General features: G+C 45.1%; 3 protein-coding genes and 1 long non-coding RNA gene across 5 annotated transcripts; 3 read left to right on the forward strand and 1 right to left on the reverse strand.

Moving 5' to 3' along the window:
• The first annotated feature begins 18,365 nt into the window (after nucleotides 1-18,365).
• On the forward strand, nucleotides 18,366-135,464 carry KSR1 (kinase suppressor of ras 1). 2 transcript variants are annotated; one of them, XM_073315658.2, is made up of 20 exons: nucleotides 18,366-18,753; nucleotides 76,646-76,786; nucleotides 95,057-95,204; nucleotides 98,612-99,083; nucleotides 101,194-101,198; nucleotides 104,893-104,953; nucleotides 105,979-106,062; nucleotides 106,809-106,870; nucleotides 106,965-107,071; nucleotides 109,066-109,234; nucleotides 111,776-111,817; nucleotides 113,788-113,842; nucleotides 115,428-115,476; nucleotides 116,733-117,112; nucleotides 118,031-118,127; nucleotides 119,618-119,751; nucleotides 120,447-120,578; nucleotides 120,967-121,102; nucleotides 122,275-122,408; nucleotides 129,342-135,464. In XM_073315658.2, exons 1-20 carry the CDS (start codon nucleotides 18,550-18,552, stop codon nucleotides 129,418-129,420), a joined length of 2,691 nt encoding a protein of 896 aa, XP_073171759.1. In that variant the 5' UTR covers nucleotides 18,366-18,549; the 3' UTR covers nucleotides 129,421-135,464. The 2 variants fall into 2 exon arrangements, with proteins under 2 accessions (XP_073171759.1, XP_073171758.1); XM_073315657.2 differs by lacking the exons at nucleotides 18,366-18,753; nucleotides 76,646-76,786; nucleotides 95,057-95,204; ... (1 more) ...; nucleotides 101,194-101,198; nucleotides 111,776-111,817.
• LOC144929528 (uncharacterized) lies at nucleotides 50,195-61,751 on the forward strand. Its single transcript, XR_013634793.1, has 4 exons — nucleotides 50,195-50,403; nucleotides 53,184-53,267; nucleotides 54,607-54,850; nucleotides 55,228-61,751. It is a non-coding gene; the product is annotated as an uncharacterized LOC144929528 (long non-coding RNA).
• Nucleotides 135,465-138,941: 3,477 nt separating the features above from the next.
• Nucleotides 138,942-157,517, forward strand: LGALS9 (galectin 9). The gene is made up of 10 exons (XM_073316011.1): nucleotides 138,942-139,048; nucleotides 141,989-142,077; nucleotides 143,539-143,749; nucleotides 144,372-144,491; nucleotides 150,942-150,977; nucleotides 151,341-151,424; nucleotides 152,247-152,258; nucleotides 154,465-154,553; nucleotides 155,990-156,152; nucleotides 157,046-157,517. The coding sequence occupies exons 1-10, from the start codon at nucleotides 139,019-139,021 to the stop codon at nucleotides 157,190-157,192; spliced, it is 981 nt and encodes a 326-aa protein (XP_073172112.1). The 5' UTR covers nucleotides 138,942-139,018; the 3' UTR covers nucleotides 157,193-157,517.
• A 7,465-nt stretch (nucleotides 157,518-164,982) lies between these two features.
• Nucleotides 164,983-189,252, reverse strand: NOS2 (nitric oxide synthase 2). Its single transcript, XM_073315043.1, has 27 exons — nucleotides 189,179-189,252; nucleotides 186,944-187,120; nucleotides 185,635-185,716; nucleotides 185,007-185,129; nucleotides 184,781-184,929; nucleotides 181,550-181,712; nucleotides 181,014-181,105; nucleotides 180,545-180,686; nucleotides 179,818-179,957; nucleotides 178,408-178,582; nucleotides 177,749-177,850; nucleotides 176,853-177,047; nucleotides 176,225-176,307; nucleotides 175,743-175,887; nucleotides 174,725-174,829; nucleotides 174,529-174,578; nucleotides 174,239-174,413; nucleotides 173,416-173,548; nucleotides 172,652-172,730; nucleotides 171,521-171,699; nucleotides 170,511-170,674; nucleotides 169,437-169,647; nucleotides 168,983-169,070; nucleotides 168,396-168,517; nucleotides 167,523-167,671; nucleotides 166,461-166,655; nucleotides 164,983-165,797 (listed from the first exon to the last, which is right to left on the reverse strand). Exons 2-27 carry the CDS (start codon nucleotides 187,048-187,050, stop codon nucleotides 165,681-165,683), a joined length of 3,465 nt encoding a protein of 1,154 aa, XP_073171144.1. The 5' UTR covers nucleotides 187,051-187,120; nucleotides 189,179-189,252; the 3' UTR covers nucleotides 164,983-165,680.
• Between the last annotated feature and the right edge of the window lie 33,957 nt (nucleotides 189,253-223,209).

Genomic DNA, 223,209 nt, shown 5'->3' on the forward strand with positions numbered 1-223,209 from the left:
TCCCAGGTGTCACTCCACTGAAGTCAATAGAGTGACACCAGGAATTAATTGAGCCCTGGCTCGCTAGAAGAGGGATGTGCTGGTATTACTTCATGACGCTGGGGTGTTGTTATCAGAGAGTTTGACAGGAGCCAGGATTCCAGTAAGAGTCACCAGGCATGGACAGAACAAACTTTCTCACAGTCTCTGATTGTTAGGGAGGCTGAAAATAAAACTACTTTCCCCCCAAACTAAACACAATGGTTTTCTTAGTGTTTTTTTTTTTTAAACACAAATAAGAAAGGTTTCAGAGTAACAGCCGTGTTAGTCTGTATTCGCAAAAAGAAAAGGAGTACTTGTGGCACCGATGAAGTGAGCTGTAGCTCACGAAAGCTCATGCTCAAATAAATCGGTTAGTCTCTAAGGTGCCACAAGTCCTCCTTTTCTTTTTACAAATAAAAAACCAGTCCCAGCTGACAGGAGTCAAACCAGCCCAGTTCCTCCTCCCTGAGCGTGATTTATCCTGTGACTTGGAGCTGAAAAACTGTTGCCTCTGACCAGTTCTCGGACCATCCAGTGCCCATTTTGCGTGTGTGTATTTCCCCGAAGATGCTCACTTTGTTTTAAAATAATTGCAGGTCTATTTCTGCTCTCTGACTGGATCCTTGCCAGTCCTGATGTTCCCATCCTGATTCTACCAAGACACAGTACCAAGAATTTAAAGAAAGCGAGAAGTGATGTCACAGACCAGGAATCAGGAACTCCTGCCTCCTGTTACTGGAGTTCTGTGTAGCCCTGGGCAGGTTATTTAACCACAATTCAGGAAGGATGTTGATAAATTGGAGAGGGCTTAGAGAAGAGCCAAGAGACTGGAAAATATGCCTTAGGCTATATCTACACTAGCACTTTTGTTGGTATAATTTATGTCGATCAGGGGTGTGAAAAAACACCCCTCTGAACCATATAAGTTACACCAACAGAAGCATTGGTGTGGACACACTATGTCAGTGGGAGAGACTCTCCCACCAACAGAGCTACCACCGCTCGGTGGGGTGGTTTAATTATGTCAACAGGGGAGCTCTCTCTCATTAGCATAGACTGACTAACGAGCAATCTTACAGTGGCACCGGTGAATCGATACAGCTGTGTCACCGTAAACTCACTAGTGTAAACATGGCCTAAGACCCAAGGAGCTCAATCTATTTAGCTTAACAAAAAGAATGTTAAAGGGGGAGTTGTCAATATTTAGACGGTAATCGTGGGGAGCACCTATTTGATAATGGGCTCTGCAGTCTAGTACAGAAAGGTATGACAGCTACTGTATTTAGAACTTAGTGACCAGCGTTCAAGTCCTGGCTTCCTAAATATGTGATTGGTTGAGGAATTGTCTCTGTTATCTTCAGTACATGGTTTTATTCCGACTGCCAAGATAAACAAGTACCTTTTTTAAAAAGTCCTGATAATAATGGTAATATCCAGAATAAATAGAGCTGGCTGTATTTTAAAGAATCCTTACTGAGGTTACAGGGACAAACCATCCCGATGTGTCGAAAGAATAGTAAATATGGCAGGCGACCAGCTTGGCTTAACAGTGAAATCCTTGCTGATCTTAAACACAAAAAAGAAGCTTACAAGAAGTGGAAGATTGGACAAATGACCAGGGAAGAGTACAAAAATATTGCTCGGCCATGCAGGAGTGAAATCAGGAAGGCCAAATCACACCTGGAGTTGCAGCTATCAAGAGATGTTAAGAGTAACAAGAAGGGTTTCTTCAGGTATGTTAGCAACAAGAAGAAAGTCAAGGAAAGTGTGGGCCCCTTACTGAATGAGTGAGGCAACCTAGTGACAGAGGATGTGGAAAAAGCTAATGTACTCAATGCTTTTTTTTGCCTCTGTCTTCACGAACAAGGTCAGCTCCCAGACTACTGCACTGGGCAGCACAGCATGGGGAGGAGGTGACCAGCCCTCTGTGGAGAAAAAAGTGGTTCGGGACTATTTAGAAAAGCTGGACGAGCACAAGTCCATGGGGCCGGATGCGCTGCATCCGAGACTGCTAAAGGAATTGGCGGATGTGATTGCAAAGCCATTGGCCATTATCTTTGAAAACTCATGGCGATCGGGGGAAGTCCCGGACGACTGGAAAAAGGCTAATGTAGTGCCCATCTTTAAAAAAGGGAAGAAGGAGGATCCTGGGAACTACAAGCCAGTGAGCCTCACCTCAGTCCCTGGAAAAATCATGGAGCAGTTCCTCAAGGAATCAATTCTGAAGCACTTAGAGGAGAGGAAAGTGATCAGGAACAGTCAGCATGGATTCACCAAGGGTAAGTCATGCCTGATTAATCTAATTGCCTTCTATGATGAGATAACTGGCTCTGTGGATGAGGGGAAAGCAGTGGACGTGTTGTTCCTTGACTTTAGCAAAGCTTTTGACATGGTCTTCCACAGTATTCTTGCCAGCAAGTTAAAGAAGTATGGGCTGGATGAATAGACTATAAGGTGGATAGAAAGTTGGCTAGATTGTCGGGCTCAACGGGTAGTGATCAATGGCTCCATGTCTAGTTGGCAGCCGGTATCAAGTGGAGTTCCCCAAGGGTCGGTCCTCGGGCCGGTTTTGTTCAATATCTTCATAAATGATCTGGAGGATGGTGTGGATTGCACCCTCAGCAAGTTTGCAGATGACACTAAACTGGGAGGAGAGGTAGATACGCTGGAGGGTAGAAATAGGATACAGAGGGCCCTAAACAAATTAGAGGATTGGACCAAAAGAAATCTGATGAGGTTCAACAAGGACAAGTGCAGAGTCCTGCACTTAAGATGGAAGAATCCCATGCACAGCTACAGACTAAGGACCGAAAGGCTTGGCAGCAGTTCTGCAGAAAAGGACCTAGGGGTGACAGTGGACGAGAAGCTGGATAGGAGTCAACAGTGTGCCCTTGTTGCCAAGAAGGCCAATGGCATTTTGGGATATATAAGTAGGGGCATTGCCAGCAGATCGAGGGATGTGATCGTTCCCATCTATTTGACATTGGTGAGGCCTCATCTGGAGTACTGTGTCCGGTTTTGGGCCCCACACTACAAGAAGGATGTGGAAAAATTGGAAAGAGTTCAGCGGAGGGCAACAAAAATGATTAGGGGTCTGGAACACATGACTTATGAGGAGAGGCTGAGGGAACTGGGATTGTTTCGTCTGCGGAAGAGAAGAATGAGGGGGGATTTGATAGCTGCTTTCAACTACCTGAAAGGGGGTTCCAAAGAGGATGGATCTAGACTGTTCTCAGTGGTAGCTGATGACAGAACAAGGAGTAATGGTCTCAAGTTGCAGTGGGGGAGGTTTAGGTTGGATATTAGGAAAAACTTTTTCACTAGGAGGGTGGTCAAGCACTGGAATGGGTTACCTAGGGAGGTGGTGGAATCTCCTTCCTTAGAAGTTTTGAAGGTCAGGCTTGACAAAGCCCTGGCTGGGATGATTTAGTTGGGGATTGGTCCTGCTTTGAGCAGGGGGTTGGACTAGATGACCTCCTGAGGTCCCTTCCAACACTGATATTCTATGATATTCTAAACAGCGTTTAGATCATGTTACATTTTCAAAGCAGTAGAGAAACATTCAAAATTGTACTAATGTGGTAGTAATAATAATCATATTTTCTACTCTTGTTAGGTTTTGTAAAATTATTTTTACAAAAGCTGAACATTTTGGACTTCAATAGGGTTCAGAACAATTAGTTCATTGTTCTCTTGGACACTTATCCTGCAAACCCTGATGCGTGTGTGTAACTTGATGTTCTGTGAGTAGTCTCACATATTACATGCATAAGTCTTTGCAGGGTTGCAGTCTTGCTCTTTACAGAGATGTAGAGGCAGCAAATCTGTTTCCATTCACAGTAAGTGCTAGATGTTCCACACCCCTCCAGAGTATGCATCTCTTTGCTTCTTGCACTCATGGTGCTAGCCATTTAATTCATGGATGCACTAAGTGGCTTAAACACAGAAGGATGCAACCATCATAATCCAGAGTCTAAACATAGAATCAGAAATGTGGGGCTGGAAGGGACCTCAAAAATTATCTAGTCCAGCCCCCTGTGCTGAGGAAGGACCAAGTGTATGTAGGCATCCCTGACAGGTGTTTGTCCAATCTGTTCTTAAAATCCTCCAGTGATAGGGATTCCACAATGCTTAACTATCCTTATAATTAGAACATTTTTCCTCATATCTAACCCAAATTTCCCTTGCTGCAGATTAAGCCCATTTAACTTCAGAAAGGGGATCTACACAAAAACGAGGTCACTAGTTAAAAAGGAATTATAAGGAAGAGTTACAAGGGTGAAATACCTTAACAAATAAATGTATAACCCCAAACAATACTTAAAAAAAAAACAGGAAGAGGACCCAAAAATGCCATCATGGTTAAACAGCAGAGTAAAAGAGGCAGATGGGGCAAAAAGGCATCCTTTAAAAATTGGAAGTCAAATCCTAGTGAGGAAAATTAGAAAGCATCGTAAACTCTGGATTACTAACTGCTTAAAAGGTAGGAAACCAAGGGTAGGAATAAATGGCCAATTTTCACAATGGAGAGAGGTAAATAGTGGTCCCACCCAAGGACCTCTAATGGGAACCGTGCTGTTCCACATATTCATAAATAATCTGGAAAAGGGAGTGAACAGTAAGGTGGCAAAGCTTGCAGATGATACAAAATTACTTGACAGTGAGAGCCAAAATCTTCACAGGTTGAATGGCAAAATAGCGCATGACATTGAATGGTGATAAGTGCAAAGTAATGCACACTGGAAAATGTGATCCCAGGCACACATACAAAAAGATGGGGTCTAAATGAGTTATTGCCACTCAAGAAAGAGATCTTGGAGTCATTGTGGACAGTTCTCTGAAAACACCCGCTCAGGTTTTTTGACAGCTGCTGCCCACTACCAGAATGCTAGGAACCGTGAGGAAAGGGATAGATGATAAACCAGAAAATACCATAGTGCTGCGATGGAAACCCATGGCATGCTCGCACCTGGAATTCAGCATGCATTTCCAGTCGCACCGTCTCAAAAAAGATATACAGTATTAGAATTGGAAAAGTTACAGAGAAGGGCAACAAAAATTATTAGGGGTACGGAACAGCTTCCAGACAAGGAGAGATTAAAAAGACTGGGACTGTTCACCGTAGAAAAGGCAACTAAAGGGCAGTATGAGGGAGGTCTATAAAATTATGAATGGTACAGAGAAAATGAATAGGGACGTGTTGTTTACCCCTTCACATAACATAAGAACTAGGGGCCAACCAATTAAATTAATAGGCAGCAGGTTTAAAACAAAAGGAAGTACTTCTTCTGTGGAACTCATTGCCACGGGATGTTGTGAAAGCCAAAAGTACAACTGGATTCAAAAAAGAATTAGATACGTTCATGGAGAACAGTCTCATTACTGGCTATTAGCAGAGATGGTCAGGGATGTAGCCCCATGCTCCACGATGTCCTAAACCTCCAACTACCAGAAGCATATGGCACTAGCCACTGTTAGAAACAGGTTACTGGGCTAGATGGGCGTATGTTCTTATAAATATGTACAGCCCCAAGCACAAAGAGGCCCCAATCCTGATCAGGGCTTCCAAGTGCTACTACAATGGAAATAACAGATACTTAGTATTGCCAACCCCAAACACTCCAAAATTGTGTTAGTGTTATACCAATAAAACAAAAACCAGCAGGATCTTATTGAAGGGGAAAAGGCAATATGCCACATTCATTGTGAATACAGAAAGAATCATACTAAGCAGTTAGTTATAGCTATAACATTCCATTCAGTTTCATATTTATTCACACATTCATTCATACACACACACAGAGGTTCTGCAAGGTTGTTATCATAGTTACCAGCCTTAGAGTTGCTCATGCCAAGCCACTGGCCAGGTGGCCTGGACACGAGTAGGGAGCAGGGCCTTGTCAGATGCACATCTGACGCTCCTGGAAGTTGGTTTGCAGAATCAGACCCCAAAGTTCTCAGTTTCTAGAATCTATTTTTATAGGAATTTATTCCTATGCCAGTCTATGGGAATTGCTTCATCATGCTATTGCTGAATCAATCAGCAGATGGCACATTCCTGACGGCTCCATGTTGTTCTTCAGTTCTCCCATCCTTGAGGCTGTCAGGTGGATTCCAGTCTGCCCTCCGGGGGTCCTTTAGTTGTTTCCACTTGACGCCTTCTTCAGCCGATGGACACTGGATTCTTAGGCTGGCACCTCCCTGATCATTCATTTATTATCCACACCAAGCATCCAACCACATACATCCTCTATCTCTATTTTAATCACAATTGTTAACAAAGCGAGATAAATACAACAAAAGGGCGGGGAGTCTCTGTGTGAGCAAAAAGAAAAGGAGTACTTGTGGCACCTCAGAGACTAACAAATTGAGCTGTAGCACATGAAAGCTTATGCTCAAATAAATTGGTTAGTCTCTAAGGTGCCACAAGTCCTCCTTTTCTTTTTGCAAATACAGCCTAACACGGCTGCTACTCTGAAAACTGTGTGAGTAGTTGTTGTTACAAAGTATTGCTTTGAGAACAGACTCTGTCTTAGGATGTACTAACACAATTAGCAACTTGCAAGTTTCACACAGAGGGAGAGAAACAGTAAAAACAAAAGACCAAAAACCAAGAGACCTTTTAATTAGTAATATTCTGGAATTTAAACTATGGGGAATCAAACTCATTTGTGATTTTAATACAGAACTTCTTAAATATAATCCAACATTAGCCCCCTCTCCGTCATGTCTCCCCCGCCACCCTCTGCAAAAAAACAAGAGATTGAAAAAAATATTAAATTTTGGTTCCTGTTATTTGCCTTTGGGGTTCTGTGCCCTAAGGTTCTGACCTTTATTGTAAAATGTGTTGAGAGCTACGAAAGAAAAGTGCTAGATAAAGCTAGGTATTTATTTATTTATTTACTTTCAAATTTTTCTCTGCAACCATGAAAAGAAAGCTGAGATTCTCAGTCACTTGTCTCTAGGTGCTGGGGCCACTGGTAAAACATCATGAATCTCTTGATATTTCATAGGTTTCAGAGTAGCAGCCGTATTAGTCTGCATTCGCAAAAAGAAAAGGAGTACTTGTGGCACCTTAGAGACTGAATGCATCCGATGAAGTGAGCTGTAGCTCACGAAAGCTTATGCTCAAATAAATTTGTTAGCCTCTAAGGTGCCACAAGTCCTCCTTTTCTTTTTGATAGTTGATGAAATTGCAAAAGTTGGCCGTGAATAATAATAACAATAAACAAACAACAATAACAATGTAATTAATAATTGTGATTATGAAAGATTTTGTTCCTGCAGAGCTGAGAGCTGATTTTTTTCCCATACAGCTTTTATTTCCATTTCAGTCTTACTTGGTTCTCTGTTTCACCATCAGCCAAGGGAAGCTCTCTGATAAACTGCATGCTGTTTCCAGTATATTTCAGCAGACGCTCAAAGCTTGGCCTGTTTGCTGAATTGGGAGCTGATCCTGTTGTATACCACGTGCAGGCAGACTCCTGCACCGGCACTGAACCCGGGGACTTGAATGGGGCTTTGTGTCAATGCAGCATGTTGCACATTGCAGGATCAGGGCCTTGGGCACTAAACAGCCTACAAAGGAGTAGGCAAGTAGTGTTCTAGTCCCTAAAGTGGACTGGCACTGAGGGGAACATTTTCAACCTGGGTCCAGCATAAAAGAGGGAATCCACATTTATCATACGTAATATACAGCATTCTCTATACCTCTCTCCACCTCTTCCCTGCACTCTGTGTCTCGCTCCTATTTTATTGCTATCACTATTAAAAGTTGTTATAAATAAGTCAGTGAATGTCATATAATCCGATGCAATCAGAGACTGCAAGTCTCTCTAATGAATAGTCCCATTATGTTTGGATCAGTCTCTCTACCAAACTGTTTACTGCTAGCCCGCGGCTTCTACAGAAATCCTGATAAGCAAAGTAAAAACAGCCAGACCCTAATCAGGGCACAGTAGAGATGGGACGAGAACACATTTATCTTTTCTCCAACAAGCCTCCCCGGGATAAAGGAAATGCCCTAATACTACAGGCATTGTGGACACCAGATGGCTGATTATTAGGTACATTTTATGAAAAGGAAGGAAGTGAGGAGATACAGACCTAAATTTTCATGGTGCTGCAGTGACAGAGGAAAGAAAGTCAGACAGTTAATGGAAAGACTCATATGGACTTTAATGGGCTTTGCATTAGGCCCTAAGGGGGAATAGATGCATGGTTACTTTTCTTCTGTGGGTTAAATCTCAACTCATCAAGGGCCAATGAGAACAGGTGAGTAAAATGTCTTCCCCGCACCCATAATTTTCATCATCATGGTAAATTTATAGCTAGATGTATTTTGCCGGAGCTTGTAAATTTTCATATTAACGTTGCAAGGCTTATTTTAGATAGACAGTCCAGAGATTTTGCATGGAATTGGCTTATCTTCCAAGAGCCTGATCCACCATACACACGCTGTGCTTTACTCACGTGAGCACTCCCATTTGAAGCCAATGGCTTTACCTACAGGAGTAAAGTTCAGCGTGTGCATAGTATTTGCAGAATCCAGTGCCCTTGAAGGTAAAGTGACAAGTGGTACCCCTAGGAGGCCCTGGGGCAACGCCTCAGCTAGTGTAAATTGGCATAGCTCAATTCAAGTCTGTAGAGTTACACCGATTTACACCAGCTGAGGCTCTGGCCCAATATCTGAGTCAAATTGTGCCTTCAGGTACACAGGTGTAGATTCATAGGCTTTGAAGGCTAGAAGGCCACCATGATCATGGATATTTACATGGATGTCAGGAATATCCAAAGTTACTAATGACAATAAAAAAACATTGATTTTAAGGGATATTAAACCTTGAGCAACTATTAGGTCTCATCCTGATCTTTATGTGGGGGAGGGGGCAGATTATTACATCTCTGCCTACTGCAGGGGCTCTTGGGCCATCCTCTGAAACATCTGGCCATGGCTGGAGAAAGGACACTGAACTAGATGGACCTTGCTTCTGATCTAGTCTGGCTGTTCATGTGTTCCCAAGATTTAGGCTGACCTGCCATCAGGCCTGGGCTGCTGGGTTTTGGGGGGCGCTGGGCTTGCGGGCCCTGTTTTTGTTGTTAGCGACAAAAGGGAAAACAGAACGTCTGCGGTAACATGTTCCAGGTGTTCCGTATGTAGATTCATTTTTTTTCACTAACCTCCGAGAACGTTCTGGACCGCTGTAGAATCTCGAGACTGTAGAATCTCGTGGAACCTTCCAGACTTTCTGAGAACGACATTTTCCTCAAACCTCCTAGAATGTTGTCAGCCATGCTGCCCTGGTGGGTATATAATGGGCGGGGCATCACCAGCCACTCTTATATGACTGGCGCCATTTGGTCTAGGGCCGGCCCTGCCTGCTATATAACACAGGCCGTAAAGCTTCACCCAGTGCTTCCTGCACTGAGCCCAGTAACTTCCGGTTGAGCTAGAGTCTATCAGAGAATTGCTTGTGTGGACTTACTCAGGATTTATGCAACAGAATCTGTGTAAAGTTCATCCGAGGGCATAGGTACAGTGCGAGATGTTTAACCTGTCAAACCGCTTTTCCTCTAAAACATCAGCCAAAAAGAAAAGGCCTTGGAGAAGTAAGCTAATCCCTATGTGCTCTAACATCTCCTAGAAATGTAGGCCCCACCTTTGACTCGTTACATAAAGAGGAGAGAGACGTAGTCACATGATCCAGTTCCATAAAGTGCTAATGACAGAGGCGGTGGCAAAACAATTAAAATCTTCGGCAGCGAAGGAGCCTCACAGAAGTAATCTCCTGACCCGACAAGTTCGACAGAGCCCTTTTGTGGTGCGTGAGGCTGTTTCCAACTCTCCGCACCTCAGACGCTTCCCTTTTCACTGTCAGGCCAGGAAATTGAAGAGGTACGTGTCCCTTTTTGAAGTTGCTGCCCTTACAAAATGGAGATTAAATAAATGGCAAATACACGGCAGGTGTAACAAACACAGCAGGCTCTGCTGGAAGGTATATGGGGGTGGGGGGAGGGTGGGTGCAGCTGCAGCTCACCTGCCGCATTGTTCTGTGTGCTACAACTCTCTCGTCATTTTTATTATCCCCGTGTTGTTTTGTTAAGCAAATGCTTGTCCTTTTCCTAATACACATTTAATGCCAATATACAAATTGTACCAGGGGATTAGCGCCAATATGAGTCAATCGTAGATTGTAGTTTAACCAAGGAGACAGTAGAATAAAGACCTAAACCTGTGTGATTAGGGCTGGCACATTTCTTTCTTGTTAGACTTACATGTAATAGGAACTCTTTGGCCAGCAAAAAATTGTCACTTGACTTGGCTTACGTGCCAAGAGTGTAAACAAAAGTTACAGCCTGGCAGGCCTCAAGGGAAAGGTAAGGTTCCTCTCTGGTTATTATTTATTATTTGCATAATGCTTAGAGGCCCCAACAGGGTCTCAAGCCTGGTTGTGCAAATACATAGTAAGAGCCACTTCCTGTCCCAAAGAGTTTACAGTCTAAACGGAAAAGACAGACAAAAACTGGGGAAAAGTTAGTATGGTTGTAGCATTGTCAAGCCCAAGTCGGGCCTCCAAAAATCAGGAGCTAATAATATAAAGACCTCCTATTTTCAGTATTCATAAGTCAAAAGTTTGATTGTGAAATCTGGATATGAGGCAACTCTATCTAGACCTTCAAGCACCTTGGAGGAGTTGGCCCAGGAGCAAACTTGGAACAAAAGGTTTAGTTTGTAAGATAGATACAATTTCGGCTGAAAAAGATTTTGATAAGAAAGCAACACAGATGAAAAGATGGGAAAGGAATTTGGACAAAGAAATTGTTCTGGAGGAGTGGGTCTCTATATGGCAGGGGTTCTCAACTTTTTTTGCTGGGCCCCCTTTGGAAATATTTCAGACTGTGACAACCCCCCAAAGAGTGATGACACCCCCCCCCCAGACCATGCCACCCTTACTTCTGCGCTGCTGCTGGCGGCGGTGCTGCCTTCAGAACTGGGCGTCTGGCCGGCAGCCGCCGCTCTGGGTCTGGGGGGGGGTGGCAATACTGCGACCCCCCCCCCACAGTAGCTTTGCGAACCTCTTTTGGGTTGGGACCCCTGGTTTGAGAAATGCTGCTATAATGGAAAGGGGATATACATCTTCAGTTTATGTAGGTCATAAAGAAAATGTTTATAAATGACTGAATAGATGGCATTTGACGTCAATTCAGATCCATCATATTTTTGCTCGTAGGGACATGCTCTGTTGGAGGGGGTTGCAGGGAAAGGGGAACATACTTGCACATGTGGTGGTTGTGTTCAAGAATTAGATGGTTTGGGGAGGAAATTATTAAGAGATTGATCATAGGACAAAACACCAGCTTCCTAGAGATCCCCAGACCTGCTTACTTAATGCTGTCATAAAGGATCTATATTTTAAACAGAAGAGCAAATTAATTTTTTTATTGTTCGCAGCTAGACTCTGTATTGCACATTATTGGAAAAATGTGACCCTCCTCCTATGAAATTGTGGTGTAGCCAAATACGGACAATTCTTGTAGTGGAAAACTTTTCATAGCAAGTACATTCACAGGACAAGTCCCCAAAAGAGGGTAGGTATTTGAAAATTTGATCTCCCTTTTTAGGTCTGTCCAGCCAGCAAGCCAGCATCTTTAGCCAGCTACTTTGAATACTCACCTGATCCTGAATAAGCAGTGTATGAAGTAATACATTCGCGGTTTATTGTAACTCTGCTGCATTTAAAAAAATGTTTAGGAAAAAAATCATGTGATAAATAATAAATGTTGGGTTCTTTTTATCTGCCCTCTGTTTTTTGAGCCTTTGGGGTTCATATTTTCAAGCTTTTCTAGCCACAATGGCTAGAAACTTTTTTTTTTTAAGTGAAAACTGAGATTCTTGCTTAATCACTTGACTCCAAGTGCTGGGGCTTAAGAAAGAGATTTATAATAAAATGAGAGTTTGCAATGCTGTTATTATCCCTAATTTACAGATGGGAAACCCGGAGGGATTAAGGGTTGCAGATCATTGAAACCAACTGAAGCCTTTCTATTGTCTTCGGAGAATCTGTGGTAAAGTCAGGAATTGAACCCGGGACTTGTCATCCAGACACTGGACTACAACTTAAAAGTTACTAGTGGCAGGGGTAGGGGTAGGGGGGTGAGAGGAGAATCTTTTTTCTAAAAGATTTGCTCCAGGAATTATTTTGGGGAAAGTCCTATGCCCTGTGTTATAGAGCAGGTCAGACTAGATGATCACAGTGCTCCCTTCTGGCCTTGGCATCTATGTACAGTGTCATTGTTTGTGGGTTTTGTAAGAGCGACAAAACGTGCATTGCAAACAGTTTCCTCCAGCAGCTCTTTACTCCAGCTCATTTGAAAACACACGTATTGCCACTGGCCTGCTGAAAAATCCTGATGTTCAGATGCTCAGTGGCTGGTGACACACTTCAACGCTGGATTGTCAAATTCTGCCTGGCAATTCCTCACGAGGTATTAAGTTGAGTTATTAAGTTCCTTTCAAATCTGTTGCACAGCTATTAAGAGGAGCATCTTGTTTTTGTTTTTTTTCCAAACACAAGTGGCCTGTAACTGGCTGAGTTTCTTTGTAAAGGAATTGTCTCCTTCTTGAACCACTGAGTGGATCTGAAAAATTACTTAAGTGGGGACAGAAATGTGTGACAATTCAGGCCTCTTCTACTTCTTTTCACTTTTGAAACTTTTGAACAATAGGCGTCAAGTGCTTCCCACGTGGGCTGTCGAGTTGACAGCAAATGAATTATTTTGTCTTAGCGAGGCAAATTTTTTTGTACGCTGAGCCAAGGAGCGGGTTTGCTTGAGGGCTATGGAATCTGGTTCGTGGGGGAGAGATGGGAAGCAGCCCTCTTTCTTTTCTCCACTAGGGCTAGTCTTTGTGATTAAAAATGTTCCGAATGGATGGGGAAAGATCTGTGTCTCTCTGTGCCTCCTATGCAGTGCCGGCTACACCTCTGGGAACTGTGCAGTAATTAATATTAATAACTCAGTGTAACCAGTGGGGATACTCATCAGAGAATGAGCATAAATCTTGTTAAATGATAGGTGAATGAGTCCTGCTACTGTATTAGTGAACCTGGGCTGCCTTTGTAATGAAACCTGAATCCAAATGAGTCTCAAAAGGGGAGACTGGACACGTCTGCTTTCTTCCACTTCTGGTCTTTTCACTCCTTGTTTGTTGTTGTCTTTCCCCCATCTTTTTGCGCGTGTGCGCATGCGTGCACTATTCATTATGGATTATCTCTCCTTTGTCCTTCTCCCTTTCTGTTTTTCAGAGGTTTTCATTTCTACAGTTGAGCCCTCCCCTAGCATCTCTTTTACGCTAATAGGATATTTTCCCCTCAGCACCTTTGTTCTGCAAATGATGCCAGCTTCGATTGCAAGATTTTTTCCAGCGAGCACCAGTGCATTTTCCCCCCAGATTGCCCCTGACGCAGGGGAGGAGTTCCCTGTAAACATCCTTAAAGCCGCCTCATTGGTCCTCCTTCCAACCCCTTTTAAAAACTCTCCTTTTCTGCGACGCCTACGAAAAACTTGACAGGGGCTAGGCAGCCTGAGTGCTGGGACCACATCTTATCAGGCTGACCAACATCTCATCTTATGATGAGATTACTGGTTCTGTGGATGAAGGGAAAGCAGTGGATGTATTGTTTCTTGACTTTAGCAAAGCTTTTGACACGGTCTCCCACAGTATTCTTGTCAGCAAGTTAAGGAAGTATGGGCTGGATGAATGCACTACAAGGTGGGTAGAAAGCTGGCTAGATTGTTGGGCTCAACGGGTAGTGATCAATGGCTCCATATCTAGTTGGCAGCCGGTATCAAGTGGAGTACCCCAAGGGTCGGTCCTGGGGCCGGTTTTGTTCAATATCTTCATAAATGATCTGGAGGACGGTGTGGATTGCACTCTCAGCAAATTTGCGGATGATACTAAACTGGGAGGAGTGGTAGATACGCTGGAGGGGAGGGATAGGATACAGAAAGACCTAGACAAATTGGAGGATTGGGCCAAAAGAAATCTGATGAGGTTCAATAAGGATAAGTGCAGGGTCCTGCACTTAGGACGGAAGAACCCAATGCACAGCTACAGACTAGGGACCGAATGGCTAGGCAGCAGTTCTGCGGAAAAGGACCTAGGGGTGACAGTGGACGAGAAGCTGGATATGAGTCAGCAGTGTGCCCTTGTTGCCAAGAAGGCCAATGGCATTTTGGGATGTATAAGTAGGGGCATAGCGAGCAGATCGAGGGACGTGATCGTTCCCCTCTATTCGACATTGGTGAGGCCTCATCTGGAGTACTGTGTCCAGTTTTGGGCCCCACACTTCAAGAAGGATGTGGATAAATTGGAGAGAGTCCAGCGAAGGGCAACAAAAATGATTAGGGGACTGGAACACATGAGTTATGAGGAGAGGCTGAGGGAGCTGGGATTGTTTAGCCTGCAGAAGAGAAGAATGAGGGGGGATTTGATAGCTGCTTTCAACTACCTGAAAGGGGGTTCCAAAGAGGATGTATCTAGACTGTTCTCAATGGTAGCAGATGACAGAACGAGGAGTAATGGTCTCAAGTTGCAGTGGGGGAGGTTTAGATTGGATATTAGGAAAAACTTTTTCACTAAGAGGGTGGTGAAACACTGGAATGCGTTACCTAGGGAGGTGGTAGAATCTCCTTCCTTAGAGGTTTTTAAGGTCAGGCTTGACAAAGCCCTGGCTGGGATGATTTAACTGGGAATTGGTCCTGCTTTGAGCAGGGGGTTGGACTAGATGACCTTCTGGGGTCCCTTCCAACCCTGATATTCTATGATTCTATGATTCACAGCCTGGTGCTCCCCTGTCTATCGACCTGTTGCCTGTAGTCTTCCACTGAGATCTCCAGTCTTTTGGAGCAAGGACTGTCTCTTTGTTATGTCTGTACAGTGCCTCGCACAATGGGGCCCTGGCCTCTGGGTGCCACCACACTACAAATTATTAACCACAGAAACCAGAAGGCATAACCAGGACATTGCTAAATGCACCACCCACGGCATGAAAAATATTATTTGCATGAATGGGAATTTGCATGTTTTGGGCAAGATTTACAGCCCGTCATCTATCCATGGCCCCATTTACCATAGTATGTGGGCAACTCAGAGTCTTCAGTGGATTTATCCTCATAGCACCCGTGTGAGGTAGGGTGGTGCTGTTATCCCATTTTACAGATGGCAAACTGAGGAACAGAGAAACTAAGGCTACATCTACTCTTGGAGCGAGGGGTATGGACATATTTGCACAAGCTCTCATTGAGCCGGTGCACTAAAAAGAGTAACTTAGGCACAGTAGCGTGGGCAGCCACACTGGCTAGCCGTCCTGAGTATGTACCCACAGGCGCCAGACAGGTTTGAACTCAGGGCAGCTGGCCTGTGCCGCTGTTTACCATGCTGCCTGGCTGTTCTCCATGCTCCATGGCTACACCACTATGTGTCATGCGCTAGCTCAGGGAGAGCTAGCAGGAGTATGTCTACGTGAGAAGGCAACCGCGCCCCTAGCACCAAATGTAGACATAGCCTAAGTGACTTGTCCAAAGTTAAACAGGAAGTTGGTGGGGAAGCAGGGAACTGACCTAGGGTTTCCCGAGTCCCAGCCTGGCACTGGCCTATATTTCCCTTCACTTGCCTTGCACCTTACGCTGTGATTTTCACCAATGCCAAGCGAGTGCAGAGTGGGTGTAAATTACAACCCAATCAGCATGGTAGCATTTTACACCCACCGTGCATTGGTGTAAATGATGGTACAAGGCATAGGGCAATAGTGAACAGAGCCCAGTGAGAACAAGCAAGTGAAGGTAAGGGGCATTGGGATCAGCTTTCTCTTCAGGCTGAGCTATACTCCCCAGTACACACGCAATGACTGTGGGCCTGATTCAAAACCCATTGAAGTGAATGGACATCAGTGGGCTTTGGATCAGGCCCTAAATGAGTGTTGTAGCTAAACAGAGGTTGCATGTGAGTTTGGAATCCATCCCCCACCCTTGCCTGAGAGCAGGGTGCAGTGCTGTTCCAGTCTGACTGCTCTTGCAGCCCTAGGCTGGAATAGGGGATATACCTCTTAGTTATGACCATAATAACTGTGGAGCCAGAGAGACTATACGTCCCCCGACCACTCCTTCACAGCCATCTCAATACCACGTCTGTTCGGTGCTCACTCCATGACGCAGCCTGAAGCTGTATGGGACACCGAAGGTTGCAGTTCTGGGCTACAGTCTTGGAATGAGACAATGATTTCCCTGTGGTTTGGTGTTTGCGGATCAGTCCCTCTCCTCTCTTCCCAGCGAATGGAGTCAAAACTGCTCTGTCTGGAAAGCACTGGCTCTTTTGTGTAAGCAGCTCCCGTGAAACAACACTCGGAGAGGATTCTCTGTTTCTCCTGCTAATGTTGACAGCAGCTTGAGCATATAAGTGTTCAGAGGAGAACACTGAGGAATGCGGAGGGTAGGGGAGTTAATGCATGTACAGTACAAAACATTTAGTCAGCACATTTTCTCCATTTGGGCCCAGAGGGCAGTCTAGCGCAATGTGGGTCTTGCCTGCTCATGGGAGCCAGTGAATTAGGCAGCCACTCCCATTGGAGTACACAAACATTGCTCAAGGATTAAAAATCTCATGCAATGCAGGACCCCTCTATTTCCGAGGCTTGCTTTCCCATGCAATAAATCTACAGTGTCTTCTGTAGCAATTCCTTTATGTTCCTTGCTGGCTGGTTATGCAATGGACTTTTTAGCAATTGTATCACTGTAATAATATTTCCCAGGTCTATACCAGCCTGCATCCTGGGATCTCAGTGTGTTGCAAACACTTATGAATTAAAATTCCAAACCCTCCTGTGAGGTAAATAAATGTTATCCCCATTAGAAAGATAGGAAGATTAAGGCAATAAAGCAGTTAAATGACTTGCCCAAGGTCAGACAGCAAGTCAGTGGCAAAAGAACATTAGGCTCCAATCCAGCAAAGCAGTTAAATATGTAATTTACAACAGGCCAATAGTGCCATTGGAGTCAATGGAACTACTCAGATTATGTTCACAGGCATACTTAAGACACCTACCTAGAGTTCATTGAAGATAGGAGTCTTTCCATTTACTTCAGTGGATTTGGGATTGGGTACTAAGTGCTTTGCTGGACTGAAGCCTAAATATCCTCCTGTTTCTGTGCTTTCACCACTTGGCTATGCTTCCTCTCCTCTTCCCTTCTCTCCATGTTTTTGTTACTCTCCAATTCTGTGGGCTTTAATTTATTAATGACTCTTTCATACTTGGGTCAGATTCTGCATCTGAGCTGCATTCAAAACCTCCTTGTCTTCTATGTAAGCTCCCTGCAAGATCCACTAAGAAACTGTCCATGACTCTCTACTGATATTTACATTGTTTTCCTAATATTCCTTTATGTTTGGTTAGAGCCTGCTTTTATTTTCTTCTTTGTGCTTATGCTGCGGTATTTGTCTTCTAAAAAAAAAGGTATTCATTTAGTTCTCATTAATAATCTTAATCATCTTCCTCCGTCAGCATGCAGTTACATTCTTTCTGAGCACCCAGCTAAGTATCAACCAAAACTGGTACCATTGTGGAGGAATCTGGTTTCTGTTTTGATATTTCGCATGCACATTAGCTTGTGGTCACTATATCAGATATTCAGGATATGAAATCTGTTTTATTTGTAATTGTTATTTATACGGTAGTTCCGGTTGAAATACCAACTGAGCTGCAAACATAGCGTTCCCACAGACCATACCATAATAAAGCTACTTGTAGAATGCTATTCAGTTAAGATTTGAATGAACCCACATGACGCTTGTACTTAAGTGTTTATATTGGCTAAAAGATGTTTACATTAATGCCCACTTCAAATACTAGGCCTGCTCTTATTCTTTACTAAGTAAACATTTATGTTACATAAAACATGTAACTGATTGATTTATGGAACATTTGGGAAAGATAACAGGGATAGCTCAGTGGTTTGGGCATTGGCCTGCTAAACCCAGGGTTGCGAGTTCAATCCTTGAGGGGGCCATTTAGGGCTTGACCCTGCTTTGAGCAGGGGGTTGGACTTGATGATCTCCTGAGGTCCCTTCCAATCTTGATCTTCGGGGGGGAGGGTAACAGAGTCCACTAGCTCCATCCCTGGGTGTGTGTTTATCCGCTTTCCTTGCCCCCCCCCCGTGTAGGGGGGGGGATTTAAAGTGCAAACCCCCCCCCCCGCAGTGTTACCCCTTAGCAGCCAGGGCGGCAGCAGGAAAAACTACAAGTCCCGGCGTCCCCGTCGGCCTGACCCTGGCCCCCAGCGGCTATGAAAAGGCTACGAGCGAGGGGAAGGCGAGCAGGAGCCGGCGAGCTCCCCGTGGCGCCGCCGCCGCCGCCCTTGTCCGGCTCTGCGCGCCCGGTCCTGCGCCGGCGGGGGCGGACCCAGCCCCGGCCGGGAAGCCTCCTCGCCCCGGTCTCCTCCCCGGGCGGCCCGCCCCCCCCCCGATGCCGAGGCATGGCTAGCGCTGCGGCCGGGCCGCGGGCGGCCGGGCGGGCGGGGGCGGGCGCGGCGGGAGCCCCGGCCGGCCCGCGGGCCGCCTTGCAGCAGTGCGGGCAGCTGCAGAGCCTCATCGACATCTCGCTGTCCAGCCTGCGCGGCCTCCGCACCAAGTGCGCCGCCTCCAACGACCTCACCCAGCAGGAGATCCGGACCCTGGAGGTACCGAGCCCGGACCCCCCCCGCCCTCCCGGGCCGCCGCTGCAGGGGACTCGCTCCTCCCCGCCCGCCAGCCCTAGAGCAGCTGGGGGGGGGCCCTGAGGGTCAACCCCTCCTTCCTAGCCCTGCAGCCCCTGATGGGGACTCCCCCTCCCCCCCCCCGACAGCACCTGGGGGGGTCTGGTCCCTTAGAGCAACAGCTGGGGGGGGGCACCTACTAGCCCTGCAGCCCCTGGCAGGGACTCCCCCTAACAGCACATGGGGGCCCTGTCCCTTAGAGCAACAGCTGGGGGGGGCACCTACTAGCCCTGCATCCCTTGACAGGGACTGCCCCTGACAGCACCTGGGGGGTCTGGTCCCTTAGAGCAACAGCTGGGGGGGGGGCACCTACTAGCCCTGCAGCCCCTGGCAGGGACTGCCCCAACAACACCTGGGGGTCTTGTCCCTTAGAGCAACAGCTGGGGGGGGGGCCCTACTAGCCCTGCAGCCCCTGACAGGGACTCCCCCCCTCGACAGCTCCTGAGGGCCCTGTCTCTGAGAGCAACAGCTGGTGGGCCCTTAGGCCAGTCCCTCCCCTCCATCTCCCCCCCCCCCCCATCCAGTTCACTACCCTGCAAACAGTTGGCGAGGACTTGCCCCAGTCCTGTAACAATAGAGGGCCCCCCCTGACAACAACTGTAAGGCATTTCTCTCCCCCCCCCATTCCACCCCATACTACCCTTGAAACAACTAGAGGGGTTTCCTTTTCCTGCTCTCTTTCCCCCCCCCACCTCCCTGCTTTACCAGCTGCTAGGACCTTGGAAGTACAGAGAGCATGGCTATACATCAGGGCACCCACACAACTGGGGGCTCAGCTAGAGTCACCCCTGCACTGATCCGTTTAGTCCTGCACAATCCATGTGACAATAGAGGGGACTCAGTGTCCTCTCCCAGCACCTATGCATTTCCCCAGTCCTATAACACCTCTGTGTGTGTGTGTGTGTGTGTGTGAATCTTCCCCTTCCTAGCCATGCAAACTGGGGGGCTCCTTATGGTGGGTGCAAGGATGCCCTTATCTCTCAACATCCTCTTCTGCACTTCCTTATCTTGTATTATAACAGCTGTGGTCTCCCATCAAAAGGCACTCCCTGGATAACTCAGTCTGTGGTTAAATGAGAGCTGAAGGAAGTCATTGGATGATAAAGTTTAATAATAAACTGGAGAGCTGCATGTGGGAGAAGGACTCCCCTTTGGGAAGGTCTAGTTACTAGGATCCCAGGCTTGCTGCTTTAGTTTGCAGGGTTTGCTTGGAGAGTTTGGGGAAACCTGCCTGTTTTGCTTTGTTTTGTTCTTCTAAAACCACTTTCTGAAGCTGGTGGGTAGTAAACATGGGCTCCGAACATCACTGTGGAAGTAGAAGCTGCTGTGGCCTGGGGATGGAAATGGGAATGATGTGAGCATGATTTAGAAAGTCTGTTGGTGGCTGGGACCTCCCACCAGTCAGTTCTGAGGCTTGGAGATACACAAATCTCCCTCTTGCTATCTTCCCCTGACACTCGCTTTTTGTGACTCTCCATTTCCTGCTCTGCATTTTCAAGCCTATCTTTCTATTACTGGCTCCTTTTCACTGATCCTGCTTATTTCTCTCCTGGATAACTCGCAGATAACACCAACCAGTTTAGAAGATAGTTATGTTGTTTAGACAGGTTGTATTAAATTCTTCTTGCTCCCAAACATGTGACATATTCCCATAACAGGAACTTAATGCTGGATCTTGCCATAGCTTTCGAATGCTGGTGTTTTTTTTGTCTCTTTTTAATGCTGAAACTGCATTTTTTGCCTTGTTCGATGTTTTGGTGTTCTCATATCCAGGAGAAGCAAAACATACTTTTTTTTTTTTTTCTCCATGTGAACTCAGGCTTTTGTTTGTGCTTAGAATAAAGTATTATATTAATGCACTCCAGTGGGCGCTGCTGCTGATGTGGTAGAAACAAAGGTGTGAGTGCTCCCACACGTCTGGAACCTCTAGGAACATCTGTATGAGGCCAGTTATGTGTTAGACGTGCTTTTAAAAACAAGTATCCATGAAGAAGTGAGGTACTTAATAGAATGAGTAGAACAATAGGGGACCGCTCATTAGGGCAATCTGTCCATTCTCTCTCTTTTGCCTCCCCCCAAACAAGGTCTTCAAAAGAAGAGAAAACCAACACTCCTCCTCATGTATCAGCATTGCCTAGATTTTGGTGGGTGTACTCTTGTGCTCAGAACATGCAAAGATCTGCTAATCAGTGTGCTTTGAAAATGACAGGCACAGTACCAAGAAACAGATAATCTAGGAAGAGTTCTAAAGAAACTTCAGTTTGTAGGGAGATGGTGACTTGGCCTCCTGACCTTGACAGGTGAAAACCACTTTCTGGTCCTAAAAAGTTTTGCTTTTGTTTTCTCTCCCTTTGTGTGTGTGACAACTACCCCATATACATGTCTGAATGTCACTTTAAATATTTTACCCACTAAATAACCAAACAGATGTTTCCAGTAGTCATGTATGATAGTGAAATGTGTACTTTGGTAATAAGGCTGTATTTTCTCATTGCTTGGGGGTGTGAGAAACTGATGTGCTATTCAGTGTAAGCACAGTACCTCTGCAGCGCTCCTAGCCAAAGAGAGACATGAGGACTGATACTCCAGGTTCCTCTGCACTTTGTACAATCATCCACCCCTTCTCCCACCTGCTGACCCAGTGTAAAGGAGGAGCAAAAATACTGCAGTTCTGATCTGGTGGCCTTTCATACCCACTTGGCACTTTGTAAATATGCAGGCAACAGAGAATCAAGCTCTGGGTGTCGGAGGTAGTGGCTTTTTGTTTATTATTTTACTTTCAGAGATAATAAAACCAATCATGTTGTGTGTTGACTAGTAGGTGAAGGGGATTCAGCATACTCCATAAACTTGACTAGAAATCAGGGCCTGGACTCTGGAAAGTTTGGCTTGCTGTACGTGTGGGGTCTTGGGCAAGTCACGTAGTGGTTTTGGAGATGACTGTTATTAATAATTTGAATTTCAGTAGTAGTGCCTAGAGCTGCTTGGAATACATTTGACTTTTTGTCAATAAACTGAGCATTGTTTGGCTGGAAATATGAAGTTTTTGGCTGAAAAGCTATTGATGGAAACTCAGACTTTTCCAGAGAAAGCAGACTTTTTTTCCATTTAAACCCCCCCGCCCCGATCTTCCGTCAAAACAGTTTTGACAGAATTATTTAACTAGCCCTAATGGAGACCCCAACGTACTAGGTGCTGTTCACGTATGTAATGAAAAGACAGCCCTGGCTCCATGGAACTTGTCTACGTGGGGAAAGTTGCCTTGGAAGAAGATTGGGTGTGAATTTAAACGAACATAGCCCTACCAGTGTAAGCTTCCATGTGGTCACTCTTATTCTGGAAGAGTACCCGTGTGGGTAGTCACACTGGGTCTTACTACACCAGTGTCACTGGAAAATTTTCCCCTATAGCCAAGCTCAGAGTATGTGATGGAAACTCAACAGGTGGATACAACAAACGGACTGGGATCGGAGAGGGGTGCCGTGGGGAAGGGAGGACACGATTTTGGTTATAAAATGGTGGCTTTTGCAGAAGAAGGGGCTCACTTTCTGAGACCTAATCACTTGGTTGCACTTGTGTAAGTTGAGGGCAGGATTTGGCCCAGTATATTGAAGGCAAAGCTGTCCCTCTTGGGAGCAAGAGGCAGGGGTCGGAGGTGGGGAATGTGAAGTTTGTTTGCTGCCTTCCTGTGTGTGTGTGTTTCCCAAGTGTCCTGTGTTGGCTATGCCGACACTATGAGCTTACAGCGGCACCGATGCTGCTGGGAGACTGCTCGTGTAGCCGCTCTATGCTGAGGGGAGAGAGAGCTCTTCATCAGCCTAATTAAACCACCTCTAATTAGCGGCGGTAGCTGTGTCTGCAGGAGAGCATCTCACACCGACAGAAGTACCGGTGTGGACAGTGCTATGTTGGTGGAACTTATGTCGTTCAGTGTGTGTGAACAGCGCACCCCTCTGAGCGACATAAGTTATACTGACAAGTGCTAGCTTAGTTTCAGTGTTCTATCTTTGTGATTGTGCTCTGGTCCAACCCCCTTCAGTGTTCACGCCTTATTCTGTCAGAGGTACGTAGTACCGCTTAAACTTTCTCCCAGCTGTCTGTTGGCCATCAGGAGCCCCTCAGGTATGTGCGCTCCCATGCTCCCGGATAGAAAGAAGATCTGGAGCAGCGTTCTGTAAGCATTTTCAGGGTGAACAGTAGCAACCTGGGTGGAAAAAATGTTCTAAAATTTGAGAAAATGTATCTAAATGTTTCCAGTATGTTTTCAGAGCTTGTCGCTGGCTGTGTGGTTACTTTTGGCAACTGCTCTCTTGCTTGCACATATTTCTGTTCTAACTGAACAGCTGAACTATATAATATGTAAAGAGCACAAACCCATGCAGCAAAGCACTGAGGCATGTGCTTAAGTCCTACTGGACAGAGCTTAAGCACACAGCTAAAGTAAAATATACCCTTAAGTGCTTTCCTGAGTAGGAATGGACCACTGAATTAAGGCCTCTGCCTTTAGAGATGAGCACTCTGCTCTGACTACTGCAGCATTTCATGGGTAGCATCGGGCCTGATGGCTATAAAGAACACCCAGATTAGCAATGTTTTTACCATGCTGCTTTTTTTTTTTTATTTCGGGATTTGTCGGGAAGCCAAGAGCACAGAGCAGCTCTTGGAAACAGTGTTTTGTGTAGTGCAGAAGATGAATTTTAGATCCGTGGGAACTGCTTGCAGAGAGCATGTGAGTGCAAACCCTTTAGCAAATGAGCTAGCTGCAAAACTTTCTGCTGACAGTGTGGCAAGGCCCTTTGGATGAAGAGTAAGGGGGTTCCCCATAGCATAGATTATGCACTGTTTAGTTTGCCTGTTAGAGTGGATTGTCTGGTGCCACTGAGCCTTGTGTTTTTATTACTGTACATTGTACCCAAAGAATGCTTGAACGGGCTTTCCTTTAACCTGTGCCCTGGTGCATGCCTCACTCCCATTCCCACCCTGATATGTTTATTTTTGTAGTCTACATGGGAGATAAATTAATAAACTGCCATAGGTTTGGGTTAGAGTATTGTTGTCTCCCAATAAAATGAGAGAGACAAGTTGGGTGACCTAATATCTTTTATTGGATCAATTTCTCTTTCACCAACAGAAGTTGGTCCAGTGAAAGATATTACATCACCCACCTTATGTCTCAAATATCCTGGGACCCACAGGGCTAAAAGTACACTTATACAATCAGATGAAAGCACTGTTCTGTCTCTTTGTGTAGATGGAGCCTGACTTTTGAATGTCCCAGTTGTTAAAGCCTCTTTTGTCTGTCCCCAGCCTAGTCTCCTGCACAATTCTTCTGAAGTTTTGCCGTCTGTGATTACAAATGTGGTAGAAGTCTCTGGTCCCTAGAATACAGAAGGAAGGAAGACTGACCTCTGGACTCCCCAGCCTGTGGTGGGTTCTGATCTTGGTTCTGCCTTAGATTTCCTGCCAATCTGAGGCCAAGTCTCCTTAAACCTCAGGGCTTAAGCCAATATATTAGTGACCTGGTGCTGGTGGCAGATTGTCCTACGTTTGCACACTGGAGTGTTCTTGACCTTACTCTGAAGCCTCTGGTTGTAGCTTTTGGGGGAGACCATGTAGTGGGCTATATGGACTGCAGGTCTGATCCAATGTGGCAATCACTGTCTTCACCTCTCTGCCTAGCTGGTGTAAAGGCGCTTCAGAGAGTGATGAATCGGGCCCCTGGTGTGTAACCCCTCCCACCTCATTCTCAAGTTGAATATATAGGGAAGGCTTCTTCCCCTCACTCAAGGTCACTGTATTGTGCTCTAGGCCCTTGGTTGATTCTCTCCCTCCTCACCCCCCCTCTTGGGGGCATGTTAGGGGTGGAGCTGAGGCAGGAGTGGGGTGGGGCCATGGCCCCATGGTGCATACCACTAGGCCATCCTGGTTTGCTCTGCTTACCATGGGAACAGTGGGGACAGGTTGCTGTAACTTAGAGCAGCTCCCTGGGCTGCCTAAGTTACATTGGGGGCTCTCTTGGTTCCTGGGGCAGCCTGGCATCAAGAGGGCACAGAGGTGGCTTAAAGGCACCTTGCCCAAGTCCTCCCTGGGGCTGTGCCTTCAGCTAAGCACCCAGTGGAGGAGCCACCCAGAACCCACGCTGATTTCTGTCTGATCCCTCCAAAGTACCTTTACAGCTGTAAATGATCTGCTCAGAGAATCCGCCATAGTGTCTCATTCAGGCTGGGGGTGAATTTATATTGACACGTTTGACAATTAACCAAAAAAGACTTATCTGTCTGCCATTGGTCTCTAACCAGAAAGGAACGCTCTGAGAGCTAAGCTTTCGGGGCGGGTGGGGCAGGAAGGAATTGTGCTAGGAGTTTGAACTTGCAAACTGGAAGCCAGGCCTTTAGCGTAAATAAACTAAAGGTGAGGCTGTATTGTTTGTAAACCTGAACTAACAGGAGCAGTGAATTTTTCATCCCAAACTGCAGCCATGTGTTAATGATGCCTGCTCACTCAAAGCGACTTCCTTTCACATCAGGCCTTATGTAAGAGGGTCTCTTGCTTCCCTTGCTTCGTTTCCCTTTCGGACACGAGTGCCATACACCTTTGAGCCCAAACGGTACCTTTATTTTTGTAATCCCCTCCTCAGAAATTGGGGGTGCCAGTTTTTGGATTTTTAGTTAGTTTCATATGGTCAAATAGCCATTTAGAACCCCCCAAAAGCCTTTGGAAGAGTGGATCTGTTTAAAGCGTCTGGCTGAGGAAAATTACCTGCGACTATAAATGTATAGGCCTGTTCTTCCTTTGCTTCTATTACAACACATCGGTTCACCTGGTCTGAGTGTGTCTGTCTGCCCCACTACATTGCCTTTCTACAGACAGCCTCACATTTACACTTAGACTAATTGTTTGTTGCCATAAACAAATCTTCCTAATGTAACATTGGCTTTACTTAATGTAATCAGTATTTTCATGTACCTGAGTGATCAAAAATTGTGTGAAAATTGGCCAGAAAGAAAGTGTCACTTTTGTAAACCTGGGAAACTTTTTTGTAAAATCCAAAAATGAGGAGCCTTGCAGCTATCCCAGAACAGTTTTACTGAAAGGCTGGGGTCAGGCTCTGGCCAACTGTCAGCACAGGAGAAGGAGTTCTGTACAAATGGTGTGGTGATGGGGTAGGCAAAGTTGGGATTGACACACAGTGCTGAAGAAGGGGGAACATAAGAGCGGCCATGCTGGGTCAAACCAAAGGTCCATCTAGCCCAGTATCCTGTCTTCTGACATTAACGCCTTCTTATTGGCCAGACAAGCAAGAACAGTCCAGATGGAATTGTGGGATCGGATTAACAGCACCCAGGCTTGATTAGCCTTCAGAGTAGGATGGGGGCCAGTTTGGGCTGAAGTGAAATCCAAGTTCAAGCCTACACCCTTTCTCAGCAATGCCTGGGTTTAAACCGCTCTCAAGCCTGGATTAGAGGTTTTTCTGTGTGGATGGGTGGGGAGTTAGGGCCAACATCTGAGCTATATCCTGGGCTGACTCTGTAATGAAGACATACAGAGGCTCCCCAGGGTAACTTATACGGCAATCCATTAGTGGCTGTCTCAGCATAGAATAGCTGGAGCACAAATCATTCCCTCTATCCCAGTAAGTCCCACTGTGGGTGAAGTTAAGCCACCTAGGTGTTGGCTTAGCCTCCCTAAAGGAGCTTCAGCAGAGCCTAAAGTTGAGCCCTTTGTTTGCACATGCATTGTTCTGTAGCCAGCAGAAGCAGCTGTTCTATCTCAGGGCCTTTCCTTCTGCCCCTCCACCCCCACGAACATGATACAGTTCTGTGGTGACCTAGAATCCTATTTTCGACGTCTCCGACTCAAGGAATATTTCCAAAATACCTCTGAACAACATACTAATCCACAGAGACCTCCCTACCAACACTACAGAAAGAGGGATTCTAGGTGGACTCCTCCTGAAGGTCGAAACAGCAGACTGGACTTCTACATAGACTGCTTCCGCCGACGTGCACGGGCTGAAATTGTGGAAAAGCAGCATCACTTGCCCCATAACCTCAGCCATGCAGAACACAATGCCATCCACAGCCTCAAACAACTCTGACATCATAATCAAAAAGGCTGACAAAGGAGGTGCTGTTGTCATCATGAATAGGTCGGAATATGAACAAGAGGCTGCTCGGCAGCTCTCCAACACGAGTTTCTACAAGCCATTACCCTATGATCCCACTGAGAGTTACCAAAAGCAACTACAGCATTTGCTCAAGAAACTTCCTGAAAAAGCACAAGATCAAATCCGCACAGACACACCCCTGGAACCCCGACCTGGGATATTCTATCTGCTACCCAAGATCCATAAACCTGGAAATCCTGGGCGCCCCATCATCTCAGGCATTGGCACCCTGACAGCAGGATTGTCTGGCTATGTAGACTCCCTCCTCAGGCCCTATGCTACCAGCACTCCCAGCTACCTTCGAGACACCACTGACTTCCTAAGGAAACTTCAATCCATCGGTGATCTTCCTGATAACACCATCCTGGCCACTATGGATGTAGAAGCCCTCTACACCAACATTCCACACAAAGATGGACTACAAGCCGTCAGGAACACTATCCCCGATAATGTCACGGCTAACCTGGTGGCTGAACTTTGTGACTTTGTCCTTACCCATAACTATTTCACATTTGGGGACAATGTATACCTTCAGATCAGCGGCATTGCTATGGGTACCCGCATGGCCCCACAGTATGCCAACATTTTTATGGCTGATTTAGAACAACGCTTCCTCAGCTCTCGTCCCCTAAAGCCCCTACTCTACTTGCGCTATATTGATGACATCTTCATCATCTGGACCCATGGAAAAGAAGCCCTTGAGGAATTCCACCATGATTTCAACAATTTCCATCCCACCACCAACCTCAGCCTGGTCCAGTCCACACAAGAGATCCACTTCCTGGACACTACAATGCTAATAAACAATGGTCACATAGACACCACCCTATACCGGAAACCTACTGACCGTTATTCCTACCTGCATGCCTCCAGCTTTCACCCTGACCACACCACACGATCCATCGTCTACAGCCAAGCTCTGCGATACAACCGCATTTGCTCCAACCCCTCAGACAGAGACAAACACCTACAAGATCTCTATCAAGCTTTCTTACAACTACAATACCCACCTGCAGAAGTAAAGAAACAGATTGATAGACGCAGAAGAGTTCCCAGAAGTTACCTACTACAGGACAGGCCTAACAAAGAAAATAACAGAACGCCACTAGCCGTCACCTTCAGCCCCCAACTAAAACCCCTCCAACGCATTATTAAGGATCTACAGCCTATCCTAAAGGATGACCCAACACTCTCACAAATCTTGGGAGACAGGCCAGTCCTTGCCTACAGACAGCCCCGCAACCTGAAGCAAATACTCACCAACAATCACATACCACACAACAGAACCACTAACCCAGGAACTTATCCTTGCAACAAAGCCTGTTGCCAATTGTGCCCACATATCTATTCAGGGGACACCATCACAAGGCCTAATAACATCAGCCACACTATCAGAGGCTCGTATACCTGCACATCCACCAATGTGATCTATGCCATCATGTGCCAGCAATGCCCCTCTGCCATGTACATTGGTCAAACTGGACAGTCTCTACGTAAAAGAATAAATGGACACAAATCAGATGTCAAGAATTATAACATTCATAAACCAGTCGGAGAACACTTCAATCTCTCTGGTCACGCAATCACAGACATGAAGGTCGCTATCTTAAAACAAAAAACTTCAAATCCAGACTCCAGCGAGAAACTGCTGAATTGGAATTCATTTGCAAATTGGATACTATTAATTTAGGCTTAAATAGAGACTGGGAGTGGCTAAGTAATTATGCAAGGTAGCCTGTTTCCTCTTGTTTTTTCCTACCCCCCCCCCAGATGTTCTGGTTTAACTTGGATTTAAACTTGGAGAGTGGTCAGTTTGGATGAGCTATTACCAGCAGGAGAGTGAGTTTGTGTGTGTATGGGGGTGAGGGGGATGTGAGAACCTGGATTTGTGCTGGAAATGGCCCACCTTAATTATGCACATTGTAGGGAGAATGGTCACTTTGGATGAGCTATTACCAGCAGGATAGTGAGTTTGTGTGTGTGGTTTTTGGGAGGGGGGTGAGAGAACCTGGATTTGTGCAGGAAATGGCCCAACTTTATTATCATGCACATTGTGTAAAGAGTTGTCACTTTGGATGGGCTATCACCAGCAGGAGAGTGAATTTGTGTGGGGGCGTGGAGGGTGAGAAAACCTGGATTTGTGCTGGAAATGGCCCACCTGATGATCACTTTAGATAAGCTATTACCAGCTGGACAATGGGGTGGGAGGAGGTATTTTTTCATATTCTCTGTGTATATATAAAGTCTGCTGCAGTTTCCACGGCATGCATCTGATGAAGTGAGCTGTAGCTCACGAAAGCTCATGCTCAAATAAATTGGTTAGTCTCTAAGGTGCCACAAGTACTCCTTTTCTTTTTTCCAAATTCTTTAGTGGCTAGTAGTGATTCTGATCAGAGCTTGTTCCAGTCTCTTCCCCCCCCCCCCAAACTTCTGATTTACACTAGTGTCCAATTCTGTCCTCTGCTTCATTCCTCCAAACCTATTGCTTTGACAGGTGTAACTGAGCTGGTTTTGGTCTGATAGTCAGTCAAGTTCAAAGGTAGCTTATAAGGGCAATTAAAAAGTTCACACTGCATACTAACAGTATAGATTTACAGATATGAGTCAGCCATGCAAGCATGCAGACTTATCACTTCATTGACTTTTGTTCATAAATAGAACATAAAGTATCTTGTAATAGTGTGATGTTAAGGTTGAAAAGACACTTTCAGCATAAACTGTATATTTTCAGATGATTAACTTCTTAAAATAAACCCCAAGCCCTCCTCTTCAAGTTGAAAAGTTTTGTGCTTATTTAGTCCAAAGAGGGAATTAAAAAAAAATAAAAATAATTAAATTGCATTTGGTCACTTCTTGCCCTTTCCATGGGGCGAAATATGTAAGTGCCGTTCAGCACCGCCCTGGGCAAAGAGTGATTGTACAAGTAGGCTTGGCAGAATTTGATGTTTATTTTTTTGTCATTGCCACAGATAAGAGCCATGTTTATTTTTAAACTTTTTTTTGTTTTTTGTGGTGGTGTTTTGTTTTGTGTCCCCCCCCCCAATTTTTGCAGTTGTGGTAAATGCAAATCGTCAACATCACATGTCAAAATATATAAAATAAACACCCTTAACTCAAACTCTAATCATTGCTCAAGCAGCATTTGTCTTACTTTGATTATTAATGATGGAAATACATGGTCTTGTCCCTTTGGGTGTGGGTTGGTGACCTCAACATTTACTGACTTTTACTGATTAAAAAAAAATGAATCCTTCCAAGTCTGTGAATAAGCCATGCCCCCCAGAGGTGGTATGACTCAGACATCCCCTGGGGCACAGTTCCTTCCTGCTTGATTCTCACTGCCAGCGAGTAAAACTGTACTGCTGGCCTGTCCTAACAGCAAATAAAGGAGTCCAGGCTACACCTGTTCCAGGACAGGGGAAGGCAAGCAAGTGGCCCACGTACTTCTGGGCCAGAATACAAGGTCTAGGAAACCTTGCACCCTTGTGTATGCCTCTAGTCCAAAACACAGTCTGGCTCTGAATAGTTAAGAAATTGTTCGGGTGGTGCGTGTGTGTTTTGTTTTCTCCCCCTCTGCCCCCCCCTTCTCTTCTCTGGACACAGGATCCCTGGTGCTGATTCTGAGATGTGCTAGAGCTGTTCTTGCCACAGTTTGGGTGGAGGGACTCAAGGGTGGGCAACTGTGGCCATGCTCCACCAATTGTACCCCACTCTCCGGATTCTGGGACTGGCCGTGAACTAATCCAGTTAAGCCACAGGGCTGCTTTAACCTACACCAGCTCTCCGCACCTCCATAAAGCCGTTGTAGGACTCAAGAAAAGCCACAACATATAGGCGCTCCAATCGTTTCCCCTTCAGTCCTCCTTCTAACACCCTGCCTGGGTGAGGGGCTCTGAGAGGGGGCAGCCGAGAGCCTCGTGCTAAATCTGGGGGGGGAACTGCCAAAGCAGAAGGAACAGGATCAGAAGCTTGGGGGAAGGTTTGAGCTGAATATTGCTGTTAATTTCTAGGTCAGTAAAGCCAAACCCTTGAAAGGGGGTGAGTTTTTGGACTCTGCTCAGGGAGCATGATCCTCCGTTCCCCTGCACCTTTTGTAGTTGTTGGGTCCGCTCTCCAGCGGACGTCCGTTGTCACTGAGGTCAACGGGATTATGTAGGTTTACACCAGCAGAGGATCTGACCCAAAGTGAGTGTTAAAAGATACCTGGTCAGAACGCCCTGCGCTCTGTGTAGCCATTTGCATAGCAATGAAGAATCTGGCCCAGCAAGTGGATTTTGTGTTGGACCACATTGGGAAGGGCACCAGCTCAGGAGCAAGGCTCCGTGTGGTGTGAAAAGGCTCAGCAGAATAAAAAGCACTTGGGGCCAGCTTTGCTTGCCTTCCCTTGACCTCAATGGAGCTGTGCCTGCTAACGATCTGACCCCCGAGTATCCCCTTGATTCACTACAGCTACTTCCAAAGTAAGGTGTTCCTTGAGGGGGAGGAAGAGTGACAGGAACAGGGCCTTTCGGTATGAGATTTGACTTCTTGCTTCAACAGAAACCGGCTTTTCATAAAACCGAACAAGTGAATTTTGTAGCCTGGCTACTCAAGAACCGTGGTTGGCCTGAAAGTGATATTAGAGGAGTAGCAGATGGCGCACACAGCGTATGTGGTTAGGTGGCTGTGGCTCTTAAATACATAGTCCGTGCTTTACTGGAAAAAAAAAACAAAACAGTTTCCTGTTTCTAGCAGCGGTTTCCCTAAAAGAAGAGGGGGGAGAGAGAGAGTTTAGTTTGGCTCGTCTCCCTGGCTGTGCTGTGAGGATACTGGGGGCAGTACACTCTAAGGGTGGGATTATGCTGCTTGCAGATACATGGCCTGCTTTGCACCCGTTGCAAAGCTCTTTCTAAAAATAAACTGCTGGCTCTTCCTTGTTGGCATTTTCACAGTGTGGGAGACGAGCAAATGAGATGGCTTGGCCTAGTGCAAAACGGCAGCCTCTGACCAGGATTTTCCAGCTTTCAGTTTCAGCGACAAGGATCCAAACCTGCCTTTCCCATGTTAAGGGCTGATTTTGACTCTGCAGCGGTGTGAATGAGGTCCATGGTGTTACCCTGGATTTGCACCCAAGTGAATAAGAACAGAATCTGGCCTTGAAATGGGGTGGTGACAATCTCAGAGGGCACGGGGTCAAATACAGAGGTTTTCATAAAACTGGTATAAATCCAGAGTAATTCCAGGGAAGATGACTCTCGGTATACATTGATATAAATAAGAGAACTGAATTACGATGGGCCAGCTTCATACTTACAAATATTCCTTAAATAACTTTCTTCTAGCTGTAAACAGAGTTCTAGTTTAACGCTCTTGAATTACCTATGGTAGCACAGGTGTAACTGAGGGCAGAATTGGACCCAGTGGTGTTTTTTTTTTTTATAGTGTTGGTCTTAGCTTTTTTCTCTTGGAAAGCCAAATGTAAGAGGACCATATTTTCCCGTGACTTAGGAATCATATTAACAAGTGAAAATAAGGTGATGATAAAATCTCGGGGCCTGATTCTGTTACCCCATCCCTGTGCTTGGGGCAGGATGTGGGCTAAGGTGGCTTTAAGCCTTCTGTATGCTTCTTCGGCTGTTCAGGATCCTGCCTGCCTAAGTTAGAGCATCATCTGGACTGCTCTAATTTGTGCTCCTTTTCCTGTGGTCTCTGGAGAACAAAGACTCCTCCTAATGCAGTCCTGCACCCCATTCCCAAACTTGCTCGGTCCCTGCCCCCAACATGCTTGCTACACTGGGGCCTGGGAGCAGGGCTAGGGTAGCCAGGTGACTGTTTTTTGACCAGAATGCCCTGTCAAAAAGGGACCCTGCTGACTGGGCCATTAAAAGACTGGTTGGCAGTGCAGCAGGGCTAAGGCAGGCTCCCTGTCTGCCCTGGCTCCGCACAGCTCCCGGGAGCGGCCGGCATGTCCCTGAGCCCCCTAGGCAGAGGTGCGGCCAGGAAGGCTCCACCCCCTGCACCAAGCACAGAAAATGAGTGGGTGCGGGAGAGCGAGGGAGGGAGGGATGGAGTGAGCTGGGAGGCAGGGCCTTGGAGAAGGGGTGGGGCCTCAGTATGGGGGTGGGGCAGGGGAAGGGTGTGTTTGGTGTTTTTGTGATCAGAAAGCTGGCAACCCTAAGCAGGGCCAGCACAGAGCTCTTATACCAGCTCTAAGCAGTCTAGGAATGGGTCCAGAGAGCATGAAGAGATCTTAGGCCCTCTCTGTACTGAGGCTATTTATGCTGGTGTAGCTACACCCCTGTGAACCTCTGGTATAGATGCAGCACACCGGCGTATTGCAGAGCTTGCATCAGTGTAGCGGAATTGGTAGAAAACCCCCCATGTAGAGGTAGAGTAGCTTAGTCCTGGTCTACACTTAAAAACGAGAAAAATCTAGCTGTGAAAAATGTTGCACCCTGTGGTCCATACTTAGGTCGACCTATTCCCTGGTGCAGAAGTGGCGAGGTCGATGAAAAAATTCTTCTGTTCATCTAGCTACTGCCTCTCCTGTGCGATGTCCTTTAGTTGGTGCTATACGTCAGTGCCTTAGCTCAGTGGTTCTCAACCTTCTCCAGATGACTGGACCCCTTTCAGGAGTCTGATTCTTGTCTTGCGTTCCCACCCCCAAATTTTACCTCACTTAGAAACTACTTGTTCACAAAATCAGACCAAAAAACGCAAAAGTGCCTGAGCACGTTATTACTGAAAAATGGCGGAGTTTCTCATTTTTACCTTATGATTATAAACTGTATCCATTGGAATAGAAATATTGTACTTGCATATTTCAGTGTTTAGTATATAGAGCTGTGTAAACAAGTCATTGCATGAAATTTTAGTTTATCCTGACTTTGCTAGTGCTTTTTATATGTAGCCTGTTGTAAAACTAGGCAATATCTGGATGAGTTGATGTACCCCCTGGAAGACCCCTGTGTACCCGCAGGGGTACTTGTACTGTTGGTTGAGAACCACTGCCGAAGCCATTGCAATTCAGGAACAAATAAGGGAGGGGACTGGCTCAGATATGGAGGGCCAGAGTAAACTGGGCGTGAAGAGACCGGCACCAAAAGAGCAAGCGTAAGGGGCCGTCTCACAAATCTGTGTGCTATAAATAAAGAGGCGCTTTATTTTATTTTTTTCACACCGATCTCTCATCTGATTCAAAGGAAGGGGAATGTTGACATATCAAAAGAACTTTCACTTCTGTTTGAAGCAACCTTAATTTAGAAAGGAAGTTTTTTTTTTTTTTTTTTTGCGTTTCTCCTTGCTGTTGTGCGTGGGCTTTTATTGAAGTCTGCAGGCTGCAGTGTGCAGGTTTTTTATTTTTTAAAAGATATTAATGATGCTGAAATGCATTAGAAAAGAAGAACCTGACATATTAACTCTCTCTCTTTTTTTGCAGCTCAGTGCCTTTTGGTGGTTGCTTTAGATTGACATTTTCAAAGCGGCTTAGACACATCTATTGTGAAAATTAATGGAAGATCTGTATCAACAGCCCTTAAGGCAGGCTGCAATTGAGGTTTTCCAAGCAGGAGATTTTTAAAAGCATAGGAAACGTTAATGGAAAATTCTTTATTTCAGGGCATGGGGTTTTTTTTTTTTTTTTTTTTTTTTTTTTCTTCTGTGGAGCATTGAGAACCAGATCCTCAGCTGGGGCAAATCACACACTTCCACTGACATTCACAGAAGAAATGGCTTTTAATTTTTTCCCGCATAAAATTCCAACAAAAACATCAGGGTTTTTTTTGTCTGAATTGTCAGTGAAAATCTAATTTTTCAACAGAAATTCAAGAGCTGAAAAACATCAGCCGCAAACTAAAATATCTTGTTTTTTGGGCATGTGGCTTTTTTTGATGGAAAAATCAAAAATTTCCACAGAAAGCAAACAGTACTTGTACAAAATTTCATTTAGCTGAAACTTGAATTTTCTATGGAAAAATAGTTTTGAGGGAAAACTTTGGATCAGCCCTTGTTGACAGCACTGGGTTGATTCGCACTAGCTGAAGCTAGGGCCCTGAGTTCTTTCTGTGTTTTCAGTTGTCACTGTCTACACTATGGAGACTAAACTGATGTAGCTACGCTGATGTAGCCATACCCATCAACCTCATAGTGTAGACGCAGCCAATGCAGACCAAAGGGGTTTTCCTGTATGTAGGAACGCTGCCTCCCCAAGCAACAGTACGTACGTCGACAGAAGTAGTCTTTCATTGACGTAGCCGCATCTACACTGGGTTTTTTTTCTCAGCATAGCATGTTGATCAGAGGTGTGTTTGGTTTCCCCCCAACCCCCCGGACCAACATATGTCAAAACCAGGCCTTAACAATTGCACTTTCAGGGCTTCCTAGGTGTGTTCAAAAAGAGGAAAGCCCCTTTAAATGAGACCCACTTTATTTAACCGTTATTTCTTCTAATCCTGACTGTGTGACTGGTGAAACTCTGAGGAGCCCTGTATGCACTCTCAACTTTCTCAAGGCAAGGGAAGTTAGTGTAGTTTAACCAATGTTTTTAGCCTTTGCTTCCACACTCACCTAATCACAGTATTGCAGCAAGTCAAAGGACTAGTTTACTACAAAATATAGAAACAAGCCAAGATAGTGTGTAATAATAACCCAACTTGATCTAGACCGTGTGGATGAGAGCCATACAGCAGGTAGGTAAAAACTGGGACAATAGGATATTCTGCTAGTGGGGATGCACAGGTAGAAGACACAAATGTGTGCATACAACAGATACAGAAGGGGAGTGGTACAACAGTTTTATTTGGTATGTATGTTGAATGGCTGCATTAGCCCAAGTGAGTTATGTAGGTGACCAGTGCCAATAAAACTCAATACCAGCATTACCAGAACAACTGTTACTGAAGTGGTTTGTTTTTTCCCTCGAGAGTTAACTTTTTTCCCCCCTTTTTAGGACTAGTTTTTATATACCTTCACCTGTAAAAGTAGATGGGTCAGTTGCTACCAGCCCAACTATACACAGTGCATAGGGAGCCATTTAAAACCAAACAAAAAAAAGCCTGCATCTAAAAAAGTTGGGAACTTAAAGTCCAGCTATTTCAGGTCTGTTATCTTGGGCACTTGCATGACTTGAAGAGAGGGCCTGACCTTTTTGAGAAGCTGGGACTTTTCTTTTCTAAGCACCCATTCCTAGCCCTGCAGGGGCCCAAGGTGGATTTCAGAATCCTGACACTTATGAGGCTAGCAAAGCTGCTGTTGGCTCAAGACTGAATGAAGCCCAAGATTGGATGGGAAAGAAATCTTGTGCATGTGGGGAGGGGGATAAATTCTGCATCTGAGGTGTGGGGGGCATGGTTTTAAAGAAGCAGTGATTGTTTGTTTGAAGGGTGTGGAATGTAAAAGTAAGTCCCGGAGAGGAGGATGGAAATTTTTCAGTTGACTTCAGTGGGCATTGGCTCAGGGCCCTTAGTGAGCAGAGGGTGCCGAGAGGTGGTCCAACGTGATAGTGTCACCTTGACACCAGCTCCATGGATATCGTGTGCCTGTGGGCTTTTAGTGCAGTGCACATGGCATCATTTTATTTTTAAATAGCACCTTTCATCTTCCCCGTGCCCCCCAAATTAATCCTCCAGTAGCTGGGAGAACTGCATGAATGCAACTATCCCCATTTCTCACACCTTGAATCTGAGGCCTCAAAATGATTTGCCTGGAAGCCTGAGCAATGGATTAGACCTTGGAATATCTCCATTTCCAGTCCTGTGCCATAATCACAATTCTCTCCTGTTTGAATCAGTATCCCAGCAGGCCAAAAGGGCTGAGGCCCACAGTCCTGAAGACAAGACACTGAGCGACTCTGCTTATGAGAAACTTGTTTGTTTAAATCCAGACATTGTGACCACGTGAGTTTGTGTTGAGGGCCTGTTCATTATAAAAGAAAACAAATATGTCCTTCTTAACAACATTTTTGTCTTTGTTTTTAAATGGTGCTAAATGGCTGGAAAAGTTTCTGCGTTGTTAACTTACTTTCTGTTTGCTTGTAGCTAAAAAACCCAAACCAGCTCATCTGCAGTAATTTGCTGCTAATCTGTAACGAGAGCAATAATGAACGTGTGACTCTCTCATTATTTCTCTGATTCCCATGGATCTTAAATATACAACAACATCCAGCTACCAGGATGTGCTCCAACTCTACTGATCTGTGTTCTGCCCTTAGTAATGTATTTCCACTAAGCTGAAATTCAAACTGCTTCAGCATTATTGCTTCACATTTTCCAAAAGAAACACTAGTTTTTGGCGAGAGGCTTAGGGCCCTGAAATAAATAAGATGACATGTGGTGTAAGAGACTTCTCTGAGTAAGGGTGGCAGAATTTGGCAACTTAACACTTTTTAATAAAGTAAGGGATGGATTCCTTGGCACTCAGCAGCACAGTGATTTATTCATTTTTTTTTAGCAGTTCTCCCTAGAACAGGGAGATCCAACGCTGCTCTTCGCAAAGATGTTACAGAATGTTCCTTACAACTTCCTTTCTGTCCCTTGAGTCAAACTACCGTTGCCATATTTCCTCGCTCAAGGTCAATTCTGTCACCCTTACTCTAGTAAAGAATCCTCATAACACCCCCTGTGCAGTAAGTTCTGGCCCCTGGGGGCGGGGAAGCTGACCTACAGAGAAGCGGGTGCCCTACTGAAGCTGGAAAGCAAAAGTGCAGCGGTGCTTGAAATGGAATCCGGAACATGTGACTCCCAGACCTGTAGTTTAACCACCAGAAGTCTACACTCCTTTTTAAGAGCCGTGTATAGGATTTTCTCTGGCCGTCACTGCATTTCACCACTATCAGCTCTGTGGTGAAATGTGACAATGCTCCACAGCAGTTGAGAGCAGGAAGTGAAGAAGAATAGAGGTAGAATACCATCGGTGCTAAGGGTTCTCTACTGTTGCACGACACACCTATGCAGGAAGGAGTGGGCAGCAAGGACCCCTCTGGTTGCCTGGCCCTTGGAATTTGAATGGGACTGTTCAGGGGTAAAGAGCTACTTGATGTGAATAAGAGTGGCAGAATTCAAGCCATCTGAATGGGAGCTGTGTTTTGTTTAAGGTATTGGGCATGGCTTACACTAGCCAAGGATCAGCCCCCAAATTTCTGTGTTTGTGCCAAATCAGCATTGCTCCATTAGGTTTCAGGAGAGTACCAGGTGTAAACCAGCTGATAAATTGGGAATGCTGTGTGTCCTTTTGCGGAGGCAAACTCTCTCCAGATAGCAGCAGGCAGCAACATGTTCCATGTCTCAGCTGGCTCTTGAGTGATCCTCGCTGCAACGAAGCTTCTGGTCATTGTGAATGCAGAGTATGCATCCGATGAAGTGAGCTGTAGCTCACGAAAGCTTATGCTCAAATAAATTGGTTAGTCTCTAAGGTGCCACAAGTACTCCTTTTCTTTTTAGGTTTCAGAGTAGCAGCCGTGTTAGTCTGTATTTGCAAAAAGTACTTGTGGCACCTTAGAGACTAACCAATTTATTTGAGCATAAGCTTTCGTGAGCTACAGCTCACTTCACCGGATGCATTTTTTTAGTGTGTGTTTTGTAAGTCAATATCAGTCCTGCTGTTCTGGGTCAGGGGAGTTCTGGGTGTGGCTTTGGAGAATGGTGGCAGACTTCACCCCTCTTTGACTGACTGCAGAAATCCCGAGGTTCTTGATCCTTCTCTGGTCAGGCTCCATGGTTCAGCTTTAGCCTAGCAAATTCTGACGGTTTCTCCTTTTATTGTGCCATTTGATTGCAGAGCCTTCCCATCTGCTTGTGGTCTTCTGCTTCATTTAAAGCGCTGGTCTCCGCCTCAAGCAATGCAAACCACCACTGGGCTTCTCTGACTCAGCAGTTTACCGTTTTTGGCTTCATCTTCCCTCTGGCAGTAAAATGAGGGGAAAAACAGAGGAGGAAATACGTGACCAGATAATATCCCCCCCCCCCCACAGTAGCTTAGGATCCTGTGTCTCAAAAGGCTGACTCAGCTCTTCTGTCTTCCTGTATCCCTGATCAGGGCAGTCATGCAAGAGCCCTCTCTAAACCCGATCTATTGTATTGTAGCCAGTGAAGTCTGTGCATTCCAGTTGTGGCTCAGATACTCCCTGCATCCACATGGGTAGTGAGTACAGTGGTGATGCTGACCAAGCGGCTGCGGGGGGTGGGGGTGGGAACCGTGTCCACAAGGACAGCAGTTCTCCATGCAGCTAGAATTCTTTAGAGCCTGCTTAAATATGGCCTCCAGGTGGTGTAAATCCGTGTAGCGGCAGCTTACACCAAGCTGAGATCTGGCCCTGAAACTCTTTAAGTGGGAGCTGGGGGGAGGGGCACGACAGAACCCAGGAACCACCCTGAGTTAAATAAGGGGAAGATTTTCATAGCTGCCAATGGGAAGTGAATGCCCAATTCCTGTTAGAATCAGGCGGCTTGGACCGTTCCACCCTAAATACCACTGTGGTTGGTTCAGCAGACCCCATCTCCCAGCGTGTGCACGTTAGATTCCAATCGCGATTAAGAGGCTGCAGTAGAGATACCTGTGTAGTTTCATTCCTGCTTTCAGCCTGTGTATTGGCCCTGTGTTGACCTAACATTTGTGAAATGCCTGTGTGTTTTTTGTTAAATGGTATTGTGAGGCTACGATTGTTGTGCAAGGAATCTGGTAACAGTGGAAAATCCCATTTCAATGAAGGCTACTTGCCAGTCATTCTGCATGGAAGTAGGCACAAAGGGTCTGGGTTTTACACTAACTACTTTTAAGAGCAGGCTCGTTAAACACTTATTTTTAAAAACGGAGATTAAAGTTTCTCCTCTTTCTCACCTACTCAAATCCACAGGAACATGGGCTCCGTATGGGGTCAGTGTGGATGATGTATCATGATTTTTGCTTCATGTTCTGTTGCATGATTGCATCAAAACGTGGGGCAGAATCCTGCTTAACTGTCTCCAGATATGGTGTTCGGTAGCACATTTTCTCACTCCTATCCACGTAGATAGGTTCTGTGTGTTGAATCTGAGCTCCCTTCCCCTCAGAAAACTAGACTCTTGTTTGGGGCTGCAGTGAAGTGATGTTCATGTGACCTTAAAGAAACACACTGAGGTTCAATGTTGTATCACACATATGCTGCTTCAGTGTAATTTTAAGGCACTTACCAAAATGCTGGGACAGAAAGGAGGGTTAGGATGTTAGCTTGGCACTTGGGAGAGCCAGGTTCAGTTCCCTGCTCCGCTACAGTCTTCCTGTGTGATCTTGGACAAGTCACTTAACTTCTCTGTGACTCAGTTCCCTGTCTGTGCAATGGGGAGAATAACATTGCTCTACTTCAGAAGGAGGGTTGTGACAATAGAGCCATTAAAGATTACGACAGACCCAGATATTATGGTAATGGGTCTCTACCTTAGGTAGGAAATGGGCATGAAACTTTCACTCGATGGGGGCAGAAAAATACTCTCAATTTTTTTTACAAGAAGGGCCCAATACTCCTGTGGTATACATGGGTGTAACTCTGTTGAAGTCAATGGAGCTGAGCTAAGCTAAGGATCTGGCCCACAGTGTAAAGTGCTTGTGTTTAATTTGTAATACTTGTTTTTTGGTCCCTATGATCTGGGGATCTCCTACAGTTTCATTTGCCTGCCAGGACACGTGCAGTTGCTAATTCTCAAACTGAACAGCTTTAAAAACCTTTCTCTTTCAATGACTGCAGCCCACTTAGAAAGCTGACTGTCTGCCAAATCCATCTGGGGCTGGAGGCCGCCAAACTTCATTTTAATGTCTCCTTTCCATTTTTGCTTTGTTTATGGCTTGGCTGCAGTGGATGCCCAGAAGGCTGTTGAAGGTTGTGTTGGGACTTTATGTAGAAAACTGTTTTCAGGTGTTCATCGGTTGGGCTGTAAAGCTTCATCAGGGCATAAGCTTGGCCTGAAATGTCTCTGCTCAGAAAAGAATGATTTTATTTTACCAAATTAAATGGTGGTGTGGCTTTTGTCTTCTAGTGTGCATTAATATAGGAAAAAGTGCTCTGCCTCTTACTACTTGCATTGCTCAATATATTCAATGTACTATAATATAATCATAGCAGGTGCATTATAGCAGATCTCTTCTCGCACCCCCACTCCCTCTCCCACTTACTTGGTTGGGTAGCTTTGCACTGCTTCACTGATAAAAGCTTCCGTAATGCCAGTGTTTGAGAATTCACACCATGATAGTTTCTCTAAGGCAGGGAAATTACCCTGTCTACCCTTCAAATTGGGGTTTGAACTTAAACAAGGGGCTCTTGAGAGACCCCTCCCACTGAATTCAGTAAGGCAGCTGCCATTAACTTCAAGGAGTGCAGGATACAGCCTAAGTCCACAAATTGTTCCCTGTAGCCTGTTCTTCTGAGTGGCAATCCCACCCTCTATAGAGCTAATTTAACAAAGGTTCTCTGTCTCCCTCATACCAGTGAGCTTTGTGAATCCTTTCACTGCTTTAATGTCTATTCCTTGCTTTAAACTCTTCTCCAATTTCTTTAAAAAATAGTTTCCCTACTGGAATCCTAAGAATAAAGCTGACTGGAGTATACATAATGGACTATATTGTTTGGCTGGGCAGAGCTGAGTGATACAGTAACTACTGACTGCCTGTTGCTAGTGGCCTGAGTTAATAGAGGATCTGTATAATTATCACATCTCAAAGTCTGTCTTAAGCAAGAGTGCAAGCCTTGTCCTTGATTTATGTGCCAGGAGGGTGTCCCAAAGCTGTGATACAGGCTGCGCACTCAGCTAGTGAGTAGCTAGCTTGGAGAAGAAACAATTAGCTGTAAAACAAGCTGGACATGGGATTTTATCTGGTGGTAACTTTCTAACCATGGGTTTCAGAGTAACAGCCGTGTTAGTCTGTATTCGCAAAAAGAAAAGGAGGACTTGTGGCACCTTAGAGACTAACCAATTTATTAGAGCATAAGCTTTCGTGAGCTACAGCTCACTTCTTCAGATGCTAAGCATTTCTTCAACAGAGAGCAGTTTGTCCTCTTGAGCCTCCCCAGTGGAAACAGGAGGAGGAGCTGAGGTTCAGTGGGGTAGTCTGCTTATCTTGGATCTGTCTTGACCTTGTACAAGTGTCTGTATTGTTCTCCAAAGTGATGCTAGGGCTGTTTGCTGTGTGTGTGAGATCCTATTTCAGGGGTTGAGTGGAAGGGTGTGAACTACAGGACAAATACTGTCCGCTTGCTAGTGAAGCCTGGAGGAAGTTGCTACCTTCCTGATGATTAAGGTTTTCGTGGTGCCCTACAAAAAGACTGGGTCAGAGATGACTGTGGTCAGGATTTATGCTCCACTGGGGTAAAGAAGATGCCTACACTTGCTAGATCAATCCCATTGTAGCTTCTTTATTCTACATGGAAGGTAAAACATTTTCTTCCCACCGTGTAGTGTCTGCAGATTTGCCCTACTGGACCCTTGGGATATTGTAGCTTTCCATGGCATCATCCACTTAGAGACCCCTGGGAATTTCTTTGCAGAAGATAATACTGATCCAGTCAGTAAAACGTACTTAATTTCTCCTTATGCCTTAAATCCAACCTCTCCTCTCCCCTACACACATTATGGGACAACCAGTGGCGTGGCGGGGGCAGGGGGCAGAATGGAAGCACTTGGACTCTACACGATTTTGTCTTTGCCTTCTGCTGGTGTTTGAAGATCCATGGAAAACGCCACTCATTTGCAGGTTTGTCAGTTTGTGCCCACGTGTCTTTTGTTTTTTGTAGCCCTCATTAGAGGAAGAGGCTGTCAGTCCTCGTGAGGTCATACAATTTCTTGCAACTCAATCTGGTATTGGGTGCAAGTTGTTAGAAGCTGCAACAAGCCAACATTTTCAAAGTCCAGTGCCTGAAGTTAAATACTTAAATTCACATTAACTTCTGCAGGTGCCTAAATGTGGGTTTAGGTGCCTAACTTCATGCACCCGAGTTTGGGTGAGTGGACTTCTTCAAGCCCTGATTCAAATCAAGATACGTATTTTAAAAAAAATTACTTTTTGGTTCTGTGACTTCACATATTAAGTTCCTGCTTGCCATCTGCCTTGTATGAATTTGTCATATCATGATACTGGTATTTTCAAAGACTAATTTAATTAGTTGTTCTTCTTTCAGTAGGTTTTAATCAAGCGTTATGTGGTTGCTGGTAAATTTATTTACAGCCTTGTCTCCTGATGGAACACCTGGCCCCATAGAGAGCGCTTACAGTGAATTAAATGGTAAATATTTTTTAAACTCAACAACTAATAAAACTGAGCTCCGGTCTCGGCTTGTGTAAATCTGCGTTGCTTGCTTAATGTGAATGGAGGTGCGTCAATTTATACTAGCTGAGGTTATGGCCCAGAGACTCGGATAGTCTTTGGACCTGATTCTACTGTCATTCACACCAGTGTAAATTAGGAGTAATGACACTAATGTCAGTGGAATGATAAGATCATATAAAATTAGGGTACGATATCTTGGGCTTTTTGGGTTGGATTTCCCTACTGCCTTTCAACTTGCGTAGCCACTTAGGGCCTGAGTCAGAGGTGCTGAGCACCCACAGATGTCATTGAAGTCAGTGGGCCAGATCCCCAACTAGTGTAAATCATCATAGCTTGTTAACTTCAGTGGAGGTAAGTGATTTACACCACCTGGGTATCTGGCGGGACAAAAGTTTGGCCCTTACTGCCTAGGAGAGGTGGGAGGAAGAATCCTTGTCTTTGCTAGATACTGGAGACAGAGTTCAGTTTTTCTTTTCATGTCTGACAGTGATTTTTTGTATGGATCCTTAAAGTTTAGGACTAGAAGGCCAATCTGTCCTTTTTTGGAGGGATTTCTGAATCCAACCCTTGTGTAATGTAGTGTGGTTGGGAAGGGGCTCCATAAACAAACCGTTGTCTGCTCAGTCATGTGGATTTACTCATGCAGAATTGGCAGAGATCAAAATTGGCCGTTTCTCTTTGTCAGCGGTGTGAGGAGTCCTAGCATGTGTGGCTCAGTGTACCTGGCTCACAGCCCATCAAGTCTCTGATTATTTTGAACGATCTCTGGATAGCCCAGAACATGAGCAGACCAACTGTACTAGCTTGAGCCTGTTGGAGCTTGGACACAGGCTCCAACGTCTAACGTGTAATTTCACTTTTTCTGCTCTAGTGATCAAAGAGCCTGATCCAAAGCCAAATTGAAGTAAAAGGAAAGACTCCCTTTGACTTCTATGGCCTTTCGATTAGGTCCCAATTGAGTAGGTGCATACTAATAATTCCAAACCCTAAAATTATGCATAGGGACATACAATGTATATTAACCATCCCCCCCCCCCCGAAGTGAAATAACTACTTTTGGGCTTTCTGTTGTAGCTAAAAATTATTTCATTTGCCAAGAAAACACACAAGTTTCTAATACAGAAATTAGCCTTTTATCCCTCAGTTGGGAAAAGAGTTCCTACCTTGTGGCTTTCATATAAAGGTGAATTTTGTTTTTTTTTTGTCAAGAGGGTTTCCTTCTGGCTGTAGGCCTGATTCTGTGCAGCCAGAATGACTGGTTCAATTGACTGCAACAGATGTTTGGCTATTCACTTTGCTTGAATGCAGCGGGAGTTTTTTGGGTGTGTGAAGGATAGTGTCTTCGGGCTAGTTAGTTAGAACAAACCAGCATCCCACACCCAGCAACAACCTTAGAACACGGTGAATGGCAGGACTCTGTAATGCATTTGTTTAGGCTCCAACAGATGCTTTCAGTGTTCTGCGGCTTTGATGTGTTTAGGCCCACCCATTGCCAGGAAAATCCATGTGATTAGTGCAGTGAGTTGAAAACCACAATGTTCATCTGCCCAATAGTAGCTTCCCAGCCTAAATGTGTGTTTCATTTTATTTATTGAAAGAAATTATTACACTGAGTGACACATGCCTGCAAACCAACATCTGAGGGCATTGGACAGTCACGCGCCTCATTTAGCCAACTATTTCTGCATTCAAGGTTTTTGTTTGTTGTGGATTGTCTTTTGCATGTAGCAGAATCCTTCCTCTTTATTTCACAAAAGGTTTTCTTAGTGCAGTTCAGACACTTTTTTTTTTTTTTTGATTCCTGCCCCTGCCCTGGATGTCATGTGAATCAACATCCAGGTCTCAATGTGCTAGGCTCTGTACATACATTTAGTTAGACTGTGAGCTCTTTGGGGTAAGTTCTCTTCTCCTCCCCCCCCCCCCAAGGTACATATAGCATCTAGCGTGTACACACACGCGCAACAGATTTCAAGAGCTCCCTCCCACCCCAATCCACTCCTCTCAAGATGCCCATAACTACAAGCAATTTGCATATATTGATTTTTAAGGATCTTGGGACCTGGATAATTACCTGAAACAGGTGCAGCAGAAGGAGGAAGCTCAGTGTTTGTCCTTGAACACTGTTTCATCCTTCATAGCATTTGCTTTCTGTCGGGAAAGCAGCCCTGCTCCTCGACTGGTGTCACTCAGTAGCTGTCTTATCAGTGCTTGAACCTGCTGGTAACTAATAGTAGTTTGATCATTAATTCGACTTCCTGATAATACAATAGGGCTATTTCATCCCTGAGTTGCTCTGGGAAGCTACAGTCTAGCAAGTTGGGCTGCTCAGGCTTCCATTGAGGTCAACAGAGTTGCACCAACTTAGGGCCAAACCTTGCCCTGCTGTAAGTGTTCAGTTGTTTTGTGATGTCACATGGCTGGGTGAGGCTGAAGGGGGAAGTGGGCTGGCAGTCTAGACACTGCAATGCTGAATGCCCTAGCAGAAGCGAGTAATCAACTAGCTGCTTGTGTTTGTTGGTAGGAGGCTGTTGGCTTAGTTACCGAAATGCAGTGTGGGGAGACAGGGAGATGGTGTGGCTGGTGAAAACTGAAAGGAAAGCACGTCTTGGAATTCACCGCCACAGTGGGGATTAGCAGCCGATCTTCTAATAGCATCTTCTAATAGGATCTCACAGTGCTTTTATAAACACTAATTACATTAGCCTCCACGCAGCACCCCCGTGATGTGGTGAAGTCTCATTCCCATCTTCCAGCAGAGGCCCTGCAGTTAGGTGAGTTAACCAACGTCATGCAGGAAATTGGTGGTAGAGGAATAAGAGCCCGCACGGGTGTTCTACCAGCATAAGTGTATTCTGTTTAAATTGACGCTTTAGCTTTTACCAGTATGTTTCCCAGATGGACAAGCCCGTTGTTCCTCAGCTGGGGTAAAGCAATGTTCCAGGGGAGTTATGCCAATATACACCAGATGAGGTTGTGGGGGTGGGGGAGGGAATTTGGTTTGCTCAGCCTAATTATCCAGGCCCCAAGATCCTTTAAAAAATCAATTTATGCAAATTGCTTGTAGTTATGGGCATCTTGGGAGGAGTGGATTGGGGTGGGAGGGAGCTCTTTTGAAATCTGTCGTGTGTGTTTGTCTGTCTTTCCCTGAGTGGTTTAACCTAGCAGTAAAAGACTAGTTACATGTGTTCTAGTCTTTTAGGGCACAACCTCCTTTAATTCCCATGGGCCACTTCTCTCCTCTAAGCCCACTGTGCATAAACATGAAGGGTGGCTTTTCTCACAGAAGTGCACAGTTGAGTGATCTCCTAAAATGGGCAAATCAAATGCCCCAAGCAATACTTTAAATACTCTCTGACGCTGAATGAAAATGTCACATCCCTGGTTGATGTATCCTCTGACAGAGAGTGCTGTTTGATACAAGCTGCTCTGCTAAAATAACTGTTTTGAGCACCCACCCTCCCCCTTGTGTTTGCTGTATTTCAATTAAGTGACTTGGTACATTCAGTAGGTAGAATGTGACTGCTATGAAGACAGACTGGGGTGGGTCTTCTTTTTCTGGTGCTGGACAAACCTGCAGGATGTGGAACTTTGAACTGTATCCATTGCTGTTCCCGTTACATTACTGGAAAGTGACTAAGTACTCTTGAAGATGGATTTGGCTTTCCTGTTTCTGTCACATTCCTTTTGCAGCTTAGGAATTACAGGAATGGCTCTGTCTATTGTTTTGTGGTGCCTTGCTTTAATAGTGGATGGTTAGTGCTGAGGTGGAGGGCATGCAGCTGAGTTTATCTTGGGTTGAATCCCAAAGTGGTTAGAACAGGGACTTTCCTTCAGCAGCCTGAAGTGTGAAGAAGCTCAATTGTAGGTTTTGTGAGGGTGGAAATAATTGTGTGTGAGATGTGCAGTGGAAGGTTACTTCTCTGATGTCAGGCCAGTATTTTACTAAGAAATCACTTCCCCTAAAACCAAGTTAGAGGAACGTATCTAACGTTGGTTTGCACCTTGTGCACTTGCTCTGTGAAAGTTGAGGCAGAACTTGGTCTAGACTCTAGAAGTTGCACAATTAAATGTATATTATCTTAGTTATTGCACCCAAAGTTATGTGCAACAAACAAATGCAAAACAACCCCCGCCCCCCCCCAAAAAAAACCTATTAGTGGAGTGTTATTAATCAGTATTTTTCCTCTTAAGTACTCTGTTTGATCTACAGATATTCTTCTTCTGCAGAATCTGATCTCTGTTGATCTTGAAAAGTCTTTCTGTACTTAGATGGGATAAGCTTCCCCCCCTACTAATAGCACTGCTTTTCACCCATTAATCTCAGTGCTTTTTATGCAGGCGGGTCAGTATTATACCCATTTTATAGATGGGCAGAGTGGAGGGGCATGGAGACACAGGGAGGGAAAGTGTCATGTTCAAAGTTTCACAGTGATGGAACTAGGAACAGAACCCCCATCTCCCTGACACTTTGAAGGGCTTTAATTTTCCCTTTCCGGTAGGGTACATCGGTGGCCAACTTCATCCTAGCCTGATGTAATGCCTTGATTACAGTGTAGTTGCATCAGAGATTAATTTCTTCCCTGACCTCCAAAAACTTAATTGCCTTGGCTCTTGGCCTGCTCTATTACTTCCTTGTTTGTTCCTCTTTGTGTGTGTCTGCTTTTCTATTCTAGGCACTCAGCCCTGCTGTAAACTTGAGAACTTTTGACTCTTCCTGGTTTTTCTTTTTAGAGGTTACCTGTTTAGGTGGCAAGAGATTCCTTACCTGATGCTGTCACCTGTGCTACTGGAATGCTTAAACATTGCAATTAATGATTTGAAAATTGCATTCACTATGTTTGTTTGAGGCCTTGTTCTTTTCACTCAATGTTTTTTTTTTTTTAAAGTTTAAAAATGTTGACAAACTTTTGACTGTCAAATTATGTTTTCAGTAGAGTCCCTTTAAAACTTGCTACAGAAAATTCTAGACTAATTTTAGTAATTAGTAATTTAGAATTTAGTAATTCATGACTACTGAAATGTATCCTTCCATTTTTTTAAAATCCAATAATTATGCATTTTATATTGGGTGTCAGTGTACAGGATTTTTTTTAATTGCTTGTGTTAGCAACAAACTGGAACATTTGCAAGCCCATATGTTTTATGTAAAAGTGTCTCTTAGCATTTTCATCACAGGCTTGAGTCATTTAATGCCTGGAAGGTTTATGTGATGAATTTGGAGATGCTCTGTAATAATAATAAAACCTAGTTCTTACATAGTATCTTTCATCAGTAGATCTAACAGTGCATTATAGCCATTTTACAGAAGGCGGGGGACTGAGGGAGGTTAAGTGACTTGCCAAGGGTCACCCAGCAGGTCAGTGGCAGAGCTGGGAATAAAATCCAGGTCTCCTGAGTTCCAGTCCAGTGCTCTGTACCCTAGGCCATGCTGCCTCCCATGACTTTTTTTTTTTTTTTTTTCTGGTTATTGCGGGTGTTTATGACCAGAACTTTCATACAGTAAACTCTATGAATATATTGGTTTTATTTAATAGGAGACTATCTAGAAAAACAAGCATGGAAGGAAAGAATAGCTCAAGCTAAGCCACTTCTCAGCAAACACCCGAGTGCTGTTAAGGGACAATGTGTGTTGGAGAAGAAGGATTCTAAATACTTTGTTCCTACTGCAAAATAAACCGTGCTTTGGTTTAAGAAGGCTGTCTGATTACTGTGTACCACTGCTCAGACTCCCAAAGGGAAGAATCGCAGGTCCCGCTGGGGAAAGCACAGTGGTTACACAGGGTGCTGTAGCCCAGGGCTTGCTCTAAGAGGAGGAGAATCCTGCGATTCCACCCCAGGAGGGCTCAAGGCCTGACACTTGAGGGTATGCACTCAGAGACAAGACAGGGGACAGGTGCAGCTATGAGGCAGTCACACTGACATGGTTAAGTGACCTGTCAGGAAGTTAGTCTGGTTTCAGTCTCAAGCCACTGCTCTAGTTGGTGCTATTTAACCACCTTGTTGGCAGCCTTAGAAAAGGTGCCAAGGATTAAGGGCTTGATCCAAAGCCTCTTGAAGTCAATTGAAAGACTCCCAGGTCTATAAAATCATGACTGGTGTGGAGAAAGTAAATAAGGAAGTGTTATTTACTTGTTCTCATAACACAAGAACTAGGGGCTACCAAATGAAATTAATAGGCAACAGGTTTAAAACAAACAAAAGGAAGTATTTTTTTCCACACAACGCACAGTCAACATGTGGAGCTCCTTGTCAGAGGATGTTGTGAAGGCCAAGACTATAACAGGGTTCAAAGAAGAACTAGAAAAGTTCATGGAGGATAGGTCCATCAATGGCTATTAGCCAGGATGGGCACGGATGGTGTCCTTAACCTCTGTTTTCCAGAAGCTGGGAATGGGCAACATGGGATGGATCACTTGATGATTACCTGTTCTGATCATTCCCTCTGGGGCACCTGGCATTGGCCACTGTCGGAAAACCGGATACTGGGCTAGATGGACCTTTGGTCTGACCCAGTGTGGCCGTTCTTGCGTAGTTAGCTCAGTGGGCTTTGGAGCAGGTGCTAAAAGTGCCATGGAGATGGATTCTCACCCTGTAGGTCAGGGCGAGGCAGCATACAGGCATGTTGCACTGCAGCTGATCATGCTCTGCCAGTTCTGTGGCTAGATGTAGCACTTTGGTTTCCAGGGCTGTGGAAAGCTACGTAGACTTTAATGGGGAGGGGGATGGAAGAGGGAGAATCCCCCAGAAGATGAACGCAAAACCACAGAGAAGGTCATTAAATCCACATGAGAGATGGCTCTATTTAACATGCCCCTTCTGTAAAGGAAGGGGCTAACTTTTTTTTTTTTTCTTTTTTATAACCTTACCGTGTGCACATGCTTGGTGGCGTCAGCACTTTCTGTGAGCAACCTAAGGCTGAATAATCCAGGGTGAAGCATTGTATATTCACACAGTTAGTTATTACTCAGCTGCAGGTGGGCGGGGGGGATGGAGAGCCACCTTCATTGGTTCAGTGCCCCCTCCACCCTGTGCCACCCACAAGAAGGGCTGTGGTAGGCCCGGGGGAGTGATCTCAGTAAGCATGATGCAGGTTAAGGCAGTTAATGGATTGACTGCAGTCTTCCCTGTGCTTAGAAGGCAAGGTAAGTAGAGAGCTGAAGGTTCCAAATTCTAGGTTAATAGCAGGGGCTGTGGTTTGCTATCGTTCCCTTTAGAGGAGAGGGTTCCTGCCACCAGCCAGGTGAATGTCTGTCTGATGTATGTCTAACGGAGATTTAAGGCGCTTCTGGAGCGGATTAGAATCGAAACAGATTTTCGGGCAATTGTTACATGGCTTGATATGAACTTTTTTTGGAGGCAGGGGACAGAGGGTGGAAGTTGGGATGTAGTATGGAGGCGTTAGGACCAAGCCATATGAAAGATTTCCTTTGTGATGTGTACATATACTCTCCACATCACTTGTGGTGGCTGTTCTGGCGGATGGGGGGTGGGGACAGGGCGGGACACCTATGCCAGTAAAAAGACTGTCTCCAACACAATGAAATGACAGCAGTCTGTAATGGGAAGAAGCTAGTGGGTTTTGCTCAGTCAGGTGATTGGCTTGCAGAGCAAATGCCTGGTGATTATGTAGCCACCAATAGCTTCCAACTTGCAGAAAGAGTGGTCATAGACCTTAAGGTCAGAAGGGACCATCACAATCATCTAGTCTGTCCTGCTCCATGCAGGCCACAGAACCTCACCCACCCACTCCTGTAATAGAGCCCTAACCTCTGGCTGAGTTAATGAAGTCCTCAAATCATGATTTAAGGACTTCAAGTTACCATATGTTCAATTCCCTAGCTCAGTTCCATACAGAAGATTCTGGGTCTTGGAGATGCTGCTTGTCTTGCGCTGTGTGTGTGTGGCTTTGTTACTTTCACTCCATGAGGCCCCTCTTGTGTGAATTTGTAATCTTCCCCAGGGTAGGCCCTTCCCCTGAAGGTGTTAACATCCCTCTCTGCCCCGTACTTACAAGCTTGCTGCTGTCACTGCCTCAGAACTTGTTTTTGCTCCAGCTGGAAGCATCTTAGCGGAAGGGCAGGTGAGCAGAGTCCAGTGTTGATCCATGGGTCACTCACCGAGGAGTGCTGGCTGCAATGTGGTTAATTCACCTCTTTCCTGCCCAGAGACTTGGCTGCATCCTTTATGTAGCCCACAGTGGCTTGGAGCCGATTGCCCCAAGTTCATTTCCAGATGTGATTGCAGGGCAGTGTCGGGGAGGGTAAAGCTACCCAGAGAGCATACTGCATTTGAAGGCATTATTTAAAAAAAACAAAACCAAAACAAAAAACTTAGAATCCATTTTAATGTGAGAAAGTGTTCCCTACTATAGACTGGGAAAGTAATCTAAATTTGATCCACTGCATGGGCCTGAATCAGTGCTCACCTTTTTCCATTGACTTAAACAGAGTAGTTCCCATATACTGCTGCAAGTGAGATGTCTCTCAAAGTCTGCATTCTTTTTATGGGTGTGCAGAATCTAGCGCTCTTTCTGTTCTTCAAACCACACAGCAAGTGGCAATGAGGTAACTGCTCAGCACGGTGCATAAATTACCTCCTCTGGCTGAAGTTTCTCACCCTGATTTTAGCAAGGTACTTGCGCTTAGAGTCAGGCATTATGCCCATGATTCAATGAGACTACTCACCTGCTCAGAGTTAGGCATGTTCTTAAGTATCTTGCTGAACTGGTCAGACGCCAGCATCTCTTAGCCTAGGTCTGGCTATTCTCAGGTTTTTAATAGGCCTGAGCACCTCACGTCTGCTGCTGTGCACAAGTCAGCTGGTTTTCTGATTGGGGTACATAACCTGCAAAGGAATGCGATAAAGATGAAAAAAATCAGATTCTGATGGCATAAATGTGTAGCTCAGTTGAGGTCCGTGTAACCAGCTGGTATAAACCAGATTAAAGGTCTGAATGCAGGTGTTTGGTTTTTTTATTATTATTAGTTTGATTGCAGTTAAGGGGAAAAAAATCCCTTTTTAATAGCAAAGATCAAGTCAAGATCTAGAATTTTTAAGCAAGTCAAGTGATGAGTTCCTAGAAGACTTGTTGGATATTGGAATTTTCAAAAGGAGGCTGGATGGTTTAGACACAGCAAATCCTGCATTTTGGCAGGGGGTTAGACTACACCCTTGTGGTCCCTTCTAACCCTATTGCTCTATGATTCTAAGAGGCCTGGTTAGGTAGTTTGTTCCCCATATCATTTGGATTGTAAGTTCTTTGGAGCAGGGCCAATCTTGTTCTATGTTTGTCCTGTGCTCAGCACAGTGGGGTCCCAGTTACTGACTGGAGCTCCTCGGTGCAACTGCAGTATAAATACATAATAGGGCAATGTTCTCAAACATTAGCAACCTGAGGACCCGTATTTTGATTGAAAAAAATTTTCAGACCCCCAAGCTGGCAAATTTTCCCCAGGGGGCTGCTCAGCTCCAGACACTGTCTCTACTTCACCCCTGCACCTCCTCTTCTCTGCCTCTCCACCCCCACCCCTGAGCTTGCCCCATCCCCACTTCTCCCCCTCCCTCCTGCATGCTGCTAAACAGCTGTTCCATGGCATGGCATCCAGGAGGCACTGGGAGGGAGGGGAAGAGTTGATCAGCGGGGCTGGCAGCCCAGGACATGACTCGCAGACCCCCTGGAATACTCTTGCAGACCCCAGTTTGAGAACTGCTGTAATAGGGATTTCCAGATGCCACGATGAGGAGCACCTTGTGATTCAATACTGATTGGAATAACATCCCCCATGTTTGGATCTGTGGCCATGTTTCTGTAGTGGGTTTTGAGGTGCAGCGTGCATATTGTACACCGTTCTGATTTTGCCATTCAGTACTGCCTGGAGATGCCCTGGCAACTGCCCTGACCTATTTCCATTGCCTCATTCAGGATGGTACCTGCCCGTGGCTCTGGAAAACAAAGGCTCAGGAGCCGTGTGGAAATCAGTGTCCTATGAGGCCGTTGAATGCAAAGGTAGAGTTCATTGAGGCAATGTGGCACATGATCAAAGAGTATAATGAGGAAGGGCTGCCTTGCAGCTGGACAGACAGGTCCCTGGAGTTTCCAAGTTCCTCATCCAATGCAAACAGAGGCTATTCATGAACTGGTTAGGGTTGGATCTTGCAAGGGATAAGGGCTTCCCACGTGATCAACAGCTCTGACCCCAACATAGAGGTCAGTGGGAGTTTCAGGGTTTGGGCCCTTTTGTTAAGGGGAGATGACACGAAAGAGGATATTCCCTCTAAATCAGCGGGGCCACTTGTGTGGTAGGGCAGTACTCACTAGTCTGAGACAAAAGGGTGTTGGAATCGGGCCGCTGTTCAGCATGGCACATAGATGCAGTAAGTGTTACTTGAGCTCTAGTCCTACACCGAGAAGTATCTGGCAGAGCCCCACTGACTTCATTTGGCCCATATGGTTCCCCATGCAGGGGTAGGGGCCTTAGATTGCAAACTCTGTGTGGCAGGGGACTGTCCTTTGCTCTGTGGCTGTACGGTGCCTGGCACAAAGGAGTTCCCTGAGCCGGGACTGGGCCTCCGAGGAGCAGAATTACTGTTTTATTATTTCTTGTGACTTCTGCACTAATAAGTGGGGAACAGAATCCCCATGTCCTACCCCTCCCGCTCCATAGCGTGTGTGGGGTGGGGGGGGAGGAGGTGCATGGAAGGAGCCATCCAGAACGCTTGGCACTCTGGATGCAAATTTCAAAACACAAAATGGAATCCAGCTTCAACCCCATCCGCTGACAGGCAGCAGAACGTGCAGATGTAACCCACTCTCTGCGGCAGCCCGCACAGACAGGTCAGGGTTTCTTTTGAGTTATAGGAGGGGAGCTGTTCCTGAGCTGAAGACCATTTCTGGATCATAGTCTATTGCCACCCCCTTGTCTGTCAAATCCAGGGGGATCCAACCTGAGCACCTTTGCTGAACACAGCGCTGAATAAACCAGATGAGCTGTGACACTCTGCTCGCCGAAATATACCCCCCCCCCCACGCCTCTTCACTAAAGCATGTGGGGTTTGTGATCCAGAGTTTCGGTTGAAAGCCTGTTTCTAGACATGGTGGTCTTGGTGCCTGTCTGTCCCTTGGGCTGTGCTGTAAGTCTACTGCACGCTCCCTGGCAGCTTGGCTGCTGCTGGATGGCTGGGGGTGGTTTTGAAGTACGGTAGGAAAAATGAACTTCAGAGGGGAGGGGAAAGGCCAATGGGTGTCCAATCTGGGTTTGGTGTTCCTGGGAAGGGAAGGCAGCTGGGATGAGCAGGAAGCACAATATTGTTCCCATTTGTAAACCCACTTATTAATTATTTACCAGGGTCCTATTGGAAGGGAGAATAAGGTTTAATGATCCATGGAGTTCATCTTCCTGTACAGGCTGCTAATTATTTTGGAAGTGTCCTTCTCTGCAAAAGCTCTGCTGACCACCACCTCTTGAACTAGCAGTCGCATCTCTCGTGTGCTGCTTTGGCTTCACTTCAGGACATTGTGCGGAGAAGGAGCTCAGGAAACTTACTCTAAAGCCAACTAGCTGGCTCCAAATCTCTTATCCTCGCAGCCTGGTATGGCACTTAATGTGTTTAGGGGTTTTGTTGTTGGTTTTTTTTTTTTTTTTTATATAATCAAAATGAAGCAATTGCAGTGTAGCTCAAAAGCATTTTGTAGAGAAGTTTTTAATTCCTCCCCCCCGCCCCCGAATCCCAAACTGCAGTTTGGGATACTGACTTTTTATAAAACAAAGCTGTTCTGCTCTCTGAGGAGATGCTTGTGAAAATGTGGCAGGTTGCCACATTCTGGTTGAGCAATTTCCTATGGGGGACAGTATTTTTAAAAACATGCTTCCCTCAGCCATCTTCCCTCCCCTTTCACCATTACAGTAACCCTCTTCCCCCCCTCCCCTCACCCCCCAGCTCTTAGCCCAGAATATTTCTTCTTTTAGGATGACTGTTTGGATCTTTTCGGAAAAACCCTGAAGGCCAGATCCTCAGTGGGTGTCCCTCTGCACCGTTCCATTGAAGTTTTAACCTTTCTTGATGGGAGTGGAGGAAGGTGCAGTCTTCAGTCAAGAACACGATTGAAAAGCCCTCTGAATGCTCATTTAGTAAAATGTCAAAAATATCTAAGGCCTGTTGTAGTAAGAACCAGCCCAGAATGCTGTTCCCTAGCACACAGACTACTTGGCAGCCTTTCTGCACCAGTGTCTCTCCCTGTGCAGTCTCTCCATGCTGGTTCAGTTGCTTTTGAGCCTTCTATGTCTGTGCAAAGGGGATAGGGACAGACAGACACGCAAAGGATTTGCCCTTATTGTGTGACGGCTGCCTTCCTGGCCAGCGTGTTGGGTCTGGCTGAGCTGTTACAGCTCGAGCTCTGTACCTGGTCATTGTAACAATTCCTATCCTCAGTGGATTGGCATAGAGAGGGAGTTGGAACACAATCACCAGTGGGTTACTTGAGCAACATGGATCTCATAAGTGATCCATAAGACGTTCTTGGCAACCACCCAATGACCTCTTTCTGCCCCAAATGGCAAAACTCCTCTTTTTTTTTTTTTCCTCATGTCTTTTATAGATCAAAAAGACCAAGTTGGAATTTTCCAGTGAACCTAGGGGAGTTAGGCACCCAAGCATGATGACTTTCAATAGGATGTTGGTGCTTACCTGCCTCTGGCTCACTTTTGAAAAGTCAAGCCTAAATATTTTAAACAGATGAATCCCCAAAACTGCCCAGTAAATGTGGAATGTTGGTTGGCTAGAGCTAAAATCTGAAAGCTTAAGAAATGAATTTATACCAGACATTCAGAACCATCAGCTCACTGGCAGAGAAACACAAGATAGAAGCCCTTTGTTTTTGTCTACTGCCATATCCATTACAAAATGATATGCACAGTGGTTACAATGGCCTTTTTATTTTTCCCCCTAAGGTTTGTTTGTTTGTTTTGTTTTTTGTTTCGGTAGCTGTGTCTGAGCAGCGCACTAGGAAGTCATCTGAGAAAGAGCTGCTGCAGAAATCCTGAACCCCAGGGACTGCCAAATTGATTCTCCCGTTGATAATCATAGGGGTTATTTTTAGCAGAAAGTGATAATTAGCCGTATGTGTTGCAGAAGAGGGGACAAAGGAGATGAGATGGATGCTGGGAAGGATGTTTCCAAAGGAGAGCATGGGGTGTCGGGAGTGAAAGACAAGATCTTTGAAAGCTTTTAACAGAAAACACTGAGGGCTTGATTCTCATTAACACAAAGGCGCCTTTGCACCCACTTTAAGGCCTTTTAAACAACACTCTGACAGCATAAAGGGGCTATAAAGACTGGCTTTCTCAGTCTAACTACTGGTGTAAATGAGAAGGTTTTATACCAGTATCATTATGTTGGTTAGGGATGTGATGGCTGTATTTTTTAATCTCTTTATGTTACTGTGTGACAGAGTTCCTCCTCTACCTTGGTGGGTCTTGCACTTATTGGCGGATTTGCTCGCCTTGGAGCTTCACGGCAGCCCTCAGCGTGGCCATTTTTCTGAACCCACAGTCCAGTTCAACTCCTCCTGTGTCTGACCAGGAGTTGAGAGGGAACCCGGGCCTGCCCTCTACTCCGGGTTCCAGCCCAGGGCCCTGTGGAATGCAGCTGTCTAGAGTGCCTCCTGGAACAGCTGTGTGACCGCTACAACTCCCTGGGCTACTTCCCCATGGTCTCCTCCCAACACCTTCTTTATCCTCACCATAGGACCTTCCTCCTGGTGTCTGATAATGCTTGTACACCCCAGTCCGCGTTCTTGCTCCCAGCTCCGCCCGCACGCACCACAAACTGCAGTGAGCTCCTTTTTAAACCCAGGTGCCCTGATTAGCCTGCCTTAATTGATTCTAGCAGCCTCTTGATTGGCTGCAGGTGTTCTAATCAGCCTGTCTTAATTGTCTCCAGAAGGTTCCTGACTGTTCTGGAACCTTCCCTGTTACCTTACCCAGGGAAAAGGGACCTACTTAACCTGGGGCTAATATATCTGCCTTCTGTTACTCTCCTATAGCCATCTGGCCCGACCCTGTCACAACTGCTATAGCTTATTTTGCTTCCTGAACTGGGATAAGCATATCTGGATAAGTGCTTTTGTACCACTAGAAATGAGCTAGCACTAGGGTTGGCCAGAAATCAAGAATTGAGTTTTCCACATGGGAATAAAAATGGGATCTTTTCGGGGGGGGCGGAGGAATAGTTTTCTTGACCATCTCACCCTAGAATAGCCAGTCCCTCAGTGGTAAGGGGACTCGTATGGGAGACCTGAGTTTGTCCCTGTCAGGAGCAGCGGACGTGCTCTGAAAGTGGTGCTGGGGCGGGGGGGGCCCTACAGGTGCCTGAACCATGGCCCTGCCTCTTCCCCTCAAGACCCACCCCCATTCACTCCTCTCTGTCACTCCTGTCACTCACCGTTATGGCCGGTAAAAAGTGGGAGGGCCATGGCCCTGTTCTGGTGCCCCTGGTCCCTGTTCTTCCTGATTTTGAAGCAGGGACTCGAACCTGCATCCTTCATATTCTAGCCAAGTTTCCAACCCCCCACCAGGCTACTGGCCATGGCGGGATTGTTTTCTCTGGTTTGGATGAAAATTCCATCCTGGACTTGAAGCCTTTTCAACCAATAGTCTACAGCAGCAAATTCTTCTTATGTAGCCAGAGCCTAACTCTGCTCTCACTTACACTAGGAAAAAACCTAGTGTAACTCCACCGAATTCAGGGTTGAGCGAGGGCTGGTCTTCACACTGCTTTGGTAATGATTGAACTCAATTTGTGGAAATACATTATACCATTATACACACCTTTTATACTGGTATAACTACATCCATGCTGGGAGGAGGTTGAGAGAGGGGGTGTTGAACTGATTGAACTGTATAGTTCAAGTGATACCAAACAGCTGTGTAGACAAGCCCTGTGTGAGAGCAGAATGAGCTCCCTAATGAACCAGTATTTCCTGGCTGAGCATCTGTGTGCAGAAACGAAGCTGCTTAGAATGGTCCCAGAAAGCAAGAGGCAGAAGCAGGCCGCGTGACCACGCATCTATCATCCCGTGCTTCACCAGCCCTAAACTAGGATGCAAAGTGACTGGGAATGTGCTTGGTGGAGTGAACTCCCAAGATGCCTCTCCGAGCCGTGCTGATTACTGGGGCAAGATGATGGCAAGGCACGCTCTGCAGTAGAGTGCAGTAAGCAGAGCTGGAGAAATATTACAACCGGCTAACTAGAGTGGGCAGGATTCGCCAAAGCCTCTTGGCGGGGCACAAAGACAATCCAGTTCAGAGGGCCAGACTCAGATTTTGATTATGCTGTGTTTTATACCACTGTAATCTCACTGGTTGCTGTGGATTTTCACAGGGCTAACTGATATCTGGCCTAGTAAGTCTAAAATTTGGAAATCCCAGAGCTTGTGTTTTTTGGTGTTTTTTTTTTGTATGCGATACATACAGACACATTAAGAAAAGGAGTACTAGTAGCATCATAGAGACTAACCAGTTTATTTGAGCATGAGCTTTCACCCAAACCACACCCCACGATCCATCGTCTACAGCCAAGCTCTGCGATACAACCGCATTTGCTCCAACCCCTCAGACAGAGACAAACACCGACAAGATCTCTATCGAGCATTCTTACAACTACAGTACCCACCTGCTGAAGTGAAGAAACAAATTGACAGAGCCAGAAGAGTTCCCAGAAGTCACCTACTACAGGACAGGCCCAACAAAGATAATAACAGAACGCCACTAGCCGTCACCTTCAGCCCCCAATTAAAACCTCTCCAACGCATCATCAAAGATCTACAACCTATCCTGAAGGACGACCCATTACTCTCTCAAATCTTGGGAGACAGGCCAGCCCTTGCCTACAGACAGCCCCCCCAACCTGAAGCAAATACTTACCAGCAACCACACACCACACAACAGAACCACTAACCCAGGAACCTATCCTGGCAACGAAGCCCGTTGCCAACTGTGCCCACATATCTATTCAGGGGACACCATCACAGGGCCTAATCATATCAGCCACACTATCAGAGGCTCGTTCACCTGCACATCTACCAATGTGATATGTGCCAGCAATGCCCCTCTGCCATGTACATTGGCCAAACCGGACAGTCTCTACATAAAAGAATAAATGGACACAAATCAGATGTCAAGAATTATAACATTCATAAACCAGTTTGAAAACACTTCAATCTTTCTGGTCACTCGATTTCAGACCTAAAGGTCACAATATTACAACAAAAAGACTTCAAAAACAGACTCCAACAAGAGACTGCTGAATTGGAATTAATTTGCAAACTGGATACAATTAACTTTAGGCTTGAATAGAGACTGGGAGTGGATGTCTCATTACACAAAGTAAAACTATTCCTCTCCCCCCACCCCCCGCTCTCCTGCTGGTAATAGCTCATCTTAAGTGATCACTCTCTCCTTAGAGTCTGTATGATAACACCCATTTTTCATGTTCTGTGTGTATATAAATCTCCTCACTGTATCTTCCACTGAATGCATCTGATGAAGTGAGCTGTAGCTCACAAAAGCTTATGCTCAGATAAATTGGTTAGTCTCTAAGGTGCCACTAGTCCTCCTTTTCTTTTTGCGAATACAGACTAACATGGTTGCTACTCTGATATAGACACATTGCGTGTTGCTCAAACCCTCGCGGGGTCGAAGAGCTCAGGGCTCCAGCCCGAGCCTCAATATCTGCAATGATTTTTATAGCCCCATGAGCTCGAGTCAGCTGACACAGGCCAGCCCCGGGTGTTTTATTGCAGTGTAAATATACCCTATATTACAACAGGTGGACAAAACACACAGCAAGGGGAAAGAGGCATGCTAGGTGGTTTAGAGGCATTTGGCCATGAACCTACCTGCTTATGATCTCTAGGTGAAAGTGTTGCCTGTATTGGAAGAGGGCAAGATTTGCTAAACGATCTCTTTGGGGATGGGGGGGAACAGACCGTGAGAGCAGCTTTTTCATGTAGCGTCTGTTGGTGGAGAAATGTGGCCCTACCACCTTGCCAAAACCACTCCATTCTTTGTAGAGAGCAGAGTAATTTGGAGAGTGTTTTATGGACTGAGGCTTCACGGATTTCCCGTGACAGCAGGGGGTGTATGTCTGGAGGGATCTCTTGAGTGTGGGATCTGGAGTCGGCCTGTGTTTCCGTTCCTGTGGAGGAAACCTTACTTTTTCCATGTAAACCCTTTTTTTTTTTCCCTTGAAGCCTGCTTCATTCGTAGCTGGGGAGCGGAGACCTTCTTCAAATGCCCCAGGCATTGAGGCAACTGAGCACAGATTTTTGTTCCCTTCTGTTTGAAGCTCTGGCAGTAAGGCCCACTGCTTTGGAGAACTGGCTGCTAATCAGCCTCATTCCACAGCCAGGGCCTGGGGGAAGGCAAGGGACTGTAGTAACATAAGGGCAAAAAGACAGCTGAATGCCACAGTGACGAAGGCTGCAGGATAAAAGAGAGCAAAGAAAAAGAAATAAAATGAATTCAGAATTAAAAAAAAATTGGTGGGACTCGGGGCACCTTGAGAGTGCTAAGCACCCTTAAGTCCCACTAAAGACGGGGGCCCAGATCCTGTAAGGTATTTAAGTATCTAACTCCCAGGGGGGTGAGGTGCTTAAATACTTCAGAAGATCTGGGCTGGGTTGCTCAACACCTTTCAGGATCAGCCCCATAGCACCTATGAAAATGCAGGCCCTGAGTCCCTGCAGCTTCCATGTACTACGATCAGAGCTGTGGGTGCTCAGCGCCTTGCAGGATGAGGTTTGAACTAGGGAGGAGCAAGAAAGTGGTGAGAGCCTAGAATTATTCATTCCCTTCCTGACCTTGCTGGAGGAAATGTCAAGCTTTGTTAGCTGTAAATTCCGGTCCTTTATTTGCACTGGAAGTTGAAGCTTGCACAGAATTTTTTTCTTTAATTTCCCCTACTGTGCAATCCATGTCCACCTGTGAGTTTATATTTTGTGTGTGTGTGTGCCATCATAGACGTGATAAAATGTCTTCGAAGATAACCCTCTCAAGGTCTGGAATTTAAAAAGGGAGGCTGGGAGAGAGGTGTTTCTTGGGCATTTCCTCTCCAAATTATGAACCATTTATGATCCTCATCCCCATCGCTCCATTGCTTTCTGGCTGCAGTGATTGTAATGCTGAGGGCTTTTTGTTTTCTTTCTGGGAGGAAAGAGGCAATTGAACAGTGAAGGGAATGAAATTACAGTCCTACAGAGGCATGCGATTAACATGATCTCTGGGCCACATTCACCCCCTGGTGTGACTCCATGGGCTTGTGCCAAGGAGTTACTCTGATGATGATCTATTTTAAATTGCTCTAGCCTTTGAGTACCTTACAGTCTTAGGGCTTATCTATACAAACAGTTCACGGCAAGCTGGGGCGTAAATCTGTCACGCTCACATGCCGCTCGCTAATGGCCTGCATGGCAGCAGGGTCTGCACGCTAAAAGCTCCCTAGTGCGCACTGACTGACTCCCATTTCAAAGCGGGGTAGATCCGCGCGCACTGCGGCGCTTGCAGTGTGTGGCAGCAGCAGGGTCCACACAGACAGAGTGTGGTGGGCCGAGGCAAGGTAGACTTACACCCCAGCTTACCACGGTCAGTGTTGGGCTAGACAAGCCCATTTGACAGATGGGGAACTAAGGCACAGAGGGTATCTCTACACTCAAGTTCCCTCTAAGCTGCATGGTGGGGAGAGAGGCAATGCTCTCCCCCGGAGCACAGAGGGCTAGGGGGAGTGTGTGTGTTTGTTTTGTTTTCACCCTGAGACCCCTCCCTCATCCCAGGCCTGCGTCCCAGTCCAGAGCCCACAACCCCAGCCCTGAGCCCCCCTCCTGCACCCCAAACCACTCAGCCCCAGCCCCACCACATAACAAAAAATTCATTCCACACGTGGATGGGACCTTGCTCTACACAGCTTGAGGTGGTAAGCCTCCCGGCCTGGGTTGACCGCTCAGGTTGTAATAGCTGCGCAGGGCCCAAGCTCCAGCCTCTGCCACGGCGTCCGAGCACCATCGGCAGAGCGACTGGAGCTCTAGCATGAGTCCGGCTAGCCCAAGCCTGTCGACCCGGCTGGGGGACTCGCTGCCCAGGGCAGCATAGATGTACCCAAGGCCCAGATCCTCCAGGGCATTTGGGTACCTAATTCCCATTGAGTTAGGTGCCTAAATACCTCAGGGTGTAAGTGGCTTGCCCTAGGTCATGCAGGAAATCTGTGGCAGAGCAGGGTTTCCCAAGCCTGAGACTAGCGACCTAGTCGCTGAACTGCCCTTCTTCTCTAAATGATTACATGGTGGTAGCTCTGAAAGTCTCCAGTCAGGGATCAGAGCCCTGTGTACTAGGCACTGTAAGTGCATAGGGACCATTGATGTAAGGCAAAGTTCACCTCTGTTCAGGAGGGTCTCCACCATGCTTTCTACCCCTCGCTACAAAGCAGTTCCTGCCCCTGCCCCTTTTCCATGGGCCAGGAGGTCCCCAGAGTTAGTGGAACTGATGCAATTCAGCTGCATGTGGGTCTGGGCAGGATTTGAAACGGGCCGGGGTGTGTGTGTGAGAGAGAGAGAAAATTCATGGACTTGGTGCTCAGCTGCTGGTTGGTGGCATCCGGCAGGACGGGGCCCTACACGTAATAAATCCTGAAATGGAGACGTGGCATGTGCATTGGTTGCAGGGTGGATAAGAGAGAGAGGAATAAGTTGTAAGGCTAGGTGGGTCCTTTATGATGAAGCTGCAGCCCAGGCTTCCCCGTGATCCAGGCAGCAGGGGACGTATTCCCCACTGTTTCATATGGGAAACCCTACTGAGGTGAGCTAGAGAAAGGAGATGGGACACTTGGAGGAAAGTCTGAGAGTGAGCTGAAGATTGGATGCAGCAGTGGCAGAAATGTGCCCGAGAAACGTGAGGTGCTGCAAGTTCAGCCTCTACCCTCGTGGGGCTCTCCGAGCAGTTCTCCCGTGGCTGCGTGTCCCTCAGGTGACGAGGGAAGAGGGGGAGAGTTTCATTTTTTGCTGTGTGCCCAGGCAGAAGCCTTGGCTATTTAAGGCGAGGACACCGCCTGCTGCTGGGAGCATAGACGCCGGTGTTTCCATATGCTGAGAGACGGGTGAAGAGCATAGTGTTTTCCATTCGAGAAAGCGGCTTGATTTTTCCCCCTCACCTAGCTGGGCAGAACTCTGTGTAGCAATTTGCAGCTCTGAGTCTCCGAGGCTGGGAGCTTGAAAGGGGTAGGGAGGAACAGCGGATGGCCTCCAAGTGACCCAGAAATGACGCTATATGAATCATGTGACAGGGCAGAAATAACCGGCCACAGTAAGGCTTGGGTGACGGTTCTTGTTCGGGTGTCAGCTGGCGGCATGACTGAAGTTTCAAAGGAAAACCCAACTGTCTGCCCCTCTTCTTGTAACTAGCTGCAGTGTGAATTAGCTAAAGCAGCTGTGTGAATTTATTTTTTTCTCCAGAGGGGCTTCCCCCACCCACGTGCATTACAGGGCACTACTGGGCACTTGCTCTGGTGTGTTCTCACAGTTCTCTTAGCAACGCATTGAGAAACTGTTTCCTCTTTCATGAGCAAAACTGAAAGTCCCTCAGGCGCCTGTTGGATTTCTTTGTGCCGTTGCTGTGTACAAGGTTGGGATTAGAAAACCCCCAGGCCAGATTCTCAGCTGGTGTAAACTGATTGATTTAGTTCTGTGGCGCTAACACCAGTTCATACCAGCTGAGAATCCAGCCTTGCCTCCAGGTTCACAGAGTTAATATCGGTGGAGATGATGGGGCTCCATGAAAGAAACATAAATAATTTTGGAGGAGCTGGGCTTCTGAGCACCAATGTGAAATCCTTGTCCTACCGATGTTAACGGGAGCTTTTTCCATTCACTTCAGTGGAGCCGGGATTTCTCCTGCCACTAGCAGCAACAAGACCTACAACCAAACATGACGTGCCTGCTGTTAGCAACTGGCTTTAGAGCCGCATAACTAAAAGGCTGCTTTCAGTTCAGCTTTTCAGTCAGGTCTCTCATTCCCAGGTCCATGATGCAGTAGAGGCCTGAGTGCCTTGGCTTGTTAGGGTTTGTCTACACTGCCATCCCAGAGTGTGAGTACAGCTTCTGTAGACTTACCCAAGCTAGCTAGCTTAAAGCTAGTTCATGTACCGGAGCAGTGAAGCCAGGCAACGTACGCGTCCGTGCGTGTTGTACATGTCCACCTGGAACCCTGGGTAATTACTCATGTTGCTAGCCCATGCTGCTGTGGCATCATTGCATTAGTACTAAAACTAGCTAGGGTATGTCTACACAGCCTGCAGTCACACCCCATGATTGCAGTGTAGACATACCCTTAGAAGCATTGTAGTGTAGTTACTGGTAGCAGTGACTTCTATCTAGTGATTAGAGTGGGGGACTGGAAGTCCGGACTCACCTGTCCCATTACTAATATTACTATTGGACTATGCAATCTTTGGCAAGTCACTTAACCTCTCTTCATCTCAGTATCCTCCTCTATAGAACAAGTATAATAATCTCTGCCCCACAGGGATCTTACGGGGTTTATTACTTAATCTTTATAAGATGCTTCGCAGTTCTCTGTTGCAAGATACATGCTACAGTGACGAGATTCTCCAGGCCAAGCATTTTCCAGGGGTTTATGGCTGGGGTTTTGCATAGCTTGAAGTCACTTGGCCTTCATCCTGGTGCCCTTGACAGCACTTGAGACAAGCACAGAAATGTTTTTTCCTATTGCTTACACAGCGTATACAGCAAGGGCTTGATTCTGAGGTGCACCGAGCACTTACAACTGCAGCTGAAGCCGATGGGAAAGGCAGGTGCTCAGAACCAGACTCTGAAGGCAGCCTTGTGCCCAGGTGATTGAGACTCATTCCAAGGAATAAACTTGTCAGGAATGAATGGGAGCACGGTAGCCTTGTCATTCTGACAAGGGCTCGTGTGTAGATTCATTTTTTTTTTTTTGTATTGCAGTTGCACTGTAAGGTCCCAAGATCAGGGCCTCATTGAGCTAAGCACTCCACAGGCGGTTCTTGTCCTTAAGATCAATCCAAACAAAAAGGCACAAAGAGGGGAAGTGACTTGTCCAACTTCAGTAGGAGAGTCAGGACAAGAACCCAGGTCTTATGGGTCCCAGTCTGGAGCCCTGTCCATTGGACCCCAAGCTGTCCCTCATCAGGGTTCGTTTGTGTGTGACTGTATTCCACAGGATACGCACGCACACACACAGCAGTTTCTCAGCCCTTGATAAACCAATCAATCCACTGCCAGCCCATTTTTATGATTAATCTTTTGATTTTATCCTTGCTCCTGTGTCTCTGAGGAAGGCAGAAGCTGAAATACCATCCTATAGTGGATTCAGTTCTGAAGGCAAAAGAAAACCATATGTGTTCGAGAGTCCAAAACCAACCACATCATGTGGGATTCAGATCATTTCTTGAAACATGCCTGCCTGTTTTACGTCTCCTCTTCTTTTTCTTCTTTCTTTTCCCCTTTATGTTTGGTAAGTCTCTCTGCCCACATGTGGCCACCGCACTAGACTCGTGCCATGCCTTTTGAACTTCAGGTTAGTTTTGTTGTTTCTTAAATGTTAAAATAATCAAGTAGAAAGAGCTCCTGTAGGTGCAGTATTTACTGAGACAGCTGAAAGCTTTCGGTAGAGGTGTCGACGGGAGCTGGGGGGTAACAAGTGGAGCTCTGTGCCAAGGGAGAATGTCAGCCAGTGAGTGAGTTTTGAACAATTCTCACAGGCAAATGAGAATATACCTAACTCAAAATGGTACAATTTCCTTCCCTCCCCCACAGTGTGGACTCAATCATACCAATATGAAGGGGCTTATACTGGTTTAGCTAGTCCTGTAATAGGAAATAAGCAATTTTTCCTGTAGGGAAGGGGAATAACCTATGCTGGTAGGGCTTGTACCAGTATCGCTGGATCAGTAAAGATCACACTCCTACCCAAGGTGGTTCTCCATGCAAAACCTATGTTGACCACACCTTGGAGTACCTGAGAATTCAGGTCTCAGTAACACTCAGACAAATGACTTCAGGTTCCTTAGGTTTGTGATTGCTGCATACATATTCTGGGTTCCAGGGCCGGGTTCTGCCCTGAGTCACACCTGAGCAGCCTGCCTGGCTTTGCAGGGGCAGCCCATCCTTGGTCCCTAGTAACTTTTTTGTGTTTTGAATACAGGGGGGAAATTGTAAAGGGTGGCTCTTCTCCCTCTTCCCTTGCACTGTGACCCCCTTTTTGACAGCAAAAGTTACTACGCGACCCCAGGCAGGGAGGCCAAAGCCCGAGCCCCTCTGCCCTTTGTGTGTGTGCGCGCAGGGGGTGGGGGCAAAGCCCTAGCCCCATTGCACCAGGTTTCAGCCCCAACGGGGGGTCTGTAACCTGAGCCCTGAAGCCCTCTGGTTTTGGTCCCAGGTAGTGGGGCTCAGGCTTCAGCCCTGGGCCCCAGCAAGTGTAAGCCAGCCCTGGTGACCTCATTAAAATGGGGTCACAACCCACTTTGGGTTCCCAGTCTGAGAACTGCTGCGTCAGTCACTTCAAGTAAGTGACACTGAAAGAGCTGCTGAAAGCTGGGGAGAACAGAGTTCAAGAGCTGCTGATCTGTGGGTGAGCGTGTGGAAGGTGCTACAAAGTTGAGACACACATTTTAGCTACCCTGACAAACAAGGGGAGGGCTTGGGATTATTCATCGATTTTTAGAAGATAAATCGACTCGCCCAGTGTCTCACAGTGGGTTGTTGTCATGGGTTTGATTCTCAGTTCTGCCTTTTGACTCCCGGCCCCTTGGCTCCAACCTCTAGAGACACAATCTCTAGGATAGGCTAGATGGACCATTGACCTCATCACATGGGATTCAGATCATTCCTTGAAACATGGCCTGCCTATTGGATGTCTTGACCATGCTCTTCATTCTGAAAGCCGCCTCCATCCAGGCCTTATGTGGGCTGCTTCTTTACTCTCTTTTGCGTGAATGGGATTGAAACCCAACAACACACTGACTGTAAAGGGATCCTGGCCTTCCTTAGTTGTGGCATTGGCTGGAAGACTTTGTTTGAGGAACCCCTGAAGTATGTATTTCATTCCCACCTCATTCAGCAGAGTCACTCTGAATATTCATTGCTGTAATTGGAGGCCAGGTTCTCCTCTCTGGTTTAGAAGGTAGGAATATAGAACTTGCCATACTGGCTCATACCATTGGTTCAGCAAGTCTGGTATCCTGCTTCCAAGAGTGCCTATTATCTCTTGCTCCAGAAGACTCAACCTTCAGGAGTTCTGTACCTTGCCTTTTGTACTCTGTACCTGGTGGGAGGTGCATCATGGAATTTCTTCCCGGTCAGCTTCTGCTTGAAGCAAGCTATGTGACTGCCCTTATCTAAGCCATGCATAACTGTGAATATATTGGGTCGTAAAATAATTCAGTCTTTTAAAACCTCTAGCTAAGATACTTGACTTGATGACCGGCTGGCTCATTGAATTGCACGGACAGGCAAAGACTGCAGGCTGCACGAAGAAGTATTTGCACACGCCCATATTTATTTTTATCCCAAGTGAAGTCTTTTATGGAATTTAGCAGCATCTTCTAGGGAAGGGAAACTTTGTTTTAAGCATTTGTTTGACTACTTGGCTGAGTGAAATGAGGCCCTCCACTGAACTTGATGACATTTCTTTGACTGGCTTTGAACACCCCATCAATCAATTCCAAAATTTCGGGGAATGTTCTAGGCATCAATAGCCCCCCCCCCCCAAAAAAAAAAGAAAAAAAAAAAAGAAAAAAAAAGATTTTGGTGAAAACTAGGAGGAGGAAAAGGGGAAGGGGCAGGGGGCAAACCCATCAACTTCAACAAGGTCTATAATTATCTATAGATCACAGAACTGTCTAGAACAGATTCTGCATCCGATGAAGTGAGCTGTAGCTCACGAAAGCTTATGCTCAAATAAATTGGCTAGTCTCTAAGGTGCCAGAAGTCCTCCTGTTCTTTTTGCGGATACAGACTAACACAGCTGCTACTCTGAAACCTGCTAGCATAGAGAGGGTAAACTTTTATAAGCCATGACTTTCCCCTGCTTGAAACCAGGATAAAGCCACTGGTGCAAATAGGGGTTTACTCTTGTTGGTATCCAGGGTTTCAACCCATGCAGCAATCAAGGGAGGCCCAGACCGATCGTGAGTGTGGCCTACTAAATAGGACACTGGACTCTAGACCAGGAGAGCTGGATTCTATTCCCAGTTCTGCCACGGAAATGCTGGGTGATCCTGCAGGTCATTGGCTTCCGGTTTCCCCATCTGTAAATTGGTAAGAATACTTCTCCTCTTAGCTGGCACTTTGAGATATATGGAGGAAAAGCACTATATGAGAGAAAGCTAGGGGCAGGTAACTATGGATTGATTGTACTCAATTTGGGTTGGTATCAAAAGAACAACAAAGGCTCAATAACTTGCCAGAGTTAGAGACTGACTTAATATTGTTTGTCTTTAAAAACTTTTGGAATAAGATGTCATGGTCCGAATATGAATGAAGCATATTTGAGTCAAACTCTGTGGAAGAGACACTTGGTCTCATATGTCTGAGATTCTTTGGTTAGGGGGCATAACGCTGTGATTCTTTTGTTACATTCTGTTTTAATTTCTCAGAGAATGAAGCTTCTGATCAGTCATAGCCCCGTGGTTTGAAGAATTCAGTGCCACAATTTGAAGACTGAATTCTTCCAAGCAGTATTTGCAAGCTCCAGGTTTGAAAGGCTCTTTTGAATATTGCACTGTGGTGTCAGTACATTAATTTCACGGATGCGGTCTTTGTGAGTCCGATGTGAGAGCTCGTATGTTTTTGGTTTGTGTGTGTGTGTTGAAGCTCCCAATTGTTTTGATGTCGTTAGAGGCAAGCTTGTGTCTCTAGAGGTTGAACTAGTTTATTTTGTGTATATATAAATTCAAGCCTGGCAATTTTCCCCTAAACACACCAGGCCCAATTTTCCTTTATGCTAAGGCCTCTTTAAAACTCCTTTATACAGTAAAGGGGATGTCACTTATGTTTGCACATGCTCTTAGGTCCCTGTACACTGCCATAGCAGTACAAAACAGTGCCTTTTATTTTCCCTTTAAATGAGAATCTGGCACAATGGGGTCAAGCAAACGGAATGGAGGACAAGAGAGATGGAGTCTGAGGGCTTGTCTACACTGGCACTTTACGGTGTTCCAACTTTCTCGCTCAGGGGTGTGAAAAAACACCACTGAGTGCAGCAAGTTTCAGCGCTGTAAAGTGCCCATATAGACAGTGCACCAGCGCTGGGAGCTATGCTCCTGGTGCAGGTGAGGTTTTTTTTTTGTTTTTTTTGTAAGAACGCTGGGAGAGCTCTCTGCTGTGACGATACAAGCCACGGCAGCGCTTTAACATTGCCAGTATAGACCAGCCCTAAGTGGAGCAGTCATTCTATGCTGCAGGTTATTCCTCGTCCCCACACACACCTTCCTCACCCCCTTCCCCCATTTTGTTTCTTTCCCACCCCCGTTTGGTTGTTGCAGTCTACATGTTACCAGTTAGTAGGTTTTGCTGTTATGTTGTAAAGGATTAATTCGTTGGCACACAGGCAGTGAAAAGGTTACTACTGGTTTTATTTCTAATTTTGTGGTTGGAGACCGGCACTGTATTTGTGGATTTTTATTTGCGTCACTGAACCCAAAAGTTTTTATGTTCTCAGAAATTGATTTTGTAACTGCTCAGCCATGAAAGCCAAACCATGCAGTTTAATGAGAACTGAGTGGGGAAATAACAAAATGAGATTCATTGTGAGGGGGGGAAAATGCGGGAAGCAGACATCTGCATAATATTTATGGGAGGGAAAAACTATCTCAGATGCAAAGGAGATGTTCCAGGCAAACGATGCTCAGTGATCGATCGAAGGCCCCCATCCCCATAATGTTAGAGTGCGTCTCAATCTGAAATGTAATTCTCCTCACAGTACCATGGTTTAGGTTGGTGATTTTGCTCGTAGCTTGCCCTAACCATCTCACGGAACATTCCTGCAGTGAAATGCACTAGTACCAGGTGGGACCTTGTGCTGTGGGAACTAGTATAGGTATCAAATATTTCTATCTCCTCAGAGATGAGAGCCCTATCGGGTGGGGCACTGTCACAGATGCGGTCAGAGACTAAATGGACAAGCCAGACAAAGGATAGGGAAAACAGATGATGTAACTTGCCCAGAGTAGAATCCAGGTCTCTTGATTCCCAGTCCAGTACCCTATCTCCTAGACCATGCCGTGCTCACAAAAGGTACCCCAGTTACATTGATATTGAAGAGGAGGGTTTTTAAAATTTACAACCTGAGTTTTGGAGAGGCTGAGTCCCATTGACTTCAGTAGGAATTGTGAGTGCCCTAAAACCCAAAGCTGTGCTCCCATTGATGTCTGTGGGAATTCTTTTGTACACTTCGATAGGAGCAGACTTGCGCCCTAAACTTGTATGGATGGGTTTTCATAAAAGGAAGCATGAAATGTGCCCAGAGCAGAATGAATGTGACATCCCAAGATCACCTGATGAAATCTACACACTAGCAAGAATAAGAACAAGGCTACATATTTTCACAATTTTATGGGAAAATACATCAGGCATGCTTAATTGGTTATTTGGCATGTGTCCTGCTATCTGTCTGAGGAGCTGGACTGCTGATTCTGCTCTCAGCTCTCACTAGCCAGGCCAGTTTCAAACCTACTGTGCAAACAGAATTTCTTCCCTCTGCAGGTGCTCCGCTACCTGGAGGTATGCCAAAGAATGGGGAGGAGATGAGCTGACCTGGGGGGAAAGGACAAGATGAAACCCCCCCCCCCCTGCTGTCTTGCTGTGAATTTACCCTGCAGCGCTTTTCAGAAATGCAGTTGTCTGGCTTTGGATGATACTAGTTGATGAAACCTGTATATCCATAGCAAGCACCCACAGCCAGTGTTTGTTAATTAGGAGTGGCCCATGTGGAAGTATGGCTTGTATTATTGTAGCTGTTTTCCTGTGCCGTCTGTTGAGATGCATCTTGCAATAAGGCCATTTCCTTGAATCTGACTGGACTGTTGTGTGATCTAGTAGTAGAAATGGGAGCTCTATTGTGGGCTCTGCCTCAGCCAGAGACCTATCTGATGCAATGGTTAAAAATCGATTTTAAGGGTTAAAACTCCACTTGGGAGTGGAAACTCCACTGCAATCTAAATTCTGGAGGGATTGCTTTCAGTCCAGAATATGATATCCCAGCTACTCCATGTAATAACATACAAAAATGTGATGCTCAGGTCTGGTCTCTCCCATGTGTGTGCCCTTTATAAATCTTCAAAAGTACTTTTTAAAGATTTATAAAGCAGAAGAAATACAATCCAGTGAAGAGACAGTCAGACAAACTGCAGCATATCATGATGGCATAAGGGAAAAAATATTCCAACAAGTAACCGATTAAGAATTGAAACTGAGAATCAAATATTTGTAAAATGAGCTTTCTACAGCTCATTTCTGTCCTCTCTGACTGTGACTCAGGAATAAATAGGAGAGCTCGCTTTCTATAGAATCTCTTGGTCTGAGGGGTGTGTGGGAGAGTGCCTACAGTCATCCCTTAAATTAGTCAGCCTGTTGCACTGGGTCACCGCTTCATGACGGTCTCTTCACTGCATTGAGCCAAGGCTGAAGTAAGGAACAGAGCCATGTGCATGAGTGTCCTGGAGAACTTTCCGTTTAGTCCTGTATGTGGTGACTGACTTGGCTCCTTGCCCTTGACTCAGCATGGCCATTCTTTGGTATTAATTTTCTAATTTCTAACTTCTAATTTTCTAAGTCTTTGGACTTCAGAAGTCTCCTGTGGTTTGACAAACTGCTGGCTCTCTCTGACAGCTGCATGTGGGCAGCTTGTGGCTGGAAGACTGACCGGTAAGGCAGGGCTTTCAAGGTCCAGTGGAACAGCATTCATGAATCCTGTATTGCTTTGGTGTATTGCAGTTCCAGGGATTGTCACTCTTCGCATGAAAAGCAATCACTTTAAGACAGAATGATCTGGCTTTCTGGGTGGGGGTGGGTGTTCAAGGGGCAAGGACTAAGAGGAAAAATGCCCAATACTGAAGAAGGGTCCAAACCACAGGGCTACAACAGATCTCCTCTGCTGTCACCATGCTGGCCTATGGGCTGGAATGTCTAATGTTGCTTCTGTGCACACCTGAATAGGGAGCTGGCATCAGTGGATCTGTGCAGTCATGGATCCTGTAACCTGCCCTTTCACCCTGTGTGCCGTCCTGGCTCACCTTAGCTCCGACACGTTCTGCAAAGCACTCTGAATACAGAGGTCTGCCCCACCCTATAAGACCAGTTTACCCGTGGCACTTCTGTAAAAGGTGCAGAGGACCGGCTGTTGTGGGAAGGGAATGCACCAACGTGCTGCCCACCCACCCCAAACAAACCTTTGTAGGCCTGACTATTGGAACATTACACTGGATATTTGAAGTGTTCAGATGTTTCTGCAAAGATCTAGAAACTGTAATAACCTTTAATAAAGCCACCACCCCAACACCTTTTAGCTGAGTCCTGTTTCTCTGTTTCAGTCTAAAGCTCTGAAAAACGACCATGCCTGAACTAAACAGAATTCATCTCCCTTTTAAAAACCAGGGGCAGGGGAATTCTGGCTTTACTGATGTGAATGGTAAAACGGCCAGTGACTTCAGTACGGCCAAGGTTTCGTCCCATAACGGGATTAGTTGATGCTTGGTCACGTCTGGCTTGCGCTTCTTGCCCATTTAAACATTTTGCCAGTGCTTTCCTTGCTAAGTAGTGGGTGTCTCTGTCCCAGAAATACATAACTGCTGGGTCATTTGTATCAGGATCATTGTTGTTTAGATGTGTTAGGGTAGAGAGTACAAGTCGGGGGCTCCATTGTGCAGCCACTGTACAAACGCACAGTAAGACAGGCCTTTGCCAACACGAAGCTTAGAATCAAATGACCTGATCCTGGAAAGAGACCTATGCAAGCAGACCCCTATGTCCACATGGCGCCCCACTGACTTACACACAGCATCATGTGAACACGGGTCCACTCCATGTTCTTTTTGTAGGATCAGGGCAAGACCGGAATTATCATCCCAGTCTTACAGAATGGGGGTTGAGGCAGAGAGCAGGATTTCAAAAGCCACTTTCAGTGGGTCTAGTGTTCCAAAGTTACATTCAGAGGTCACAACCTTCCTTGCAAAGGTTCTGAGTACTCAGTTTGCTCCAGTGGGAGTTCTGGGTCCTCGTCGGCCCTTCTGAAAATCAGGCCCCGTGTGCTGGACGTCATCTTGCAAAATTGTGGTTGCATTTGGTTTTATTTTTTAGGATACTGCAGCTCCCATCTGCACAACATGCTATCCGGGGAGTAACGTATCTGAGACTGCTATCTCTGGGGTCACCGCGTGCAGTATCACTCTCAGTTGCATGAAACTGCAACCAGAAATTTAAAAAACAAACCAAAAAAACCCTTAAATTTCACAAGGCTGCTACTTTCTGACTTGAAGTAGGGGTGTGTGTGTGTGGGCAGTGAAACCCCGCATTTACACCAGATAACTGTGCGTAGTCAGATTACTGGTAAAATAAACCAGCAGCTAGTTTACGGGAAAGCATAATCCAGGAATGCAGGTCTGCTGTGCATTCCCAGTGGCTGCTTGCTATTTTAAGACTGCTTTATTCTTTAGATGGCTCTGTTGCCAGAATGCTGCCAGCTTAGATGAAACCTATCCTGTATTGTTTCAGATGATGCTTGTGCTAGGAGCGGTACACATACAATTAAAAAAAAAATTAAAATAAAAAGCCCCTTGTCCTAAAGAGTTTATAGTCTAAATAGACGAGACAAGCCCAAACTGGTGGTTGGGAGCAAAGCAACTTGCATAAAGTCACTCAGAAGCTGACCTGGGATTAGAACCCTAACCTCTTCTCAATTTTAGTGCAGCATTCTACCCACTGGACTGTGCTATCTCTGTCCAATCTAACGATTGCAGCCCAAGATATTGTTCTGCCTGCTAATGATTCTCCTATCTCCTGATACTTGTCTCACATTGACTCAAGTGCGCCCACCTTCTAGTGACCCACTCCACGGTTATTCACTCGTATGATGAACGGTTCAGTTTGGAAGCTACAGCCATGCACGTCTGGATAAAGATCCCAGTACTGCGTGACTGCCACCTTTGCTTTGCCATTGCAACTGTTGCTGAACTATCAAGCAGAGTTGTTTATGGCCAGGGATTGCAGCCCCATCCTGAGCATGGCTTACCGGGCTCTTCCTAGCCCGGTGTCGCATGCTTTGGCCATGTACATATGCAGAAATCCACAGTTGTCTTTCAGAGAACTGGTCCTAAAACACATGCTTTCCAGCCACCTACCGAAGAGGCAGTAATGGGCAATATAGTCGTAAATGCACTACAAGCAAGTCACATTCAAGTAGTGAGGGGTTTTTCTAGTGTGTTGCCACCCAGTGTGTGCACAGTAATCGCACATTGTGTGTTCTACTAAACCAATCCAGGGCTTTGAGCCCAGAGACCTTGTGGATCAAGCCCCCTCTATTTTATCACCTATTGATGTTTCATTTCCCCTATTCCTCTGAGAGGCAGTGTTGCCTAGTGGATAGCACACTAGCCAGGAGACCTGGGTTCTATTCCCAGCTCTGCCACCGGCCTGTGGGGTGACATGGGGTAAGTCACTGTACTTCACTGTGCCTCAGTTTTACCATCTGGAAAATGGGAATAATGATACTGAACTCCTTTGTAAAACACTTTTTGAGTTTGGTTGATGAAAAGTGCTGTATAAGAGCTAGGTATTATTGCTTACTCACCTGTCTTTAGATCATGAGCGCCTCAGACCGCCTTCTTGAATGTGTGGAAAGTTCCTCACATAACAGGCGCTACTGTAAATGCTAGTAACTCCATCATTTGTGTCACCAAAGAGACCCCAAAATAGCATTAGGACGTCCATGTCTGCTTCAGGACAGTCAGTAGGAGGCAATATCCTTCCAAACCAGTGGACAGGTCAGAAATAATCTGCTCTGTAGAGGGCAGCAGTGTACACCAGCCTTTCAGTGAAGATCAAGCATAGTGTCTGTTTGCCATTTAGTATTTGATACCCCCTCTCTCTGGGGATGGATTAGATCAGTGGTTTTCAACCTTCTCATTTGCGGACCCCTACAAAATTTCAAATGGCAGTGCAGACTCCTTTGGAAATCCTAAACCTAGGCCACCAGGGTGGGGTCTGTGAGACCACAGGTTGAAAACCACTGGATTAGATAGATCTAATAAATCTTTCCCATTTGTAACTTCTCTGATTTTTATGTATGCAAGTCACTGCATTACATCATGCAGACATGTAGACAGAAAATATTTCCAGTGGAAACTTGAGAAGAGACATTAAAGAGGACAAGAAATGCATGTTTGTTTTTCCTTTTAATTATAAATCTGATCTTCCCTCAAATGCTAAAATTCTTGTGTTTTACTGTAGACATGTTTTGGTTAATAAAATTCAGATAGACTAAATTGCTTTGAGGTGTGTTTGTTTAGAAGTCTTTGAAGCTTATGTCTGCCCTCTGGGGATGTGTGACATAGAAACAATGAGAAATCTCTTTTGAGGTTTATTTTATGTTAGGAAATACATAAGGCACAAATACTAATATTCCTTTTGTGTTCTTTCAACTCTTGTAGCAAAATTGAGATTGTCAGGCACTGGAAGCGTTTGGTGTTTTGAGTCCAACATAATTTTTATTCTTTAAGTAATTGTTTGTCTTGAAGTCGAGGCCAGAGATCCCAACCAGAGCATGTCCCCATTATTCTGGGTGCTGTACAGAGTTCTAGGAAGACGCTAGGAAGTCTAAATGTGGACCACATGCTGTAAGTGGGTGTAACCACCACATGGAAAGAATGAATGAGGTAACCTCAACAGGAACACCCAGTCCTCGGGAAGTGTAGACCAGCTGTGTGCACAGTTTTCAGACAGAAGGCAACGGATCACTCCTCATTATGTATGTGGTATATTTTGGGTGAAGTTAACCGCTGTCGGCAACTGTCTTTTCGTGATGGTTTAAAGAAGGGTCATGCAGGAATGGAAATCTCCTGCCCCACTCCTGTCTAGTGAAACCACAGGGGGAATCAAGTTGTCGCTGTGCTGTTCAGCGTAAAGGAATAGCGCTATTGACTCCCAGAAGTGCCTGGTTAGTCGTTGTTGGTGGCTTATTTATTTGCAATCCAGTAACACCTACGAGCCCCTGTCGGACCGGGACCTATTGTGCTAGAACAAAAAAATGAGTCCCTGCCTCAAAGAGCTTTCAACTGTAACCATTTTTGCTTTCTGGATCCCAACAGGTGAAACTGGTCCGGTACATCAACAGACAGCGGCAGTGTAAGCTGAGCGTCTCCCTGAATGACCGGACAGTGGAGCTCAACAGCTACCCAAGATTCAATGACTGGTTAGACCTCGTCAATGTAAAGAAAGAAGTTGTACAGGTAAGGGACAAATCCACCAGTACAGAGCATGCCTGCCTCTTCAGTACTGGATTTCCTGACTGCCTGCTGGTCTAATTCAGACTCCTGACGTTATTTTAAAGCAAGGGGCTTTTTGCAAATGTTGATTTGCATGCACCTTTGTAAAATTATTCGTCTCAGACAACAATACTACGTTGTCTGGGTTGGAGCTGCAGAACGCGGCTTTGACGTGTGCTTGATCTGGAAAAACTATATATACGCTAGTCCAGATTATAACTGTCTCTTTAAGAAGCACGGGAACTTCTGTATCACATGTTGGCAAGCGTACCTGGTCTCTTCCTGCTTCAGATCTGAATGAGAGGAGATCAAACAGGTTTTGCAACATGTTTTGTTTCCAGCTCCGTGGGCGGCAGCAGCAGCTCCGGTAAAAGGCCTGGTGGGTCTGCGCTTCCTAAGTCCTCTCTCCCTCAACTGCTAATGGGAAGAGAAGATTCTTCTCTCCTGCCTAAAGTCCCTCTTTCCCCATCATCCCTATCCAGAGGAGCAGGGAAAATCTGCCCCCCAGCTACAAGATGGAGGTGCTTACTATGGATTGGGTACCTTAATATCTTGCTACGTTTATGGACCAGACACACCCTTCTTCCACCTACTACTCTTCTGGACCAGGGACTGCCCTTAACCTATTCACCTGGTATAGTTCAGAAACACCACCCTCCAAACAAGCCAGATGTCCACCTACACCTCACACTGCTGGCTGCAGTGGGCTGGAAACCCCTCTGTACCTGATACAGGCTGGGAAGGTGACTTCAGGTTATAATCTTGTATACTGAAAGATCATAATGTTGCAATTAATATACCCGCCAGGGCAGACTTGGGCTTGTGGGGGTCTCTCCTGTAAATGCAGAGAAGAACGGGATTCAACGGTGGAGTTTGGTTTCAGAGAAGTAGCCGTGTTAGTCTGTATCAGCAAAAAGAACGAGGAGTACTTGTGGCACCTTAGAGACTAACAAAGTTAGTTGAGCATAAGCATTTGTGGGTGGAGCTGTTTGCAGTTGGATCCTAGAACTTCCTCACTTTTGTCTGGTTGATATTTAACTGCGCTATTTCCCCTTGTTTTTGTACGGAATCTGCTCTCGGCAACGCTGCTGTACATTGGGAACTGCTTTACTGAGCTCCATGGGTTAAATACTCTGTAAATTTTGCCTTCCTTTGGAGCTGTGCCATGGGGCTACGCCAATTTATACCAGCAGAGAATTTGACCCAGTGGATCTAGAGCTCTACTGATGTAAGAGAGCAGAGACTGTCCCACTCATCTAGCCTTGATTGGGACATACCAGAAGGATTCCTGTCTTAGTGGGTAAAGTCTCTGGGTCAAACTGAAAGTGTGAGGCCTTGCACCTGCATGGCAGAGGAGAGCCAGACTCCCTGGGTCTGACTTTCAGAGGTGCTGAGCACCCACAGCTGTAGTTGAAGTCAGTAGGCGCTACAGGTGCTCAGCACATGAAAACCATGCCTGAGGTGTGTGACCCCAGAAGAGCGTGTGGATCCTTTATAATTTAATTCTCCACACTTCAGAAACCCATGGCAGCTAAAAATCGACAGCCTCCCCCCCCCCCCCCCGCCCCAAAAAAAAAAAAAAAAAGCTGGCAGCGAGCCAGTTATGACCGTGAGCCTCCCATCCTAGTGCTGGCTCTATCTGTTAATGGCAAGAACGTACCTGCTTATTTGTATCCACTGGATTATGGGGAAATTTATGACTGCAGGAAACTGACATCAGGTTCGTCACTTGAGGCTGGACTCTGCAAATCTTACACAGGTCAGTGAGCACTTGCTCACAGGAGTAAGTGCCATTGGCTTCATGGGGTCCGTTCCTGGGAGCGCTCAGCAACATACACACCGCCCAGCACCCAGTGAACAGCCTGATGTTGATTCCCAGTGATTGCAAATCTCATAATAATCCAATGCATATGAATAAGCAGTGAACTCTCTTCCTGGTTTTGGCAGCCCCGGGCAAATCCCGAGGTCCTAGTTCAGCTTTCACGTAATCCTTTCTCTAGCAAAAGATTTCCTTGACTCCAACAGGAATAAAGATTGAGTGAAAACGGGGGGGTTTGTTGAGCTGGTGTTTGTGGAGTTCCTCCAGATTCACATTGCTATTAAAAGTGCAGAACCTGGCCCAGTAGTACGACTTCAGGACTGGGCCTTGCTGTTTTTATGTAGAACGTAGGTGGGTCATAGATAGCTCATAGATTTTTTTTTTTTTTTTGTGGGGGAGGGGATTACTGCCCTAGATGCAGCAGTGCAGTCTGTTCCTGGGACTGAACTGCCAGGTTGTTCCTTGGTTTCTGCAGTAACTGCAACTTACACAGAAATTCTTTTTGCCTAAGGAACTCACTGAAAACCTCTTTACAGTGCCTGTAGAAAGGAGTGGGGAAGTACCTTCTGCACCCCATCCTGGGCATTTCAAGTCATCTGCGTGGTTGCTAGAATGGTGAGCAAAGATGTGTCTGCTCCACGCCCAGAAGAGCAAACTTTCTCACTGCTTAATGCTGTTCTTCACAGCCCCCTTGCTGTCTCCAATCCTCTTAGAAATAGACAAACCAGGTGGCTCTTGCTCCCACCATCAGAAATACCGGTGCCTTGTGCAGCATTTATTTAAATTGCTTTTTGATCCCAATTCTCCTTTTCCTCAGTTCTGATCCCGTTTCATTGCCGAGGGTTATTTGTTTTCTCATGCAGCGGCAGTCGGTTTGGGTAACATTGAGATGCGTTGCGCAGGAAATACTGGACAGACTTTGCTGTGTTTTGACTTTTGTGTGGGCTCATGGGAACGAATTGGGAGCTGCAGGTTGCGGGGGGCGGGGGAAGGAAAGACACTCTCTTAAACCAAAGACAGGATTGTACAAATCCTAGTTGGCTTTTCGCCGTTGGTGGTGGTGGTTTTTCATCCTCCTTTTCTCTCTGCTTGGACAATAGCAGTTAATGAAATCTGTTTTAGCTTTAGTTGATAGGCTGGTGGGGCTTTAATGCCTGGGATGTAAACTGTGCAGCGGGTTGTTTGTCTGTTTTGTGATGAGTTGGCTACTAGAAATTGTACACAAATCGTGGGACCATTTCTGTTGGGCTCTGGTTTCATAAGAACTTGTTTTTATAGAACCTGAAATGTATCCACATTGGAGCAGAGTGCTTTGAAAACAGTCAGAAGAAGGGTGCTATGCAGGGCTCAGTGTTCTTGTTTATGTAACATCTTTAGGGATGTTTTCCTGTAGTGTTCTAAAGAACACCATGCCTGTGAGTTGCTGGGGAAGAGTAGCTGAGGGAGTCCTCAGGCAGCATGGCCTAATGGATAGGGAGTCAGGAGATATGGATTCTGTGACCTTGGGTGAATCGCTTCCCTTTTCTGTGCCTCCATTTCCTCTTCAGTAAAATGGGGATAATGAGACTAGATTTCCTTTTCTGTGCCTCAGTTTCCCCTTCTGTACAATTGGAGACTGGATTTCCTTTTTGTAACACGCTTTGGGAATCATTGATGAAAAGTACCTAGGTAAAACTTTCAAAAGTGCTTACATAACTTTGGCTACAAAGTGCCTAAATCTCCCTTTCTAAAGGGATTTAGGCATTCAGGTCAATTAAATGCTTTAACACTTTTTACCCGGAATCCCACTGATGCTTTTGAGAAATGTACCCTCCGTGCCATAGCTTAGTGACTCGAACAGAGATTGGGACCCCATTGCATCAGGCACTGTGTAAGCACATGGCGAGAGAGTGTGTCTGCCCTGAAGAGCGTCTAAACTAAATAGAGAAGACCCAAAGTGTGGGAAGGAAAACAGATGCCCAGAGAGGTGAAGTAACTTGCTCCAGGGCACCCAGTAGATTGGCAGAGTGACAGAACCCAGGGCTTTCTGGCTGCCAGCCTGGTGCTGTACCCATTGTACCATACTGTCTCTCCCAAGCAACTAAAGGGCTTGTGCTCCTGTTACATTATGTGAATGCTCAGATGCTCTTGTCAGTTCTAATGCTGCCGGAGCATCCTGGTGACTGTGCTAATCTGTGATGTAGCACTTGGAAAACCAGCCTTCTTTGAAGGCATTTTCAGCTAGTCCACCCCCCACCCCCAAACTCTGATCGGCCTTCTCCAAAAATAAAGCTGCCGTGCAGTGAAGCACAAAAACTCCCGGGCTCTCCTGTCAGAAATAGAGCCCCGGTTCTAATTTTAAAATATTTGCTGACTCCTCCAGTCCAGCGCAAACCCTATTTTTTGCTCACTGACACAGCTCCAGCCATCGAGAGCTTTCAAGCGGCACAGTGTTAGAATTGCTGTCCGTCCCCCCCTCACCCCCGCCGGTGAACGCCTGTATTTAAAACCAGAATAATGTCCGCCTGTCAGATCCTTTAGCTCTGGAAGAGATTACAGTAATAACAATGCACTGTTTATGGCGTTGGGCAACAGCTAAAACTCCTGTGAACATGGATAACAGTGAGCCAGTAATGCTGCGGAGCGTGAGAGGGCTGTTTGGTGCCGGGCTAGCAGACGCTGAGGTAGGTGGAGAATAGAAGCCTCCAATTTTCGCTCTACAATGCACATTTTTGTGAGGGGTAAGTCAGCAAATTTGTAGAAGCCAGTTGCTGTGATTTCTCTTTCTTCCCCTTCCTCCTCCTCCCCCCCCCCCATGGGGTAAGTTGGCTAGTTTGAGGCAGCTCTGCTTTGGGATGGGGCTATTCTGTCTTGGATAATTTTGTGGCAAAAGGCTGAGGAGATATCTGATGGCTAAGTGCTCCGGGGAGGGGCTAGCTTTAGCCAAGCCCATGTGTGGGGAGAGCCGTGTTCTCCAAAGGGTGGAAGATACATACTTCGACAATGAGACTGGACAAAGTGCTAGGAAAACACAGGGGATAATCCTGTCTGGACTGGAAGTTGGTATGGATGGTCCAATGCAGGAGTTCTCAGCTGGGAGTCGTGAACCCCAGGAGGGTGGATCAGGTGTCGGGAGGGGTGTGTGATTGCCCCGCCTTTTGCCTAGCATTAAATGAGGGGTAAATCTCTGCAAAAAAAGGGAGAGGGTCCTGGGGTAGACAGGCTGAGAATCACTGATCTAATAGGTCTTTTCCAGCTTGAACTTCCATGGTTTGGTGGTGGGCTTTTTTTTTAATTTAATTTAATTTTTTTTTAAAAATTTTTTTGTTTTGTTTTTTTCATTTAAAAGAAAATGAGTTGTTGTTTGTTTTTTTTTCTAAAATGGACCCTACCGTTGGCTTGTTTTCTTTGATGTAAGAAAAATCCTGCAGGATGCTATTTGGTTCACTCCCTGCAATGTTTGTCTCAGACTTAAAGGTAATTGAAGAAGATGGCTGCCTCATTATCTTGTGAGACATGTCTGAACTGGCCCTGCTCTGCCCTAGCAGGGGTTCTAGTCAATCAAGCCTGGAAGTCTGTTTTTAGTGTTGATAACTGGCAGCCTATTGTAGACAGGGGGTGGTGAGCCTGGCTCTAGAGATCGCATTAAAGCAGCAGTCCCCAAACTTTACAGAGTCATGTTCCCCCTTGTCCCTGTCTGCCCTCCCAGCTGGGGCCAGGAGCAGGGCTGCAGCTCGGGGGAGGGAGGAAAGGGGGAGAGAAACACAGACTGAACGTTCCTCCGTGCCCCACAGTTTGGGGACCTCTGCATTAAACCAACACGTCTCCCACCGCAGGGCTTCCAGGAGGATCAATGGTATGAAGGGCAGTTCTGCTGGCAGGTCTGATTTGTAACGATTCTGCTTTGGGAATGTCTAGCAATACCATGGTTCTTTTCAATCAGTGTTGGGTTTGCTTGTGAAACATTTAGTTTGTTGCCCATTAAATCTTTATGATCAAGGTAGAGGGCATGGAATTTGACGGGAGCTGTGTTTCGTTTTTAAACCCTCAAGAGGGATTGTACCCGAAGGGATCAGAGCAAGTAGGCTGGCAGGGAAAGAGCCTCGCTCCATCGGTTCATGGTTGTACTAATCCGTGCATGTGTCAGGTTCTTCTGGTTTCTTGCAGCTTCTGTGTGACACCCCCCCCCCCCCGGCCTGAGGGACATTTTTGGTATCTGAACAGGCTGAGCTGTTAATTTTATCGTATGGTGGATGGCTACACATCGCACTCAGCGGGAAGAACAAGTGCACTGAGCAAAGAGTTTGCCTCCATCTCTCTCTGCAGCATTCCTTTCCCTGGAGTGTAGGTCAGGCTGCAGGGAGTGGAGTGGTTCAGACCGATTGTGACCAGTTTGTAACTGACTGTCCTGCCCAGCTGTCTGGGGGTACTGTAGTTTTTTGTGCAGTGTATTTTTAGCTTGGGAGTGGAAAAGCAGCACCGGGAGCTCTCAGTCTCCCCATAAAGACCTTTCATTTGAATGGTGTATTCCTGTTCGGTCTCCAACTTCAAGACCATATTACAGTTGCCATCCTACCCATCATGGAGAACTGGATGGGACTCCCTTGAGAGCCACCAGCTCTGTAGCCTCAGGGGATTGCTGTGAGGAACATGGGGGAACTACTGCCCTCTCTCCAGGACTCCGTAGCACATGGTTTCCCCACAGGTCAGGACAACTGTGCCATTTGGCGGGAGCTTCCCCACAAGGTCACCACACAGTCCTTGGAAGAACAGACCCTAGCAGCGTGGACTTCTCCACTCGGCTCCCTTCATTCAGCATTAGCTTTGCAGTGGGGAAGATGAAGCAGCTCCTCTATTTACAGCACAGAAAGGTTGCAGTAGGGGTTAAATTCAGTCCAGCACCAAGCACTGGCACATGGCCCAAGTGCCACTTACGGCATCAAGGCACTGGGCAAATTTTAATCCTAAACGAGGCTCCTTCATAAGCAATGTACCTGGCTGATGTTCTCAAGAGGCTGTAGTCAGCCAGCAGATGAGACCTCCCTTGGCACATCGCTAGCTCTCTTCTCCAAAAGGTTGTGAATAGTGGTATGAGACCGTCTCTCCACTCAGTAATCCCCTGCTTTTCCAAACAGAGGGCTGCTGATTGATCCCATCTGCAGCCTGTGGGACGGCAGGGCATCACCATGATCAAAGAGAGTCTGGCCCAATCTTGACTGTGACAGCACAAGGAATCTGGAGATTTCTTAGCAGGATGCCATATACATATAATGTGGTAACAGCAAGCTTCCCACAGGTTCCTTGTCTGTGACTCCTCCCATGTACAACAGGAGGCCATGTCCACTCCCTCCCCATCATTCCTCACCCTACTGCAATGCTACTTAATCTGAGAACCACAACTGTGCAGTGCTGCAGGCATCCCAAATCCTAAAGTCCATAGGGCTATTATCTACAGGGTCATCTCTTCTACTAGTTCAGTTTGCAATTTGGGCAAGGGCTTTCCACCTCTGTGCACCAAAATGTCTGTCTGTATAAAAGATTTAGTAGCTGGAGGGGAGTTTGCACTAGACCAAAACCTGGGCAGATCCAGTTTATAGAGTGATCTATGAAACATCGCTTGAGAGGCTTCTAAAATGACTATTAGAATATTGTTTGTTTATTATGTGAACTGACCAGAGAGCTAATACTCTAAGGTCCCTCTATTGCCTTTCTCTTTGGGCACTGGAGCAGCCAAGGCAGAATAAAAGCTAATTTCACTGAGACAATCTTCAAAGCACCCTCGCTCACATGCTTTTACTTAGTCACCAGCAGGACTTTAAGCACCTTATGTAATGGGCTTTCTCCTATCGAGCATCTGCTTCTTCACCTAGCCAGCTATCTTCCAGGAATGTATTGATTAAGATGGGGCATTTGGGGCCTTGACAGATGTCCAGCTTTGTAAAGACTGCGCCCATATGGGGGTGAGGAACAGGTCAGGTCACTTTTGCAGAGCTGGTAGAAGAAACTGTTCTCAGGTTGGGGTTGGAGACACGTTGCATGTGTACATAGAAAGGTGTGTGTGTGTGAGACACATTAATATATTTACTATAGGTTTATCTGCATTAGGGAATTTTTGCAAAAACTATCCCAACATTGCTAACATTTGTATGGATCCATGACATTTTTTCCAACATGTCGGTGGGCCCTGGTCCTGACAGCCAGTGTCCCTGCCAAACAGAGGGGATAGCTTGCTGTGAAACAGTCACACAATAAGACAGAGCTGCCTTTTCTAAACCTTTCTTTCATTAGTGCTCATTTTCAAGCATGTACACGGTAGAGTTCACACTCTGTATGTCTGGAATGAAGGTGGGCTTTGTAGAAAAGCCCTTCTCATGGTTCTAAGAAGGGTTTGTTTCCTGGTTTGGGTTTTTTTGTTTTTTAGATCTCTTCTGCCGAATCAAGAACGATGAGTAAGCCTTCACGGTTGCCAGCAGCCTATCTTGCATAGACCTTAATTACCGTAGTATCTGTGCACCCTACAACCATAAATTTATTTATCCTCCTAATACCTTGGTGAGGTAGAGCCGCGCTATTGTCCCTATTGTACAGATCGGGAGGAGGCACAGAGAAACTAAGGCTGCTCAAGGTCACACGGGAAGTGTGACGATACAAAATTATTCAAGATAATTAACTCCAAAGGGATCTCACTAAATTGGGTGACAAAATGACAGATGAAATTCAATGTTGATGATAAATGCAAAGTAAAGCACATTTATATACAAAATAACGGGGTCTAAATTAACTGTTGCCCCTCAAGAAAGACAACTTGAAGGCATCGTGGCTAGTGCTCTGAAAACATCTGCTCAATGTGCAGTGGCAGTCCAAAGAAGGAAACTAGGTTAGGAACCATTAGGAAAAGGATAGATAATGGAACAGAAAGTATCATAATGCCACTATTTAAATCTGTGGTATGCCCACCTCTTGAATACTGCGTGCAATTCTGGTCTCCCCCACCTCAAAAAAGATACATGAGAAATGGAAAAGGTACACAGAAGGGCAATGAAAATGATTAGGGGTATGGAACAGCTTCCATTTGAGGGGAGATTAAAAAGGCCAGGACTGTTCAGTTCAGACAGGCTCACAGAGGATAGGTTCATCAATGGCTATAAGCAAAGATGGTCAAGGATGCAACCCCACACTTTGCGTGTCCCTAAACCTTCAACTACCAGAAACTGGGACTGGACAACGGGGGATGGATCACTTGATAACTCCCCTGTTCTGTTCATTCCCTCTGAACCATCTGGCACTGGCCACTACTGGAAGACAGAATCCTGGGCCAGATGGACCATTGGTCTTACCCAGTGTGGCCGTTCTCACAGCCTTAAGTCTGTGGTAAAGCAGGGCATTGAATTTGGCTCTTCCAAGTCATAGGCTAGCACACTCTCCCTCCTCTCTAAGGTATGGGAGCGCTCATGCTTTGATTTGAAACAGAACTACACTCTTGGGTTTATAGCATGTCATGTTGTTGTGGTCCCATATGCCAGCCAGCACATTGCCTGCTGCACGGCAGTGTTTGGGGGGGGGGGGGTACATGAGATTTTGGCCAAGTCCTCTGTGGAAAATTTTCCTTTATCCACACAGAGTATTTGGGGTTGTTTGCTCTGAATCCTATGGGAGTTTTTCCCAGTGGGGGCAGGGTCTGTCTAGGTTCCTATGCTGCACCCATTGAGGCACTATCAGAACCCAGGTTCTCCTCAGAAAGAGCCATGTGCAGTAGGCTGCATGCAAGAAGGGATTGTGTAAACACTGCTTGGGTTTGAACCTGTGTCTCCAGGGGACCTAGCTACTTCAGAACAGCGGTTTCAGTCGTGTCTCCCCCTTCGCTAGTTAGCATTTCCCATCTATCATTCACCCATTCGTCCATCCATACCCCACTCTTCCTATATAAATACCAAGCCCGTGCCACTTGTGCCAACCCTTTTCAACAGAAATGAGAAGAAAGCCATTTGAACTCTATTGAAGTAGAGAGCAGAAAATTAGCACGTCCGTGCAATTGGTGTGGGGCCTTCTTTAAGGCTCTCCTATCCTGACAGAGAGACAATCTACGGTATACTCATTCTTTCGCAACAGCCAGAGGGCTGGGTGAGTGGCTCTATCAAGGGCTTGCCTGTCTTAAGGTGACGGAAAAGCAAATGTGTCTGGCAGCTGCTGCTTTCCTTAAACCAGTCACCCAGAGCCTGCTCCTAGATTTGAAGGTCTCTGCTGAGTCTGTAGCTGTGCCTCCAAGGCAGATGGGTGAATTTCAAAGAAATGCCTTGCCTGGTGGGGCTCTACGCTCAGTCCAGTGAACACCCTCTGAGTTGAAAGAGCCCAGCTCCTCTCAGGATTGGACTGTGATGTCTGTGTTTGTTTGAGCTGGGTTTCTTTTCATTTTTAAAGTGGCACCGTCCAAAAACGCACCGAAACAAGGCAGGCAGAGCAATCCATTGCTGTTTTACCTCCCCCTTAATTGCTATGAATCGGGAATAACTCCATTGCTGTTCCATCAGGGTTAGCAAGATCGGGATCGGAACCGTGGCAGTCCCGGTGTTTGTGTACTCGTGAGCCAGATGTCGGGTTGCAAAGCGTGTCGTGCAGAATCTGCTCTACTAGACTCAACAGCTGAGCGGGAGTGGCCGCAACAACAACTGAGCCTGTTTTTAAAGTGCCAACTTGAACTAGTGACCGGCATGATTATCGCATTGGCCAGGGGGCCAACGGAGAGAAATCGCATCAGGCCAATCTTGCAGGGATCAGGTTGACCAGTTTTATATTAAGCCACCACATATGTGCAGCACATGAGTGGCTGTTTAAAGAAAGCCTCTTATTTTATTTTATTTTTTTCCCCCTTCTGAGGCTTAGTTTCTTTTGTCGCGTGTCCTGGGGACTGGCAGCAGGTTCTGGAAGCCTGTCTGAGCTTTCCCTACTCAAGGTCATTGGGATTGTTTAAATATAATCTCCTTTTCTGGGCTTATACTTCCCTACAACTTGCCATTCTATCCCTCTCTAAAATTAAACTCCTTGGGGCAGGAGAAGGGCGATATCGGACGTCACTTATGGGTTTGGCAAGGCAGCTGCTTTGGGTCCCAGGTCCATGGTGTCACAGCACACATCTGCAGGTAGAAGCCCAGCCTGCTGTGCCAGCTGCCGAATGCACCCTGAAGGCAGCGTCCGCCCTGAAGACTTTCTCGCTATTTGCTCCTAGCTCCATAGCGTCATGGCGGAAGAGGAGGCTTTTAAAGTCTTCAGGACCTTGCCATCTGCTGGACAAAACACGGGGCTGATGACTGCGCCAGCTGCTGCTGCAGCCAGTGAGACTCTTAGTACAGCCCGCCCCAAGATCGTGAGATTTGCTTGACACTCTCACGATTTTTAAAATCAATAACATTTGGAGGTTTTATTACCAGCCTTTCAGTTTCTGGACCTTTAGGGGTGCACCGCGGTCACGTTTTTAGGCTTTATCTCTGCAGTCACGAGGGCCAGAAAGGGAAGCGCATTGCGCTGGGAACTGGGGCTCGAAGAACCACAGCAGATCTCACGAGACTTGAGATGAAATTCCACCCTGGCATTTGGCCAGCATTTTCAAGGGGAGCAAGCTCAGCACCTGAATCTACAGGCGTTCCCAGTTCTCCGTGCAGATGAAACGGGATTTGGGTGCAGTCGCCACTGGGAATGAGCTACGGGCATTGTGGGGCGACAGATGCTGCTACACAGTACCATACCCACTCATCAAACGTTGGCAAGTGCCAGCCTTCCTCAGATGCAGTATTAGGAGCTCATGCTGGCTATCCTGTGGAGATGAGCTGTCCCCGCTCTGACTCTCTCTCTGCTCTGTTTGTAGTCTGTCGGGAACCCAGTCAGGATGCCATTCCAGATACCTGCTCATAGTAGGGTTTGCGGCTTAGCCCTTGTCTCTGATAGAAAGTTGTACTGCTTTTACTGGGTTGATACAGTTGAAGCCACGCAATCCCCTAGTGTGAATGCAGTTATGTCGGTATGAAAGTCCTTTAGACTGGTATAGTTTATCGGGTATGAGAAGGGGAAATGTGATACTCGTACAGGGTGCCTTTATGTGGGTATGACTGCATCCAAGGTAGGGCTTGGCCTACTCAGTGGAGCACAAGACAGGGACTCAGCAGATCTGGCTCTGCCACTGGCCTGCTGGGTGACCTGAGGCAAGTCATCTCTTCCCCGCCCTGGCTCTGTGCCTCAGTTTCCCTATATATAAAAGGGGACTTCTTTGTAAAGTGCTTTGAGATCTGCTGAAGAAAAGCACTAGATAAGAGGTAAGTATTAATTTAGTTACCAGTTTAACTAGGTTTGTTTGTGGATTGAGGGTGTTGATGCCATTTTAATGGTTTTATTTTTATTTCTGCCTTTATACCAGTACAAAACCTGTGTTGACGAGGCCTATCTTTGCTAAGCAGTATGCACATCCCCACCCCCAGCAGGGACAGGCATTAATAAATACCCCAGTACCATTTCAGCCTGCTCCTGTGGGGTGCGGATAGAGGGTTGGTAGTGTTGTCTGACCCAGCCGTGATCCTGCTCAAAAGAGGGAGAAGAGCAAGCACCAAGTTATGGGGTCTGCTCATTTCTGAGAGCAAGAGCCGCACATGAGTGTCCTGTGAGCTAGCGAAGAAGTGGATAGCGTTTGTACCTTCTCCTCAAATCCTTGCCAACCTCCCTTAAAAGTTTGCCAACTCTGAGGAACCTTTGCTGAGAGCATGTTGTCATTTGGTGGTGATTGGCAGCGCTCCGACTGCATCAGGAGCTAGCCTGGACTGGCAGGGTCTAGCTGACTAAACAGGTGTCTCCCACGTCTGACATCTGTGATTATAATTTTTTTTAGTTAATTTTGCTGCCTCTTAACTCGCCAGCTGAAGCGTAGGAAATAAACTCCCCATATCTGGCCTCTCTGGCAGCTCCCAAACAACACACTCTCAAGTGGCTCCTGGTGCTGTAGCAGACTCAAACCAGTGCAAAGTACTGGTGTTTTCACAAAAGAGATTTAAAAATCAGCAGCCATGTAGTCTGGACACTGAATTCTCTGCTGAACCTTCAAAGCCTCCTCCCACAGGAGGAGGAAAACTTCTTTGGATGCCACTCAAACCCAAAGCGGGGGAAACTGAGGGATTGTGGAAAGGCAGCATGTGTAAACATCTGAGAGTAGCTGAGGTTTGTTTATGAAACAGGGATTCATCAGAAAGGCTGCAGCAAATCCGACTGTTGGCTCAACAAGTGCCCAGCTTCCTGCGGTGATTTGTCTGGTGCCTCCTCGGAGACCAGCATAATGCCGCTCCCTGCCCAGTAACTTACTTGCCCAATTGTGCTTCAGAGCTGTGCGTGGGGCGAGGTGTTCCGAGTGGTTTGTGCCGTCTTGCTGCAATCCCAACGTCGTGTATATTCACAGGGCCAGGTTGTCAAAAGCACTTAGCTCCAAGCAGCTCCCCTCTGGCGTGGATGGCCAGATCTTCAGACGAGCTCGGCACCCAGTCTGCTGCTTGCTTCTGATCCTCTGGTCCTTATTTAGTAAGTGGTAGCCAAGCTGTCTTGCAAACTCAGCCTCAACTGTGGGTCCTGAGCTCTTCTGGAGACCCTGGCTTTAGAGCTTATAAGGCCCAGCCCCACAAGCCTGGAATGGGAGTTGAGGGTGCTCAGCACCTCGGGCAGCATACTGCACCTTGCAGGATCAGGGTCCCAATTGCTTTAGTTACTAACCCTTCACTAAAAGACGTCTGCTCTTGGCTAAGGCTGTGAGCCAGACACCGAGCAAGAGTGTACTGGACTTCTGGTCCACCACCAGGCAATGTGGCAAGAGCAAAAATGTGCATGGGGGTGTGTGTACAGCTTTTCAATGCAACACATAACAGATGGGTGAACCTGTGTAATCTGCTGTGCCAGCTTTAACAGCCCTTACCGGAGTGCTGGTGGCTGGAGGCACAGTTCTCACAGGCAAGGATGTGTGAGCGTCTGGTGCCGAACAGAATTCCAGAACGCGCTGTGACTCTTCCCTCTTGCAGCCTGAGGTAGTATTCAGCATTTGTTTATGCCAGCGCGCCTCTTCCTATCTTCTGCTCCTATTTGTGCAGCCGTATGTTCCATCATTAAACCAAACTCCCGGTGTACCTGTCTCTGTGACAGAGACTTCACTTCCTCATTGTCCTGGAGTAGAGCCTACCTTTCTTGCCACTGCACTCTCATCCAGGGATAATAGTGTAAAATCTACCATCCGTCGCCTAGAAAAGAAGGCATACCCACATCCCTTCTCCTGTCCCACTTCTCTGTATGCACACAGGGCCAGACTCTGCTCTCATTTAGCACTGGTGCAAATACAGAATCGCTTCAGTAGAGTTGTTCCTCCTTTATACAGGTGTAACTGAGAACCATATTCAGTCCACGGACCTGATCATGAAGTATCCCTGCTCTTTTTATCTGTTCATTCCAGAGTGTGCGATAAAGATCGGAAGTCCCTTCTTATTGTTGCTTGACAGATGGGTTAACTAAGGCACTTGTCCAAAGGCACACACTCTATGGCCGAGTCCTGGATGAGAAACCAGGGCCCCTGACTCCCAGCCCAGTGCTCCAACCATCACACCACAGCACACCTCCATTTGTAGTTGCAATTTTAAACCCGAGGTTAATGGAGTCAGCGGAGACTGAGATGCTTTGCTTTCTCAGGGCAAATGTAATCTGTTACATATTTCAGCTATTAGAAATTAAAATCCGTAATAGATTACTGATTACCTTTGCATCATGCTTGGAACAGCACGGGGCAGTGTGCGCACAATGACTTTGGCTTACATCCTGATCTGGAATGACAGGATTGCCAAGAGGAGTAGCTAAGTAATTTAGGTTGCTTTCCTGCCTGAAAAGTAATTGATTGTCTCCATCTTTTCTTCTTTTTTTAGTGACGTGAATGCAGTCTCTATCGCTTTAATTACACACATAATGAGAATATCTAAACTTGCATTAGAAGCGATAGAAAATTATAAGGGACATAAGCCCTCGTGTTTCAGGGCAAAATAAAATAAAAAAAATAGGCTAGACAAATTCAGACTGGAAATAAGGTGTACATTTTTAACAGTGAGAGTAATTAACCATTGGAACAATTTACCAAAGATTGTGGTGGATTCTCCATCACTGGCCATTTTGAAATCAAGATGGGATAGTTTTTTTCCAAAAGATCTGCTCTAGGAATTTTTTGGGGGGAAGTTCTGTGGCCTGTGCTATATAGGAGGTGAGAGCAGATAATCATAATGGTCCTTTCTGGCCTTGGACTCTATAGAAAGTCAACCACTAACTGGTAAGGGTTAGGAGGAAACTTTCCCCAAGTGTCAGATTATGGCATGATTGCCCATTACAGGGTTTCTTTCATCTTCTGAAGATAACTACCTATATTGTAGAGCTGACCCTTGTACACATTCTGGGCAGAGATGCATCTCTGAACATCTAGGGGGGTGTATTGGACTGGGAGTTTGGATGTGGCCAGGGAAGTAATGAATCTACTATGGTAGGTGTGGGCTTAGATTCTGCCGGCCAATTCTACTGGCCGTATGCCTGCAGAACGCCGTAGGCTTCCATGGGAATTGTGCCAAAGACAAGCAGACTTTGGCCCCATGTTGTTCCTGTTTTCAGATGATCTGTTGGTGTGTGATCTTTCCTAAAAAGCAGCAGATCTGTATATTGTAACACTTGTGACATACGAGTTCCTGAGAATAAAATATTAGCAAAGCCGATGTGTTTGCATTTCCTTTGAAATTTTGACATCTTGGAATTCTCCGCCACGTTTTCCTCTCCTCTTCTTCTCTTCTCCCGCAGTTCTTGTGATTCCCTAAGCTTTGAACCCATTGTCGGACGGAAGACTGCCCCACGGCATGTCATGGTTTCATTTAGATGAAAAATCCACATCCCGGGGAGAGTTAGCTATGCTCACCTAAGTCCCAGTGTAGAGCGTGCTAGGTCGATGGAAGAATGCCTCTCAGAGAGGTGAGTTACCTATGCCAATGGGAGAACCCCTCTTCTCAGCGTAGGAACTGTCTACACTGAAGTGGTGCAGCTTGTGGCATTTTTAAGGGTAGATAATAATAATTTTACGATATATTTGTGTGCACTGGTGGCATCTGTAGTGTCTGGCTACAAATCCCCCAAGCGCATACATTCTCATTGTTTGTTTTTTTGCTTACGGTCTTGGTGCCTCCTACTTTCCATCTGACCAAAAATCATTCGAGAAAACCAGCTCTTTTTATTCTGTACTGTGCCTTTAAATTGCCAGACATTGGCTTGAGGCAGCTGCAGTTTTGCATTCTGCTCAGACCCAGCATGTTACAGAAGAATGTCACTGTGTTTTTCTTAGAGACCTTACTTTTGTCCTTTCTTGATTCATTAGTTTCCCTTTAATCTAATGTAAATATGATTTTAAACTGGAAGTACAGAATGGCTCTGTGTCTTGGGGGTAGGGCGCGAAGAGAATTTAACACAAACCTTGGATGTTTGGGTCTCAGTTTGCAGTCCTGCCAACCCCAGGCATTGAGAAATCATCCATCAGGCATATGATGAGACTGCATTTAAAAAAAATAATCTTTAAAAAACTTTATACATTTCTGGTTCTTACACCGTTTTTGGCTTAGTTTTTGAGCCTTTAGGACTCATGTTTTCAAGCTATTTTCCTCACAAATGAGGGTGTGAAACTTTTTTTTTCTTTTCTTTTTTCTTTAAATCAAAGTTGTAATTGTCCTGTAATCCTGTGGCTCCAGGAACTGCGAGGCCTTTAAGAAAAAGAACGACATGTCGCAAGACTTGTGGTAAAATCATGAGGGTTGGTAACCGTGATTGTTGTGAGCAAAAGTTTCAGGGGAATTCTTGTATATCTCAGCCCGTTATCCCATAACCTGTACTCCTTATTATCCTTCTATTGTTTGTAAGCAGGGCCGTCCGTAGGATTTATGGGACCCTACGCGGTATTATTAAACTGGCGCCCCTATGCTCGATGGTAGTGCGGGCTCGTAGCTTGTAGTTTGGTTCTCCACTTGTAAGGTAACTCCCTTCTCTTCACGTGTCAGTATATCTGTGCCTGTGTCTGTAATTTTCACTCCATGCATCTGAAGAAGTGGGGGCTTTTAAATCTTAAAAATCTATGCAAGGATTTTTTTAGAGATGTGACTTTATCATCTTCAGCAGCACACTAATGAAATATTTTTAAAGCAAATTTTAAAGTAAGGTCCTGTTGTAGATTAACATGTTCTGAGTAAATATTACAGTAATGCACAACTGTTTTTGTCAGTGAATTCAGAAACTGACAGTATATATCTGGGGTTGGCAAATGCCCATTAAATGGCTTCTTTACCACTTGAATGGCTCTTTAACAGCTTCAGTGTTGTGCTAATAGGTCTGGCAGGCTGGAAGGCTTTTTCACTTTTAAGTTACTAGATCCCCTCTGGAGGAAGACTCACCAGGCTGCAGCAGCTAGCTGCGGAAGCCTGCAGGAAGGGTTAGAACAGGGATCCGAAGAGGCAGGAGGGTGGACACTAAGACTCAGGAGTGCCCCAAATTTTAGGGTGCCCTACACGGCCGAGTATGCTGCATATGTCCAAGGACGGCCCTGTTTGTAAGTCCTGTGCTGGAAACCGAGGGGTGTTGTAAAAACAGAACTTGACTTATGTTCAGGAAATACCAAATCACTTCAAGCTTCCTAGCGTGCTATATCTTTTGTGTCTACCTCTTTTGAGCCTTTTCCCATATTTTTTTGGCTTCAGTGGGTTGTTCTGTGTGTAAAGTGCGGCACAAATATGTTCCTTGGAAAGATTGTGGCTAGGGCTAGTTGAAAATTATCCACTGGAGCTTATTTTGAAAAGGAAAAACTGGAGTTTTGTCGTGTGTGTGTGTGTGTGTGTGTGTGTGTGTGATGTTTGCTTTCCTCTATTTTTTGCCGATTTTTTTTCATCAGAAAACTTCCAGCTGCAAACTTTTTTCCCCCTCCTTTTTCACTTTCCACGCTTTTGGGTTTTTTTTGACTGAAAAATGAAACTTCCTCTGAAAATTTTTGACAATGATTTGTTTGTTCGTTAAATTTTTCCACAGCGGGGGAAACCTGCTTTCCGAATAGCTCTAATTCTGGCACAACAAGCCTTCGTTACTAACGGGAGAGTGAGTGTAACAGGCTGATGATGCACCATACATCTGCCTACTCACAGCTTAGCGAGAGAGGCTTTCAGACAAGCTTGGGGGAGCAGCTGTTAGGCATGGTTGACTGAAGTATGCTGTGCAGTCATGACTGACCCAGGGATCCTTGAGAGAGAGTCACAGCTGAAATGAGTGAATCATGAGTCAGATCCTAGACAACAAGGTGGCAGCTCTACCGGAAATGCTCCGAAACAAATAAAGAATGGTCATTTTTTCTCTTCCTCTTTTCTCTGCAGAGAATCCCAGAGGAGCTAACCCTAGATGTCTTACTGGATATGAATGAGTCCAAGGTGAAAGAAACCATGAAGAAATGTGGGGCCAGTGATGAGGAGTGTTCCAGACTCAATGGGGCTCTCACCTGCTTAAGGAAGGTGACTGAATCAGGTATCGTTTTCCTTGCTGTTTGATGGGATTAGTGGCTAATTAGACAGTCATCCCCCCCAACTCCATCTTGCTTCACTTTTGCTTAGTCTAAAAATCTTCTGGCAGAATAAGCCCAAGAGATTCTCCAGCAACATTTAAGGGCCAAGTTTGCCCTTGGATGCACATGGGGTTCATGTGATTGAAATTATCAAGAGCTGCGTACCCATCGGAGGACAGGAAATGGCTCTCGAAGTGCATTCGGTTCTGGAAAGGACTCTATAAATGGCCCCTTCTAACTCAGTAGACCTACTCAGAGTCCAGTTTGCTGACTGTGCTAAAAAATTGACTGACTTCTGTTTAAAACTGTAGTGACAACGCACTGCTTTGGCATTTGGAGCTGGAGTAGGGTGATCAGATGTCCTGATATTATGGGCTTTGCTTATAGATATGGCCCTACCAAATTCACAGTTCCTTGTTGGTCACTTTCCCGGTCATAGGATTTAAAAAATCATAAATGTCATGATTTCAGCTATTTGAATCTGAAATTTCACAGTGTTGTAATTGTAGGGTCCTGACCCAACGGGAGGTGTGTGTGGGGGGGGTGTGTGTGTGCAAGGTTATTGTAGGGGAGGGTTGCGATACTGCTACCCTTACTTCTGTGCTGCTGCTGGCGGGCTGGGTGCCCAGTCAACAGCCGCTGCTCTCTGGCTGCCCAGCTCTGAAGTCAGTGCAGAAGTAAGGGTGGCTATACCATGACCCCTCCCCTCCCAATAACCTTGTGACCCCCTGCAGCTCTGTTTTGGGTCAGAACCCCCAATCTGAGAAACACTGGTCTCCCCGGTGAAATCTGTCTAGTACAGGGGTAAAAGCACACAAAAGTCCAGATTTCACGGTGGGAGACCAGATGTCATGGTCCATGATGCGTTTTTCATGGACGTGAATTTGGTAGGGCCCTACTTATATATGCAACTATAGCCCCCCACACCCCCCCAAAAAAAAGTATCCCGATTTTTCATACTTGCTGTCTCGTCACCCTAAGCTATCTCACTCATTAACAACAGAATCATTAGCAGAGTTGCAATTACAGATCTGTATTGCTGATGGTGCAATAGCCAGAAAAAAACCTAACATGTCTTTTAGATTGTAAGAGGGGTGGAGGGGGGAATGTGAAATAAGCATCTTTCCGCAAACTGATTGGATCTGGTTTCAAGTCACTCAGAGCTAGTGAAAAGAACAGGAGGACTTGTGGCACCTTAGAGACTAACCAATTTATTTGAGCATAAGCTTTTGTGAGCTACAGCTGGTGAACTCTTTTTTTTTTTTTTTTTTTTTTTTTTTCAAAGCCCCTTCCTAGAAAAGTGCTGCTCTTAAAGGCACAGGATGCCGTAGGTTTATGGAAACCTGGGAGTGTTACTTGCAGCAAACCATCCTTATCTGCGTCAGATCTTTCTTTGTAGCAGTTACTGCTCTGTCATTGGAAGGTGTCATTTCCTGTTGGTAATCTGACAGTTCGTACCTCCTGGCAAACCTAAGGACCTGCAAACTGAAAAGTTAGCAAAGAACTTGACTTCGTTTCGTTTTCTTTTCTTTTTTTTTCCCTCCTTCTAATCTTTCCATCTTTAGTTGTCAAGTATTTTCCATCCATACAGTGGCAAACCAGCCATCGCCTCTAGCTCAGGACACGTGTTGCTATTTCCTGTAAGCAATGGCATCTGACCCAAAGTTCTAATTATTATGTTACCATTTGGTATGAGATGTAGCTGTTAAAGCAGAAGACAAAGAGCCGGGACTCTTCATTTCTGTTCCCAGTTCTTCCACTGACTGGCTAGTGTTACTTAAGCCAAGATGCATAATGTCTTTGGCCCCGATCCATCCATCATTAACGGGGGAGGGATAGCTCAGTGGTTTGAGCATTGGCCTGCTAAACCCAGGGTTGCGAGTTCAATCCTTCAGGGGGCCATTTAGGGATCTGGGGGAAAAATTGGGAATTGGCCTGTTGGACTAGATGATCTCCTGAGGTCCCTTCCAACCTGATATTCTATGATTCTAAGTCATTAAAGTTCAGCACATGCTTAAGGTGTGTGAGTTGTTGTCCCGTTGACTTCAGTGGGATGTCTCACGTGCGTAAAGTTAAGCCTGTGCGTAAGTGTTTAGATGGATGCAGGTCTTATCCAATGTTCCTTCTAATTTTTGACAGGCCGTGTGCACAAAAAATTTCTTTGGTGCAAACGATTGTGCTTCTGTACAAATTTTTGTGTGCGTGGTGTTCCACCGTGTGTGCGAGGTTTAGGATCTGTGTGTGTGCGCACACAGCTTAGAGGGAACATGGTCTTATCCATCAAATGAGGCTGTGAGTGGTGAATGCTTGCCTGCCTCATAAGGGTGTGCTTGAATTTAATGGAGGTCTTTGGATGTGAGGCATTAGGGAAGGGAGCGCTACTCCTTCCAGGATCATACTGCAGGGGAAGCTGGACCGGTTCACTTCCCCCACCCAGCATAAGCCAGCAGGTTATGTAACACTGATGAAATGAAAGTACTAGATTGTGTCTAAATGCTGGAATTTGAGGATGAGTGCTACCTCTGTGACAGAGGCAGCTGTGTCTTGATACTCCAGGGTGTCTGGTGTGGGGTAAGCTATAGGCAGTGGCTAAGCGCTGGTGATGTATGGGGACAAGTGAGAGGCGGAGAAGTTTTGAATACAATTTTTGTGGTTTGCAACTTTTTTTTTTTCCAGCCATAGATGGGGGTGGGAAGTTGTATTCTTGATGGACTCACCCTATTAATACACATTTCTGTCTCTCTCTTGTCATAAGGCCAGCTTTATCAAGGCATGTAAAGATGCAGATAGGTGCCTAGTGAATGTTACAGAAGTTGCCTAAGTGAATTAATCTTTCCATGTTTAGGTTGTCAAGTATTTTCCGATGAAGTGAGCTGTAGTTCACGAAAGCTTATGCTCAAATAGATTTGTTAGTCTCTAAGGTGTCACAAGTCCTCCTTTTCTTTTTAAGTGAATTAGGTGTCTAATCGCCATAGACTTTCAATGCGAGTTGGACACCTAACTGACTTACCTCCCACGAACAGTCTCTGGCAGTTAGGAACCTAAGGCAGGTAAGCACTTCTTTAAATCCCACCAGGCACCTCTCTGCATCTCGGGTTCCTAAATACCTTTATACATCTAGCCCCAAGCCAGTCATGCACCCTATCGGAGGAAGGAGGTTTATTTCGGTTTTGAAGCTCATGGCTACAATTGGGAAAAGGGAACGGTTTCTGTTGCAGTCATTTGAAGGAAATTTTAGCTGGTGGTTTAAGACTCTGAGGAGTTGAAACAATGGCCTGGCCAGATGCCAAGGGAAAAACCTCCTGTTGTCCTTAAGCCGCACTGTGCTGGTTTTCTGTCCATTGCTAACACTGATATTGTCGGTGAACAGGTGGGGAGTTAAAAGAAGATCTGTTGTGGAATCCTTCTGATGCGCGCCAAGAGAGCAGCTCTGCACCCCCTGCAGAACCCTCCTGTCTGCCAGGACCCACGTGGACTCATGGCATACTGCATCTTTCAAAGGGCAACAGCCAGCAGGTGCGCTCTGTTTCCGTGTCTGCTCTACCTTCTTCCGATTCTCTTGCCTCGAGCCAAGGACCATCTAGCTATTCAGACCACTTCCTGGAACCGTTAGCCTTCCCCACCCACAGTGGTCGAGTAGTATTTAGGACTCCTCACACCATCACCATCACACCGCCGACGACACCTCAGTTAAAGAGGCGGCACAAATTGAAACCTCCACGGACTCCGCCTCCGCCTTGCCGGAAGGTCTTTCAGCTGCTACCAAACTTTCCAACGCTCACAAGAAGCAAGTCCCATGAATCACAGCTGGGCAACAGGATAGATGAAGTTCCTCCTCTAAAGTAAGCACTGGAGTTTCCATCCTCCTTCTTCTGGGGGGGAGGGGTGGAAGGGTGGGGGCTGTGTTTTACACATGGGGCTCTTCCTTTCTTTCTTTGGCTGCATGTATCATTCCAATTCCCATATCTCCGATCCCAGTGTAACCAGGAAGTCTTGTCTTGGAGGTTACCCAGACCTGTTATAAAGTGAAAAAGATCATATGTTCTAAAGAAGTCTCGCTGATGAAATTGACATATGCTTGATACAAACGCTGTGCAACTCTTACACTAGTAAGAAAAGGAGTACGAGCGGCACCTTCGAGACTAACCAATTTATTTGAGCATAAGCTTTCGTGAGCTACAGCTCACTTCATCGGATGCTCACGAAAGCTTATGCTCAAATAAATTAGTTAGTCTCGAAGGTGCCACGAGTACTCCTTTTCTTTTTGCGAATACAGACTAACACGGCTGCTACTCTGAAACCCGTCTTACACTAATGCTCTCCATCCTGTGCACGAGGTTAACAGTACAGTAGGCCCAACCCACAACACCGTGTACTGCTGTCTCATCCGCTCTCAAACTAAGCTGGGTTGGATCAACATCAGTTCTGGTGTGGATCCAGATTTTGCATAAGGTGATGTTTGGTTGTGGTGCAGAATCCATATTGATGGATGCCTTAGTACAACGTTAATTGGCTTTTGTAGCTATAATGTCTTTCAGATCACACGTGATATAGGGGTTTGGATTACTTGCTGTTACTGAGGATATCAACACTTTTTTTTTTTTTTTTTTTTTTTTTTAATGCAAGAACATTTCTGCCAAATTCCATATACAGCAACTATGTACACAGTTTAGCTGGCTATTGTGTCTTCCACTCCTTGTCCGAAATTGTGTTTTAAGTGTTGCTGTGGCTTTTAAACAGCTGCATCTCAGTGATACACAAAACTATATACAGATCTTCTTCTTTTTTTTTTTAAATCCGTTTAGGACTTTTGATATGCTTTGTAGATATTTTGGGATGAAAGGTGTTCTGTTAATGCAGCATTTGCTTATTTATGCAAATGAGCATGAAACAACCGTCCCACAAAGTCTGAACGCCCCCCTGAGTTTTGGGGACGCTTGGATCAGGAACCAAACTTTGCAGCTGGCACCAAACCAGTACCACTTAGCTAAACCCTCCATCCCTTTGAAGGAGTTCAGAGCTGAGACCTATTGTCCAGCTGGGACCTGGCTTTACTGAAGGCTTTTACGAAGGAGTTGGCTATGAGCTGCTATAGAGGTCAGTAAGGAAGTTGCATCCTCTTATATAAAGGGAGGGAAGGAAAGTTAGCTTTGTTAGTTATGGTTACTGGTGCATATGAAAGAGTTCAGTACAAAACCATGTGTGACCATGTGATAAACTCTGCGTAGCTTTTATATGCAAGTGCAAATGAAGTGTGTATTGACCCCCACACACTGTTGGGGCCTCTAACGACAACAAGTATGCAGGTTGATTTTTGTTTGTTTAGCAATGGGTGAGAGGTATTTCCTTGAATTGAAAAGATCTGTAGCCAGCTACAGCTTTGCTTTAAATCTAGCCGTGAAATCCTGGTCTCATTGAAGTAAATGATAAAACTATTGACTTCAGGGGAGCCCAAAGTCTGTTTGGAGGCCAACGTAGCACTTCATTGTTGCGGAGACTGTAATGGACCAAAAAGGCCGCCTTCATCCTCCATATGCCTTTGTACAGCTCCGTGCACTCTGGTTTTGGCATGGAATGCATAAATGATAGAATTTACAGCTGGGATTTTCAACAGAGCCTCAGGGATTTAGGCATCAAAATCATATAGGTGCCTAGCTCCATTAAGCTCCTTTGACAATCCCCGTCTATGACTAACATCCACGTATGCATAGTATGTATGTGTAAGGGGATCTTGCACTCTGTCCAGTGAATTTTATCATTCACGCGCAAAGAGAATGTGCAAAATATTGTGTACGCCGGTGCAAAGATGCCTGTGCCAAAAACAGAGGCCATGTTTTGAAAATAGAGTCTTAAAGGTTGTAATAAAGACCTTTGCATTTAAGGGAGGAGTTTAGATCGTCTGTCACGTGATTACTTGTGTTGAAAATGGTTTTCTTTCTTTTTGTCTTCCAGGTTTGGTAAGAAGCAGATTTTGGGGGGGCAGTCTTCACATCCTTGCCTGTGGGGGAAAGAACGTCTTGTCTTTGTGTCTCCAGTATGGTCCTCTTTTTATGCTACCTTTTTGGAAGGCCTCGGTGTAGAGCGGTTAACATCAGCAGGCGTTTTGCTTGCATGAGAGCTGCAGGCGCAGTCCTTATTCGTTAACATGAGCTCTTCAGATGACTAGAGCAACAGAAAGAAATGCTGATACTGTAGGGTTTGGACCAGCGTTGAAGGTGTTCTGTTTTTAAATTTCCCCTGTCGTTCCAGACTCCTGGTGTCAACGTCTGTTGGTATTTAAAAGCTCTAATTTCATAATTGTCTATTCAGCATCCGCACGTACCCTTGCCAGATCCTTCTACTTAGTGTAATATTTCTTAAATTTCATGTAGCCTTGGCTTGAGGGATCATGCAATGCCTGTATTTGCAACATGGGGCTTTCTGAGTAAGTAGCCAATTTAATCCTCACTTAAGGCTCAGCTGTGCAAAGTGCAGAGCACTCTGGCTCGGAACCAGCAAAGCACTTGGGCCTATGCTTAGCTTTAAGCATACGAATAGTCCCATTGGAGTCCATAGCTTAAAATTGAGCATGTGGTGAGGTGCTTTTCGGCATCAGGACGAGCGCTCGGCAGCTTGCAGGATCAAGCTGCAGGCCTTTATCAGGGTACTTACTGTCCCAACCCGCTGTTCAGTTCAGCGACATGCTGTGGCATGACAGCAGTGGTCGGACCATACAGGTCTGTTTCATGAACCACTACCTTCGTCATGAAGCTAACCTAGAAAACCACTTGTCCTTTAAAACTCTTTAGTCTTCCTGTAAAAAATAAAATAAAACTAAGGAGATTTTCATGTGCAGTATATGGCCTGGTAAGCATTTAAAAAGCATGGCTGGTTTAAAACACAGTCCTAGCAGTCACTTTCCCAAAAAGAAATGAACCTGAAATGATTGGAAATGTAAACATCCCCCTCGTGGAGAACTCCTATAGAAACCAGTAGAGTTCTGTAGCTATTTTGATAGGATTGTGTAGAGATTACTTTACTTTAGAACCTATTGAATGGAACAGAAAATGAGTTGTTGGTTTTTTGTTTTGTTTTTTTAGGTCTTTTTAGCTATTCTGTTTAAAGGTCCTCACTCTCTATTAACTTGTGTAGGATTAAAAAAAAAAAAACCCATAGAAAGATCACTTTCTCTTACATTCAGTAAGAATTTTCTTTGAGTTTATATGTCCTAACCAAAGTTCCGAGCCTTTAGTTCAAAAACACTAGGCTTTGGTTGACCATCTCATTACGTCTGTTGTATGCAAGCTGTCATTTGTCCACCAGGGGCACCCGCTTGTAGGCTCCCAGCCATCACCTCTCTTGGACGGAGACCCTCCTCTTTCCCTCCTGACTGGGTTGTTTTCCATGCTGCCCAATTCCCTGCCTATGCTGTGTTATTCCCAGCAAGCCAGACTGCCTAAACAGGCCAGCATCTGCATTTTGCTCTCTCTCCAGAGACTATAAACAGCGTAATTGCCCCCAGTTGCAAGCTACCACACAGCTCTCTAAACAAGAACCTTTATTCTTAAGGTGAAAGCATTACAGAGAACACGAAAACCAATACAAGAACCACCTCACATGCTAATGAGTTTACCAGAAATCATCCCGAACTCCAGCTAGGGCTCTGGTAGAAATCAGTGCTTCAGTCCCCACCAAGGGGTTTTCTGTGGTTACAAGTTCATACCAGCTTTAGCTCAGAACAGGCATCCCCATGCACAGGTCACTTTCCTTTGTGCAGCCTGGCTCTTTGGTCTACAGATTCCAGGGATAGGTAATCAGTAGACAGTGGTCCCTTCCTCAGGGCATAGCTTCAAAAGACTGGGTTTTTGCAGAACCTGGAGAGTGGGGGGAGGAATTTGCATTCACCTCCCCGTAGCTGTTTCCCAGGAAATCCACTTCACATGTATTGTCCCAAACGACCATTCTTATCTGCTACTTTGTTCAGTGCAGTCCTTTGATCAACCAGGCCCACAATTATTTAATACAGTGGACTCCAAAGATACTTGCACTTAATTCAGTGTGGGTTTTCAAGGCTATCGCAGGAAATAATTGCCATATCAGTCACGCAAGCTGCTGCTGCTTTTTATAAAATTGTTGACATCAGTCAAGCATTGTCTGTGATGTTGGAGAATGTAGGTGCCTTGGACTGTCGACACAGCCCGCAGCAAGCCTCCCAGCCTGGAACAATAGACGTGGGCTAGTACTCTTAACGACAGTTGTGGCTGGAGCTTGGGCTGTATATTTTTAGAACGCTAGCACTAGTGTGAGCCCTGCAACCCAAATCTCTGGACCCAGGCTTATGGCTGCCAGCTGTGTTAGACGTACAGTGGAACATTTCAGTGAGGCCTTAATTAAAAAAAGGATCTGGTGCCACCTAGGGACCACATGAGAAACTGATGCTAGTGGGAACTGTGCTCACAGACCTGGGCCTGTCCGTGTTGTATGACTATATAGTGTCGGGTTTTCCAGTATGTTAATATTTAACATATAGCCTTATTTGGAGGCAGCATTGCCTACTAGATAGAGTGCTGGACTGGGACTTCGGGAGACCTGGCGGCTTTTCCCAGCTCTGCCACTGGCCAACTGAGTGACCTTGGGCAAGGCACTTCACCTCTGTGCCTCAGTGTCCCGAACTGCAGAATGGGGATAATGATTCCAACCTCCTCTGTAAAGTTCTTAGTGATCTATTGATGAAAAGCCTATATAAGAGCTCGGTATTAGTCTTAGTTAAACCATTATTTGGTGGTCCCCTTCCAGATCAAAGCTGTCCTCCTAAGCAGGCATTTGAAGTTAATTGAAAATTGAGAACCTGCAGGGTTTTTTTTCCCCCTTCAAAATCTGTTTTAAAGTAACATTTTCTTGATAATATGGGGCTAGAATTGTGTAAGCTTTACTGCTGTTGGAGTCTCAGTAAGGCTGCTCATGTGAGTAAGTGCTCCTCAGCATGAGTAAGCATTGCCCAAAATCTAGCAATTAGTATTGAAAGGGACAGGAAGTCCTTTCAGCCTCATGTCTGACTTGCCTTAACATTTCCCACCAGCCTGTTGCTTAAACAGTCTGCCACTGATCCAAATGTTTGTTAGCAGTGTCTGATGTGGCCTCCTTTAGGGGATGCTGCATTTGCAGGCTGGGTGGACTTTTCCCATCTCTAACCATGATCCTGAAATAATAGTTAATAAATGAATAGGGAAAAACAAATCTATAAATCCACATGCCCTTATTAAATGGAGAGCGAGGAACCAGCCACAGCTTATGCTGGGTCCATACCATGAAGAGAGCAACTCCTGTGGCTCTGTAGCAACCAGTGAACTATTCCCATGTGTGCTACCATAATGAGTGACCCTGGGGCGTAAGGCCAAGGGCATTAGGTTCTCGACTCCAGTTAAATTTCAGTGGGTGTTGGGTGCCTGACCCAGGTGCAGGGGAAGGAGCGCTAGAGGCATGTTACCGATCTCTTTTGGAAACACACGTGTATTTGGGCTCCCTTGGTGCGATTTGCTGGCTGTTGTTCCCTTAGAAATGAGATTTTCATGTGCAAATTTCACTTCAGATTTCTAAAATGGTCACAAACTGTGGGCATTAACTTTTTATTTATTTATTTATTTATTTTAAATCTAATTTGTTCCCCATCAGATTTCCCCCAGGGATCCCCTCAGATGGTACGAAGAGACATTGGCATATCCGTAACACACAGGTAAACACCAACACAAAATACAGCAGGAGCCGCAAAGGAAATGAAATGGATGTTGCTGTAATCAGAATCATCACATTTTAGTGCAGTGTATAGCTGACTGCTCTGAGACAGAATTTTAAGGTGCCTTGGGTGCCTCCTTTGGGAAGTTTAGCCTTGACTTTGCATTTCCTGGATTGCTATTTGCTCTAACTCTAATGTCCTTAAAAGGCATTACACATTAGAACTATTGATGGGTCTCTGCAACCTTCCCTTCCCTCTTACAAAGTTGTTCATTTGGGATCCTGCTAATGTCTTGCTTATTTCTATTGCCGTGGTGCTGGAGAGCCCCTGCCATGAACCATGACCCAGTTGTGCACGGGGCTGCACAAACAGAACAAAGATAGTTCCTGTCCCAGAGAGCTTGCAGACCAAAAGGAAGGTCTTGGTCTTAAAATGGGAGGAGCACATTAGCCCCTCCCCTACTTTCCTCCTCCCCTGCCGTGCTCCCTCCAAAAAAACCCCAACAACTAACCAAGAGGGAGTATGTTTAGCAGTAACTATTGTCCCAAACAGTAATACAGGTTTTATGTATGTTTGCTCTGCTGTCCTGCTAGAAAGGAAAAAAAGTTAATCATAACTTAGGCTACAATTCCAGTTTGCAAAACTGCACTGAAAAATGGTAAAAATCTCCTTCTGGGAATTGAACACCAGCGTGTGTGTGTGTGCATACTGGTTCTTCCTGACAAACAAGCCCTGTACGCTCACCTGTGAGTTGCTGTAGGCTGAAATTGACCCCAGTATAGATGGCCAGCACAAAACCTATGGTTGTCCTCTGCACAAAGGTCACTTTCATTCCTTGAGCAGGTGCTGGCTTCCTTAAATACCTTTTTATTAAAAAAATAAAATAGCCACTTCCATCAGTGTGTTTTCCCTTTTATAAGAGGCCACACTGTAAACTGGCTGTAGTTAAACAGTGGTGTTTCAGGTAATGTTTGGTTTTCTGTTTAACTGGCCCCAATATAATCACTTTTCCCCCTTCTGCTCAGATTCTCTACAAAATCTTGGTTATCTCAGATGTGCCACGTGTGTCAGAAAAGCATGATGTTTGGTGTGAAGTGTAAGCACTGCAGGTGAGCACCGAATCCTGGTCCCTTACTGAAGAATGTTTTGTGTCATTCGATTTATTATTGATCTCTGAGACGTATTTGTTTTGCTTCTTAGTTTAAGTTACAACTTCAGGCCCTGCATTGGGGTCCATCAACATAGAGTGGTGGAGGGAGAGGAAACATGACACACTGACTAGAGAGGTGACTTGGGAGACCCAGGCACCACTCCATGCTCTGCCACAGGCTTCCTGTGTGACCTTGGTCAAGTCACTTAATCTCTCCCTGCCTCAGTTCCCCATCTGTAAAGTGAGGCTAATAGCACTGTCCTACCTCACACGGGTTTTGTAGGATAAGTGCATTTAAAAAATGTCATGTGTTCAGATCCTACAGCAATGGGGCCATATAAATACCTCATATAGCTAGGCTACATCTGGGTGCAGACCCTGGCACACAATCAGACCACAGGGAAGCACTGAGGCCCTGCTAGTTTGCAGAACTTCCTTTGAAATCCGCATGCAATGTGCCAGGGGAGGCCTGGACTGGATCGTCTGTAACGAATTAAGAAAAGGAGTACTTGTGGCACCTTAGAGACTAACCAATTTATTAGAGCATAAGCTTTCGTGAGCTACAGCTCACTTCCTCAGATGCATATCGTGGAAACTGCAGCAGGCTTTATATATACTTATATATATATATATATATATATATAATTATATATACTATATAATTAGTTGCTATCTAACGAGTGTGTGTGTGTCTCTCTCTCACAGATTAAAGTGTCATAACAAATGTACTAAAGAGGCCCCTGCTTGCAGAATATCTTTCCTTCCCAGTAAGTTTGCTGTGAGTTTCAGCATTTTATCTTTCATCACTGATGTGATCGCAATGAGAATCAGTCTGAATAAACTTTCTCCCTCCCCTTTCAGTAGCAAAAATAAGAAGGACGGAGTCTGTCCCTTCTGATATTAATAACCCTGTGGACAGACCTGCAGAGCCGCAGTTTGGAACCCTTCCAAAAGCACTAACGAAAAAGGTACTTGGTGAAACAAAGCTTATGATGTGTCTCCGCAATTGAACTGTGAGCCCGTCTGGGGAAGATGCAGCACCATCATTTAGCGCAGTGACAGCTGCATAATTTTTTCGCACGTTTTGTTTCTGCCTCTCTGTGCAGAGAGTCTTGGTTTCAACGTGTGACATGTTCCACTTGTGAAATGTGGCTTCTGAGCCGCTCCAGCCCTCTGCTGCAGGGGGGGGTTGAAATCTAGAACCAAAGCAATCGAGTGGAAAAGAGCACGGGTCACACATTTTCAGTCACAGTGGTGGTTTGATGGGAAACTGGGTTTTGATCAAGAAAAATGGTTGTGAAAAAAGGCTGTTTCCTGCAGAAAATTGATATTTTTGTTGAAACGGTGAATGCTCAGAAACCAAGAAGTTCCCAATTTTCAACCAAAACCTGAAATATTTTGGTTCCAAATAGCATCTCCCGTGAATTGTCATTTGAATGTCTTATGCTTCTCCTTTCATCCATGGGCCGGGCTGTCTGGCCAGACTGCCTCTCCTTTGACGGGCCGTGGCCAGGGGCTCCTATGACTCACCACTGCCCCTAACCAAGAGGGGTAAAAAGTGACCCATTCTGGGAGTTGTAGTCTGGCCAGAGAGCCCAGCCCATAGAAGAGAATGGGAACCTCAAATACCCGGATTATAACTCCGATGAGGCACTGAGATGCCATTTTGTATTCAAATATTTAAGTTGTTGTTTTTCTGAAAAGTCAATTTTCCAAGGAATAAAAACCTTTTCCCACCCCCACCCCCCCAATCCAGTTCTAAGGGAAAACCTGTATTAGCCCAGGCTGTCTGTCTCCCTCCCAGTGCAGGGTTGTTTCCTACAGTGGATTTCAGAGGGTTCCCAGTTTGTGGGTTGTGACCCGTGGAGGATTGGGAGTAGGTGCCAGAGTCTTGACAACCCTGCCCTTTCCATGGTGCTAAATGGGGGCAGGGTCCCAGCAAGACCCCCATGAAATGGGAGGGAGGGGGTAGTGTGGAAATTGAGAACTACTGGTTTGAAGGCTCAAGCGATGAGTGTTTCCACCTCTGGGCAGGGAAATGACAAATGAGCTGGTGAACGTTACCTTGCCGTTTGCCCAATGCCTTAGTGTGACTGCTGCATTTGTCATTCACAGTTGAAACCGAGAGGGAGGCAACCTACAAACAAAACTGCACAGCACGGTTGAGAAACTGACTTAGCAAATGTGCGAACAATGGAAATGTGTGAAGAGGGTAGAGGATGTTTTGAAGTGGGATGGGTTGCATGGCATAAAAGAACAGTGGTTCCATGGGGGAAGGGGGTGACTTGTATGTAGATGTATTTATTGCTTTGTTTTGTCCCCCAACCAGAAGCAAAACAAAGATGCTCCAAAAATCCCGAGGCCCTAACTTTCAGTAGTGTTGAGCATCCACAGACTCCAATGGGATGTGCAGGTGCTCAGTAGCTGTTAAGAATCCATCCCCCACAAACTTCCCTGTCCGTTACCTAATAACAGGGTCTTGCTGTGTCTAGGTGATAGTTTTCAACTAGATTAGACTGCAAGTAACAAGTTCCTCCCGTTCACCTGAAGAGTTTGGTGGCCCTGCTCCCCTTTTTTCTTTTTCACTCTCTGTATAAAGAACCCCACACTCTTAATTTTGTCTGTGATTCCCCAGAACACCATTGAGTGTCCGATCCTGCTTCGACTGAAGTCATTGGGAGTTCTTCCGCTGACTTGAGTGGGAGCAGCACTAAGGTCTTACGCTGAGATTTCAAAGCTGCTTAGGGGCTTTGGGTGCCACATTCCCATTCATGCTGAGACCATCTGCTGGCCTTTTCCAGCCTCCTGCCCGTAAGGATCTCATGGGAAGAGCCTACTTCCTTGCTGTTTGCACACAGCAACAGTGATTGGCTGATCTGCTTTGGGGGGAGTTGGTGACCCATCAATAAGCGTCGCCCTTTCCTCAGCAAAAATCACTCAGTGGCTTTTGTTGCTTTTGCAGGATCACCCACCAGCAATAAACCATCTAGACTCCAGCAGTAACCCATCTTCTACAACCTCTTCCACGCCATCTTCTCCAGCACCTTTCCAATCTTCCAATCCTCCCAGCGCAACGCCTCCCCCAAATCCCTCCCCCATGGGCCAGCGGGACTGTCGGTTTCACTTTCCAGGTAACTGATTTGTTTCAGGAGAACTGTGGATGGTCAGACTTCCCAACTTCCTGGGCAATGCTCTGGAGGCCAAGGGCATGGCCTAGGTAATATCATAACCCAGCAAGGACATGTGTGCACAGCCCTGCCTGTGCAGAATAGCACCACTTCTACTGCCTGGGGCGATCTTGGCTAGGATACAGGCCTGTGTCAAGCCGGCTTTTGCAGTGTGCTTGTTCCCATTTTGGAGTCCCTAACTCATGCTCCTAGGTATCAACCAGAACCTGGCCTGTTTTACAAAGTGCTTCCAGGTCCTGCAGGGGCTCTGTAAATGGAGGGGGATTTCTGTCATTGTTGGTCTTTGCATTGGGATGGAGGGTGGGCACTCATCAGCTAATTGCGACCAGGCAGAGAACCAACTGCAGAGTAAAATAGCTTTTGGCTCAGTGATTTAGGGGGAAGACGGGAAATAGACTGCCATGCGGAAGACCCTCAGTACTTTGCATTCTTGACTTATGCGTTTAGTTTCTAGATGATATAAGATACGGGCAACACTTCCCATGATGATCTGCAGCCATTTGATCCAGAGTAAGGGTCCTACTCCCCCATAAGCAGGCTGTTTCCCTACCTAGCAGGCATGCATGTTCGATGCCGAGTTCCACTGGGGGAGCAGGATCTACTCCCCTCTCCTCCCTCGCACAGGAGGTTCAGGCCCCACAGCCTGGCATAACTTCTAAGGTCGGTGAAGACCCTGGGCCTTCGCATGGCCATTCTGCTGTACCTCAGGAGCTGTGCTGCCATTGGCCGACTCCCCCTCACATCTGTTCAGCAGCAGCTGCACAGGACAGTCAGTGGAAATGCTGCCTCCAGCAGTGTTCACACCTGATCTGGTTTCTAATCAGAAGCATGCTTTGCTTCCATGGACTTCTAAGAGCAGTTGCTCCCCAGGTGTCCTCCCTTCTCCCCAAGAACTCACGTAAAGAAACTCCCCTATGGCCTGCTGGTGGGAGAGGGCTCCATGGGTTCCTGGGGGACTGACATATGTGCAAAGGTGTCACTCCCTCCACAATGCCCATCTATAACCAGACAGTCTGGTGTCCCCTCCACTGATGTGAAACAGAGGGAAAGAATTGGTATCTGCACTTGAGCTCCATTTGTCCTGCTGCAACCAGGAGGCAGGTAAAATCTCTAGGCAGCTTTGGGGAGGGGGCAGAAAGCTTTGACTGTGAGATCAAAGAAGGGGAAAAGCTACCCTGACTTACACATCTTGTGCCTCTCTGCCTTGTTTCATGCTGTCTGAAATGTGTATGGTTTTAAAAGTTGTTGAAAGTAAAAACTACCTACTCTGGAACAAAGTTCACTGAGAGAAGTTTACATGTCTTCAGTGGTCTTATCTTTCCAAATTCCCCTCTTTTGAAAGAGCATATGAAAATTCAGTTACTTTCTCCTCGGTTTGTTTATTCTTTGCACATTGGGGGGTGTGTGTGTGTGTATGTGAATGACCTGAAATCATGAGCAACTTGATTAATGTAGTGAAGAGTGGAAATGAAAACCAGGAAAAAATTGTGCTTTGTATAAACACTGTTGGTCATCCATGTTGTTCATTATGAGTGCCCGCCTGTGAGGATTTTTGAAATGGCCGAGTCAGACATCTGTGGTGGGAAGTGTTCGCACTATGAGTGCGTTACAAAACACACTCTGCAATGAGTAGCATGAGGTCAGGGGGACTTCTTGCCTGACTAAGTAATACAGACAAGAGCCAGGGTTGCATAGTCAGCACATTTCTTTGCTGGGGTCAAATTTCATTCCTTTGGCCTGGAAATCTTACTTGGTGCTATTTAAAATAGCCGTGTTGTTTTTACCCTAGAGATAGCTGCATTTTTCTGTCAAGTCTTTGATCCATCACTGGAAGTTGCTGTTTTTAAATGCAAAATCTGTTGTGATAGCCAAGACATCAAATGGAGAAGAAGCAGGATTTGATTACACAAAACAGAAACCTACCTGCTAATTCATTAGAATAAAATTAGCAAAAAGAAATGTGAATGGGCCAGATCCTCAGCTGGTGTAAGTTGGCAGAGCTCCACTGAAAACAAGGGAAGGGCAATAGCAGACAGCCATAAGAACACAAGTCACTTCATCTCGGTTTCCCCATCTGTAAAATGGGGATAATGACACATCCTCCTTCTGTAAAGTGCTTTGAGGCGTACTGATGACAAGCGCTATAGAAGGTTTAGTATTCTCATTCGTGTGCCAATATACACCACCTGAGGGCCTAACCATTGTTCTTAGTCTCCCCATCTGGCCACATTCACTATCCGTAACTCCGCTTTCACCTGATTTGATTTAATCTGTCATCCTGTTCAGTCTTTCAAACATGCATGTGCTGAAATCCATCCACTGATCTGGCTGGTAATTAATCTACTAATCTGTTGCTCAAACAATGAGTTGGGACTAATTCACTGAATGCGTATGGGGCATTTGCTGATGCTATCTCTTGACACACTTAACTTGTTTTTTTATTATTTCCTGCTGATTTTTGCTGTCCTTTTTTTATATATAAAGCTGCCTACTACATTCAGCATAGACAACAGTTTATCTTCCCAGGTGAGTTCATTGCTTTAAATCTGCTAACCAGCTTGTGCCATTTCTGTCCAAATTAAACTATTTTTAAATCTTCTGCTTTTTTTGAATGCTCCTGCTTTTCCAAAAAAAAGCTTTCTCGTGTCAACATAAACAATAACACTAAGCCATTCTTTCCTAATGTGTGTGTTTCTTCTTTACATTTTAACGTGACATGGATGACTTGTTTAGCTGTAACAGAGGAGAGTCCCATCGCAAAAGTCTATGTACCACATTGATGTTCCTTTGAAAAATCTTATCCCTATTTTCCGAGGGCCACATCCTCAGCTGGTGTAAACGGATGCATCTGAGGATCTGGACCACAGGGATTTAAGAAAGATTTAGTTGGTTCAGGTCAGACACTTTCATAGCTATTGGTGTGGAGCTGATTTTAAGGTTTGTTCATCTAGAAGATGCAATAGTTGTTCTACTGCTACCATCAATAGAACCCATTTAAAAATTCACCCTGTTCCTTTCGGAGTCTTGTTTGGATTTTTGTTTTTCAAAATAGGACCTTCGTTAGGGGATGTATTTTTGCAGGGTCTGCCCGTGCGTGCAGTAGGTTAGGTGTGGGGTGTGTGGGTGTAGTAGACTGAAGGAGGAAGTGCAGCAGTGACTGTGAGTGAAAGTTCCCAAACCCCCAGTTCCCAACCTGTTGGGCACTAGAGTGGGCCCTTCCCTGAAGTTCATAGAATCCTAGAACTAGAGGGTTAGAAGGGACCATCTAATCTAACCCCCTACCAAGGTGCAAGATTTTAGACATAACAGGTCTTGTTCCTTAGCGTGTGTCTGTCACACCCTGTGATTGCAGCTTGTGTAGACATACCTGAACTCGCTTTAATTAGCTAGCTTGGGTGATGGAGCAGTGATGGAGCATACTTTAGTGTGGGTTAGCTGCCAGAGTGATTATGCAGGGTTCTTAGAATCATAGAATATCAGGGTTGGAAGGGACCTCAGGAGGTCATCTAGTCCAACCCCCTGCTCAAAGCAGGACCAATCCCAATTTTTGCCCCGATCCATAAATGGCCCCCTCAAGGATTGAACTCTCAACCCTGGGTTCAGCAGGCCAATGCTCAAACCACTGTTCTGAGTTGGCCTGTACTACCCGCACGCCCACAGCTTCGCTGCTCCATTACCTGAGCTGGCTAGATAAAAGGTAGCCTTGGATCTGTCCATACGAGCTGCACTCACACCCAGTGATGGCAGTGTAGCCGCACTCTGGAGTCCACCTCTGTGAAGTGGCTAATAACGATGGTACCTGCCTGTCTCGCAGAGGTGTCTGTAAACCACTTAGAAGGCCTTGAATGAAAGGCAAAATATTTTTGACTGAAGAATAAGATACTAATCTAATCAATAGTTACAGCCTCCTGTTTCTACAACTGGTGCTCTTCACAGGAGTTCTTTTGAAATCCAGTTTAAATTCAGATTATCGGTGAGAGGCAGGCTTCCTGAAAGAGACAGGCTTGGGTAACAGCTTGTGGGGTTGCTATAGAAAATGGGTGACCTAAGCCAAGCGGACACTGGGTGGTGCTGACGAGCCATATGGGTAAAGCAGTCAATTGTATATTTCATCATGAGCATCATTAGAAACCCTATGCAATTGGGTCCCTGAAGCTGGCTCCAATTCTGCAAGCAGATGCACAAGTGCTCAACTTTAAGCCCATGACTAGTATTATTGACTGCTTAAAGCAAAGCACATCCAGGTAAATTTTTTTTTCAGGATTAAGTTAGCAGATGAGTTGAATACTTCACAAAATGTTGTTATAGGTGGTAATTGAACAAGTAAATCAGATTCAGTCAACGTGAATGTCCATAATTTAGCACTATGCTGGTTGTTCATTGTTTACTTAATATACCTGCCTGTGTATTTCCTGTATGAGAAATAAATCCACAGTAGTATATGGTAGGGATTAAGCATGAAATACGTGTATTACATTTTATTTTATTTTTTTTAGAAATTCCCAGCCCCCCACAAGTAATACAGCCACCTGAAACAGCTGAAGACACTAAGTAAGCATTATGTTTCTTTATCCTTTTTGTTCATTTCATAGCTAACTGAAAAGGTAACACTTTTGTTGAATGGTTAGAGAAGAGGGGCTAGTAGGCAGGACTTCTGGGTTTCATTCTGAATTCTGCAATGGATTCATTGTGCAACTTTGGGGAAAGCACTGATCCATTTTATAAACTTGGTAAAGAGAGGTTATGATGCTTACTCCATCACTCCATGGATGAAAGGCTCCCTGAATGTGCAAAGTTCTTTGTTTTTAATCATTCGAAATGGTCAGAAAATGTGAGGAGAGGTTGCCCACAGAAAACTTTTTTAAAAAATCAGTTTTTCATCAAAATTTTCCACAGAAAATTTACGGTTTACTGAAAAATGTTGGCCAAAATCTAAACTATTTGTGGCTGAAATATTTCTTTACAGGCATTTGGGGTTTTTTGTTTTGTTTTTTTGTTGACTGCAACAAAAAAATGGTTAATTGAAAAAACAACTTTCTATCAAACAGTTTCAACATATCTTTGGCCAGTCTTGCCTTATCTTACCTTAAGGCTGTCTCCCTGGGCCACTTCCTCCCACCCATGCTCTCGCCAAAGTCTTACAGTTTTTTGCCTCACAAAAGATGATGATTGAACCATCAGCTCAGGTTTTTGTCCCTCCAGTAGAAGGTTTCTGCAGCGCCCTTCTCCAGGGGCTCTCAGGGTAGATCTCTCTCTCCCTCCCTGCCCTCTCAGGTGCCTTCTGAGATGCCTGGGGTCAACCTCTAGCTGAAACACGCTCTGCAGGTGTGGCTGGGTGGGGGTCTCCTCCTGAGCTCAGAGTTGCTCCTTCCCCTTCCGTTCCAGTGTGGGTTTTATATACCCCATCCCAGCTAATTAAATTGAAAGGTTAACAAACTGGTGACTCCTGGGAAGTGGGGTGAGCTGGTTGTGGTGACTGCTGCTGGCTTCAGTGTACCTTTTTGGGTGCCCCAGGGGAGATCAGATAAGTCCAGTCAAACGGACGTTGCAGGGTTTTAGGATTTACAGAGCATGGTACGTCCGGCTCTAAGCATGCTTTGGGATCTGGATTGTAGAGATCACAGCCTTTGGGCGGATCACTGTTCATCGTCTTTGGGAGTTAATAACACGATAGCCAATACTCCATATTGCTCTGTCATCGTAGGTGCATCTGCACTAAGAACTTTAGGTTGCCTGGTATAGCAATAGCCAGTAATGGTGCCACTGTATTGCTGCTAAACTGTTGACCATGTCATGAAAACCTATTCAAACCCTACCTGCCCTCAGTTATCACTGCAGCTACTACTTGTCCAGATGTTCCCTTGCTGGCTGTTGCTGTAGCAACAGGCCCTTCTCCTTCTAGTATAGACAAGGTCTTAGTGGTGGTTCAGTTGCACGTCGGAAGTAGTCTTCTGAAGTTCCCTGCCTGCTAACTGGAGAATAGAGCGCCCTCCTCTGATGTGGTATGTTAGGAGATACGCTTTGGTTCTCTTCTCAATTCTGTTGGTGGCGCTGAAAATCTAAGCAGCAGCCCAGCTTCCTAGCCTGAGTCCATATGCCATCATATTTTCATTGTAAACCCATTTTCTCTTGATAGTGCTGATGAACAGCTGGACACAGAGGGGGTTGAAGAGCCTGATGCAGAGGTATGCTTGTGAGTGAAATGGACCACCTCTCTCTTTGTCCACTCTCCTACGCCGTCACAAAGGCTGTATTACAAGCTAAATAGCAGGGCAGTGGTCTTCAGGAGATGACTGCTGAAATCAGCATGGCTTTCCTGTGTAATGAAATAGAGGTCCGTGCTACAAAATATCTCCTTTAATAACCCACTGTTCATGCTACAACTGGGTTAGGATGCAAACACGTTGGTATTTTTATTTGGCTACATCTAACTTGCCTGCCTGTTAACTATTCCCTTTCCAATTGTACTAAGGAGCTCTTTTGTTGTTCGCTCACTTCTCAATAAATTGGCAGGACTATTTGGTGCCAGTACCAGGGTTGTAGTGTTCATCTACAAAAAGCCTTTGATTGCAATGATCGTTGGAGGTGCATTTGGAGTTGTTGTGTTCTTTTGTTGTTTAATTTTTTAAAAACATTTTTATAAAACAACTCTTTTAAATCTGCATGTCATATCTATGCAGTTAAAATCTGAGACTTCCAATAAACAGTCCGATTAGCTCATGGCTCCAATCCAGCAAAGCACATGCTTAACTTTTAAGCAAGTGAGTAGTCCCATAGACTTCACTGGGATGGCTGCTCTACTTAAACACGTGCTTAAGTGCTTTGCTGGATCAGGAAGTAAAAGTGGATTGCTGTAGGGCTGGGCGAACCAGTTTTGTTACAGGCTTTAATCCAGTGACCATTGTCTTGAATGAGAGTCCTGCAATTGGGCTTTAGATCTGGCCCAAAATGAGAATCTCGCTTCCAACTCAAATGGAACATGGTCTTGAAGTTTGAAGAAGCTTTTGGTTCCCCTTTTTGAAAATCAACTTTACATTTTCATTTGCGGAATTTGGGTCAAATCCTGAAAAGTGCTGAGCACCTACAAGTCCTGCAAAAGTCCATGTCTAGTTTCAAGTGCTCAGCACCACATGGGATCGAGCCCTCTAGCTCCAGCCAGAAGTGCTGAGATACCATGAGAGAGGTTCTTCTTGCAGCCTTCCCAGCTGCACTTTACAGCCTTGGGAGGTTAAGATCAGCTTCTAGATTTCTGGGTACTTAGCCAGATCAAACCCACAAGATGAACCCTTTGAGGTTATCCCATCATTAATTATCTTTGGAGTTTGTTGGCTGGAGGAATACAAATATAGAGTGTGCTACGAGGTCAGTTACCAACTACCAGGTGGGACTCCAGTGTAACTGTTGTTCTCCCCACCCACCCCGTTTTCTGATTTGCAAACAGGTCGAAGAGCAAGAAACAAATAAATCGGAACCGGAGGATGATGAGGACGAGTTAGATGACTTGCCCAGCAAGCGGCCACACTGGAAAGGGGTGATCTCTCGCAAGGCCAGCCAGACCAGCGTTTACCTGCAGGAGTGGGATATTCCCTTTGAACAGATTGAGCTGGGGGAACCCATTGGCCAAGGGCGATGGGGGAAGGTTTACAGGGGGAAATGGCACGGAGAGGTGGCAATCAGGCTGTTGGAGATCGATGGGAACAATCAGGACCATCTCAAGCTCTTTAAGAAGGAGGTGATGAATTACAGGCAGACCCGACATGAGAACGTGGTGCTCTTCATGGGGGCGTGCATGCACCCCCCTCATTTAGCCATTATTACCAGGTGAGGACATAGAATTTCACCACAGCACTGCTATGATTTTCACAGGGCTCTTATTGCGAATCAGAAAGCAGATGTAATGTGTAAGGCTCTGGGTTGGGAGCAATGGAGACAAATGTCACCTCTCCACAGGCAGGTAAAGCAAGAGCAGTAGTAGCATATGGTTCCAGCACCCTGCCCTGCCAAAGCGACTCCTCCCATGTGTGGGAAGGACTGGCGGTTGTCCAAGCTTGATGCTTAGTCACTCTTTGACGTCTCTGCTGACCGAAAGGTCTAGAGTGCAAAGTACTATTTAAAGCAGGTCAGGCTACCACAGTCTGGCCTCTTGTGTTTGGAAAAAAAGCGTGTAATTTATTTTTTCTCCCATCTAGGGAGCACATTCTTGAAAGCAGAAGTGTTCTAAGAGTCAGTGCGTGGACCTGATCTGTTTACAAAATGCTATCATATGAGCTGTCCTTTTCGTTCCGCTTCTAACCAAACTTAAGAAAGACTCTTGGCAAAGCAAGAAACAGAAAAAAGTAGTAGTTACCTTTCTCTTCCTCTCATAGTTTTTAGCAATTTGTGTATAGTACATGCTTAGTTTATGCCTGGTTTTCATTTACACTGCTCCAGAAGTTGCAAAGAGGCCTGAAAGTGGCAGTGCCTTGAAGTGGGCATTTACACTCAAAATAGTGTAAAGGGGCCTATTGTAAATGAGAATCAGGCCCATTTACATTTCTTAGACACTCTCTTTTGTGGGGGAGGGTCCTGTGTTATAAAACCCTGCCATCAACATCCTATGAAACTGACAGATCGAGCACTTTCAAGTCTAGATATGTATTTTTCCCCAAGGGAAAGAAGTGTGAATGTTTAGGAACTTGCATTTTTCACCACATTGTCTCTTCTTTTTTCCCCCCCGTCCTCCTCCCCTTTTCTTTGTAGCTTTTGCAAAGGAAGGACGCTTCACTCATTTGTAAGGGATCCCAAGGTATCTTTGGATATTAACAAAACCAGGCAGATAGCTCAAGAAATCCTTAAGGTAAGAGAACACTAGGTGAATGGAAGAGGTTGTTGGTTTCAGAATTAAAACTTTCTGGTGGCTTTTGAGCTGGGCATCATATTTGCAGTGACATTCCAAATCCTGTAGAAGTCAGGAAGCTAAAACCCTGGATCAGGTTTGTCCAGAACTTCACTGGTGCCTGCAAATCATTTGAGTAAAGCTTGTGGCTGATTGCTCTGCCTTAGGCCTTGTCTACATTTAGAGTTTGCCTTGATTTCAGCCACCAGCATAGCTTCATCAATGCAAGCTGCTATTTGACAATGGGGGCAGATACTCAGCTAATGTAAATGGTCATAGCTCCATTGAAGCTCATGGCCATCAATGAAGCTATGTCAGTTTACCCTAAATGAGGGTCTGCCCCCTGGGGCTTATCCCACTTTTGAAATCAGGGCAAGTAGCACCAGCGCAAATTGTAGCCAATTGCACCCTACCCTGACTACAGTACGTGCTTGCAGAAGGTAGCTACACCGGTGGCTGTAACGAGTGAATCGCCAGTGTGGATGAAGTCTGTGATAAGAATTCTGCTATAATACGAGGAAGAAACTCTCTTTGAATGTCCAGGCGCTGCCTCATTAAGTCATGCAAGATACATCACCATTATCCTAATATATAAGAAGTGATCGTAACCCTGCTCTGGTATTCCTTTAAGTACAGTGCTGTGTTGAAGTTTTTGCTACAGACCTCTCCTCTACTGTTTGGAATGCAGATCATCAAAGCCAGTGTTATGTTTCTTGGCTTATCTGGGCTTTTCCATGCTGACTAATCTCACATTCTGCTTCTCATGAGTTAATAATTACAAGGCATGCCAAATGCAAGGCTCTCTTTTGGTTTTCTTGGTCATCTAGTCTGTTCCTTGGGGCTGCTCGAGTTTACTGGCTGTTTTACTAGAAATGCAGAGTGGTCCTTCTAGCATAAGAATGACTTTTTCCTCTTGGGCAGACAACTCTTCCAGTTGACCAGGAAACTCCCAGTGTTTATGGATTCTGTGAGATGTTTTTATAGGACAATGCATGGGGCTGTGACTCAGGCAGCCTGCTTTCTGTTCCAGACTCTGCCCCCAGGTTGCTGTGTGACCTCCGGCAAGTTACTCATTTAACTTCCTCAATGTGGCTCTGATGAAAGCTTCTGAAATGCAGCCAGATATGCCAAATGCAGCCAGATATGTCAAAGTGCAGAACCAGAAGCCCTAGGGGGCTGAGTTGTGAAGGGGAAGGGGGTCTGGGAGCTGGGTAGCACATTAGCCTGAAACTCAGAAGACAGTTTCAATTCCCTGCTCTCCCACAGACTTCCTGTAAGTCACCCAGGCTCCCTGAGCTTCCCCTCTGGAAATAGGTGATAATAGATCTGCCCTACCTCACAGAGGTGGCGTGAGGATAAATCTGTTAAAAGAATGTCACATACAACCAGGTCATATGGAAATGGGGGTTGTGTAAGGTAGGGTTACAGCCAAGTGTGTCAATCTTTTCCAGGGCATGGGGTATCTTCATGCAAAGGGGATTGTGCATAAAGATTTGAAGTCCAAGAATGTCTTCTATGACAATGGCAAAGTGGTGATCACAGACTTTGGACTATTCGGTATTTCGGGTGTGGTTCAGGAGGGAAGGTAAGTTAAGGGTTAACGTCTCTAGTCCATTTCTGAAACAAGAAATGGTGACCAAGTAGACAAGGGGCCAGATTCTGATCTTCATTACACTGGTGTAAATCAGGAGAAATGATTTGCTTTAACAGATATAGACACCTAACTTTAGACACCCAGGTTTGAAAAGTGGGGGTGTGTGTGTGTGTGTGTGTCTGTCATGCTAAGGCACTCTGGCAAAATAAAGGGGTCTTAAAGCAGGAGAAAGGGGCCCCCCGGAAATACCCCTTCACAGACGCCCTTCCAGCATGTATAGAGATGACATAAGGGCTCTGTACCAGCTATGCCCCCTAGCCCTTAGTGTTTGAGGCAAAAGAGGGGGTGTGTGGTCAGAATTCATTACACTACAGCCCTCCCCTGCTTCCCAAGGTCTGTGGGGGACCATGGGAATTAGTATAAGATAGAGCAGCTTCCAGGTTGCCCTAAATTACATCAAGGGCTGAGCAGGCCCCTGCACAGCCTCTGAACATAAGGAGCAACTGCAGGAATGGAGCCACCGAGAATTAGGCCCAGTATATTTCTATGGTAAAAAAATAAAACTTGGAGAAGAAATTTTCAGAGTAAAAGACTTCCCATCAAGAGTTCCTGCAGCTAGCTCTGTGCTGTGGCCAATTATAACATGCAAAAGGGGTTAGCTAATCTCACTTCCTCCTTGAACTAAGGCGTGAAAATGAACTGAAGCTGCCCCATGACTGGCTGTGCTATCTGGCCCCTGAAATCGTTCGTGAGATGTCTCCTGGGAAAGACGAAGACAAGCTGCCCTTCTCTAAAGCTGCAGACGTCTATGCTTTCGGGTAAGAATATGAATCACTGGTAGATTGTAGGGATGCGTGAACCCGCTAAATTATGGCCTGATCCAAAGCAAAGGGAAAGAACCACATTGGAATGGGCTTTGGATCAGGCCTCAAGTACAGAGAGCTGAATAATGGTGCGTTTTTCTTCTGCGCTGTTCAGTCCCCTGCTATAAAAGATGTAAGCCAGCAGACGTTTTATCAGAGAGGAAGAATTACATTGTGGTTAAGGCACAGGATGGGGAGGCAGGAGTTATGTGTGTTATTCCTATATGATATTGGTCCTGTTCCATAAGTGATCGGTGCCTTAGTGTCCCTATCTGTAAAACAGGGATGTCAGTACTCCTTCACAGGGATGTTGTGAGGCTTAATTTATTTACTGGTGTTTCAGGACTGTTTGGTATGAGCTCCAAGCAAGAGAATGGCCTTTCAAGAGCCAGCCAGCTGAAGCACTCATCTGGCAGATCGGAAGCGGAGAAGGAGTGAAGCATGTCCTTGCTACAGTTAGTGTAGGGAAAGAAGTCAGTGTAAGTGGAAATCCTTCCAAAGAACCATTGATCAGAGATTCTGTAACGGGTCTGGAGAGGAGGGGGAAGCTTACTTGAAGCGTCAATCAAAATTATGAAGGAAAAGGGAAAAACACACCCTAAAAATCAATAGTACCTTACCAGCTATTTTGCCCCAATTCAGATATGTACACACTCAGGTACCACATGGCGTTCTGGCCCAGTCATGGACCAGAGCTTCACTGCGCTAGGCACTGTACAAACACGGAACAAAAGGTTGGTGCCTGCCTCAAAGAGCTTTACGATCTAGCTGCCGTTCTCACGGCAAAATGCATTCCCTTGCCCCAACAGAGCAAGGACAGAGAAGGAACTGGGTGCTTAGCTCATCGGGTGACAACCTGGCCTCAGTAAAGTCAATGGCAAAACTCCCCTTTATTTTGGTGGGGTCAGGATTTTACCCCATAGTTTTCCTAAGCATTTTCTGCAGATTTATACTCAACAGACTTATCCCCAGACCGTTCCACTTGGAGGAGGATCGTATCAGATAGCACAGCTTTTGTATCGAGGTACATTTACCTCTCGCAGTAAGAGCCCTGGCTGTCCCCCTGGAATCTCTGTAGTTTGCTACAGAGGAGAGAAGTGGCTGCATGGGTGTCAAGCTCTCCACACACTGGATCAGAACCCTGTACCAGCTCCTCCTAGGACAGTGCAGCTGGGATTTCAAGAGGAGCCAGGGGAGAAGGGACATCACGGTCACCGGGTTGGGATTTCTTTGATCCTGTGGCCGCAGTCCTTGTTCAAGTCCAAGGGCTGGAGTTCTTTTTGTGGAGAACCTGCAGGGTTGCTCTGTATGCTGCCCACATGCTGGAGTAGGATTCAGCCTCCAGGTAGTTTCTCTCACACCGCTCATTCGTGCAGGTGCTGGACACGTATGTATTCAGGAGGTGGGGTAGATGAATTTCACTCGAATAAAGAGCAAAGTCAAGATTTTCAAGTGACTGGTGGCTGTGGGCACTCAACTTGAGAGACTCCAATTTTCAGAAGCCACTGAGCACCTGCTGTCTGAAAATCAGGCCCCTTCAGGTGTCATAAGTTGGGTGCCCAAAAACAGAAGCCCTAGTCATTTGACCCTTGTCACTGACCTCATGAACTAAACAGGATGATAAATAACCCCCCAAAAATGTCGTCCTCAGGAAATCCTCTCAGCATGTTGGTCTTTCGACCTCAGTGAGAGACCCAGCTTTACTCTTCTCGTGGATATGCTTGAAAAACTGCCAAAACTGAACCGACGGCTGTCGCATCCCGGACACTTCTGGAAATCTGCAGAGTGAGTATCTCCTACTTTCATGGGAGTGGGGTTGGACCTATAGAATGTATTATTTTTTTCTCTTCTGTATAATGCTGTAATAATGGAGTTATATTTATTTGATATTCACTAACTTAAAGAACACTTAACTCCTTCCCCAGCATAAAATGATTCATTCTATTTTTTAAAATGTCTTTTTTGAGTCTCTCTTCTCCTCCCCCAGCTCCCGCCCCCTGAAAATGCAAACTTATGCATTATTCCTGCTTTAAAAGGAAGAGTAAATCCATTGTCAGTTATTCACCCTTGGTTTTAAATCCTCTTCTGAGGCAGAAAGTCCACCAGTTTTGGTGGAAAGTGGCAAACAACCTTGTAATGTTTGTGGGAGGGGCCATCTTGGCCTCAAAAGTGGGTGGTAGTGGCTGGAAAGGGGGCATGGCAAAGGGATGTGCTGGAATATATTCTGAGGATTGACCTATGGGATTATAGCTGTAACCTAAATGGTGATCCAGTTATGGGTCTCTGAAGTAAATGATAGGGATAAACCAAAATCTGATGTGAAATTCACCTTAGTGTAGAAGAATAGTATAATTGTACCACAGGGCCTGAACATTTTAACCTCAGTCTCTCGGAATAGCCACTAACTCAGGGGGACATAGCTTCTGATTCTGCGTGCATTGAAACCAGTGGGAGTTTTTTCCCTCGACATCAGTGGGAGCAGAACTGAGTCAACATGGTAGCCAGTTGGCCTGATTTCATCTCATACCAGTTTAATGTCAGTGTAACTCCATCAGCATTAATTACATGACTAATGTGAGGAAGGGCTACTCAAAAGAATAAGGATTTGCAGAATTGGGCCTTTATGCAAGAAAGTATCCTGATCTCAGGAAAGTGCTTTATTTCCATTGAAGTCAATGGGATTTAGACACATGCTTGCATGCTTTCCAGAACCAGTTCCCCAAAGCAGGGTTTATGTGAGGTACTAAGGCCCAGTGTACTGGGGAGAATTCCACATTTAGGGAATATTTTGCTCATTGCTATATTTTCATGAACAGAACTTCTAATATTTATTTTTTCTCTCTCTCCTTTTTTTCCAATGGTTTGATCATCCTCTTTCCCATCTCTTAACCCTTCGTGATCCTCCTGCGGTATCTTATCATAACTCCTCAAATGCTTCACCTTTTCTGTATTGCAATTACCACTGCATTTCCTGATTTTTTTACTTCTTTTTGAACACTTCACCAATTTCCCTGTGCAAAATCTTCCTGTCTAACATGACATGGAATTCTAAATACTTTGAATTCCTTCTGAAACGTGACGGTTTCCTCCAAGACCCTGGCATCATTACTACACAAAAGGACACTACTCTCAGCAAAGAATGAACATTTACTGTCCAGTCATTGATAAATAGAGCTTTCTGATATTTTTCCTCTCTGCATCAATCTCTGCTTTAAGCATAAAGCACCGTGAATCCTTTACACTTGTTCCATTATAGTAATTTTTCTAAAGCTATAGCACAAATGTTCTTAAAAAGAACACATGTCAAATATATCGCCAGTTATACAGATACTATGCAATGGTGTGCTCCTGGGAAAGCCAAGTATCTTCTTTGCACCCTGAATGCAATAGCAGCTAGAATGGGGCAATGTAACGATTAATTATAAAATGATATACAATTTTCAGGGTTGGGTTTTGTTTTTTAAACATATTTGAAAATGATGTTGAAACTTACGCTAAAATATATAAGCCTATGTATGGCCTATAGTTATGGTGCTTTTCCTACCTGTGCTTCTATAATCAGAGAAATAGCATGTTCTTTTTGCTCCCCTCTGGTCTAATGAGGTTTTATCTTAGAAATCCCTCTTTCATTGAGTTAGCAGAGTTAGATAGTAAAAGTTGGGCTGGATCCTGTTTTGTGCATAGAACTAGTGAATTCAGTGGCAATTCCACACCCGGAGCAGTTACAGGATGAGGTCAGTCACTGATGGAGTTACAGTGGTGATGAATCTATCTCTGTGTGTCTAATCTCCTGAGATATAATTAACCGACACATAGAATGTGACTTGTACACTGTCTACTGTCTGAAAATCCCCACTTACCTTATAAAGCACATCTAAATATGGATGGTTCTGTTTCATAGCTGAAAGATGCTAAGATCATATCATCAACAGCTTTTTTGCACATAGGGATTTGGGGTCAGGTTTTTAAAGGTGTTTAGGTGCATAAAGATGTGGATACCTAATGGGGCTTTCAAAAGCACCCACATGTCTGCTCCCATCAGATCCTTTATCTGAATAGCTTTCCTCTACACATTTTGAGGTATTTTTTTTAATCCTTTTGAAAGGTGATGGACTGACAGCCTTGGAGAGGGAAGCCCTCTGTTTAGCCCCAGCTACCAGCAGCAGGAGTGTTCCTCAGTGTGCCTCAGCCCTGTTTGGTAGGGTGGCTCAATCTCCAGCCCCATTTTGACTGGCCAGGAAGGACCTCACTGAATTCCAAATGTGACTGGGCACTTGCCACTAGGGATGGGATTGGGATCGCCCATTAAGTCAAAGTTCAGCCACAACCAACCTTGGCTCACTTCTAACCTGCTATGTAGAGGTGAAGGGCTCCCTAACCCATTACCAAGTTCCTGCTGAGCCATCCAGTCTCCATTGTGACATTTCCCCTCCCTTTGTATTCACTTACACTGAACCTTCTTTCTGTGAATCTAAATCATTTACCCATTTGGGTGACATGACTGCACATTGGCTATGAGGTTTGTCTAGCAAATTTGACACAGCGGCGTGTCCAAAAGGAGTCTGCTTTCCTTGCTGTAGATAACTACAGTACAGAAGAGCACAGTATTGTACGAAATGTGCAGAGGATATCTTAAAATGTCCAATGTTTCTGTTCAGTGACTGTCTGGTTTCTCTGCACAATAAAGGACACTTCTGCTAGATAAGTGGCCACTCTGAATTTTTATGAATGGTCTGGCACCTTTTCGCGAACTCAGCATTTCCCAAAACTTTGGAAGGTCAGCTTCCCATCAAGAAGATGAATCCAATAGTGACCCCCTGTAGGCTCCATCCCATGTGTTCTCAAAGGCATCCCCAAAAGAAGCTGTCACTGAGGACTTGTCTACATGAGGAGATTGACTGGAACAACTATGTGGAGCAAGCTATTCTGCAGTGGCTATTTTGGAATAGGTCCCCATATGGGCACGCTTCTGGAATAAGTCACTTTATCTGGAATGATTAGTGCACTTTCAAAGCGGAGTAATAAATCTGGAATAAAATCACTTTTATTCTGGAATAGTGTGTGGAATAGCATATTCTGCAGTAGCTAGTATGGCCAATTTCCCTGTGTAGACAGGCTCTCAGAGTAGTTTGTGTAGATCTTCATAAATTGATACTTCCTCTCCTTTTTTGCATGCTTTTAACAGTGAAATATTGTAAATGTCAACCGTGTTAATTATCAACATTGGGATTTGAGTTAGTGCCCGCCAAATGAACGGGGCAGTTCACAACTCAGAGCTATTGTTTCAGGCTCTCTGCAAATTCAGGCAGACATTACTGGATTGGTTACATTCAGGTCATGTTTTGAAGATTTTTTTCATAACGGTAACAGCTAGAGACTGACTTTTCTCATTTTTAAATGCAAGCTGTGTGATTCTGAGGCACAATGGAGAAACAGAGGTTCACACCCTCTCTGGAAAATCATTTGGGATCACCATGCACTTTGAGAATCACTCCACTAACCCCTTGATTTGTTTTAGGATAAGCCTTATAATGTATAATTCTCTAAAGCTTGCTTCCAGTGACTGCAGACTAACTCTTATTGTTTTTTTTTCTTCCTATCTTTTATAGGTTGTAGCTACTGGTGCAATAACTGGGTCTGCCTTGCATGCTTCCATGTGTTGTATCCTAATTGGCAACTTGGACAATCATCTCTCACTTAAATACAAAACTACCAATTTTTTTAACCTTTGGACATAACCAACACTTTACGAATTCCTCTCTCCTGTCTTTTCTCTTGGTGTGGGCTGTTAGCTTGAATAACAACGCTTCTCTTCAAGAAAAAATTGCTGTCAACTAACAACATGGCCATTTGTGTTCACTTCTGAATCATTTCAACAGGGCAGGCTGTAACTTCGTCCTTGAAATGGTCTTGTCGTCACTGTCTAACTTCTACTACTAGCAAGGCATAAGCAACAGAAATGGCACTCTGTGCTTGGATTCTATAGCTGCGGGTTGTTTTGTAGTTGCTAAATGTTGTTTTTGGTTGTGTGCATTCTGCAAGTCTCATCCAACAAAGAGTGGCACGGGACTCAAGCAGTTGTGAGTCCTTAGGGTACACCTCAAATCGTTATTGCTGTGGTGTGTAGCTCCTGAATGTTATGGTTTCACAGGCACAAATTACCATTAGGAAGTAATGCTGAATGGGGTGACAGGTTTGTGTAATTTTTGGTGGTGCCCAGAACGGGTCCAAGTCCTGCCCCCTTTCCCCTCACACCTGCCTTGTAATCTGGTTTACATTATTTAAAAAAATGTGTTTAACAGTTTCCTTATATTGCACAATGTGGGGTGGGAGGATGAGGGCTCTGGCTGGGGGTAAGGGGGCTGGGGATGAGGGGTTCACACTGCAGGAGGGGGCTTGGGGCTGGGGCAGAGGGTTGGGGTGCAGGGGGTTGAGGGCTCTGGCTGGGGGTGCAGGCTCTGGGGTGGGGCAGGACTGGGGATGAGGCATTTGGGGTGCAGGCGGGGCTGGGACCAGAGAGGAGGACTCCACAGTCCCCCTCTCACCTGCCGCCCTTCCTCCCCCCCCCCCGGCAGCACACTCACCTGGCACGGGCACTGCATGTGCTCCGAAGGGCCGGGCCCCTCTCAGGTCCAGGAAGTCCTGGTTGAGGAGTTTAGTGACTGAGGCGTAGGTCCTCAAAGGGTATTTAGGTTCCTCACTTCCACTGAAATCAGTCAGTGAACACCTCGCTCTCCAGAGGAGAGAACTGGGAGGAGGTAGGTTTCCTTTCTCAAGGTGCATCTACGCTAGAAATGCTTCTGCAGTACCACTGCAGCTTCGATGCTGTAGTGTAGACGCTACGGTGATGGAAGGGGTTCTTCCATCACTGTAGGAAAGCCACCTTCTCTGAGAGGCAGGATCTACGTCGATGGAAGAATTCTGTTGTTTCACAGCCTTGAGCGATAGAGTGAAGCCGACCTAACTTTGTAGTATAGAACAGCCCTCGGTTTTGGGACCAGTTGTAACTTCTTAAAATTACTTGTGGCTTCTCCCTCCCCTTTTACGCACCCACACAGGCCCAGGGACAATCCAGCCATTTGAGTTCTATCAGGTTTCAGAGTAGCAGCCGTGTTAGTCTGTATTCGCAAAAAGAAAAGGAGTACTTGTGGCAGCTTAGCGACTAACAAATTTATTTGAGCATAAGCTTACGTGAGCTACAGCTCACTTCATTGGATGCAGTGAGCTGTAGCTTGAGTAAGCTTATGCTCAAATAAATTTGTTAGTCTCTAAGGTGCCACAAGTACTCCTTGAATTCTGTCAGTCACTTGGGCTTTGCTAATTAGGGCGCCTATTCAGCAAAGGGCTTTGCTTTAAGTTCCACTACTTCAATTTAAGCAGGTGTTTAAGAGCTTTGCTGAATCAGGCTTGAGCTCAGCATATTTTAAATTTTTTTTTAAAATTTTAGGGCGTTGTCTACATGGGGACACTCAGGATAAATTTGTCAGTTAACTTTTCCATTGGAAAGAGGAATTCAGTGACTGACTGATTTCAGTGAAAATGATTAAAGTGCATTAAACTCCTGTGTAGACACTCTCTCTCATTCAAGGTTAAACTAAATTAAAGCTACTTTAATTTTGAATGAGTGTCCACACGGGGGTTTAAGCAGTTTAACAAATCCACTTTAAATTCACACCTCTAGTTAATTCAGATAAACTTTCCTGGGCGGCCACGTGTAGACAAGCCCTTACAGATCCTGAGTTCTAACAAACGTTTTAGTTTGGCAGGCTATGAAGCAAGAGCCACTATCAGTTTGCACTAATTTAAGTGAAGACAAATTATCTCCAATGAGTGTGTTTTCCGGAGATGAATGTCTCTGTACATACATGGTATTACATTTCCAGATAGCCAGGTGCTTGTGTACAATATTGTACAGTAAAAGAAAGTACCCTTCAATAGTTAACTCCTTTGTGGCACCTGCCTTTAAGTCATCTGAGGAGAATTTTTTGTATATTGAATCTTTGAAGATAGTGCTAACGGACCTTTAGTAAATGTAGGAAGGTCTCTTTCCACTAACCCATATTACAGTCTGGAGAGAGAGAAAAGGATGACCATGTCAGATTGATCCTTTTCCTTGATAGAAATTGACCTTTCAATAGTAGTTTTCCTCCTCCCACCTTAACAGTGGTTTCCCAGACTTTTTTATTTCTTTTCTCCCTACCCCAGTTAAGAATGAATCTAGTTTTTTTACCTTTGATCCAAAATGAATCTCTCCCCTGCCCAGATTGGAGAGGGAGATTTTCAAAAGCACAAAGGACAGCTGGGTTCCAACACCCATTTAAAGTCAGTGGGTGTCGGGCTTCCAGCACACATTTTGGGCATTTGAAAATTCCCCACCTTGTGTGTGTGTTTTTTTTTTTTTTTCCCCTTCTGAAATTTACTTCTCTTTGAAGCAGAAAAGATTTGTGCTTGGGGCAACCTATCCTGAAAAGCATTGGGAGTAAGGACTTCAGCATCAAGCCCTGTTAACAAAGTTAATTTTATTTGCCGATCACTTTACTTAAATTTCTTTGTTGGATGACCTTGCATTGTGCTGTACTGCAGAGCCTAACACACTTTATTTCCTTTATAGGACTGTTTATAAGGGCTGTTTATAGGGCTTTTTGTACAATGAATCAACAACAAAAAGGAAAAGAAAATGCATAACTTTTTTTCCCCTCCCTTCCCCACTCTTTTCAGCATTAACAGTAGCAAAGTTGTCCTCCGTTTTGAAAGATTTGGCTTGGGAATCCTGGAATCAAGTAATCAAAAGATATAGCATGGTGTGTAATTATCTTGTTGATATTGTTGTCTACCTGCTTACACAAAACATCAGAAACCTTCACGGGATCTTCCGAACTATGAAACTGGTGCAGCCCTACCTGAAAGCCACATGACCCCTCCGTTCAAACTGTCGTATGTTGTCTGAGTTCTGCCTAAACACCAGCAATTATTTAAAAAAATGTTTACGTCATATGTTTCTCTATGTGAACTATATTTTTTTAACTGATGATGATAATAATAATAAAGGTGATTTAAGATTTTTTTTTCTTTAAGTGCAAGCATTCAAATGGCACTGAAAAGAACTGCTCCCCCAGTTCTTTGTTGTATCTGTGGAGTAACTAAGGGCTAATTTCTGCACTGCAAATCATGCACAGTTTCCACTGAAGCTAATAGAGGTTGCACATGTGTCCGAGAACCGCTAGATTTAAATCACTAATGCAGCCAGTTCAAGTGAGAAGGAATGGAGTTATGGCCCCATTGTGTCTCCATAAGGAAACTCCTAAAAGAACTTTAGATTTTTATTATGTTGAAAGGAAATGCATGTATTGTGTCATGGTTTGGGCAAACTAATAAACTCTTGATTACTGATCTTCTCTGGAAACTTTGTCCAAGCTTGGGCTGGTTCTGATCTCAGTTACACTGGTGCAAATCTGGAATACCTCCACAGTGATGTTAACTCAGAGTCCAGATTTACACTGAGATCAGAATCCTGGCCTTTTGTCTTGACTATTGATTAGAGTGGAACCCTTTTCTAGCATGGTTCATTTATTCATAGAATAGCAGAGGGTGGGATTTAAAACAAACAAACAAAAAGAAAACCCTGAGGGGAGTGGGAGCATCATAATCTCATTGGCTTTCAGTGAGAACTGGGCACCTTAATCCTTTTAAGGGTTTGTTTAATCTCATCTTTAACTTTTACAGATTCATGGTAATCAGACTTGCCACCTGCATATTGCAGCACTACTTATTTGGGACTTAAATTCTTCTCCATTGTAAATGGAGTTTCACTGTAAGCAGGTTCCACAATAATTGAATAATGGGGGCTAGGATCCTGTCCATGCCAGCTGCATTTGAGACCATATAGTCCACATTCAGGACCAGCTTCTGCTCTCGCTTACAGTGGTGTCCGTGGAGTTACACAGCTGTAAAATGAGTGTAAAGGAAATGAGAGCTGGATTTGTACTATTTACTAAAACTGTGCTGGTGGTGGGAATACACATGGCTATATATATATATCTCATTGGAGTGGATTCAGTTAAAAAAAATTACCTACTTCCTACAGTGAGATCCCAAAAAGATCAAATAATGATTCCCCCTAACTCCCCGCCCAGACTTCAGTGTTTCTCCAGTACAGAAACTGGGTTATGGTTTTAATTGGCTTTGGCCCTTTATTGGCACCACTGACGTTTTAACAATGCAAAACAACATGGCTTTTAGTGGAAAAGAGAAACTGTCTTCAAAGGACCCTCCTAGGTTAGGCAAATAAGCAGTAACCGTAGATGGCCTGATTTTCAAAGTGGCTGAGCCCCTGCGGAGCCTGTTGACTTCCCTGGGAGCTACCTCTGAAAATCAGGCCCAGGATGCCTCGTGTCTCAGGGTGAACAGACCGCTTCGTTTCCTGGTGTGCTCTTCCTGCAGAGTTCAGTTATGCTGCTTTGCCCAAGTGAGACTTCTGAACAGCCTGTTTAGTTCATCCTCCTTACTAAATCCTCCGCATAAGAACGAAAGAGAGTGACATGCACACAAACAGGAGAGATTATTTTAGATGTGTCTTTGTACTACTCTCTAGATCAAACCAGAACTTGAGGTCGTCCCCCCCACCAATACAGTAGACAGGTATATATATTACAGCCCATGAAAAGATGGGAGTTGCCTTACCAAGTGCGAGGACAGTGCTAACGAGGCCAATTCAATCAAGGTAGAAGTGGCCTATTCCCAAAAGTTGACAAGAAGGGGTGAATAGATATACCTGCCTCCTGTATTTTTCACTCCATGCATCTGATGAAGTGGGTTTTAGCCCACAAAAGCTTATGCCCAATAAATGTGTTAGTCTCCAAGGTGCCACAAGGATTCCTCGTCGTTTTTGCTTGATACAAATTTACACAGCTACCCCTCTGAAACCTGTCCCCAAACTAGAACGATTTCTGCAGACACAGCGCTGAGTTCTGGAAACGCCTCCCCCCATCGCTCTTTCCAGCCGCTAACCACATGGTATCACTTTTTAGCATGAAACTTCTTTCCAGTGGAGGTGGCAAAAGAACTCTTTAAAAGCTTCAATTCACTTTTGAAACTGTAAGCTTATTGTGCAAAAGTTGCAAGGAAAATTTTAGCTGCCTTGCCTTATTCATCACCAGTGACTATGCTGGGATGCAGGACTTGATTGTCATGCTTTTATTCCGAAAAGAAATCAGGCCTGAAGCATTTATGTTTGATGTAAAAACTAAGGCTGACAGGGATCTTACAGTGAGGAAGGAAGTCCCATCTTGGGCCATCTGACTTGAGCCATGTCTCATGTTTTGTCTTGTGTGTTAAAGGTTGATTTTTGAGGTAAAAACTCGGCACTTTTTGCATAGAAACAAAGGGGCCACGTTCTGGTTAGTGCAAGTGACTAGTGGAATCATCCCACCCAAATGCACAGGCAAATGAGCTACAAAAGCCAGGTTAATGTGCAGCTGTGTGCTGGCTTTAGGCAGCCTTGCATGTACAATACTCTGGGCTGCCCCCCTGTTCAAGGGGCTGTGCGCAGGTGCCATTGCCAAATTGGGAGTCACGTGCATAGAAACATTGTAAGCCAGGCCCCCTGGACTGCCTCTCCATGCCTCCTAATAAGACTGTGTTTTTACGGAGTGCAGATCTCAAAGCACAAAGATGAGTAAGATCTGTTCTCATTTTATAGGTGGGGAAACAGAGGGCTTGTAGAGCAGCCACTCTGGGGCTGCATCCGAACTAGGAGGAAAGGTATGTTCTGATCCTGAGGTAAAATCCTAGTGAATAGCAGGCAGTTAGTTGTTCTTTTTCCACAAGCTATCAGGTCAAGTTAGACTGTTTTTTAACTCCACCCGCTAAAAACTGCAAATTGTGTTGTCTTCTCTAGGTTTTTACCTCTAGATAAGTAATGCACATCTACTACCTCGCTTTGTGAAGACCAGGCCCATGCATCTTCCAGCCTCCCAGAATGGGAACTATGGCCAAGATCCTCCCAGGTATTTAGGTGCCTAATTCCTATTGGCTTCAATGGGTGATAAGTGCTGAAATACCTGACACAATCTGGACCTATGATCCCATTTCTGGCTGAAGGTTTTCCAGGAGGCTTCTCTGTGCTGTCTCTGCCAGAATTAAATCTTCAGGCCAGATCCTGCAAACAGATGTTAGTTTGGACCCTTCAGGCTGTGGGGAGCCCCCCTGAAGCCATGAGTGGAGTGCAAGGGTCTGCAAACAGTACATCAGTTTGAAGGCTCTGGACCTTAATTTTTAATATCAGTAATTCCCTTTTCTATTGTACTCTTGCCTTTTAAAATTTCTGTCTAACGTTATTACAGCAGACCGCTTTTCTGAGTTAATATGGTAAGATGCTTCATCATTTGCCTTGGGCATCAGATTTAGATTTAAATATTTTGTTGCTAAAAATAATGAGAAGGTGCCCAGCCTTTCAGAAAGGGGCAGTGGAAGCAGAGGAACTCTAGGGGTAGAGATGCACTGGGTGGAAAGAATGCCAAGTGTAGGAAAAGAGACTGGCACTGTGCGTTTTAGGTGTATACATAAAATACCTGTGCTCCCAGGTAACACTAAGCAAGTGGGCAAATGCTTTAGCTAAAAAAAAGGTCTTGTTTTGCTGGATGGTGTAGCAGATAGATGCAGATACAATGGTTTTGTCCAATCAGGCGCTCCCCTCCATCCCATTTTATATATATATAGCAGGTGTGATATCACATGCACATTCCAGGCGCAGCAAACTGGGAGAGAGCTGCTGGTACTGGTCCATGACTTCTGCTATAAAACTGTCTGGTGTTTGGCACTTAAGGGAAATACAATCCCTTGGGGAAAAATCCTAGTCCCACTGAAGTACAGGTGGTTTGCTAGTGACTTCAGTGGGGCTAGGATTAGACACTTAAATTAAAACAAATACTTGTGGTAGTTCTATTTCAGACATTTCCCCCATCCCCATGCACATTACGGCATGCAGACAAAATGGGGCCGGGGAAGTGCTTTGAAATTTTAGTTCATGTTTTCAAATTCAGGGGTGGGGGTCACAGCTGATTTCTTTAGGACATGCAAAAACACAGCCATGCTTCTAGAGGCCACTTATGAAAATCTGGCCCCCAATTTTTTCACAGAGCGAACAAGATGGAAGAAAGGATTCCTAACTTCCATGTTCCAGACAATGTCATAACAAGTAGATGCTAAGTCAACACATGCTCAGTCTCTAACAAATACTGTGTTCAAATGTTTATAATGTGTGTGTCGAATGTAAAGCTGGTTTGTGTGGTAGTTACTGATCCCACCGTAGCTTTATTTAATTAAATGAATAAAACCCCTTGAGTGTAACTGTATTTGTAGCAAGCTATATACACCATATGGTTTTGCTAATGAAAAAAATACTAATATTTGCTCGTCTCTCCAAAGCTGAAGACTGAATTGTGCCATCAGTAATAAGCAGAATTCAGTTTCATTAGAAGATTTTGCTTAAATATTGATGGCACAATATGTGCCTAAATGAAGGGGGAAATTAGTCTTCAGCGTGTCTCTAAAAACAGATGTTAAGACTTATTAGACAAAACCTCCATTAGCTTCAGGAAGTGTTTTTTGGCTAAGTAAAGATTTTGTGATTCAAAATTGTTCCATTGTATACTTTTAGTCCTTGAGTTCTGAATTATTAGTCCTTCATGTAACTGAAGAACTTGACTCTGGTTTGAATATGTGGCACTGGAAACAGCCTTGATGTACTCATAGCAATTAGTTTCTGCAAGTTGTGTGGGTAAAACAGGACCCTACAGCTGGCGGTCCCAAACCTTTGGTGAGGCACATCTTGGTAAGGTGATGGTCTCCAATGCTCATCCCCTCCTATTTCCCATATCATAGACCACTGACTTCTTATAGTTGTGTTAACCATTCTCCCTCCCATTCATTAGCAGCTAGCCTTCCTGTGGCAACATGCAAAAGTAATGGGAAAGTGATGCATTCTTAACTGTCCTTTAATAAAATTGTCAGCTAGGAGAGCCAGCACCATCTGACTAGCCAGTTCTCTGTCTAGTACAGTTTGAGATCCACTACCCAAAAGTTATTTGCACATTTTAGAAATATTATTCACAGAAACACAGGGCTATGTTGCCCATCCCTTTTTACGTAGAACTCCCAGACACATTTCAATGGGAATGGCACAATAGTCCCAATATATAGGGCTCTTTATATCCCAACACAGGTTAGGGACAGATTCTGATACCCTTACCCACATCGAGTGGCACTTTACTGTGCCTATGCTATGTTGAGAACTGCTCGGTGGTCCTGATCTTCAGCAGGCCTGTGTGACGCTGATTTACGCTAGTTGAAGACCTAGTCTGATGTGAGTTAAGGTATTAGAATCCTGCACTTGTTCTCTTAACGGTCTAATATCTTGGATCTAACATTGTTCTTTTATTTTAAAGAAGAGCTTACAAGAGCCTGGGCTGTGAATGGTGTCTTTGGGTCTGATTGCTGGTGAAAATGGGAAGTAACTCAACTGATGTGAAATGGTGTGAAAAGCACCAGGCCCATTTATTCCTTAACACGTGTTGCTAACTGAACTGGGTCTTTATGCTGCATTGTTTTATGATCGTTTGTACTATTTCTTCTTGTGGTGATGTTACGTAAGGGAATGACCAGCACTGTAAGCCTGTATCGTTTTAGCCTTGTAAATGTGAAGCTTGCTGTACAAGACTGCTACAATAGCCACGACTTTCGTAGTGTATGTAAATGGAGTCTGTAATACGGTGAAAATTGACATTTTCTTTTCAAATGTGATGTAAACTTTGTACAGTAAATTTTTTTTATATTTTCTATCAACTGAGTTTGTCTTCCAGAATTGTTATTAATTTAATTAAAATTGTTAGTATTAACAAAGGGTTAGTTTATGCAACTGGCAAAAAAAAAAAAATTGCACTCTACGCTAATGAAATTCTGGATATTTAGGATTCTTTTCTGTGAATAAATCTCTGCTCTGGATAAAACAAAAGTCATGGAATTGTGGGGTGTTTTTGTTAGACTTATGGTTGATTTACGATATAAACAGATTTCCAAACTGACTGAATATTTTACACTTCATATAGCACCTTTGGTGCTGAAAGATCTGAGTATTTTACAAATACATTATTTTAGTACAGGAGTGCCTAGAGAACCCAGGAATTCCTTATGCCAGATGCTGTACACACCCATAGTAAAAGCCAGTTCTCCTCCTAGAAGGCTCAGACTCTAAATAGACACAACAGAGAAGAGAAACAATGGGGTGAAGTGACATGCCCAGTGTCACACACCAAGTCCGTGGTCATTAGAAATAAAACCCAGCCTGTCTCCCCTACATTATAGTATACATACTAACCTTTAAATGCAGCACTTCTGGCATTGTAAACATAAAAAGAATTACACGAAGGGTGGCTGGCAGAAAAGAGAAAGCACAAGGGTGACAGTAATTTCACATGGCTGCTCAGCAGTTACATACCAGCTTGACAGGTTTCAGAGTAACAGCCGTGTTAGTCTGTATTCGCAAAAAGAAAAGGAGTACGGTTTATTCACTTTCTTTTATGTCATATCCTCTCCCCAGAATCTCACTTTTCATGAATCAGAAAGCAAAGTGTTGTTAAAAAAAAAAATAGGGATTTGAATGTGACAAGGGGGTAGCCTGGAAGACAGGTTTGCGGAGGAGTAATGACTTGGAGGCCAAATCTGCAGTGAGGATGTCTGAGTAGCTCTACTGAGTCCCTGGAGCTATGCCAAGCCTCTAACCCTGAAGAGTTAAGTGATGCCCTCAGGAGTGGGCCTCTTCATTGGCAATTGAAGGCATATGGTCAAACTCTTTTGTACGCTGGTGTTCCTGATCATCTATCCTCCAGGAAAAATGGCCTGTGGTCTGGGATACTCCAGTCTTGAAAAGAGGGAGGCGAATAACTAACTTTGAAGTGGAAAAGGGTGAGGCTAAAAAATCAGGAATTGGAAATTGTGGTCTCCATACCATGGGCTAGGGGGCCAGTGCAGCTGCTTCGCAATCAGTGCCCCCCATGCCGATTCTCAGCTGATCGCCTCACCCAGTGATCTCCTCTATTCCAGCAGAAGAGGGATGTGCTAAAACTGCCTGAGGTTATGTTCAGCCACAGGTTTCTCAGCCTCGCTACTGTACCAAACAGGCTGTATCGGAACAATGATATGTTCGAGATCCAAATCTAGCTCTAAACTCTGCAGCTTGAGCCCACTTCTTATTCAAGTTCTCTGTTGGTGACATTAGTTACACAACCATGCAAACACAGAATGCCTCCCAAATACTCAAGGCTAACCTCTGTCTCTTCAACTGCACTGGTGTAAATCCACTGAAATAGATTTAACACCACATTTTACACAAGTGTAACTATAAGCTTGACCCCCAAGTTACCGAGCTGTTAAAAATGGAATGTTTTTCAGTACTCGGTAAACACTATATCCCATACAGGCCAAACCTCTGTGTGTATGTCTGCACTGCATAGTAAACCTTGGCTGAGACTCAGCCCAAACTTACCTACTGTACACACACAGTGTCTTCTGACTTGCACCAGAAACCTCTCAGGCCTGCAGACTTGTCCAGGGATACAGGTCTGAGTCCGAGGCCCACTGTGGCATGGGTCCGTGGCCACTCATTTTGCAATGTGGGCTCAGCTGAAGCTCAGGTCGCCAGGCTTATGTTTGGAGAGTCCACCAACCCTATCGCACAATCCTCTAGTCTGGTGCATCCCAGTCTTTCCTTCCCCAATCTTCTTACTCAATTCCCAGAACAGAAGCAACCTCTGGATTCAAATAGAGCTGCTGGACATTTAACCCTTCGTGTCCATGTGGACAGCTCAACTGGCAACACCGTTCACCCTATGGTGCGTTAGCAATGGCCAGCACGGACACGGAGTCCTCCATCCAGTGTGCTGTGTTTTGGAGGGCAATTCTCCCTCCTCGTGCCCTTTGTAAAGCAAGCGGTTTGCCATTGTTTCTCTCCGCTCTTCCGACAGGGCCCAAGATTGTGAATGTGGGTCCCATCTTGTGCCCCAGTTTCCTGTGCTGGTTCTACTTATGGTACGTGTCCTAATTGCAGCCACCCCAGTCTCACAGCCTGCCCCACACCTCCTTGTCAGCAACTGCTTCCTCCCACTTCTCCATCCCTGTGCCCCTTGTCCCCTGCCTGCGATCACCCACCTGCATGTGCTCCCTCCAGAGCCTGTACAACTCCCTTCCCCTGCCCGCTCCCCTCTCCCCACAACCTGCACAACACGCCTCCCTGCCTGTGCCCCCCTGCCTGCCCCCCTCTCCCCCAGCCTGCGCCCCCAGCTCCTGCCTGCTCCCCTCCCCCCTCAGACTGCGCTCCCCTCTTCCCCAGCCTGTACAACTCCCTTCCCCTGCCCGCTCCCTCTCCCCACAGCCTGCACAACACGCCTCCCTGCCTGCGCCCCCCACCTGTGCCCCCCCAGCCTGCCCCCTCTTCCCCCAGCTCCTGCCTGCACCCCTCCCCCCTCAGCCTGCGCCCCCCCTCTTCCTCCAGCCTGTACAACCCCATCCCCTGCCTGCTCCCCTCTCCCCACAGCCTGCACAACACGCCTCCCTGCCTGTGCCCCCCAGCCTGCCCCCCTCTCCCGCAGCCTGCGCCCCCAGCTCCTGCCTGCACCCCTCCCCCCTCAGACTGCGCTCCCCTCTTCCCCAGCCTGTACAACTCCCTTCCCCTGCCCGCTCCCTCTCCCCACAACCTGTGCCCCCTTCTCCCCCAGCCTGCGCCCCCAGGTCCTGCCCGCACCCTTCCCCCCTCAGCCTGCATCCCCTCTTCCCCCAGCCTGTACAACCCCATCCCCTGCCTGCTCCCCTCTCCCCACAGCCTGCACAACACGCCTCCCTGCCTGTGCCCCCGCCTGTGCCCCCCCAGCCCGCCCCCTCTTCCCCCATCCCCTGCCTGCTCCCCTCTCCCCACAGCCTGCACAACACGCCTCCCTGCCTGCGCCCCCCACCTGTGCCCCCCCAGCCTGCCCCCTCTTCCCCCAGCTCCTGCCTGCACCCCTCTCCCCACAGCCTGCACAACACGCCTCCCTGCCTGTGCCCCCCACCTGTGCCCCCCCAGCCTGCCCCCTCTCACTCATCCCCTGCCTGCTCCCCTCTCCCCACAGCCTGCACAACACGCCTCCCTGCCTGCGCCCCCCACCTGTGCCCCCCCAGCCTGCCCCCTCTTCCCCCAGCTCCTGCCTGCACCCCTCCCCCCTCAGCCTGCGCCCCCCCTCTTCCCCCAGCCTGTGCGCCACCCCCCGCGCCTGCCCCCCTCCCACAACAGCCTCCGCTTCCCCTGACTCCGCCGCTCTCACTCTCGGTTTCTCTTTAGTCAGAGGCTGTCTGCTCCAGTCGCTCCCATGGCTCAGCTGGCGCCCTACTTCAAGCCGGTGAGTCTCTCTCTCTGGCGGGGGGGTGGCACGGGGAGAGGGACCCCTGGGCTTGGGTGGGGCATGGAGGGCAGGAGAGAGATTGGGGAGAAAACAGGAAGAGTTCTTTCTTGTCCCCTCCTCCCACCCCCCTTTTGTAGCCACTGAAGTGTTTCTTGGGTTTCTCTGTTATCCCCAAGTTGCTCGCCCCTGCCTGAGTTGGGAGCCATCACTCCTCCCAAGCCCCCTTCTGGGCCAGGCTGAGTCACACGCTGAGAGTGACCAAGGGCCAGATTTCCCAAGGTGTGTCAAGCGCCATAGATGAGCACCTAGTGGGATTTTCAAAAGCAACCGGGCACCTCAAATGGTCCCTTAGAATATGCGCTAGTGACTTACGCTAAACCAGTGGTTCTCAACCAGGGGTACGTGTAGCCCTGGGGGTACTCAGCGGTCTTCTAGGGGGTATATTGACTCATCTAGATATTTGCCTAGTTTTGCAACAGTCTACATAAAAAGCACTAGCAAAGTCAGAACAAACTGAAATTTCATAGACAATGATTTGTTTATACTGCTCCGTATGCTAGACACTGAAATGTAAGTACAATATTTATATTCCATCTGATTTATTTTATAATGATATGGTAACAATGAGAAAGTCAGCAATTTTTCAGGAATAGTGTGCTGTGACACTTTTTGCATTTTTATGTCTTATTTTGTAAGTTTTTAAGTGAGGTGAAACGAGACAAATCAGACCCTAGAAAGGGGTACAGTAGTCTGGAATGGTTGAGAGCCACTGTGCTAATCTATCTTCTCTTCACCCCTGTATTTAGCTGTGACACTCCGAGTAACTTTCCCAGACCCAGAGTTCTGTGTAGCTGGAAAGCTTGTCTCTCTCACCAACAGACATTCATCCAATAAGAGAGATTACCTCATCCACTTTGTCTTATCCAGGCACCAAACTCGTAAACGTTTTTGAAAATCCATTAGGCCCCTATCTATATCTTTAGGCACCTAAATACACTGGGAAATGTGGCCCCAAGTGTCCCGGGTCTGGTAGAGAAAGTAATATGCCACCAGGGTTCATAAGGCAGTGAAAGGGGATTGGGTCACAGCGGTTCATGGAACAGATCCTGGGCAGTCTTCCTTGGAAAAGACATTGGGTCCAACGTATCGCTGCTCTAAACAACAGTCATACCAGGGACACATTTGTCCCAGTGGCTGCATTTCTCACTTTTGGACTAATGCATTTCACAGCTTCTTGGAAAAAGCCAGGTGCTCTTTAGGAAATATGATTCTCCACTACCCTGCACCTTGTGTATTCATCTACATCTGCGTGCAATCTCTGCTGGCAATATCTTTGTACACCCACTTTGCACAGGTGCAAATAACTACCTCAGGTATGAGGCAGAGGAGAATCAAGACCCCATGTTTCCTGAGTGCATCTCTGAGGGACAGGAAATGGACAGCATTGAGCAACAACCCAGAGACCCAAAATCGAAAGGCGCATTGCTTCCGGGGTTGGGGTGATGAATGATCACAGCAAAGAAATCTGTTGAAGCAAGAGAAAATCTGTCTTGTTAGGTTCCTTACAAATAAATGCTTGCAAGTTTTGCACCTATAATCTTCTCTTCGTATTATTCTTTTACCACTGATATAGGAAATTGAAGCATGCTTACACTCAAGTCCTCTGACAAAAAATGTTACACATGAAAGAACTAAGCCTGAGAGAAAAAGAACCTCAGATTAAAAAAAACAACTATTTTTTAAAACCACAAAGTCAGTGTTTGTTGTGTGAAAACTGGAATGAACTTGTTTTTATACTTCCGTATGCAGAATAGATATAGTCTTCTTAGGTAACGTTGTTGGGCTGTTTGCTTGTTTTTTTACTTCATGCAACTTCCCTTTTCGTTTTGAGCTTCCGAGTACCACTTGGAGAGTCTTCTTCCAAAGCTACTATTCAAACTTCTCTGAGTAGGCTAGTATAGGGTGTTTTTGCCTCTTCTTACTCCTGGATCAGTGATATTGTTTCTGAGGGCATGTCTACACTACAAACTTAAGTCAACCTATGTTAGGTCAATTTACAGCCACCACAGTAATGACTGCAGTAGTTCACGCTTACACTACCCTCCTTCTGTGGGTGATGTGTGTCCTCACCAGGAGCGCTTCCACCAACTTAGGGAGGCAGGGGGGCTGACAGCCTGGGCTCTCAGCTCTGGGCGCAGCTCCCCACCGGGAGCCCACCTGACCGCTGGGCTCCCCGCTGGGAGCACAGCTGCCCCTGGGTTCTCGGCTCCATGTTCCTCTCCGGGAGCATTGGAGCTGCCCCGTGCAGCGGGGCTCACAGCTAGGAGTGAGGAACCAGGCAGACACAGCCCGGATCGGAGTGGGGAACCCAGGCAGCAGCCTGGCTGGGAGTGGGGAGCTGGGAACCTGGTGGGCAGCCAGGCTCTAGCTGGAGTCCCAAACCACCCCAGGCTGACAGCCCTAGCAGTGAGCAGCTTTCTTGTCACATTTACAGATGGAGAAACTGAGGCACAGGAAGGGGAAGTGACTTGCCTGAGGTCACCCAGGACGCTGGGGGCAGAGCTGAGAGTTGATCCCAGGTGTCCTGAACCAATCCATTATCCTGTCCACCAGGCCACATTGCCTGGTAGGAAGGAATGCTGACTGTTACCACTAGGATCGACAGAGTTTTTAGCTGTTTCATCTTACGTAGCTAGGCTGCAAGGGACAAGCCTTTACACAGAAAAGTCATGCTCTATAGGAACAGTCCTCAGAGAGAAATTTTGCGGCATACTGACTTCAGTTCATCAGGCTGGAATTTGTAGTGATTTGTCGGGCAGAGGAATCTAAATCCACAGCCAGATGAATGGGAGATGAACACCAATTCAGGATTAGAAAAGTGATTTAAATATTGTAACCCTTTAATGGACACTGTGTTGCTTTCTTTCTATTCCCCAGTCTCTCCCATTTACTGGCCCTATTCATGGCAGTCTTCGTGATGGCTTGATGGTTATCATCAGTGGAACTGTTCTTCCTCCATGTGACAGGTGTGTGCTTGTAGGTATACAGCTGCTCCACTCCTGTGCCTAAAATGAACTGTTGAGAATAATGGAATGTTTCTACTCCCTGGAGCATGACCAGGAAGAGGTCATGAGGTTAGCTCTAGTGACTCAGAGGAGTTTATCTGTGCTAAAGTTTCCCACATTCCCAGAAATACTGATCCAGTTCTTATCTGTTGACACAGAGTCGTTCAGATACGGCTTTGAGAGCGTGCAGATATCATGTATGAAAAGATGGTGAACTGTCCATTGCTGATAGCTCAGAGATCCAAATTCGAAAGCGTTTTGAGTTCCTGGATCAGGCCATCAGAGTCTATATGTGTCATAGAATTGATATTCTCGTCTCGTTGGTGTCCAGAGATATAAAGACTTTATGCACAAATACTTTAGGTGAATGTGTATCCATTACTGGATTTAGACATACAACTAACATCACTGCAGTACGGTACTCCCTCTGCGGACCATCTTTATTGCATACAGAATATAATCCCCGATTCAGTAAAGCACTTGCTAAACCTTAAACACATGAGTAATCACATCTCTGTTCAGAAGAATATTTGAGATTAAGTACTTTCCTGAACTGGGGCTTTAAAAAGGCAAGTTAGAGTTCACATCTTTTGGTATAACATAAACTAGTCACATTACTATTTTTAGGTTCCTTTATAAAAATCGTGTGACCAAAACATCGCTTCGTCTCCTCCACCCTATTCTCCCAATAAGAGCCTGATCCGTCAAGCTGCTATTCTCTTGACTAATTTTTACTACTTTAAATCAACAGGACTACGCAAAGGGATAGGGTTTGCAAGATCAGGCTTGACGTTACTATCATTGATACTATACGAAATGCACCTTTGAGAGATGTGCTATCGCAGCAGTAAATAGTTCCAATCTTATAATATGCCAATCACGCAGTTACCTCAGAAGGAAGGTCAGTTAAAACAATGGAAATATCTCAAGAGGCTCAGTAGCGTTGAAACATGCATTGTAAATATTCAGATTGTTGGTTTGAGCCCTGATCCCACAAATATTTACTACTGGGAATAGTCCTAAACATTATGATTAATTCATATTATACAATTCAACATTATAATTAATAAGTTCAGTGGGACTAGTCATGGGAAAAAAATCTCTGCCCAGAAATAAGTGTTTGGAGGATCATAACCTTAGTTGGTTTTCAGCAGGATAAAATCAGTTAGAACAGGCTTAACTACTAAGTATGAACACCGTGAGGTTTTTGTTGTTTGTTTTCACAGTAGAATAGACTGTGATCCTAAATTACTATGTTGCTTTAGACTTTCCACGCAGAAATGTTGTAATGACAGAAGAGACATCTTTGAGAGGGAGCAGAGGCTAGTCCTCTAGAAAGACTATTTTGGATACAAGTGAGAGCACACTAGATTTCTTAACTATGCTCAGTTTAGTTCATCTTTGTACGTTTTTCCTTCACAGGTTCCAGATAGACTTTCAGTGTGGATCCTGCCCAATTCCTCAAGCTGATATTGCTTTTCATTTTAACCCACGATTCGAAGAGGGTGGATATGTGGTTTGCAATACTTTTGAAAGACAGACTTGGGGAAAAGAGGAGAGGAAATATGAAATGCCTTTTTTTAAAGGTCACCCCTTTGAGATTCGGGTTTTGGTAACACACGACTCATTCCTGGTAATTTTTTTAATACTATATTTTACTTGAAAATTATTTTTAAAATGGCTATTCTGCTGAATCAAGGAACATTCTCACATGTAAAGAGTTATATTAAAACAATTCTCTTTTAAAGGGAATCTTTAATGGGAGTCTTTCCATTTATTGGAATGGGAATGGACTAAAACTCTGTGCTTACTTTTGCATTTTAGGCCCTGATGCTGGAAACACTCGTGTCCATGTTTAATTTTACACATGTGAGAAGTCCCATTGACTTCAATGAGACTGCTCAGATGTGTAAAGCTAAGCACCGGCATATGTGTTTACAGGACTGTGGCCTTAATCCATTTAGACAATTGAAAGACTAGTCAGTTTTGCCTGAGTTCTTCCTCAGTTTCTAGTGAATTTCGCTTTTGGGTTCCCAGGTACTAGCACAGTGCTGCAGTGTTTCGGTTGCAAAAGCTGCAGGGAAATGTTGGTTTATTTTGAATTGTTTCTTTGATTTTTGTAAAACTTCATAGAAATATTTCTATTGTTCTTAGGTTTTGTAATTTTTTTTTAAAACAAACCTTACATTTTCTTATGGGCACGAGATGTTATCCTTTATCCCAAAAGAATAACTTCTGATTTTTACACATGGCAGGTTGCTGTAAATGGAAAGCACTTTGTGGAGTACAAGCACCGGATTCCACTTTCCAAAGTGAACAACCTTAGTGTGTCTGGGGGTGTGGAAGTGGCAGTCATCAGCTTCCAAGATACTACTGTAAGTGCCGATTGCATGTATTATTGTGTTTCAGAACCACGAGGTGAACTGGAGAGACTCTAGTATTTGCAGATTTGGGGCATGATCCAGTGAGAATCTGAGTATATCCTATGGGTTTCTGAATATCTCAAACGGGTCTTGTCCCCACTAGTGCTCCCAGTGGTGGAGCTTCACCAGTGTTAGACTAACCGTGGGAAAAAAACATAAGCGTGGACAGAGTGCAGGTATTTTTTTATTGCCGTGTCATGCTCCAAGATGATAGAATGATAAAAAGCCAATGCTTGTCTGTTCTAGTGCTTCCAATTTTGCTGCCATCAATGAAACTGTAACTAAGCTAAACCAACAGTGGAAAAATTGCCAGCAAACTCAGTGAGCTCTGAGCTCAGCGTGGGATGAGGATGTTCAGATCCTTTTAGGAATCATTGGACCCATAGTCCTTAAACCCAATATTTTACTTGTAAAAAAAAAAAAAACCCTCTACTGTATTCCCGTATTTACTGAACTGGAGGCAAGCCTTTCAGGGAAATAGTAATGAGCCTTCAGCCAGACCATCTTGTGTTATAAACCTATTAAATATGAAAAGTCGGGGGACTGGATTGGAGACCTACAAGGAACTGATACGTGCCTACAAAGAACAAGTGGTGTCGCTGATTCTCATTCTCTCTGAGTCAGTAGTAGGCCAATGCCTCAGCAGGGCGTTAGAAGAGGCTTCATTGTTTCGTGTATTTTTAAGGCCAGAAGGGACCATCAGATCATCCAGTCTGACCTTCTGAATATCACAGGCCATTACTTTTTACCCAGGACCTCTGTGTGAAGTACAAAGACTTTAGTTAGACCATACCATTTTAGTCCTCTGGAAACTAAAATGTGTGTCATGGAAGACACCAAACTGCCTGTAGTAAAGTAGTCATTAAGGGGTTAATGGGGTTTATTCAGAGCAGTGGTTTTCAGCCAGGGGTACACGTACCCTTGGGGGTATGCAGAGATCTTCCCGGGGGCACCATCAACATCAAATATTTGCCTGGTTTTACAACAGGCTACATAAAAAGCACCAGCGAAGTCAGTACAAACAAAAATTTCATACAGACAATGACTTGTTTATACTGCTCTGAATACTGAAATGTAAGTACTGTATTTATATTCCAGTTGATGTATTTTATAATTATATGGTCAAAATGAGAAAGTCAGCCATTTTTCAGTAATAGTGTTGTGTGACAGGTTTGTATTTGTATGTCTGATTTTGTAAGCAAATAGGTTTTAAGTGAGGTGAAACTTGGGGGTACACAAGATAAATCAGACTCCTGAAAGGGATACAGTAGTCTGGAAAGATTGAGAGCCACTGGCTCAGAGTATGATGGTTTGAGCCATGCTCCACCCTTACTTCATTTCCTGTTTAATTAGCGTGTGTTTTTCACCCCTTCCCCCCGTCTGTATATAGTTGAGTAAAGCAGCAAGTTCCCAGCCTGCAGTACTGTAAGCAAAGTGTGTTTCTTGTGCACTGAATGGTCCCTTTACAAAACTGTCACCAGTGCCCGAGGCCCTTGCAATGACAGGGAATTATTTGGTGAGATATGCCTAGATGATCTCAGCAGGTGAGCGACACTCCGTGGTGCAGGGGAAGGCAAAAGAAACCCCAGGGTCCCAGCCAATCTGATCTGGGAGGAAATTCCTTCTCAACCCCAGCTCTAACAATCAATCTGACCTGGGTATGTGAGCAAGAGACAGCAGCCAGGCATTTATAAATGCTGGGCTGTTGCAGGGACCGTCTTTCAAATCAGATGTGAAACCTCGGTGCTGACCCGTTCTCTGTGTTAAAGATCCTGGCTCTTCTTGCAAAAGTTAGGGGTGTGAACCCTCCTTTCCTGTCCAGATTCCAATGCAGGTAAATTAATTCTTCCTGCGGGAGTTCTCTCTGCAGTTTTGGTGGGACACAATATACCTTCTTTGTATCCTCTGCCATTTTACAGTGTAGTGGTGCTCGGAAAAACTGCAGCCCTAGGTGTGCTGGTAATTGAGTGCGGGGTGAAGTAATGTGAGGATTGTGTTGTGAAGCTTAATTAGTTAATGTTCCTAAAGTACTGTGAGATCCTTGGATCTGTGCAATTCCCTAGAGAAGTATGAAGTGTTAGGAATAATTTCAGTCTCTTGAAGAGATGTACTTACAACTAAGGGCATGGCTACACTTGCAAGTTACAGCGCATTAAAGCAGCCCAGTGCGCTCTAACTCACAACGCGTCCACACTGGCAAGGCACGTAGAGCGCTCTGACTCCATGGCTACGGTGCTGCTGGTCTCCACCTCAGCGAGTGGAATAACGTTTGCTGCGCCCCCGCTGGAGCGTCATGGCGCCAGTGTGGACACCCTGGTCTGTTAATGCTCTGTGATCGGCCTCCAGACGTGTCCCACGATGCCTGTTCTAGCCACTCTGGTCATCACTTTGAACTGTACTGCCCTGCCCTCAGGTGACCAACCGTCAGACCCGCCCTTTAAATTCTCTGGGAATTTTGAAAATCCCCTTCCTGTTCGCTCAGCCAGGCGTGGAGTGCTCTCAGCGAATCTTTCCGGGTGACCATGCCCCCACGCGCCAGGCGATCCCCAGTATGGAGCAATGGCAAGGTGCTGGACCTCATCACTGTTTGGGGGGAGGAAGCTGTCCAGTCCCAGCTGCGCTCCAGCCATAGGAATTATGATACCTTCGGGCAGATATCAAGGGACATGCTGGAAAGGGGCCATGCCCGGGATGCACTGCCGTGCAGGGTTAAAGTGAAGGAGCTGCGGAATGCCACCGCAAAGCCCGAGAGGCAAACCGCCGCTCCGGTGCTGCCCCTGTGACCTGCCGTTTTTACAAAGAGCTGGACGCAATACTTGGGGGCGACCCCACCTCCATGCCGAGTACCACCATGGACACTTCAGAGCCCAGTTCAACAAGGCAGGAAGAGGAGGAGGAGCAAAGCGGGAGCGAGGGTGCTGAGGCGGAGGAAGACACCCCTGCATCCGTAGATGCATGCAACCAGGAGCTGTTCTCAAGCCAGGAGGAAGGTAGCCAGTCGCCGCGGCCAGTGCTTGGAGAAGGACAAACACCAGAGGAGGTTCCCGGTAAGCGGCTTTTATTTTGGGAAGGAAGTTGTTCGGTGCGGGATCTTGGGGCAAGGAGGGTTAGGGCCGCATGCATGCCTAGATGTGGAATAGGGCGTTGAGGTGCTCTCTCACATTGCAGTAATTGGCCTCAGTGATCTCTTCAAAGTTCTCATCCAGAACTTGGGCAATGCGCTTGCACAGTTTTGTTTCTTTTCAATAAATGCATTTTCTTTTCATTAAATGGATTTTTTTTTGCTTTGAAAACATTCTTTATTATTGCAGAACGTAAAAGATATCTTAGCCCAGGAAAGCAACAGGCTCTGCAAGTCAGTGTATCATGCGTAGCAAACACAGATTCTACTAACATTGGAACCACCACCTTTCACTCCCGTGCAGGGCACCAGACATTACTGGTGGCTTTCAGCCTCAAATTGCTCCCTCAAGGCATACCTAGTCCTTTCAGCCCCATGCTGGGCCCCTCTAATAGCCCTGCTCTCTGGCTGTTCGAATTCAGCCTCCAGGTGTTGAATTTCCTAGTTTCATGCCTGAGTGAATTGTTCACCCTTCCCTTCACAAATGTTATGGAGGGTACAGCACGCGGATATAACCGCGGGGATGCTGTCATCAGCCAGGTCCAACTTCCCATACAGAGAGAGCTAGTGGCCCTTTGAACAGCCAAAAGCACACTCCACAGTCATTTTGCACCAGCTTAGCCTGTTGTTGAACGGCTCCTTGCTGCTGTCAGGGCTCCCTGTGTAGGGTTTCATAGGCCATGGCAATAAAGGGATCACAATGGGCATTTCGACTTCCCCTACGGTGATCTTCTGGTCTGGGAAAAAAGTCCCGACTTGCAGCTTCCTGAACAGGCCAGCGTTCCGAAAGACACGTGCGTCATGCACCTTTCTGGGCCAGCCTGTGTTAATGTCAATGAAATGCCCACGGTGGTCCACAAGCGCCTGGAGAACCATAGAGAAATACCCCTTCTGATTAACGTACTCAGAGGCTAGGTGGGCTGGTGCCAGAATTGGAATATGCGTCCCATCTATTGCCCCTCCGCAGTTAGGGAAACCCATTTGTGCAAAGCCAGCCACAATGTCATGCACGTTACCCAGAGTCACGGCTCTTCTGAGCAGGATGCGATTAATGGCCCTGAAAACTTGCATCAACACGATTCCAACAGTCGACTTCCCCACTCCAAACTGGTTAGCGACCAATCGGTAGCTATCTAGAGTTGCCAGCTTCCAGATTACAATAGCCACTCGCTTCTCCACCGTCAGGGCAGCTCTCAATCTCGTGTCCTTGCACTGTAGAGTGGGGGCGAGCTCAGCACACAGTCCCATAAAAGTGGCTTTCCTCATCCGAAAGTTCTGCAACCACTGCTCTTCATCCCAGACTTGCATGACGAAGTGATCCCACCACTCAGTGCTTGTTTCCCGAGCCCACAAGCACCATTCCACGGTGGTGAGCATGTCCGTGAATGCCACAAGCAATCTCGTGTCGTATGCAATACTCGCATCGATATCATCGTCGGAGTCCTTACCATCACTTTGGATCTTAAGGAGTAACTCGACTGCCAAACGTGATGTGCTGGCGAGATTCATGAGCATATTCCTCAGCAGTTCGGGCTCCATTCCTGCAGACCGAAAGGGAAGACAGAGCGCGCAGTACAAAAAACATTGAAAGATGGCTCCAATTGTGGATGGAAGCAGAGAGATTGCTGGGATGCGAACCGATGCATCACAGGGCGTTGGGACAGGACCCAGAATGCCCCACACCCTCCGCACCCTTCCCACAAGCTACAGCACCAGAATGGGACGAGGTGCTCTGTGGGATAGCTGCCAGCAATGCACCGCTCCCAATGCCGCTGCAAGTGCCGCAAATGTGGACATGTCCGTGTGCTTGCAGCTGTCAGTATGGACAGACTGCCGCGCTTTCCCTACTGCACTCCACGAAGGTTGGTTTAACTCAAAGCACTCTACATTTGCAAGTGTAGCCATGCTCAAAGGGTATCTCTGGGAGAATTGTCCAGTTTTTTTTATTTGTATAACAGCTGTGGTGTTTACTGTTTTCTGGGGGGAGGGAGGGAAATATAAATGACTTCAGAGAATAAAAAAAACCCCTCTAGATTCTAGTAATTAAGAAACCTGCTTTTATAATAAGATTTTCCATGCTGAGAGCAAAATATAACAGTGCACAATGACATAAATATTTCATAATCTAGTATATGACATTTATTCAATCCTTCACAAAGATCTCTGGAATAGTTAGTATTTAATATACAGCGATTGTCTTATTGAATCAAATTTTACAGGTGCATTTGAGCATTCTTAATTTGTAACCTAATTGAAAAACTAAAGCCACCCATTGTTTTCCCATATTATGATTCCTGTTTCTTTGCAATAATCCTACTGTTGTGTATAGATTCCCTCTCCCCCACTGATGTTTGAGCAAATGGGAAGGGGCAGTGTCTTCTCACTGCTTTTCTGGTGAATTAGACATTGGGCTGAATTAAGTACCACAGGAACTGTGTGTAATTCCCATGAACTTCAATGGATGCTAAATTTTCCATACTCCAGGGCTGACCTTGGCTCATGGTCTTTAATTTCTTTGCCCACTGATTCTCCATTGCAGATCCTGGTTTACTTTTGATGCATTGGGCAAGGAATTCACCTGAGGATTCAGGGAAAGAGTGCAGGATGCTAAGATCTGGTTCAAATCTAATTTTTTAACTCATGGTTGAAATAATTTTGATTGTGCAATCTAGTCCTAGTGAACACTGGGGCTACCTAACAGAACTAGCTCATTATTTGACACACACTGAAGAGTCTAGCAATGGATTAAAAGGATTATCACAGGAATACTGAGGAAACTCTCATGGTATTTACCCCTACGCCTGTCTGCTTCCAGTGCTGTCACCATTCGTTTGGAATAATAACTGCTGGAAAATTCATGACCATATATGTGTAAAATACAATTTTTTAAAAAAGAATAATCCATTTAAACAGCAATATTTAGGGGAAGAAGAGCAGGATTGAGAATGCAATTCCAGCATGGTCACTGGGAGGGTGCATGTCATCACTACTATGGAAATCTGTTGCTTAGAGTGTCTAAATATGTCCAACATATCTTACCCTAACAATCAGTCTAGTTCACTGTATTGCAGGAAATATAACTGTTTCTGCATCAGTACCTTTAATAGTAAATACTCATGGTCTGATGAGAAGGCAATTGCGTATCAAGTTTGTGGAAGAGTGTATACCCAGGTCTCCTGGAATCACTAGACCACATTACTTCTGTCAGCTGATTTTGCCATTCAGACAGGACTGTTAATTCAAGCCTTTTGGACTAATTTTTTCTTTTTCATAACATTTAGCCCCCAGGTGCTTGGTGTCCTAGATCAGCTGGGATCGTAAGTGTTTACTCTAACTTTCTTTGTGCACTTTATTCCTTTTGTTGGCTTGTATGAACCAAAGTTGGGAAACAGAGCAACTCTGACAAGCTCTATTTATTTCTTCACTCCACGAAAAATCAGAAGCAAGAATAGGATTCTGAATATTTTAATCAGAAAGAAACATATTGTCAGAGCACGCAAAGACAATAATGGCAATATGTGATAAGAGAGAAAAAAAATATCACAGTCTGGGCCTTCTTCATGATTTTTTCAGGGCTAATTTGTACGCTCACGACGATTCACCTGTTTTCTGTGTCGATAGTGCCTCCTAGTGGCTATTCTTTTATTTGTTAAGTACCAAGATTGTCTTTCACTTTTCAGACCAATGCAGCTTTCCCACCTATACAGTTGGCTCCTGGATCAACATATAGTGTGAGTTTAAGTGATGCTGAATCCATTTGTATTAATTGAAGGGAAAATTTTCTGCTTGATTCAATGGGCTAAATAGAGTTCTCTTTTACATCATGTAAGTAGAAAATAATTAAATTTGCTTGACTAGTGTTAGTTTGGATTTTATTACATCAGTGTAACAGAGAGCAGAACATAGCCCAGCCCAATATTCCAGGTCTGCTAAGGCAAGCTTAGCAAGAACTAAAGCAGCCAACTTTTGTCTGCAATATTAAGACTCCAGACTGGTGCTTTTGGATGGATAGTAATGTGAAATGATTGTCTTGGGATCCAATCCTGTGAGGTGCTGAGGACCCTCAACTTCCTTTGCTGTCAAGGAGAGTAGAATTAGACCAGTGTTTAGTGCTTTTGAGAATCCCATCCAAGTAGGATTGGGCCCTTTTCTTTGTTGTGTGTAGCTTCTGAATACTCTGCTCTCAGAATTCAGTGAGGTTGCGTGGGTGTCACTAAGAACAGAATTTGTCTCGTTGGCTTTACTTTAGGCAGCACAGATAGAAAGCTTTTATTAATCAAATGTCTAAATAGGGATCTTGCGATATCCCCTTTCAAAATTGTCATTGGAACCTCCTTCCTCTCCCACTTTGAAAACCCTGGTGTGGTTTACAGACTTTTAAAATCAATACACAGAAGTAAAGCATAGTTAAAAGAACGAGTGGGTTACATTTAAGAATTGGAAGCGTGGCTCTCATGGAATTTGTAAGCACACTTTTGTTTTAACTCTGCCTGCTTATCAAGGCTGCCTGTTCAGATGTGTGAGATCTTTTCTCTTTTCCTTTCTGTTTGTCGTCAAATCCTGCTTTTCCACCTGGACCGTACCAGCCACAAACTTATGTAAGTCTTTATAACATTATTTTGTGGTGGTTGTCACTGGGGAGGTGGGTACTTTTTAAATTTGAAGTGCTGAAAGATCAGGTGAAAAAGAATTCTGGCTGAGAATGTGATTTCGGAGAGCCGAAAGAGGGTCAGGAGAAGTGACTTCTCTGAATTGTCACATTGGGAAAGAATAATGCCCACTGGGTTATCCAACAGTCGAAAGGTTAGTCTACAGAACACCTTTCTTATGGAAAGGTTCCATACACCTGCGCTGCTGAGCCTGCATGCCTTGATTGCTACCTGGCATTCCAGGGGGGGGTGGGAGGATTGAGTTAAATAAAACTAAAGGCCAACATTAAAAGTATAGTAGTGACCTCAGTGTGGTCTGGTGGGTCTCAGAGTCAGGTCACAAAAACTGATGCAGATGGATGGTCTCATTAGAAGAGTGGAAGCCAATGACTGAATGGGCCCTGGAGACCAATCTATTCCCTCACCCCCAACACTGAATTTCTTCTGGCATTTTGCTGCCCAGTCACCCAGTTCTGTGAGATCCTTTTGTAGCTCTTCACAGTCTGCCTGGGCCTTAACTATCTTGAGTAGTTTTGTATCATCTGTAAATTTTGCCACCTTCCTGTTTACTCCTTTTTCCAGATCATTTATGAATCTGTTGAATAGGACTGGGCCCAGCCCGCTTCCCAGCCCTGTTGGACAAACACACGCTAGCTCTGCTTAAGCTAGTGCTCTGTTCACAGCGACACATACCCAGGGGGTCAGGCCGGCTTGAACTCAGCTCACCTGAGCCACCCCGCATACGGCTGCAGCCACACTCCCAGTTTTAGCTCACTAGACCAAACAGAACTAGTGTATGTTTGTCTGCCTGTGCTGGGAAGCACTCTCCCCGTGAGAGTCGGAAGCTTGATACATTCAGTATTGCTTACCCTACAGTGCAGGGCAATGCCTAATGTATTGCAAGATTACTTGTGCTCCTTACAGGCGACAGACTCAACCTCTAAATGGACCTGAAACACCCTGACACTTTTGTTTCAGGATCTGTCTGACTTCCTTTGTCATTTGTTTTTAACTGATGTGCATTTATTAGACTCCCCCTGGTGGGTGAAAATAAAAAGGAAGCTGCCAAGGCTGATTCTGGCACTTTGAGTGCAGAAGGTGGGGGCCTGACAGAACTTTAAAATGAATACTGGCCCCTCCCGGCTGGGATTAAACTCCCAAGGTTCCATCTTGTCTCTGACCTTGGCTTGGTAAATGCTGCCACCACCCAAATGCAAACCCCTCTGAGAGCCCAGGAAGGCGCACTTGGGAATTCCTTCCTGTGGGGTATCCTCAAAGCCCTTTCACGCATCCCCCTCTCCGGGGAAGAGCTGAGAAACAAAAACAAAGAAATCAGCTGTTGCCACCAGCTAACTAAAAACATGTGCAGAAAGCTCTTAAGACCCAAAAATCCAAATCCTGTTTTTAAAAAAAGGTAAATTTTATTAAAAACAAAAAGAAAGAAAATACATCTGGAAACTCAGGCTGCTGTTAGATTTTTAGAAGAGCAATTCCAAAAATTTAGCACCAAAATAGCTTTCGGGGGGGTCCATCTTAAAGGTTACAAGCAAAACAAAAGCACCTGGGGTTAGCATAGAGGAATCCACAAGCCATAAAGAAATAACAAGAGATAAACCTAATCGCATCTTCCTAAACATTTCCTGATCTACTTACATATCTGGTTTCAGAGTAACAGCCGTGTTAGTCTGTATTTGCAAAAAGAAAAGGAGTACTTGTGGCACCTTAGAGACTAACCAATTTATTTGAGCATAAGCTTTCGTGAGCTACAGCTCACTTCATATCTGGGTTTTCCAATGAGCAGTTTCTAGGTATGATTCTGATGATTTTTCATACCTGGCTCCACTTCTTACAGCATAACTCCTATCCAGTTTACCTCTCAGCCAAGAGCTAACAACAGACAGACAAAGGGGGAGTTTTGTTTCAATTTTAAAAAGTTCTAGGCCTCCTACTGGCCCCTTTGTCCAGGTGCCCACTTACTTCCTTTTTAACCCTTTACAGGTAAAGCAAGTAGAGAACAGCTACTAAGAGGGATTTTATAGCTAACTGGCTGGCTGGGTGTCCATAAAGGGGAGCTAGCCCCTCCCTTCATTTATTACAGAAGCAAGTATGTTCTGATTGATATTTTTTAAGCCTGTTTTCCTGTATCTTTCACTAGCCTGTGCCATACCACACTTCGATTCTTGGAGGACTTTGTCCATCAAGATCTCTCGTAATAACAGGGACCATTCCTCTTGATGCTGACAGGTAAGTAGCAGAGACAGCCCCATGTCTGCATTGCAGCCACATTTAGACTTCTCTGAAGTTCAGGGAAGATGCAGTTGTCAGGAAGGGTTTTTCCCCCCAGCATACAGTCATGGTTATATTTTAAATAGCTGCAATCCCTCTGCACACAAACACAGCTGCTGTTGACATGTCCTGGCATCCTTAAGATTTTTCCTTTACAACTGGCTGGTGTTTCTCCTTACATCTTTCCCCCTCAGCCTCAGTGGCTGCGCAACATGCTTGTATGCCTATAACAGCCACTACAAGTAGGCCAGTACAGCTGGTGTTTAATTAACAGTTTGGGGGATCAACTCCCGTTGACTTCCATGAGAGTGTTTGCATTGACTTCACTGAGAGTCAGTTGAGGTCACTCTTCCTTCCACTGACTTCAGTTTCAGCCAGCTTGTACATCCGAGAGTAAGATTTGGCTCTTGGTTTGCAAATTTTAGCCCTGATGGCAAATTTTGCCTGGGCTGTCAACTGCACCCTAGATTTCAGTGATGCTTAATGGCAGTGCAGAGGTCTGTCTGTGTGGAATCACTTGCTGAGTCGAGGTGTCTGTCAAGATACCTGGCTACAGATGCCGAGAGCTCTTGGAATCTCCTGGCCAGCTAATTCAGTCAGCACACACAGCTGTGACATTTTCACCCTGCAGACGGGAGGAAAGTAGTTCTTCTGAACAAGACAGAGCCTGCTTTTTTAGATCTCATTAGAAATTGTTGCACTGTTAATTAATCCTAGGAATGGGACGTTTCAGTCAAGGCATTTTATTACTGAAAATGACAGTGGTATATGACCAGGAGAGGACTGTACCACTTGAAGGTGCTAGTGTACATTGTGTAAAAATGTGTTTTCTCTAAAGCTTTTAAACTTTTTGATTAAGCCAAGCTCATTGTTGAGTTTAACATAATGAATACAATAGCGATGAGTCAAATTGTTGATCAGAATTTGTAAAGGGGCCTCAGCCAAGCATTTTACTTTGCACCAGCAATTAATTATGAGAATAATGAATTGCAAGCACAGATGGCCACATTTAACTGCCTGACTTGTAGTCACATTCAGGTAGCTGATTACCCGATTCTCAGAGGAGCGGGCTGCTTACAGCTTCCATGTAAAGTGAAGGGGAACTGCAGTTGCTCACCATCTTTGAAACTAAGGCAGTAGGTGACTTAATGCTCTATAACTTGGGCCAACTATTAACTACTTGAAGCAGCCACAAATTGCAGCGGCAAAATAAAAGGGTGCATATTTTATTTAAGTGGCTTAAATGCATGTACTGTATTATTGTGCTTGATACTGACTTTGCATGTCACACCTTCTAGTTAATCATATTGTGTTCCCCAGTTAAAACTGTAGTGAATGGTGGTGTTTAAAAGTGAGGGGGTTTCATGCGTGTGATTTGTCTCCGGTGTGTTTAGATTCCATGTCAATCTGAAATGGGGCGAAGAAATTGCCTTCCATCTAAACCCAAGATTCTCTGAGAAGACCATTGTCCGCAACAGTTTTCTGCACCAGCGCTGGGGGCCAGAGGAACGTGGCTTGCCAAGTGGCATGCCTCTCAGCCGTGGGCAGAGCTTCATAGTGAGCAAAACCATTTTAAACTAGTCACTCGTTATGCTCATTGACGAGGACATTTTGCTTTTGGCCTTTGAGGTCTTTACATTCACTTAGGCACATTTAGGAAGAGAAATAGCACCTTAAATTGTTAAGTGGTTAGAGGCTCTTGGTTGTCCAATTTGAGAACCTTTAAAGGAGCCTGATTTTTCAGAGGGCAAGTGCTTAGCACTCTCTGAAAATTAGGTCTTTTCAATGTGTCTCAAGCTGACAGCCCCAAAAGCCAGGTACTAAAATCCCTAGGCACTCTTGAAAGTTTAGGTCCGTATTCGTAGTAAGGATAACAGTAAAAGGACTACCAGTGCGTGTGCTTCAGGGAATAAGCCAGTGACCAGAGAGCATAGAATAGAATTTCCCTCCATTTCGCTGCATGAAGGCTTTAGCGTTCATATATATTCCTGCTGGAGGCAGGCTTCCCAGAGCGAGCGCTGGTCTGTACTAGAATTGTAAATCCCACTGTAATAACTCTTAGTGTTTGACATTTTCAGAGCTGTGGAGCTCAGTCAGCCCCGTGGGGTAGGTGAGAAAATATCGATAACCCCATGTAATAGATAGGAAATCTTAAACATAGAGGTTAAATGACTTGCCTGCAGACACAGAGCAAACCAGTGAGAGCTGGCATCGGAACTCCAGGGCCCCTGACTCCAGTCCAGCATTCGCTCTACCAGATCACACTGCTCCTGTGCTAGAATGATGACTACTATGATTTACAAGCGCAACTTTGCAAATGTATTTTTATAAAAGAGGGAGAAATTCATATATTTGATGCTTTCTATATATTTTTCTCCATAGCTATTGCTCATTTCTGAATGCCTGTTTATGGGATTTCTTCACTCTTTTTTTCCTCCCTTGGTTTGCAGATCTGGATTTTATGTGAAGCTTGCTGCTTTATGGTGACTGTGAATGGACTCCACCAGTTTGCATACAACCACCGAGTTCTTAACCTCCAGCAGATAGACAGGCTTGAAGTAGAGGGTGATGTTATGCTGACCTATGTTCAGGTTTAAAGATGAAATCCTACATACAATTTATATAACAGAGTCAGCTTCTGTGTACGCCTCCTAAAATTAGCTGTTTACTAGGGAATTTGCTACTGAAACTTAATCAAGAATCTAATTCTTTTTTTTTTATAACCACTTCAACCTAACTAGCAATCCTGCTATTTCTAGACCAACCCACGCTTTTTGTATAAGCTTTTTATATGCTAGAACTTTACTTCTGTTCAGATCATATTGTTCATTTTTTAGGCCTTTTTACTACGATGATACTTATGTTCCTTAATTTTGTAAGTGAATAATCAGGGATCTGTGCATTAAACTTAATATTAAAACATTTGGAGAAAATGTGTTAGTTTTTTTAATGAGTTCTGAAGAAACCATTCAAACTTAAGGTTGTGTTTTATCTTGATGGATAAAGATTCTGTCTACATTGCAAGTTACTGTTGGGAAAGCCAGGGTCTGCATCTACAGCGCACCAGCTTGCTGTCCATTAAAGTCCCTCAACTTTCCCTGTGCTGTAGCAGAATTCACATGGGACGTTACTGAGCAGGAAGGTGGTACGCTGTAGACTCTCACGTGGCTTGCCCTGTAGTAACTTGCCAGGTAAGTAGGAAAAAGCCCAGGGAAACAGCAGCAAGGGGTAAGACTGTGCAGACCTTTGTTGCTTGTTAGAGGATCCCTGGGCTGGAACCCAGTGTGAAGGGTGGGCCTGGGTTTCCCTACCAGACACGGGGAAATGGCATAGGGTGTTGCAGATACCAGCTGGACAGCCCCTGTAATAGATCAGAACAGCTGAGTTATGGTGTTGGGCTGTGATTCAAAGATTAAGGACAGAAGGGACATTGTGCTCATCTAGTCCAGCAGTTCTGAAACTTCATTACACCGCAATCCCTTTCTGGCAACAAAAACTAAAACATGACCTGAGGGGGAGGGACAGGGAGCGAGCCTGAGCCCTGCTGTCCCAGGATGGAGCCCTCGGGCTTTGACATCACCTCCCAGTGGCAGCACTTGGGTTTTGGCTTCAGCCCTCAGCCCCAGCAAGTCTAACACTGAACCTGGCAACCCCATTAAAATGGGGTTGTAACCCACAGTTTGAGAACCGTTGATCTAGTCTGATTTCCTGCGTAACACAACCCGTACAATTTCATCATGTTATTCCTGCATCTAGCTCAGTGACTTGTGGTTGAATTAAAGCATATTTTCCAGAAAGAAAGCCAGACTTGATTTAAAAACTCCATGCCATGCAGTGTCCACCTCACCCAGGACTGGAGAGGTTCAAGGGGCGAGGCAGGCCAATTAACTGCCTAGGCTGCACGTGAAGTGGACAGGGAGCAGACCAGTAACTGGAAGTGGGTTTAGCTGGGCAGGATCAGGAGGGACCTGTATAAAGCCCAGGAACTGTGAGCAGCTGCAAGAGGCTGCAAGGCAGTAGGCTACAGTCACTCCCTGGCCAAAGGGAGGTGTGTTGGGAGTGTGTGACAAGTAGTGGGGGGAAGTGGCCACGCAGTTGCCCCTGGTACGGGGGTGATTAAGAGATTGTGGTGCACTGCCAAGAACTGCATTAGACAGTCACCTCTGATACAAGGGAGTGTGGCAAGCCATAGCAAAAAACCAAATGAAGGTGAAAAAGCCTTTTTTGCTGAGGGCACTTATAACTTCCCAGCCTGCACTCCAGAGTTACCGTCCCGGCAGAAGGGGACTGACAATCAGCAGGGATGGATCTAGACCCTGCTGAGGCAAGTGCTGGAGAACCAACAGACAGTGAGAGGCACATGGATACCCGCAAACCTCTTTGACACGGCTAACTGAACAGCAGCTGTATTTATTAGTTTCTTCCCGCAGGAGCTCACATAAAGACTGCAGGGAGTGAGATAAGAAGAGAGGTACCAGCACCAGGAGGCTGTGGGCCTGGCCAAAGCGGTGTTATGTCTGTGAATGAGGGGGACACCTAAACAGAGAGTGCCCCTACCTATACAGGCAGGAAAACGAGAAAGCCAAAAAAGTCTAACGTGGGGGGAGAACCTGAAGGGGAGGGGCCTGTTTCGCCTGTGGTCAGAAGGGTATGCCCATTTCTGAGTTGTGAGGGGAAGGCTAGCCCAAGAGGCGGCTAGACAAGAGAAGGCGGAAGAGTGGCCTACTCCCAAGAAAAGGCCAAGGATTTGTTTTAGGTGCCATGAGATTAGGCATAAAAAGAGGCACTGGCCTCTTAAGAAAGGGCGATGTAGCAAAGAGGAAGGCAGGGACCCCAGTGAAACAGGAAATAAGGAGGTGGTGTCTGGAGACCAGCATATGCCAGAGACCATCAGGATAGACATGGTAGCAATGACCGTGGACCTTGCATGTGGTTATCCCACACACCCGGCAGGGGGTAGTAGGGAGGTAACAGATAAGATGATTGGGAGGGAGAGGGCCCAGACAGACATAGGAACTGTGTAGGCATAGGAACTGCTCCACACGGAAGTGGAGTAAGCTCTGGTGAGAATTCGGACCCTGAGTGAAAGGGTGGTGGGGGATCCTGTGGGGCAAGTGAAGGAGCTCCAGGGGAAGCTGGCGGCAGCAGAACAACCCCTGCAAATAGCTGAAGGAGACCTGAAGTTTCAAAAGGAAAAGTTTAGGGATGCCATGGAGGGTCAGTATAATTTGTGTCTCCTGGTGGAGGAAGCATAACAAGAGAGGGATGGCCTGTGGGTACGGCAGGGGCTGGGCAGGAGGCATCCACACCCCTGAGAGGGAGGGTATGTGATGGGGTGTCCACCCCACATAGGACTGGAAGGGTTAAAGTGGTGAGACAAGCCAATTAACTACCCAGGCTGCACTTGAAAAAGGAGACCAGGAGCAGGCCACTGATTGGAAATGGGCTCAGCTGCGTAGGAAAAGGAGGGGCCTGTAAAAAGCCCAGGAGCTGCGAGCAGCAAGAGGCTGTAAGGAAGTAGACTACAGTTACTCTGGGCAGAGGGAGTTTGGGTTGGCAAACCCAGCAAGAGAGGGCAGCTAGGTAAGTGGGAAAAAGCCCAGGGAAAGAGCAGCAAGGGGTGGGACTGTGCAGAGCTTTGTTGCTTGTTAGAGGATGGCTGGGCTGGAACCCAGCGTAGAGGGTGGGCCTGGGTTCCTCTACCAGGCACTGGGAAATGACATAGGGTGTTGCAGATGGTCTGGAAGGACTTTGATTTCCCTGGAAGGGGAGGACCAAGCCACGCACAGGAAGCTGCAGCTTCAGGAGTTAAAGGGGCCACAGAGTGAAAGAGACAACACGCAGAGACCCCACCACAGGAGGGCAGTGCCTGGCAAGAGCTAATCCCCAGAGCTGACAGCAGGTGACACCCCATATTGTAAATGGACCCTATAACACTCTGAGTGATGGAGAATTTAATATCCCTTGGTAATCTGTTCCAATGGCTAATTATCATCACTGCTTAAAAAATGTGTATCTTAATTCCAGTTTGAACTTTGCTTACTCCAGCTCCCAGCCACTGGATTTTGTTATACTGGATTAAAGAGCCACTAATTAGGGCTGGGGATTTTAGAAGATTAGGGTTGGCAGAGACTTCAGGAGGTCATCTAGTCCAATCCCCTCCTCAAAGCAGGACCAATCCCAACTAAATCATCCCAGCCAGGGCTTTGTCAAGTCGGGCCTTAAAAACCTTGAAGGAAGCAGATTCCACCACCTCCCTAGGTAACCCATTCCAGTGCTTCACCACCCTCCTAGTGAAAGTGTTTCCTAATATACATCCTAGACCTCCCCTACTGCTACTTGAGACCATTGCTTCTTGGAGCGGCTGGTGTTACTAACATCTCAAAGTACTAGGAGGTTTGTAAAACGTAGTTTAATTTAGAAATATTTTTCCTGTAGTTTACAATGCTCTTTTCCATCTCCAAGGCTGAGTGAAGTTTAAGAGCCTATTTCTGGCTGAGGGTAGCTTTCCCCCGGTATTAGGGATATGTATAAGTACTCTCCACTATTCAGCTTGCCCAAGCAGTGTATAATAATTATATGCCAGTTCTTTTTTTTCTTTAATTGAAATTGTTCTCACCCATCTCCTGTCTTTTTTTTTTTCCTTCTGCTGTCTCCATTAGAGGAACACAAACCCAACTGTGTTTGAATCAAACATTTGAATCCATGATGCTCCAGTGGATTAAAAATTATATACACCAGGTTTACCTATGCCAAATTGTAATGTGGGATGGGAAGATAGTAACATCATAATTCTATATTATTACTAATTGTGTTGTGGTAGTAGCCAGAGGTCCCGGTCACAATCAAGGGTCCTTGTGTTAGGTGCTGTACGAACACATAGGAACTCACAATTCTTGCTCCAAGGATTTTACAATTGAAAGTGCTTGATCCAAGCTCCTTCAAGCCAAGAGAGAAACTCCCATTGATTTCAGTTGGCTTTGGATCAGACCTAAGCTTGGGGCTGTGATCCACAAGATGCTAAGTACCTGGCCCCGATGCACCAAATCATGTATGTGACTTCAATTGGATTAATCACATACTTAAACTTAAGCACGTTCTTAGGTCCTTTGCTGGATTGGAACCAGAACGTTGACTGGGTGAACCAGGCCTCTCCTGCCCCTTGTCAGGTGCCTTGCTGCCTGGGGAAAACCTCTTCCTCCTCCCCATGAAGGTGTCCTGCTGCATCTTGTGGCGCCAAAGGGCGGGCAGCAGGTGGAAGCCAATCAGGGCCCAGCAGCCCAGATAAAAAAGGGCTGGCTGCTTCTACTAGAGACCAGTTCTGGGTGAAGACAGGGCAGGGATGTCTCTCCTTGCCCTAACTCAAGTAACCTGGCTTGGACGGGAATCTAATCTTGACAGTATTTGCCTTGGGTCACTGAAGGACTAACATTTCTGTTATGGGCTTTAACGCCCCAGTAGCTAGTTTGAGTTCAGTGTTAACTTGTTTTCTGTAATGCCTGCGCTGAGCTGGCTCCATGAGGTATCTGGTTCAGGTGACTCCTTGACCAGCGCCTTGTGCAGTGGAGGCTTTAGTGCCTTGGTTGTAGTCAGTCATCGAGGCTGTGTGTCGTAAAGGTGATGCTCACCTCTCCCATAGAGAGAATTCTGCTTTCTAAAGCAAGCTCATCTCCTGACTATGGAAGTAGGAGGGAGTTCTTATTCTGGCCTGAGGCACTATGAGACATGGCAATCAGATGCTTCACATGGAAAATATATGAAAGCTTGGTCTTAAAGGCCCTATCCTCCTCTGCCTTGGCCCTAAGACTTGTGTTTTTTCCCTGGTGCATGGCTAGCGTGAGGGGAGGAGGGTGGGAATTCACAGCTCTATGACATTTAAGTTATAACTAAGACATGTTCCATTTCCTATCTGGCTAAGTAACTATATGGCCCCCATCATTGTAGTATCTGAGCACCTCACAATCGTGGATTTTATCTTCACAACCCTTCTGTCAGGTAAAGCGGTATCCCCTACATTTACAGATGAAGAACTGAGACCTAGCAGGTTAAGGGATTTGCCCCAGGTGGCACAGCAAGTTGGTAGCTGAACCAGGAACTGAAGCCAGGTTTCTGAGTCCCATGCAGGCCTTAACCTCTAAACTTTCCTTCCTGAACAACTTCAAGTAGAGAAAGGGGGAAAAAATAGTTACATGATGGTCTTTAGTGTGTATGAAGGGCGCTGTATATCTGGTTGTATGCATGTGGAAAATCGTGACCAAGATTTTAAGAAGTGGCTAGTGACTTGGGGTGTACTTTTTTCTTTGGATGCCCAACACAAGACTCTTAGAAGGTGAGAGCTCAGCACTTTCAGAAAGGCAGACTCCTTCTAGGTGTCTCAGTGTGGACACCCAAACTCAAGGCTCACTTAAAATCTTGGCTTTGAATTTGAATAAAGGCTTGGGTTCTGCAAGGTCTTTAAGCACACACGTAACTCTTAGCATCTAAATAGGCCCATTGAGTTTAGAGGGAGTACTTGTGGTTTAGTTCTGCACGTGTTTTAGTACCTTGCTGAATGGGGGCTTTAATGAACTCAGTAATTGGACAATATATTGTTTGAATATGTTTAGAGCTTCAAAAGAGATGTTCCATAATGCTGTTGTCTCAAATGAAACTTTGGCTTTTATCCTGCAATATAATAACCATCCATTGACCTTCACATCTGCACTTTCTGTTCCATTTATTCCTGTACTGAAAGCAATTATGTAAGGCTTCAGATCAGTCACCACTGCTGGGACTTCATTTACAGTCAGGACCAGTTGATATAAGGAGCAAATTCACAATGAATTAGAACGGATCACCGCTGCTTCTAATCCCTTCCTGGAATCGCCCTGTTTCCTCTTCCTGTTAATGGGACGTTCCTGGAATGGTGGAACTAAGATGAGGGGGGAAAAGTCCCACATTAAAACTGCCTGACTGGCTCCACAGGGGAAAATCATGGAACCACTGTGCTGAAACAGAAACAAGTGCGCCTCTTAAACTAGTTTAACAAAGGCACAGGAGGGAGAAATTGTTCACGTTCCCATAGGAGGAAGCTGTCAATAGTTTCTCGCACCTGCTGGACATCGACTTCAGTCACAGCACTACCTTGTGCTCTCATGGTGATGTAAACTCCATCATGGAGTTGTTCCATGGATGTACACCGAATGAGTGGTATATGACACTCTCTAAACTACAGCAGTAAACGTAAGCATTTAAAAAGCAAATCAAAGGATTATGATGTGTTGCTGTAGAATGGTGGTTGACACATACGCCCCACCAAGCTGAGAGTAAAGCCTTAAGGTAGGGAGACAAGAAGGGATTCTAGAGAGAGCCCCTTCACCTCCTGAGGGGCATGGAGAAAGGGTTGGGTTTAGGCTGCCCTCCATGTTGTTCCTCTCAGGACAGGGAATATGCCGGAGCTCGGTGGCCTAGTGCCATGTTCTCTGATTCTTCATGCCCGTGTGACTCAGCTGATGTTTGGGTGGCACTGAGAATGGAATTTGGATTCTGAGGGAGAACTCTGTTGCCTGAAGGTGAGTTCTGCAGGGGGGAAAAATGGCCCTGCCCTGCCGCAAAAGTGACTGATAGCCTCCATAGAATAAATGAGGGGGGAGGTCTCCTAAAAAAGACTGAGTGGACAACTTGTGTCCTGCTGGGTGAAGCATTCTGAATTGATACTGATGGTCCTGTGTCTCTTTGGTAACCAGCTGGACGCAGTACTTGCCATGTACCTTCATTTGTTACTCCGTTTGCCCTCTGTCTGATATGCTTTGCCTGTACTGTCGGTCTTCAATCTCTCAGCAGCACCAGGCTTTCTGCCCTAGTCATTAAATGTCTCCTACTGCAGTGTATATGCTAAATGCATGGTTGCTGACTCTCACAATATTTGGTGTTTTCATAAAGTCCCAGCTCCTTCAGGCAAGCAGTAACATGAAAATCTCACTTCAAGCTTTAATTTTTTTTTCTTAAGTTTATAGCTCCCACGGGTTTGGAGAAAGCTTGGAAATAGGGCCCGAAGGTACCCAAGAGGATTAAAAACCAGAAGGCAAATAAGATTTTTTTTTTTTTTTTTAAATCGTGTTGTGGTGTTTTTAGAAGACAGTCTCGTGATTTTTGGAGCCTGGCACGTGCTGTTTTGAAAAAAGTTTGGGGTTCGCAATACCACGAATGTTCTAACCGTGGGTAAGCCAAGCATGTATGTCATGTAGACGAGCATTCTGCCTGGGTGAGGGGGTTCCCTAAACTCGGTGGGGCCCAATTCTGCTCCCGCTGAAGTCCAGGGGCTCAACCACACAGATCTCTTTGCAAGCTTGAGTCAGTAACGTGTTACACACTCAAATCTAGTCCACAAGCACAGAGTATTCTCACTATAAAGGCATAATTTATTATAACACAGTGTCGGTCAAATGGGAATACAGAATTTAAAACATACAAAGTGCTTATGTATTTTTGAGCCTCGTTGACATGTTCTCTATAACAGCAGCAAGATGTATCCGAGTGCCATCCTATGAAGCAGGATTTGCAACTTCTTCGTTTGCAGGCAACAAATATTTCAACTTTAGAATGATTATATTACTTCATGTGAACTTTGCTACAAATAGAAAAGCATGACCAGCATTTAAAAGCAACGCAGCCGTCAAGTGATTTCCTTTTAAAGGGGTATTATATACACTGTAAAACAAATCCATATAAATACATACACACACACACACAATCCATTGCACAAAAATATTATTCTAAATCACTTAAAAAAAATCTATATTTCCCTTGTGAGCAGATCTTCTTCTGTATTTAAATAAAAACTACAGGCATTTATCCTCTCCTAAGGTGCATTAAAAAATAAGTTGCACTTGAACTATGATCAAGGTTATAATAAAATAGACATTAAAAAGAAGTCACAAATAAATAGTAAAAGGCTTAATTACATTAAAAAGTCACCTTTTCCTTAAGGCTAAACTTTTGAGGGTCAAATTCTGCCAGCAAATGTATGTACGTGCCTTGACATGCATTGGAAGGAGAATTTGACCCCTTGCTGTTTGAAAATGATCACATACGTTCAAATGCTGGCTAAAACATTAACTGTTGAGTGGTTCTTGGGCTGGTGGGTTTCAAAGCGCTTGCATTTCTCTTGCCCTCGTGTGGAACCATAGCCCCGAATATGTCCTCATGGTATCGCTTTTGGCTCTGTAAAAATCAGAGACACAGAACAAAAACATCAGTCTGGCTTCCCATTATTTAACAAACTGGCTGCTCGTTTTTCAGTTCGTTTGGGTTTGTTCTACTGACTAGTGATGGTGAACTTTTGGTGATGAGAAAAAAATCCTACAAGCTCAAGGATAAGCTGAACGTTGTAACTCTTGTCACTTTGCACCATTCCAACAGCACAAGGCAGCCCCCAGAGCAGGTCTAGTGTCTGTGTGCAGTGTTCGTTCCCTTCTCAAATTCACTGCCCGTCCCCTTTGGGCCAACAGAGCCTGACAATGTTGAGGTTCGGGTCATGTTGCAAAGCCACTTTATAGCTATTCATGGGCAAATCCTGCCCCTTTGGCTGTCCAGGGTCAAAGTGGGGCAGGATATTGCAAATCAGTTTAGGGGTAGAATACTGTAATCTATACATGCACCCTGAGCATTCTCAACAGGTACCTTATATAAATTGAAATAAATCACCCGGCCTTGCATTCTAATTCAGAATGTCTGACAAATTTACGTACACAAATTTGTTTGCTATAATTGTTGCCCTTTCCATTGCATCTCGATAACTACACTGAAGTCTAGTTTAACTCACGCAGGACTCTTTAGCTTCAACCCTGACGGTGGTGAGCATGCACATCTGGCTTCTACACCTACCTTCAGCTGGAAGATGTAGTCTTCAACCTGTTCCTCCGTCAGCTTCAATTTCTTTGTGAACATCTCCTTCAAGGTCTGGGAGACGTCCCTGGCCATGCGCACGTCCCCGCAGACATACAAATGCCCTTCATCTTCATGTAAGGCTTGGTGCACTTCTGCCTGCAGCTTGCTTTGAAGAATGTCTTGAACGTAGACCTTAAGGAGGGAGGGGAGAGGGGGGAAAAAGTCAAATAAGGTCCACTTAATGCTGTCTGAGATCATGGGTGATCTAGATTTGGAGTAGACTTACACAACCCCATCATGCCATGTTAAGGCTCTGACTCCCTCAGTCCAGTCAAACTATAGTCTGCCCAAGAGCAGAGGGGAGAAATGGCTTTAAGCCACCTTTTATACTACCCTGATCTTGAGGCTGGGCCAGTCCCTTACATAAGTTAGAGCAGCCTGAAGGCTGCTCTAATTTACACCAGCTGTCCACAGCCCCAGTAAACCATTCAGCTAGCTGGGGATTGTCAGGGCATAGGGACATGCCAGGCACGCGCTCCTATAGCCGCAGTTGGAGAGAGGGTTGCTTAGGTGCCACAGGTTGCCACCCAATGATTCTGCTCAGCAGGGGGAATTCCCAGAGTGCCTGCTCTGCTGTCTTTCTGGCTGCACCATTTCAGAGACAAATGGCAAAATAATGAGAGCTGGGGTCAACATCTTCCCCAACAGGTACAATGTGCAGGTCTGAACTTGTCTGGGGCATTTAGGGCTGGGGTTTTGAACAAGTTTTAGCTTCACAGACAGTTTTCCATCTGAAGCTTGAATTTGGATACGCCTGTTCTCTTCCTTCTACAGGGCAATAATGTAAAGCTTAGATAGATACACTTTGCTCCTATTGAAGTCAAGGGCAAGATTGGCTCCATTCCTTTGAAGAAAATGGCATTCTTCACTCAGGCACGAGACATAGAAACAAAATATTGAACCCTTTCAAAGGAAAACTTTAAACAGTGCTCAAGCCTTAGCTTGGGGCAGGAGGGGATCTGTATCCCCCTTTCTAGAGGGCAGAGGAATGAAGCTTACTTTAGCTTGGCTGGGTTGCCGGGAGTAGGCTGTGTAGACCTCTTTCAGCACTCCTTTTCTTTTCATTTCTTGAGTTTCTTCTCTGTAGAGATGATCCATGTCTGACTGCCGGCAGCCAAACAACAATGTCATGCCGCTGCCTTTAATTCCTGAAACCAACATTGGAAAGTTAGCCCAATTACCTGCAATTACAATGGCAACAGAGGGCCCCGTTGTCTCAGCAGCTAGTCATGCAAGGACAGGAGCCTCTTTTCCAACCAGCTTTTACCACTGTGTATGTATGAAAGAGCGAGCGAGCGAGGTTCTGCTTTAAGCATCTGCAGCATCATTTAACAGTACAAAATGTCACTGGCAGAAGCTCAACTTGTCTTTATAAGACCAGGCAGGAACACCGCAAAATTCCGGTTGCTTGTTGAAAAGGGTTGTAAGATCACAAAGAACCTTCTCTCTATGCTACAAGCCCCTGTGAAAGAGGCAGAGATGTTTGTGGTCTGCTCTCTGCTATCAGGCATCCCAAAGAGGGTGGGAAGGAGGCAGGGGTATTGGGTATTGGTTATTGGTTGTGTGTGTTTTTTAACGTGAAATCCTTCTCAAAGCTCTTCCTGGGTTGGTGATGTCTGCAGTGTTCCTTGCTCAGGGCTACCACTTCCAAGCACACATTTTTACAGCATTTGTACATTTTTCCCCCTTCCCCCCACCCGCATCACGCTCTTTCACGTCCACCCACAGCGCCCCGCATTGCTGAGTTATGAGGATGAATTCCATGCGGCTTGTATGTCAAGTTAGTGAAAACAGCATCATGCAATTGACATTTCTGGATGAATGGCGTCCCTGGGGGGACAGGGCTCCTCCTGGGGGTAATTCCCACTGTACCTTTCTTTTCTAAGTCATAGAGACGCTGCTGCCAGAAGCTTCTGAATGGAGCAATTCCTGTCCCGGGGCCGATCAGAATGCAGGGCTTGGCGGGGTCCTTCGGAAGCCGGAATCCACTGGCACTGATGTCAATAAAATGCGAGAATGTGGTTAGGAAAACCATCATATGGGGTAAATCCATTCCTACCAAGCTCCCTGAATAATGCTTACCAATTATCTATCGCTAGTGGCCTGAATTTCCACTCTGTTACACTGAAATCAACAGCGTTACACCAGAGTAAATCTGGTGTTTAGAGCGTGGAGAATCAGGCTCTCTATTTTCAAGGCATGGTGAAAAGGCTAATCCTGCCCAGTCCCCTCTGATGTAGGGAAGTGTTATTACCCCTGTTTAGTGGAAGCACACGCATAGGGTCAAGTCACAAAGTGTTGGATGAGGGGTAAAAACTCAGGAGTGTTTGGCCTCCTGATCAATCCATTAGACCATGTTGCCTTGCAATAAGTATGGATATTATTAGAGATTGTTATAACGAAGCTGAACTAAGTACTGATATTTTCCCATTGGCGTGGTACAGGACATGTACACTCACCTGCGCACAAAGCATGGGACTGTCTCCTGGAGAGCTATCGTATTCAACCATGTGCTGCAAACACCATGGTGCAGAGGACCTTGACCATCTAACAGGAGGAAGGGAAAATGCATCTATGAATCCTCCAAAAAAAACCCAAAACCAAACCATCAAGTACTTTTTGTAGAAGTTGAACTGATATAAAAACAAATTGGTGTGTAAATAAATTGGTGTCTACTAACTGAAAACCAAAGATTAGCTGCAGGATATTACCAGTCCAACAGTAATGTTCCCTATTTAGACCGCAAATTTTCATTATCCATTTATATTCTGCACGTATCGACTGAGAGCAGCAGTACAGTATACACTCTTAGCTAAAATGGTATGTTTTATACTGTATGGTGGACCCAGTTTACTTAATCATTGTGCCACCTAAATTGCATTGAACCAAAGAATAAATGTAAGTAACAATTACCCCTTGTCCGGTAGTTGACCACTGCAACTGTCAAATGGATCTCTCTGGGCGTCATGTCCCGTGAGGAGCTAATGGAATAGTACCGGGGTTTCAGCAAAGGCAGCTGAGTCAGTAAAAAAGACGTGGAGACTTGGGTGGAAGGAAACTCTTTCAGTACCTCCAAAATGGTGGGGCTGTTGAAAAACTTCCACTTGTTGTACTCCTCTAAACTCTGAAAGCCAAACACAGCCACAAATGTGAAAAAGGAGCTTTGAGTCTCATTGGGGTTAGGAGCAGGGATATTGGAAAGGTCACTTATGGAATAAGTTTCAGGCTTGCTTGCTAAGCTAGTGAAGCGAGTAAGATTGCTTGCTAAGCTTCAGATAAAAGGAGACTCCCTCAAACCTTAGTCCGCTTTAGAACGCGACTTAGACTGAGTTGTTTGAAAATGTTGGGATTTTTTTTATTTAACGTCTGGAATTAGAAGCTCTGAAATACGTCCCAGAGGTTGTTTTCGCTGACTGGGCCTGGATGTGGAAGTAGAAGGGGGAGCCTGTTTTTGTTTTTTTTCCCAGCCCTATCTTGCCAGACATCCATATGCTCTGATCCTGAAAGCTATTGAGCCGCTGTTGAACTCAACAGACGCTCATCTGGACCTTGAACTTTCAGCTGGTTATTTCCATGTTGAAGATTCATAAATCCCTTCTCTTTGCTTTACCAAACTGTCTGCCAGCACTCTTGGATAACACCTTCCACTTGATGACTTCAAAATCCTTAACTGAATTAATTCTCACCACCCCGCTGGGGGACAAGGAAGTAGTAGTGTTATACTCTTTCAACAGAGGCCCAAACAGGCTACGTGACCTGTCCAGAATCACTCAGGAAATCTCATACCGTGGGAAGTCTTTCATACAGTATTTCCTGATTCCCACTCCTGGGCTTTAGCCATAAGATCATCCTTCCTATTATCAAGGATGGTCTTGGAATAATGCAGCTTACACAGCAAATGGAAAACAGCTATTCTTCATTATTACATGCATTTCTATAGCCTTCATCACAGCAGTGGAGGGGCATAAGTCAAGTCCAAACACTCACATGACATAAGACTTCCAGTCTGTGTTTGTCTCCTTCCTCTGTTGCCAGCCGGGAGAGTTTTTTTAGCAGATGTTGGGAGGGTGGTGTAGTGACATCAAGGAAATACATCAGGGCTTGGGAAAGTGTACAGGGTGGAATTTTCTTGTCACTTGTCCAGTAGCCACCTGGAAATGTAAGGAACACTTGAGAACACTTTCCAAGGAGTCTGTCAGCTGGAAGTGCTGTGCAGATCTCAATGTAGCTGAAAGGAGACTGCACGCAGTGAACCATGTATCACATCTAGAACATAGACCTCAGTTGAGAGGAATGTCTACTAAGGAAACAAACCTAGTGAAAGATAATATTGTAGGTGATCAACGCCAAAAGCTATGGGATAGCAGTGCAAGGTGTTCCTAGAGGAATTTGCTTGTTAAAGGCTGTAATGACACTAAGCTGATTTACACCAGCTGAGGATCTGCCCTTCTGTATATGCACTGAATCACAGAAGATGATAGAACATTCCTTTTAAACAAAGGGAACTGTTTAAACAACTGCCTCCCTGCAAAAAGGCTATCATTTAGCAAGCTTCTGCAACAGAGCAGGGAGAGACATGGAAACCTCTTTTAGGAGACTGATTATATGTTATGTAGTAATGAACACCCTGTATCAATTAGCGTAATTACAGTCACTAGCCAGGTTCTGATCTCCATTACTGTGTCAATCCAGGATCACTCCATTAGCCCTCGTGACGTTACTGTGGATTTTCTTCACTGTGACTGAAATCAGAACCTAGCATCAAAGAATAACTAAAAATTAGGAGTTTACAGAGTAAAACCCTTAGCAGCAACCACTTCTTGCCTAAGAACCGACTCTTCTGTTTTCTGAAGACAACAGAAGAACCCAATGAATACATATTTTGATTTAATGCATTTCGGTGAACTTTTTTGCTTTAAAAGAAAACTCTTGCGGTGGTTTATGGAAAATATCTGTAAAACATCCATTGCCCTGGAGTTGCAGTACAGCCAACTTACCATCATTGCAGGTTTCCAGTCTGATGGTCTGATCAGTTGGTGGTGCATCCTTAACGTGCTCAATGATGCCACTGACTAATTCTGGCTGGTTGCCTGGAAAAATCCCGACATGTTCTCCCGGCAGATAGTGCACTTCCTGATTAGTCTCACAGGAAAGCTTAAGTAGGATGGTAACACGACTGAAATATAAGAAGATGAGATCTGATGAATCATGGTTATGTTGACAGGATTTCCCTCTGACAGTGCAGAATAATACACTTTCAAAGTGGCAGTCGGCGAGGGTTAATTGGTGTTAATTTATGGAGACTTCTTCAAACCACTGTCTGGTTAAGCCAAGCGTCTTAATCAAAATGAGAGAGGTCTTCAAGATCTGCTGATCAGCATGCAGGAACCCAAATAGATGAGCCACTGGAAAGGTCATGCTGTACCAGTGAAGGCTGAATGGTTTGCCTCGCTAAGCCAGATGGCTTCCTGTACGAAGACTGTATTTAGAATGAAGAAGAAAGGGGCTTATTTGAGGATACTGGGAAGTCTTTTATGGATTCTATTTCTAACACGGATATTGTTGTTGGAAATGCCTATAACTCGTCCTTTTCAGCTTGTTTGTGCATTGTTATGGCTCAATTTGCATGACAGTAAGATTACAAACAAGTTATTCGAGTTTTTGGTTTCAGAGTAGCAGCCGTGTTAGTCTGTATTCGCAAAAAGAAAAGGAGGTCTTGTGGCACCTTAGAGACTAACAAATTTATTTGAGCATAAGCTTGAAATGAGCTGTAGCTCACGAAAGCTTATGCTCAAATAAATTTGTTAGTCTCTAAGGTGCCACACGTACTCCTTTTCTTTATTTGAGTTATGGTTTTTTTCCATTCCTTTTTCGCAAAGGGGACACTTTTTTCTGAATTAACTAGCAATTCACATTGGATTTGGTGAATTCATCAGAGAAAAGGTTTCTGTCAGATTCCACGTTTAGTGTCAAAATGCTTTGTGGTGTTTGCCTGTTTAGAGTAATGGTGTGAAATTCAAATCTCCTTCTCAAACACCTACAAGGTCAGCCATGCTTGGATCTCAGGATTTTTTTAAACTTCTAGCAACAACAATTATTAAAATACCTAAAAGATCTAGGTGCCATACCTGGATTTTAAACTTTGCAGATTCTGCCTGAACTTGAGCGTCATGGGAATCACATCTTTTGCATGTATGTTTCCAAGTGCTGTGGGGGGGGAGGGGAAAGAGGCCACAGTTAATCTAAGTTTTATTGATTCAATTTATTTTAGATGTCGTCATGTAATTGTGGAAAAGACCTGAGCTGCTTTTGACCCAGGGCACCTCCAGCTTTTTTAGTAGTTAATTGCCCTACGATAAATGCTATGGTGAGGAGCAAGTATGAGAACCTATATAGACAACCGTATTTAGAGAACACACTGCACCGCTGTTTGTGCTCATTCTATGACAGAAAATCGTTCAATCTTTGGCCTTTCTGCTGAGGCTGACAACATGGCTTCCAGCTGAGGTGTTTTTTGTGATGTCTTATCGAACTTAAAATAAGAGACCGTGTATTATCCCATCTAAATCAGGGCCTTGCTGCTTCTACCAACTTGGTGGAACATCAGATCTATCATCCTGCATTGTCAGAGCTGATCTCATTCCTACATCATAGAATATCAGGGTTGGAAGGGACCTCAGGAGATCATCTTGTCCAACCCCCTGCTCAAAGCAGAACCAATCCTCAATTTTTGCCCCAGATTGCTAAATGGCCCCCTCAAGGATTGAACTCACAATCCTGAGTTTAGCAGGCCAATGCTCAAACCACTGAGCTATCCCACCCCCCACAATTCCTCCTTAAAACCTGAGCATGTGAGATGCAGAATAGGTACAGAGAGAGAAAGAGAAGGTACCTTTACTCAAGTCCAAAGGCTGGGAGTCATATGCTATCCTGTAATTCTTGGGATTCCAGGTTTCATTTGAGGTGTACACCTTGGGTAACTGAATATTGTTTTTTCCACGGATGTCAAAAGTCTCACAGGCAGTCTTTTTTTAAAAAATAAAAAAAAAAAAATCTTCAGATTATTCATGTTAAAACTTGCCATTTTTAGTTTTCGCTGATAATATTGTGCAGCATCTACCTCAAACAATACAAATTATTAATAATAATAATAAATAATCATAGTAATTATATCAAGTAGAGTGCCTGGACCAGATTTTGATTTCACTTATTCCGAATGTGAATAGATTTCTTCACTGACTTTAATGGGGTTACTGCCAATCTACACCAGTCTAATAGAGATAGGATCTGGTTAGAAAAACTGTTAGGGCTGATTTCTGCCCCCCTGTGTAGCCTTCCACACAAGTAGTCCCATTGAAATGGAACTATACGCAAGGTGGCAGAACTGGGCTCTTGGAAATAAGACAGTGTCCCAAATCACTCCTGAACTTCGGGGAGTTAAAAATCCAAACCTAGATGTAGATCCTTCACTCTTGCAAATGGTTCCTGTCATTATAATGAACTGAACCAAAACCCTGGATCCAAAGCGACATCCCCAACATGTTGTGGAATTGAAATCCAGATCTGAAGTGGGCAGTTGGGTCCCATCATTAATGGTAGCTGTGTGTTGTATGTAGCTCTTACCCCCCCAAGTTTCTTTACAGGGGCAATTTAGCTGGTGGAGAGCCAGGAAAAAAATAGATGCAGCTGGGACAGCTGTTATATACCGTAGTTACCTTGAATGCATTAACTGCCCAGGTGCGAAAGGCTTCTTCCTGCCCATTAAGTTCGTCCCCTTCTCCTGTTTGGGTGAGCGGAGAGGCGCCTAGCTGTGCAAGCTTTTGGTCAATGGCATGAGCGAAGGCACAAAACTCTGGATACATGGTTGACCCCAGGCCAAATACAGCATATCTGCAGAAAGAGACATAGATGAGTCTTGGAGGGATCAAGTTAGTGCTCCTCCTTGAACAGCATGATCAATTAAAGGCAATAGATATGATCAGATGCAAATTAGAGGCTTTATTACCTGAATTTTTTGCTCAGCTGTTTCAGAGTGAACAGGGCATTCTTCAGTTTCTGTATAAAATAAATAAAATGTTTCATGTTGCACAAATACTTTTATTTTACATTATCTATAGGGTAAGGTCAGATCCAAAGATCTCCCCATTGGGTTTGATGGGCTTTGGATCAGACTCTAACACAGATTTCTCTGTTAAATTTACCTTTCCGTTGCCTGGAGAGTCACCATTTCCAAAAGTGCTGGTCACCACTAGAAGGAGGGTTTCTTTTTCCAGGTCACTGAGCTTGTACTCATCCATGCAGAGGACCTGGAAGAGACCAAGTGCATAAGATATTGCTATGGGGCAAAAATGAGGACCAGCTTTCGAGAGCTACGGTCTTTTCAGGTCACTGCTGACCCAACCTGGGCGGTAGCATGAGCTAGCATACAGGGCAGTGGCCATGAGTTCTGTTAATTGCTCTGCCACTGCGTGACTTTGCTCAAGTCACTTCACCTCTCATTTTACCACCGCATGTCTGTCTTTTCTAGTTCGACTGTGAGGCCTAGATCCTTTGAAATCAATGGAAGTTAGGTACCTTTGGAGATCTGGGCCTGAGTTCTCAGGGAAGGGACTCCGTGTTTGTACCTGTCTAGCATCTAGAAATACGGGGCCCCACTCTCAGCTGTGTCCTCTGAGCTGTACATATAGTAATAAATCCTCACTATGGATTGAGTGAGCAATCAGCAGCAATGACCTGGTTGACCTACAGCAGCAATGACCTGGTTGAAGGTGAAGTGTGAAGCTTCACCAAGTTAGCATAGAGCCCTGTGACGCAGGTAGGAACCGATGCAATAAATGTCGTACTCTACTGTGAGAATTTGTCACTTATCCGAATTGCATGACTTCAGGTGTTAGATAGGAATTTGTGCTGCAGTTGTAGTATCAGGATATTTCACTGACTGATGCCATTAAATGGGTGTCAAAGAGGATGGAAAATAGTGTTTCCTATTGCAACAATAGTCTGTGACTAACAAAGAATGAGTTGCAAGGTACACCAAAAATACACTCTGGCCAGAGCTTGCATTCCTTGGCTATTCAAAATGTCCAGGGAATGTTTGTGACATCTTGTAGACGCTGGTAGTGCTGAGTCTTCTAACTCTTGTTCTCCAGTGGGTAAAGATTTCTCTCCTTGCTGCATAGAGGTGCAAGGGAGGTTTCAGGGAAAAGGACAGACTCTTACCTTGGTATTGAAGGCGCAATTGAACAAGGCGCACAGGTTGTTGGCCAGTGTCTCAGATTTCCCAGTCTCGGTTGCATAGATCACTGTTGCCTTGGTCCTGGCCGCCATCGTTTTCCGCACCAATGCAGCTGCAAAGAACGCAGCCCTGGGAAAAGTCATATGCAGCTTGTCATTTATTCACCAAAACATTCTGACCTGATTTACAAAAATACAGGGAAAGGCTGACTTGGAGGATGGCCTGGGGCATTCTCCAGGGGAGTATATTTGAGATTGGCCTAAACAAACATTTCAGATGTGAACAGTATCAAATTGTGGGTAGTCTGGGTCCAGACCCAAGTGATTCAATTGCCCCTGATTGCTGTAATGAGACAAACCAAAAACCTGGAAGTGGAGTGCCTCTACCCTAACTTTGGGATGGGATAGATTGGCTCTTCATGGTTCAATCCCATATAATATTTAAGATTTTTATCTGGGAACCTTACTTTGCCAAAACTCTGAACTTGATCTCCCTTTTCTTTGGCCTGCGTTTCTCATCGTGCCAGACATGTGTTTTCCAAGCCTCCACCTGGAAAAAGACATAAGATACAGGTCTGAGATCTTAAAAGAATATGTACACAATTTCTTTGACGCCGATCAAGTCGTCCCTTGAAACAGTCAGATTACTTTGGGAATCTACATCTAGGGTCCATTCTGCAAATCCAAGCCTGCTCCCATCCACTTCACAAATGCAGGGTCAGCCTCTCTGTTGTGTCCAACTGCATTTTAATGACCATTTGGGAGTATACCGCTAATGATATTTCTTAACAGAAACTGCTGGCCTTATTTCCCTTCCCCCCACCCCCCAACATTAGAAACCCTGCGATTACGGTATGTCGCCATGAGCTAATTTTACTTCACAGGCACCACGACTGGCAGTTAGTGCGAATGACAGTGTTTTTAGTTCAGGCAGCACATTGCCTGCTTACTTATTTGCATTATCGTTGTGTGTAGGAGCCCCAGCCATAGACCAGAACCCCGTGGTGTGAAGTGCTGTATGACCCCTGGACAGGATGGACCTCTTGTGCTGTGTTTTTTTTAAGTTGTCTGCTGAGATCATTCGGTGGCCCTTACCTGGTAATAGTAGAAAGGTGTGAGGACATAGTTCAGCATCTCCTGGTGAAACACTGGGGTAATGCTGCCTGATATCGGAGGCACGAGCCAGACCCAGTCGGCTGGGCACCCTCCTCGAAGGCGGTACTCGTTCTGCATGTACTTCATGAAAGACTCCGCCGCGGAGTGGTGATCCATGATGGTGACGTTTTGTTTCTAAAAGAGTTGGGTAGAGAAGTCCATAAGCTGATTGTGCCCCATGTCATGGAGCTTCACAAATAGGTGCAATAACATCTAAGGGGTTTATATCGTGTCCATCACAGTGGTTCCCAAGTGGGCTTTATGGTACCTTCTGCTTTTCTCCCTGCACTGGTTATATATAGAAGGCTTTTTCCGGGTGGAATACATACTAAGGGGACCTCATGCCTTACTCAGAAGCATCCAGCGCTAACAGTCATTTGAGACTGGCACTGTACTAGATGGACCCTTGACTTGCTCAGCTGCAGCGCGCTTTATAGTCCCGAAGATCACCGTTTTCCCCCCCTGCGGTTTATCGCCCCAGCATCGGGCGAGCAAGTTAAACAATGCCTCTGATTCATTTGCCCACCCTTTGACTTGTTTTGGCTTCAACAAGTGTCCTTGGAAACCAAGCTGTTAATCAAATGGTGCTTTTTAGCACCTAACTAGGAAGTTAGATTGCGATGATTGAACCTTTTCCACAACATCCCACCCCATCCCGTTTTTAACTGGCAGCCAGGGGAAGAATGGCTGCCACATACACACTGCTGAAAATAAAGGGCCTAGTGTAAATCAGGAGCAATTACACTGGAGTCCGATTGCTGTAAACCTGTTGCAAGGGAGAGGAGAATCAGGCCCGGGGTGTGTGTTGTCTCTTCGTATATCTGTCACTGACTTACTTGGAAACTATGAAGCACGGCCACGTTAACCTCTATCACCGCTCGATCTTTCCATAATGAGGAAAGTTTGTTGGTTTCCAGACCCATCCTTCTCCCTACTTCCTACATGTGGGAAAAAAAAGAGGAAAAAACAAATTTAATCCTCAGGACAAAAATCTGGGTCAAAATTTGGGAGTGGTGCGGGGGGAGGGGGGAAGGGTTAGATATGGGGGAGGGGGTTTCTCACTGGGTTATATGGTATGAAAGGGGAGCTGTCCCCTATTATTATTTGTATTGTTGTTGCATCTGGACGCTCCAGGCATGTGCTAGGAACCCAATGTGCTAGGTGTTGTGCAAAGACAGCCCCTACCCCAAAGAGCTTACAGTATTAAAGAAACAACCACCCCTTCACATGCGACACTAATAACATGAGTGTAGTAAAGCAGAAAGAGTTTTTAATTTGCCTTTGCCATTAACGACTCTTTCCTAATCACCACTAGTTCTCCCACCATTGCTGCTCCCAATGGAGCTGAACTAGCAACAGTGAGATGGTTAAGAAAGCACTTGGTTGAGACAAGGCCCCAGAGTCCTGCCCCAACCTGCACAGGGCTCAGTGTAAAACCTGGTGCTCTCCCTGGCCTCTTCTACGCAGATTCACTAAAAACCCTCTCGACAGTTACCTGCAGGATATTGTAGCGCTGTACGTCACAGAAGTCTCGCACGCCTATCTCCGTCCCCATGTACCAGCCATTAAAGGGGCAAGCTGTAAATTCCAGGCCCCCCACTTCAAGCAGCATATTGGCGACCGCTGGCAGCGCGTACCACTTCAAATCGAGTTCCTTAAACCATTCATACCTTTTTTAAAGAAACATTTTGAACCGTTAGTTAAGAACCCTCCCCTGTGGTCTCCTTCTGAGCACAACCCATGCCAATCAGGGAATAGATAGGAACAATCCTGTCTGTAACTCAGCAGTGCAGCACAGGGTTGCAAAAGTTCACAAATTTTTCACTAGCCATGTGAAAATCAAGAATTCCTTGCTGAGGAAACTGGTGCATAACCTCAAAGAATGTTTGAGCTCTTTGCAGTCTCTTCACAAAATAAACAAGACAAGAAAAATAAGAGAGAGAGAAACTGACTAAATTATTTGCTCATCGCTAATCACTACAAGCTATTTGGCAAATGCTATAGTAGGTAACACAGTACAGGACTTCTGCAAAGAGAGCAAGAGGGTAGAGCAGGAAATGAAACCTACAATAACCAGATCTTCTGCTGGTGTAAATCAGCATAACTCCACTGAAGGCAACAGAGTAACATTCATTTATAACAACTGAGGAGCTGGCCCTATATAATGGCCCCTCTCATGAGTCGCCAGCAGGGTTTCAACCTTCAACCCCAAAGCACAGACCTGTACCACTAGATTTTAAGGAATAAGTCTATTAGCTGGTAGCCTTTGTAGGTAGACTGCTGTCCTCAATGAGCTGCTTGGGCCCTGATTCAGCAGAGCACTTAAGCACCTGCTTGACCTGGAGTCACTTCAGTAGGACTTCTTGCATGTTTGATATTAAGGCCCCAATTCAGGCCAGTCCTTAACTTTCATGGGCATAAGTTCCATTCACTTGAGTTGGACATGACTTTAATGCAACATAAGCATGTGCTCATGTCCCGACTAACAGTGCTTTCTTGAATCAGGATGCAAGTGCTTTGCTGAACAGTGTTAGTCTTGCTTAAATGCTTGGGTGAATCAGGGGCTTGTTGAGGGCAAGAAGACCCATACCCTACAAGTGTATTACAATAGCACTCAACTGCACGCTTTTTAAAAGCAATGTACTTTTGACTGACTATGACTAAAACAGAGAAGAGAACTCCCAAATACTTCCTGCAAAAATGCTATTATCCTACATTCGTTTCAATGTAACGTAGCTGCCTTAACATACATTTTTATCTCTTGGGTTAATTCAACATAATTTCACCTGAACAAAGAACTAATAAAGGAACCTGCCACAGGTCACAAGCTAATAAACTGGGCCTAACAATAGCTTAGTAGTCAAGGTACGGCACAGATACGATTATCTAAATCCAGCATGCTTACTTTGGATGTTCCATTGACACTTCAAGGACAAGTTCTGGCGGCAGTTCAAATATTTCTGGGTCTTGGCCGTTTGCTTGGAGAATCAGTGGAATGACATCAAAGCGGCCATATTTGGGCTTCCACCCAAGCTCGATGCACAACTGTAAGTGAAGAAAGTGGGTTTTGTTTTGTTTTTTTTTCCATGGGTTTGAAGACAAAAACATGTTAACTCTTTACATGCTGTCTAATGTTAAAAACTACCTTCCCCCATCCCAATAAAGCCATGCTGTGTTTGAGTAGGGCTCCACTGTATGCCCAGATTGAGGGGTACTACATAAATTGCCTCACCCCAGAGGTAGGCCTAGGAGGCAGCGTGCCTTAGAGACAACCTTGCTCTGGAATGGATGGAGTAATTTACTGCAGGACTATAATAGCAATAAATTGCAGGCCCCCCCGCAATGCTAGGTAAGATGTGCTGGTTGGTGCATTGGAGCCAAGGCTCCACCCATTCCTTTCGCCCACCCGCATTCCTCCCTCCTGCTCCAGAAAGGTACAGAACAAAAAGCTGTATGAAATGAAGTCTTCCATTGACCTTAATGGGAGTTTGATCAGATCTGTGGAGTATTTTTGACCAATTGAATATAGAGGGCCACATAACAAGCTACCTACATCAATCAGATAGATGAATATCTAAAATCTGTTAGATGAGCTAGATAAGTGGGATGGTGAGTTCTGTTTCAACACTTACCTGTGTAAACTCCACAGTAGCTGGGTCTCCCAAGATGGAGCCATCTGGCATTTGGTACCCAGCATATCGGATGAGCTGGCTGTTCCACAAACGGAAATCATGTTTCCCATCAGTCCTCTGAGGGAAGACAGTGATGGCCGATCTACCCAGAGAGATTAACTCCCATTAAAACACAGCAAGTCATATGCTTCTGGATTATTTTTTAAAATTATTCCTGCTAATTTACATTTTGTAAACAAATTAAAAACCCAGCAAAAACCCCTCGTTTTCCAGGGACTGTGCAACTTACAAACCTTCAAGAAATGATGATACAGGATAAAGGAGGGAATTAAGGCTGGAGACGGGGGGACCAAAACTTCTAGACACTCCAGAGTTTTTGGGGTGGTGGTGGGGATTCTGAATGTAAACCCAGATCTGGATCCAAAGACTCGTGTTTGGAATACCAATGTTGGAATAAAAAAGCACATACCTGATGTTTCCATTGTTTGTGGCGTATTCAAGATGACGACAGATATGTTCAAACATTTCCTTGGCTGTAGTACAGTTACGTGCATCAAACACCTATATGTTCCCAGAAGAAATACAGGAAAAAATTGATTTAGGAATGATGATTTAGAATTATTTTTCTAATGAAGTTCATTATCCTAATTTAAGGTTAAGGTGCAATGGTTTAGATTAGTATCTGGATACAGGATTTCACTTTTATCTCATCTAAGAAGAGTTCATCTTCATCTTTGCTATGTGGACCCAATAAACGTATTTGTGCTTTGCTGTAATGTACAGGAGATGCATTTCCTCCTGTTGCTTAGCAGATTTTTAATGTGTTTTGAACCATACACAATTATTTGATTTGTCTCTGGAATGAGGAACCAGTTTGTATTGTCTGAAATACAGGCCGTATCCTCAGCTGGTGTAACTTGGCGTAAGTCTGTTGAAGTCAATGTCACTATGCTGATTTACAGAAGCTGCTGATCTGCCCCTAGATTTCTATAATCAGTAACTCACCTGTAGGTTGGACCATTGTATTCTCCCAATGCATCTCGGAGCATTTCTCCATGCCAGTTTGGTTGCAAAAATGAGTTCATCTTTTGTCAGCTGGTAGGTTCCTGTTTTTTCTATCTCTTCGGTTACTGATTGCATTCGCTGCTGGTGTTCTTCTGGTTGTGGCCTGTAGAATAGGAAAAATCATCAAGAGAAACAATGAGCTATGCTTTAGGCAGAACTACTTTCATTCACAAAGGTGATTGCAGAAATATCCTCTAGGTCACTATGTTGTGGGTCAAGAGGGTGGATGGGTGTAATTGAGGACAGAATTTAAGCTCTCTGATTATAAGGGGCTCCTCCATGAAGCAGAGGATTTAGACAGATGGGGTTTGCTTTTGCCACAGAATACAGACACAGGCATAGGATTTTCTTAGGCACCTGTGCAAATTGTCATTCGGCACAAATGGATGTTGCAAGAGAATATCCATAGATGGGCTGGCCTCAAGGTTCGATACTTGGAAATGACAGCGATCTACCCAAAATACACCATCAACGGTGAAAATATTTGCCACCTCTCACAGGCATCAACAAGCCTGTGGCCTAGAGGAAACTGCCACTGTGCGTCCCATCGCACCTCTTCCCAAAGTCCCATATTTCTCTATTGTTACAATTGACGACTTAGTATTTTTAAGCAATGGAAAGAAAAGGCTTATCTAAGCGCAGGGCATGAGTGTGGAGGGAGACAGGGCCACTGCTATAACAACTGAGGTCAGATCATAATAGTTCCTTCTGGCCTCCAAATCTCTGAGCTGTCCTTGTTGCGTGTGAATGGCAAATTAATTAACTTATTCAGGAGCAAACAGTACTGGAAATGCAAAGTGTAATGTTTTAACCTTGGTGCAGCTCAGTCCTCTGAGCACTCAGCTCCCATCTCCATGATACTTAATACGTTAATGGAAGCTGCCTCTTTCTGCCTAGCTTCCCATGTTAACTTGTTTAGGAAGATATGGACTTTCCAGGTTTGTATGTTAAAATCCATGAAAGCACTGGAAATCTATGGGTGGGAAAAAATCCTGCATTGGCAGAAGGATGGTGGAGGTGGCCTAATGGATACCTGTCCTCTCTGAGTTCTAATATTTTAATACAAAAGTGTTTCTTTTGAGCAAAGTGTGTCGAAAACTCCACACCAAAGAGGAGGTGCTGGGTAGTTCTCTTGGCCTGAGATGCTAACCTCTCAAATTCTTTAGGTTGATAACACAGAAAATGAAGACACAATATTGGGGAAATATTTATCGTGGCACAGACAAACTGGTTTGCTGGCTGATAAATAGGATGAAAATAGCCTGCAGAGTCTGAAAGCACATGTTGAATTTCACCAGGATGAAAGATCAAGGGCAGTGCGTGAGAAGTGTAAATCAGTGTGATCAAAGAGCCAAGTTTCTGACCATGAAAGCTGTTTGTACCTGAGACTGGGGTTTTCAGAAGGGCTCAGGTCTCAGAAATGGAACCAGATTTTACCAGGAGCATTGAGCCGCTTTGAAAATCTGGACACTGAGCTCTTCTGAAAATGTGGCCTTAAAACTCCTAGGGCTGATCTCCTTCTCACGTGCCAATGTGGGTCCATTGACTTCAGTGGCGTTACTTATGCTGGTGTGATGAGACAGGAATCAGTACCGTAGATTGAGTTCAGCATCTGGCAGTGGGTTCAACTCCCCTTTGATGTAAATGACACCAGGGCTAAATTTGGCCCATACTTGTGTGTTTGTGCTGCTGGTGTGGGAATTTGTCATCGGTAACAAATGTACATTTTACTGCATTATTAGTTGACAAAGATTGTGATTCTGAAAACATTTATGCATGTATCAGCTTTACTCCCCTGAGTAATCCCATTGATTTCAATGGGATTACTCATGGGAGTTAAGGTAAGCATGTGCGTAAGTGTTTGCTGCATCTGGATCAAACACAAGACCAGAGTCAAACTGGGTCAATGACCCGACAAGGAAAGTGCAACTAAGATGCAATGATGCCAGGAATTTCTGAAAGTGCTTGTTTCTAGCCATGCAATTAAGCAATTGGAAGTTGTTTGGTGTTATGAGATTTCATAATCCCTTGATTACTACAAAGAGTAATTTCTTCTTATAAAGTCACCATGAAAGCAGAACTTTAGCAGACATAAAAGTGCCGTGTGGGCAGCACAAAAAGAGGAAAGGAAGCAGCTATAAAATGAGCTGCAAATCAGTGTCTCCTTTCATAAAAGTTAATGTGGGCCAATTTAAAATAACTAGTGTGTTAAACTCAAGAGCATCTGCATCACTGAAGTAGCTAACTAGGAGACCTAGTGCATGATCCTGTAAAGTGCTGAGTAAGCCCTGGATGTGCTGAGCAGCTTTAATTCCCATTGGCTTCAGGAGTTGCTCAGTATCTTATAGGATCAAACTTTTATTTACTAATTCCTAAGGCCTGGAAATGGTGGCACTTGAGATGGACTCAAATGTTCCAGCGTTTCCCACATGTTCACCCAAAGTGGTGAAATCACCCTCCCTTCTCCATTTTGAGAACTATAGGATACAGCCATCTTTTATGATGCTAGGAAATTCCCCTGAGCATGCTCAGTAAGCCTGATAGGGAGAGAATGAGAAGACTCTGCCACGCTGAATGGCAGCAAGTTGCCTAGAAGGCCAGTAACTTTACAAGAAGCCCTAAACTATGGGAAATGCTGACATAACATGTACCGCCCTTGAGCAAAGGGTGCCAGAACACAGAGAGAGGGCATTTAAAACGCCAAACTAAAAGCCGTATCCGCATTATAAGGCTGGTCTCAATGGGCGTTACTCCACTCTAGCGCTGTATTAGCTTTCCTTGCTAAGAAACCAGACGTGGAGAGACTTGTTTATACATGGATGTTTATGGACGGATGGTAACACTGTTTTTAAAAAGAGCCTTCTCTACGCTGCCTATTGATGCATTCGCCTCAGGAGGGTTAAGACAGTTAAAACCAGATTGCACAAAGCACTCAATAAAGTCCATTCTTATATTCACTGAGGAGGGTGGAGACTTACAGGTAATAGTACCTACCATTTCAGCATATTATTAGTACAACTAACTCACTAAGAGCACATAATTCTTGTCCCTTTCTTTGACCGGATGGTGTGTGGTAGGGCAGTTCGCAGCTCACGATGAAAGAATACTAAGAGGCATTCACATCCCATAGATGGAGCAATTAATTCAAGAATGAAGTTAAAATGGCCTTACTCTTTAAGTGAATTGTAGTATTGATTGATGAATTCTATCGCCTGGGGTAAAATCTCTTCCGGTGGGACTGGACTGTCTCTTGGGCCTTTCACCAAGCCTTTGGGGTTCATGAGTGCTCCTTGGCAGGCCTTGGCCTTGCAGTTGAGAACCTGCAAAGACGGAAATGTTAAAAACAATAATGGCACCCCACCAGGGAAAGTTGTCCGTTAAAGTTTCATGGTCTTACCTCCTTTGCTGTCTGGTGCAATGTGTCGTTAAAGCTGTTTCCATTTCCCCAGTTTTTAACTTTTAAATGTCTCGGACACCCAGATATTTGGCTCATGGGTTGGATGCCGTTCTGCGGAGGTTTCTGAGCAAAGAGAAAAAGAAAATACAAATAATCTTTGAATTCATCATGTAACATTAAACCATTGGACTAAATTTATCCCTGGTGTATTTGCCAATCGACAGAGTTTCATCAGGGAAGACTGGGATTTCTCAATGTGTGTTAATTGTGGTGGTCCAAGGGAAACAATGAACTGGATGGTCTTAGAAATAAGACACGCTTGTAAATAAAGGCTTGGACTTTCAAAGGAGACTAAGGGAGTCAGGCACTCAAATCCCACTGGAATAGGAGGTGGGTATCTAACTCCCTAAGGCACACAAAAGTTTTGGGTTGCACAAAATGAACAATTTGGTGACACTGACATGAATTCACAAAATATTTTGGTGTCACTGAATCTGGTGGTTCCCTCCCCTCCCCGGGGAGGTGGGGGGGACAAAAAAATTTCAGCTGAAAAATTTCACTCAGCTGTCACTGCGACCCCTTAGCATCCAGTACCAAAGTTAGAACTAGATTGTCTTCTCTCACTGACCTCTCCTGCAGTTATGGTGCGCGGCATCTCGTCCTGCTTGTTGCTCAGATCATTTAGCTGGGCGGCTTCTTCTTTTGCAAAGCTTTGAAATGAATAAGCAGAATCTGATTTAGTACAAGAGGCTTAGTTTTTAACCCATTGCCATTTACTCGTGGGGTGAGTAGGCACACAGTGTCTGAAAACAATCCCGACTCAATAAGCCATGTGTTGTCAACTCAAGGGAACTGGAAACAGGTAGCAGGTTGTGGCCACCATTTCCATATTGCTGTGTCCTAGAGTATGAAAGGCTGAGAACCACTACTATAAACTAAACAAAGGAAATGCATCAAGAAGCTACCACTGTGAACTAGTCATAAGAAACAGACAAAGAGAAGGAAAATGTTGAGAAGATCTGTTTTCTCTAGGGAATAGCTGCATGAAGCTTTCAAATAGGCCCAACCTCGCGGCGGGCACATTAAGCAAATGGCTTTCTTTCTTCTGCAGGAAATGAAGGAAGTCCATGCAAAAGGCCTGACTTTTGAACTCTGTTCTTCCTTTGTCATGTGGATGCAAGGTTTGAGAAGACAAGAGCTAGCCTGACAATCCTGGAGCAAAAGAGTCCGCTATTGACTGGCAGTGATGGCCTTTAGATAAATGTCCATCTTAGGGCCAGATGGTGTGTCCTTTGCTCTGACTGGTGAGCGGTGACTCCCGTGGGAGTCAGGTTCAGGATTCTTTATTTCTGATGTAAATAACTTTCACTGATAATAGTGAAAAATGTGGAGCCAGGGAAGGGGGTAGACACCAAACTTTGGAACGTAGGCACCAAAATGGGTGAAATCCTTTGAAATGAGGGACAGTTGAGAAGCGTGCAACCTTATTTTATACACCGTCTTTTGTGCAAACTGTATCCCAAAATGCTTTACAGAGGTAATAATACAATTACAAGGTTAATAAATAACTTGGCCGAAGTCCACAACACACACGTATGTGGATCTAGCCATCCATAGCATGCACCATTATATACTTTATAGAAAACAGAGACAATTAAAAAGAGAAATATGAAAGTTTAAGGCAGGATGTTCTATGTCACAGTGATGTGAGTATGTCTCACAAGGGAAAACTAAAATTTACCTCACCTAGGTCACTTGGCTGCAACTGACACGCAGGAACAGTTATCCCTCAAACTTTGTCCTTTAAAATGATTGCTTTGGCAATTCTTTACTTGTACCTCTGAAACCTCATGGTGCTTTCCCAGGATCTTTTCTTCTTAAAGGAGGGAGAGTGTAGGAAAGCAGTAAGGGTCAAATTGAGAGGAGAGAAATCTTACCCGTGAACTTTCAGGACAGCTTTTTCCACATTATTGTTTATATCCTCCTTGGGGGACGCTTTCCGACCGGTTTGGGGCTTCAGTAGGAACTGCCAAGGGCACATCATTTTCGGTCTTTTTAATTAGCCTGCTGTTTCCAAGCCCTGAAGTCCTAGTTTAGGTGATGAGGGGTTTCGGCTATGGAAGGAAATAAAAGGAGGTTATACACGGTGCTTGAATTGTAATGAATGCTGGGACTCGAGCAACTTTTTTTATATTCATAACTGATGCACCAAGGCCAGAGGGACCAGGGCTATGAACTGCCAAGCCTAGAGAACTGCTCAGCCCTGGCAAGATCCTGGCACAAATTAAGCACTGGTTATACAGTGCTCAAGGAGGCACCTCCCTCTTCAATCAGATGAGGGAATGCCACAGATTTATGGACCTGCTGTAATTAATAGCCTATGATTGAAAGCTGAACTGCTACTAAGGCCCTGACTCGGCAAAAACCCTAGGACTCCCTAGGTCAGTGCTTTGCTAAATCAGGGCCCAAATTCTGTAGTAAATACACACCAAATAAAGGAGGGGTTCTCCATGCCAATCAGAAGCTGTAGACATGTTTTATTTTACACCTGCTGCCTATTCCTAGGACACCACAGATAAAACACATATTTGCAATGAGGTTCCAAAATGCTCAGATCAAATGAAATTCAGAGCGTAATTAGGGTCTGGAAAACACAAGTGTTCCAAGTTTAGCAGAAATACCCACAAGAGCTCTTTTTTTAGTTTTGTTTCGTGAAGGTTTGTTGGGTGTCACAAAAATATTTTTCTTTATTTGAACCTCTGTGTTTCGCAGGAAAACAGGAGGCAACACCTGTTGCAGGAAAACAGGAGGCAACCTGGCCTGTGTCATTAACAAAGCAAAGATTCCCAGCTGAAAGTTATTCTTCCCCAGGGAATAAAACCAAAATACAACTTGCAGCACTTTAGAGATTGCCAGAGCCAAATAGAAAGTGAAGTTTGTGGATTCCAGGTTCTGTTCTAAATGTGGAACTGAGGAATCTTGCATGGGTTCTAGATTTTTGTCAATAATACTATAGCGTATCTATAACCCATGTAGCAAACTAATCAGAGTTTAGGATGATGCTCCATTAATTGTCACAGGCTGATCCCGATTTTGTCTTGCTGTCCTTTTGGATTTGGGCTTTTCTGCTCATCTTTGATCCTAAAGCGAAGTTTCCCTCCTTGGGAACACATAGCAGCTTGCTGGGTAAAAGTGAAGCTACTGCATTGTTTAAGTTTTCTGTATAAGACAAATCAAAGACTGCGCTGTAGCCAAGAAGGTCAAAAGATAAGGAAAGAAAGAGAAAGACGTTCTTTTTTTCCCTGTTATAAATTGTTTACTCTTTTTTTTTCTTTATTGTGGTAATATTTATGAGCCCCAGTTGTGGCCTCTGTGTTAGGCGCTGTACACATAAAGCCCAAAAAGACAGTCCTGACCCCCAAAAGCTCACAATCTAAGTAGTTCAGTGTAAGAATTCAGACCCAGATTTTGATACCCCTATTCACAGTGAGTAACCCCGCTGAAAAGAATACAACTACTAATGCTGGAAGGTCCTACTCAATGTAGGGGTGTTAGATTCTGGCCCTTAATAAAAGTAAAAAGAAGAGGAAGATAAGGGTGTGTAACAAAAATATCTGCAGAGTTACCACACTGGAAACAATGCTATCACATTACAGTGCGATGCAAAACTAAACTCACCCTGTCATTCATTAAAAGCATCTGGTCTTTTAGGCTAATTTGAATTTTTTTTTTTAATCTTCTGATGATATAATTGCTGTGGCTCAGTCTTAGAACAGCAGAGGCGTCCTGGGATTTTGACTAGGAGACCTGTGAGCAGCAGCTTATACGGAAAAGTTTTAGGAAGTCTTGTCCCACTATCTCAGTGCAGCCTTCCTGAGGTGGCTAAGTGCACTCTTTCTTCATTTCTCTTTTTCCATTCATTGGTGATCAAAATAAGTCCCTTGTTCCTTTAGATCTTTTCAACAGTGTTAATTCAAAGAACATTCGTGGCACTGCTCTTACTTGTAGCAAGGAGGGTAAAGGTTTCAAGGCAGCATTACAGGGAACCGATTTTAAAAACCGGTGCTGTTTTAGTAGGAGGAAAAAAAATACAAACAGCAATAAAACTATTCCACTTGCAAGCAGCTATTACTGCCTGGCCAGCTGCTCAGTTAAACATAAATTTGCCTTACCTTGCTTTCGAGAGAGGTTTTTCCAAGTGTGACCAAGAGATGGTCTTCTCTGCCAAAGTTTCTTTCCTTTAACCTTAGAGGTACTGTGTCCCTGTTGCAAGGCAAACACATTTTATACTCTGCTGGGGTTCGGTATGCAAAGCAGAAGGATGATAGCCCAGGTTCAGGGATTTCCCTTTGCAATGTTCTCCATGTGTTATTTTGCAGATTGAAAGGGAGTGGTTGATGTTAGCTAACACTCTGTGATACATCTACAGTTCCTGATATTTCATCAATTCTAAAACATACGAGCATCCCCTCCTCCACTGTCTAGATTTCTGTCTGCTTTGGTAATCAGGAAATTATATCACAATAAAGTTGGCTCTGACGTTCTTTTGAGTTGGTTTATCAAGCCAGCCCTTTTACAAGAAAAGCTCTATGGATTCTGATAGACTGATCATCCGTCTATTGAATCTTTAAACCAGGGACACAGAATTCTCTATGAAATGCTCTAGGATAATTTAAAAATTCAGAGGAAAGGAAATCCTTCTCCATAGCTTTTAGGCATAATTTCTAGAGGAACCTTTTAATTTTTATAGAACCCTATTGGCCTAGGCCCTGATTCAGCAAAGCACTTAAGCATGTAGTTAGTCCCTAAGGCTCTGTGCTTAAGATGAAACATCGTCCCTGTGCTTAAGAGCCCTGCTGAATCAGGGTCTGAATTCTTATTGAAGTCAATAGGCTTTTTAAAATTATTCCCCCAAGACATTTTAGTTCCTGCTGCCTCTGTTGTTTCCTGAGCGTTGCCCCTATGCTCATGCCCAAGGCGTCAGAAACACAATAGAGAAACTCTTTGTACCTCACCAACTTCATATTGCCGGCACACGTCAATATTTATGAAAGGCAGAGGGACGATTAAGAGACTGTGTGGGGTTTTATTGTACAACCACTGAATTTCAGACATGTAATCAAAACAAGCACACACGGAAAAAGTTTCTACCTGAAATGTAAAGCCAGTAGGAATAACAGCGTAAACCCAGTGGCATGTAGTAGAAAGGTTTTTGGCAGGCTCTGGCAGCCAGAATAAGGAACACTGCTAAGCCAGTACAGCCGCAGGGATTTTGGCTGGAGTTACTGCTTCATAAAAATGCGGTATGACTGAATAATATGATTTTTAAAGGAGTTAATGTTTTAGATTTTTTTTTTCAAGTTACAGACAAGTCTTAAATCTTCTGAGTAATATAGCTGCCAAAATCATTAAGATGATTCCACAAGAGAGATTTATGAGTGTTTATGTGTGGATCAGAGGGTGGACGACCGGGCTAGGTGTCATGATGTGGCTTTCAGTTTTGCATCTGTCCCCGTCTCATTTGGATCATCTTGGGTAAGTCACATTCCCTGTCTGTGCCTAATTTTCCCCATCTGTAAAATGAGGCTAATGCCACTTTGCTGACTACGTAAAGCAATATGAGACCTAAAAATGAAAACTGTGTGTGCGAAGTAGGATTATTTATGTAGTCCGATTTCCCCTCAGATGTAACCAGACCTAAACCTCATGCAACTCCAAAAAATGTATGTCTGTTTAGACTGATCACACATCTGGTTGATGAACCATTTTCATGCTCCTTTTCTTTTGCTCTTTCTGGACATTAATGCCTGGAAGTTTGCAGAATGGCTGCTCAGTCAATGTCCATATTGCTATGGGAATGGGGAGATTCACTAGTTTATAATAATACCTAGCTCTTTCAAAGTGAAGAATCCCGATTTTACAAATGGGGAAACTGAGGCACAGGACCCAATGAAATGACTTTCCCAAGATCACCCGGAAGGCCCATGGCTGAGCCAACAATAGAACCCAGGTCTTCAGAGTTCCAATCTAGTGCTCTATCCACTAGGCCTCCCAATGAAATGTTCAGAAAAATAGTTGTCATTTAGTGCCAACAGATAAGCCAGTTTTGTGAGACAAGAAAAGGCTATTCTAAGTTCATATGGGGCAGATTCTCCCTCAGAGCCTCTTTCCCCAGTGGGGCTGCAGAGGGTAGAATTGGCCCCCTGGATTTTTTTTTACTTTTCACCCCCTTACTGGATTCCCCCCAGTATTCCTCTAATGCACAATGCCTGCTCCAATAGGTTTGCCTGGTAGGTCTTCAGATAATAATTTTCCTCAGCATCACAGACTGATGGCTAAATTCTGCCCTGTTCTGCAGGACTGCTGTAGAGCGGGAAGAAGGCAAGCCAGGATTCTGATCTCACCACTAAATTGGGGAACCGGTTACCATGCTGGACTGTGGGCTATGTCCCGCGAAGGTCCGCTTATCTGGGGTCAGATACAAGAAGCCATACCTGCAGCATGTTGCAACCCTAGTTTGCTCCTGTGCCAGACAACGTGGTATGGATGCCACCCGTGGCTCTTCTTGCTCTGAGCTGTGTAGCCTGCACCATTCTACCTTGGCTCCTACCCATAATGGCAAGATTTCACCCTCGGTTCAGAGGGTTTGGAGTAGTTACTTGGGTTGGAAAGCAACCCCACATAAATGGGCTCAAACGGATTAGTTTTTATTGGTCAATTTCACCGTACACACAAATCGATGAAACAATATTTCCAATGACAATCATGGAAATTGACAGGTAAACAAAAGCACTGCTTGAAAACTCAGTTTGATTTCAGGTTATTTACTTTGTATACTTTGATATGTGATGTTGACAGTTTGCATTTTAATGGTTAAAGCTTTAACTGTTTGAATGTCACTATCTACTGTTATTAAATAATGTTTTAATTCCCCCCCCCATAATTTCCCACGAATTTAAATGGATACAAATGAAAAACGCATAAACATCGACATTATCCATCAAAATTACATAAAAATCAAATTCTGCCAAGCCTACATGTATATCCTGGATCAGAGCCTGCATTTCTTAAGCACTCAAGTCAGGGAGAGCTTTGAGAGCAAGGAACAGGCTCACCCTGTATTGAATTTAGCTATATCCTTCTGCCTTTAAATTCCATCTACTTTCCAGTACATTTCCTTCCCTGTAGGGTGAATTCCAGAGTGGAATAACATTGATTTTCTGTATAATATGACCCTCCCCGTCCCGCAGTACATGGGTAAACTTTCAGGATCTAGGGCTGTAAAATAGAACCCAACTTCACTGGAGCTTTAAGATCTTGTTGAACACTATCCAGTGGTTTCTGAGCAGCGAGTGGCTTTCCTTATCCACCCTTCTTATTCTTCCATGCCTGAGCAGTGCTGAAATATCTTGCCCCTAGGGTAGCAGTGTTGGCTTGTACAGAAGTCCTAGTAGACTGGCTGCATTCCAGCAAGTCTGATGGTGGATGCTGCAAGAAACACATTGGCAGACAGACGAGGGGTAGGGAAGAAGTGGGGTGGGGGAAAAAGGGAGAATTGGGGATTGGAAGTGAGAGTTCAAATTGGGTGGAATGGAAGAAGGGAAACACCTGCCCCTCATCCTGATGGTAAACACAAACCTTCAGCAGTGTTTAAAAGGCTGCGTGAAATACTCACCTTGGTTTGGTGTTTTATTAATAGTTCTGAATTCAGCCCACATACTAGATTCTTTCTTCCCAGGCAGCCATACCCATCTTCCTTCTATCCAGATGGGCCACTTGTCTCAGTGAATCTGTTAATAGGAGGGTGGGGTATATCCGCCATGTACCACCGGCCAGTGAACTCTGTAAACACCACTGCAACAGGGAAGATCAACTGGGATGAACGCAGTGGAACCATTTGCAGAACTTTCTCTGCAAAGCACCTTTTGCCTTTGGAATTTGCTCCGTTCAGCAGCCTTCAGAGCAGTCTGCAGTTGTTTGGTTAAGTTTGCTTTTGTTTTGCTCCTGGAAGTGTGGTGGCTTGCCGTAGATTTTTTGTGCTGCCTCGTTCAAGCAGTGGTGCATTGTTTGTATGTTTGTAACGGTTCGTATTGCAGCAATTGGAAGCCAAGGCAATAGCAACAATCGAAGTTACTAAAATAGGCTGCACTGGGTAACTGTTCCCTACCAGAGAAGGCAACCTTGAGTTGGAGGAGAAACACCATATCGCGATTTCCAGCCTAGATGCAAAGCTTGTATACGTTAAGAAATTTATTTAGCAACACCAGCTGAAACACAGCTTTCAGTTGTACAAGCCAAGATTTTTCCCAAGCGATGGGTAATTTGGGGTGTCTCGGTTTTTAGTTGGGCACCTTGAGATGCCTTAAAGGGGCCTAATTTTCAGAAAGTGCTGAGCACCCACCCTCTGAAAATCAGACCCTTTAAAATGCCTCAAATTGGGGGCCCAAAAATGGAGGCACCTAAAATCACTCGTCACTTGGGAAAACCTTGGCCAGAGTTCACAGGCTGTCACAGTGCCGAGGCTGGGTGTTGTGTATTATTTATAGATGTGTAAAATGATCGCTCTCTTCTTCATTGTGCATTTCCATTTCATAAGGACAAATTCTGTTCCCAGTTACCCACAGTGTAATTAGCACTGTTGATTGAGAATAGAAGTTGGTCCATACAGTACCAGGATCATAGCTGGTTGCATTCAAAATTATTATTGTTGGTCATTTGTATTGTGGTTGCGCTTAGGAATTCCAGTGATGGACCAGTACCCCCTTTGTGATAGGTGCGGTACGAACACGGACAAGAGATGATCCCTGATCCAAGGATCTTATCGAAGTATACGACAAGAGACAACAGATGGGAAGAACAAGGAAACAGTGAGACAACACTGGTCAGCATGATGGGTGGTCATCTCTGTGCACCAGCTGCCTAGCAACCTAAAATGTTGTCATTTAGTAGTACCCTGAGGAATAATATAATCATTCGGAAGAAAGCAGGATCATACAAAGCAACGTGGTTCAGCCTATTGGATGCTCACATTGTGCGGGATTGCACTTTACTTTGGTGAACTGAACACTAGAGGGTATAGGGTATAACTTCAGTTCACTTGTTCTTTGGGGAAATCTTAGCTCAGTTAGATTCATTTGGTACGGACGTTCATTCCTGGTTTTAAGCCTGCTGTTACCTGACCTTAGAGGAGACATCATCCAGCCAGCATCCCAGTGCCAAGTATCACATTTAATAAGGTCTTTGGGGCAGGTACTGATCTTTTGGTCTGTCTCTCTACAGTGCCTAGCACAATGAGGCCCTGATCCCTGACTTGGGCCCCTTTGCACCACTGCAATGCAAGCAGTAAATGGTGTGCGATTGTCTTGAAAGCTTAGGTGCCTCATTACTATCACTCATAATTGATATTGGGATAGTGCCTAGGGAGGCCACTTACAGCGCTGTGCCCCTACATCTGCGGAAGTCCCCTGACAGCGTTGTGACTTTTCTAGGAAAAGAAAGCTCAGCCCCCAGATCTGCCCACTGAAAAGCCTCAAGCACAGGACCAGCAATGCAGGAACTAGCCCACAAAACAAATATTTGGACAACTCTGTGCCAGGCACTCTGCTGTATTGGGTGATACGCCCAGGTGTGGTTTCTTGGTCTCGTCTTTCCCCAGCCCTATGCTGGCACCAGGAGTGATACTGTACAGCGAGCATCCTTAGCTCATTCTGTGTGGGAGTGGTTGTGAAATGCCTCATGCTCCTGGAGTGTGGAAAAAGTGCTTGTTCCTTATTGTAAATGACTCCCTCCCATGTCATACTCAAAGTTGAAACAATAAAGCCAAAATGAAATCTTTCAGCCTTCTTGAAACCGTTTGTTCCGTTGATTCTTGTTAATGAAATCAACACTCTGATTTCACTGAACCAGAATTTTCTGATGGAAATATGTTTGCTGGAAAGCTCACTGACTGTCACTTTCTGTCCCACCAACAGAACCATGTGTGCCACCAACTCAATGCCTGTTTAAGGCACTCACATGGTTTCCACCCAAATTGCCCCCAGATGGACTCAGAACACCACCCAGGTTTCGCAACAGGGTCACATGCTTCAGCAATCGACCCCCAGAAAAATGAACCTGTCTGATTATTATTATTATTTATTATTATTTGGTCTTTGGAGGCGACCAGCACAGAGCAAGGCTGTGATTTCACTTTTTAAAAATGTGCATGTAAGCAGCTGATTTGGGGCCTCCATTCTCAACTGGAGTGGTCCCTGTCCAAAGGATGCACCAAAACCACATGTGAACCAGCTCCCATTCTCCTGAGGCAGGGTTGCTCAGCCACCTCTAACCACGTCCTCTGTCAGAGGTCTCAGATTGGGAAGGAAAAGGAACTGGTACTTCCTCATGTCTTGACCACAAAAAAGTTCTGCCCATGAAAATGTCATGAAAATGAGGTGCCGCTCCCATTACCCTGGGTGGAAGTTCCAAATATAGTCCTGCATACTCCCTAGGTTCCTTCAGCTGGGCTCCATCTTGAATGGGTTAAAAAAACAAAAGTAGGGATCGCTGTGACTCACTTTAACCCGTGCAGCTCTGCGACCCTCCCATGAGGAAAGAAACTGTTGACAGTGTTCCGTTACCATCACTGGGCATCTGACCTCAGCCCTCACTCAGATGAAGGGGGGCCATTCATGCCTCGCTACGCTATTGTTCCAGGCTCCCTGAAGACTCCTCTCGCGGGTTCCACTGGGCTCACTTTTATGAGGTGTTTTTTGTGACCACAATAGCTAGAAGCTTATTTTCCTTAAAAATGAAAGCTGAGAGTCTGGAGAACAGAACAGCAGCTTGAGAGAGAAGCTGGTATGTAGCGCTGCTGAATACCGGTTGAACCCGAACCCTGCTCTGATGCCAGGAGTTTCCAGTAAACCTGCACATTGATTCCATATTGCTCTTGATATGGTAATGGGTGCAAAGGATAACAGCTGAATGGGGCTGTTTATAACTGACGGTATGTGGGGTTACCATCACAGCAGTAATCGCTGGTTTATGGTTTCCCGAGGGAAGCAGTAACTGAGGTGAGGGTGTGTCTCACTGTCTGGAGTGACTCATGAGTGAGAATACCAACCTCAGGTCATTCTGTTAAGAAGCAGGGCAGAAACCCCAAGCTGGCTGTGAGTTCTATACTTAGATTTCATCAGCCAAGTAACAAGTATAAACTCCTCCGGCACTATTAAGCCTGAACGTGGAGTCCCAGACAGTCCCCTTGGGCATTCCTATCTGTCTTGCCACCCAGGCAAGCTTGACTCTGTGATAGATGGTCACTTTACAGCAAAACAAAACAAAACAAAACAAAAAAAACAACCAAAATCACAACAATATTCAGGTTACTCCCAGTCTCAAGGGACCAGTCACTTAACCCAGGTCCATTGGACTCAGAATTCAAACCCAAGACAACACCAGCAGCCAATCTTGTAGTAAACTAACTAAAGATGTATTAACTGAGAAGAGAAATGAATTATTTACCAGGTTAAAACAGGAAACACATCCACATATGAGTTAGTCTAAGATTTGAAAAGGTAAATGTCTATAATAAGCAGCTCTATATGTCCTTTAGGGCTGACCCATGCTAAGCAGCATGGGGATCTCTTGTTCATGTTGAGGAATCTTTGCCCCATAGTGTCCAGACAGCATAAAGAGACCTCAGTTCCTTCTGGTCAGGCATTTTTACTCCTTTCACCCCAGAATCCAGGCTGATGGGATGCATTCATGCACAGGTTTTTCCCCTTCCTCGAGGGAGTTAAAAATGCAATCAACAAGGTCTCAGTCCTTTAATGCTACACAATTCCTTATGTGTCTTCAGTGGGCCATCTTTTGTGCAGGACGAGCATGCTACCTTAATTAATGCTGCTTTTCCTGTTTTCTTTCTTGCATATTGCCTGTTCTCCTTTGTGTTCCTTTTTAGTGGCTTGGATTTCCATTTTCTGAAGGATATTTCTTTGGCTCAGACAAACTCTTGAGTTTGTTGGCCACTTAGCCATGTGGTTCATTTCTTGTCTTCCTTTATTTAAAAGCGTGCATGTCTCCTGGGACTCTTGTACTGTATCTTTCAAAAGTATCCGTGCCAAATCAATAGATTCACTTCTTTACTCTTGATTTTTAGGGCTTTCTTGACTAGCTTCTTCATCGTTTGGAAATTCCCTGTTCGAAAGTGTAAGGTCACTGTGCAGTCTCCCCAGGGATGTTGAACTGAATTATATTGTCATCTCTATTATTTAATGTTCAACTATCATTAATTCTGAGGGATCAGTGCCTGTTTTACTTAGCACCCAGTAGACATAGCCACTCAAAGCTTGATAACTAGTGATAAAGAAATAATACATCCTGTTTCCTTGTTGGGGAAAACATTGAAATATGGATTTCCTTATCTGCGGTTATTCATAGTTCTTCCATGGTGTTGTCTAGTGTATTCTGGTGACCTTAAGGCTTGCTTATATTGGTCTATTGTAATATTATGACTCTCTTTCTGCAGTCCCAGTCCACTGCATCTGTGTTTTGAGGAGCTCCGAAAAAAAAAAGAAGCCACACAACACTCTGAGGAGAATAATTCCCTCCATTGCAGGGACCCTTCGATGAAATTCTGCGGGCTGTGCTGAGCAGGGGGGCAGACAAGATGATCCTAACGATCCTGTCAGCCCTGAACATCTATGTATTCTACCTACATGCACATAGAGAGACATGGTGGGGAAGGGAATAATTTTATGGGACCAACTTCTGTTGATGAAAGGGAGAGACGCTTGTGTAAGCTCCAGCGCATCTCCCTTTCCACCCGCAGAAGTTGGTCCAATAACTTCACCAACTTTGTCCCTCTAATATCCTGGGACCAACACAACCATAAAAACACTACTTGTGACTACGTAGAGTGAGGCACAGAGAACGCAAGTGACTTGCCCAGTGCCATGCTGCTCATCGGTGGCTAGGTCATCCCTGGAATCCTGACTCCCAGTCCCCTGCTCTAACCACTAGACCTCCCTTCCAAAACTATACTTACATAAGAAGAATGGATTTGGGTTAATGCTGATTCTGGCTTGAGAGTTGTGTGTGACACCGTTTTATTCATGTGTTTAATGGGGGAATGCTCCCTTTGCGCTCCCTTTTTGAAATGTACAGTAGGCTGTACATTCCCAGATTTAAGTCTTCAAGCATTGCCGGCATGCCCAAGTTTGAGCTTGGTGGTCTCCATTGGATTTTAAGAGGCCCTTGAGGTTTTGTGGTTTGACTCCTGTGTTGGTTTCATAAACCTTTCAGTTTTGCTCAAGTTAAAAATTGTAACAATGACCCTGTTGCTCATCTTCCCCTATCGTTTATGAGTTGAACGTGAGTATTTCCTAGTTTGTTCACACTAAGTGGCAGTTGTCACCACTGCGTTTTCATTTGCTAGCATGTTGCACATTCACCTAGTTGGGTGAGATTCCCGTGAAGTTCCCCATAGTCTTCTCTAGTCTTGACAAATCTCAATAATTTTGTGGCATTTGCAAATGCTGCCACCTTACTTCTCATTCCCTTTTCCAGATCAGCACAGATATAGTCTACAATACCAATCCTGATACATAACCCTGTAGCATCCCACTGTTAATGTTTTGCCATGATGAAAATTAACCATTCATTCCTATTCTTTGTTTTCTGTCCACACAGAAATTTAATGCGGTTTAGCTAATCCAGTTTAATTTTTCCTGGATGTCGCTGTGTAGACAAGCCCTTAGACAGTTTCTGATCCAAGACGGCACTTTGCTTCTCACACCGTGACTGCTACAGAATTACTTCAGTATAACTACGTCACTCGATCCACACCCCAGAGTGATGTAGTTATACCAGCCTAAGTGCTGGTGTACACAGCACTATGCCAGAAGAAGAGCTTCTCCCACTAATGTATCTACTAACTCCAGCAGAGGTGGATTAATGCATGCCAATGGGAGAGTTCTCTCCCATTGGCATAGAGCAGCAGTTCTCAACCAGGGGTCTGAGGCCCCATGGTGGGCTCTCGAGCAGGTTTCAGGGGGTCTGCCAAGCACGGCCAGCATTAGACGCACTGGGGCTCAGGGCAGAAAGCCAAAGCCCCACCTCCCTGAGCCTGAAGCTGAAGCCTGAGCAGCTTAGCTACACGGTGCCTCCTGTGGCATGGGGCCCCAGGCAACTGCCCTGCTTGCTACCCCCTAATGCTGGCCATGGTTTTTATATGTAGAAAAACAGTTGTGGCACAGATGGGCCATGGAGTCTTTATAGCATGTTGGGAGGTGGGGAGCCCAGAAAGAAAAATATTGAGAATCCCTGGAATAGAGCATCTTTGTTAAAGCGATACAGCTGTGCACCTGCACTGATGCAGCATTTTAAGTGTAGACCTGCCCTAAGTTTGCTTAGTAGCCTCTTGTGAGGGACTTTCTCGAAGGCTTTTTGAAAGTCCAAATAAATTACATCAGCTGCCTCACTTTGATCCACTTGTCTATTGACACATTCTAAAAATTCTAATAGATTAGCGAGGCACAATTTTCCTGTGCCGAAGCTGTGCTATCCTATCATGTGTTTTATAATTCTATGTTTAATCATTGCTTCAGCCAATTTTCCACAAGTCTATAATTTCCTGGCTTTCTCTCTCACAGCCTTTGAAAAATACATGTGCCAATTTGCTACTCTCCAATCCTTTCGTATAGCACTATTTTTAATGAGAGATCACATATATTTGTTAGCAGTTCAGCCACTTCATTTTGAAGTTCCTTCAGAATTCTTGCATGTATACCATATGGGCTGTGGCTGGGGCCCGATCCAAAACCCACTGAAGTCAATGAGACTCTTTCCACTGACTCAGTGGGGTCTGGAGCAGACCTGTGGTGTTCTTCAATTTCTAAGTTTGTTCCGCTGCATCTTCTTTTGACGTCTATCTGTGAGAGTAGTAGAGCTAGTAAAAAAAATCTACTCCCCCCCCCAAATGAAAAATGGCCTGTATTTTCAATAAACATTTTCTAATGGTGGGGTTTTTTTTGTTGTTGTTGTTCATTCAAAACGTTCCAGTTTTCTGGAAAAATCAAACAAAAAGCACCTGAAAATTGGTGGGGGGGTTGGCATTCAAAAACTGAAAAACAATCCCTGGCAAAGCAGGTGGGATTAGAAGCAGCAGCCTGGAGGTTAAAGGTGCACTCTGCTATTGCTCATCTTCTGAGCCAGCTGGTATAATGCTGCACATGAGATTGTGACCGTTAGATGACCAGGAAATTCCCCGATGTGAAGATCTGTGACTGAAAATGAAGGCTGTGAAGCAAAAAAGAAATGGTCTGAATCCAGGGAGAGAGGCTATTGTGTCCTCTAGAACTGTGAAGCCTTTCCATTCCTGTCAGCAAGTTCTGAAACACAGGCCGTGTTCAGAGATGCAGCAATAACATAAAATCCCTCCACCAGCCGGCAAGGTTGGAATTCCCATCTGTGTATGTTGCAGGAACAAATGCAGAAGTAACTGATGGAAAAAAGCAGTCGTACGATTGATGTTCTGGGTGGGCGTCTCCTTCATGCAGCAGTGCATTGGGAAATGCACTGACTCACTGTGGCTTGGCTATCCTCCTCCATCAGCAGCAGAGAAGGCTTAATAGCAGCAGTACAGTGCCAAGAGGTGAATGTGTGGTCAGTTTCAATCTAGGCAAGGCTAACCTGTGCTCAGTTTGTGCCAGGAATAGCTTGTGGTCTTTGTATGTGCCTGGCTGCAATCACCATCCTATGCTCCTTGACACGGTTTCATCACATTTAGCCTGTCAAGGAGATGTCTGCTTAGGATTTCTCTGTCTGGAGCATGAGGAAAACTGGCATGGACTGGAGAACGTGTACAAAATGAGGCTGCTTTATCTGACTGGGGAGCCATTTGTTCTGGGTAGTGGGGGCAGTTGCTTCCCCTCAGACCTTGGTTTGCACCCCCCCCCTCAGAGTGGTTTACCCCACACACCCCCCAGAGATTTCCTAGGTCTACATGCTCCATTATGTAGTCTGCTTTTTGCCCCCTCAGACTTTGGACCCAGTCGTTAGGAAAGCAATAATTGCCTAGTGTGTGTCATTCGTGATGCTATTTGGAACAGAGAACGTTCTCTATGCTGACACATCTTCCCACCTGTCCTCTGAAATTTTTTGAAATTCAGGCTGAACAACAGCTGTATTGTGAAGGAAGCTGTCACCAAGGCTCCCTGAGTAAGAGGGGAAACTTTTCCCACAGAGGGTGGCTTAGAAAGTTCACAAACGTATTCCCTGTGAAGTAAAGACGTAAAATGAATAAGGCACCCTGCTCTGAGTCAGAGTTCATGGAACTTCTTAAGTTTTTACATGATGAACAGAATTTCTCATCGGAGAGGGTGTCAAATCTGACTCGACAGATTTTAATCATACTTTCAAAAATTATACCCCTTAAACAAAATATCCTAGCACATAGGAAATTTAGGCCTGGTCTACACTGGGGGGGGATCGATCTAAGTTACGCAACTTCAGCTACATGAATAACATAGTTGAAGTTGACGTACTTAGATCTACTCACCGCGGTAAATCGACAGCTGATACTCTCCTGTCGACTCCACCTTCGCCTCTTGCCCTGATGGAGTTCCGGAGTCGAAGGGAGAGCGCTGGACGGTTGATTTATCGCATCTAGACTAGATAAAACGACAACACTGGATCAATCGCTGCCTGTCGATACAGCAGGTAATGTAGACAAACCCTTAGGTTCAGGAACGACATAAGTGTCTGTGAAAAGAGGGATTAGAATAGAAGCTGGATTTCAACCTTAAACACGTCCATTATGCTTTGTGTTTCTATAATGCTTTCTGCCCAAAGATTTCAAAACCAAAGTAATGGTTTTAGCCTCACAATAAAACCCCCACCCCATTAGTATGTGCAAAAAAATACTGCTAACCAGTTACTCTCCCCCCGATCAGAAAAATCCTATTAAAATTGAATAGGCTTGAAACCAATGCTATAGAAACTGCTGTAAACGCTGTAAAGTTTAATAGGGAATGAAAGGTTTTCTGGAGGTTGGTTTAACCATCCTATGGAATGCTATAGCAAGTATATAATTCTCTTATCATGGAGGCTGAATAGGACACCATAGTATTTCAGAAAACCCCCGTAGGTCACACCACATGAATTTTTGAGGGGGGTGGGGAAAAGCGAAGTGAAAACTGCTGTGTGAGGTCTCACTGAATTATTAAAGATATTCTGGGCAATGAGACGAGACCTGAGGTTAAGGAAGAAATGTTCCTCCAACACTGATATCTGAAATTAGGCCATTTGGTTCTTCTTTCGGATCCCTAGTCTAAACAAATGACTGCCTATGTTTACCCTAAATTTGCAGTCCCCACAGATTATCGCTTTGAATGAAACACAAATGTGGCCATCTCCAAGGTTCCACGGAGATGGATAAATGCCCTGTTGGGTATAACTACAGAGAGCCATGCCCAGAAATTCCAACACAAATCTGGATTTTTCAGCACATATTTCCACTTCCTGCCACTGGCTAGTTAACCAGTACAAGTCATGATTTAGAAGTGGTGGCAGTTATAAGAAATGTTGAAAATCCATGATTTGCTGCGCAACACTGAAAAGGGAAATAAACTCTCAGGGTAGCCTTGGAAACAAATGGCCCAACTAAGTACTCCTGAGTCAGCCCTCTGTACTGGGTGGGGTGTGTGGATGGAATTAGAACGTTATTAATGTCAGGGAATATTCAATCCATAATGAGAAGATACACTGGGGAATAATAGTCAAAAAGGAACTAAGATGCATGCCAGGAACAGCTCAGGAAGATCTAGACCTGGTCGGAATAAGAAGCAGTGGCATCTCCCACAAGGATGCTTTCACAGCGAAGTCTCTTGTTTCTCCAGAGAGAATTAGTGTGTGTGTTTTCACCGTCACCACACTGTCATTTAGCACTGGAGCACTGGCAAAGGAAACAGTCCAGGTGACTTCTCTCCTATGGATCATGCTATTCCCCTTGGAACCGAGAGCAACCTGCTGACATGTTCCATTTGGCGAGGCATGGTTCCTCCTGGCCAGCCTTTCCACAACACCTCCCTGCTGTGTGTACTTTCCCTGCGATTCTCCTGCACTAGCATTGCTGGGGACTCCACAGTGTCAGTTCTTATCTTCTCTCTGCTGACTTGTCCCCATGAATCATAGAATCATAGACTTTAAGGTCAGAAGGAACCACTATGATCATCTAGTCTGACCTCCTGCACAACGCAGGCCAAAGAAACTCACCCACCCACTCCTGTAACAAACCCCTAACCTATGTCTGAGCTACTGAAGTCCTCAACTCGTGGTTTAAAGACTTTGAGGTGCAGAGAATCCTCCAGCAAATGACCCGTGCCCCACGCTGCAGAGGAAGGCGAAAAACCCCCAGGGCCTCTGCCAATCTGCCCTGGAGGAAAATTCCTTCACGACCCCAAATATGGCGATCAGCTAAACCCTGAGCATGTGGGCAAGACTCACCAGCCAGACACCCAGGAAACTATTCTCTGTAGTAACTCCGATCCCATTCCATCACAGGCCATTGGGCATATCTACCGCTAATAGTTGAAGATCAATTAATTGCCAAATTTAGGCTATCCCATCATATCATCCCTTCCGTAAACTTATCAAGTTTAGTCTTGAAGCCAGATATGTCTTTTGCCCCCACTGCTTCCCTTGGAAGGCTGTTCCAGAACTTCACTCCTCTGATGGTTAGAAACCTTTGTCTAATTTCAAATCTAAACTTCCTGATGGCCAGTTTATATCCATTTGTTCTTGTGTCTACATTGGTACTGAGCTTCAATAATTCTTTTTCTTCCCTGGTATTTATCCCTCTGATATATTTATAGAGAGCAATCATATCTCCCCTCAGCCTTCTTTTGGTTAGGCTAAATAAGCCAAGCTCTTTGAGTCTCCTTTCATAAGACAGGTTTTCCGTTCCTCAGATCATCCTAGTAGCCCTTCTCTGTACCTCTTCCAGTTTGAATTCATCTTTCTTAAACATGGGAGACCAGAACTGCACACAGTGTTCCAGGTGAGGTCTCACCAGTGCCTTGTATAACGGTACTAACACCTCCCTATCTACTGACTGGTCCTCTCCCACTCTCACTGTCTGCAGCTCCTTCTCCACTTAGGCTCTCGAATGGAGGCAAGGAGGTTTCTAGCCAAACCCCAAAAAACCCCAGCCCCTACTTATAAGGTAACCCAAGCCCATTTAAACTATGCCGACATATTCCCTATTTCCTGAGTCCGTGGCCTCAGCTGTGACCTTAAAATTTTCTGGTGCACTAAGGATCATCTGGACTAGCTGGGGAATCCAAATATTCGCAGATCTCACACTTCAGCAGCAGGTATGCCTACAAATGCCTGACCTGCACTTACTAATACAGGAACAGAAGTGACGCTGTGACTCAGTAGCAGCCATCCTGAGCTGCTTCACTACCTTACAAAATGGTAGGCAGCTAACTGCCCTGGTGTCAGCTACACTGAGTTTCTGGTGGAATTTAAACTAAAGTCACTAGCATCTGGACATATCATGCTCTCTATACTGGCCACACTTAGGGTGTGCCCAGTTGGCCCCTGGCCATGTTCAGCTGGGAGTGCAGAACTTAACATCACCAAAGACAACTGCTTACAATGCTCTTAAGAAGGTGATCAAAGTATCATCTTTGTCCATGACTTTTGCGACACCATCTCGGCTCGTGATCAAATCTCTGAAAGGCTACAGGTTAAAATTTTCTCAGTCTATAGCTGCTGACTTTGCAGATAAGAACATAATAGCCATACTGGATCAGACCAAAGGTCCATCTAGCCCAGTGTCCTGTCTTCCAGAAGTGGCCAATGCCAGGTACCCCGGAGGGGATGAACAGAACAGGTAATCATCAAGTGATCCATCCCCTGTCGTCCATTCCCAGCTTCTGGCAAACAGAGGCTAGGGATACTATCCCTGACCATCCTGACTAATAGCCATTGATGGACCTATACTCCATGAATTTATCTAGTTCTTTTTTCAACCCTGTTATAGTCTTGGACTTCACAACATCCTCTGGCAAGGGATTCCACAGATTGACTGTACGTTGTGTGGGGGGAAAATACTTCTTTTTGTTTGTTTGAAACCTGCTGCCTATTAATTTCATTTGGTGACCCCTAGACCTTGTGTTATGAAAAAGTAAACAAGGAAGTGATATTTACTCTTTTTCCACACCAGTCATGATTCCACAGACCTCAATCATATCTCCCCTGAGTCGTCTCTTTTTCAAGCTGAAAAGTCCCAATCTTATTAATCTCGCCTCATACAGAAGCCATTCCATACCCCTAATCATTTTTGTTGCCCTTTTCTGAACCTTTTCCAATTCCAGTATATCTTTTTTGAGATGGGGCGACCAGAACTGCACGCGGTATTCAAGATGTGGACATACCATGGATTTATATAGAGGCAATATATTTTCTGTCTTCTTATCTGTCCCTTTCTTAATGATTCCCAAAATTCTGTTTGCTTTTTTGACTGCCGCAGTGCACTGAGTGGCTGTTCGCAGAGAACTATCCACAATGACTCCAAGATCTCTTTCAAGATTTTCTTGAGACAAATCACTTCTTTCATTTTCCAGATGAGTAGGTCCCACGCATGCCCTTTTCGAGAGAGGACAGAAGGATTGCAGTGTCTAAACTTCCTAATTTTGGCCCCCCCCAAAAAGCAGAGTAATGGCAAAAAACCCACTTACATGTGGAGAGAGAGGGTAATTCTTGGAAATCTCGACCTCCATCGTGGAGACTGGCATCCGTTCAAGGAAAGCTATTTGTGAATGTTAGTTCCATTTATGAGAGGTAGGATTTGATTCAAATTGACATAACCTATTATTGAGGATGTCTGTAAATGATTCAAGTCATTAAACATCGGATAGTTTATATATAGGAATTTTTCGATTCTCATGGAAGAGGGGCATGGGTGGGTCTTGCTAGTCTGGGACACCAGTGAAAAATGATGCTCCAGTACATATGCAAAGGTAGCGGTTACCGGTTGACAGAATGCTGACCTGGATCCTTGCAAAGATCAGATTTGTCCTTGAGCCAAATTGGTGTCACAGAGGGCACGGTGCACTTGAAGGAATGAAGGCTGAAACTTGATATTTCATCGTCATCTTTAGAGTAGTGGGATCTGTCCTTTTTGCTGATGCTCCTGACAGACCAGCTGTGCGTTTCCTAAGGTTGGGGAGAACTGGGAAGATCTGTGCTAAAATGAATTGGACTTAAATCTCATCAGAGACCGGAATAAAAGCAACACTCAGGCAGCACTCCAGATAACCTCCTGCCATTTTATAAAATGGCGAAGGAGCTCTGGAGGGCCAATAGTAACACCCAATATCAGTCCCAGGGCTATAATGGTAAATACAGGTCAGTTGTAGGTTAACAGCTGTTCCTGTGGGTAGTTTGGGATTTTTAGATGAAGTGTGAGATCCCTTAATGTTCCAGTTTTCTTTCTGGCCCCTCATCGGTCCACACACCAAAAGCATGTGAGGCAAGCTGCAGCTGAGCCTCTGGGCTGAAGGGTGGGGATACCATGGGTTGAAACTCCAGATTTGTGCCATCTTCCTTGGCATAGCTCGCTGTAATTATAGGGAAAATGCCTGTTATCCTGCTTTGCCCAAAAACTGTTGAGAAAGGGGCCATGCTGGTATCATGTCTGCAGAACTATTTGCCTAATCCCCACCCTTATGACGGGTGAAACTCCAGCAGAAAAACACAAGGTGGGTTTTTTGACACGTTGATTCAGATGGCTCATTATACTACTGTCAAAGTCAGATTCAGGACTCACATAATTTGTCAGACCACTCTGTTTATTAGCAAAGCGCTTTGCTAATGCACCCAGATGTGAGCCCCTCTCTGAGGTTCAAGATTACTTATTTATACAGCTAAGCCAAAGCCAATTTAACATAAGAGACAAGAGAAACTGACAAATACACATACATATCTTATTTGCATACTAACGTTTACCAATCTCCTAGCTCAGTAGGAGCTCTAAGTTAATTAGTTTGAGGACCCATTGTCTCACACTCCTTAATGTTTCTCTTCCTGACAACTATATTTCAACAGACCCTTCAAGTAGCATTTCTTTAATGAATTATAATTTCAATATAATTCATTCTACTTTCACAATCCCTCCTTTTGGTCAAGCTACGCAATGAGCAACAATTACTGGGTTCCACATATCAATCGTTCTTTATCTCTTTGTTCATCAGTGATATTTAAAATAATCAAATTAGCACTCTGGTTGAGGCAGCTATCTGTGTAGCATGCCTGACACAATTTTGGATACAACAGGAAAGTAACTGAAAACATACAAAAATTATTAGGATTCCAAACAGGAGAGTTAGGGCTCCCTGAAACAACCAGTTTCCTATGCCAGAGAAATTGAAAAGGTTACTTAGCCACTTCCATAAAGAACTTGGCTCTTCCTGGGGAAGATATGCGATTTGTTCTAAGTGGCTAGCACGATCTATTACCTCATTGGTGTTGTCTGGTATATACACATAGCAGTCTTTTCCAATGAGAGCACAAGTCCCTCCTTTTGCCGCCAGCACTATGTCCAATGCCTGACGGTTTTGGAGGGCCATCTGTCGGATTGCCCGTTTCTTTGGCCAGGGCTCTTAAACTTTCTCCAGTTTCATTTGCCATTATTTCAACTACTGCTTGTAACCTTAGGAGCCTTTTTGCATGGTGTATTACTCCCCCTAATGGTATGAAGGAACCGCCAATAGCCTCTTCCCAGGTTAAGGGACTTACGTTATTTACATACCATTGGGCATCTGTTAAGTCCCTTCTTTTTCGCCTGAAATTGCAGAGGCGTTCTCGAGGGAAGGTTCCTAGCACTCGGAATTGTGGGAAGAGTCAGGCGGGATAACAGATTCCTGACCAATTAACTGGTAGTGTGGTATAAGCTCTGGTCCCACACACCCAGTTATGGCCTATTAAGATTGGGAAGGGTCAGTTGCACCCATTTGTCATATAGGTGTTTGCAAAGGAGGAGTATCCCCACAAAGGGTACAGGGTAATTCTCCTTACAAGGAGTGGTGTTATTTGCATGACTGTAGGGGGAACATGAGATTGATTTCTCTGTTTGATCCCAGGTTGAGAAAAAATTCATATCTCCATATCCAGCCCACCACTTTTTAGTTTTGTTTGAAAAATCCCATACAGCATTGGCCACAATATGCTGAAGGCAACGGCTTTTCCCCAGCTCCAGCCCTGTCCCATTACACACCCAACACCAATGACCTTTTCCCTCCACCACACTTATCCATTTAGATGCATTTATTCCCACCGCTTCCAAGTGTCATTGCTGTTCCATATTTTGTTAAACAGACGAGGCCCTCCAGTGAGGTCTCGGGGCTTGAGTGGGGTAGCCAGGACAGGAACACCAGTTTGAGAGTGGGCTGGGATGTGGCTGCAGACCCAGCAATTAGAAATATTAAGGGTCCGAGCTATCCACACCTGCTGCTGGATAAAATAATTGTCATCATGGTCTCCCCAGACCGTAAGATACCAGCAGCCGAGGAACAGCGTCTGCTTCTGGCAACCCTTACGAGAGCGTAGATTGTAAGGTATTGCAGACTCTTCCTCTGCGTCGTCTTCTGGAGTCAAAATTGACTCTGCGTCATCCTGAGGTGACGATTGGTTCTCTGGGGATGGTGCCTTCTTACACTGTGAAGCATGTATCCACGCTTCGATGCCAGATAGTTTAACAGCCATCTTTGTAGTAAGCAGTACCTGATGAGGACCCTTCCACCGGGGCTTCAAGGCGTGCTTTCGATGATGGCGCTGTACGTAGACCCAATCACCTGGCTCGAGGTTGTGGCAAGCGTCGGAGGTGGGTTCCGTGGGCCAGGCGGCTCGAACCTGTGAATGGAAGTGACTTACAGCTTGCATTAGTCCCTTGCAATACTGAAGGAGCGCACTGTGAGTCAAGTTCAAATCTGGAAGGGGAGTCATAGCTCGCATAGGCTTAAGGACACCATTTCGTCTTTCAACTGCACCTGCACTCTGTGGGTGGTAGGGACAGGTGTTTGATATGCAATATATGGTCCAGGTGTTGAACAAGTTGTCCAGTAAAATGTGTACCCCGATCACTGGACAGAGTAGCAGGAATTCCCTTGGCAGGCATAATATGATTTAACAAACATTTGGCAACAGACAGTGAGTCAGCCTTGCGACAAGGAAAGGCTTCAATCCAACCAGAGAATAAACATACCATAACCCATATCAATTCATATTGTCGACACTTAGGCATTTGTGCAAGAACGGTGCTTGAGGCAGGCCCAGGAACCCCTGGGCCACTTTTACAGGTTTACCAATATTATGGCTGTGAGGTACAGGCCGCACAGTGGCGGGCTGCAAAAGAGCTCAAATGGGGGGGCCCACCATCCTGTCTTAGTTACAGCAGAGACCATCCCCTCCTTTCCGACATGCGAAACACCATGTAGCAGGGCGGCCAGAGATGGGTAGAGTGAAAAGGGGGCTACAAAGGCGCCAGTAGGCGAGCGCCAAAAGGAATCGGGATGTAGAGAGCAACCTTGGGCAACCCAGGATTCTTTCTCGGTTTCTGGGGCAGAGTCTTGGAGCAGGGCGAGGTCAGTGAGGGACCAGGAGGGTAAGAGGAGAGCGGAGAACAAGGGCATCAGACATTTCGACTAGGCACGCTGCAGCAGCCACAGCACGCAGGCGGGGGGTGAGCCTTGGGCAACAGGGTCTAAAGTGGCGGAGAAATAGCCACTGGGCGGTTCTTTTCTCCGTGCATCTGAGTGAGAACTCCAAGTGCACACCCAGATTGTTCGTGGCAGAAAAGGGTAAAAGGCTTAGAATAGTCAGGCAGCCCTAAGGCAGGGGCAGAAGCCAAACCCTGTTTGAGGGAAACAAAGGCAGAATTGGCCTCAGGGGGTCACGGCATGGGGTCAGGCACAGAGAATCGAGTGAGTTCCTGGAGAGGTTTTGCAAGGGAGGCATATTGGGGCATCCATTGTCTGCAAAATCCAGCCATGCCTAAAAACTTCCGGACCTGGCGTGGGGAGCGGGGTCGGGGAAAGCTAAGGATAGCTTGGACGCAGGTGAGAGAAAGCGCACGGGAACCCTGGGAGAGGAGAAAGCCAAGGTATGTGACAGAAGCTTGACAGAGTTGTAGTTTAGAGCGAGAAGCTTTGTGACCCTTATTTGCTAGGGCAATAAGGAGCACTAAAGAGTCAGTTTCAGAGGCAGACAATGAAGGGGAACAGAGGAGTAGATCACCTACATATTGGACTAGTGTGGACCTGGATGGGAAACCAAGGTCAGCAAGGTCTCGGGCTAATGCCTGGGAAAAATATGACGGGCTTTCAGTATACCCCTGGGGCAGCGTGGTCCATGTGTACTGTTGCCCCTTGTAAGAAAAGGCATACAGGAACTGGGAGTCAGGGTGAACCAGGACAGAAAAGAAAGCAGAGGACAAATCAACAACAGTAAAATGAGTTGCATCTTGTGGGATAGAAGCCAGAACCTTTGAGAGAGGCAAGTTTTGATTCTGTCCACCTATGATTTGCCTCTTCCCACCACTGCATGAAACAATCAACCTCTCCTTTTGCCAATTTAGTTTTAGGTTGGCCAACTTTGTCTTTTAAGACATCTATTCGGTCTTTGTCCCAAGATCCTAACAGTGGCCACTGAATTTTGGGATTCTCCTGAGTTAGCCTTTTGCATTCCCATACACATCTTTCCCCCCCACCCCCCCGCCCCCAAGGTCAGCCTTTTGAAGCCATCCCCCACCCATGTCATGAGGTTTTCTGTTCATTAAAACACAACAATGCTAGCAACAAGACAAACACCACAGACAAACAACACAAAACATAGATCCATGGTATTCTGAGTTATCCTTCCGCTGGCGCCAGCTTGCTTGTAGAGTCTAAAAACAAAAGAAACAATTTCCACCCCCCTGGTGGGGACAGATTATTGCTTAATAATAATACCACTTTCTTTTACAAATTTCCTTGCTAATTGCAGGAAAAACAGAAGAATTACCTCCAGGCTGTACTTATTTTGTTCTATAGTCAGGCTGTTCTATAGTCAGGCTAGTGAATTACCCCACTCACTGGGGTAATTTATGAAATTCATGAGGTGGTGTACCTCAGTTTCCCCTCTTGTGCTACAGACCATGTTTGCAATAGTTTCTCTGCTGTACCAAGCTATAAGTTTATTCTCAGGTAATAGCTGAGACACAGCTTCAGATTTTGGCACTATACACACACACAAAATTCTCTTTTGCCTAACATCCCTTGCACTATGATTACTCTTTTACACAACTGTACCCCAATTACACTTCCATCTTGTACAACTAGACACAACCAAGAGCAGCCAAGTTAAGTTCCAATAGAGACTCCTTACATCCTTTAGTGATTTTGATTACATTACCCAATAGTCAAACAATTTTGATCAGATTCTCTCTCTGCCTGCTGCCTGCAGCAGTCCCTTATAGATCATTTCTGTGGGAAAAGGGCCCATTTTCCCTCAGAATAGCTGTAAAGGCTTCTGGGATCAGAAGCGTAGTGCTGTAGTAGCCACTCTACCTGACCCCCTTAGCCTAGACCATTTTTCCAGAAATGTACAGGAGTCCGGACTCTTCCTAAAATACATAAACTGAGCCGGCGTTCCTTTAGGGAACTGTCCCGACTTAGACATCTGGTTACCCATACAGGAGGACTTCACACACCAATCACACAAGAAGGAAAGTCAGGTTCGTCAGAGCGATGCCCGGTGCAACACACAAAAGGAGCCCACAGGCTACTGCCTCAATCGCCCTTGCTTTCACACCAAGGGTTTTACCCAAGGCGCGGTGCGGCTGCGATTGTGCAGATTTCACTCACTCAGACCGTGGGGAAAGGAACCCTTTGGTCAGACGATCCCCGGATGGAAATGGCGCCCAGACTCAAACACACCACAGGGGGGACGGATAGACACAGAGACAAGACAGTCCTCAGTCCGGACAAAACACAGAAATAATTACCTGACCAGATTCCTGATGTCAGATCCCGGGATCCCTACCAGAACAGAGTGGGAACCAATAGGTTCGATGGCGTAGACTTCACTGTGGTCATGCACCCTTCCGTTCTGGTGGAGGACTGTTCGGGCCAAATGCCCAGGTGCCGGCTTGCTACGGCCATCCTAAGAACAGTCAGGAGTCACATGGCCCCAGTGAAGACGGTTGCCATCTTGGTGGAACCTCCAAATTGTCAAAGTCAGATTCAGGACTCTCATAATTTGTCAGACCACTCTGTTTATTAGCAAAGCGCTTTACTAACGCACCCAGATGTGAGCCCCGCTCTGAGGTTCAAGATAACTTATTTATACAGCTAAGCCAAAGCCAATTTAACATAAGAGACAAAAGAAAGAGAAACTGACAAATATACTAACGTTTACCAATCTCCTAGCTCAGTAGGAGCTCTAAATTAATTAGTTTGAGGACCCATTGTCTCACACTCCTTAATGTTTCTCTTCCTGACCACTATATTTCAACAAACCCTTCAAGTAGCATTTATTTAATGAATTATAGTTTCAATATAATTCATTCTACTTTCACACTACCCATAGCTATATAACAGTTGGGCTGAGCATTTCTCAGGGAGGTAACCAAGCAGGAAAGCTGGACCTGACTTTTGTGTTTCATTTGGAGTTTCTTTATGAAAATAAAGCCAAAGCAGAGGATGGGAATGCACTTGGATCCATTGCTGTAAACTAGGATAGGGGAATCCACTTGCTCACAAGGAGAGAGAAGAAGCTGCCGCTGCTGATAGAGATCACCCCAAAAGTGCAGAGGACACAGAAAACCCAGGGGAAATGGTCTTCAGATGAGCCAGCAGAACACTCACCCCAGCTAGCAATGGTGACACACATTCATTAACATTTGCCTGGTAGAATATTGTAATTATTATGGCCACTAATGCTGTGGAACATCAGACCTCTAAGGTTCTGGGAGGACTCCAGGTATACCAGGGCTCAGAGACAAGTGCTGAATGTCTTTCAGCTGCTAGGCCCTATAGTTGCTAGCCCTGATGGGTCCCATGAATAGCTTGGCCACATAGCTAAGTGAAGAGGTATTTTACTAGGGCTAGCAGAAAGAGGCAGATATCTACACTCCAAACCAACCCAAAAACAGAAATGCATTCAAAATAACGTTCCAAATGCAGTGACTCTAATAAACAAAGCCAGTAGCCCACGGCCCCTCCTTTGCTTCTCTTTGAGGGTGCGATCCTGCCAAGGTGCTTGTCTCCATTGACTTCTCTGGGAGCAGAGGGCACTCAGCACCTGGCAGGACCAAAGCCTCAGGGAAGAGCTAAATCTACTATAAGGAAGAGGATGTCTAAGACCAACTTTTCATTACAGCTGAGGGCCCCACGGCTGAGTCCTCAGCACCCACAACTGAAGCTGGATTTTCAGCCCAGTTCCACCCCCATCCAGACACCTAAATAAGGGCCGTGTTTCCAAAAAAGGGCAGCTCTCATTGAGAGACAGATTGTCGGTGCCTTCTGCAAATTCCGGCCCTTAAAGAACATGGTGTAAGTATCTCCTGAGGAGGCTCATGTCTGTGTGAAGGGGCATCTAGACCAGTCTCTTCCAGAGACGGTCAAGATTGAGTGTGAAGGTGACTCAGCATCCGAGAGTGAAAGTAAAAGTACGCGCCTTTAGTCCAGGAACTGTGCTATGTTTTGCAGGGGGTCTTTTTCTTTTAGGACCCTAAAAGTGAACCACTTGCTGTCTGTGTGAGACACTTGTGGGTCATTTCCCTCCCCCAGACAAATCTGTTTTACACTGGCTTGCGGAAAAATACCAACTCAGACTCCCATGGCATGTGTTAACTCAGGGTCAAAGCTGTAGCATCCCACGGCTGAGCTGTTTGTGGTATGTATCGTGCTGCTACTCTGCTGAGGGTGACTAGCAGAAGTGATTCCTTGAGAGAGCCTTCAAGCAATTAAACATGTATTCTTTTTTTAAAAAAATTCAGTGCATTCTTCTTTTCTTTTATTTCCTTTTCCCTTCAGATCTGAAAACCCTAAGGGCTCCTGGAGAAATGAGAGACATGCAGAAAATCAGATGTGTATCTCGTCATTTGTGCATTCACTGAATTTGCTTGTGTAAATTAAGCATGCAAATGAATGGACAATTTTTTGCACAGGCAGAGTCATGAAGCTCTGACCTTGGAGTCTGTGGAATTTGTATTTGAGATGAGAAAAAGGCAGCACTGGTTTTGGGCAGCTCTGTAATCTTCACTTAAAATACTTATCTGGCCAGATCCTCAGCTAGTGTAATAATGGCATAGCTGCATTGAAGTCAATGGAACTATGCCAATTTAAAACAGCTGATGATCTGGCTTATTGAAGTTCGAGTGAGAAAGTAATACACCAAAGGTTTAATCATTGTTAGACCCACATATATATTCTGCACTGTGTTACTTCATTACACCCGTGTGACATGGTTTCTAGTTTCTCAGATATGCAGCTTGTTTTCTGTTTAAAGGATAATGAACAGCAGATCTGTGTGCAATATATTTTTCAAATTACATTCCCGATGTCCAGAACATGCATTGTAATCAGGAGCTTGCTTTTGGAATCCAGATGAATCATCAAAGTGCTTCTAATAGCATTTAGGGGAGAATCAGATCAGCTTTTTGTGTTTGTGAGACATCTCAGAAGAAATTGACTTAAAGGCCTTGAGAATTTATGCTGGGTTGTTTTTTTTTTTTAAAGGCCTCAGAGAGTTAAGCACCTAACTCACCTAGGCTCTGAAAATCTCAGTCTCACGCTTCAACTTCAGAAGGCTGACATTTGGTATTCTGGGTCACAGAGAACATTTTGCCGATATGATCCTTGAATCTTTTAGGACTTGAAAATCCATCTAATTTTATAAGTAAATCCTGTGGACGCTAATAGCAACTAAACTAATATAGATTGCTCTGAAATCCTACAGAGTTCAATAATAACAATTGCTAACTTATGTAGCAGTTTTCCTCAGTAGTTCTCAAAGCACTTTTTACAAAGGAGGTCAGTATCATTATCCCCATTTTACTGATGGAGAAACTAAGGCACAGACAGGCAGAAATAACTTGCCCAAGGTTAGCCAGCAGGACAATGACAGAGCTGGGAATGGAACCCACGTCTCCTGCATCCAGTCCGGTGCACTATCCACTTGGGAACCCTACCAATATGGGAGGCGGTGCCTTTTAAAGAATTTACATATATCATCCTGTTGAATTTAAGGGCCTATTCATCTCTTACAGCAGGTTTACACTGCTGAAATATCATTGGTTTCAATGGAATTACTCCTGATTTATACTAGTGTGAGTGAAAATCTAGCCCTAATAAAGAATAATATCTGGGCTAAACAATTCTATAGTTTGGCTTAATAATTTTATAGAAAGAGGATTTTACACTTCGGGGGTCTTTTCATAAATGTAAATGTGCATATTTAATACGAATTATATTAATATTTTGGCTGGATAAAAGTATTTGCTGTTTTATGTCATTTTAGGATGCAGTAGGACAAACGAGTTCCTCATTATTATGATTTATTATTGTTTATGTTAGTGCATAGAGTTTCCAAGCTCCGCTTCCTATTGGGCTGGCCACTATATAGACACCCAGCCAGAACCCGTCCCTGTCCCCAAGGGATTACACCCTGAGGCAATGGTACTGAAAAGACTTACGCACATGGTTAACTTTACATCCTGTAAGAGGTCCTGTTGACTTGAGTAGCAGTGCTGACATAGTTAAGCATATGCATACACAGCATTTCCAACTCTTGTGGGGGTTTTTTTGAGTTATCACTTTTTGCTGGTTTCAGAGTAGCAGCCGTGTTAGTCTGTATTCGCAAAAAGAAAAGGAGGACTTGTGGCACCTTAGAGACTAACCAATTTATTTGAGCAGAAGCTTTCATGAGCTACAGCTCACTTCATCGGATTTATGCATCCAACAGGCAAATAAAAAGAATCCGTACAGCTAAGATTTTGCAGGACTGAGGCCTAACCAGACACAATGGATAAAGGGTTTTGAACAGGAAGTACCAGAGACTTACAATGGGAGATGAGTATCTGACAGTGGAATTTGGCCCGGTTATAGCATTTGAACAATTGTGAATATGAGAGACCTCATCGCTCTGATTTCCTTCTGCCTGCTGCAACTTTTGCCTTCCAAGCTGCCCTTGTCTCTGTTAAGATGTACAATTACATTCCCTTTTCCTTGTGACATATGACCACTAGGAAGAAGCTGCACCTCGTCGATGTCCCTTCAGATAGTTCGCTATTAGGGCAGTTCACTGCCTGAAAAGATGATCTATTGCATGAGCCACGTCAATTTGTTTTCATAAAAAAAATTGCTAACCTCACAGCAGCAGGTAAAAGTAAAGCCCAAACAATAACAGACTGTTTTACCACAGCCCAATGGAATTACAGGAAGAGCAGGAATTAATTACAAGTCTTACAGGCCACAGAAGATGATCAAGCAGTAGTCAATGCTTCCCTCCTACATAGGGAAACAAAAGGTTGATATTTACTTCCTGTAAAAGTGTCTAAGAAGGGGGTTGATTTATTGCTTCCTCAATCCTCAAGGCAATTGTTGGGAAGCCTCCCCATTAGCTCTTAAACTTGACCTATAAAATCATTTAAAGATTAAATGCCTTTTTATTGCCAGGATGTAATGCAGACAGCTTCATCCCACCATAAACACGCATTGAAGATGCTTGCCTCTCAGGCTGGTTCCTGCAGAGGCCTTTCCCTCCCTTCCCGGTCATCCTTATCAAAGGCTTAGCTCTCTGTGCCACAGTCTGAGGGAGCCTGGCCCCTCCCTCACACACACATCTGTCGCTCCAGAGCAAGGCCCCTTTAATGCACATATGGCCTTACTCTGGTGCTACCTCAATCAGCTGCAGGTGGAAATTCTTGCCTCCGCTTCTGTTTTTCTCATATAGTTTTAATATGAGGAGCTTTTCAAGGGCACAAAGTCAATTGGGAGTGCATGTCTGTGTGTAGATCGATGGGGGAAGGGAATTGTTAAGTAAGAACTTGGCTGAATAGGAAGGATGGATCCTCAGGGTCAAATCCATTAATACCCAATTTCTAGACCCAGCCTTGAGCCAGGAGATCTTCGTCATTTGTAAAAACCGAAGCATTTCTGTCGGGGGTACTTTTTCACGACGGAGCAATGGGTGCACTCGTAAGCTTGATGAGCCTATAAGACATAAGCAGTATTTGGGCAGAACAGAAGCAGAGTATTAAAATGCAGCACAGAAGTTAAACAATAGTAGCATATGGAATATGCGCATGCCCACGGTAGCCTGCATTCATCTGAAATAAGGGTCGAGAGTTCTCTCTGGCATATCAAGCTATCTAAGTCTTTGCAGTGTCAGTTTGATTCCAAGTGGCCTGAGACATGAGACTCTGTATCAATGTGATTGTTATGTACATGAATCTTGACATTCTAATGAATTTTCCGTTTTTGCTTTGTTTTAGATTTGTCAGGGTAATGAGCCATTCTTGTGAAAAAGACAGTTTGTTCTGCTCAGTGGGTCTCTTGTAAACGCACAGAGGTGCTTTTCTTCACCTCCCATCATGCCCAGCAAACAGTGACAACTGGCCAAGCCCTTGGGAACAAGGGGTGGAGATCAAGGGGATGGGGGAGGAATGCGCGTTTATGGAATGCTTCTTGAAATTGCAGAGATTTTGGCAGAGATGAACACTGAGCAAAAAGAGACACATGCACAACGCAGTCAGTGAACAAGCGTACTGTTATGTTGCACCTGCAGCTGGATGGGAGCCACTGCCTCCCTCTCTCCTCCTGACCCACCCTTTCCAATCTGGAGGCTTTTACAGGTGCTCACTTCCATCTCAGATTGATGGGAAACTCGCCCAATTCTGCTGTCCTTGGCAAAGGCTTTCAGAGAGTCACCAAACTGAAGACTTTGTGAAGTTTAAGTCTCTGTATGTTAGGGTCTATTTATCCTAGAACCATAGCTGTAGGGGGACCCAACCACAGTATTTATAATGTAGAAATGCCCAGGGGCCCCAATCAGAATTGAGGTCTCTTTGTGCTAGGTGCTGCACATAGGAAGACAAAGTCTGTGACGTGTAATGCTTACAATTTAAGAAACTCAGTGTAGACTAGGACATGTTCAAGCTTTACTATGGTTCAGGGCTATAGTCCAGAAACAGGAAGTTGCCATCTATACTACAAAATGCATCCATGTTTTAATCAGGCTGGAGTTCCTCTGTGTTGTAACTGAGTCCCTCTCTGTGGCTATAGAAATGGGCTGGGCAGGCTGAGTTTGAAGTTTGATTTACAAGACTTTAGGGTTCATCTCAACAACCCTTCAGATCTCAGTGGTTCGGCTTCAGGCTCCTTTTTATGCAAACCAAAAAAGTTTGGGGGGTTTTAAAAGGAAGATTCCAGCTTTGGCTCCTCTCTAGCAAACACGAGAAGGCTTTCAACTGCAGTTTAGTCAGGGAACTGGAAGAACTGTAGGTGGGACACATTATCCCATGGTACAATGATTCAATACCATTGTCCCACCAGTGTAACAAAGATGAGTATTTGGTCTAGGGTCTGTACTCTACAGATTCAGTCCAAGGTGTTTCAGAGGTTAAAGGCGAGGCAGTTGTCCACTGTCACCAAGGGTAAGATTCAACTTTTCTTTGAATGAGAGCAGGGATTTTTCTGAAACCTGCCACCCAAAAGGAGGAGTCGTTAGTGTTCGTTATGCATTCACCGATTCGCTGCATGTAGAAGTGACCCATGGTATAAGCAATGGCTGTTAGGGCCACACCCTTCTGTAGCCAAGCAATCACTGGGCCTTGTGGTGGGTTATTCCAACATTTCCCCTCCAGCTTCAATGCTTGTTCATCAGTTTTTCTCTCTCTTACTCTTATTACATTTGCCATGCCTTATTGTTGGGTTTGCTTCAAGTTAAAAGAGGAATTCAGGGACCGCCTCCAACCTGGACAGCAAAAGAAGAGTCGCTGTATGGATCTACCAAATGCAAAACCTTTTCAGGTTTCCTAACCTCTAGGGCCGCACTGGCCAGTGCACTAGCTTCCAGATGCCAGAGCTGTTTGTTCAACTGCAAATAATTGGTTGCAGATAATTATAGCTGGATGGTTTCTCAATGGCCGATGGCTATGCTACTCTGTCCTATTCTCTTGTCCTCACATTGTTTCTTGTCCGTGTTAGGTTTCTTACCTCACTGATGGTCCTTAATGTGGTGGTGGCAGGGGAAAATACTTACCTGCCTTGCTTCAATATCAGTGAAATGACCATACAACAGATACAGGAAGCATGCACATCCTGTAAGGGCCCTCAATTTAAGAATGAAAATGAAAGCGTACTCTATTCTGAGAGTATCCTCCTTCGGCCCCATTCACACCCTAATCCTTACCCCATTCACATTTTAGCCACCCAGTCATCTGTCATGCTCCTCAGTCATATTGTGTATTTGTCATGATGAGTTACCAGCAACCCATTTCAAAACAGTAACTAGATGTCATTTTAGAAAGTCATTTCAAAACTACAAAATAAGGAAGAGCCTAAAAACAAATAAGTGTTATCTAATATAAAGCTCTTACCAGAACTTGAGCACCTTGCCTCAGTATGCCTTACTAGTCAGGTAGAGTGGATATTTAAACATGGTTTTTATAATTACAGTGTCACGCTAGGCATGATATCCCACTGCATTTCCATCACAGACTGATTATTCTCCACTGGTGCCTATTGTAGGGTGGTTTACACTGGGAAATGTTGCTGGCATAGCTGTATCAGGGCGGGGTGTGATCTTTTGTAAACAGAGCTCTGCTAGTAAAAACCCTAGTTACCGTAGATGCAGGGATATATAATGCTATGACTTATGCTAGTCAGGGAATCGGTATAAACTATACTGCTATAAGCCTCTTTCTACTGATTCATAGAATCATAGAATAACAGAGTTGGAAGGCACCTCTGGAGGCCATCTAGTCCAACCCCCTACTCAGAGCAGGACCAATCCCAACTAAATCATCCCAGCCAGGGCTTTGTCAAGCCTCACCTTAAAAATTCTAAGGAAGGGGATTCCACCACCTCCCTAGGTAACGCATTCCAGTGTTTCACCACCCTCCTAGTGAAAAAGTTTTTCCTAATATCCAACCTAAATCTCCCCCACTGCAACTTGAGACCATTACTCCTTGTCTTGTCATCTGCTATCACTGAGAATAGTCTAGATCCATCCTCTTTGGATCCACTTTTCAGGTAGTTAAAAGCAGCTATCAAATCCCCCCTCATTCTTCTCTTCCGTAGACTAAACAATCCCAGTTCCCTCAGCCTCTCCTCATAAGTCATGTGTTCCAGACCCCTAATCATTTTTGTTGCCCTTCGCTGGACTCTCTCCAATTTCTCCACATCCTTCTTGTAGTGTGGGGCCCAAAACTGGACACAGTACTCCAGATGAGGCCTCACCAGTGTCGAATAGAGGGGAATGATCACGTCCCTCGATCTGCTGGCAATGCCCCTACTTATACACCCCAAAATGCCATTGGCCTTCTTGGCAACAAGGGCACACTGTTGACTCATAACCAGCTTCTCGTCCACTGTCACCCCTAGGTCCTTCTCTGCAGAACTGCTGCCTAGCCATTCGGTCCCTAGTCTGTAGCGGTGCATTGGATTCTTCCGTCCTAAGTGCAAGACTCTGCACTTGTCCTTGTTGAACCTCATCAGATTTCTTTTGGCCCAATCCTCCAATTTGTCTAGGTCCCTCTGCATCCTATCCCTACCCTCCAGCATATCTACCACCCCTCCCAGTTTAGTGTCATCCGCAAACTTGCTGAGGATGCAATCCACACCATCCTCCAGATCATTAATGAAGATATTGAACAAAACTGGCCCCAGGATCGACCCTTGGGGCACTCCGGTAGATATCGGCTGCCAACTAGACATGGAGCCATTGATCAACTCTGTCATAGATTCAACTCTGTCTATGTGAACAGGGATTTCCTGGTTTAACTATACCCAAATGGCAAACTTTCCAATGGAGACTAGTACCATGTCTACACTATATGAATTTTCTGGGACAGGGATGTGATCTCTGACTAACATAGGTGTGCTGGAGGAAGATCCCTGGTCTAGGTGCAGCTACGCTGGTAAAACTGCTTTTACCAATATAGTGAGTTTCATTCCAGGGTGGTGGAATGAGCTGTATTGCTAAAAATGCCTTTTTGCCAGTACAGTGGTGACCACATTAGGAGCACTTTGCCAGTATAGTGTAACAATATAGTTATACCAGTGCTCCCAGTGTCAACCCTCTCTTGGCCTTATTCATTGAGAACAAATTAGCTGAAAATTGTAGCACTTTTCTCTGGTGTCAAATCATAAGAACATAGGAGTGGGTCAGACCAAAGTTTGACCATCAAACCCAATATCCTGCCTTCTGACAGCGGCCAATGCCAGGTGCCCCAGAAGGAATGAACAGAACAGGTCATCATCAAGTGATCCAGCCACAGTCACCCATCCTAGTGCCTGTCCAGGTATTGCAAGTTTTTTGCAAGTGTTTGCCAAAATGGTTGGTGAATAAATTTCAAAGTGGGTGGAGTGGGTTGTTTACCGAGTGTTTGCATCAATGATTTGTGATGCATGGTAGGTATGTCATTGGTCATGTAAGTCACCTGCTCTTTCTGCTCCCTGGTTAGAGGATGGAAACCTCTAAAACAGGCGATTAACCAGTGTGGTTCAGCGAATACTAACTGATGAATAGCAAAAGTTCTTATTCATGTAGCAATACTCTTGTTTGGCTGGAATGCAGAGATCCCTATGAAGAAGAGGCATGCCCCAAACATTCACACCAAGAAAAAGCAATTCACGTAGATGCTTGCAAATATCAAATCACAAAGGGTTGGAACTGAACCCAACAAAGGGTTGGAACTTTGCAAATATCAAATCACAAAGGGGCTGAACGCAACAGTCATTTGGAATTCAGGTGCAAACACTGCTTTAGCAATATGCTCCCGGCTCTGTTGGTCACACAGGCATGGGCTGTCTCCTGCTGCCAAAAAGTGATCAGCAGAGGCAGCCCCAACTGCATGTAGGTAGAAGCTCATTGGTTGAAACTGGCAATGATAAAATTTTGGTTTGGAGATGACACCCATGGCCTGTGGGGGGGGGGGGGGGGGAAGCCATCCAAGAGCTCCTACGGTGATGTGTAGCTTTGTTCTGGTTTACTGAACATTGAAGAACTCTGAAAAGTGACTACATAAAGAATAAATTCTCGTGTTGCCTCTCTGTCAATTCACTGCTGCAACTCACCCTGAGACTGAACATCAAACCAGGCTTTTTCTGCCTATTACATAATCCCCAATATGTAAAGCTCAGCAGTTGGAATCTAGCTGACAATTACATTATCGATGCATGAGGCAGAATCTGACTCGGTCTCTATCTGTGTGGGCTGCAATGGGTGGCTTTGATTCAGCAAAGCACTTAAGCGGATGCTTAACTTTAAGCACGTGAGCAGTGCCATTGAAGTCAATGAGCATAACCACGCTTTAAGATTTGCAGAGGTGGCAATAAATTTAAATTTGGGGGGTTGGGGACAGTGTGCTACTGTGATAACAAAAAATTGTTTTAAACACATATCTAGGAATAAACAAAGTATATGTTCCCTGTTTGTAATTAAATTGAGGGCCTTTATCACTAGGGGGTTTTAGACTAAATCCAAGCAAGCCAGAATTTCAGCTGATGTGAATTCCCATAGCTTCATTCATCCTTTGACTTCATGGAGTAACCTTCATAGAATTAGTTCCATTGCTGTAAGTCTACATATAAACTCTTTGGTATGAAATAATGCTTTTACTTCCCCCTCCTGTCTGTTTTATCCTCATCATGCAGTGGCTATATCTTCTCATAAAACATCACCTTATCTTCTCATGAGACTCCTGGTTCCTCTTCCCATTCAATACAGCTGGAGGGAGGCACTGATTTGATCTACTTGCAAATTCCCCTATAAACGAAGGGGTATACAATATAATTCTTAATTAAATCCCAAACACTGAGTCACTTCATTGCATATAAATGGCACCTCCTGTAAATATGATCATAAGCAGATTATACTTGTACAAATTCTCCCCTCAGATGCAGCATAAATTCATTGGGCCATCGACCTCCTTAGTGGTGGTTGCACAATT

Source organism: Lepidochelys kempii, chromosome 17 (genome assembly GCF_965140285.1).
Source record: "Lepidochelys kempii isolate rLepKem1 chromosome 17, rLepKem1.hap1, whole genome shotgun sequence".
In the NCBI taxonomy this organism is placed as follows: Eukaryota; Metazoa; Chordata; order Testudines; family Cheloniidae; genus Lepidochelys; species Lepidochelys kempii.

Excerpts from the sequence above, each read along its gene's own strand:
- LGALS9 (XM_073316011.1), top strand. The coding sequence starts at position 139,019 with ATGGCTCAGCTGGCGCCCTACTTCAAGCCG. Across the intron at positions 139,049-141,988 it reads TGGCGCCCTACTTCAAGCCG|TCTCTCCCATTTACTGGCCC; the intron begins GTGAGTCTCTCT and ends TCTATTCCCCAG. Across the intron at positions 150,978-151,340 it reads GTCCTAGATCAGCTGGGATC|ACCAATGCAGCTTTCCCACC; the intron begins GTAAGTGTTTAC and ends TTCACTTTTCAG.
- NOS2 (XM_073315043.1), bottom strand. The coding sequence starts at position 187,050 with ATGATGTGCCCTTGGCAGTTCCTACTGAAGCCCCAAACCGGTCGGAAA. Across the intron at positions 175,888-176,224 it reads AAGTTCAGAGTTTTGGCAAA|GGCTGCGTTCTTTGCAGCTG; the intron begins GTAAGGTTCCCA and ends GACTTTTCCCAG. Across the intron at positions 168,518-168,982 it reads GTCCCATGCTTTGTGCGCAG|TGCCAGTGGATTCCGGCTTC; the intron begins GTGAGTGTACAT and ends TATTGACATCAG.
- KSR1 (XM_073315658.2), top strand. The coding sequence starts at position 18,550 with ATGGCTAGCGCTGCGGCCGGGCCGCGGGCGGCCGGGCGGGCGGGGGCG. Across the intron at positions 106,063-106,808 it reads GTGAAGTGTAAGCACTGCAG|ATTAAAGTGTCATAACAAAT; the intron begins GTGAGCACCGAA and ends TCTCTCTCACAG. Across the intron at positions 122,409-129,341 it reads CACTTCTGGAAATCTGCAGA|CATTAACAGTAGCAAAGTTG; the intron begins GTGAGTATCTCC and ends CACTCTTTTCAG.